This window comes from Embiotoca jacksoni, unplaced genomic scaffold (genome assembly GCF_022577435.1).
Source record: "Embiotoca jacksoni isolate LCO1_2020_lvr unplaced genomic scaffold, fEmbJac1.0.p SCAF_1, whole genome shotgun sequence".
NCBI lineage: Eukaryota > Metazoa > Chordata > Actinopteri > Embiotocidae > Embiotoca > Embiotoca jacksoni.
Window position 1 is genome coordinate 4,148,589 of NW_027185229.1, and position 214,013 is coordinate 4,362,601.

The window sequence follows — 214,013 nt, forward strand, 5'->3', positions numbered from 1 at the left end:
TACCCCCACCACACACACACACACACACACACACACACACACACACACACACACACACACGCCTCCCTTTTTAAGGATTTCTGAAAGCAAACCAAGGTGTACAGTTGACAGCAGGCTCTAGTGATTAAGTCTTTTCATTGGTTAATTAGCCCCTACAGCAGTTGCACACAGGCGAGGCAAACAAGGACTGACTCACCAAACGATCAAAGACACAGGCTGTCAGGAGGCTCAAACACTTGCTGTACCTGTGGGACAGTCACACAGAGACACACTCTCTCTCTCTCTCACACACACACACACACACACACACACACACACACACACACATACACACACACACACACGGTTGTACCTGTGGGACAGTCTCTTTCTCTCTGTCTCACGCACACTCACACACTCATCAAGTATAGTACCTGTAGGAGATTCCCCCAGTATCACTTATTCCTGAGCGGAAGAGCTGCACACACACACACACACAGCGACACATTTGAAAAGAACACACACACACACACACACACACACACACACACACACACACACACACACACACACACACACACACACACACACACACTTTCTTTAAACACCTAATCAGCACTGAAAAGAGGCCATAAGGAACAGAGTAAGCATTTTGTTATCCTACAGTGTCTCCTCAAGAGAATATAGTTTTTTTTTTTAAAGATATGTTACACTGTTGTGGGGCAGTTATCTCAAATCGGGTTACAAAGGCCGGTTTGTGACTCGATGTAAGAAAAGGATTCTCTGACTACATCAGCTGAGGTGTCATGGATGGAAGCGAAGGCCACCAAAGAACAACAGTAATCACATGTACAAATCTATAAGCTACAAGCACAGGAAGACAAGATAGTAAACACAAAAGTGCCACCACAGCATAATTTACTGCAAATGTTGACACACAAACGCATGCACAAGGTGACATATTCAACTCAACTCAGCATCATGAACCTGAGTGAAAGCACACTTCTGTAAATATCACTTTACACAGTTATGACAGGGAAAGCACAAACAGCAAGCAACAGATTTCAGCCTCAGACATCACAAACTGATCCTGCCAGTCAACAAACACCTGGATTGATGAATCAACAGTTTTCTCTTCCAAAGGCCTCAATGGAGTCAGAATTTGTGCCTCAACATATTAAACATATTGCATTTATTACAGGCAACAAAAGGGGAAAAAAAAAAATCGTGCACTTACCATCAGACGACTTCTCAACAAATCAATGTTGTTGTGGTTGAATGTGGCGGCATCAGTGAGGATGTCTCCGTCCAGGATTCGTGTTCTCTTACAGTCTTCACCGCAGGTTTCTGGTTCAGGAGTCCCCACTGCTGTTACTGCAAAACGCGAGTGAAAAAAACGATCAATAAATCTTCACCCTCCTTTGATGGTAAATTAACAATACACCGCAATCTGGCAAACAAGAAGTGGCAGTCAGGCCACGCCCATTGGTCGAATCAGATCACCTGTGTTGACCTTGTGTTGTCTAAAAATAACAGATTTGATTCGTTAAGATATTTGCCCATTTTTCACGTTATACGTTATTGTAGTCCTGCATTAAAAAGTAAAAATAAACTAATGTCAAATGTCAAATTGAGTTTTGACCACTTAATGAGGAATAAATGCAGGTTTGTGTTTGTTTTTTTTAAACCACAGACTATACAAAAACATCGAGACAGCTAAACAAATACATTTTGGTCTCTTGCCATATGACAAGAATGATAGAAGTCTTATTTTACAGGAAATATACAGTTCAATTAGTTAGTTAATTATTTTTAACGAAACACGAATCAAGGGATGATGTCAAAACATGATGATTTAAAACAACAATGATGTAAAAACAACATGCATTTTGACATATAGTGTGTTATCTAGTGAACTCCAGAGGTCATGTGAGGTGAATTTCGTTACCTTAAGGGTCAATGTAAAAGCAGGAACGGGAGGAACAGGTGAGCATTACCTAGTGCACCCTGGGTAATACAGTTTATGAAGTGCCCAGATAACCTGATATGACAGAAAAAAGTAGCGGCATATGATGGTGTGCAAGAAAAAGTACACCAAAGAGTAAAATGTGGAAGTGTAGTCTTGTGAAATGACACACAAGTAAAAGATACTTGGTTGAGGGGTGTTCAGCCAATGGCAAAATGTTGAATTCTCCTCAACAGTACGGAAAATATAACATGTATTTTACATTTTATTTGTTCCATACACATTCCATGTTTAGAGTTAAGTAATGAGTAAAGAAACTGACTATAAGAACACAACACCTTCTTTTAGGTCCTCATTATATGGTTTTGGGAACAGCAGGTAACTTTTCTCAGCAGGCCACCATGACATTAGAGGCAATTAACACTCTTTGCATTAGTGGGCATAAGATGCCGGTCAATTGCCTCAATGTCATGTCTGACAAACTAATGGTTTAAAATTCAGATTTTGAATGCTGTTGATGGACATAACAAAAGAAAGGAGTACACTAGCAGCCTTGGTATGGCCCGCAGCACTAAAGAGCAGTAATGGTTCTAATTCCAATAAAGAGAAAATCCAAGGTCACACTGTGAACTTCCTCCCCATCAGAAGACCACAAAGACTGGCTGGGAGAGTGCATAATATCCTTACAGCTATTTTTACCCTCAAATTAAAATCTATGACATGTTGAAATGACTGCAGTGTGCAAGAGGGGTATTCAAAGCAGACACTAATGACGCTTATTAATGGCGTGAATGAAGTCTTGACAGGTCGTGTGTCATTCTGCAGGCAATGCTCCACTGGCATAATGGCTAATGTAAGTGGGGATAATTATATATATTATACCCTGTCTTATGGTATTTTGGCAGGAGTATGAGAAGCCAGGCAGTTAGAGAGAAGAGTGAAAGCGCTTGCTCTTTTTTGAGACAGAGATGTGCACGTATGTGTGTGTTTGTGTGTGCGCACACGCATGTATGCGTTCACCCCCATCTTCAGCAGTGGTCTAGGGGGATGAATAATAGTAAGACAACAGCACCAAACAGTGGCTGAACAGGATGCCTGCATAAAGAGGCATTAGATAAGCAACACTCAACCACAAGATCTGTGTTTAAACATTTTGTTACAGGCAACAATGCGATGTTCATTCTCACTGAACACACTGTTTGCTTGAGGGTGTAGAATGAATCTAACAGAAAAACACTGAGAGATAAATGGCTTTCTGTGACAGAACAAATGTAGTGCACAATGGGAATGTGATTAAGTATGTACGTGTGTATGATATATTGTGGTTTGCTTGTCTTGTCTCAGGCAGGGAGACAAGTAATGACCATTAAATCCATGTTCGAGGCCCCAAGCTGTGAGGAAGAGCCTCATAGATCAGAGGAGAGAATTAGGCAAGAAGAGGAAAGAAATAAACCTATGGTAAGAACAGAAACATTAAAGTGTAAAAGAATAAAAAATAGAAAATGAAACTAAAGGTTATTATTGTCATTATTATACGATTTGAAAAACACTCTAAAATGTATTGAACATTTATTATCACTCGGTATGGATGAGGAGAGAAAGTAAAAGAAGAAGGAAAGAAACAATATCGTGTGAAGAAACTTGTATAAAGGAGTATATTGTTGGCTGGATTTATTCAAATAAAAAGCAACTAGCTTCAAATCTGTATAAGAAATTGGCGATAAACACAATAACAAAATAAAAATTGCTTCCGACTCTGCTGATTTGCAGTCAGTGTCGGTTGTCGTTGAGAGCTCATGTCTATGGATGTCTGTGGAGTGTGAGGGACAGCTGTGAGGTGCTGGTGGGGAGAGAGAGGCTTCCTGAGTGGATCTTAGTGGATCTCTCCTCTCTGTGATGTTGGCAGGAGAGAGATGGCTAATTGGAAGCCCGGCGGTAAAAGCTGTTCATTACCGCCTCTGCCTCTTGGTCCCCCTGCTCAAACACCTTACCTCATTTATCTCTGTATTTACCCACCCCCCACCCCCCACACATCTCAACACAGGACCTCAGAACACACCAAAGGTTCAACCTGGAACAAGGGGGGGAAAGAAAGGGAGACAGAGGGAAAGAGAGGCGGGGAGGTGGAGGATGAGAGGGAGAGAAAAAGGGTAACTTATGCTCAGTGGGAATTAACAAAGCACTTAGTAATTAAATCTAAATTGACATTCTGGTAATTAGCCTCTTGATTAGGAGCAATAACACAATTAGCCAACCAGTCTTTGCTAATTGTTAATTAGTATAAGCAAAGTTATTGTGTGTGTGGCAGAGGGAGGCATGTAAAAGAACAAATGTTAATCTGTCTCTCTTTCAACAGCCGCGTCCCCTTTCTTTTTTCTTGCTGCCTCTCTATTGAGCTAGCAGGCAGGTTCATTGCCTTTCTCTTCACTGAAGCTGCATTCAGAGGCGGCAGTCAGTAATTAGCTAAAAGTCTTATCGAGGATATCATCAGAGAACAGGCTGAGCCGGCTGTGCTTGGCACATCTCCACGTCTCTCCGCCTTCACTGAAACATTCCTCTTCTCTCCGCCTGCGCTGCGCAAGGTGTCATACGGGGGTATTTGTTCTGAATAAAGATGTGATGTGGATTAAATACAATCATAAAAGGGGAAAAGAAGCCACGGTGCTGGAGATGAATCTTAAGGAGATGTAATTCATCTAAAAGGTTTTAGTTTATGAGGCAGAGGAAGAGAACACCTCATTAAAGGCAGGCAGAGGAGAGAGGACACAGGAAAATAGATGAATGGACAGTAAAGATGTTCCGGGAAGTGGAATTTACATTGACCGCAGGTGAAACATGGGTTATATTCAATTAACATGGACTTACCAGAACAATATATTTCATTTACACAGCAGTCTCGCACAAAGTAACTGAGGGGCTATTTCTGAAAGCTGGATAGAAACTAAGAATCTCTTCCTTTCGCTGAGTTCATGCCTCCAACTCTTCACTCATCCGTTCACCTGTAAACACAGCAGTTACACTTCAGCAGTAAACATGGATGCATCGTTAAGCTTCTGTAACTTGGCCAAATGTTCAAGACACTGGTCAAGAGGGTACAAGATACACACCGGTATCAGCGGCTCCACGTTCATTCGCATGCACAAATACACACATGTGCACGCAGAAGCCTACTTGTGCACTGATAACTGGGCTATGGTGCCTGTGTGTGTGTGTGTGTGTGTGTGTGTGTGTGTGTGTGTGTGTGTGTGAAGGGGTGGGTGGGGGAGGGGGGGTTGTGGGTGAACATGCAGATAGGAACACAGACCCAGCTCCAGATTAGCTGGTCTCCCAACACAAATATTTGGCAGCAGGATGAGCTGTCTCAGGACGCACCGGAACATGAAATTAACCAGGAGAGGTGGAGGTGCCAGCGGGGCTAAAACCACCCTGCTGAGAGGAGAGGTGTGGTGGGGAAGAAGAGGTGGAGGGGTGTAGAGCTGCTCCGTGCCACCCAAAACTCGGCTACAGGCCAAGAGAGGGGAAGGAGAGTGAAGGCAGGGAGATGCTGGAAAAAGTTCTGTTTGGAGTAAATTTATACCTTTATATTTCTTGTAATGAAATTTGGAGATTAAAAAAAGGCAAAAAAGTGAGTGTGTTAGTGGGTTTGTAAGAGTGTGAGTGTGTGTAGGTGTTACCGAGTCTGTCTTGCCATGGTTCCCGCTGTGTCCCACCCACTGTGGCTCTAATTGGATCCTTATTACCAGGCCAGCCTCCATCCCAGGAATGATGGATTCATACCACGCAGAATTCCATTAATCATTCCTTATTCACAGTCCACTCCGAGAAGAGGGCAAATTCATTTCTTGGCGTGCTGAGCGGCCACTATAATGAATATTCATGAAAAGGAAATTTGGGGTCAGGCCTAATAAGGGAGGTAATTTGTAATTTGCGCTGTTCCCACTCGGGTCTTGTTCGGCAGGTTAACCTAAAGAACATGCAGAACAGACAGCAGCAGCACAGACACACTGGAACCCCACACTCAAACATGCTGTATTTTTACTCCGAACCTGCGGGAAGGAGTCGTGTACATATCCAGTCTCAGTTTTTTAACATTGGCCTAATATTAGCAATTATGAGTATTTCTTTGTTGGATGACACCCCCCAAAAAAGCCTGATTAGGGTTGTGCCTCTTGTGGCTTTAAACCAAAGCTGTGTTTGTTCTTCAAAAAACTTCAGATACATGAGCTAAAATTGCTGATATGTCCTAAAAATAGTTTTGGTACGATCTCTTCAGGGTCAAGGTGCAAGTTAACCAAACAGAAGACTTTCAATCTGGCAACAAAAAAAAAAATCCAATTTAGTCAAGTAGTTCTCGTAGCTGCAGTCCTACAGCTGGAGTAAAACAAAGAATGAAAAATGGCCTTAATTTTTGCAAAATGGCAGCTCCTTTCTGCCTGACCAAATAAGCCCCGTAGACTGTTTAACACTTTGAGAGAAATCCCTTTTAAATAAAACAGCTGCTTTAAGAGAAAAATAACAAGCTCCTTCGCTCGGCTTTCACATCACAGCACTTCACCCCCAAAAGCATTTTATTACTCCTTCTGAAATTATGCCCACCTGGCATCACTTAAAGTCACTTAATTAATAATTTATCAATAAATTTGAAGTGATTAAAATTCATGACCAGAAAGTGTTTTTAAAATAGTGCCTTTGTACCCTCAGGGTGTCCAATCAGTGCGTCACGTTCGTTAGATCAGGAAGGAATAATTAATTGTACCTGAATGTTTAGTGGGGTCAGGGAGTGGGGGCAGGATGCCTCTGGTTGTATGTGTGTGTGTGTGTACACGTGTGTAATGAGGAGGGGGAGTGTTAGTGTTCATTGGCTTCGGACCACAACACCTTTGCATGGAAGTGAAATGCCATATGCAGAAAGCCAGAGCCTCTTTATTCATCATATTTGTTCTGTTTATACCTTACACAGACACAGTCACACACACACACACACACACACACACACACACACACACACACACACACACACACACACACACACACATTTATACGGGTGCTCCCCCAGCAGCATCCTATAATTTTCTCTGCCACCCCGTCATCACCTTCTTGTCGTCACTGCCCTTCCTTTTTGTCTCCATCAACGACCTCGGTTAGAGAGGGGAACAACCATTAAGTAACCATGATTTAGAATTGATGTCAAAGACCTGTCACTCACACTGACTGACACACACACACACACACACGCACGCACGCATGCACGCACACACACATGCTAGACATTATCAAAGGCACCTCATCGGGTCAGCACAGAGGTGAGCACATGCACAGAGACACTTACTGAACAAGTAAACGAGTGCATAAAAACACATAATGCACACCTAAATATGGATCTTTGAAATTTGAAAGTATTTTACTGTAATTGAGTGGATCTATAACTACTTTTACTTCACTACATTTACTGTACAGATGTAGTGTATCAATAATTTTACATGCAAAATATATCTACATCTTAAAAACGTAAGCTGCAGTTAATTACAGTAAATTAGTCACACAATCTTACTTTCTTCCTTTTGTACAGTTTTAATCACTTTGAAGTTCTATCAACAAACTGAGAAGACAACAATAGGTCACTAATAAACACCAAAGTGAATACAACATAAAAACAGACATTACGTTTTTTTTAATGAATATATATCCAGTAATATGTATTTCATCTTAGTGCTACCTTACAGACCTGTAACTTTAAAAGGCTGCTTACAGGTTAACGCATCAATAATTTAACTCTCTGAAGGGGATCATTCTGCATAATGACTTCTTTCTCTTCTGGTGGCTGAATATATTTTGCTGCTGATATTTTCATGCTTTCAAAAACTGTTGTTATCCGAGTGTGTAAGATTTTGGCACAGTTTATTTTTCTTAGGAAAAGGACACCAGTGTAAAGATACCAACCATGCAGGCACCGAGCAGTGCTAACCTGTTTTCTGAGGCATTTCAACTGACACCACGCTGAGCCGAACACTGAGGTGACCAGAGGCGGGCAGAGGGGTGACAGCAAAGCGCCTCTGCAAAGAAAGACAAGTGCTATTGAAGGTCTAAATAAGAAACACGGTGTGTCTCGCCATAGAGGTGAGCAGACCGGCCTGTGTTGCTCCGTCCTCTCATACATAATACATCTCTCTGTTTCACCCCAAGGTTCAGAAGCCCAGGGCCCCAGAGACCAACATAGTCTTTTAAAGATATGTGCTCACTTAATCACTGAAGAAAAGGGCCCCTAGAGCTAGCCTAATATTATAATTAATTAATTCAACCAAAAAGGGGTATTAAATTTCCTCCCTCTCAGGATATCAGCTGAATACATTGACCTTTGTGGAAATCGCCCTCTAATTCGAATCAGGTTTTTCGAGCCGTTTACAGACTAAACTTGTTTCTTTTCTCTTCTCCTGTCTTATGCTTCTCTTTGTCTGTGGCAGTTTGCGCGAAAAGCTTTATATGCTGGGGTGAAACTGATGTGTGTGTGAGAGTTCAACTTTGTCCATATTGTGCCTCCATTTTGTGTCTTGCCCACATTTGTGTTGTGTGAGTGTGCATAGGGCTGCACGCGCGCGTGTGTGTGTGTGTGTGTGTGTGTGTGTGTGTGTGTGTGTGTGTGTGTGTGTGTGTGTGTGTGTGTGTGTGTGTGTAAAAGTGCACGCAAGTGTGAGTGATCCCTAGTTTTATCTCCCTGCTGTAACACAGAAAAGAACAGAAACTTTTCTTATTACCGGAGAGAGTGGTGGAATAGCAGGCAGCTAAGTCTCTGTCTATCTCTGTCTCTCTCTCAGCGGTGTAGCTGACTCCCCAGTGTACTCCGGGTCTTCAGTAACTCTGACTGAAGTTCAGAAGGGTTAGGTAGTATACTCAGGAGGAAGGGGGGAGACACGAGGAGGAAGAGGAGGGGGGGTTAAGTAGGATTGGAACAGTGGCAGTTTTAAAACAGAACTTTAAATCTCCACCTACGAAAAGAGAGAGGGAGGACAATGGCGTCATGTGGCGTGCCGTTATCTTCAGGTCTGTGAAAGGCGGGAGACGGGAGGATGAGAATAAAAAGAAGCTTGAAGAAGGGCATACATGTGATAAAAGCTGTAGGCTCTATAATCTATGCTGCTTTTCAGGGAGGTATGGAAGAAAAAGAAGAAAAAAAAGAGTGAAATCTTTGCAACCTTCAGATTGTAAGTTCACGGAAGCAGCCGCTCACAACAAGCGAAAAACGGGAAGAGGATTTTCAAGATGGATGGATGGATGGATGAATGGATGAGTGGATGAGTGGATGGCTGGATTGGCAGATAGAGAAACAAACATAGCAAGAAGAACAAATAGATGTCAGAAGCTCAGGGGAGAATAAATCCAGTGCCCCAGACCATTAGCTAGTAAGTAATCTTCATGGTTTTTTGGCCATCAAGGACGACAGTGTTGTCCATCATCCGAGATTCTCCTCAAGATAAATTCAGAGTCTGAAAAAAACTGCAGTGAAGATATAATACAAGAGTCATCACTTTCACAGTCATTCCATCACCCGCCACAGAAAAGGATGGAGTGGGTAACCTTCAAAATGTGTCAAATCTGGTGTCAGAGGCATTATTTATCTTAATAATGATAAGCTTGATTTAGCACCCCTTTAATCAACCCACAAAACTGAATGATGTTAAAATATTTGAGCTCCATCTTTGATCATCCAAACAGCCGAACAACAGTTTGCCTATTATGTACGCGGGCAGCCTTCTGGTGGAATTTAGAGATGACACCATGTCTTAATTTCACAAAGGTTGCACCAGATGTTCCTACCGTCCGCGGATGACATTCTCTGCTATTCCAAACAACATATTCATTTTCAGCGCTGGAAAATGTCAGTCAGGCCTGGGTTGTCTTCTGCTGAACTGTGCTGTGGACCACTAACTCCCCCTACTGGCCGTGTGGGACAGATAACACTGTTTTACAGCATCAGGGGAGAAATTACTGTAAGAACCCAGGATACATGGACTTCATTTTGGAACAAAATTGAATTTCATCTATAAAGAAGAAATGCTGAAGTGAATTCTAATTTATTTTTTCATCATGTTAGAGGTAAAACGTCTTAATTAGAGCTTTTACGAAGTTTTCTTTTTTACACCTGTTCCAAAAGATATAAAAGTCAAAGATTGAGCTGCTTTAATCAGATATTAATTTTATATTTTAAACTGAACTTGCTGCAATCCGTGACTCTTGGGTCACATGCACATACACATAAGCCATCGTTATCACAACTATCAACAACTATCTCCCTCTGTGCAGGCCCAAACATTAACCCTTTAACTGCCTGCTCTACATTTTGGTAGAGCACATTTTGAGTCACTATATCTTATTGAAAAATGTATTGACCTTAACTTAACCTGATTGAGCAATCTATACAACTTGGTTGAGGTGTGTTATTGTAAAAACATCCACTAGATGTCACTGTGTCTTTAAGAAGTATGCCTTCTCAGCTGGCCTCTTAACAGGAAGTTAGCAAGAAAAATGTTCCTCCAGACATGTGGACACTATTTGGTGAAAATTTCAAAGGTAAGCAAATTTATTCAACATATTACAGCACTTGAGGTCTTGCTGACCAGAATTATGTAACTTGATACACACAAAAAATAATGAAGAAGGGTAAAATAATTTCCTAAAACGTGCTTTACCAAACGGTTGAATTGTCACTTCATAATAAAGTTAGTGAAGTTAAGTTAATGTAAATAAAAGTCAGTATTTGCTTTGAAATAAAACACATCTGATTATTCATTGTTGTAAATATGACACATTTAATGTTATTTCATCATATATATGCAAACATTATTTCATAAGTAGGATTTTTTTTTTTCCTGTTGAATTTTTGTTGTTGTTACCGAACAGTTGATTTATCATTTTATGGTAAACGTCGTGATTATAAGATAATAAATGTAAAAAAAAAAAATTATTAAAAAAACCCAATACATATGAATATTCACTGCTGTTAGTATATAGTTAATGGTGTTCCATTAAGTATTTGATGAAATATTTTAACATTATATTGTTATCGTAAAAGATTTTATAAAAATGTTTTTGTAAAAAGTATATATGGTAAATATCTAGAATAAGTACATGGAAGTAAAAAAAAACTACTAATTGAATGGTAACCAATTGACATATTTTGGTGTAATAACATTACTTATAGCATTATAACAGTACATGGTTTGTAATTGTAACTTTTTTTCCTTTCTGGTTTACAAACAATAGATGGATGCTAAATCTTTATACGGTGCAAGGCCACGCAATTTTTTGGCACTTATACCAGAAAATCCTCAAGACTCTGATGCTGATCTGAGTGATGACGATGACCAAATAGAGGATCCTGATTATCAGCCCGCACAAGCAGAAGAGACTGGGGACACTTCTTTTGAATCCATGGATGAGGCGGAGGTTGCCTCAACAAGCACATCTTCTACACTGCCTCCTTGAAAGAAGAGCAGAAAAGGGAAGAACGCCCTAAAAACGGTTTCCTTGGAGGAGCCAGAGGACCCACCTGACCCAAGTTCACCCTCAGGCTCAAACAAAGGCACAAGGGGAATCTGGAAGCATGAAAACATTGAGGAATTCCAGGTTCCTGAATCAAGATTTGAACCCCCTGAGGCTGTAAAGACACCCTTCCAGTACTTCAAAATGCTCTTCACTGACCAGATGATTGAACATATTGCTCATCATACCAATCTGTACTCTGCCCATGAGTTGGGGGATCCAATCAAGACTAACCCAGAAAAGATTGAAGATTTCCTGGCAATACTACTCTTCATGAGTGTGTTCAACCTCCCAGCCCTGGAGGACTACTGGCGCCACAAGTCACAAAGTGTGAAGTTTATCTAACATTTATGCTGTTTATTACTGTCATAAGTTAGCATTGTATTTGACTAATTCTACTGTTTTGGTATTTGTATGTATTTTGGTACTTTTACCATAAAGTGACATCTCAACCGTTTGGTAGAAGTCTGTACTTATAGAACTGTGGGGTCTGTTGAAATTGTGTTGTTGTTTTTTTTTAATTTTTATTGTTGTTATTACTGCCCCAAAGAAATAAAAAATGCAAAGAAATAATTTTTCCATTACTTTTTTCTTGGTGAGGACATTAAAGGGTTAAATCACCATCCAAGTCACTCCACCTCTCTTTTCCTGCCGCTTGCTCCACTGCAGTCTGAGCAAAAGTTAGACACTATTTGATGAAATCCAAGGCCACACACACACACACACGCACACGCACACACACACACACACACACACGCACACACACACACACACACACAGTCCTCACTTCTCCTGCAGCTCATCTCTTCACCTCCACACACATGAAAAGACTGATCTGTCCATGCCACTGTTAATGGCGGGGACATTATTCATCTCTCCAGCCAATTTGAGCTCCTTTTCTTTCAGGAATAGAGGCGCGAGGGGTTGAGAGGAGTCAGCGAAGAGTATTAAATATGTAGAGGAATTGGACAAAGGAGCGTCAGAATAAAGAGGGGCAGGAGAAGTGGGAATGAAGAAGGACAGGAGGTGCGTGGCGACAGTACGGAGACCAAGTTAGTGAGAGAAAAGAGAAATGTTCAAATGGTGGCTTTGTCTTTTTGATGGCTCAGGTTTTAACCTCGCTTACTCAGTTTTACTGAAGGGACACACATATTCTGTGTACAACCAAATTCTTGAAAGTGGAAAAACTTTCTGGGTAAAAAGTGATTTAAAAATAGACGTCAGAGTTTCAAAGGTGCCCCAAAAACTTTAAGACAACCTGCAGTGTGGTTGAATTATGGATTTTGAATCAATGATGTGTTATTGTGCCACCTTCATTAGAGGCTTTTTGATAGCGGGCCCTCAGGTCCTACGGGAGTAACTATGCCTACAAAAGCTATAAAAAAAAAAAATTAAAAAAAAAAAAAAGAGTCTCCAATCTCCTTTCATGTGGTAAAAGCCAGTATTTTTTGGTGTGAGTTGGAGTCTGCCTGACAGGATGAGGATGTACGGTGGGTGGCCGGGGGCAGGAAAGATCATAAAGAAGATTGTGATTGAGGGTATCTTAATGGAGGAGGACGGATCAATATGTAATATCAGCAGGTTTTAATTCCAGGCAACACACATAAACCTTTAGCAACTTCGCAATGTCACTCAAGTGTTCATAAAAGTTTTTCTCCACATTGCCTTGGACAAAAAGAGATAAATCCATCAAAAAGTCATCACGGTTTTATAGTCCTCCTTCCCTCCTCTCATCTTTCCCTCCCTCCACACCCCCCATCCCCCTCATCTCCATTTTGATGTCTGTCTATTAGCAGAGGGTGAGGCCTTTCCTGCTCTCCCATCCAGGGGCTAAATTAGCTCAATCAGCCCCCTTTCACCTCTCTTCCCCGGGCTTCAAGCTGAGTGACACACTGCTCCCCTGGGATGTAGGGACGACTCACGCACGCACACACACACACACGCACGCACTCACACACACACGCGCACACACACACACACACACACACACACACACACACACACACACACACACACACACACACACACTAAGCCCAGCAGCCAGAGGAAGACTATGAAGGGAAGGAGGTGGGGAAAGAGAGGCAGGGAGAAGTTGGGGTGAGGAGGAGGAAGGATGAAAAGGAGGATTGGTTTAGGAGAGAATGAAGCTTCATTTTCTTTTTGTACCCAAGTCCAATAAAGGCTCCATCCTCGGCTCTGAATGGAGCTCATTGTTCACTGCTTGTTGAACATGTATGAAAAAAACAAAACTCAGCGATTATTTTACTTTTCCCTTTTTTCCCTCATCTCTCTGTAGGACGAGGTGGTGCTCAGCTGCGATGCCAAACCCACTTCAAAAAGGGCCCGTCCATCAGAAAAAGAGCTGATGAGTGTCTCGATGTGTCTCCCTTCGCTCAACCCCCAGCTCACCACGCCGGGCTCAGACTCCTGCATTCCTGTGCCAACATCTCTTAAATTGCACCTTCATGTTTGATTTGTCTCGACCCTTCTCCTCTCTCCCTCTCGCTAAACAGCCACCCAAGTGTCTGTGGAAGTGCAAGGCAGGCATTTCTGCAGTGGTAATAGCAGTGCAGTGTGTGTGTGTGTGTGTGTGTGTGTGTGTGTGTGTGTGGGAAGGGGGGGCTGGATGGGCGAAAAGGTGGTGATCGGAGTGAGCCATAAGATCTACTCTTTGCAGCTCTACAGGGATTTATTAGACCGGGAAGTACATTAGCATCATAAAGACCCAGGAGAATGGGCCTGTGGATGGGCTGCAGACACCATCACCACACTTTAACATGCTCTGCAGCATCACTGAGTGTGTGTGTATGTACGTGTGTGAATAAGGAATAAGATTACCTCGATTTGACTTAAGAAAGGCTGTTAAACGGTTTATGGATCATCCAGAAGCAGCCCTGGACTAATACATCAGGAGATGATGGAAAGAGCTGCAAAGAAAGAAGAAAAGAGGCCAACAAAAGAAGGAGGAAAGTGAAATGTGAAGGCCACCACCTCTGAAAAAAATAGGGTAATTTTACCAAGTCGACACTTATAAATTTCATTTGTCGAAACCTTTTCTTATTTAATGTGTGTACAGCAATAGTAGTCTTGGATGCTTGGATTTTATGAACATTTTTCACTATTTTATGAAGGTAACAAATGCTCTTCCCAACCGTTTCCTTTTAAACACGTGCTGTGCAACACTCAACTGTGCTTGCCATTTGTGAACGAGCAAAAATTAGATTGGTTACTTGAGTAGTACTTGAGTAAAAGGTTAATTGCAAAGCAGCTCATTCCTTTCTGTGACTGTGTTCTATGACTAACATCACAGAAGAGAGTTGGAGGAGACGCTGGAATCTTTTCTGTATAGTACAGGTCTCTGGTGCGCCCTGGTGGACATGTGATGCAATTTAGAGAGCTTCTCATCAGTCCTCCACCTATTCACACAAAAATACTGCAATCGGACATTTATATATAAAAATATCATTCACGCATATTCATTGTCTTACATCTATATTTGTCAGGACTTAAGGATGCTTCAACCACAGTCCAGCTTTTTAACTGTTCTATCACCGAGTCTTTACCGACAACGTTTCTCATTAAGTTGGTTAATTATTAAGCTGTATTTGTGTTTGATTTCATTTCTAAATGCAGCCAAGTTAGATAATATGCTAAAAAAAAAATTCTAATCTAAAATATTTAAGATAGATATAGGCATATCTTATGTTTTATGTAAGACATAAAATGACTGCTTGGAATAACAAAGTTTACTTCATTTGTTTCTTTGAAGAAAGTAAATTAATCTATCAATAATTGACCTGATAAACTATAGAAAAAAAAATCCTGAAATTATATCTTCTTTGTCTCCTTCACCATCTGTGATTAAACATATACAGTTAAGATGACTTTTGCTTAACATAAATTAACAGTCTGTGAACTGAATGCTTCAAATTTGCACATCACACTGATGTAAGTGGCATATTATATCATGATTGAATGGTTGAAAAAAAAAAAAAGTGTGATGTCAAAGTCAGCATATACATCCCTGCATCTAAAACATCAGAGGGAAGCTACAATAGACAAATCTCTCTCACTCACACTCTCTCACTCACACACACACACACACACACACACACACACACACACACTTCTCAAGTTCTATTAATGAAAAAAAACCACACTTAAAACAAGTGAATGAATTCTGGTGAAACATTTTATATCAATAAATTCAGAACCACTTTTCCCTGTGTGGTTGCGCTACAGAGCGCCCTCTAGTGGAAGATTAGAGAAGGCCTGAGAAGCTCTTTGGAGTGTTGGCAGTACGACGACAGTGAAACTGAGGCCGAGAGGGAGAAGGCACAACTCTGGACAACGACAAACACAGAGTCAGTGGTACAACATCAGGACAATCACAAATCCCTGGTTCAGAGTGTCTATGAAGTCAGTCGTCTTCAAGTCTCCACGAAAACCAAGGTCGGGGAGGAAGGAGGCAGGCAGGGCAAAAACTCTGACGTACTTCAGTCTGACTAGAACCACTGGTAAACCTTACATTCATCAAATGAGCAATTTGATTTCAGTCAAATCATAGAATCACTTTTCATCTATGTCTGGCTCCAAATTTCAAAGTTTAAAAAGTGAGAAAAATAAAATCCCGAACATATAAAAATGGCATCGTAAATGTACATTATCTCTTAAAAATCAGGTAAATCTTGAAGTTTATAAATGGTTCCCCATCCTTCTCCAGTGACACATTGATGGCTTCAGTGCCATAACAGTGCACTTCCTGAAAATGGCGCTGAGAAAACAGGGTAAGTTTGGAATAAAATTGAAATAGAACTAAAACAACAAATACAAATAAAATACATTTAAGTGCCTTAGTGGCATAAAACATCAGAAATAAAATCTTAATCCATAATTCTTCCATGTACAAAGTCAAAACAATAATATAGTTTCCAGTGCTTTGGGAGACAAAATAAACAACAAACTATATATATATATAATAAAGAAAACAAACACTTCTTTTAATCAAAAAAAAAATCACCATCAAAATTTGTTTTCCTAACTTCATCAGTTCCGATCATAAACTATATCAAATCAAAGTCAAGCTCCAGGTCTAACCGCAGCACAGATACAGTACAGGTCCACCGTACCCAGCTCCAACCAACACTGAGACGACAGACGCTTTTCCACCGCATGTTACAACTCAAGTCGACTCAACCCCTCGTCTTTTTTGGGGGATTTCTCAACAGGCAAAAGGTTTCCATAGTACCTGGTACATATTTGGTATTTTCTGCGTCAAGTGTCGTCACTAGAATCATCGCTTGTGTCACTGCGACATAGCAAATCCGTCACAAACCCACCAGACAAGCTACAATAAGGGCTGCAATTCTTTTCAATCTTTTTCCATAGATGGCAACCTACATAACCGCGCAATGTTCAACTTAGGAGGTGCAGATGTTCCTAGTTGACAAGGAGTGTGTGTGTGTGTGTGTGTGTGCGTGCGTGCGTGCGTGCGTGCGTGCGTGTATTGCGTTGACGTCATTGTAGTTCCATGTAGCACGCAGTTGAAATACGAAATGCAGAAAAGTATCTGGGGCCAAAAGTAGAGTCAGGTCGAGTGGTACCATGTGGTGGAAAAGCAGCAGAAGGGAGTGAAGCATTACTTTCAGGTGACAGTGTGAACAACAGACCTGAGCTTTACTTCTGCAGCCGGCAGTCCCGCTCGACTCACAGGGAAAGATGCCGACACCGTTAACGTGCTGATGTGAAAACAGCCTCGCGGCACACTGCACTTTATGAAAATGTTTGTGAGCACTATGAGGATATCCGTGTGATAGGTGAGCGTGTTCAATGCGTGCCTGTTTGCGAACTGAGTGTGAATGCATGCAAGTGTGCTGTGAAGATGACACTACTCTCTTCCTCCAGTGTTAAACTCTGTCACTGTCTTTCCTTCACATGGGCCTCTGCAAAGTCACACAGGGAGAGAACATGAACCGTTTATCTGATAGACTAACAAAGGTAGAGTTGAAACGGAAGCGAACTCCAAAGCATTTACAGGCAGAATTGAACCTGATCTTCAGTCTGAGCCCGTGACCTCCAACCTTTAAAAACATGCCTTTGAAGAGCAGCAGCTGCAGAACTCAAAAGGCACAGACCAGGGTTACGGCCCTGACACAGCTCAGGTTAACATCTGCTTCGGTTTAAAAATGATCCTGCTTGTGTATTCTGATACAGTACCTGAGTATTTTAACACCTCGCACCACCGGGTGATGCTCTGATTTTTGAGGGCCATCCAGTGGTTTTCTTCTACCCTGTCTCCAACGGCAACAGAAATTACAGTGTCTTCGAGTAAGATCACGACAGCGTGAAGTGTTAAAAGTGTCGAAAATGGTGGAGTGTGTACGTGCATGTGTGTGTGTGTGTTTGTGAGAAAACAACAGTTTCAGCTAGAAATGCCAAAATGCAAACGTGAAGGGCTTTACTAAAAGCTGGATTATCTGCCTCCAAAAGCAACGTGTTCACCCACTGAGTTTTTAGGTGTTTCCTAAGATGTGGACACTTAAAAAAAAACTAAAAAAAACACACACCACAGAACTAGCAGGCGAACAAAGATCTTTGTCAAACAACCATTGCTTGAGGCGATAGCAAACTGTGGAATAACAGACTGAGGAATGAAGCGATGTGACTGGACTGAATCCCCTCAAGATAAATTATGCATGCAGGGCCATAAAGCTATTTCCATTTTATTCACTATCGTTCATTCAATCATTTATGGTTACTAAAAGGAGGTTGATGTAATGGGCAAATAACTTGTCCTCTATCAAGTGAGACAATGCGCTCGGTCGTCCTTTTAGCTGATAACGTCAGTCTAATTAACTGCTAGTTTTGTCCCTTGTTCAATTATAATTCAGGGCCACCTTTTTGGAAACGAGGCCATGTGTGGTATACAGAAGAACTCTTGACTTGGCAGAGTTGGTTGCTTCACACCTCGTAAATGCTCAGTTGAACTCACACGCACGTGTTTGTGTGCAAACATTGACACTATACAGCATGTTTCCATGCGTGTGAGTCATGTGGGTCTTCACCGCTTCATAAGCAGAGAGATAATTGTCCCACAAACGAGTGCCACCGGTGTATGTTAAAGTTGTGAGATGTGTGTATTGTGTGCGTGCGGGTGAATGACGTCATGCCTAGCGGCGAATTCCTGCCTGTTCATGTGCTTCGTATATGTTGCATTGTGCCAGTGTACCGTCACTTTTATGCCGTTTACGTTTTTACTGCGACCTCTCTGAAACCTTGTGTGGTTGAGTGAGCGTGTGCGTGTGCACGTGTGTCTACAGTATGTCTCCGTCCTCTATGCTGAAGCTGGATCGGCGGCTGGAGTCGACGGAGGCTTCGGGGGACATTGCAGAGAGCAGCGGGTCCCCTCCCATGGGGGACAAAGGCTCGTCCATCATCAGAAAGCCCAGCTCGCCTCTCCTCCCCTGGACATCCAGTCCGCCCAGGTCCCCGAGCCCCGACATGCCGTCTGAGAATCCAGGAATCCCATCGCACAAGTCCAGCGACTGGGCAAAGTCAAAGGGCTGGGAGCTGCCGACAGCTGGGAACTGGATGGGCGGCTGGAGGTGTTGTGGGAGCGGAGGCAGCTGCCTGGGTTGAGGCTGGGCCTGGCTTTGAGGGTGGAGGTGGGTCTGGGGGAGGAAGTGGTGCTGCTGGGCCTGAACCTGGTTATGGGGTAGGTGCTGGGGGTGGTGGTGGGCTTGTGCCTGGGGGTGAGAAAGGTTCTCCTCTGGGCTGGTCTCTTGTTTTATATAAGAAGCCATCATGTCAGCGGGGTTCAGGGCAGAGGGAGAGTTGCTGGGCAGGCCGTGCAGATGAGCCTGCATCTCCAGCTCCTGTAGACAGATGGCAGAGAGCATCATCAGCATCATTTTATTCGCTGTGTTCCTGCACGTTTGGTTGTATGATTGCGTTACCTGGATTCGTAGTAGCAGCTGTTTGTTGGCCATCTCCATCCGTTTAAAGTTGTTCTCCACCTCTCTGGACCGATGTGCATCCTTCTGCATGCGTTTGATGTACTCTACAGACGCCCGCAAAATTGTGCCTTTGTTCCAGCGCACATCACTGTACACACAGTAGAGTACACACAGACAATTTCCACAAATAAGTAAATGGCAAATACTTGTTTCATTCGACAACTTTGATCACATCTACAACACAGGGCAGTAAAAGCGACTCACAGGTCGTTGGTTTTGGGGATCATGGTGCCCAGCTCCTTGATGCGATCGTTAATGTTGAATCTCCTCCTCCTTTCAACTGTTGCAAAGGAAAGAAGAGAAAAAGGGAGGAGGACACAGGAAAATACGCCATGAAGATATTGCAGATGGATCAAAGGCATGAAAAAAGGAACAAAAAAGAACTTGTGCAAAACAACTTGTGGTCTTTGGGATTACAAAATAAAAATGTTAAGTATGTTTACAGCATCAGAACAAACATTCAAAGTGACCTGGCAAGGGTTGACACTGCAGTACATGCTATATAGCAAAGTTACAAATCCAGACATATTGGAAATAAACAAGCAGGGGCAAACGTGTAAGGACAAACACACACGTACACTGACACACACACACAGTCACAGGCAATTACACCTAAGTGCCAGGACAGCAGAAATGACCAGGTTAACCATCCACCCACTAGTTGTACTATGTCAGCTAAATCAGCACAAGGTCGTATAAAACGTTTTTTGCACGAGACAAATTACGGTGTCTGTGTGCCAGCGGCGTGAAAATGTTGTTTATAAGGCTTGTATAGTGTTGTTATTAGGACATAGGACATAGGACAAGAAATTTCCCCTCGGGGATTAATAAAGTGTATAAAATCAAAATCAAAAAAAAATTTAAAAAAAGGAGCAGAGATTTTGGAAAAAGAGCATCCAGAGGAAAAGACTTACTCAGATTGTGGTTGTCTTTCTTCTGTCTCTCCTTGGCCAGCGCACGGGCTTCTGCAATAACAAAAAAGTGATTAACTAATGGCTGAGAAAGTGCCCCATCTGGAGAGAGGCAGTTTGTCAGAAGTGACAACGAATGCCAGAACATAAATTACAGGACAAGGTGGGAGGAAATATTTTAGGTTCGGTGAGTTTCAAACAAATCTGTATCACTTAGTAACATCTTAATAGTCTGTGCGGTTTCCTGGTTTTCAAAATATAACTACAAATTTACAAAACTGCTTTTTGCACCTGTCAGTTCTCGCTTGATGGTCAGGTTGGCAGGACAGGAGTTACTGGTCATAGCAATGGCTGGCCCCTTCATCCCAGGACCTGTGTACACATCCAGGTGACTGCTTGACAGGGGGAGCTGGAGAGGAGGCACACACACACAGCGACACATGCACACAACAAATACACACATTTAGAAAACCAGTAATTTACACAGGAACATTTTCTCTGATTAATAGTTTCATCTGAGAACGCATGAGACATTTGAGAGGAAAGAAAGACGTGCCTCCAAAGACCTCAAATGTCCAATAAGTAGCACTGTAGTTATGGAAAGCAGAATATTTTATACACCTCCACCAAAGTCCTGAATTTAACGTGATGTCGCATTACATAAAAAAAGCTTTACTGATAATGTAATCATCGAATGAGATGAGTGAATTTGAGTTTATTAAATGTAATAATGTAATCAAAAGATAAACTACCGGTGCGTTAAACTCAGGTCAAACCGGTGTATGTTATTCCCCCATATTTCCTAAAAAAAAACCATTTACAGCTTCATACACCTTGGTAAGGACCTTTATAAAGTCAGTGGCCATATTTAGGGTGCTGTAAAGAGCAGATAGCAGGAGATAATGCAAAAATATCACACCTGAGAACAACCTGCCAAGCACCCAGCAATGATTGACCATCATGCTGTCTATCTTATCTCTCTTTATGGCCCGATTCTCTCCTCGGCCTCCTCCAGCTCCTGAACGTAAACTTGTGGAATCCTCTCCAATCTCCTGCACTTTAGACGTTGCGTAACGACGGAGATCTAGTTTTGTATGGATTCCTAAAAAAAAGACGTGATTTCCTTTTAATTGTGTAGTTTAGTGATTGTGATGGACTTCGTAAGCAACCCTGTCATAGTTCCTAAAGCAAGGGGCAAAGACAATGCTGCTAATGAGACGTGACAGATAAAGAACTCAAAGGGAAAGATAACCTAATCTGCCAGCTAAGCTACTGTGTTCACATCCATGAGTATACACCTCTGCATGTTCGACTTGTGTATGCAAATTATACACTGTTGAATTTCTATCAAAAGATCTAAAGAATGCATAATGATTAAATCTTCATATGAACATGAACTTCTAATTACAATAATTTATTTTGTTTTCTGGGTTTAATATCAAAAAATGAATCTGTGAACCATGGTTAGTGACAAATCCTCAAACAAAAACCAATACAATGCCTCATCCTGTCATGGTTAGAAGTTTTGTGCTGATCATATAAAACTCAAAAACACACACTTTCTGATAAACTCAAATTTCCAGCATCCTCCACCACCCACCTCTATATTCCACTCCAACAAGAGTCCATTTAAGTCAATTCAACGACAAAGTGTGACTGGTACTTGGTATGGCTCAGTGTGACCATCCAAACGCACACAGACACACACATACTTTAGAGTCAAATTGTTCATTTGTGCCTGGTATTCAGTGGCGTTCCCAGCTCTTTACTAAACTTTGAGATTCCAAGAATTCCATGGAGTTTGCTGCTTTAATCCTCATCAGGATTAGCAGGTGAGTTTAACTCACTGCTCTGACAGTTTGGAATAAAGCTGGAATTTCTGCAGCACTGTTAACATATTGATTTCAGCTTTGAGTTTCCTCCACAGTTACTTAATTGTACCAACTTCTCTCACACTGATCGATCTATGATTGATCACTATGTGCCGCCTAATCTAATTAATCAGTGTGATGCAAACACACACATGCAAGTGACTAAACCAATCAAACACACAGAGCGGTATTAGATAAAGCTACAGGGGGCTTTGTGAGTTTGCCTCTTCTACACACACACATGCGCGCACACAGCTGTGGAAGCAATGAATCCGATAGACAACAACACAATGTGTCTGAGACTGCAGCAGATAAAACCTGCCAATATTTATACTTCAATTGCACCAACATGATGATCAACTAGCATAAATGTGGAAAAGTCTAAGTCCTGCAGGAAACACATATCACATGTTATCACAAAAAACAGCTATAAAAATGAAAAGCCCCTCCACCCCTGCTATGGCTCTTCTTATAATCAGGGACCCGAGGCTAGGAGTTAGAGCTGCTGCTGCTGCTGCTTTTGTCTTTACGGTGGTTCGAATCACCAATATACAGTCTGAGAACAGACACAACTCCCCAAACCGAAGCTCACATTAAAGTCTTATAATCTCTTACCAGCTGAATCTGTTCTCCTTCAATAACTTCCACAATGGCATATGTCTTATTCATCTCCTTCATCCTCTGCTCCTTCCCTACCAAGGCCGGGCCGCTTTCTTCTTCTCTCCTGGTCAGTAGCAGCACATGCAGCTCTCTCTGGCACTGCTGCCCCCGTCCAGGAAGAATGACCTCGGCAGCAGCGCTCCTGTCTTTCTTCTACCTACCTCCGCTCACCACCAAACAAGAGTGAACTTTCCCCTAACTGGACTTTCAGCCTGTTTTTCCCTTGCACAAATTGCCCTCATCCCCCTTTCCCTCCTCCCTCCTTGTCCTCCCCCCTTCTCCTCCTCCACCTCCCTCCCTCCAAATGTCTTGTAAACAAGTTGAACTCTAACTGCTGGTAGTTTAATTGTTAATTTTCTTGAGTTTGTTCCCTCAAAGACAAAGCGCTGTTCAGTCCTCGACTGACATGTCCTCCCTAACTTTATCCAGCAGGGTTTAGGGAAGGAATGTTCAGTGTTTAAATCAATTACACACTGTTTCATGTGTGTGTGTGTGTGTGCGTGTGCGTGTGTGTGTGTGTGTGTGTGTGTGTGTGTATGTGTGTGTGTGTGTGAGTGTGTGTGTGTGTGTGTGAGTGTGTGTTTGTATATATGGCTACATAAAGCAATAACCTGTTGCTTACTGAGGGTATATACAGAAACAGAAAGAAGACTTGGAGCAAAATTATGATGGCTGCTTTGAGACACAAACTAGTTGTGGTTGGCAAAAGTAAAAGCTGCACGAACACCATTATACCAACTAATAACAGCAACAAAAACTGAGAAAATGAATGATAAATGACAGGAGTGACAGACAGAGACAGACGATGCAGATGCAGGAAAAGTGATTATAGGAACTACTGAAAGGCCAAAGTCTGAGCATTGATGACTTGGCATATTGAAGCCTGTGACTTATTCAGGGCAGACTGGGCCCAAAGTTGGCCCTGAAGTGGATGAAGGTTTTAGCACATATTCTACATATTCAGCAAAAACGACACAAAAAGGGTATTTTAAAAGGGACGCATTCAAGGCATATGTGCATGTGCCCAACAAAGAACATGCAAATATAGTATAATGCGCAAATAGTGCAAAGAAGAAAAGTTGTTGTTTTTTTATCAAAAATCTATCAAAACATTTAAAAAAATCCCTTTCAATAAGATAAATGATAAATGGCGCCAAACTTAATTCTACTCAATTAGACACTAATATCATCTCATGCAACATGATTTTCTAGATACCTTACTTTACTTATTTGTTTTTGTAAAGAAAACTGCATAATGTTTTAGCTGCAAAGAAAAGATGAGCTAACATAGTATCAATGTAAGTCAAAATAATAATAACAAATTTGCCTCCAAAGGCTTTGGGACCTGTACAGGCTATAATATCATCAATCCTTAAATCCCCAGTTAAAATAATAAAAAAAAATATTAAAGGATTTCCTGCAACACCTTTGGTAATAATCTCACAAAAATGTATCACTGCAAAAGCAATTAATTGGATGCAAAGTTTATAAGTAATATACAAAACAATGAAATTAGAGGATTGCTGAAATCAAACATTATTGGTGGGTTGGCTCTACTTACTGTGTTTGGCATCTGTATAGGGTCAATGTATGCTTGGATATCATCATAATTGGACTGCATACTGATGATGTCATCAATGACTTCATCCATCTGGAAAAACAAAAGGTTTAGACAAATTTAAAGACCCATTTTATCTAACAATGAGACAGGGGCAGCAAAAAAAAAAAAAAAAAAAAAAAAAAAAAAAAAAATCAACATCTGAATGTTTAACAGACAACAAACTAAAAAAGAAAAAGTTCTTTGTACATTCATTAAAGCAGCAGAAAACCTGAGGGGCATTTAGATCTCCAAGTCTCCAAGTAAACTCCTGAAGGTGTTTGTCTCACTCAAGAAAATACTTTTTAAAAAGTCTCCTGCCTCATGGAGGCTGGTTGAATTGTTTTCTCTCAGATAGAAAGAAGACAAATCGCATGTTGGAGGAAGAGAGTGGGTCAAAGTCTTCTAGGTTCAAAGGCCCTTACACTTTGCTGTTTCCCTGTCACTTGTTAAAATGTAATTACTGGTGCAAGGCCATTACGGAGCATTTAAATTCCACTGATTGTCCCTCTCAGTTAGTGCAGGTTAGTCAGCAAATTCATTCACACGGCCACTGTATGCACGGCACATTAACACCCGCGCGTTCACAAATGCTGCTGCAGCCTAACAAAGACCAATTAAATTATTATGATGCTTTCATAAAATGTGGAGAGAACGACACTTTAGGGGTAATATTCAAACCTCGTAATTTTATATAGGAGTGCAATTAAGTCATATTTTAAGGATATTTGTTCAATATTGTTCTTTATAACACCAGCAGGAATTAATGTGTATGGGTTTATGTTTATAAACCTCGTTCTCGTGGCTCGAGCCAATGTTGAGCATGGCCATGGGGCTGTTGGGGGCGCTGTTGCCGGACATGAGCTGCTCAGTGCGCATGTGTGGGGAGTGGAGAGGTTGGGGTGCGGATGCTGAACCCCCTGTGGGTCCCATGTTTGTGGGAGGAGAAGGCGGCATCAGTCCCGCTACTGCCTGGACCGTCTAGACAGACACACACACACACACACACACACACACACACACACACACAGAGAGAGAGAGAAGATGGTGATCATGTTAATGGATAACAGAATACTGATGTACAGAAGATAAAAGTACTTCAATACAATGTGAATTATAAAACAAGCCAGATAAAAAACAGAAAGCCAAGCTGTATATAATTTGGAGTTGATCTAATAAAAGACAGACATTCACAGATATTCAGTAAAGGGTGATCCAGACAGATACCTGTTTAGTGGCGAAGGTGGTTGACAGGTATTCTTTCACTTGTTGCCTTCGAGACTGACGGATGTGGTAGTCTGTAGGGTTCTCCAGGTGAGTCTGTACCTGTATTGGGATTAGACAATAAAACAATGAGATCAATTCATATTCCATTACTAATTTGTACTTTGGTCCACTTCTTTTGTGATCTTAAATCATTTTTTGACCAATTGTTTGTGTTTAAAAATCCAAAAATCTGTAGGCCAAATATTAACAATAAGACTGAAAGGTGCATCTTCTTCAAGTTGAGTGACAACTGTTGAAACAAAAAGGACGATTACCACACAATGTTCTATATTTTAGAATTTGCATTTTATATGTTTGACAAAAATTGTGTTGGATTTAAAATTCAGCAGCCAGTTTAATTTGCATATATTACTACATAAGAGCTTTGCAAATCTCATCAGCAAAATAAAAACAAAATTTTATACATTAAACACATTTTAATTAGTCAACTTTAAAGCTAGATTTTTGCTCCCTGTAAAAGAAGCACTTGCTTTAGTATGAAGTAACTATCTCGAAGATCTCAGTTTTGTAGCGATAAGTAGTAATTACAACTGTGCTTTTGAACTTCACTTCCCAGAGAATCCATACAGCACCGCCTCTCTCTTCTTCACACACTAGTGTGTTGAAGTGCGAAAACTTCTGTTGCGTTAGCGCCACCTAACCTCTCTGGTGGAACTACCACTGCAGGGTGATGGAAAACTTTGGATTTTCTGAATGCCGTAATCGACAACCAGCTTGTTCAATTTGTAATAATGCAAAAAGAAAGGCTTTCGTCACAGCTATATTATACTGTACTTTTTTGTTGTTGTTGTTGAGTTGTATATTGACATTCTCCCAAGCGTCATTGATAATGTTCAAACTTATATATTTTTTACATTTCCGTGTTTTTAGGTTGCCCTTAAGGTTGTATTAAGCAATAACTCCCATGATCCCATGCGACTTCACGACATCGTCAAACTCCTTCTTCTGTTATTGTTTTGATTAAGAGACCCCAAGAGGCAGCAATTACATACTGTTCAATTAAATGAAACTCAAAAACAGTATGATTTTTTTCTGATTGTATCAGTATGTATGCCGCAGATATGACATTTAAGGAATGGTGGAAAAATGTACAGAAAAGTACATGAATAAGCAGGAACTTCATAGAAATGATGCTTATTTTAATTAGCATCCTTTAACACACAGGGTTATCATTAGTGTATTGTATAAGCTTATTAGCTCAGTACAGTTTAACAACATTTAAACACACTAAGAGTGCACTTTAGACCTCATCATCTCAGTTATGGTACTCAGACATAGTAGCCTTAAGTCAGTAGTAATGTCTGCAGGATTAAAGCCTCACAAAATCCTCTGGTGTGGCTACAGTAACATGGAGCAGTGGGCTGGCCTCATTCCTTCACATCAAAGACTAAAGCTCAGAATAGAGCTCCCCATTACTACAAGACAGATTCATCTCCTCAGCCCCCCAGACCTCCCTCAGTTTTATAACCAACAGCAGGGATTATATCAGATGAACCAAAAATGTTTCTGTAAATAGATGTTTCTACCTCCTCCTGCTCTTTTGTATGTCTTTTACAACAATTTTTGACACTTCGAGTCAACACACACGCGCGCACGCACACACGCACACACACACACACACACACACACACACACACACACACACACACACACACACACACACACACACACACACACACACACACACACACACACGCACACGTCCTGAGCCAGAAGAACAACGATACAGCCACAGCTATTCTTTGGCCTCTTTGGCCCAGGTCTGTCAGCACAGTTGATGTCCAAACAAACATCAGGCAGGAGGTATGACAAGCTCGGTGGGCCTGATAGACAGACAGCTCACCTTATCTACACCAACAAACACACTGACAACTCCAAACAGTGAGATTTCACTAACGCCATTCCACTGAGCCACACATACACGCACCCACACAGACTACACTGTCAATACATAGAAAAACGTGCAAACACATTGTACAGATTTACAGTTCAAAATAGCACAAAGCATCCCGCTCACACATAATGGGGGTATTGCACAAACCTACAACAGCATCAAAGATAAGGACACACTGAGGCATCTCTGGAATCGGGCAAAATGTCACTTCGGCTTTATCTGTCCCTGTCTGACTCAGACTATCTGCAACGCTCCTGTCAGCCCTATCGCACAACATGTCAAACCTCTCTTATCTCCCCTTCTGTTTCCCTACCGGCTTGCTGCTCCGCTGCATTTTTCTCTCTCTCCCGGGTTTTTTCACAAACCTCTCCCTGATTCTTTTCCCTGTGTGGCAGGGCTGCTGTGTGAGAGGCCACAATGCCCAGCAAAGTCATGACCACCTTCGCCGCGCCCTCCTGTCCGCGCTCCTTCTCGGAGAACATGTGATTGGATTAACGGAAGTGCCACAGCCCCCTGTCCTTTTGAAACTAGATTTACCCAGCATCTTTTCTTTCTTTGGCACATCCAAATATGAGATCTGTTTTGTGCTTTGTCTATGTAGTGCATTTGGACTGGAAGTGCATCACAGAGATTTTATTACATTCATTATTTTATTACCACAGACTGTGTAGTCCAAGTCTGAAAAGGAGCGTTCATGGAAGGATGGGGGGGAAGGATGGAAAGATGGGGGGGGCAGTGGAGATTCTCTGCACGATGAATGGATCAAACCACAAATCCCTATCTGTATTTTTTTTTTCTGCCCAAATACAAAATACATCCCGTTCAATAAGCCATTTCCAGGCTTGACATTACTGTATGTATCTGTCTGATCAAAAGCACAGTTTACATTTAAGCACTGACCTGAAATAATAAGTTAGCTTTTTATAGTTCTCTATAAAAAAAGAAAATCATCATTTGACATATTTGATTTGTTGCTTTTCTAACTTTTTCAAAACAATATAAACTAAATATTTGTAAATGTGCAAAAACTATAAAGACATCACCCTGGTGATTTTTATAATATTTAAACATTTTATTTTATGCTTATTGAGTAGTCGGTTGAAAAAAATCCTATTAATCAATTATGAAAATCCTTGGTTGGGGCCCCACTGACCTTAAGAACCTCCACGGGGACCTGCATGCTTTGGTAATGCTGTGGGGTGCTGATGGCTGGGGTGGGTGCAGGTGGCACAGCCATGCAATGCTGCATGTACTGCAGGGCTGCATTCTGCTGCTGCTGTTGCTGCTGCTGCTGCTGCTGCTGCTGCTGCCGCTCACGCTGCTCCTCCTGCTGCAGCTGGTCTCGCATCAGCTGGACACACACGCACACACACACACACACACACACACACACACACAACACACACAACACACAACACACACACACACACAGGAATGCTCATTAATCCCATCTATAGTACAGTACAAGGACTGGACCATATCTGTTATGTAAATGCATCCCAGCTCCAGTTTTTAGAGGGTTGCTGAGCGTTGCATGTCGAAGGGAGAGGCTGCCTGATTAAAATGACTGTAGCTTTTGTTGTGCTTCATTCCTATAACATCAACTTTGGTAGACTTGCAACTGATTCAATGGTACCAGGGTTTATGGAGTCATTGTTATAAGGCTGTTATATACTCTCTGATTTTGTTTGAATTAAGTGGAAAAACATGTCCATGTTTTTTTTTTTTTTTTTTTAAATCTCTTAGGGTCGTTACAGTCGTGGAGCTTTTACAGACTAAATTTGAGGATTCAAATAATAACCTGGGGTCAAGATGTGTGATGTCACTTTAGTCTTTTTTTTGCCCCTCTGCTTTTTGCAGAGTGACAGGTGACTCGCACATTTTTAAATCACCTTGTAAGAAGAACAAGAATTACAACCTCATAGTTGTACTCCTCCACTAACCAGTCAAGTTACAGTTTACATCATTCTCTGTCCAGACTCATGTAGTAAACACTTTGAGGGAACTCAGACTGTATAACGTAGTCTGATAGAACACAAAGTAAAAGCCATGACAAAGCTTCCAAAATAGCGAGGACCAAATGGCAAGGCCAGATTAATCAGTGGGAAAACTGAATTTCTCCTTCAGATAAATGAGAAAATGTTATGACATTGATCAGAATGCCTTCCTTCCCAATTTACACGTGATCGCACAACACGACAAAAAAAAAATCCAAGATCCATAGCTAATGGTAAAACTTGCATGTACTTCATATTGAATGGTGGAAGGTACAGTGGGGCAAAAAAGTATTTAGTCAGCCACCAATTGTGCAAGTTCTCCCACTTAAAAAGATGAGAGACGCCTGTAATTTTCATCATAGGTACACTTCAACTATGAGAGACAGAATGGGGGGAAAGAATCCAGGAAATCACATTGTAGGATTTTTAATGAATTAATTGGTAAATTCCTCGGTAAAATAAGTATTTGGTCACCTACAAACAAGCAAGATTTCTGGCTCTCACAGACCTGTAACTTCTTCTTTAAGAGGCTCCTCTGTCCTCCACTCGTTACCTGTATTAATGGCACCTGTTTGAACTTGTTATCAGTATAAAAGACACCTGTCCACAACCTCAAACAGTCACACTCCAAACTCCACTATGGCCAAGACCAAAGAGCTGTCAAAGGACACCAGAAACAAAATTGTAGACCTGCACCAGGCTGGGAAGACTGAATCTGCAATAGGTAAGCAGCTTGGTGTGAAGAAATCAACTGTGGGAGCAATTATTAGAAAATGGAAGACATACAAGACCACTGATAATCTCCCTCGATCTGGGGCTCCACGCAAGATCTCACCCCGTGGGGCCAAAATGATCACAAGAACGGTGAACAAAAATCCCAGAACCACACGGAGGGATCTGGTGAATGACCTGCAGAGAGCTGGGACCAAAGTAACAAAGGCTACCATCAGTAACACACTACGCCGCCAGGGACTCAAATCCTGCAGTGCCAGACGTGTCCCCCTGCTTAAGCCAGTACATGTCCAGGCCCGTCTGAAGTTTGCTAGAGAGCATTTGGATGATCCAGAAGAGGATTGGGAGAATGTCATATGGTCAGATGAAACCAAAATAGAACGTTTTGGTAAAAACTCAACTCGTCGTGTTTGGAGGAGAAAGAATGCCGAGTTGCATCCAAAGAACACCGTACCTACTGTGAAGCATGGGGGTGGAAACATCATGCTTTGGGGCTGTTTTTCTGCAAGGGGACCAGGACGACTGATCCGTGTAAAGGAAAGAATGAATGGGGCCATGTATCGTGAGATTTTGAGTGAAAACCTGCTTCCATCAGCAAGGGCATTGAAGATGAAACGTGGCTGGGTCTTTCAGCATGACAATGATCCCAAACACACCACCCGGGCAACGAAGGAGTGGCTTCATAAGAAGCATTTCAAGGTCCTGGAGTGGCCTAGCCAGTCTCCAGATCTCAACCCCATAGAAAATCTGTGGAGGGAGTTGAAAGTCCGTGTTGCCCAGCGACAGCCCCAAAACATCACTGCTCTAGAGGAGCTCTGCATGGAGGAATGGGCCAAAATACCAGCAACAGTGTGTGAAAAGCTTGTGAAGACTTACAGAAAACGTTTGACCTCTGTCATTGCCAACAAAGGGTATATAACAAAGTATTGAGATGAACTTTTGTTATTGACCAAATACTTATTTTCCACCATAATTTGCAAATATATTCTTTAAAAATCAGACAATGTGATTTTCAGGAATTTTTTTTCTCATTTTGTCTCTCATAGTTGAAGTGTACCTATGATGAAAATTACAGGCGTCTCTCATCTTTTTAAGTGGGAGAACTTGCACAATTGGTGGCTGACTAAATACTTTTTTGCCCCACTGTATGTGTGTTGTACCTGCATCCGCAGCCCGATGCGTGAGGCCATTGCTGGGGGGCGAGGGGGCAGGGGAGGGCGAGCCGACGTTAATGCACCACAGTCCAGCCCGAGAGGTAGAGGAAGCTGTGAAAGAGATGGAGAGAGAGAGAGAGAGAGAGAGGAATGAGTCTGGCAACAGATGGGGAAAACAAAAAGGGAAAACTAAAGGTGACATCATAGAAAGATGGTGGAAAATGATCTGCATAAAGTGATCAGGAAAGGAGTATCGACCAAGAGCTGAAGCAGTGCAAACAATTGCACATAATTTCATTTGCAATTACAAATCGTTAATGCGTATATTAGTGGCAAGAATGGAGGCACGACAAAAGATAAGGAAGGGTGCAGAGTTTTTAAAACACTTTTTTTTTTACATGTTTACAGAGCTGTGTTTGTCCACAGCAGTTTAGTAATTCATACCTTACACAAAATAACCTCAGGTCATGTCTATTCATTCAATTATCAGATGATCATAATTGATTGTTACATTCTGAAACCTGCAACACATAACTAACTACTGAAACAAACTATTACAGGGTGCCTCCAAGTGATGTCATGAGATATACACCAGTTTATTATCAGCTCATAACTCCTACAATGGAAGCAAAAACAAACATATTTCTAAATGAGTATGTTGATGGGCTGAGGCAGTTAATACAAACTGTTCCTGCAGCCACAGTGCCTTGTTTTCTTTTCATACATTTGAATTATGCGGATAAACTCTGTGTTGTGACTGAATCAAAGGCACCCGGTCAATTTCTTGCAGGTTGTTCGAACAACTACGTTGTCAGAACACTAATTCTGTTTACCAAATGTGTATGCATTAAAGCACCTACTGCTACATTGTCTGTCCATCTGTCTGGACCTCTAGAAAAAAAAACAAAAAAAAAGCTGCATCAGAGTGCAAAGTTTTTTCACAAATCAACAAAACAAGCTGTGTCTTTCAAATCTATCCATCAAGCCATGCAGCCATCCATTGTTTGTCTCCATGTTATGCAGTCAGGAAAATGTGAATTGGAGCATCTTTCCATTCCAAAAATCCTACATCACAAAACTGTTTTCATTATTGAATGGTCATTTCTATATCAACTTTTGTTTGAAATAAAAAAAATAAAAACCCTATATTTCAAATTCCACAACGACGGACACCTATAAAGGAGTTCATCTTAAGAAAGGAGAAGATACAAAGTAAAGGATCAAAGCAAACATCTACACTACCTGTGTCAATTTGACTTTAATCTCAGAACCCATCAACTATCGGTCTGACAACAATTAGCTTCTGGGGACAACTGATAATACTTTGAAGGATCTGGTGGAGCAAGCAAATATCCAGGACAAGACTTCCTTTACATTGTTTACAGGCCAATTAGCAACTTAAGACACAAGAGGGGAGTTAAGCAACGACGAATGACCGTATGGTTTCATAAGTAGCTTGTTTTCACTCAATTAACAGTTTACAACCACTGCAACCAAGTTTAACTGTCAGACAATGGCCAATGGGTTGTGCAATTGCAATTTCGGCCGATGTCTTCCACCTGGTCATCTGCATGCAACCAAATCTTGTCCCATTGCCTACAGATGGAGCAATCTTATTTAGATATCCGTTCGTGAAGATTATTTTCATTTCATCCATTAAGTTGTCATATCCTTTCTTGTAGTCAAAATGTCTTGCCCGCATCATCATAGTAAATTGAGGAGGACTTCCTCTGTAATTGCAGTAAGGTCATGTGGTAGTCATGTGGTGTTGTTGTTCTTGGGTGATCATGTGAGAAGAAAGATGAGGGAACACCCATCACCCCTTCCCAGCATCTCCTCTTTATTCTCTCACGCGCACACACACACATGCAGTGGGGAGTCCCTAAACTGACAGTTCCCCTTCTGCAATGATTTGTGTTCATCCCCTGAATGACTAAGCTTGTCTGGACTCATAAAGGTGTGAAGAGCCCAGGGCCAGGTTTCTACTAATGCTGATGTGTGGTGGCATGAGACAAGAGCACAGCATCAGTCACAATTTGATTTCTCCACTCAGTCATCAGAGACAAAGTCTGTATATGGTCATAAAGAGAGAAAGACACAGAGAGAAAGACAGAGCGAGAGAGAAAAGCTCATTGTGCGTGAGGTACAATAAGAAGGGCAGCTCCTATTGAGAAGGACTGAAGCCGCCTGTTGTCCGAAGTGTACATTTCAGCACCCGAGGGGGCACACACTGCCCGCTTTGTGCCCGTTAGATGGCCCGTATGAAAAACACACACCCATGCAGAGATACACATACACATTCCAACACAAACTCGTGTCAGAACTTTAGGAAACTTCACTTTAGCAGCTCCAAACTAACCAAACGCTGCTTTAATCGAACACTTTCAAATACTGACACTGGTGGAAGAACTAACAGCTGCAGCGCTCCTGTAGCGGCAGCAGTAACTGTCTCTTTCAAGGCGCTTAACTTTTCAAAGCTTTTCACAGCAAACTAGTGTGTGCACACACATGCAGGCAGTGGTGGAATGCTGCACAGTGTATTTATAGAGGGCGATTACATCTTAAAACTCAATTGGCAAGGTAGGAATGCCAGCCAGAGAGGGACACGTGCTCTATTATTCAAGGGTCCTGGGACAGACACGTATGTTGTACAGACTGTAAAGCCCTTTGAAGTAATATGTAGGGCTGGGTAGTGTTTGATACCAGTATTTGTATCAATACCTTAACTTTTTTACCAGTTCCGAAACTATACTTTTGTTGATACCAATTTTATAAAATCTATTTCAACCAAAAGAAAATTATATTCATATTAAGTACAAATCCTGAGAGTGCAACACGGGTTGTTCTCTGTAGTTACAATTGACAGGTGACCTCTGAATGCTTCACATGCAAGTTATTGTAACACGCTACAATTTACTAACGTGCCCTAAACGCGTCACATGCCATCAGTAGACACTAGCTAGTCACCAGTGCACTGAAAAGCCTCCAGTTAGGGCAGCGCACACAACTCAGACCGGTGTGTGGTCCAAAATCTGCTTGAAAATATGTCGTAAGGTGTCGTAATGTCAGATTTACTTCCCTCAGTTGCTACCAAGTGATTTGGCAGCCCGCCCAAGTAAAGGCTGTGGTTCGCTCCTACAGTACATAGCAAAAGTTATGGAAGGTATTGAAATTTGGTACAGAATTACGAGGCATATTCAATAATAAATCGTACTGAAGCAATTTGATTGGTGCCATAAACGTATCAAAGTTGAGTATCCACCACTGGTAACGTATAAATATATTTTCATGAAATAGAACATAGTCAGCAATACTATGTTCCATAGTACAGGTCAGAGCAATTCATTCCTGATGTTTTATGTTTGTTTACATTATTGGCCAATTTAATTACCTGAATTAAAAGAATTTAGCTTAGCAAGCACACAGACACAAGCTGCAACACTTCTCCAATTTATATTACAACATCATCACGGTGACAAGAATATCATTCGAAGAACAACACACAAAACAGTGCAACAGTGTGATGGAGAAACAAGCATGTTCCGAACTGCTAATGTCGACAAATCACTGCCTTTAACTTTCCCACGTGACGTATGGTGCATACGGCCTCCAACTGTGACTAAGCTATGATACATAACATGTCCAGGAATACATTCACATACACACACAGACTGGATACCCCTTCCTGATATCGTATGGTGACACACTGCTACCAGGCAGCATGCTCTCCCACACGGGCCTTCCCATTGCCTGACATCCACCGGGGGCATTAGTGACGCAGTAGAAGCACACAGCGGGCATTGTGTGTCCGACGCTGTCATGTCACAGCCCCTTCACTTCAAACACTGACAGCCAGTAGGAGGATGCCGAGCGGAGGAAGCCCAGGTCAGAGGCCAGCTCTGGACTCTGCCACATATTAGTCTCACACACGCATGCATGTATGTTTGGGACTGCTATGTGGCACAGTCCAACAACGAGGACACAATGCGCAGAGGTAAGTAACACGTGTGATAAATTAAACATGCGGCGCGATGACAGCCTTCCATCGGTGCAAAGTGCAACGAATACCCATTATTGAAAGCAAACACACAATTTCACACATGCAGGGGAGGTGGAGGGGACGGGGGCGGCCATAGCACCTGTGCTCAGAGACACGGTGGTAATTTGTAGGGTGAATATTTTTAGAAGTGGCTGGGCAATGCCAAGGAAGGCCTTTTCCACAGCCAGCAGTTATAAGTGGCATGTTACAGGCAAACATACAGATGCCCTCTAACTTGTTGCCAACATTGCACAATAGCATTCAAAACAATCTACAGACATATTTGGAACAAGTGTGGGATGTGTGTTAAGTGTGTGGCGTCAGTGGAGAGAAATATCTCAGAACAAAATCTTTGTTTCACCTTTCCAAGACCATGAATAATGTTTGAAAGTTGGAGCTTGGAGAAAGATTCTAATTAACACTCAGTCCAACTTCTTGTTAATAACAGAAAGTTTACAAATGGCGAAACAGCGCACAGCGCCAGCCTTTCCATCACAGCACAAGAAGATGTCGACACACAGAAACACACACCCTTTCTGCACTGAGCTGTCTGTCTGCTGGCTCTAATGACTAAAATAACCCCCTTGCTCTCTGTTCTCCTTTTCAGGAACACCCTGTTCCCCTGAGACACTGCGTTTTCTTGTTTTGTTTATTTGCAAGTGTGTGTGTGTGTGTGTGTGTGTGTGTGTGCGTCCACGTGCTTCTGAAAGTGTGTTTGTGGGTCGGTGGGGGTCAGACATGGACGTAACGGTTAAGTGTGCGAGTATAATTCAAGCCCCACAGTGTTGGTTAGGTTTTGAGTCAGCCCGACATTATCAATATACCTACACCTCCGCAACCACACACACACTCAGGGAGTGACGGTGATGGAGTTGGCTTTTGAAATGTATACACACACACACACACACACACACAGCCCTTATAGTGACACAAAACATTAGACTCCTCTGCATTGACGTGCAGACAGACAGATCATTTTCAAACACCCAAAACTGATATTGCGTTGGGATAATTTCTGCTTTAGATATACAAACCTTTGTGTTATCACCTCACATCTATACTAAGTACAACACTTTCAACACACGGGGTCTCGTTTATGCACACTAGAGTGAAATAATGCTTCTCAATTCTGTTTCTTACTCATTTACATCAGGAGTGTTTGCTTGTGCTTGTTATGCAGGCTAATTTCTATTGCAGCGAATTCACACACATTAATGCACACAGACTGACGTGTGTATTTACCTGTTTCAGAAGAAAAAAATAAAAAGTTCACAAAGAGTTTTGCGCCCTGCTTATGCTGCCGACTACATGCCTGGATGCTGCAGAAAGTCGATGGCCAGGGGAAGTCTTGGAGCAGAGAGAGATGAAGAAAAGCAATGAAGGGGTGAAAGAAGGAAGAAACAAAAGACAGACGAAAACAAAGAAAAGAAAAGGTAAATGGTTATGAAATTTAAAATAGAAAAAAATGGACAGATAGAATGAATTGCTATGAAATAAAATGTATGACTTCGGTAGTTGTGAAAAAGCAGCAGATCAGGCAGTGAAGTGTTCAAGAGGAGGAAGCTGCAGGTGCACAACACGGCGGATGCAATGGAAGCAACAGAGCATGGTTAGACCAGAGAGTAAATGTGTGATGATGAGAGTTTCTCTGGGACTGATTTTGCACTTCTGCTGCAGCAAATATCTTTTTTGCAGCTGATTCTTGGCCATCATGGTGACAAGGTCTGGTCTCTAGATGTCTTAACATCTCTATTTTTTAAATGAATAGAGAATTCAAGCACTTTAATACAATACCGAGACAGTTGTCCAGGTTATTGCAGCATGTTTGGGGTTGGGGCTGATGTATGACAACAGGCTGTAAACTGATGAGGTGGATTGAATCATTTGTTAAGCAGAAAGTGCCCACCATGTCTACACGACAGAAAGTACTGTCATCAAGTATTTCTGCTCGGTAACCAACTTTCAGAAGGTCATCTAAAATGAATCACCATCACTCATCAACACTGTGTGAATCACAATGCTTGCCCCCCTTCCAAACAGGCTATTTATAGGTGACCATGAGAGACCCTTTCCAAAGTGAATCCGTCCGCTCAGTCGTCTGCCGTCAGCTCGCTCTGCTCCACAGATCGCAGAGACGAATGTGAAACTCGTAAGGAAAAGGACAACCAAGGGTTATCAGCACACTTTCAGCAACAGCTAATCAAAGTACAACATAATGAGACAAAGGAAACACAATAAAACAGCATTAGCAGTAATAACCACAATGCATCACTTCCCCTTTTCATTCCATCAGTTTTCACAACTCCAAGTTTTGTCAGCGGTGAAGCAACTTCCTCTGCAGGCAACTCAGGGAAACAAAACCTACCTGTCACACCACAATTTCTAAGACTCAGGAATGCTTTGAGAGAAAAATATTAGCTCATGATGATTTGATGCCGATTACCACTTCTCATCCACTACCTGAAAACATTAAAAGAAAAATGTATGTTGTCTTATCTGGAATTAGCAAATCCATTCCCTGTCAAACCAAACTGGTTAGTTTCATAAAAACAGCCTGTGGTAAACACACGAGGCAAATAGAGAAGAAATAACTGCAACACATGCACATGCAGCTATTCACACTCATCATAGTTGACCTCTGGTAGCGCAGGTGTAGTGGCATCTATTTAACCTATTGACAGCACCACAAACAGAAAAGACCTCTCAACAGTGTGACTTCAGTTTATCACTACAGTAATTGCATTTTGACCCACAAGTTCGCGTTGGATAACGGTTGCATTTCACTGAGTCTGCACCAGACGGCCACACAGTCACTACCATCACTTTGTGCCTTTACTTAGCTGCAAATAACCATCATTACATTTCAGTAATGACTCCGGATCCTATTTCTGTTTCTGAAAGGTCATAGTCCATATGTTACAATTGCTTTACTGTCAACAGCAATTTACCCAAAGCTGCTTCTGTCACTGCATCTAAAAACTAAAAACATTTTCAGATTAATTTGTGATCGAGCAGGAAATAAGCATGAATAGAGTTCAAACTGATGGCATCAGCCAAAAACCAGGCATGAACACTGACACAGGCACATATCGTACACTACGTGGGAAGTTAAGATTCTTACCAGCAACTCCCCAACTATCCCGAAGACAACATAGTTTATCCAGATGAAAGCTGCTCCTCCACGTGTCGATATGTACACGCTACCTGTCAGACACCGTCCGCTGTTTGCTGCCTCGACCAACTATTCCACACGTATGCTGCTTCACTGTTTGTGACGCCACTCCTCCCTCCAACGGGCAACTTACAGTCAGCTAAGTGACAGTCACTATTAGTCACCTTCCTCCCTCTCTCTAACCACCAGCTCAGCTTCCTTCTCCTCCTCCTCCCGCTCTCCTCCTCTTCCCCTAAATTTGCCTGAATGCCGCAGTCTGGAGCGACAACAAGGAGAGCGCTGTGTCCAGTAAAGTCCTCGATCCGTTTTCTTCTCTCTTTCTCTCTCATGTGGAACTCCTCCTTCAGCCCAGCCTCCTTTGTAAAGCAGTGCATGGCATTTACATACAGTGACAACTACACATGTGTGTGCAGAAAAACACACAAACCTGGGACCAGTTCCTTATTTCGTCAACCAGGTCTGTGTGTGTGTGTGTGCGTGTGTGCGTGCGTGCGTGTGTGTGTGTGTTTTTCTGACATATAGGGCAGTGAATCAGCACATCTACTTCTTTAAATGGCACGCCCACACACTGTTACACACAAATATACACACACAAACCCTGCAAACTGCTTAGATGGCAATAAGACTGAACATAGCTGTGTCAATGTTGGTTATTCCACACTGTGCTGCCTGCTCATAATAAAAAGGTACAGCAGTACTAAATACTAAAAGTCCTGATCATTATTTAACAGAAGTAGGAAGTATATAAAACCCCCACACAGGATGCTGTTAGAAAAATGTGCCGTGGTCAACCAACCACACAGCAATTAATTACAGCAGATAGCAAACAACTGACACAAGTGGATATAAATGTCTCGGAGACATCACTGATTAGTTGTGACATTGTGCAGGTGACGACACAAGAATTACCCTGCAAGAAACCAAAGAAGTGAAATATCATGAATCCATCGTTAGCGCCACACTCAAATGTTACACCTGTGTTTAGGTTATTCAAATGTTTAGTTTCATATGGCTTTTTTAATATACTTTGACAGTTCATTGACAAAAATCAAGAAGTGTAATTTTCCAACTTTTCATCTGAAGTCATGCTTACTTCTCAGCGACTGGCTCCTCTTTCGAAGCCAGTCGAGAACATCGATATTTGATGCTCAATCAAACATATACATACAAGTACATTCCGCCAACAATAGCCACATAGACACAAAGAAACACCTCAACACAGATACGGCCGCTCCTTGTTGAAATTATCCTTCACTGAACCTCCTAGTGGTGAGTTCATGCATAATAATTTTATTAAACAGCATAGTGAACAAATGTATCATGGACTGGTCCAAAATAAGAAGGCTGTTAGCTTTCTAGGGCAAATAAAAACTTGTAAAATATTTTTTTAACTAATCAATTATTAACATGTGCATATTGTCTTTTATATTTCTTGAAGAGACTCAAGGAAAATTCTTAACTACCAAACATTTTGATGAACGGCATACAGTTTGAAGAGCTACTTCCTCCTTGGTAGACCTTAGGTCAACTCATCAGATTAGAATACAGAGTGAGCAGTTTAATAATGAATCTGCATTAAATTGTCAAACATATATCCACATAACCACACTTTAAATAAGCGTGTAGAATGCCTGTTATACGTAGCAAAGAGGCAGCGCTGCGCTGATGGATTGTCTGTGTGTGATGTTAGTGTGTTACAGTATTGAAATCAATAACACTCCGTCAGAGGGCCTCTTTCTTCCATCACCGTATCTAACCCAGTTATCCGTCTCTCTGGACTCACACTCTCACCACCCTGCATCCCTGAAAGAAGATAGACAAACTCACAAACCACAAAGCTAGTAGTCGCTATCACAACAGAGGAGAACACTGGCCATCGTGGTTCGGCAGGACCCCGCTAACAAGAATCCCTTGTTTCCACACAAAGCATTCAGCAGTGGCGCAGCTCCACTTCTCATAGTGCCCACAGTGTATTTACTGGGTTATTTTGGTCCGGGGGCAGGACCCCTGAAGGCCCTCAGCTCATTGGTTGGGGAAGCTGCGTTCCTGTCAAGTCTGGCCAATCATACGGCATATATGTAGGAGGGGAAATCAGAGTCCAAGACAGCCTTGTACTCTTTGATAGTGGGCTATCGAGGACCCAAACACACACATAAACACGAACAGAAGGCCACAAACACACACAGAGCGCACCAATCAAGTCCCTCTGTACTTGTCGGGGAGGCAACTTCCCCATTGTTTAGCCCCCTCTGTTGCCACGGCTGCCAAGAGGTTGCAAACAAAATACTATGTATAAAGACCACTACTGTAGCTCTACTGAGAGTGTCAAACAACTGTGTTGATATGTCTGAGAAAATTTGACCCAGCTATGCTAACCTAAGGCTATCCACTATCAAGTAGGACAAACAGTGCTGTCAATACATCAGACAAATTATAGCTACACCAGTAGGCATTGGGTTTACAATGTACTCATTGAAATGTGGATTTGCGGGTAAATATGTTTTTCCAACTTTTTGTCTGTATTATTTTCTGTAAATCTGTATCATGTGCAGCACACACTGTATCAGAAGCTACTGTTTCTGATGCTGCTGACAAAGACTGAAATATGACAAGTAAAATAATGTTTTTTTTTGGGCATCACATCAAATAGAAATATTATAGACATATTGCCAATCATTCTATACCAATTATCCTCTTAAACTTATTATTTATTAAAAATCATTTATAATTTCTCACTTTACACGGTCTCATGCGATACAGGTTACATCATATGACCTCACGTAACCTCAAGCTGTGTGCATGAGTATTAAGCTTTCTGTTGTGGTGTAATAACAGCACCTGCTATCGCTGCTATTAAATTATTCAAAGAGGCAATAATGTGCCATAATAACCTGAAAGATATCTCTGCATGAATAAATGGTAGAACATTTTAAAACAGAAAAATATGTCAGGATTTACAGCTTGCAGGTAACTATGTGAAGATGTTCCAATCACAATGCAGCAAGCCATGAGTTGTTTATTTTTAGACCCCCCTATTTCTATTAGGAGCATATAAATTATCAGCTATTAACACTGAGTAAACAACAGAGACTGTGTGTGTGTGTGTGTGTGTGTGTGTGTGTGTGTGTGTGTGTGTGTGTGTGTGTGCGCGATACAGAGAGAGAGAGAGAGAGAGAGAGAGAGAGAGAGAGAGAGAGAGAGAGAGAGAGAGAGAGAGAGACAAGTATCCAACCAACCAGCCATGCAACATTTCTCGTTGCACGGATGAGTGTCACCATGTACGGGGAAAATGGAATGGAAGGCATTCAGGAGATGAGGAGGGAGATAACACACACACACACAAATGTATAAACAAAATGAATTTCCCTTTGGCAGTCACACACCCAGACCTGATCCTCTACAAAACTTTCCACTTCCCCTCACTCTCATCGGCCATCTCTGTCTCTCTCTTTCTCCTACTTTCATCCTTGATGGGACAATGGGCACCAAATAAGGGGTCTGTTTTTGATTAAATTAAATGTTGTGTCTCTACACACAGACACACACACAGTCTTATAGAGTATACACATGTATCACAGTATACGAGATGATTCTGCTTTGTACCAAACTAACTCTAACAAAGAGATAGAGATAATCTAACAAAAATGACAATAAACTTGGGCAGAGTACGGTTGTAAGGCCAAGTTCTAAAAATGAGAAGAGCACGGCTATCAATAAAGAAAGGAACATCAATTAAGTTCTTCATCCTGATATAAATTGTTAGAAACTAATAACGTACTACTTTAACAACTATCAAAAAGTCATGATTGTCATACCATTTTAAAAAGTCACATGTTGATGCTAATTTTGAAAGTAAAAAAAGTGAAGTTTCTTATTCTTTCTCTTCCTAAAATCTAATAGAAGTTGGTAAACAGGCATTTGAACTGCTAAACAATGGTGTGGTGTTTGACAACTTGCCAATAAATATATATTTCTGTTGAAACAATATACAACATAAAATTCTAGACATAATTTGGGGTAATAAATGCTACTTGGCAACAAAGACTAGTTCCTGTGCTGCCGCAGTGAGACCTTAAAAACAGTCTAGTTACTCTGCGATCTGTATTTCAAATGGACATTCAAAGGGACGGTTTAAGATGGATTTTTAAATTCATTAGTGATACAAATGAAAGTATAGAGAAGGGTTTAAGGACTTCGAGGCTGGATTCAGGGTCAATGATGGAAGCAGATTTGATGACAGAAGAATAAGCTGTCCCACCGGGCGACAGCAACAGTTGAATTAAACTGTAAATTAAGCACCATCAACATAAATGGAAGAACATATTCTACTTCTGAATGATCAAGTAGAAACCTGATAAGCGATGTGGTCCGAGGTGGAGGTCTGTTTGAACCTCAACACACTGTAAACTGAGGTGGATTAAACATTGTCTGACGTAAATGAAAAGCTACAGTCAACATCAGGTTAAAACCAATCCAAGGGCTCCAGCATTAGTACCAGCCATATATCAAAGACAATAACTAAGTCATGGTGCACATAATAAAAGGCAGACCATAATCCAATATGAATATATTTGGCACAGTTATGTGCATCTTGAGTCAGTAATCAATGGGTCATTTAACATTCTCACAGGAGTTCATTTTGTCTGTTCAAAGCCTTGAAACCAGACTAGAATTGTTTTTAAAAAGGGATAATCTGACAGAGAACAGCCTTTCTGTTTCTATTACCATTAGTTTTAAAGCACTGTCAATTAAAAAAAAATACTTGGAATTACACTGTGAAAACCTGTTTGAGGAGCCCAGAGGAGCCCAGAGGCCTTACTATTCAGGGAGCAGTCAGCACTGTGCAGGAAAGTCCCTTTCCTATTTAGAAAAACTGTTCAGTCTGCAGTGCAGACTATTCAATTAGAAAGAGTTTGTGCACGAGTTAAATATAAGCAGGAAACACATCTCAAATCTTCAGAGCTCCATTGAGGTTATAAATCAAATTTTCTATTTTGCAATGCACATCATCTAAAAGGTTTGTGTACAAAAGTGGAACTACTTCATTTTCATTATTCATTTGTTTTGCGTGAGGAAAACAAGCTGTTAAGACAAAGACATATTTAACGTACTTTTCTGTGAACATTTTAAAGATAATTTAACATTTTAGTGTCTTTAATATTTCCACAAAAAAAATACATACCTGAGACAACTGGTAAACATCTATAAGAAAATACAAACATCAAGTGTCATTTGTTGTGGGCCTCTCAAAGAGACGAGGTTTGAGAGAGCCACATCTACAAACTACAAATGACACCCGCAGTTCACAATAACAAGCAAACGGTCCAAACACACAGAACTAGGCAGCTGCCGTGTGTGCTGCATCACAGATGCAGATGAAGCACCACTCTGACAGAAGAACGACAGACTGAGCGAGACCGTCACTACCGTCTGTCTGTCAAAAGAGGATATGAAACAGCGGAGTGGAGACAAGATGAGGAAGTGGAGTCACACATTCAGCACATGCCTTAAGTGGTCCCACCCACACTCACCTCTGACAGATCATGGGTCATGTTGTCATGTAGCACATGCCAACCTGTCATTCCTATGGTTTTCTTGAAAAAGTCCGAGCTTCAGCAGCAAACGTATACTGTAGTCTGTTTGGTTTTGGTTTTTATTTTGGAGGGAAATCCAGTGCACCACGAAGGCAGTTCCTCAAACACCTTTATCTGGCCTCGTCACAAAGCAGCAAGAAAACTGACCAGGTCACCGGAGATCTGGCCATATGGCGAACGGATGAAGCCGTGTTTACACACACCTGATGCTCTTTCACACTAGAGTACATCCATTGAACCCAGGCAGTGTGTGAGTGTGTGTGTGTGTGTGTGTGTGTGTGTGTGTGTGTGTGTGTGTGTGTGTGTGTGTGTGTGTGTGTGTGTGTGTGTGTGTGTGTTTCCCTCTGTGCACACGGCTGCCTGCCTCTGTTTACATGAAGAAAATTAATCCCATCACCGACACTTCCAGGCGGACATGAGCCCAATGAGGCAGAAAATCTGACCCCTACACGCGCGCACACACACTCACACACACACACACACACACACACACACACACACACACACACACACACACACACAGGATGCAATGCTTGTGCTAATTTGTGCACTTTTTAAGTCGCACATTTAAATACAGACATCCACAAACACAAAACAGGATCAGAAAGGTCTGAATATAAGCAGCAGTTCGGTAATTGAGACATTAATTAATGTGTTCAACTCTCTTGTGACACTTTTATGCTCAACTCGATACTGTTTACATCTGCTGGCCATCTGAGCAAAGCTGCAGCTGTGAGAGTGAAGTCAGTCTATCAGGCAACGCCGCTGCTCCACATATTGGCCGGTGACCTTTAACCTTGCTGACAGTGACCTCACAGCTCAGTGTGTTTACTGACCCCAGCCCCTCTCATACTGTGTGCACTCTGTAACCCCGCTGGTTCCTCCATGTGCAGCTGTCCCATTCTCCGATGTGTCTACACTGAACACCGGCTTGTTATGAGTTGCACACACAAACTTCCTGGTTACTTGCATATATTTCCTCTCACACAACTATTTATTACTTTCAAACTTAGTCTTTTAACTAAAGGTTACCTCAAACACTGTGTTATGTATCAGGCAGCAGATACCCTATATCTCCACTATATCTTCTCTGACAGGGTTTTAGCTCAGAGGCATTCTTATGAACCTTCGGTCAGCACGCTAAAAGGCGCGTGATAAAATTACAAGACAATAATTCAATCAAACTGGCTCATTGACATGTGGTAGCACTGCATTAGTTATAGCTAAACAGCGTGCCAATGCTGCTGGTTACACAACAGAAGTGTTTCCATTCATGGATTCACAGTAACCAGGGGGAGGCAGACGCAGAGTGAAAAAGAGCACCAGTGACGACCCGAACACCAACACGGGGAGAAAAGTTTCAAACTATGCGAATGCATTTAAAAACCCATTATTTCCACAGACCTACAGCCGGATCTGGTCACATTCATGTACCACGATCATCTGAGTTTGTCCATCTGTTACGGAAACAGTGAACAACCTGTAGATGGAGGTTCTCGTGCTCTCCAGTATCTAGTCTTTAATATTGAAACCAATGCAGATAAATCCATGTTTCACCACAAAACGTGACCTCAGTGATGCTGTGCAACTTCCGTGCGAAGCTCATTTTACTGGAAGTGATTCAAGGAGAAGCACAATCAACAGGAACACTTCAGCAATCATCTCTCCACGTCTAACATCTGGTTTTCCATCCCTAAAACCCACCATTCACAATTTTTGTCATAAACAGTCGTATACTTTAAATCATTAGGATGGCTAAGCTCCAGCTTTTCTAAACCACTGGGTGAACGCTAATGGTCACGTCTCAAAAGGAAATTTCTTAGAAAAGCACTGAGAATGAAAGTAGACAAGTTACGGCCGTAAGCAGAAGCTCGTAAATAAAGACGCTGTTGTCGGTCACAAGCGGACCTGATGAGGCCAGAACGAGGGTCAGGGGTCAGGGGTCAGGGAACGGGGTTTACACTTGGCTAGCGTGACATAAGGAGGCACACACATTTTGAGGAGACATGTAGGTCGTGCTATACAGATTCCAGACAAACTACCTGAGGAGGGAGTCATGTTAGAACTCGACAGTCAGTACAGCTCAAATCCTCAAATCCGCATTCACCCAGAAATTCAACCCAGAAAAATATGTATTTCATTGTACAATGGCAGCCAAATCCAAGGAAAGTGTCTTATGAATCATATATTGACCTTGCATTACCGGACAGCAACAGGCACAACAAATTATACTTTCCACTCAACACACGCACACACTAATAATAAACTCATGGAACTAAAGCCCACTATGCAGCCGGGAGACAAGGGGGGCGTAAATACGCAGTGGTGCCTTCATTATTTTTATGTTGGCACCACGCAGGACTTCCAAGCAAAGTACTTGAATAAGCAGCGGTGTATAACCGTCTGTGCAGTTTACGGTCACAGCTTATACATAGCAGCATACCCCGGGGCTGAGGTGTTGTTACTGATACTGGCCTGGCTGCAGCTTATAAATGGCAAGAGGGGCAGCTCTCAGCAGGCCTCCACAAGACAGTTAAAGGGGAAAAGCGGTGCATTATGATTTACAAGTGGTATCTTTATCAAAAAGAAAAGCAGTTTCTTTAGTTTTAAATCTGTCTTCAATTTGGTAAAAATCCAAATAGCTGCTCGAAATAAACTGAGAAAAATAAACTTGGAAATGACATCTGAACATGTGATAACGATTTGATCTCGATTTTTTTTTTCTCATGACTTTGTGTTTCCACAAATGTTCTGAACAGATTCATAACAAAATATTCCGTAAGTACTGTATAATTTGTGATGCTTGCAGCCATATGAACGTGGCTGTAAGCATGCACATGACTGACTACAAAGCAGAAATATTAGTTTTTAGCGTGACTCTTTTCAAAAAGTAACCAAAACGAAGTTGTGCCTTTCTTTTCCTAAAAAAAACAAAACCCTCAACTTTAATGAATTCATTTTCAGGTCGATAAATCACAATACTTTCCATGAAAAGTAAGAAATACGCAGTTCAAATGAATCCGCGCAGGGTTTCCCGAGGTGGAGGTGGTGTTGTTTTAACAGAAGCTGGAGATCAGTGACAGTGCTGAAATACAACTTACCCGCTCTGAAGGTCAGACAGAACGAAGTAAAGAGTCGGCTTCAGGAAAAGTGCGTGCCCACTCCTCCGCGCTCTGATACCAAAAAGCCCTGCGGAAACTCTCTGGAGAAAAAAAGTGGCGCTTCAAAAGGGACACAACAACAACAACAACACGAATTTGAAGTTTCTCTGTATCCCCACGAACTGACGCGGTGTGTACAGCCGCTGCCACCTCGGTGGCTAATTTGTTTTCGTTTTGACGGTCATGTTGTCACAACTTGGAGCGTCTGTGGTCACCTGTGCCACCACCAATGGCAAAAGCGGAAATGGGCTTGTGGGAAATGTAGTTTACTCTCGACCTCTACAGACTGCGGTATTTTGAGGTGATGACGTGATGCCTGTTGACTGCTAGGGGAGTTTTGAAGATCATGCATGCACTTCAGACATATAATATAAAAGAATGTAGAGCACGCACTAAATAAACCGTAACCTACATAGAGTGGACTTTTCTATTGTTTAACTTGGTTTGATGGGTACGTTATTCTTGTGTTCATAGCTTGGAAATATCCCTGAAATTCTTATTTACAGCCAAATGTAAAAGATTGAATATTTTTTTGATCCTTAACAAAACATGCTGTGGGAACAGTGTTTAAGTTATAAGATTATGTCAAGTAGGCATAAATAACATGCTGGGACAGTTAATAACAATTTGGAAAATTGATATTCCCTAAAGCATTTCTATTCAATCTGTCATCTGGCTGCTGGTTTATTTCAGGCTATTTGCAAACCACAACATGAAGCAGCAATCAACACTGTTGCTATGGGTTGGAGTATTCTAAGCCACCTGTAAATCTACACTTTGTCCAAAACAATTGTCCAAACATTACTATTAAAATATATAAAACAAATGTCAAATGAAATGTAGAGCTTGCAGTAGTCAGAGCAGTGAAATTAAATAAAACATAGGCTGTGTTGTTCTAGGCAGAACAGCAGGGAACCAAAACACTGCCAGAGGAACTCTTTCTATTGTTGTGTCACTTTTATGCTCAGGGTTTTTTTTTTTTAAGTGAGAATTTGTTCTTGTTCTTGTACAGCGACATCGCACTTCACTATTCGGAGAAGTGGCCTGGTGTTTCTGAGGGCAAACAATGTGGTTTTATGTATGCAAGATCTTCCTCACCTTCTTCAGTCACACGGTCCACATGTTGTCTATGCATTTTTAATTATCACATTTATGCCCTTTTTATAGTTACATTACAGACATAAAACCACCTAATGTAGGGTCTGTTTCTGCTGGTTTTTCTCAATAGTGTTTTGTTTTTTTCCAAGTTTCAGAAATGTATATAGCATATTGACACTGAGGGGGAAAAAAAGTATTCAGAGAAGTGAAGAATGACCATCCAGTGATTGTTGGAGCTGAGAAAACTGTAATTTGTTTTTAACACAGGTAATACCCAGTACGACCATAAGAGGGAAGCAAATATAAAAATAATATATTGTCCACGAACATTTCAGAGACACTACAGGAGACCTTTGAATGGGCAGTTTTTAATGAAGGCATGATGAGTATATTTATGAATGAATTCTTATTTGATAAACTAGACCACACACTAAAACAATCACCAGTTGCTAATCAGAAACATCCTGCTGTCCTCTGCGATAAGATAACACTATCAACTATAATTTTATTACCACAAGTGGATTATTCTAATGACTTTTTCCTTCCTTGTATACTGTAGGAACAGTCAATGTGCAAGTCAGTCCAGGTGAAATGACTGTGACTATGTCTAAAAGACGGATAAATCAATGTCAATGGTAGCACCCGCCCCATTATCGAGCAAAAAAAAATCATACTTACATTCAACACACAGAAATGGACCACTTTATACACTTTGGACCATTAAAAAGTTGAGAGTCAAAATATGCAAGTGGCAGTGAAAGACACATAAGCAAGAAGACAGCTAAGATGGTTTTTTTAGCCAAGAAACGCTTCAAAGAAAAGAAACTTTGCCCACATCAACAGCCGATGTCTGAGGTAATCATCTCTGGCCCTTTCAGTGCAGGGCAGTCATTAATATCCACGTAATACAAAGTGAGGCTGCCTCAAAATGTATTTGCAACATTGTCAAAATTCAAACCAAACGCTAAATCAAGGTTTTATAGAGTAACTTCTCAAGTGTGCATGAAACAAGCCCCTGGAAGTAAAAATGTTCCACCCTGGTAATCCATCTATCCATGAACTTTAGGAACTCTTCAAGAAAATGTGTCACACATGTATGTTCAACATGCAACAATGTTGTCTGTGTAGAATACTGGTGGAAGCACAACATACACACATCCCTCTTTGCCAAGTGTGCACGGCTGGGCCGAAATGGGATGTGCTTCTCATTTCAGGCCAGACAATGTTCGCTTTCTCAAACAGCCCTAAGAATTAGGATCACAATGTGTATGTGCAAAAAACAAATCTGTATCTGAACATGATCCAAGGCTCATTGAGTATTTTTGAGTTTTATGAGTGCAATGAGCTAACAGCAGGGTTCTTGAAGTGACCGGGGACTCCAATGTTTAGGGTAAGGAGGGATACTGAGGATGCCACCAGTCCATGAGCCTCACACTTTGTACGGGGTCCAACACCACCTGAGTCCCACCTTGATCCCCCCTCTTCTTACCCCGCTGGAGCGGCGAGTCCTGGAACACGAGACGAACGCGGTGGTGGCGCATGTCTGTGCTTACATTGATTGTGAACTGTGAGAACGAGAGAGAAAGGGAGAGACGAGTGCAGATTAGGGAAGGAGTTGAGGAGGTCATTTTTCTCATTAGTCCAGGAGAAAGAAAAAATAAAAAAAGAGTTAGTTTAATACTCGGTTCAGAAGACAATCAGGGCTAAAGCTTAACATCAGTAAAAACAATGGAAGAACATCGTTAAGCGTTCCTTAACAAAAAAATGTGGAAAGATTTTGATTTTTTTTTTTGACATGATTGACTCAGGACTGTGCTTCTCTGTCTTCATTCAACTGTGAGGTTTTATGTGACCTACACATTTTGCAAAACAAGTTTTCTATCAACATGGAGAGCTCTACCTGCTCTTAAGCATCACTCAACTGATAGAAGAATTAGACATTTTATGATAAAATAAAAACACAATGTCCCACTGATTGGTTGAGGAAGACACTACAGAGTTACTTTAACTCAGTAGAACTGTATTTTAATATATACAAATGTTAATTAGCAACATTAATCTCCTTGCCTATTAAAAACTCTTGATGATCTATCAAAATCAACACAGGTCAGCTACAGGGCAACATGCAAAGAGTCAAGAAAAGAGTTTAGTTGCCAAAAACCAAGAGTCTCTTACCAGGGTCAGCGTCATGCCCATGACTACAGGTGTGAAGATGAAGTTGAGGGTGGTGACCTGAAGCATGTAGCAGTCGGAGTTCGAGTTCATGTGAACATCTTCATACTGTCGTGGCAAGCGCAAGGAGTTGGCACAACCATTCTTACCGTGTCCCTGCTGGGAGAGAGATGACCAGAGAAACACTCACAATATAAACATGACCGCAGCAACAGGCCCTTACCAACTTTTTATGAAGCTCAAATAATGGAAAAGAAATGGAGGCACTTTAAAAAGAAAAGAAAAAAAGCCAGTTACCTGCTTTAAAAATTTGAAGTTAAACTCCCACAATGTCTCTGGTCGAGTCCCTGATATCTTTTTGACCCAGAAGAGTAAACACTAAAACAGGAAAACATAAGCATATAAAACACACATTACCACATTGAAAGGGAAGCTGGGAGACAAACATGCATAGTTGGGTTTCTTCCTTTCATGTCAGGAAAATGATAAAAGAAGAAATATGCATTTTCCGTTTAACCTTTAGGTGTCTAACCATGCGCCATTTGTTATGGGTGGGGCTTTCAGTCAAGAAAAACACGGCACCAAAGGACCTTCCAATAAATGCAAGTTTAACTTCTGAGTCCCTTCGTGCTGCCTCGTCTCCTCAAGTCTGAAATTGCCGTGGATAACTGGTATTTCTAAGAAGGCTATACACAGGCTGGATTAACCTTGAGTCGTACACAAATGCCAGCCACACGCAATCAGATAAGGGATGGAAAAATAAAGACAAACAAAATATTACTCTACCCTGAACACATTCACACAATAACTGAAGGAACATATCCGTTATTTTACCTTAGAGTTGAGCAAGGTAGTCGGCGTAGATTCTGGCAGTGCAGGACTTTTTGACACACGCAAGCTGAACGGCTCATACAAATGGAAAAGGGAGCGAATCACACAGGCTCGTAGACAGCGCATCCTGTCAATGGATTCAGGCTGCAGACGACACGGCAGATCAACATCCACCCTGTAGTGTCTTTAAAACACAGAGACAGTATGTATGTATGTATGTATATATATATATACATACATACTCACAGTTCAACAAGAAATGATGGCATTAAATGCACGTTATTAAATATTCTAAGAATCATGTGTTATTTTTGTGGAGTTTAAAAATCACAGAGCAAAAATGAAAGCATGGATGTGGCAGTGACACAGCAGGAGCCTCCTTCTCCAGCCATAACACTTCCTCCAGCTCTTATTTATTGAGTTACTCATGTGGTCCACAAATTGACCACAAATGGAAAGAGTAAACCCACCAAATAAAATCCAGTCAGAATGCATCATTGCCGTTTCCTGTAATTGTCATGCCTTTCAGTAAGGATACTCCACTCAAGTACTCTTGTTTAACCTCAAGAGAAAAACTCTTCTTTTAAGAGCCAAATACTTTAATCAATAACTGCACACACAAAAGTTATTAAAAAGCATCTCACCTTCTGTAGAGTCTGGTCCAAAAAGCTGCAGTACAAGTGACTGTCCAGGCATTCCTACAGATCAGAGCAAATCTGCACACATCCTGGGGCCGAATATAGGAGGAGAGCACCAACCAGATGTCCACTGGATAATCCTCCCCGTAGCTGCTCTCACTGCTTTCTGCAAGATTAACAGGCAAACATCACCATGAATACCACGATAACTGAGCCCCCAAAACAATGAATCATTCATGCGTTAACAATGTTTTCAAGTATGTACGCAAAGACAAAAAAGAAAGAAAAGAAGAATAAACCTTTTCTCCTCTTGTTTTTCTTTTTGCGGACCACTTTAGTTTCATTTTCTCCGTCTTCCTCGGGGTCTAGGTCATCACTGCTTTCCAAAGCGTCTGCTGTGGCACTTACAGCAGACGAGAGGACCTCTTCTACGGCTCCCTGAGAGGCTTCCAGGCCGCAGAGTAATTTTACTGAAACACAGGTTTTAAGTTTAGCACATGGATCTACTTTGTCAGACAGGAAAGACCTCAGTTGGTCAAACCGAAGGCGTGTATGTCGGTCCATCGAAACAGATTTACCTTCTTTTTCAATCGCATTTGCAACAGCCTTTTTCACCCTCCCCGACTTCACAACGGCTGGGTCGGCATCGGCGTAATCAGCAACGGTGACTGGGAGAAGACAGGAGGCTTTCCTATCAGTTAGCTCTTCTTTTGAAGTGTTAATGCCACACCATATAAAGTCATCCTTCCGGGTGTCAGGTGATTTCAAAATGCATTTTCCTTAGGATACATCTTAATCTCAGAACCCTAAAATTAATAGAGACCGGAGCCAGTGCTGACATTTAAATGCCTGTAGCATTGCCTCTGACTTCCTGAAAAACTAAACTAAAAAAAACACCACCTGGATTTAGTTCAATAGAGTAGAGTGCTAACAGTAGGAAGGTTAGCTTGCTAGCTAAACCTACCTGATTCCGAACAAACGTCCCCGGCCTTAAATTTCAGCCGTTTTCGGTTCCCTTTCTTGGGCATGTCGACACCAATGATCTGTAGACACTTAACGGGGCTGTGAGTCCTGCCATGGCTCTATGGCAAGCTGAGGTAAAGAGAAAGAAGTAAAAATGACAGAGAAATTAAAAAGTGTTCCGCCAGGATCTTCAGCCATCATGGAATGACGTAACACTGCAATTATCGCGAGAGTATCGTTGTCGCGCCTTCCCCTTGCACAGCTTTGGTCTGCCATCTGACGGTAATGATGAACGTTGCGCTATTGTGTCAGGACCAAACTGAGTCATCCATTATTTTAAACTAACTGTAACTAATGTATTCACCAAACGGTAGACTTTAGATCAAGCAAAAAAAAAAGAAAAAATAATAATTTCTCCGAATATTTCTGAGGAGTCTGCCACCTGCTTGGCTTCCCTGAAGTTCTATCATGGGATGGTTTCTCTGCCACTTGTATTATCAGCTCATCTACTTGTCACTGTCATGCCAGAAAAGACATCAGAGCGTCCATCAAGCTCTTTGCTGTCTCAGGTTTGGAGCGTCAACAGAGTCTAATTTATTATGACCTCTATTCATTTTCACAGTCAGGGCATATTGATTTCACCTTGAAGGAAACGATCCACAAGGTTTTCTCTTGGTAACAAGATCTCTCATCCTTTGTAATAAGAATAAGATTGCTTTTCTTTGTTACTCTTCTAGCCCATTAGCTCCACCATTGAGAGTTAAAAACAATCCCACTTACACATCGATGGTGGTAATTTGGCTTTAAATTGAGTCTTGAAAATCATGTAGGCCTACAAAACAAGTTCTGAGCAAGCATTACCCTTACTTTCAAATTAAGAAAACTCCTTATAATTACACCAGTCAGTTTTTAATAAACTTTAGATCACAAATGTAAAATGAAATGACTTCATTGTCCTCATCAATTCTTTTCATTAATCCTACGAGCCTAATTACTGGCAAAAAGATGAATGGGCATTTTTGCAAGTGTCCACTAAGGTCAAATGAAGGAATCATACTGATATGTATTGAGAAGTGAAAAAAAAAATCTAAATATGAACGAACAAATTTGGAATTTTTTTTCCTCCCGAATAAATTCTTTTCTTTTCACGTTGCGGTCAGAGAGTTAAGAATACAGAGCTCAAATTGAAATACTACTAGTTTTATTAAAAGTGCGTGTTCTGAAAAATATACATCAAGTTTATACATCTTAAATACAGAAGTGGGTTCGCAGAGAATCAGTATGACCACGAGGGGGCGACATATAACCATCACAGCTTCGACCAACTCTAAGCATGCCTGGCATTAAAGGTGAAATATGAGGTCGCCAGTCCATCGCAGGATCAAATCAGAAACAACCATTCACACCTATACGGGCAATTTAAAATCACCAATCAACCCAACATGCATGTCTTTAGACGGTGAGCGGAAGCCCGAGAAAGAAAATATAGAACATTGGTGATTGTCCAGGTATCGAAATGACAAATTAATTTGAGTTAAATGAGCTGTGGCACAAAGAAGTTCATTAACTTTTCAGGTTTTTAAATATTAGTAAGGGTTCTGACCTCATTCATACTCTGGGTGGTGAAAATAGACGACAGAATACATTTGATTTAGAACTCTGTGGGTTCAATTAAGTTGCCTGTGAGTTATCCTTCTGTAAGATTATCTATCTGTTATCTCAGTGACATCCAGTTTTACTTTTATACCAGTCAGCAAATGTCTACAGAGCCTCATCTCAACATTAAATACAAATCTGACCATGCTCAGTAAGTGTGTTATCTTTGGTTGCCACTTTTACATGCAGGCTATTGCTATGTGTCTCTCTATTTGAGATGAGACCTTTCATCCAGTCATGTTTCAGTTCTGATTTTCCTTTAAATTTAACACAGATTATGGATTTCAATATGGTGATTTGGGACAGCTATGGAGTTCCATATCACTAAAGCTCATGGATGATTTAAAAGGAGGCGTGAGGACTACATCTTTTCTATAAGTTAATGCAAGAATAACAAAATTAAAAAGAACAGAATTGATTTAAAACTACTATTCAAATTATAATTCAAATGTGGAAAGAAGAATTGTTGTCCTGTAGTTTGGCCCGGTCCAAAGGTTACTGCATCATGAATAAATAGTTATGTCCAGCAATTGTGTTCAAACAAGCTTGTTGTTTTTAAAAGTAGGCTATATTGATCACATTCTCAAAGTTATTATTAATTATATCAGCACTGCTGCTTGTGTATGATTCAAACACTGTTTTACCTGAGAATGCACCTTTTTGGATACTTTTCTTTTTTTTTTTTTTTTTTTTTTAAATATTAGCTTATAATGGGTGAAAGTCACAATATTGCACAATGAAGTCACCAGAAATAAACATTAAAAAACATAAAAATGTTAAAAGGTCAAGCAATTGGGAGATCTCCCAAGACTCTTCTATTATTTAAGTCAAATCCCCCATTTTCACCACCAAGCAGCCCCAGAAACTGCTTCCTCCTGTCACTTACTGTGACAAGAAAAACATATATTACCATGAATAAAGGGAGATTTTGGACAGTGGATATTTTTGTATGCCACCATGGTCACAGGAGTCTGTCTACGTGTCCTTCTACAGCCTCAGAGCAACAAGGGCTGTACCCAACTGAGAGGCACGTTATTAGTGCAGTTTCACATTATTTAAGATCAGAGCAAACAACCACTGCAACACACCCAGAAACATGTAGATGAGGTAGCCAATAGCTCTTCATCATTGTCCGTATTGATCATTCAGGGTGGTAGACATGTGCAATACAGTGTAACCGCACAGAGTGACGCCTGTTTCTCTGCCCTTTCTGCGATTGATAACCTCTCGGGTTCGATTCAGATCCTGCAGGGTGCGCTGCGCACTTCAGGTGCGCCACCTCCCTCTTTGGCTTGGTCAAGCTGATGCCACCGGAACGTGCATCATGTCCCAGGAGCCGTCAGGCCAGCAGCCGTCAGGCCAGGAACGTGCTCAGTGGCGCTGATGTGTAAAGTTAATTACATTTCACCAATTCAGGTTCAAATCGCTGCAAACAGCTGTAGCATGATACAACCATAGGTCACTGTAGAGGATTATGGTAATTCTGGATGACATGAATGACCGTCCAGCTAATTCCAGTCCTCTGGTCTGCAGGCGCATATGGTGCAGGCTCTTACAGGCTGATAGTGGGGAGTTGGTCCCTTATTTCCAGAGCTGTAGTCTGGTAGTGACAACTGCAAATTCCCGAGTGTGTATGTGTGCGTGCGTGCGTCCGTGAGCGCGCGAGTGTGTGTCTGTGACAGAGCGACTGGCTGTGTGTGGGAGGAGTGAGCGTCGTTTCGGTGGCGGTGTGGAGAGATGGAAGCGGAGAAGGCGGATGCAGATAAGACCCGCTCTCACTCTCCACAGGAATAAGGACGCCGATCTCCCTCGGATATTTTTTTTTTTTTATCTGTTTTTTTTTATTATTATTTTTTTCTGCCAATGTACTATGATCTCCGTCGTGCTCGCGGGCACCACCCCTCCAAACGTACCAGTATATCTCTGAGCTGTCAATCATATCACGCCGGGATTTCTACATGTGAGTGCATGGCGCGCCGGGCAGGGCGGATCTGCTCACGGGGTGAAAAAACGCCGGTTGATATGGATGAAAGGTCAACCATCATCTCGTCATTTCAGTCACTCTGATTAGGTATGGCGATAGAAAGCTAAAGAGTGCGTTTGATGCATGAGAAATATAATATGGTGGGAATAAGGTGCGTATACGGTTGCTGTGGTGGTCCGTTGCTACGGGGCGTTAATAGGCCCTCTTATCAGTTAATGTAAGTCTATTTATCAGGCTTGTGACCCGCACATCTCCCCTCTTAATCCCGACAGCGACGCGGTCCTGTAACGTTGCCCAGACCACAGAGGAGGGAAGATGATGTGCGAGGTGATGCCGACCATCAACGAAGGAGACTCGGCCGGTCCTCCGAGAGGCACCGGCAGCGTCCCAAACGGCTCTGACCAGGAGGCCAACTTCGAGCAGCTGATGGTCAACATGCTGGACGAGAGAGACAAGCTGCTGGAGTCCCTCAGGGAGACTCAGGAGACGCTCATTCAGTCTCAGACCAAGCTGCAGGGGGCGCTGCACGAGAGGGACGTGCTCCAGCGGCAGATCAACGCCGCGCTGCCTCAGGTGAGGAGCAGCCGCCTTTGAAGGGGGAGGGTCTGGACGTGGTGTGGGCTCAGATAGCCCTGGTTTCCTCCTAGAAAAGTAGCATCCTCTGCATAATTAGTCATTTCTTATGATATATGATATTGAATCGAACTGTCTATACTGCAGGTTTATGAGGGGATTATTATTAGTGATGTTCTTGAATTCAGGTTGAGTGAACCAGTTGGACCCCACAACTCTTTGACCCCGAAAACTCCAGGCTAAGTGGGTTGTGTTCATTTAATGGAAATTTGATTCAGAGGATGCACCACAAAAGCACATATTAATGACATGGTGAGGGCTCAATGAGCAAAGTTGGTCTTGCTCTATATTAGCAGATTTTGAGGCACTCTCCTGAAATGGTCAGTGCTTTAAAATCTAATTTAACACTTACATGGTCTAAGATTTCTTTGTGAGAAACATCTGCTGGGGAAGCCCTCCTAACACTCCTTCATGTCCTGGGATATCGCAGTGAGAATAACTGAAGTTCAAAAGCTCACAAGTGGCAGCGTGCCAGAAAGGAGGATCTAAATGTCTAGTAGGAAGGACGGTGATGTAGTAGGTTGAAAGGTGGGTGGGAAGTAGATGTTTTTTACTTGCTAGGTCTGAGACAATTGCTGAGAGAGAGAGGAGGGTAGAGCTGCCTCCGTGTGCGGTGACCATCCTGTCAGTGGTTATGGGACTAAAAGGAGTTGATTGTAAATCTTTCATGTCTCCTTTGTGTGTGCGGATGTGTATTTGAGAGGAAAGAGAGCTGAAATGGGGCTGCTGCAGTCACTGAGCATGACGACAAGGAAGCCTCAGCACATAAAGCTGTGCTACCCTCTGACCCGCCGGTCTAAATGTGTGGCATGATGTCACAGCACGGTGTTCGTGTGTGTGTGTGAGGGAGAGCGAGGAAGAGCACCATGCTGACGATGTCGGGCTCGCTGCAGCCTCTTGTGAAAGAAACATGGCTGCTTGCAAGTGTACATGGCCCTGGGCTGCTTGCTTCCACACATGCCTGCATGTCTGCATGCGTTTGTGTGTGAATGTGTGTGTCAGCGAGGGTGAGATGAGCGAGTGGGAAGCGGCTGTCATGCTTGTTTTCTAATCCTGCTTGGTTCAGCGTAATGTTTTATTCTAGTAATAATACAACTATTAGTTACACAGTCACAGACCTCAGGGACATTATGCAGACATGTATGACTGGCGTACACATCCATAGGCTGCCTCTCACTCCCTCTCCCAGACCAACCACAGACACACACACCCGTGAGCACCACACATGGCAAACCCACCAGTGGTCATCTCCAGAGTGGGGAGATGATGCAACGGACTGTGGATGAAGCAATCCAGAGAAAAGAGAAAATCTCAGCTAAGATTGATTTCTGCTCAGTTTTGCTTTGCTCAGCTGAGGAATGAGGCCTGTCTGGCCCTGATGCATTATTGGAAATTGCAGAGTGCATTTTGTAATGATGAAGGGGGAAGTGTGGAAGAAATAACATGCTGTCTCTGATATCTCAAGTTGGGGTGTGATGAATACATTAGAGCGACGTTGTAGCGCTTGGCAGTGCTCCTGACCCCACTATTCTATATGTGTCAGTGGTAATTAGGCTGATTCGCGGCTGTGTTTATTCCCTCGACTACAATACACCATCACAGTTTTGTGTTGTGTTGCCACCTCTGCTGTGTAGCCCTCCAGTCAGCAGTGTTTTTCTTCGCATATGTGTTCCGCCCTCCTCAGGGGCACACTGATGTATGTTGGCACGGCAGTGCAACCCCCCCAATCTAAGAACTCTTTTCTTTTGCCTAACAAACATTTGTCATCTTCACCTACTCGGTGTGTGTGTGTGTGTGTGTGTGTGTATGTGTGTGTGTGTGTGTGTGTGTGTGTGTGTGTGTGTGTGTGTGTGTGTGTGTGTGTGTGTGTGTGTGTGTTTGTGTTTTGTTATGTCTTTTGTAGGTTTCCTGACTCCATGGGACTGGTCTGACCCAGAACTGTCAGATCTATGTCTCTCCTTTCAAAGATGCACACTCAAACACACATGTGCAAACAAACTGCGTGAGCATTTCAAAATTCTGCGCTCCTCAGTGTTTGCGTTGTTAAAATATACATAAACCCCTGTCACCTTGGCATCAATGTTCAAATTTATGTTCGCATCAGCAGCGTCATAAAAATGGGACAACATAGCCATTTTACCACACACATAAACAGACACACACACACACACACACACACACACACACACACACACACACGCACAGACGAGGATGGATATGTTCATTAGCTACAGAGAATAGAGTTTCAGATTAACATGTCAGCCCATTACAGTGCATAATGCCTCTAATACAGCCCTCAGAGATGGGCTCGCCCATAGACAAATCAGGATTTAAACGCACAGGCATGCACGCTTGCATGCACATGGATGGTTATATTATACACACAAACACATTGTTCCATTTCTGTGTGAAGAAAACTGTTCTGACACTGTCAAAAGAGATGTGTCGTAAAGCAAGCGTGTGTGTGTGTGTGTGTGTGTGTGTGTGTGTGTGTGTGTGTGTGTGTGTGTGTGTGTGTGTGTGTGTGTGTGTTTGTAATGCAGAGAGGACAGATAGTGAGTGAACACCATGTTTCCAAACAAGGTGTTCTTCACCCATCACTCTTTTAAATGGATTTATTTATGTATATACTTCTATATGTTATCAGATGGATCAATGGATATATAGATAGATAAATTTGTGATGCTGTCTGTGTCTGTGTGTGTGTGTGTGTGTGTGTGTGTGTGTGTGTGTGTGTGTGTGTGTGTGCGTGCGTGTGTGCGTGCGTTTGTGTGTGTGTGTATGTGTGACAGTGAGAGTATGTGTTGTGATGTTTGGACACCTGTTCCAGTCAGACACAACACTTGCTATTTTAGCCAGCATACAAATACACAGAGATAAAGGCTTACACACACACACACACACACACACACACACACACACACACACACACACACACACACACACACACACACACACACACACACACACACACACACACACACACACACACCTCACTGCCCTTCCAAAACAAGTGTCTCTGTTTCAAAATTCCTCCCTCTCTGTCGCCACTGATATCCGATACACACCGATAGTACATGCACACATGTAAATAAGCTTTGGAAAGTTTGGTTGTTTACTTGACATCACACATACCACGGACCTGTCCTCTGACTTCTCACAGCACTGATTGCGGCTTACCCTTGTGCAGACACATAAACACACATAGCTCCGTGCCTCTGAGTTTATGAGTCTCCATCCTTGTCCTGCTTAAAGTAACGAAGTTATAAAGTCGGTGAATCTTCTAAATGTGCCAATAGTTCACCCTCAGTGTTTGTTTCTCTGCATCTTTCCGTTTATTTGTTCTTATTTCTTCCAACTATTCTTTCTGCTTTCATCTTCTATCTATTGCTCCCTCTTCTTTCACACTCTGTTTATCAAACTCATCAGTAACCCACGAGTCCATTAACTGGTCCCTCAGACAGTTCTCGTCTCCGCCTACTCCTGCAGCTGACCTTCGCCTGCAGCACAACACTGTCTAGCATGGGAGGCAAGATGACACAGTGCTCACTGTTTTTCAAAGCACCCTCCATCTGTATTATGACATCCAGTCGCTTCAGAAAACAGTCAGACCCCTTCACTTTATTGTGTTGTCAAATTCATTTTAAATGAAAAAAAATATTTGTTTTCCATCAATCTTCAATCAATAACCCATAATGACAAAGTGACAGCTTGCTTTTAGCAACATTTACAAATGTATTATAAATCAAAAACTGAAATCGTTCATTTAAAAAACGATTGTTTTACTTCTTTGTAGAAACATCTTTGGCAGCAAGTCCAGCTTCAAATCGTCTTTGCTCCTGATTTGTGAAGTTTATCTGATTCTTTCTGACAGATCTTCTCAAACTCTGTCAGGTTGGATTGGAAGTTTCTGTGAACTTCCATCTTCAGGGCTCTCCACAGGTGTTCTGTAGGATTGAAGTTTGGGCAGAAACATGTCTTGAAGCCACTCCATCATTGTCTTGCTGAATGCTTTGTGTAGTTGCCACTTTACTCTCTCATGACTGTCTTATGTATTATTTGGCTTCATTCATCCTTCCCTCGGCTCTGACCACTCTCCCTGTCCCTGCTGCTGAGAAGCAACAACTTAGCATGATGCTATGAGTTTGCCACACATAAGGCTTGGAGTTTTACCCAAAACCACTCTCAGAGTCCTTTAAATATCATTTTGCCAGATCCAAGCAGGTTGTCTTCCTTGCCATCTTACCATGGTGGCCTGATTGAAGGAGTTCTGCAGTCCTTCTGGCAGATTCAGCCATCTCTGCAGAGGACCTTTGAAGCTCTGTTACAGTGACCATGGGGTTCTGTGTTACTTGGCTTGTTTTTGTCCTGATATGGAGTGTGGACCGTGGGACTCATTTGGTCCAAATGAAGATTTAGTCGTGCTCGGCTTGTAACCGAATGTAATTATGTGATATTTTATGATGAAAATTTGCAGGAATAAAAGACGGGTTGAGGAGTAGTTCTGCTGTAATGTGGTGAGGAAATTATAAATACAAAGTCAGGTATTCTTTGTCTCGTACATTGTAAGTCAAATTAATGAGAACAAGAGTTACATATACTTAAAAAATTCTGGTCTGATATAAATTCCTCCCAAAATATATTGTAATAACTAGGGCAAGGTATGATTTAGTACTCAGAGCACCAAAGAAAACTTAAGACAAGCAACAAAAGTGGGAATTCGATGTTTGTTTATATGTATCACTAGCTTTAATAAAGGACAAAGAAGCTGATCTCAGACCGTAATCACTACCAGTATTGCAATGAATATTCATATAGACTTAATACCCTCATTACTGTGGTAATGGTTGGGTCGGCTAAAACGGAGCAGGGTATTTCACACTACTTGAACCAAGGCCAGCAGAGCCTTGCAGGCTTGATACTCAGCCATATTGTACTGCACCAGAGCTGTGGTTTGTTTACAGGTACGGTGTGAGAGGGAATGAGTGTCAAAGCTAATATATGTTAGACTGCAAAGAAAAGAAGAAGAACTCCAAGATTCTCCTGTGCGGTATATGGAGTTTATGACTACACATGCACACTTTCAACAAGGCAATCCATTAAGAGGAAATTAATCACCAACTATTTTGGTAATAAATTGCTTCAGTAAGGAATTTTTCAAGAGAAAAATCTGATGGTATTATGTTCTTAAATTTGGGAATTCGCTGCTTTTCTTAATCTTACATTATGGTAAATCATATATTTTGATATTTTGGACTGTTGGTGTTGGATGAACCAGAAAAAAAAGACATCTGAAGACATCACCGTTTGTTTTGTTGTGAGACTGTGAATGTCATTTTTTATGTTTTGTGGACCTATCAATTCATTCACGCAGCAACATAATTATCGGGAGATGAAAACTCATTGCTTGCAGCCCTACAGATTTGCAGCCACCTAGAAACAATAACACATACTGTATTTTCTTAAATGTCAGCACGCACATCCTACATGTCGTCCTCAGTCTGTGTTTGTATGTGTGTGAGCGAGTGCGCCTGCAGCTCGGGTTGCTTATGCATGAATGGCTGAGGCAGCTTTGTGCACCATGATAGGGGAATATTGAAGAGGGTGGGCAAAGTCAGATGAAAAATTACCACATCTCATTGGTCTGCTGCTGAAGCCCAAATCGTATGCTATGTGTTATGTAAGCATCAAATACAGGAATTTAGGTTGATGTGGAGGAAAGTGGAGCATGAAGTGAGCAGCTGAATGTCAGCAAGATAGCCTGTAAGAGAGTGGAAAGAGAGCAAGACAGTGAGAGAGAGTTATACTTTTCCTATCGCAAACCATCTCTCGTCTTATTTCTGCATTTCGGGTCATTTTGAGCCCTTACTACATACAGTGGAGCAATCATAGATTTGCAGCTGAGATATTGTGCCTCACGGTCAGTATCTTAACCCCTATGAGCCAATGGGAGCTCTGAATACCTTCTGTCTTGATAAGATTTTCACATAAACCAAAGCCATTTTTAAAGAAAAATGTTGTCGCTTCATTAATTGAGTCTTACTTCTTTGCCCAGCAATTCATTTTGTTATGATGACATTGAACTCACCAAGTTATGTGCTGGGATTGAAAAATGCGGTGAAATCAGATGGAGAACGATGTTTGAGTAGTTTGATGACCAAAATGTGAGATGTAAAAAAAGCTTTTCTACAATATTTAAACCACTTTATTAGTGGGTAGCCTTGTAACCTAAAGCATCTGTAGTACCTGCATGTCCATGTTAAGTTATGTCAAACTGTGATGGACGTTTTAGATAATGTTTGTTTGTTGTCCCTGTCAATGGGCTAACCAGGGGGCTTGACTAAAACCTGTGTGGTCATCTGACTGATAGTGTGTCTTGCCTTGTTACACTTTTTTGCAGTTTTGGTTTCATTCCCAGATCTCAGCAATTAACTTGGTCAGTACGCTGATTTTAATGATTTAAAAGATGGCCTAAAGTACAAATATAAGATCCAAAGTGTAAAAAATAAATTGCATGCCTTTGCCTAAATGTTTTTGGGAGAACCGTCAGAGAGTTTCTGCTCATTATTGTGGTCACGTCCATAATTTTGAGATGGAGAAAAACAACTCAGAAGTGAGAAGTAGGTCTAACAGCGTATCTACTTCACAGCAGCTGACTGACATCACACCTATCCCTGTACCTTTCTTATCCTCTCTTCCTCTACCGCTGCATCCTGACATCATCTGTCAGTCTCTTTCTTTTCACTCCACAGCAGTCACTCCATAATCCCCGCTCCTGTATGTCCTCCCGTTTGGACTCTTCACCAAAGCTGTGCGCAGGTCAGACTGGCCCCTGGCAAGGGCCTGTGCACAGCTTCTAGGCCCCTGAGCACTAATAGATTATTAGTGTGCAAAGCTAGCGGCCCCCCACGCTGCTGTGCCACGCCACGGCTTAGACGCTCCATCTCTCAGTAGCATCCATCCCTCGCTCCCTCCATCCCTCTGCCAGTACCATCTGGCTCTCAGCACCAGGCACATTTAGCTCAGCCGGGCGCCAATTTGTCCCCCTGGCTGTCTGGGAGAGGGAAGGAAAGTGAAGGAAGGAAGAGGAAAGGTGGGAAAGAGGGACAGATACACAAAGAGAGAGTAAGATTTAGCAAAAGGAGACAGAACGAAAGTAAGTCGGGAAAAAAGCTGAATCAAGCGTACCTGACGGTCCCCAGCAGCGAGGAACATGCTCTCGTAATGGGAAGAACGAAAAGCCACTGTGTCTGTGTGTGTGAGTGTGTGAGTTCCTACTCTCTGGTAATAAGACCAGAGTGATTGGAGTTGCAGGACCACCAGAGGGGAAGACGCGAGTAAGAAGGGAGGGAGGCAAGAAAGGAGGGAATGAGAAAGAGGAGGAGGAGGAGCAGGGGGATGTGAGATGAAGTTTTCCAGCCAGCAGTTAAGCCCACAGCGGCCCTGCCATGTCTAACAACTACGCTATTGGAACTCTGTCAGTTCGCTTTCTCTCCTGCAACTCCCTCAGAATAAAAGAAAAGGCGTTGGTGGGCGGGGAGGGGTGTGAACGCTGGACTGAGGTTGGAGGAGGGGGATGTGTGTTTCCAAAAATGTTGGAGGGTATTGAATGCCAAGGTTATAAACATCAAGGTTATACACTGGAAAACTGTATGCAAGCACACGTGCAAAGATACAGAAGAGAACCGCATTTCTCTATAAGACACACACTCACACACAAATGCTCACATGCATATACAGTGGGTGGGCGGGGTGGTGGGTTAAGAGGGGGGGTAGCGGTGGTTTCTTTTAGACCCCAGTTTTTCACAGCAAGAGACTTAAGCAGCAGCGGAGGCAGCGGCGTCAGATGCTAAGTCCCCGGCTGGACCCTTAAAGGGATTTAAAGAACTTCAAAATGCTTCTTCTGCTCCATGAAATAGAGCTTGTCAGTGTCTCGCAACATAGCACACACACCCCCCGCTGCCGACTGTCAATAACACACACACACACACACACACACACACACACACACACACACACACACACACACACACACACACACACACACACACACACACACACACACACACACACACACACGGATATCTGTTGGAGCATGGCAGTGCAAGTGAACTGCCAGATTTGTTAGAAGGACACAGTGGTGGAATAAATATGTAGCTGTATATACTGCAGCAAATGGCTGTTGTGATATCATTTTTCTGTTTTTTTGTGAAGACATCATACCAAACATCGATGTGTTTATCTGTATTTATTTCATTATTTGTGTTGTATCAGTTTTAGGATGTGAATCATGAAAGAGCCTTTGTTTGTGACCTTTACCTACAATAGAAAAATATTCTTGATTAACGAATATTTAACTAATTAAGCAACACAAATGTGAGTGATATGAAAACTATTTTCCAGCATTACAGTCGCAAATAATTTGTCAATAATTTCAATGAATCTCCAACAAACATGCAATATAATGAAACAAACAAACTGCTGATAAGCTGCTGGCTAATGTGTTAATTGGCTCTGTGCACATCTAGCAGATCAGAATTAGCATTGATTTGGAGTCATGTTTTTAAACCATCTGGTTACAACCTGCAGTGGCCTCAATGCTGCCTGAACAAATTTCACACAAGAGAAGAATACTCAAAGCCACTCAGTCATGAAAAACATATGGATTAAACAGGCGAAGGCTGACTATCGGTATTTTTTCCACATTTCACTTACATTAATGGTCCAACAGTACAGGGAACGCACAAGACACAGTTCACTTGGTTTTAATTGACACAAGCGCTCAAGCACAGACTGATCAGCATCAGTGCCTAGTAAGGGAGCTGAATATATAATCCACAGAAGTAACTGTAAACAGCAATGTTGCAGACAATAAAACCAGAACAGCTCAGGAAAACATATGATCCTTTGATAATATATAGAATATACATAAAAAGATCAAATTGAGGAGCATTAATCCTATTATCTAAAACTTATTTTTGAATACAGGGGTTGACACACTTTAAGTACAGTACCTGGAACCGGAGGTTGCTCTGCAATGTAAAACAGTTAGGGTTGTAAGGACATAAGGCAGTTTATTATTATTATTAAAGATACAACAAAATTGAGTTGGCAACTCATCGGATTAGCAGCAAGAACAAGGTAAAAGATGTATTAAAAAAAAACAACTAAGATAAAAACAAGACGTTACTAAGATTAAACATCTTTTGCAGATGTCCCGTCATGGAGCTGCATGTCTCTGCCCTGTGCTTGTCATCTCCACCAACAGTTCTTCTCTTCTATCTCTATGCTGTCCTTTTCTCTCTATGCTCTCCTCTCACCCCAACCGGTCGAGGCAGATGGCCGCCCACCTCTGAGCCTGGTTCTGTCGGAGGTTTCTTCCTGTTAAGAGGGAGTTTTTCCTTCCCTCTGTTGGAGGTTTTTCTCCCTTAAAGAGGAGTTTTTTTTCCCTCCTAGCTTATGTGGGAATTGTTGAATTGTTGGGTTTCTCTGTATAATATTGTAAAGTCTTGCTGTAAGGACTTTAATGTGTTAAGTGCCATGAAATAACCTATGTTGTGATTTGGCGCTATATAAATAAAGTTGAAGTTAAAGTTGAAGTTGAAATAAGACATTAATAAATATATAAAGAGATAAAACACAGGCATCAGCGGCTTTAAAGTGCATGACATTTCGTTATATCTTTTACAATGACAATAAACTGCCTTATGTCCTTCGAATTTTTTTTTTTTTTTTTTTTTTTTTTCCATTAAAAAAGTGGTTTGGATAAGTGCAGGGAACGCACAAGACACAGTTCACTTGGTTTTAATTGGCAGAGAAAGACACTGAAAGTCTTTCTTGTATTTTTCTTCTAACGAGTCACCTTTGCTTGAAATTGCCTGATAGGGAGCACATGTCTGAATATGTTTATGTAATTGGTGAATAACATGGCAGATGCTCCATAAAGGGGTCATATGCTGTAAAACATAGAATAAGATCATTCCCTTGTACAGCACTCTGTTAGTTAGTCTCAGTAAACAGATGCTAGGTACTGAAATCTTACATAAGAGGATGGTTCCGGTGAGGAATTGCCCACACAGAGGCATCACTTCCCAGTATTGTCAGTGTCCAACTGTGCTGATACAACACACTGGTGCACCGCCACACATGCCGCACACAGCACACGCAGACTTGGGATGTTAGCTAGCTCAGATGATGTCTGGACAGACACCAAACTACACAGGACGACATGCACTGATTTCTCTCGACAGAACAGACACCACCCAAAGCTGATTTAAACTGCAGGAGTTCACTAAGTACACACACTGGAAGAGCTAATAAGATATTTTTGGCACATGTACATCCACAGAAAAACTCTTATATCATCTTGTCAGTATTAAATCAAGACCCATTTATTCAGCACCACCTACATTATGCCTCAGTTCTCAGCTGCAATCTGTTATTCATTTACTTCCAGTTCCATTCACAGACACGTGGGTTGGTGCAGACACTCAAAGGCGTGTGCACAATTGCACACACACACTCACACACTCACACACTCTCTCTCACACACACACACACACACACACACACACACACACACACACACACACACACACACACACACACACACACAGACAAGTTCTCTATTCCTATTATCTTTTACTTCTTTTTTATCATATTAAGTTTGAATTGTTTTTTGTGTCTCCTTGATTTCCGTAAAGCACAAGAACCTGTAGTTTGAAATCAGCTGTCTATGAATACACTTTAGTTGACTGAGTGAAGATTTCATATTAACATTACCAACGGACTGATCTGTTCTCTCTCTTCAAAGGCTCACTCTCCTCCTTCTCAGTCTCCCTGTCTCTTGTTCTCCGGTGCTCCCTGGCTCTCTGTCTTATCAGCGGTGATGACTTTAAGCGTGTGTGCTGAGAGGTCTATTAGTTAGCTATCGTTCTGTCAGATAATGCTTCATATCTCCAATGCTCGCTCACTGTACTTACAGCTTTGCTCTGACTGCATGAGACGGGAGCACCGCTGGCTCGGAAGTTAGATTTGGGACTCAAATGTCCACATTCTTCATACACGGTATTTTTTTTTTTTGTACATAGCGTTTGATTGATTTTATTATCGGATTTGACCTAGATAAGGCCAGGCTAGATGAATGTCAAAATCTAGTTTTATTCTGGAGTGGGTTCATTAACATACCAAATCAAGTGGAAGTGGAAGTGTGTGTGTGTGTGTGTGTGTGTGTGTGTGTGTGTGTGTGTGTGTGTGTGTGTGTGTGTGTGTGTGTTAGTAATTGCATGCGTGCATTTAATTGACCTAAATCAGCTCATTAAACTAGGAAGTCCAATGAGTCCTTACATCTCCCAAGCCTGGGAACATTACATTATGCTTATTTGAGGGTATACCTACCTATGCCTGTGTGTATGCATGTGCAGCAGTTTGCTAAATGCATTGTAAAGTCTGTGCGGTACATTTGATTACAATGCTAATACCTTGAACCGCACCACGCCCCCAATATGGTAATTGTCTGAATAGCCGATACGCACGCACATCACAAGCCATCATCTCCATGGCCAGTTCTGTCTGTCAACGATGAAGGTCAGTAAGCATTACGGTGCCCCATTAAAATAATGGGGGCTGTGACGTGGGCCGCCCCAGCGATACAAGAACATCGTTCACACTTTGCTGCCTTCCTCCCTCTCCACCGTCGTATACCCCGCAACGACTCTTCTTGCCCTCAATTCCACACTTCAGTGGCCCTTTCATTTGCTCACGCTGACTCTCACTCACTCCGTCTCTCTCTGTCTCGCCCACATACAATCAGACTTAAACTGATCAAACACGGAGTCACAGTGACAGCGTGCTAGAGCAAAGCCTCTCCGATGTCTTCAAACAACTTAAATTTCTCACTGCAAATACTTTACAAGCTCGGAAAAAAACTTAAGCACACTGAAAATTGCTTTCGACTGAGAATTTAACTGCAAATGGGCGAAATCGGTTTTTGATTAAATACCTGTCGGGTTACTCAGTGGCTTCTTTTCTGCTTGTGTCACGTGATGACTGCTGAGGGTCATACGAAAACTCGAGTTTCTGTAGGTGCCTCTAACTTCAGCTTCCTCTCCATTTATAGGAGAATTTCCACTCTGATGAGCCTCACTGACTTTTCTTTGTGAATCATATTTAACTTCTTTACCAGTGAAAAGTGAACACAATGTGCAAGCTTGCAAATCGTTCCACTTTACAAATCAATAAGTCACTCCTAAAACATCCCACAAAGATTTTCCTTTTGCATCAGACCTAAAGCCAACTTTTGGTAATGTTAGTTCTTTTTGCATGTTTTGCACGTTCACTTTTGGCCAACAGTGTTCAGTATGTAACAGTGGGGATCAAAGCAAACTACTGAAACAAATTGGCATGATAAATATGACACCATGTTGGTACATATATATATTATTTAAAATTAAATTGTCAAGTATCATAATGCCATCAGGACCGAATGCACAACCTCGGAAAAGTAATGACTTGCCAGATGTAACAGCTGTGAGCTAATATCCTTTAAGATATCACAGGAGCAACATAAAAATAAAATGTCAGATTCTTGCTGTACAACGGTGTGGTAGTGAGGGGAGGAGTTGGTGTGCATGTTTCCTCTTGTAAATGAGAGAACGTGTGTGGCAATGAAGACACGTATGAATGAGAGATGGAGAAGGACTGAGACGGAGAGGAAGTGCCTGTAGATGAGTTGCATAAAGGTCACATAAATCTCTGAAGCTTGCATCAGACAGTGCCCCCCCCCCCCCCCCCCCCCCACCTCCACTGCTGCTGCCGTCCTCCGATATTCCTCTCCAACCTCGGCCTCTCCAGTTTCAGTCACATCCTTTTCTTCTTCTATCTGATCCTGTGTTTCCTCTCTCTCTGTCTCGTTCTCTCAGCCGGCGTCTTGTGTCAGCAATCGAATGGCAAGGTCTTCTTCTCTTTACTCTTCTCTTCTCTTCTCTTCTCTTCTCTTCTCTTCTCTTCTCTTCTCTTCTCTTCTCTTCTCTTCTCTTCTCTTCTCTTCTCTTCTCTTCTCTTCTCTATTTGTTTTCTCAATGCCATCTTGCATGAGCTTAGTTGTGTGTGTGTGTGTGTGTGTGTGTGTGTGTGTGTGTGTGTGTGTGTGTGTGTGTGTGTGTGTGTGTGTGTGTGTGTGTGGTGGTGGTGGTGGTGTGGGGGGGGGGGGTTTCCCTGGAGGGAACATACATCAGAAACACACACTCACACACTCTCTGGAACCCACAGATCAGTGCTCAAATTGGTCCAGATTGACTGTGGATTTTGTGCCAGGGCAGTGGGTGCAGCGCAGCATGTGCCACACACACACACACACACACACACACACACACACACACACACACACACACACACACACACACACACACACACACACACAGAGTCATTTTTTTTTTACATTGAAAGTCTGTTGTCTTTCTGTAACATTATACTGTTTCCATGGTTGCCAATTACTAATAGTAAACCCCCTCTAGCATTAACAACTTATTGAGGAGTGTATAAGTAGATTGGAATATAATAACTATACAAGACATTTTATATTACTTTTACACATTTGTAATACTGATGTAATCATGTGACCAAGCATGTACTGTATTTAAAGGAGGCACTTCCTGTTTTTGATCCAGCTGTTGGGTTACGGTAAATATTCCTGCTGTTTTAAGAAGCCATCCATCTTCACAGTCAGTCACAGATTAAAAGTTAATGCAGCACCACTGCTCTTCCTCTTGATTGGTAAACGTCTATAAACAGCTGCTTAAATCCTTCCAGTCTGGCTGATTTAGAGTATTTGAACTGACACGCCTTCGGGGATTCCTTCGATTATCTGCGAGCATAACTTTATTCACCATTTTTATTCATCAGAATAATAAAGCATACTATTTTCATGATTAGCAAATAATAAAGATGGAAAAACCTCTTAGGAGCTGATTGTTTCCGGTGTCAGATAATGGGCTTTTATTATTACTGCAAGATCGTCAGAATGTGTCCAAGTGTGTGTCCAGATCAGCACATCTATTCCATCATAGCCATCTTCATCAGGTTATTTTTATTCCTGTCATGTGGCAAGAATCACTTCTCCTTCCTTCCCCGATACAAATGACATTTCATCCCTGCGGTACATCAGTGTTATCACACACACACACACACACACACACACACACACACACACACACACACACACACACACACACACACACACACACACACACACACACACACACACACACACACACACACACACAAACATATAGACTCCACACAACCGCCCCCGGTGGGAATACACCACAGATCTAGTTGGCGCTTGTTTAATGCTGACCCAACGGAATGCGTGTCCATCCCTCCAGTGCTCCCCTCATCCTGGCGGCACGTTGCCAGCGAGTCCCACAGTCACCCACATACGTCTCCACACACGGCGTCGTGTTCCGGATATAGACCCTGCAGTCCGACTGTCTGTCCTTGTACCTAGCAAACATCTCTAGTTGTTAGCGCTGCAGCCATTCCGACTCCGTATGTGCTTTGTGTGTGTGTGTGTGTGTGTGTGTGTGTGTGTGTGTGTGTGTGTGTGTGTGTGTGTGTTCATGTGCAGACTCAGGATTTTGTCTTTCCTCCTCACCTCTCAAAGCCCTGCAAATTCAGTCTCCATGGAAACGGGGGGAGGGTCAGGGAGGGCATGATGTTTACTTCCTGACACCTTCTGTCCCATAGGACACCAACGACTATAACAGCAACTCCATGTGTGTGTGTACGTGTGTTTGTGTGTATGCACATTTTCTGATGTGATTTGTATGATGTAAAAACTTAATCTGTCCAGTAGAGGTTTTTGTGTTTGTAATGTGTGTTGGATTGTGTGCGTGCGTGCGTGTGTGTGTGTGTGTGTGTGCGTGTGTGTGTGAGTGCATGTCTGTGTTATTTGGCATGTAAACCCTCAACCTTGATTGTTGCAGATGATCGACTGCCAAAGCTGAGTAGATCAGTGTGTAAGTGGGTCTGGCTGAAGGACTGTGAGGGGGAATCCCTTGTGTTTTTTCTAACAGGAGGTTGAAAGTAATGATGGATCAGAAGAGAAGTGTTGGTGTGGATATTTCATATCACATACTTCATGTTTCCCTTTTATCTGGTTTCCCTTATCAACTTGGGCTGGGCAATAAACCAAAACTTTTACCATCAGTAACGTTATGAATCTCTTACTGGCATATTTTTAAGCCATGATGGTATATCAATGTTTTTGTATTTGTAGCGCACTCCTGTAGTGCACCCAGAAGTACATCATCCAATCACTTCTCACCCAAACAACCTTTCACTGTTCGTCACTGACGGGTTGCATCCTGTGTGTGGGATCATTCCAAAAGAAATCAAAATTGGCTGAAGATCAAAGTAATAGTTTAGTAATCGAATGGGCAGCTGATTTCAACTATTTTGAAAATCATTAAATAAATTTTTTTAGGCAACGGTACCAAAAATATCCCACTTCTTGCAGCTCAAATGTGAATATTTGGTGATTTTTTTTTTGATAGTAAACTACATGTCTTTTGTTTTGGACCATTAACGGATATAACAAGGCATTTAGATACTTGAAGTGTGTTGGGCAATTTTCATACTTTCTGATATCTTAAATGGTCTGTAACTTGATGCAAAACTGAACATTTGATGTTATTATTTTCTTCATTATGCAAAATGTCATGAAATTGAGAAACATGGCAGTCTGGGTTTCACATTGTCTTAAGTGAAGTCTTTATTTTGAAACATCACTTTTGCAGATGTAAAGAAATTTAATTGACTATCAGAGAAGTTGGAGAATACCAGCAAATATTCACATTTCAGAATACAGAAGAGGGGATTTTTTTTTTTTAGGCTTTATATTAAAAAGAAACTTAAATGATTACTCAAAAAAGTTGATCATTATTTTTTTTGTTGATCATCTAATTAATTAATTGACCGACTAACAGTTCCGATTCTGTGCACAGTCATGATACGGACAAAGCACACAGAAATCCAACAAAGCAAGTGAGATGGTTGAAAGAGGTCCAATGACAAGCAAATTCATAGAGAAAGAAATGCGAGGAGGAGGAGGAGAACAAAGGATGCAGAAAAGAAGGAAGTAAAAAAATTTTTTAGGAAAGGAAGGAAAGAAGTTTTAAATTTGAGCGGCTGGATTTATTAAAGTGCCGAAGGCTCTGCATCCCTACCACACCCCAGCATTACCATGGATATTAGGCCTTGGCAGTCCAGCTGTGGGTGTGTGTGTGTGTGTGTGTGTGTGTGTGTGTGTGTGTGTGTGTGTTGGTTAGAGGTGTGCCAGGATGACATCATACAGTAGCTTGCGGAGAAGGTCTACTGCAGGCACATGGCATCTACAATATTTATAGACCCCCAGAACGGATGAGCTCACTCAGTCACTCAGTGTGACTGGCTTCACTTCACTTCACACACACACACACACACACACACACACACACACACACACACACACACACACACACACACACACACACACACACACACACACGCACACACACACACGCACACACAAAGCACAGAAGTCGCATAGAAGTTACTCACGCAATCTGTGCCACACCCACTCATGAATATTTTCTTCCTTCTCCTCCAATTTTTCACACACTGGCCTTGAAGAGTCGCTTGCGTACAACTTGACCTCACAGACATCACAACACATAATTCGGTAATTATTTACACTGATGCAGTTCAGGATTACTGTTAGTCTTAAAATGTACACACTGGCACGCAGTGATGTAAAATGCATCTGTATTGTCAGTGAAAATGAGCTGCCAATGTGTGAGTCATAAAGAAAGGGACTGGTACTTTGTGAGGGATTAAGCTGATGGGGAAATAAGGAACTGCTACAGTAACTGCACACATGAACGCAATACAGGCACACACGCAAGGCACACAAACACGTGCACACACACACACACACACACACACACACACACACACACACACACACAAAAGGACTGCTGCAAACGTTTATTTCACACAAACACATAAACACAGAGGATTTAAATCCTCATATCCCAAAATAAACAAAATAATTTCTTGGTAGAGCAAATACTGTACATCAGTGGAACAGTAAAGTATGATTGAGAGTGACCACTGTGTGTGTGTGTGTGTGTGTGTGTGTGTGTGTGTGTGTGTGTGTGTGTGTGTGTGTGTGTGTGTGTGTGCGCGCGCCAGTGACTGCGTGAATGAGTGTGTGAGTTTGAGTTACAAGGCTGAAAAGCTCCAGAAAGAAAAATCACATTTCATAAATAAATCATCCGGGGCCTTGTGATGGATGTGCACACACACACACACACACACACACACACACACACACACACACACACACACACACACACACACACACACACACATAGACACAGCACTGTAATGCTTCATACCATGGCCATCATAGTACAGACCAGATTAGAGGCGAATAATTTTTTTAAGGCCGTGTGCTGCTGCTCTGCTTCTTCTATGTGTGTGTGTGTGTGTGTGTGTGTGTGTGTGTGTGTGTGTCGTGTGTGTCGTGTGTGTGTGTGTGTTCATGCTCCTAAGCCAGTGGCAGAGCCTTACGTGTCCTGCTGTCCAGAGCTCTGTAGAACGAGGACAAACATCCACGGACAAATTTAGTCTTTAACACACAATTTATCTTCAGCACAAATTTTTCATAGCATTATTCTTCCATCTCAAACAATGTTGCAAGTTAGTGTCTGACAAACCTATTTATCCATTAAGTTCTTCATCTATATCCTTGAATTTAGCAGCAGATTAAACATAATATTGTTTACTGCCCTTAAACTGTTATCTAGTACAAACAGATGAAGAATGAAATGAACAAATGTACTGCAGCTCTGTTTCTCTCTCTTTACCTGCTGAGTGGACGACACTGAGAGAGAATCCCCTCTGCAGCCACTTTTGTACTACTGGATAGTCCCTGGTACTATTTTTGTTGTGGAGCCAATACTAAAAAATTAAGTGAAAACGCCGCAAATCCCTGATTGGTCAGATAGAATTGTCACAAACTCTCGGCCACTTGGCGCACAACCCGGGGCATCTAGCACAAAGCCACCATTATTAACAAGCCAAGCGGCTGTGGGTGCCACCAATTTTTTTTATCCACTGGTCTACTTGATCAATGTCAACTCGCGAGACCACACCGTGGCCAATTGAGAAGGTGCAGACATTCCTCTGTTTGGTTGCCATCAAAAGATTTATGTGATGTTTCGTATAAGTTTCACACGATGTCACTATGATAACGACACAACAGGTTTGATATAATCTGCAGTGGAAAACTAAATCCAAAGAAGTACCTGGTACCAAAATATTTATAGTCAAGTAGAGAGTCAAGTACTGGCAGTACTGGCAGTGGAAACAGGGCTTCATGTCTACCTTTCATTTTCAGCTCCTACTTGTTCATAATAGGGATGTGCACTTCAAGCAAAGATATTATCCGATAATCGCTCTGACCTTTTTGACTATTATTCTACTATTATTGTCCCTATTTTGTGTCATGGCATTTGGCAAATAGCTTTTAGGTTCATTACCGCCACCTTCTAATGGGAATAACACATTACCACCAGGAATCAGTAAAAACAGGGGAAATGCTTTACTCAAAATCGAGAATATTTTTCAAAGTAAAAATGTGATTTGGTTTGTTTTGCTCTGTTTTGTTGTTTACATTTTGAATCTACATTAAGGGTCACAGTCCAGGCAAGTTTATAGAGCTACAAAACAGAACTTCCTCATTACAATCTGCACATATGCACAAAGTTTTGGTCAGACACCATTTTCTTACAAGACCACTTATACATAACATTACATTTAAAAAAATTTCTTACAAATAAATTCTAAATCATGCGAAAAAAAATCTTGTAATCTGACATAATGGTTGTGTATTCAGTCCCACACTCTACGCTTCCATCTGTGTCTTCCAGTAAGAAGGTCAGAGGCTGTGGGAGAAGGACAGGACAGCAGCATGATGCCTCACTTTCAGGCACCATGAGAGCCGCCTTTTGTGCCTCTTTCATTACAGTTACAGTTATCGTAAACTTACTCCAGACACACACACACATTCACACACACTCTCAGTGGTGTAGAGTTACATCCTGCCACTGCAGTTTGTGCTCTGTGAAGGGCAAGAGCAGCGTTCCTGACCTCCACAGACATGCACAAACACACCTAGGCTACTCAGTACTCAGCCATATTAAGCTTCATGATGGATTGGGGAGAGGGGATGGTGATGATGGAAAATTATGCCGGACGTACCCTCGGAGCAGTTTATTTACTCCGAATATGAAGATTAATATTAATACAGCTGTGTTTGATGCATCTCCTGCTTTCCTCCAGAAACCGCGATATACTTTCATATGCAAAAACAGAGCAGCTGGGACGGACTGAGTGTGTTTGTGCGGTCTCTGGAGTAAATTTGTGTTAGTTTGTGTGTTTTGCAGTGAATGAGGCAGTGGGTTTGTGCATAGTAGGAGTGTACACATCAAACAATCTCCAAAGCCATGCATTTGTGTATAACTAACTGATTAAGGAATGCTTTGCGTTTTGTTCTGAATTAACAAAAAAAAATTTTTTTTTTTTTTTTCTTCTAAACGTGAGGTAAATTGTCTTAGAAAGAGAAGAACACTACAACTAGTTATCGCTGCACGTAGAGTTCAGATGTGAGCGTGTAAATACAAACAGTGCTTGTTGTTTGCAATGATTGTGTGCACTGTGGTAGGCTCCCCTCTGGGCTGGCTAGAAGCTCAGGGGGGGGGGGGGGGGGGGGGGGGGGGCAAGGTGAAGGGGAGATGGAGAGAGCTAAGCCATGCACTCTGACTGAATGATGAGGACAGCAGGAGAGGGAGACGGAGCTGACACAGGTGCTTTAGACAGAGGCAGAAGGGAGGCGGTGACAGAAGAGAGTGAAAAAAACAAATGAGGGCAGCACAAGTAGCAAGAGAATGAGGTGGTGAGGAAGGTGGTGATGAAGAGTGATGATCCCATCTGACATAAACACCAATGTGTGAAAATACACTTCATTTCAAATGGAGGTGAGAAAGATGTCTTCCCATCACTGTCACACTTACAATTCAAGTCGCGGATATTTCTCTAAACAGTGTCCAATGTACAGTTATTCTAATCCTGATAAGATAGATCCTGGTTGCTTCGATTTTTAATAGTGTTTCACTGAATGTGTGGGTTTTCATGCCCTCGAAATTATACAGGCTGCCCTCCTAATCCAACCCTGTCTCAATACAGTATGATCGTATTTTACTCAATTATTTTCCCACACTGAAGTCACCTTGAGGTGGTCGGGGTGGATGTCAGGCATTCAAGGTGCTAGTCTCTTGCACCAAACTGTAGTCTGGTTTAGGCAACAGAGGGACTTCAATAATGGTTTGGGAAAGATCACATGTTTGGTTACATGAAAATAAACACGTCGTCTCTCGATTCACTGCTCTAATTTTTCCAGCACCAAGTGCTTGAACATGAAAATAGAAGGTTTAAGAATGCAGGAGTCATCTCAAGCAAATATTTTTTTGACTGCAACATCTAATATTTTGTCAGAAAACCAATACTTTGTCTGGGAACATTACTGGCTCGTCATCCACACTGTTTTTTGAACTGCCATTCTGAAGACTAAAGTTCAGATTTTGGCCTTTGCCATCTTGCTATTTGACCATATTTGGAGCGAGCGGCGGATATAACTCAATTTGATTGGAAACCTGAGGATACTACGCCCCGCCCACCTGTCAATCAAACACACACGCTCCAAAAATATCAAATTAATGATGAGATCATTTTCAGATGGACTGCCAAAATACTAATAATAGGGGGTGACTTTAGCCAATGACCCATGGAAAATATTTTGTAATTGATTGTATTTCAAAAGAGAAGTTGAATGGGAGTCGATGGAGCCAAAGCCTTTTTGGAGCCAACCCCTAGTGGCCGTTAGTGACATTGCAGTTGAAATCACTTCCGCATTGGCCTCATTTTTCAGACCCAGAGGCTACGTCCACTTTGAAATACAGAGCATGCCCTAACCCGACATCTTGGCTGGGACCTGTACCTCCCTGTAGCCCTGGCGACTTATCCCCAGAGGGGACAGTCAAGCATATTACCCTCTCTCAAGACTGCAAGTTGACATTTTTACATTTATATATATAATATGTCAAATTGTGCCAAGCTAACTGTTTGCCCCATTTTTATCTCAGTCTCAGTTCTGTAACATCAAATGAAATGTACTGTGACTTCAGCACAGAGTACAGTAACAATGCAATTCCTTTCTTACATTTGTCCAAACAATAATTATTTTCATCATAATGCTGTTTGGTGTTTGGACTGAGCACACAGACATTACTGTCTCCTAAAACCAAACCAATGCCCTCTGTATTCATGTGTGTGAATTTATTTGTGGCTGTGCCTTCTATGTGTTTATAGACGTGGTGAGATGGGAGGATGCCCTCTGCTCCATGTTACAGTAGGTTACAATGTAAAATGGCTGCTCTCCATCGAGGGAAGTTTCAGCTAAGATTAGCAACGCTTGAAAAAAACAGGGAAGAGAGCAAGGAGGAGAGGAAGAGAGAAGAATAGTAAAAGAAGACGAAAGGATGAGAGAGCGAGAGCTGGAGTGGATAGAGTGTGAAAGAAGCAATCAAGTGCAGTTAGGCAGCAGCAAGAGGAGAGATGCTGAAGTAGAAGAAGAGAACTGTGAGAGGCTGTCAGATAAATAAAAGCCAGAGGTCTCCCACTTTTGTGAATTCTGCTGCAGAAAATGCTCTTTCAAACGTATCAAGTTCCTTGTGTTTTTGTCAGTACTGCTGCTGCGTATGTGTGCCTTGTAGTGTGAATGTGTTTGTGTGCTGAGATGCCTATTTCTGTGTTGTTTTCTCTGACAGTAAATCCCAGGTTCTGCCAAGTCTGGCACCCACTGATGTCAAGGAGAAGCTATCACCATGCATGAGTTATTACCAGCTTTTGTTGTCACTCTTGTTTACCTTCTCCTTTGTCTCAGTTTTAGACAGAAAAACTGCAGGTGAAAATATTCATTTTTTAAATCTTAAGTTAGGAAACCTCTGTCTGTGCCTGAGCGGGTTATCTGGCCTCCTCAAATGCCTATTTGGGCTGTTTCTGTGTGAAAGTTTATCCTTAGCTTGGTTTGCTACTGTGTGTGAGTACTTTGTGTTACCAGTAGGGGTCTCTGTCTCTCCACTCACCCAGGCATCAACAGTGACCAGTGAGTTTGGCTACTCAAAAACTGCTGAGGCCCCAGTCTGCAGTGAGTTGGCGTCACTTGCTGGTGGAAGTCACCACAATCATGAAAGGATGTTTTTTGATGCACCTGTCTTTTTCACTGAGCTCTTTCCTGCTCTCCGTCTCCAGTGAACTCCTGTTTCCTTGACAACCAGGTGCGAGCAAGCAGACCTGAAGACAGAAACCATTTTCTTGTCTTTTTCTACATTTATGCAGCACCACTCCCAGTGGTTGTGATGTTGAGTTTAATATATATTTTAATATGTTTTTGTTTATTAATAAGTGAGTGGGTAAGCCCAGTGAGGAATGATGCATGAAATAATAGTGGGATGAAAATTAAAGAATGGATAAAGAGAGAAGGAATGCAGAGTAAAATTAGTCATAACTTATGTGTGACCTCATGCAACTTATTCAGTCATGACAGTGCTGAGCCATTTTAACAGAGATGTATTTTTGTAGAATTAGAATCAAAATCAGCAAACGTAGGAGAAGATACAGGCGTAGGCTTACAGGGGAAGATAACAAATAATCGGTTTGATAAGCTTGAATATGTACTCCATCTACAGAGGTAGCTCAATATATGTGTATATGATGTATATCAGATAATACTGCATTCTGCAGTATCGGTTTTGCTCAGAAATGTCAAGAAATCGTTGCACACCCTACGGTTGATGTATGATCTGACAACATTTGGGCTAAAAACATTAAAATGTCAAATTTGAATTTATAAGGTTTTCCTTGCATCTGTCTGATTGATTCTCTAGAAATTTCTCCACGTCAGCTGTTATTAGGAGCTTTGAGTTTTACTGTAAATGCACATCAGAAGTGCATAAAAGACATTGTGTTTGAGAAGCAAACAGCAAAATTACAAGAGCTAATTGATTCGAAACAACTTAGTGGTAAACAACAGTAAAGTTGTGGCACTTGAAAGAGACGAAGAAAGACATCAAGATTGTTTAAATAATTACGGTCAAGCCCCATAACAATCTGACGTTATATTTCCCATAATACATCTTGATAGCATCTTTTGAACTGAATGCTGTAAATCTGTAATGTTTTCTTTAAAGACATTGTAGTTTTCAAGATCTCAGTTCAAGATCGATAGATAGAATAGCTTTCTATCGATAATCCCCTTAGAGAGCCAGAGAACATTGGAAAACGTTTTTTACAATGGATACCCTTAGTGCCCCTTAAAAATCATCCTTTTTACTGTAGATGGTTAGAAAAGGCTCTACCATCATGAATATGTCGTGACAGCATCTGCACTGAAATCTGAACCTAATATAGAATAAAAAAAAAAGAATTATTTTTCTATTTCAATAATCAGGTGAGTTTTATAAGCAGTCACTGCATTTAAAAAGAAAAAAAAAATCATTGCCATGAATCAAAATGACGTCCATTGCAAGCTTTAATTCGTTCCTGTATAAAAGCACCAGAATGGGGGATTCAGATTCCAGTCAAGTGCATGCACTGTGAAATCCCGACCGAGAAGAGGAGGGACGAAGCAGGCTACCACTTATAAATAGAAAGAATCAGCACGCACAATGTCATGCTGGAGGAAAATAGGTCTCTTGAATTTGTGTTGAGTAAGCAGTGACTGGGTTTTTTTATTAGGAGGAAATAGAGCGTTTAATTTCATGCTAATTCTTGGCATTAGAAACCAAAGGTGAGTTAAAAGTCTCTGTGAACTAAGTGACACATAACCGTGCACCCATTTGTATGTATGTATGTGTGAATAAGAAATAGAGAACAGGTGGCCAAAGCCCCCAAGTCCTGGTCTAAACCCTGCCTCTTCCATCAGCTGATCACTAGGAGCTGTTCGGTCTCCTCCCTCCATCCTCTTCATTTCATTCTGTCTCTCTCACTGATTAAAATCATACATGTTTACCTCACCCCGGCTTGCCGCCTTTTTTCTGCCTGCCCCTGTTTACCCATCTCCCTATCCTCTCCCTATCCTCACCTTATCCTCTCCCTCTCCCTCTCTCTCTCTCTCTCTCTCTCTCTCTCTCTCTCTCTCTCTCTCTCTCGCTCTCTCTCTCTCTCTCTCTCTCTCTCGCTCTCGCTCTCTCTCTCTCCTTCTCTCTCCTTACCCTTCCTCCCTGCAGTCTCTCGTCCCGAGCTCGTAGTTAGAGCGGGCTGACTAGCGGAGTGCTGTTGTCCCAGCGAAGGGCACAAGCAGCAGTACAGGAGTCTCATCAAGCCCTGCTACCCTCACTGTCGATCAGGACTCAGAGGAATTAGCCCTCCTTTCCATCGTTCTCACCCTCCTCACCCACCACTCATCATCCTCTGCCTGTCTCTGTCTCTTTTTTTTATGGGGTGTCCATTTGAAGGATCTGATATGTTTAGCGTTCACCATGAACCCAACAGTCAAGATCCACCTTCAGAATGGGACCCACTTTAACACCTACATGTACCAGGTAGGGACTCGAACAGTGTGTGGATGTGACCAGTGAAGGATTGTCTCCAGCTTAAATAGCGCTCTCTCTCTCTCTCTCTCTCTCTCTCTCTCTCGCTCTCTCTCTACATGTCCTTTGCCTCAGTATTGATTTCAGTGCTGATGACTCTTTTCTAGGACTGAGATACGGCCTCCTCTCCATCTCTTCCTCCCTCCTCCTCCTCCTCCTCCTCCTCCCTTTTCACCACTATGCCTCAATCAAGCTGTGAAGGATGATTAATACCTCGCAGTAATGCAAATTGCACATCAGTTTAGAAATGCGGGCACACCCCCTCCAATCATGCTTTTGACTGGTCGACGCAGTTAGATGCATGTTGTCAAATTTCATTGTTGAAGAAAACAAAGGAGATAAATATCTGTCATGCACTGATTGGGAATTCTCTTCTTTTTCTGCGAGTGCTGTGCATGCTCGACTAACCATATGCTTATTACAGCACACGTGTGCGAGACAGACTCTACTGATGCGCGACAAAAACTCTTTTGTGCTTCTCCTTTCATCCGAACAAAGGAAGTATTCCCCACTCATCCTTCCTCTCTTTCTTTGTCCCTTTTTTTCTGGTGCAGGTTTTGTTTTGCTTTGAAGAAGAAAGACTAGGATACACGAATGGATGCTATTCTGGGTTCAGGCCTTCAGTGGGCAGAGGAGGAGCGAAAGTTAGAAAACTTGCAGGGATTTGACTCCTGTTTGCATTCTGAACCGTAAAAAAAGGAGATTCTGGACAACAGAGAGAGAGCGAGGCCGATCTGATGTGCCAGCTATGCACTCTTATAGTGCTGCAAAGTACTTTTTTTTTGTGTCAAATCAATAATCAGGCTATTAAATGACTTTTGATATGCATGCTTTTACAGTGGTGGTCACTAGGTTTCTGCCAGGTTTTATTTTAAAGCTCTTCAAAGGTGGTTGAAACTCTTTTCGACACACTTGTGCTTTAGTTTTAACTAAAAAAAATCCACTTATTGTACAAAGTGGGATCTACTGAGTTATATTTACACTTGATCGGTGTTTCAGAGGAGTCCAGAACGAGCACAGCTTATTGGGATTTTTCCCTCGAGTGCTTCACTTAGGCTGATTTGCTCACATCTAATTTTACCACATCTGTCCCAGCCTTAAAAAAAAAAGGGGAAAAAAAGCATTGTTTTTTGCTTACTGTCTATGTCGTGCATTCTGTGAGGAAACTTTCAGGAAAGTTTTCAGTTGCAGTTGTATCTCCAGAGTGGAGATCTGTCAAGTGCTGCAGTCAGCTGCTTTTTCTCAAGATCCGTCACACAGACGGAAAATCTCTCTTGTGCGTATTTGTGTTTTACTGTTTGCACCTGCGCGGATGTGCAATTGAGTTCATCTGCACTCGTCTGACGAAAACGTGTATGCAAAGTTTATCTGCTGCTCAAACACTTTCCTAATGAGCCGTTGTCATGGCGTCGGCAGCAGTGTGAGAGGTAGTGCCATGGCAACAGAGAACTCACTGCCTACTTGGGGCCAACACCCAGGCAAGTGTCGTGTTGGTGTGTGTCGCAGTTCCTGTGTGTGTACAGTACGTGCAGGTGTTCATTTTTTTAAAATTAGGATTTGTTTGAGGAAGGTCGAGTCCGCCTCTCTGCAGTGGTGAAGAGTTACAGAGCGGTGATATCTGAATCTCCCCGGGGACTCACTCATTCTCCACTCCCTGACCCTGCATTCATCTTTGGTGTGACGCCTTAGTGAATTACCACGATCTACATCACAGTTAATTTAGTGTCTTCTGGTGTGTGCAAGTGAATGGAGTTCAGTCTATATATACCATCTCTGACGCTTGTTCTTCTCTGCCTCTCTACAGAAAACAAACATCTCTGTGCTTTAATTCTTCAAATACCAGATTCCTATCTCACATATGCATCGTAGCGCTTCTACATCTCAACACATTAAACACGACCTGGGTCTCTGGGTCTTTTTACCGAGGGTTCATACAGTCAGACATAGACGTTATACTTTAGTGAACTCAGTAATAAAGTGGACATAAAATCTGCATCATTATTGTAGAAAAATTGTTAATTGCAGCTACAAAAAAACGACGTGCGTGACACTCTCCCCCTTCAAACTGAATGATAACTAAATATTTGTACTTTATGTGTAATGCAAAAATGTTCCACAACATCTAGCCCTTACCCTAAAACACAAGCACCTCCTAAATTCTGCTTTCAATGTTATTTAGGATGCGTTTCTGTCCTTAAAATGTAAAATACAATCCGACTGCTCCTAATGTGCTCTTGGACTGTAAGCATCCTGTGATTAGCATAAATGATATCACATCACAACAGCAGTCCAATACTGTCAATCACGTGTGAATGAGTTAATAGCCATGTTTACAGTTTTCTTGACATTCTTGCCGAGGCACATATTTCCTCTTTTCCCATCCTACCACCAGCTGAGGCTCACAGAGTGCTTGACCTCGCCGCTCTTAGACTCCAGCAGAGATGGATTTATTTTGTCTTGGCTTCGGTCTCGTGTTTTGTTTTGTGTAGCCACACATATCAGAAATACCGTTACTGAGTTTATGAATTATTTTAAAACTCCAGGAGTTTTTTGATAATGAAATTTTTTCCGCCATCCGCCCTTTTGTTTGTGAATTGCAATTCAAAGTGCACAGGAGCAGAAAAATGAAAACCGGCTGCGAGTTATACTGTTTGTGTAAGCAAAGAGAGTAACAAAAAAAACCTAAATATTGTATTCAAGACAGCAGATTGTTGCACTACAGTAGATTTAACGACTGGTAAACAACATTTACAGAAAAATATGTTGCAAATCAAGTTAATGAGAACAAAAATACAAGATGCAAAGTAAATAGTTGTTTTCTCAACAGTGATTAAGTTTACAGACTATTTCCTAATGCTAAAGAACAACGACATCATCCTGGTACCTCCATCTGTGAGACTCAAGAGCCTCAGACTGCTATTACAGAGGTCAGGAGATAAATAGAAATATAATTTAATAAGCATACTTGCTACAGAACTTGATTAGTTAACATTTTTTTAAATGCATTCTAAAAAAATATAATTTTACTTTCACTTCCATAGATGTTGGCTGAAGAATATTTATTTACTATTTCAGGCATTTCAGGCATAATTAGGAAACAACACAGTCGTAGCACAATATGTTTCTGTTTCTCTATTAGAGGTCCATGTCTGAGAGGGCTGTCTTATTAAACCGACAGTGGTCACCAACCCTTTGAGTTTGATTGATGTGTTCATGTATAAATAATCAGTCAGTCTGTCAGGGTGCCACGCTGGCCCTTTCACAGTGATCACATCAATCAGGAACCCTGAGTGGTGATTAAAAAACCTACTTCATTACTTGTGGCGTCTTTGAGAGAAGTAATTGAGCAATACATTATATATAAGAGTTTTTATAACATTAATAATATATTGTTTATTTCATCATACCTTTTTATTGATTGGAGAGATTGAGTACAGACCTCATAACAGCCATGCACATGCAAGCGTCAACAACAATCGCACATCTCTAAATAGGCCAAGTTCACTCAAAGGAAGGAGTCCTTGATTCCTTTTAAATGGAACAAAGTACTAAAAGATAGTATTTCTAAGTTCAGTGTTTACTTACTACCAAGAGTTAGTAGTCCTTGGATCTGGTCCAACTAACAGTAGTTTTAGCTTCGAAAAGAGACATCATGAGATACTGTCCCATTTAGGAGGATACATTTCTAACGATAAGGCCTGTTTCACTGCAGGATGTTACACTGGAGTGAAAAGTAGCGTGCTGTGCTGCTGGCGATGTGCGAAGCAGTGAAGGGCAAATATCTGTCATGATCCTCACAAGTCACAGTTGGTTTTTTTCCTCGACTACAGCTTTACTGCCGAATAACAGACAGGAAATAAGTGAGAAATAATGGCTTCAGTTGGGATGACTGCTATGGCACCTGCCGCCCATGTACTCACACATCAATCCACACATACGCACAGATTTTGTAGTGTAGGAATACGATTACATCACTGTATTTGAGTGTTCATATTCAAAGTACAATATATTACTGTATGATTATTAAAGGTTCACACAACGAAATGAATAGTATTTTACTAAAAATCTCCCCATGCAATGATTTGTTTTTTCTCCTGAGATAATGGACATCCAAGAGATCAGTTTACTGCTTACTATGGCACTAAATATACCCTTCATATGATTTATCATGCAGGGAATAGTGGATGAGCTATTGAGGGGGCATTTTCAGCCACAGTTCAGGTGTGTGGTGTAAGTTAAATCTCCATAGTACCGACCTCTGTGCACACACACACACACACACACACACACACACACACATGCGCGCGCGCGCGACAGCACACACACACACACACACACACACACACACACACACACACACACACACACACACACACACACACACACACAGAGGGATAAACGCACCCACAATAAACCTGACCTGACATATTTTTGGGATTGTGCGTGCATGACAGAGGGACCAAATTTTGCTGCTCTTTTTTTTTTATCTGACTGCACTCCAATCTCTCTCCTTGTCTCTCTCTGCACACTCACACACTCACTCACACACTCTCTCACACACACACACACACACTCACACAGCATTTTTTTTCATCCTTTAATCCCAAACTGCTTAAGGAAAGGGAAGGGGAGAAATCCCTTTATAATGTCTGGGCTCAGCACTGTTTGGTAACCACTTGCTATCTCACACTGTGGTTGGAGGCCGCGGTGTTCCTCCCAGACGCCCAGAACCTTCTTTTCCGCTCGGTATGACCAAACACTCTCTGACAGATGTCGAGGTTGTTGTCAATGAGCCACGTCTGTGTCTGACTATTGTACGAAGTTGAAAAATAACCCAGGAATTTTATATATATATATATATAGCTAACATGGCTTTTTTTTTGGGGGGGGGGGGTAGGACTGCACAGCGCATACGGTGATAAAGCGAAACTGTGGAGAAGAAAAAAGAACAAAAGCAAATGCAGTAGAAACTGTCAGAGGGAAGACATTGGACAGACCTTCATGAGAAATTAAATAGAGCTCTTTTGTCTAGACAGTGATGCGTTATATTTTATATATAACACTTGTCTGTTGCGTTACATAAGACTCCAAGTTTCTGAGTCATGTATGGATATCTTTATCTACTCTATTTGTTTGTCAGAGTGTGTTTCTCCCATTTGTATTTTTCCTTGGTTTTTTTAGCGCTGAAGCCGGGGAGAGTTCTTAAAAGGCAGACGAATGAAGGGATGATGTAGAGAACGCAAGAGGTGGCCTGTTGAGCCTTTTTTGCCGTGATTGAAAGAGACAGTGAGCTCTAACATCTGTTGGTGGATTTGGGCTGAGCCCTGTCTTTTGGTGCACCCCTGTGGAATAAGGGAAAGTAAAATGAACAAGCTGACCCATTTTCTCTCTTCCTCCAGTCGCTCCGTCCCTCTCGCTTCCCTATTCAATTGCTCCCTTCTGTTTGTTGTTGTTGTTGTTGTTGTTGTTGTTGTTGTTGTTAGGCAGGGTCAGTGTGGCTGGTTTTATCAGATCTGAGTACTGCAATTTTAATAATAATTTTAAACAACTCAGCTTAGTCAGTTATGTCAGTGTAAGCCTGTCCCGCTTTATGTTATGTTGCTTTTATAATCCATCTGTGTCGGGCTGGGCACCGAACTTCTGTAACTTTTATGGCACCGACCAAATTGCTGTGGTACTTTCTACTATAGAAAAACGGCTGTTGGGTTGATACCCAATTTAAATACCATACAAACATGTTTTCATTTTAAAACATATAACTCTTGCTCCAGTTATGCAGTAGTGAACCTCATTTTTGTCAGCAAGTCACAGAGTTTACCGTGAACAGGCTTTACTTTGGCAGCATGCCCCAGTTGATGGACTCACTCAGTTTTAACTTAAATAAATCTTACATTAGTACTACTTCTTCCACTCTTTTAAAGCTACACCTGTCAGAAGGACTGGAGGCTTCACTGTACGCAGCCAGCAGGCTAGCCTCTACCTGTGGCCTGTGAGGCGTTTAGGTAACATGGATGAATTGTAGTATCTAGTGATAGCTTTCATGTGAGGCATTAAGCGAACATCAGTAAATTGCAGCATCTAGTGATAGCTCGTATATGAGGAACATCTTTTAATTCTAGCTACAGAAAATGGTAAATGGTCTGTACTTGTATAGTGCTTTATCACCTTTTGGTCTCAAAGTGCTTTAACATGGTTTTTCCCATTCACCCACTAATGAGACAGACCACCATGCAAGGTGCTGCCATCAGGAGCACATTCACACACTGATGGTACACCATCGGGAGCAACTTAGGGTTCAGTGTCTTGCTCAAGGACACTTGGGCATGTGGACAGGAGGAGCTGGGGATTGAACCACCAACCTTCTGATTAGTGTTCAACCCACTCTACTGTCTGAGCCACAGCCTCCCCAACAAGTAAACAACATGGGTTACGCTCTCCCACTCTGAACTGCATGAAAACATTTATACTGTAATGGTAATGTCATTTTATTTTTCTCAAAAGGGATTTTATGTAATTGATCGAGAAAAATTATCGTTTAGGAGCCGATATCAACACTTTTTAAAAGGTTACTCTGCCCTACATGTGTATGGCCGGTTTACAGATCGAATGCAAATTTAGAGATGCACATTTTCTGATGACATTCAGACTGCCAATCTGTTGAAGGCGGACTTTGTCTATTTGATAAATATCACAACCAGTGTGGCGAAGTGGTATCTGCCGGCAGAAAGAGTGAACACATTGCTTGCAAAGCTGAATTTATTACTTAAAATGTGGAGCTAATTAAAAGTATATGAGCTTTGTGGGTCATCCCCCGAGCAGACATACTGTATCAGCTACTGACACCACGAACCTCTTCAAAGTTTACAGATACAATTTCAGTTCACCAAAGATTTAAGAGCCTCCAAACAAATAATCTAGCAGGAGAATCACTTCATCCATCATCTTAAAAGTTACGTGTCTCCTATACTATAAAATGTACAATATGTTTCCTTTAATAGGCCGAATTCTACGGTATGTTCATGGAAGATAACAATGTTATTTTCCATGCAAATTAATGGGTATAATGTTATAGTTTATGCCTATTATATTTCTGTGTGAAGAAAACTGCAGGGTATGTGCTATGCATATTATTTAGCAAAGATGCATGAAATATGTAAAATGAGATTCACATAGTTTATCATCTTTATGACACTCCTTACATTAATCAAAATATTCATATTGTAATGTGCTATATTTGTCTCGCTTATATTTATTTTGAATTCATTGTTTTAAGTTTACCATCGCTTGCATAAACACACATTCTCCTGTCACGAACACTGAGGACATTTTTCTTGTGATATCAATATAGTATTACAGAGACTATTGTAGAGTCAGTCAGTCTGTGCATCCTAATCATATTCATAACACATCCACAGGAACAGTGCAAATAGACCATTTCCACCACTTTACCACCATGAAACTGGACACAAGGCACAAGTATATTTATCCTAACTCTCTATAAACCTAAAGTCACACCTGTTAGGGCTCCTCCTGTCTGCTGTACTGCCATCGTGGCATTCTCCTCTCAGCCTTCTACAAAATGCACCACCATCTCTGCTGGAGTTTAAGGGGGACACAAGAAGAATCTCTTACTCAGGCCCACTGTTTGGGTCATTAGTGAGAAACTGCACAAGAGTGCAGTGTCATAGCTGCAGGGAGCTCCAGGACTTTAAAAAGTGTGTGTGTGTGTGTGTGTGTGTGTGTGTGTGTGTGTGTGTGTGTGTGTGTGTGTGTGTGTGTGTGTGTGTGTGTGTGTGTGTGTGTGTGTGTGTGTGTGTGTGTGCGACAGAGAGAAAGAGAAAGAGACAGGCAGAGAGAGCAAAAGCCTTCGGGTATTGGTTTGGACTAAAGCCAAGCTTACAGAAAATGCCAGCAAAGCACCAAGAAACGTTCAAACAACATGCACCAACAAACAGACGTCCACACAGACATACACTCAGGCACAAACAGACGTATAGACCTCAGTAAACAGACAGCCACCCAATCTCCGCTCCAGTGCGATCAAACCAGAGAAAATATTCAAAATCAACTTGCAGCATAAGCTGTGTGTGTGTCACTGTCTGTTTCTCTGTTATATCGTGGAACAGCAGCAATGGAAGCTTCTCCTCTTGTGTAAATGTAATTAATATAGTCGACCGAACAACCGAAAACTAGAAGAAAAGTAGATTAGATGTAAGGCTGGGAGACCAGGAAAGATCCTCTGTTGTGAGAATTGACGGCTCAGAAAACATCCAGCAATTGTAATGGTAGTGCAAAAGTAGAACTAAAGACCTGATGAGATTTGTGTGAGGACCAGTCCATGCTTCTACATGATTTATCTGAGTGTGGAAATCTCCAGACCAGAGCAGGTGAAGACGTCTGTCCAAAATTGCGCGTTTTAAACGTTGTCTTGCTGTAAAAAATGGGAAGAACGGACAGCATCCAGTAAATTAATATCAGATTTACAGGTGCAGTATGTTCTCAGTTACAGATAAGCCAACAACTACATTTATGAATTCCCTATTATTAGTTTGTAGCCAAAGACTACTTCATAATGTCTACACAAACTTTGGCAGCTGTCATTTAAAGGACTAGTCCACCCCAAAATGAAAAACTGCCAGGTGAAACACCATTAAAGTTTATACACTGTAAAAACCAAACACACGGCAGAAAAAGCGCCCCAGTTCCATCACAGCCTTCTCCCCAACTATAAAAGTTAATAGAGCCATCCATTTACAGCTCCAAAAGTGCATAAAATGTCCATCAAATCTGCGATATGTGGTTGTTTGAGGAGGTGTGAAAAAGGGGGAGCTGCTATCTTAAACAGTGTGAGAAACAGCGACGATCAAACTACATGAAGCGGCACACTGCACACTCAGCAGTGGGTATAGGAGCAGGACAATGTTTTTCAGAAAAGTAATTTTGGACATTCTGTACCATCAAGAATGATCACTGATATAGTTGGGACTTTTGGAAAGTGTGCATTTTTCCTTTTCTTGCTAAGATGTGGATGGAAATATTGATACTATGCCTGTACGATTAAATAGAGCTACAGTCAGAAGCCAGATAGCTTAGCTTAGCATAGAGACTGAAAATGGTACGAGACAACGTTGCTCTATCTAAAAGATGAAAAGATGATCCACCAGCATTAAAGTGCACCAATTAAACAAACAGAATATAGTGTGTTAAATAGTCTTATTGGTGCTGACAGGAGGATTTAGTTGCATCTGGACACAGACTCGCGACAACTACTTGACGTTATCTTGTTCCCAAGTTTAAATTAAACGGAAAAAGTATCATATTAGCAAACTGGTCTGCATTATCTAAAAAATTGTGTCTGTACTCTGTGCCGTGTTACACGATGTGCAAGTAAATGTACAAAATGGCTGAATGGAGCAATTCTGACAGACTGAGTGGATCCCAGCCGACCAGGAAACCACTGAAGTCACTCATCGGACGAGTTTTTCAAATGTGGCTTTAAAGGACATCTGGGGTGCAGCGGGAGCTTAAAAGCTTCAGTAAAGTGCATCCTGTGTGAGTGTGAAGAATGAACATCAATAAAACAAACGGCGCACAAGTGGAACTTTTCCATCAGAGATAAGAATTCATTTTGAATCATTTGTCCTCAGTTTCATTATGAAACATTATTGTATCACCACTGTCAACTACATTTACTAGATGTGTTCGATTAGCTTTTAGCACAATATAAATGTTTTAAAATTCAGAATAGTTCATATATTTTCTGATCTGACCCCATTAAACATGGAGAAATTTAAATAAACCACCCAGTGAAGCTGTATTTTATATCCACCCAGACTCATATAATATACTGTATGTTCTGAAGACTTCAAAGGAATTTGTCCAATAAAGCTAATGCTGATAAACACAGTTGTTGACGTGACAGGAGACGATGCTTCAAATATAGATGTTGCTGCAAAGAAGCCACAAAGTCTAAAAACATGGATGCTTCACACACATTTTCAACCCAACCGACCTATACAATCTGCAGTTTCAAGGTGGACATCCAAGATTAGTGTCAACAATTCAGTACAGTATGTGATTAAAATATGGTCACAATATCCTCACCAGATAAAGATTGCTGCAGAACATTATGATGAGACAATGAATTTGACTTTTGAGCTTTGGGATGTAAAATGTCATCTCTTCATCATTTCATCTTAGTAGACATTTTCTAGTGAAATGTATTGTTTGAATTCTTGCTTTATGACCACAAGCGTGTTATGTATGGTCACAGGGACCTTTTACCACCAAAATCTGATCAGGTCATCCTTGAGTTCAAAGTTCACAAACGGTGCGCAGCATCGTAACATGCAGGGAGAACGGAGAAGCTAAACCCTTTATGAAAACAGCACCTGAGTTACACATGGTTTTGTGAGCAGCGGTCCGGAGGCTTTGGGAATTTCTTCCCGCACCTGAAACTTAAGCAGAGAGCGCGCATCAAACTCTGAATACTTCCTCACTGAGGCTATAGCTTCCCTGTGCACAATAGGATTCTGCACACCATTCGCGCAAAACGGAAGCAGTCTCTGAACTTTCTGATCCACCCTCGTCCATGTACGGACATGCAGAGAAGAAATATCTTGGAGCCAAAATACCATCATTCGTAGGCAGAGTGGAACAGCTAAGGTTGCGTTTATGCAGATCCGATACCGCAGTGCCATCTTGGTCCCTAATTAGTCATGGAATTTCCCCTCTCTCACACCACCTCTTATTGAAGGTGAACAGAAAACATTTCCCAGACAGCATCTTTCACACATGAACGGTTTTCCCTTTGAAGAAATCCTCCTACACGGCCCATTATTTACGTCTTATTATTGTTTACAAATTGGTCAACCACACCTACATTCGCTGCGGCTGTATTTGTGTTCAGTGTAAACATCAGTGATACAGTATTAACGTCAGGATGGGTGACATGTGTGCGTTTTCTGTGTAGGAGTTTGCAACCCTGACAAAGGAGCTGAACATATGCCGGGAGCAGCTGCTGGAGAAAGAAGAGGAAATATCTGAGCTGAAAGCTGAAAGGAACAACACCAGGGTACGTGTGTGTGTCTTTGAGAGCGTGCATGTGTAAGTACAAGCATGTGATGATCCTGATGAAAACAAACATTGTTTTTAAGGATGAAATTTGAATTATCTTTGCTCGTGCATACATTCGTATGTGTGTGTGTGTGTGTGTGTGTGTGTGTGTGTGTGTGTGTGTGTGTGTGTGTGTGTGTGTGTGTGCGCGTACTGTAGCTGCTGTTGGAGCACCTGGAGTGTCTGGTGTCTCGTCACGAACGCAGTCTGAGGATGACAGTGGTGAAGAGACAGGCCCCTCCACCATCTGGAGTCTCCAGCGAGGTGGAGGTCCTCAAAGCTCTGAAGTCACTGTTTGAACACCACAAGGCCCTGGATGAAAAGGTGGACACACACACACACACACACACACACACACACACACACACACACACACACACACACACACACACACAAAGACTGCAGTCAGTTCTAACAAATAATTGAAGGGGAAGCATCTGCCTCATCTGGTAACTTCAGGAGAATTTATTTCCAACATACAAACACTGTTTTGTTTCTCCAGGTTTGAACAGAATCGCTAGTAATCGCTCGTAGTAGAAAATACTATATGTTGATTAAAACACCCTCTTGGTGCGTTTGTCAGGTGCGTGAGAGGCTTCGGGTGGCTCTGGAGAGGGTAGCCACTTTGGAGGGACAACTAGCTGCTACCACACAGGAGGTGAGGTGTGTGACTGAGTGTATGTATGGGACAGTGTGTGTGTGTGTGTGTGTGCGTGTGTGTGTGTGTGTGTGTGTGTGTGTGTGTGGGTAGTGGTAAGTGAAACATCTGCTCAATCCCTTGCTGACATCTGTTGAAGCCTCTGGTCTGATCTGATATACACTTGAAGTGTCGTGCTGAGTGAGAGGTTCTTCTCTTCAGCCCTCTGTTCAACATGCACTCTGAAAAATGTCCTCAAAGAAATAATTCTAAAGATATATTTATGTTAAATATTCCCTGCAGGCTCAGTTAAAACAGAGTCCCAGCAGGCTGGTGATATAAGATTCAAGCTTGTAAAGTTGCACTGATCAGAGATAGCAGACTCTCACTGAGGCGTAACCTCTCTTCTCTTTTCTAAGTATAACTCATATTTGAAGACATGCAAAGTATAATTGGTTATATATGTTTTCCAAAAAAGGAAGTAAATGAGTCTTTTCTTTCGAATCTACATTTCAGTTGAGCATGGTGAGACAGAGGAAGGACAGTGACTCATTGGAGCGAACAGATGGATCCAAACCTACATGGAAGGTCTTCCTGACCGTGTGATTGTTTTTCTGCTCTGTTCCTTACTTTATGTCGGCCGATAGTATTTGTCTGTCTGAGTGCAAAGTCTGTCTTTGGTATCCCTTTGATCTTTCCTCCTGCTCATGACTGCACAGAAGAGGTGAAAGGAGCTAAAAGTAGCATAAATCCTCTTTAACCTTTCTGATAATGGGAAGGCTTACGTGGCTGTCCTTCCTGGTTTGAGACCGGCCAAGAAACGGGCACATGTGTAACTGTGACTGGAGTAACAAACCTCCCAGTGATTAAACAGCAGAGCCTGTTTGTATCAGGATGGAAATTGCTTTCCTCTGTACGGGCCTGCAGCGGAGGAGGGAAAAGTACAAGAACCACTTACAGTTGCCCCTATTTCTTTGGGTTTAGTGATGGAGAAACCAAAAAAGGTGTCTTTTTTTTTTTATTATTAAAAAGATGATTAAACAAAACAAAAAAAAAATCCATAAATTACAATTGAGAAGCCTGCATCAAAATGTCACTGAGAGTGAGGTCGAAACGATGTAGAGAGAATAAGCTTGAGTGTGGCCATAAGGTGAAAGAGTGCAGTTTAGAGGTCTCTGAGTGTGAACTGTGCAAACACACACTTTATGTTAGAACATTTGTCTATGACACCCGCCCCCCTGCTGACAGTCACTGCTCCCAGATGTTACAACTTATTTATTTATTCAAAACAGCACAAAATTGAAATACATTTATAAAGTTGAACTCTAACCTAGACAATCTCAGGTCCCTGTCGTATCCAATGAGAGCTGCTGCTCCCTCACAGGGAGGAAACCTCACGAGTGTGTGTCTAAACTGGGACTGCACAACTCAACAGGTGTATTTTACACAGTTTCACACCCTTTAGCCCTATTTCCCATATATATTTGTTTGTATTTTAATGTTTCCGTATGGTATTCATCAGCAGGCTAAATGGGAACACAAGGGAGCAATGGGGGTTCCTCCTAAATCTGGCTGCCCACTGCGTTGCCTGTCTGAATATGCATCCCTGAAGGTTTGTTTAATTAAGGCCCCAGAATTAACTGCACTCTGAGCAGTGAAAAGAAGAGCAACAACATCAAAACAACAACACGGAAGCTGAACCTGCATTGCCAATCCCTGTATGCATAAAACTCACCACTTCTTTATCTAGGTCACCTGACAACTTTATCAGTTCTACGACTCTCAATACCCTCCACAGACTGTGGCGAGTTCATTTGATTGTAACTCATTTCTAAGATGCAATTCATGTGACAACGCGTGTAAATCTATAAATACATATTCATATACAGTAGATCTGTTAATTTTGTGTGTCCATCTAACAGAGACTACCCAACGGCTCGATAGACGCCCACGATGATGGCAGCCGTGTGTCTGAGCTTCAGGAGCTGCTGGATCGTACCAATAAGGAACTGGCTCAGACCCGCGACCACTCCGCCACTCTCAACGCCCGCATGGCCGAGCTCGAGGCTGAGCTCGCAAATGCACGGCGGGAACTGAGCCGCAGCGAGGAGTTGTCAATCAAACAACAGAGGGAGCAGAGAGAGGTGACAGTGAATGATGGACTAAAAAATAAATGAGCTTTGGTTCTAGGAGCAAGCGCTGAGAGCAGTGGGCATCAGAAATAATAAACTCCTCAAGTAGAAAGATAATAAAGGTTATTATGCCGTGGGTTTGTGGGAAAAAGTCCAGACTTCAACTGAGACTGATAGCTGCTTTTCCTTTGTCATGAAAAGTTTTCACTACTGAAAAGAAACCGTGAGGGATAGCATATGACTCTGATAGGCAAAACATGCACGATACATAAATCTATTTCAAGTACAGATGAATTTGAAATCTCAGTCAATTCAAGCCCCCCTTTTTTTTGTGATTATAATTAAGAGATTGTGACATGATGGTCCAAAACAAAGCAACACAACGATCTAAATGCTCTTCAATAACATCATTCAGCACAGGTGCGTTTATGCCGTCACCAGGCAGTCCTATAGCATCACCTCATTATTAGCTCTATCATGGTTCACTGTCATAGCTCATTTTAAATTTGCTTGATATCATAGTATGCTATTAGTGAAAATTTGGAAAGGAGATGGACAATACTTGTAGCTAGGATAAAAAACTTTGGGGAGGGAAACGGCTTTCTTATCCTAAAAGTTGAATTGCTGTGTGTCATTCTGTCAATAAAGACAATAAAGTACATACATTTCTTGCATACCTACAGCACAAAAAGCAATACTATTAAGATTAAAATGTATGAAGAAAAAGTATTTTGTTTGTGTGCGCAGGTACTAACCATAAAATATGTTACTGGACCCTAAGTATACAGAAAATGTAAGATTTTAGAAAATCTAACGACAATATATGACTTTTAATTTATTCTTTTTTCTAGAGGGAGGATATGGAGGAGAGGATAACCACATTAGAAAAACGCTACCTGGCTGCTCAGCGGGAGACCACGCACATCCACGACCTCAACGACAAACTGGAGAATGAACTGGCCACCAAGGACTCCCTGCACCGACAGGTAACACGTCAACACGTGTCACACACAGAAAAGATTGTAGCTTGCGTAATAAATAGAGTGTGAATGCATGATTGTCATTGAAAATAGCAAAGCAACAGTCATTCAAACAGTCATTTGCAGATAATTGTTACTAAAAAGATGAGTGGAAATGAGTGATGGCCGACCCACTTAATGTGTTACATTAAACAAAGCTTAATTTAGGCAAAGGGTCTGAAAAACAACAACACAATCAACATACAAATCACCCATCACAACAATATATATGAATGATTTGTTCCATTATCCTGTGATGTTCAGACTTCCTTGAACTTGTTACAATGTTAATGTGTTGCTTAGTTACATCAAAAAAATGCAACACTTTAATATTTCATGCCTCACCCATCTGCGACAATGTATTCAAGTATTGAAGAGCATGTTAGTCAGGGAGTGAGCAATGGAAACATCAAGCTCAAAGGTTCATCTGTAGTTCAGGGTGAATCTGAGTTCAGCTCCACCAGGAAAACACAGGCTAGGTCCTCCACACCTGCCCGTGTGTCACGTCCTTGCTACTCGCTGGCTGCACTACGCTGATTACACACCTCTCTGGTGACTGCGGTACTGTCCCTCCTGTATATTTGAATGTTTGTGTGTGTGTGCGTGTGTGTGTGTGTCAGAGTGAGGAGAAGGTGCGCCAGCTGCAGGACATGCTGGAGATGGCAGAGCAGAGGCTGGCTCAGACCATGAGGAAGGCTGAGACACTCCCAGAGGTGGAAGCTGAACTGGCACAGAGAGTGGCAGCACTCTCCAAGGTAACACATGCACGCACACACACACACAGACACAGCTATAGCAAATGATAAAATAAAGAGTCTCTGATTTACAGAAAAAAAATACAGAAGCAGATAAACATATGACACAGCTCTTATTGAAGTATTTGTACTTATAAGTACGTGTCTCCCCCTGCAGGCTGAGGAGCGCCATGGCAACGTGGAGGAGCGGCTCAGACAGCTGGAGTCACAACTGGAGGAGAAGAACCAAGAGCTGGGAAGGGTGTGTTTGTGTGTGTGTGTGTGTGTGTGTGTGTGTGTGTGTGTGTGTGTGTGTGTGTGTGTGTGTGTGTGTGTGTGTGTGTGTGTGTGTGTGTGCACTATGTGCGTGCGTATGTGTGAGAGCACCAGCCCTGCAGGGTTTCTCTGACCTCTCACTATGAAGTGTGTGTGTATTGCTGGTGGGGGGGGGGGGGGGGGGGGGCGTTGACACCTTGACTCCTGGCACTGTGCTCCCTCATCCATACACGTGTACACACTCAAACACAGATTCAGGAGGAGGTCTTCATTTTCCCAGTGCATTGTTTGTATGAATCCAAACCGAATCCACATATCCTGCAACACATACCTCTCATCCCCACCCCCCAACCCCACCCCCCTGCAAGTGTGATTGGCTGCTATCTTTAGACTCTGAATAATTCAGGCAAGACTAATTTCTCACTCTCTCTGTGCAATCTCATGACTATATTTAGTAGACAGAGCTCTCTGAGGATGCACATGTGTATTTGTGTGTGTCTGTGTTAATTTACTTTGATGAAATTACAGCTGATGACATATTAAGCACAGTGCTTCTCATTGAAGAGAAACCTTTTAACCCTTTTGATCATCACGTAAATTATTGTAATTAAATCATTCTGGCTATGAGATCCATTGTTGGCCAAGAAAACCTATATCTGGCAGCTGGTGATCTAGGGCTAAATACACACTTCATCCTTTAATCCATGTAAAGATGCATAATTAGCTGCATAAATACACCCACATGGAGTCTGTATCAAAGAGAAATTCTGATGATGTCATCCCCCTCGTCTGGTTTTCTCTCTCTCGGCTCATCAGGCTCGTCAGAGGGAGAAAATGAATGAGGAGCACAACAAGCGTTTATCTGACACCGTGGATCGTCTGCTCACTGAGTCCAATGAAAGACTGCAGCTCCATTTGAAAGAACGCATGGCTGCCCTGGAAGACAAGGCAAGCCCTGCACACACATGCATCGAGGCGGCAGCAGCAGCAGCTCATAATGCTGTTGCTTTTTGTTCAGACACCAAATGAATGTACATTACAACTCGTGTTCTTCTTGGAGGACAGATTTATTTTGATGCAGATTCATGTTTGTTTTTTTTGTCTAGAACTCTCTCATTCAAGACCTCGAGAATTGCCAGAAACAACTTGAAGAATTTCACCACACCAGGGTCAGTCACCTAACCACTACAAACCACACTATTGTGTCCTCACTTCCACTTGTACATATACCTTGAGCATTTCCATTAGGGGTGTGCCATATGGCATCTTCACTTTTTAATATAATAAGAAAATTCATATTGCGAAAATGGCATTGTTCCGACTTGCTGACGTAATGATGTCCCACGTTAAGCAGCATAAAGGTTGGGAGATATGGACTAGAGCTATTATCATGATATTTTTGGCTAAATATATAGAAATCAATATATCAGGGATATTTTAGGGATGACCGGCTTTACGTCCGCCCACTGATAGCCGAAATCTGGCTGCACCATAGGCCTGTCAATCAAAACAGACACGCCCCCAAAAACACATCTTTTTGAGCCTGTTTTCTAACTAATGATGGGACTATTTTCAGATGGAGCCACACAAAATCCAATAAGAAAGAGGAACTTAAGCTAACAACCAAAAATGTTTTATTGACTTTGTATTTCATTTTATTTAGTGGTGTGAGGGGTTTACTTACTTAATGTTAATGTTACCAAATGGATCAGAGTGTCTCCGATTTCCAATATTAAACATCAATCATGCCTGACTTCAAATCTAGTGTGACAGGAGCAGCATGGGAATCTTTAGCAGAAACCTGCAAAAACCAGTGAGAGCGAGTTGACTGGTGGAAACGGTCACTGACTCTCATGCAAGCCCAGAACACAGTAATGTTAATATGGAAGTTCAAAGAATGTAGAAAAATGTCTAAAAATTTCTAGCATGAACAGGTTTCACTCTCCCTCCAGCTGACGAAGAAATCCGCCTCTCTGTTTGTTTTGCTCTGAAGTCACGTTTGATCACGCGAGTTTCTGCGAGATCTCACGTGGGCTACCTGGAATCGCGCTCTTAGTTTAGTGTAAACGCCGAGTGTATGGTCCTGTTTCTTGACAGAAATGTCTGTAGCGCGCATTTTTAAGATTGAAATATTAAAATTTGGTTCAGTCTGTCATTAAATGAGAAGATGGAAAGCAGTTCAAAGGGGGAAACAGGTAGCAAGGCCCTGTTCAAAAGTAACAAAATCTTAATAGCGCATCTAAAATTCACTAATTAACACAATCATATCTAGGATATGTTGTTTGGTAGGCTACCTGTGCAAAGATAAGTGTTATGATAAGTTAAAGTGTTATGGCATTATGTGCATGGTCATATCTTGACCCAGTGACTAGTAACACTAGCAAGTCAGGTTGGCTATTTCTATCATTTATTTTCTCATTTAAGCAAGAAAACAAACATATTTCCTAAAATATCCAGTGGGCCAGCATCTGCGCTAATAAACGCATGTAACCCTGACAGTACCGTATAGGTTACTGATAATACTAAACTTTATACTTAGACTTCTGCCTACTTTTCCCATAATTAAATAAGTATTAGTCTTTCTATTTTTACTTAAGTAGAAGATGAATGCTAACCTACTTCAACTTGTTTCCTTAGGAACGGCTGATTGGAGAGATTGATAAACTGAGGAACGAGATCGACCATTTAAAACGCCGCAGTGGAGCATTTGGAGATGGAACTCACCCTCGGTAACACAAGCTTTATCATACTGACGTTTATACTGGCAGTGTAAACGTCCAGTATTGACAATAATTTTTTCTATGTATATATAATCTCAGGTCTCACTTGGGTAGTGCGAGCGACCTTCGCTTCTCTGTGGTGGAGGGCCAAGATGGCCACTACAGCACAACTGTAATCAGGCGAGCACAGAAAGGCAGACTGTCAGCACTACGAGATGACCCAAACAAGGTGCCAATAATCTTTTTTACTGGGCCAAAGAAACACCACAAGTCCTCACATACATACACACACACACACACACACACACACACACACACACACACACACACACACACACACACACACACACACACACACACACACACATTGAACCGGATTGCAAAATTACAGAACCACGTACAAGAGACCACATCTCAACTTTTCTTCTAACCACATGCAGCTCCCACACCGGTGCTTAATCCAGGTTCATGTCTGCTTTGCTAGTAAGTGTCAGTGCTTCATGCTTCCCATTCTCTACTAACCTCTCTGTCTTTCTGTCTCTCTCACCTGCTGCCATGGACATGCTGTGTGATGTAAGTTTCCTGTTCATCCATTTCTTCTCATAACTAGCCAAATACTTCCTCAGGTGTCATATTTGTTTTTTTACATGTATGCATTTAATCAGAATTCATCCCTGTAGTACATTCTTTTGATGAATTGCGTGCAGTTTTAAAGACGTTGACCGTCCCTCTTTACGTTGAAGCTCATGTGTGTATGCTGTGTTTAGGTGTGTGCGGTGTTTGAACAGGACTACCCATCTCTGCGTGGGAGCGTCAGCCACCTACTCGGCAGCGACATCGAGGCAGAGTCAGACCTGGATGACGATGTCAGCTCAGCCCTGCTTTCCCCCAGCGGGCAATCGGATGCTCAGACTCTCGCCCTCATGCTGCAAGAGCAACTCGATGCTATCAATGAAGAAATAAGGTATCGCAGGCACACTGCATCAGAGGATATGACAGTTTCATGATCCCCATGGGAAAATTATGAAACAAGAAACAGGATACAGATAGAAAGAAAGCACAATATTAAACATACTTCAAAAATAACTAGAAGAAAAAGGAATATTTTGAAGAGCAAATAAAGGTGCTGCTGCTTTATCTTCTTAAAACAATGTATCAAGGCCACACAAGACGCATCAGGAACAACACTGACCTCCTTCATTAGGAGTTCTAACTTAAAGACAAAAGTATGACAAAAAAGAAATGAAAAGATTCAAAAGCTTGCTGTATACCACTGACATTTATATAAATCACACACAGTATAACACTTGAGAATTTGACCCAGATGAAGAACAAAATGAAGATCTAAGAAAGGAAATATTAATATCCGAATTTTCTAAAAAAGCAAAGCCTTCTTCCAAAAGAAGCAAAACATATAAATGAACTTCAAATAGGATGAAATTACTTGGCATTGATGACAGTGGGCACAGAAAAAGCCTTTGACCAGTATATATTGTTAGGATATTAGAAATGTTTGGTTTTCCTGAAGAGATCTTTACCACAATAAAGAGGATCAGGTCACCAACACAGCAAGTTTATGTAAATACAAATATTTAGACTCAAAAGTAGTATTATAAATGTGCTCGTTTACGTTGGTAGTCAAACCTTTGGCTCAGAAAATTAAACAGACAGAGAAGATAATGGCAAATGTAGAAAAAGAAAAAAAATGCATGCTCAATTTATTTGCTTATGATTTGATGTTATATCTCTTTCAAAGGTAAGTGAGAGAATTTATTTAAGACATCAGGGTGTAGGTTTAACAATAAGCAAAAGGAAATAATGCAACTTAATAAAGGATTTTATTGGATATCAGAGGATTTTTCAATTGAAAAATGATGAAATATTTCAGTTGCTATATAAGTTCTGAAAAAACCCAGTTATACGATGATAACATTCCCCCACAATGTCAAGATGACTCACTGTGATGACACTCGCAGATGTGGATGAACAGGCTTCCCGAGTTTTGAATTTTGTGTCTCATGGTTTGTACCTTTGAATCTACATACATGGCTTGACAATAATTTGGATATGTGTATACTTTATTAAATATCATGGTGTTAGAATTGAACCTAGTTAGTAAGAGACTGTAACTAAAGCATGAAATCAAAGAATTTTACAGAAGAAAATAGCCACAGACATGATGATATGTTGATAAGGTCCTTTGCTCTTCCGTTCTGTTCCCTCCTGGAAGAGGACGCTGTTTGTTGCAGTTTACAGTAAACAAGGTCCTCTTGTGACACCTCAGAATATGTTTCTGGATAGAAAATGCTAAATAGCTGCTGATTACGCAACAGAGGAGCCAGATGTCCTCAAAGCCTTCAAATCTTGGTTAAACAAATGTTAATTTTATATCAATTTTTTAAGGATTGTAGCTCTTTTCAACAAATTGTGACCTGCTGCTTGGTATGGATCAGAATTATTGTTGTTTGCTGAACATGAGGCAGAAACATTTAAACCCTCCTTTAAGAACTCAAAACAAAAATAGAAAGTAACAGCAAAGTAAAAATGAAGATCATCATAATAGCTTACAAATTATTTCCACATTCAGTGCAAAAAATACAAGGGAATTACGGGGCTCAGCATGACCGAGTGTGTGTGCACGTTTGCGTGTGCAGGATGATCCAGGTAGAGAGAGAGTCAGCGGACCTGCGCTCCGACGAGATCGAGTCTCGTGTGAACAGCGGCAGCATGGACGGACTCAACGTGACACTTCGACCCCGGGCCCTGCCCACCTCCGCCACCGCCCAGTCCCTGGCATCATCCTCCTCCCCGCCCACCAGCGGCCACTCCACACCCAAACATCACGGACGCAACCCCAGCCACCATCTAGGCATCATGACTCTGGTCAGAAAGTCTGTCATACACACACTCATAGCAGCAAAGTTTGTGGCTTCTTTAATCTCAGTGTGTTGTTTTGTCTCTGATAGCCAAGCGACTTGAGGAAGCACCGAAGGAAAGTAGCAGTAAGTTTGCAAACGCAGCTAAAGTCACACTGTGTTTTTGTTTTTTTGGGCTTACTTTGGCTTTCATAAACCGAGCTGAATTGCTGTTGTGACTCTTTCAGTCTCCGGTGGAGGTGGACAAAGCTACCATCAAGTGTGAGACGTCGCCTCCCTCCTCACCCCGCAGTTTACGGCTGGAGACCAATTTCGCCCAATTCACAGGCAGTCTGGAGGATGGACGAGGGTAAAAACACACACACACACACACACACACACACACACACACACACACACACACACACACACACAGGTAGCAGAGTATAACAGCGTCACAGTGGATAGGCCCATGGTGTAGGTCTGGAAGCCAGAAGACGTGCCAGAATAATGCACTCCAATGTAGATTTCAGCGTAACGCTGTTTTCTCTAATTGCTTGCAGCAAGCAGAAGAAAGGAATCAAGTCATCTATCGGCAGATTGTTTGGGAAGAAGGAGAAGGGTCGAATGGACCAGACTGTTGGCAGGGATGGACAGTCTCTACCAGCCTTAACAGGTACACTGTGGACAACTCATCACGTGTGAAGCTGTGTGTGATTTACAGAGACAAAGCCTAACACACTTGTGTTGTGTTTTAGACTTTGAGATGGGCATCGGAGACACTATGACTCTTGGGAAACTGGGCACGCAGGCTGAGAGAGACCGCAGGATGAAGAAAAAGTACAAGAAAACTCTGTTTGTCTGAGTATTTAGTTTTTGTAACCAACCCTTTTTATTGGTTGTTTACTTCTCCTTCTGCCTCTGTTTGTTGTTGCCTAGACATGAACTTCTGGAAGATGCAAGGAAAAGAGGGCTGCCGTTTGCTCAGTGGGACGGACCTACTGTCGTCTCATGGCTGGAGGTATTCCACTGATATCCCAACCAGAAATTTCTGTCGTGCTACTTCTACTCAATAAAAAGGGGAATACAGTAATATCAAACACCAGGCTGACCCTACAGCCTGATCTGCACTCCGTTCTCCTTTTTTTCTGACCATTTATGGCGACAATGGTGTTGACGTTGAATGTCTTGATGACTCTCACCAGCTGTGGGTGGGCATGCCAGCCTGGTATGTGGCAGCCTGCCGTGCCAACGTGAAGAGCGGAGCCATCATGTCGGCTCTGTCGGACACCGAGATCCAGAGGGAGATTGGCATCAGCAACCCTCTGCACCGGCTCAAACTCCGCCTGGCCATCCAGGAAATGGTCTCCCTCACCAGCCCTTCCGCCCCCCTCACTTCCAGAACGGTAGAGACATACAACCGATACACCTCCATCAACACAGGCATGTAAATGTGCACACACAGATAATAGATAAAGGCATAAATGAGCACATGAACCTGAAACCAAATCAATTTAGGAATGACTCGAACACATTCCCCTCCACTGAAAATCTGTTCCACTTTTAGCCTTAACCCTCACTCTCCACCCTCAGGTGATGCCGCTTCACACTTTTTTTATTTTTCCGCTCAGACCGCCGTCGAGGCTCGGTTCATGTCTCCGATTGGGCGGACTCGTCCTTTTCAGCTGCCATAAATTGCATGGCTCACTGTGGGGAAAAACAACACACAAATAGTGCCAGATATAGCTACAAGCTACCTGCCTGAAATACACACCCTCCCTTGGCATCACTCAACACAATGTTTGTCTGTGTGTGTGTGTGTGTGTGTGTGTGTGTGTGTGTGTGTGTGTGTGTGTGTGTGTGTGTGTGTGTGTGTGTGTGTGTGTGTGTGTGCGTGTGTGCATGCATGTGTGTATGTGCGTGCGTACGTGTGTGTGCGTGCGTGCCTGCGTGCATGCGTGTGTATTTGTGTGTATTTGTGCGTGCATATGTGTGTGTGCGTGGGGTTTGGTATGTGTGAAAATATACACGAGTGCATTCTCGGGTGTGTTTTTGTGTGCCTGCTTTTGTGTTTGTGTGTGTGGTTGGTGTGTGTGTGTGTGTGTGTGTGTGTGTGTGTGTGTGTGTGTGTGTGTCTGTCTGTGTCTGTGTGTTTGGGTGTGTTCTCGTCCTCTGAGCAGTCCTCCGGAAATGTGTGGGTGACTCATGAAGAGATGGAGAACCTGGCTTCCTCCACTAAAGCGGTCAGTACCATCTGGGTGCTCCCCTCCCTGTCACCCTCCCTCCCCCCCACCCAACACTCTCTCACGCTCACACTGTCCCCACGGCGACACGCAAATGTCCTCTCCCGGAAGATCCCATTAAATACCCGCCACTTCACACACACTAACACATCTTTTGTGCTTCTGCTGGTGTGTGTACGTGGTTGTCGGATGTAACTGATGTAAACTGTGGTCATGTGGTCTGCGTCTTCATGCAATGAATAACTGCTGCTGCTGCTGCTGCTGATGTGTAATTTCTGTTAACTTGCAGAGTAAAAACTGACTGGAGCTCGTGTGTGTGTGTTTTTCCGTGTGTAGTACGTGTGTGTTTGATAAACCCGTTTCTTTAACCGCGTATATTGTCTCCACCACGCTGCCACTCAGGAGAATGAGGAGGGCAGCTGGGCACAGGTGAGGCTGCTGCAAACATCTGTATACACACACTGTGAAAGCGTACTAGCACCCTTCACTAAAACATATATGTGAATAAGGGCAACCTCCCTTTCAGCTTTATAAGACAATAACTGACACAGTTACATATTGTTCTATATTTTAGCCATTTTCATGCTGTAAAAGCCCCAGATATAAATACATCATTCAGCCTTTATATTAAAAACACTTACAGGGGAAACATGAAGTATAAAATAGCAGCTCAGCAATAAATTCACACTTCATAAGGATTATATTGTTCAGTTCTTGTTCCATCTGATCGAGAGAGGTTTTGATTTATTCCAACGTTCATTTTGGAAAACATAATTTGACGTGCTGTTAAACTCTACTGGGTTGTACTCAGAGGGGTTCCTAATATTTTTCCAACCCAGTTAATTTAAATGGGGTTGATAAAATATTAAAACACCTCTCACCTCTGTGCCATTTTGATGTCCCAGTCTCTAATTAAACCATGAGAGTTAGCCAGCATGTCTCAGCATGTCTCCGTCTTGTTTCTGTAATATCTACATAGGTTGCAGCCATTTATACTGTTAATCAAACCCGTGATTTTATCCGGATGACATGTCATAATGTTTACAGTGTTTTACCTCTTAAGTAGTTGTGATTTCCATGTTACTCTGAAACAAGAAGGGTTTTTTTGTCTTTATTCTGTTGCACACATCAGTGACATTGTGTACTCGTCTCCCTGTAGACTTTGGCGTATGGTGACATGAACCATGAGTGGATAGGGAACGAGTGGCTGCCCTGCCTCGGCCTGCCTCAGTACCGCTCTTACTTCATGGAGTGTCTGGTCGACGCACGCATGCTGGATCACCTGACCAAGAAGGACCTGCGGAGCCATCTCAAGATGGTGGACAGCTTCCACAGGTCTGCTGCTATGGCGATTAGCTTATAGCTGCTGTTTGATCTACGCCGCTTTTCATCTGCTCACTGGATACATTAGCAATGGAGATGAGAAGGCTAATGATGCCTATGTGCTCGTGCTTTTCTCTCACTGTGTGCGTGCGTGCGTGCGTGCGTGTGCGTGTGCGTGCGTGCGTGCGTGTGTGTGTGTGTGTGTGTGTGCGTGCGTGTGTGTGTGTGTGTGTGTGTGGCTGTGTACCAGGGCCAGTCTGCAGTATGGGATTATGAGCTTGAAGAGACTCAATTATGACAGGAAAGACCTGGAGCGCCGGAGAGAGGACAACCAACACGACATGAAAGGTACATTTTACACATACACACTCTTAACCATGCATAGTGACAAAAAAGCAATCACGTACACACACAAACGTCTTCAAAACACCCGTTCACAAGCACGCACACGTCGACCGCCTCGCCGGGCCAGAGTACCACCTAGTGGTTTCGTCTGATATCCTCTGTTCGGACTGAGCATTAAAACAGCTGCTCCTTCGTCTGTCAAAAAGCCAATCTTATGATCTAAAGCTCCGCTCGCCAAGAGTGCTCCGTGCGCGCACACACACACACACACACACACACACACACACACACACACACACACACTTAGATCTAGCCAGCCCTCTCGCCCTTTTGACCTTGAGTTCAGCCCATGAACTTGACTCAGCTGTCGTGTCAAATCAGAGTCCTGCCCTGTTTACACACACATAAACACACACTCTCACACACGCACACCGTCCGCCTGTTCCATCTTGGAAAGCTGGCTGACAGCTGTGCTTTAAATGAACAAAGGGAGTGTGCCACCGACTTGACACGATGTGGACACGCGCATTATCTCTTTATTTCTCTCGCTCTTAATAATGTGTCCTCTCTTTCCTGACTACGAAACATACTGACAGTCCCTAAAACATCGTGCTACAGCAACATTAACCTCAATCCCTCTCTTTTATTTGAGATGTTCTGGTGTGGACCAATGAACAGGTGATCCACTGGGTCCAGTCTATCGGTCTGAGGGAATACAGCGGCAACCTGTTGGAGAGCGGCGTTCACGGAGCGCTCGTCTCTCTGGATGAGACCTTCGACTACAGCAGCCTAGCGCTCATCCTGCAGATCCCAATGCAGAACACACAGGTAGTTATAGAGGAAGAAACAACGCACAACACTCAACATGCCCTGATTAAACTGCTTTCAAGTGTTGCATGATACAATTTTTAACTGCAGTTCGGTCGATTTTCTGGGATTAGATATTCACTGAAACCCCAAAAGTTAACATTAAGATTTTTTTTTGGAATAATAACAGACATATTTTACACTTTTTCTTTCAGTATTGTAAACTCACTGCATTTCTGTGACCAGTCTATCTGGATGAGACTCTCTAATTTTTACTTTTTGGTGACGCAGTGGTTTGTGTGCAGCCAGTATGTCCTTCCACTGCCTCCCAACATTTACCTCTGCTTTAATCCCTGCATCATTTGTTCTCAGATCAAAACTGCTCTGTTATTCTTGCCCAGAATTTACTTTATAGTAGTTCCTGGTTACAGGTTTCGGCACTGTTTTCTTGCCCACAGTTTCATATTAGAAGTGATTTTTTTTTTTCTGGAAATGCAACAAAAAAAAAAAGCCTGAAGGTTTCTGTTGTTTATCAGAGAAAGTGTTTTTATTTTACAGGTATTTCACTGACATTCTATCAGCTCCTGATTATTGTTCACAGCATCACTGCTCACCGAGGCTGTTTGTTTTTCAGGCCCGGCAGGTTCTGGAGAGGGAGTTTAACAACCTGTTAGCTTTGGGGACCGACCGCCGACTAGAGGAGGTGACCTCTCAAGCTGCTGCTTTGATCAAATACAATATTGTTGAGGCAAATCACATGACCCTGTTTGTTTTCTCTATCCCTGTAGGGTGGGGATGACAAGTCTTTTCGACGCTCTCCGTCATGGCGCAAGAGGTTCCGGGCCCGTGAAGGAGGGGTGGGGCTGGGGATGATGGCAGGCTCCATGGAAACACTGCCGGCTGGCTTCCGCATGGCCTCCATGTCCATGCCACCCTCTATGAGTTTGGCACCCAAGAAACAGCTCCAGCCTGAAGGTGCGTTACCATACTAACCGCACTACTGAGCTTAAACCCGTGGATTATTCTGTATGCAGAATAATGTGCTTCTCTCTGGTTGCCCTAGCTGACTAACTGCATGCTGTTTCCTCTCTCTCCGGCTGTGCAACGCCCTCAAGCTCCTCCCCCGGCGCCCCCGAGGCTCGACCCCTCGGCCGTGCGGACCTATTCATGCTAACTATACTCTACTTACTAACAGGAGCGCTAATGCTAACAGGTAAGCTAACAAAGCACGACCCTGAAACTGCTGAACTCACAGGTTTGTGCGCTTTTAACCAGCATTGGACAGCAGGAGTGGAACTAACGGGACATTAAGCTGCACTTGTGCCAGGCTTAGTCCTGATGAATAATTTGAGGTTGAGACCAAAACAGAGATAAAAAGGAGAATAAAGTTTTGACCTCACCTGACAAATGCTTAGATTCTGCCATCAGTGTTTGGCAACACGTTAGGTATCACAACTTCAGAGAGAATTATGTTTTAAAAGAAAAAAAAAATCTATTGATGTAGCTTTAAAATGTGCAGTCTATCAATACTATGTAAAATACTGTATTTTTCTTCCCATGAAAAAACAAAACCAATCATGAATTCATCCAACGAACAGAAATTGTGTGCCTGACGATATTTATTGCTCCGTTCCATCCACCGGAGCGATTCAGGAACGAGACTCAAATGCTCAACCCAAGACCACAAGTAATGTTCAGACTCTTTAGGCAAAAGTCATTAAACTGTAAATTCAAATGTCACGTTCAGTCCAACATCCAAGCAACCAGGCAGACAGAGATCAGGCAGAGGTATCGGAGGGCGAGCCAAAAGAAAGGTCCGAAAGGCAAAACACACGTCAGTACACACAACTCACAAAACACTGGGAAGAAGAAAGAGCTGTGAAACATCGGCGATCTGGCACAGGAGGTAAAAGGCATGCAGACTTTATAGAGAGCAGCGAGACAACTGAACAAAAGGGGAAAAAGTCTGGGCGGGGAAGACAATCAAAAAGGCGGGAAGAAACGCGGGCAGGACGTGAAGATACCAGAAACAAGAAAAGAGGCGAGGAAACAAAATAAAACAGGAAATGAACAAGAAATGATGAGAAAACAAAAAAAGCGTGATTGTTGACGACAGCTGATGTCGTTCCTTGGACCTAGTTTTTGGTCCAGTAATATTTCTAAAGCTTAACATGTACACGTGTTCACCAATTACACATCATGTCTGCCTGTATTGTAAATGTTCAAAATGTCAAAGTACAGACGGCTACTTGATCTTTCTCTTCCTTCCTGTCTCTTCCAGTGCATTCTCATTACCTATATGGACATATGCTTGCGGCCTTTTGAGAGTGATATGCCAAATCTGGAGAGGGGGACCTGGGTGCCTCAGAGGGAGGCTTCACCCCTTTGTTGCCCAGCCTCACCTCCCACCTTTCACCTCTCACCTCTCCTTCGGACACGTGCAATACAGAGGCCAACTCTGACCTTTGAACTCTTGAGAGTGCTCATTGGCTGCGCTCGCTGCTGTAAAGGAGGTTCATCTCGGTCTCTCCCAGTTTACCCTAGTGCTCCCAGTAGCCTTGTTGTTGTGGTGTTGTGCTCCCACTCCCCTGGTCTCAGCTGTGGGTTCTTGTCCTGGTTCTGATAGTCTCAACATGGCCAAGTCCAAACCAATTGTGCTGCGTCACCAGCGTCCTTCACAACCCAACAGCTGATTGGTGTGGAAAAGATTTAAGGCGACGGTGAGCAGTTGTTGGTTTGGACTTGGGAATGATGAATACTTGTATAAATGGCCGATCCCACTGCACATTACCCCTCTACCGGTTATGCAAGGTATTACTCATTTATCATCTGTAAATAAAATGGATGACTTATGTTTTTTATAGAAATATTATATATATATTGGAAATATATATGGAAAACAATATAATATCATTGCTGTATGAAACCCAATGCCCTGTATTCGATAGTGACTGTTCTCTCTCTCTCTCTCTCTCTCTCTCTCTCTCTCTCTCTCTCTCTCTCTCTCTGTCTTTCTTTGTCTTTCTCTCTGTGTTGGACCTTTGTGTGTCTTTTGCTGTATGCTGTAAGTGTGTGAATCGTTGGTGGGAGGGACTCATTAAGGGAAGTGTGCGTTTCTACAAGGACTCTTCACAGGTTCATGGGTCCAATTTCAGACGTTTTCTCTTTGCCTATCTCCTGTTCTCTCCTTTTCCTTCCTCCTCCTCCTCCTCCTCCTCCTCCTCCTCCTCCTCTTTTGACACGATGTAGCTGTTAGCTCTCCTCTTTCCGCCTCTCTCGCCTTCTGTATGACACTATGTAGCCTAGACTAGAGAGAATCCTTTAATATGAAGAGTGTGTGTGTGTGTGTGTGTGTGTGTGTGTGTGTGTGTGTGTGTGTGTGTGTGTGTGTGTGTGTGTGTGTGTGTGTGTGTGTGTGTGTGTGTGTGTGTGTGTGTGTGTGTGTGAGGGAATGACCGAGTCTCTCGGCTCGAGACTTGTAGAGCGGTTGTGTGTGAATGGCCGACCCCAGCCATGTGACCATGACTTTTCCCTGTGGATGGTAGTGTGAACACTGTAGCTCCTCTCTGTTGATTCCTTACTTTCTCTCAAATCAAACTGTAAACTGCTGCTCAACATCAGCCAATGATATCCACAAAAAACTCCTCCAAGTGACAGACTTGTCTATTCTTCTGTCTATTTACCGTCACCTCCTATTAAGTTGCCATGGAGACCTGCCAGTGAGCAGTCAGTCCTCTTGGCCGACCAACTCCTCATCCGATGAGAACACAGCATATGAACCAGTGAAGTGCTGGATGGGTGTACAATCTTTTTTTTATTATTTTACAGTTTTTCCAAGGTGTCTAAAAGGTGTAACGTGCTATGTGGCAGCTATGAGTACTGTGTCTTTATTCCAGGTGTGAAACAATGCTGACAAATCAAGATTTTATTATTTGGCTATTTAAAAAAGTGTACTGTATTTATGACACTATATAGACATAAGTAAAGCTGTTTTTTAAAGATTTTGGATGTTGTGTTCCTTTTGAAGTTATCTCTGCCAAAGATTCTTATTGTTAGTTAAAGGTGCAAAACATTCAAAAATTAACTAAAATTATTCACAGGATGTTAAGAAATAACCGCTTTAACGTTACATCAAAGACGCCTATGTATTGTGTTGAACTTAAGTTCGACTGAAGCTTGCATGCTAACCAGCGAGCCCTGGCCCATCCTATCTCGTAATACCCTCCAGCACCTCAAGAGGCAATAGTGAGTCACTGGTGCGTCTCGGGACGCATCATGGGGAGAATATGTACAGGGGACATTAACTGCACAAACACAGAAGGGTTCAGCGCAGTTAGAATATCTGTACCTGAGTTCAATTATCTCGTCATCTAGCTATCGACCAAAGTGCGGCAACTTTATACAAACAAAGCAGGCGCACTGACCTTGTTTGGCCAATTCAAAACAGACCTTCAGTGCAGCTAATGAAAACTGTCTTTCTTTCTTGTTACATTGGTCTTGCCATGAACTGAGATAAGCAAGCGAGAACATAAACTATAGGTGTAACCGGTCCCCATTGTTTTATTCACTACTGGGTCCACACAATCACTCGTTACAATCATCAGCAATAGAGAAACCCAAATACCAACTCACAGCAGGGAAAGAATGTACTTACCACCACTCCTCACGCTTCAACCAAACCAACCTAATCAACACTGTTGGTCACAGAATCTGATGGGCCACAGTCATATTTCAGTATAACAATGAACTGAGGGAAGACTGCCTGGACGCCACAGCGAGTCTCTATCGCCTCGTGACCTACAAAGTGGTAATACAAGATGGAAGTACATTTTTACAAACTGCACCGTTAAAGATAACATTAGACCGTGTATTGAAAATGGTCTTTATTTAAAGAATTCAACAGAAAATAGCACTTTCCAGAACATCTACAAATACACAACAATCTTAGTTATAAAAGTTCAAAATAAGTTAGCAAAAAATACAAAATAAAATGGCAAAACCACTCTGTAAAAAAAGGGAACGTATTTACATCGCTAGCATTTATAACCAGTTTAAATTAAGCAGATCTTGGTCAAAACTGCCATGGTACATATTGGCCCCACAAATAAACTCGTGTTTTTTTAAGCATTAAAACTCACACAAAAAGAATGAAAGATCAGGGAAAGGTTTTGAAAAGAGGAAAACTTAAATTAAGAAAGAAGAAAAAACAGGCTTTGTTATTCGTCTGTGGCTCTATCAGTCTGGAGGAAAGCCGAACAGAGATCCACACTACTAACTAGGTGTTGGGTTCATGCAGCAAAGTCTTTGAATCTCTGGGTGGACTAAGCTCCTGTGGCTCTGACAGGCAGGTCTGGACTGTGGGAAAAGGCAGGTAATGAAGGGAATAAGGCCTCGTTGTGAACGGGAGGAATTCAGTTTGGCTAGCAGACACTTGGAAAAGCAGAGTTAAAAAACTGATCAATCACAATTTTTTTTTTTAAATTTTAGCATAAGACAATACACTCAGTTCAGTAGATGCACAAAATAATTGAAATAATCATTTGGGATTGGTTGTCAGATTCCACTACCAATTGTCACTTTGGGTTTTGTTTGTGGCTCTCTGTGCACCTTTGGGTCTGCTGGCTCGAGGGTCTATTTGGGAATGTCCACGGGAAAAGCCACAGGTCCGTTAGCTGCAGAGATGCTTTCCACGATGGAGGTCAAGGCACGCATGTTCCCCTGCTCTGGAGAGTCAGCAGCACTCAGGAGATCTGCGAAAGAGAGTCACACACTCAGTATCTGCGACGGTGCAGCGGTCTGTCCGTGCGCTCTCATGGGACTTGAGTGTTGAACTGTGCTCACCCTCGCTGCTGTAGCTCTGCGTGCACTGCTCCGGAGTGCTGCTCCACTCCGGGCTACTGCAGCAGGTGCTGCCCGAACTGGGCTCGCTTGACGATGACACCTGTTACCATGGAGACGCACACACAGAAGTTGCTGTCAGTCACTCTGTTACAATACAGCACACACTAGAGTGCAGCGAAATACCACACACACACACACACACACACACACACACACACACACACACACACACGCCACCAATGCATCCTGTGACCCCCTCAGAAGACTTTTCCATCAGAAGGCACAGATGAAAATATTCAGTATAAATATATTTACATACGGTATGTGTCATATACTATGACCCGTTTACAAAGCTGTTTCTTGGTTTTTGTTTAATTTTGGCACCTGTCATTACTTTTTGTTAATGTTTCTCATTTACATTGTTATTATTATTAATTATAACTGAGCTGAAAACTCATCATAACTTTCAAAACCTCTGACAGCGCAGCTCATTCTATGACTCAACCCATAGAGAAGCCTTTTTCTACCACTAACACCTCAAAACCTAATCGCGATGATCACTTCCATAGCAGGTTTAGAGTAGATCAGTTCAGCAAAGTCACGCATTGTGAAAAAAAAAATGTCAGCATCCTCTGACACTTTCCAAGAAGTGCACTGCATATTTTTCTGGTCTGTTCTTTTTTTTTTTTTTTGCCTTTTGCCCCTTTTTCTAAGTGAACTTGTACCTCTCCTCACCCGGCCTCTCTTCTACTTACTCTTGGCTGGGCAGCGCTGGGTCGGTAGTGCAATCCCTGCTGTCCTGTCTCGGTTTCCTGCTGGTTGAGGGAGGAAACCAGGGCCTGCAGTCTTTCGATATACTGGATGGCGCTTCGCAAGATCTCCACCTTGGGCAGCCTTTGGTTGGGGTTCATCAAGGTGCTCCTCTTCAGAGCGTCAAAGGCCTCGTTCACCTTCTTCAGACGTCTCTTCTCCCTCATTGTGGCTGCCCTCCGACGGTCCATGGTCACCGTCTTCCTTTTACACAGCTTGCAGGCCCAGGGCAGGCACTGGCCCGGGCAGTGGGGCTCAGAGTGAGGTGACAGGCTGGACGGAGAGGCTTTGTCCTCCGTACCCGTCGCCCCGACTCCAACACCTCCAGACAGATTCCCACACAGGCCCATCATGGAGTTCCTGTCCTGGTAGCCAGTTTGGTCGTATGCCCCCGGCAGGCGAGAGGGGAAGTAGCTGTCCCCTCCTTCATAGAAGCGCTGGTCGGGGAAGAAGTACGGGTTGGTCTCGAAAAGCTCCATAGTGGACAACGCTGTGGTCTGAATGTAAGGGGGCAAAGATCCCTGCTCTCCCCTGGTACTGCTCTTCAGTATGTGGTCTTCGGTCCTACGTCTGAAGCGTGTGGTGGGAGTGTACGTGTGCGCGCCTGTCTTCTTCCTGGCCTGAGTTTGTGATGAGTGGAAGACGTGAGGTGAACAACTGGTGTGGAGCAACTGTAGGCTGGCATTTAAACCCCTCTGCCTGCTGCAGGATCACAGGGTTAAATTTAGCACGAGCCCCCAGAAACCTGACACGACGTTTAGCTGTTGCTGCACATCTACACTTCACATCTCTGTTGGGCCTTGCTCTCTAGGGCTTTCAGGCCCATTTGTGTGTGCTCGCGCGTGGGTTTGTGTGCTCGTGGGTTTCTTAAGAGGCCAGGATATGATCGGGTTGCCGTGGAAATGGGAGAGATAACCACAGATGAAAGACGTCCTTCTTAATGAGCTAATCCCAGACTTGCGTCCCCCTCTGCACATGAAGCGCTCCGCAATGAGGGAGGAGGGACAGTAGGGACAGTCTGGAGACAGCTGTCACTTCTGCTGGGAGCCGGTGATATGCTGCGACAAGAAGTTGTTTGACTCCTAGTTTTTGAAGGGAAGTAAACGAAGAGATTGTTGTTTACTGAAGCCAGGTCACAGATGAATCCTGTGAACTCCTGTGAGGGAAGCAATTTCAGGTTCATAATGATCCACACTAAAGGTGTTCAAGGCGACATTAAAGCTCCCGCGATTGTGTCGCTGGGTCTTTGGGTTAATGTCACTGCATTCATATCTGCTGACTTTCCCTCGAGGATGGTTGCACTGTGTGCTGCAGGTGACCTTCTGAGCTCTGCTACTGTCGGAAACCAGACAGGTCGGTGCAAGTATGTACAGCACAGTAAGTCCAGCGCCAAGTTGACACTGGCTCACATTACTCTTAGAAATCAAGGGACAATAATGAGACGATGGCCTTCGTTGTCCTGACCTCTCCCAGCCAGTCGTAGCGTTAGCCTAGCCGGAGGGTGTTAATCGTTCCAGGACATATCTCACCTCATAGCTCACTAGCTAATTCAGACCGGCTTCCGCTGGCATGGACGCCCGGCCAAAACACACACTTCTGTCAGCGGAGAAGTGGCCTGAAATGATTGAGATAGTGTGAGATGTCTTACGTGTGTGTGTATCCTGTATCACTACCATAAGTTGATCACTGTAATACACATATCACAAGCTTGCCAGAGTGATGGAGAACTGCTGTGCTTTCTGGTCACAGCACATGAAATGTACAGGGGCGTAGTGTCTGGCTCATACAGTACCACTGACACATCAAGCCAAGCCTGGGACATTTCTCACACGTTTTCTCTGAAAGTCTCGACTGTAAGTTTCACTAAAAGACACAGTAAAATGTCTTTGTAACACTACAGGTTCATATTTAGATTTTTTTTTTTTTTTTTCTCATAATGACTCAAAATTCCTGAAATAGGTATTTCCTCTCATCTGTGGAGATCCAAACTCAACCAACCAGATCGTAAACGATTACTAAAAGCATAAAAAAAAATGTAAGTAGATAACTTCACATCAGTGAATATTGTTGGTTCAATCTTTAAAATGAACCCTAAAAAGAAATAGAAAGCTATACTCCCTGTTATTAAGATGAATGAAAAAAATCATTACAACCCTGTTTCCAAAACTAGTTGGGTCACTGTGTAAAATGTATATAAACAGGACAAAACTTCAGCAACGCTGAAAGTATGTGGAGCAACTTTATAACAAGACCAACACATTTCGGCATTTGGCCTTCATCAGTGTCCATCAGCACCACAAGCCAAAATGCATTGGTCTAGTAATAAAAACAATACTGTGGTGGAAATCATTGCATGACAGTTTCAATATTTGATATGTTGTCTCTGTTCTATTTTCCATTTCATAGAAGTTTCATATTCTGTTATTATTTACATTTTAAACAGCATCCCAACTTCGTTTTGGAAACAGGGTTGTAATTTTCAACATTTTCAGTCTTTTTCGCCAGATCTCAAGTGATATTGAGGTGAGTGCACACTGATGTGCAGCTTAGCTTACTGCTGAGAAAGCCGAACACACTGTTATCAGCGAGCTTCAAATTACTTTTGTAGTGAAAACTACACTAGCGTGGTACTGTCAGTAAACTCTTCTTACAGCAGCAAAAACATTTTAGTTGGCAAGCTCTTACCCTCACAGTGGATTTCTTTAATGCAATGTAATTAACAGTGAACTTTAAGTAAGGTGTTCTTTTAGAGATATGTCTCTTCATTGAGCACCTGTGGCAGCTTATTAACCAGAATTGTTTCCTCCTCCTCGTTCATTTTGATGGGGTACAGCACGGTGCACAGTTTTCTGTAAAACAAGCTTTTGTACCTCAGAATTAAAAAAAAAAAAAAAGCATCTTTACTGTTGTTAACCAATATTTACCTCACGTTCTGAGTCTTCTAAGACTAGAAGTGAATTGTCCAAAAGGAAGTAATAATCTGCATATAGACAATTTGACAGTAATGGTGGCTGCATCCCATTGAAGAGTACCAGTTCCAGGGTCATGTTGGTTGAAGGGGTTACAGGAAAAGTTAAATGTAACAAATCTTATAAAATAGCTATAATTTCCTAATTTTGGAGGTATTAACCATGAAGTTACAACCACACATTGATTTAAAACATACAGTATTAGAAGTCAGTGGCATATTAGCGTAAGATGAAATGACTGGATGCCAGGCAGTGGTTTGGCAGGCCTGTCGGTCCGTGGTCTACCCCTGAGGTTTAGGCTCGGGTTTGGGGTTGAGGCAGAGTATGCAGTCGCAGCTTGGCACAGGGCTGCGGTGGGCTGTCAGGTTAGGCCGTGATGGATAGTCACTGATGGCCGGTTGAGCACAAAGACGCCTGTGTTGGACTCAGGGGTGCAGCGGGGAGGGGGTCCGCAGTGTGTCAGAGTCACTCATAGCCCTCTGTCATCTTAACCCATTGTCAGCAGAACTAGAGAACGTGTGTGTGTGTGTGTGTGTGCGTGTGCGTGTCTGCGTGTCTGCGTGTTTGTGTGTGTACAGACACACAGTTGTTTGAGGAACAAGTCCCCTCTCAGTATTTTGAAGTGAACACTTGATATGCAGTACACATCACAGGAGTTTGAGTGTTTACGATTTGGCAGATATGATATATTCTATTGTATATTCTTTATATTTTGCTGTTTGCACCTGAGCACTCAGATGTAAAAGTAGATAATAAAACACAATTTAACACCTAGAATCACGTGTGATTGTATTGTACAGAGCACATCTATTGACGGAACAAATGACACCTGACAGAAACCAAATAAACTGTGTGAGTGAGAGATAACAGTGTGATGTTAGAAAATGTTGAAGCCAAATTATTTACATGTAAAAAAGAATATTCATACTTGGAAAAATGTGTACAGGTCTCCATGTGTGCGTGTTTGTGTGCTCTTGATTGCCCTGTCACTGGCAACACTGCTCCGCTTCTCCTGCAGTGACAAGCAGCAGCACATTGTGGAACAGCTGAGCCCGGGGGAGGAGGAGGAGGGAGGGATCAGTTCTCCTCACCCCAGGTTAGCCTCAAGATCACCAGTGACCTGGAGAACTGTCATCTGAGCGCAGTCGGGAAATCTCAGATATGTAAGAGGAGAATAACATAACAACAGAGGAGGACTGTTGATTAAAGGTGGATAAAGCAGGACTTCCACCCAGTGAGATGCATCATAAGATATACTGCGAGATACAAGAATAGATGAATCAAACAAATATTATTAGGATATATATTTTTGCTTTAAGCTGTGGGTCTCGTCATTTCTTAATTTTCCATGAATTTTTCAGAGGAAAGAATTTAACTTGGTAGTAATTAACGGTTTGGAGATTTAAGTTGTTTGAGCTTTTGTATTAATTTTGTAAACAGTTTGTGATTTAAAGATACTTAAAAGATGAAAGACATTGCTGACAAATATACATAGTCCAGGTTCCCTTACAAAACACTTGTTCCTATAGGACGCATACTAAAAACTGAGACTTATGAAGCAGTAAAGCGAGACCCTTTTGGGTATTTGTTTTGGTACCTTTTAGAAAAGGTATTTATTTAGTTTTACTTTTAAATTGATTAATTAATTAAATTACTTGATAATAAATGACGTTACTTTATATCTTTAATGTTTCTAACCTAGTTATTTTCTAACAGTGGATAAAAGTCTTTGCACATAAGAGAAATGGAAAGAAAAAGAAGCAGTAAATGATGTGTTTCCAGGCCTAACTGCACTGAGTGTTTGTGTACTACTCACTCCTGGAAAGCATTCTTCCGTCTGATCTCCAGACTCATGCAATAATTTTATGTACAAGTTAAGTGCCTTTGGGAGAGGACATGGTAACCACGGCGACAGCAACAGTTGCCCAAATCTGTCGTCTCGGAGCTTGTTTCTATGCTGTTGCCGTGATAACTGATCTTCTCATCTAGATTACAGTGATTTAAACTGACTACACAACATTGACGCGGAAAGATGACAAAGCAGTCAACGATTCCTCGATAGTCATCAACACAAAACAAATCCGTCAAATGTTGTGAGTTGAAGCAGTGAGATCTGATTACAGCACTACTTGCGTCCCACTGTTTCTGTTGAGTAATGAGCCTTACATAATCTGCAATGGACCATTCGAGTTCTCTCTAAAGATGATGTGACACTACTACGGCCTGGTTAATCATCGGGAGAATACTCCCATTCATTCCCGTTCTTCAGAATGAAGTACCCCACCTGTGTTTCCACAGGGCTCTGGAGGCCTGGAGAAAGCTCTCCAAGTCAGGGGGGGAAACAGTAGTTCTGTAGCCCAGCCATGCTTCTGCTCACTGGGGCTTTTATCGCAGAGTAATCCCCTACAACAAACAGAATGGGAGGCATGTGCATATGCAGCTGTCGCAGTCTTAGTGCAAGTGGTGTCATGTTAAATCACAGGAATGGACTGAGCCCCTGAGCCATCCGCTGCCCTTCCCTTCACTGGCATCCCACTCACTGCGTGGCAGACACAAACACACATACATACTCATGCCTACATACATAACCCACTTCCCACTAACATACTTTGCAGCACATGGTACCCCTAAAGTTATTCACTGTAAATAACCCGCCACAAACAACCAGATTATTTACATGACATACAGTATACTCCGGTAATACCCCAGGCTGGATGATACTCAGTGGCAGGAAATCAAAGAGCATCCATCTCTTTGAGACGTCCAGTTTTACCTCAGTTAATTAGAGAGGTATCCGACAGGGAAGAGCTCGGACATAATAAAATCTATCCAGCTTAATTTGAAGGCAATTTACACCTTCACATTGGCCAAGCGTAAACCACAACGAGCATAGTTCCTCTAGGAAACATGGCTGAATCCTATCTGGAGATGTGCAAACGGCTACACACTGGTGCTTAGAGATTTGTGTGAATGGCTATGTGGAAACAATGTCCTGAACCCCGTCTGTCCAGCTTTTTAGTATCATTTTCCATATCTGGCTTCCTGTTTCTACGCATATCTCATCTTAGTCCGTCACATCTCCATCATTCCTCCCTTGCGTATACTCCGGCTTTCACATTCTCTATCTTTACGGCTTTTTCCGTATTCCTGTCTTTGTTTTTTTTTGCGGCTCCAATGACCTTCTCCCATGTCAGCGGTGGGACAAATTTAGCAGCCTGGTTTCTGGAGCGACCAAATAGTCGGACACAACAGAGGGAATGTGTGTGTGTGTGTGTGTGTGTCTTCGAGGAGGTGCGAAAGGAAAGGTTCTGGCCACATAGAAACAGTTACAGATATCCAGACACACAACCAGAAGAAAGCAAAGGAGGTAAACAGACCGAGGCTTGCTGTCCTGGAGGTATGCAGATTACGGACACAGGAAGAGAGCGAAATATTTATCTATAAATAAGCTTCACAGTTCATTTCACAGAGAGAAACAAAACAAAAATGGACAAAAGAATGGAGGCAATAACTATTTTCCCTCTAGGAAGTATACGCATACGGCCATAGAGGAAAAAGAGAGAATGTATTAAGTTATTCTGGGATGTTGGGATGGAACTATTGTCACCATGGAAACATGCAGATCCCCTACCACTCCCTGGGCCATGCCATTCTAGGGCTGCCAAGCTCTGGGTGCCATGTCACCAGGGGTGTTATGCCATTCTTCGTCTCTACGCTCTGTGACACACCAGACAAAGCAGACAAAGCAGTGTGCCATTCTTGAATTAGATACAGAGCGGGCGAGTGAGGGAGGGAGGGAGAGAGGGGGGGGGGGGGGGGGGGGGGGCATTTTAGTGTGGCAGCTCCAAACATTTATTGCTGCAGTAAAAAACAGTCAGCAAACCGCAACACCTGCCCACCCTCCTTGTATGTGATGTTTCCAATGGTTTAATGTAAATGACTCCCTCATTCAAACAAAGACACATTTTCTTTACTAAAGTCTTTCCATTTTTTGACACAAACATATTCCCCAAAAAGTTCAGACGCTGTATAAAATGTAAATAAAAACATAATGTAATTATTTGCAAATCTTGTAAATCCAACAAAGATAAGTGTTAAAACTGAGAAACTATTGTTTTTAGAAAAATATATGTGCATTTCGAATTTGATGCCAGCAACACAAAATAGTTGTGACAGGGTGATGTTTGCCACTGATGCATCACCTGTTCTTTTAACAACACTTAACGCAAACGTTTGAGCACTGAGGGGGCCAGTTGAGAGTTTTGAGAGTAAAATGTTGTCCCATTCTTGCCTGATGTAGGATTTCAGCTTCTCAACAGTTTGGGGTCTCCTTTGTCCTAATTTTGTATTAAATTTGGAGATGCAGTGATTAAATGTGTCCACAGTTAATCAAATTCTAAATGATTCCACATTTTAAATCAGAGCAAATTGAATAGAAAGTCTGGACAATGGATTGGGAGAAAAAAAAGGAATAAGAAGAAAATGTAATTTCGGGTTCTGAGAAACTGTAATGAAAATGTTGTATTTCTAATATTTTACCAAGTTAGCATTTAATCAACAGAGAACCCAATAAGCAAATAAATCCATACTCTACTTACACTTTAATTATCACAACAATAAAAGGCTGATTACAAATTAACACGAGTAATAATCTATGTAAAGGATCTGAACCCTACAAAATCCCTCTATAATTTAAATAACAAGCGGTCTGGTGTCATTGCCTATGTTGTCTTTGTACTTCACTGAAGCCACGAGCTATTTCAGATGGGGCACAGCTTAACAGGGGACTTTCCACACACTGGGAATATGACTAATCAGTATCTAAATAACACCCTGGGGCAAAGTAGCGGTAGAGTTTATGCACCAGTTACAGTCCCAGTGTTACAGCAACACACACCGTAGAGGGTAGAGTGTCCGTCCTACTTCTCAAGAGCAGGACAAAAATAAGGCAGACGCAAGAAAGCAGCAAAAGAACAGTGAGTAAGCAGAGGAGAGTCGCAGGTGCTAGAGCCCAGTCAAGAAGGAGAAGACACATGACAGCTGGCCTGTCATACAATGACTTATTCTTCATCCACACACACCCACACACACCCACCCACACACACACACACACAGAACATCAGCTGTCCCCCTTGCGAGCCATTCACGAAATCAAACAATTAACTCGTCTTTTTTTGCGAAACAAAACAACATACTTTTTATTCCATGACAAGTAGAAAAAAAAAAAAAAACTACATTAGCTGTACCATGTTTGAGCATATTATAGTCTTAATGTCAGTATTTGCCACAATTATATCTTGTCAATCTGAACCAGTATCACTGATATAATATGTTACATATTCCAGAATATTACATGAGGTCTGTATCTAGTGGAAGTTTGTTTCTCTTGATACACAAGGATGCCGATAAATACAACAGGCTACATTAATCTTTTAGAGCGTTTACATGGTTAATATAGTTCTCACACCAGCTCAGTGCTGGCTCTAGTCACGACAAGAGGCATGCTCTATATATGCGTTACATGTTATTACTGGTACTGTACAGGTTCTGTGGGGCGGCACTCACAAGACTGAAACTTCTCTCCCCCTGCTGGCAGAAAGATTAAAGTAAACAGTAGATTGAGGAACTATGATGCACCCTCAACACTAAGCAGAGCCCAGGTTTAAAGGCCAACTGCCACTGGACATTTTACTCATGACAATTATATAAAGCATACTGTATTTATTTGTAGACGGCTCACACACTCACTTAAAAGGAAATAGCATCTATGTGGTCCAGCGATACAATCTGCAGGCAATGCAGAACCATCAAAATAAAATCTATAATATACAAATTTAAATTCAAAGTCATTACATGGCAGTGTAACGCGTAAATCAAACCCCTGACTCCCAATAAGTTCTGCACGGTCATTTTCATCGAGGGCACATCCGGTAGCTCAGCCTGTTCTCTCTTTCCATCTCTTAGTAAGTCATACATTAGAACTCTGTAACAAGTGCTGCCTTTTACTGCTTCAAACGAGGTGGTCACAATTAAAACAGAATCATAAATAGCTTAAATACAAAATACACTGAAATTGTTCATTCATCATAGGTTCAGGAAGGGATGGAAACTACTCTTTCTAACATTTAAACAGGAACCAACAAATGCATGACGTATCTTATTGAAGGCATAACTCTCATCGAAGGTTCGGCAACTGTAAATATTGAATACATATCAACATCAAATTACCACCAACAGAAAAATTGCAGGTAATACTTCAGCTGTACATCCTTAAGCAGGTTAAATTCTATTCTACATTTTAAAATACTATTAGAGAGAAGCAGGACTGAAGCCACCACCTTTGCATGTTAAAATACATTCACTGAAGCTGAGAATACATTTTTAAAAGAAAACCTTAGGACATTTTCATGAATCTGCAGCTGCTTAAAACAAAATCATAGTTTTTTTTAAAGGCTTGCTTGCCTGTTCTTCCTTCAATGTTGTCTTCATAACTAATCCTAGCAACACAATACCTACAGAGACACACAAAAAGCGTAAAAAATAATGGAGCAAAGGCAGCTTAAAGAACATATCTTGCCGTTACATACCTGCATGGATTTTTCCATGTTTGTCCAGATGATGAATGAAGTAAATCTAGAGAGAAGGAAAATCAAACAAAGCCAACATAACTCAGGCAACAAACACGAGATCTTAAATGCCACCACTCAACAAATGTGATGCAATAATCCAGAAGAAAATTCACATAGCCTGAAAAAACAAGCTTTTATGAGCTCAAATAAATGCTGAACTGTGCACTCCTATGTGATCTTCTAATAAATAAATAAATACTTCTGCCTTTGCGTGTCCCTTATTTAAATGTGGCACCACAACAAACGTTTGGTTTGACCAACTCTTGCGTCCAAGGATTGATCTCACAATACTTCAGAGATAGTGTGATGTAAAACAGACCATGCAACCAAGAACAGGTGCTATATTTTCTGTATAAGTTTGTAGATTTGACGGGTGAGTAACGTGCGGATATCGTGTGTATCTATCTGCGAGTAAAGACTATATCTACGAGCATGCAGCTGTATGATTAAAGTGTGTGTTGTATGTGTTGTGGTTTAGGTCTCCAGAGCCTGACAGCTGGATTTGTGTGTTGTTGTTTTTTTAGAGAATGAATATCTTGATAACTTTTTGAATGATCTGTCCACATCCGGGACAAGGAGCCTGGAACTTATGTAGCCTCCTCGCGCATGGGAAACAAGTGAGCAGGTGAGCCGTGCGTCCGTGTATTATATTTCCATTACGTGGTCGCACTCGACAGAGCTTGCAGGGCTCCAACAGTGCCTCAGGCCTAACATCTTCCACCTCCATGCCCAGACTTTCCTGACTGTCCCCTTCTAAGAGCTGCTCATCCTTGTGGAAGCCGGAGGGCCGAGGCCCCTTGCCTTTCCCCATAACCATGGTGGGCAGAGGTCGGTCAGCTGTGGAGTGGGATGGCAGGATGACAGGATCAGACACCGTCCTGGTGCAGTCTGGGACATCGATGCCCGTGTCGCTGTCATCTTCCTCGTCATGGGTGGTGAGAGAGCTACAGGCGGGGATGTCGGGAACAGAAAGGGAATGGGCGAGTCGAGGGACGTCTTTGTACCAGTTCTTACGTAGAGCCCAGCAGCGAACACAGTACCTCTGGAGAGGTGTGTTGTACTTCCTGCACTCTGTGCACTGCCACGCGTCCTGAGGGAGAAGGTAGATCACAAAGTCACAAGTCTGGTCTCTTTGTAGTTTTAATCAACAAATGGAGACATACCGACCTGTGTGGAGATCTCCGTATCGGTGTCATCACTCAGACACTGGGAGTCCTCATCTGGCTCCTCCTGCATCTAAATAAAGAAAGACATTGAAGCCATTTATCTCACACATGATGGCGAAAAACGGACTTTTTAAAATGAGTTATTACAGAGAATAAATCACACATTTAACTGAAAATTATTTCAGAATAAAAAGCTGAAATCTTCACAGAAAAAGCAATGTAGACAAACTGCTACCTCTCGATCCGCCTTCTCCTCCTTCCCTCCTCCATCATCGTCCTCAAGTGGAGCTTCTCCTTCTCCCCTGCTTCCTTCTTCAAGCGCCGCCTCCTTCATCTCCACGCTCACCTGTTCACTCTCGCCCTCCGTCAGGAACCAGAGGTCGTCGGTGGTGTCCGACACGATGGCCGTGTCCTCCTCCTGTGCAGGAGACAGCTAACACATCAGTCAGACCACCACTGTAATGAACCGATTTAGGCCGTTTGCCAACATTTAGTAATTACGTCCGTTAGTTTTTGAAGTTTCAAACGTTCTAAATGAACCCTCGTTTAGCTTTTCTTTAATCAGAGTATTTTTATTTTACTGGGTAGAGTTGTTTGTACAACACATGAGGTTTCTTACTTGGTTTGTGTGGATGTCAGTGGAGCCGTTGCTCCTACGGTTGTAGTTATTACGGAGATTACCCAGAAACCACCAGGGCAGGCCGGAGAGGTCCCACTCGTCCAGAGTAACATCCAGCTTGGGTCGTTTGCAGGCTGAGCGTGGAAGGCCTTCAAGGGAGTCTGCGGAGGTTTAGAACAGTTAAACTCGTGCTTGTCTAACAGGTCTGTCCTGATCATGCTGCCGTTTACGTAACAGGATGTTTACCGTCGTCCGGTTCCCGAGGTCGTCTCTGGGAGGGGGTCGGCAGGAGAGGCCCGTCGCCGCCGGCCTCCAGCCCTGCTTTGACCAAACCTCCACACATCTACAGAAGGAGGAGATGTGAAGGACAAAAATAAGAACACAGAGCCTCGACTGTGTACATGGAGGACTCGCAGCTCCTTTTCAGGATGGCCTCTGGTTATGGGGTGGTGGTAGAGGGAACGAGGGGCAGGGCAATTAGGGAAAGGGCCAGTGGGAAGGGAGGTCAAAACAAATTTAGGATTTAAGTGGATTTGAAATAGTGAGCGTGTGTGGGTAAAACAAAGAGACAGACGGAGAAGAGCAGGTAGGAAAGTAAGAGTATTCAGTACTACTCTAATGTAGTTAGATGCAAATTTATTGGATTTAATGTATTTTATTCTAAGCTACGCTCTATCTTCTAAACACACAGAGCTAGATGCAGTAAATAAAGTGTTTATGACATAATTCTATCAATAAATTGTCTCTAAGGGTAAAAGTGTGCACGTCATAGAAAGAAAACAGAATAAACCAATAAATTTGTAAGTATTCATCTAATATTACGAAGGAGGACATTTAATTTATCCCAGCTAGAAAAAAAAGAAGTATTTGAGAAACAGCTTCCAGATGTGATTAATCTTTAATTTGATAGCACCCAGAGTGGATTAAGCTCATGCAGCAACTAGACAGCTACTTCTCTGATTTATAAAGACAAAAAAAAAAAAAAAAAAAAAAAAAAAAAAAAAATCTGTCTGCAGCTCAATAATGTTGAGAAACAAAGTGCATCCATTAAGGCCTTAGAATAAGTTTTAATAAGTGGATTTAGGAGGGAACTGGAAAGTCGGGTGTAGGAACACAGGGCTGGGTGAAGAGGTTCAGGGTTATCACTGGGCCTGTGGCTGATGAAGAGCTGAGACCCTCCAGTTTCGGGGCAGAGAAGAGAACTCTGAGACAGACAGAGACAGGGACTCTGCCCCCCATCCACTGGGTGGAGCTGGTGGGTCATGAAAAGAGTGATGAAAATACCACCAGACCAAACCATGGATGGGGTCGTACAGAGACGGTGCCACTCTGTACAAAATGCACACCAACGAAGACAGCAGCCCTCACCTCCCCCTCCTCAGTACACACAAGCCGACCTGAGCTCATAACTAACTCTTCGTGAACTGGTCATTCAGAGCGTGTTATCCTTTGCTCCAAAGGCATTATTATTTGAGCAGCCTTTTCACTTAGCCTGCTAGTCCTAAGTGTGTGTAGTGAGGTGAGGAAGGCCGAGGGTATCTGTTTCTTCTGAGCACCATGCTTCGGCTTTACCTGACCACGATCCTCCACTCCGCCCTCAACACATTCACGGCCCACAGAAAGATTCTCTGCAGCGTCTGCATTTCAGATAAAACACAGCAACAGAAAAAGGACACCCCCCCCCTCTTTAATCATAGTATTACACACTCTCTTACTAAGGCCTTCCCCCTGTAGATTTGAAGAACACACTGAAAAAACGGTATTCTTCTGGGACTATGCACAATCCCCACATCCCCAAGACATACAGAAACTGTCACAAGCACTCACAATGTATGAAAGAACGAACGAATATTTTAGAAAAGGAGTGTGATAGTAAGACATTCATGGTATTCCCAGGAATCTTCAAACACAAAGGGCAGAGGAAAAGACCCGATTGAATTTCGAAACATCACAAATGTACAATGGACACAAAACAAATTCACACATTGCATGTTCTCTTGCTGATTCAGCCTGACAAATACACCATTTCACAAAAAACAATGTACAAAGAATTTAAACCATCAACTGAAGTGATTACTTACCAGAACAACCGAGTACAACCAAGTATTTCTTGAGCATTTCATACACTGGACTGTAAAAACAAAAAACAAAAGTTAAGAACTTACTTCCTTATTTTATATGTTTGTGTTCAGATATATATAAACCGGCATTCCAGATTATAAAGAGAAGGTCCATTTTTTTGTGTGGGTGAATACCTCGGGTTTTTCACAGAGAAGCTCTCCACTTCCAGCAGCTCTCCCAAAGGATCATCCTGGCAGTGGACTATGTGCTGTCTCTGTTTGTCATACAGCTGCTTCCCCATGATGTACTGACCCAAGTAGTGCATCACCTGTACAAGGCAACGGATATTAGATGTCAAAGGGCACCCACGGGGAACATTATAACCAATAGGCAGTTGATTTATCGCACTATATTACCAAGAAGTGCATGTTGTTTGTCTGGAAGAGTATTGCTTGCATTGACTTTTACAAAAGGTAAAAGATGTTGGTAAAACTTTGCATGTGTAATGTGTAAAAGCAGTCTGTGCTCTGGTGAAAACAGCTTTTACAAATATGAGGAAACACCAGGGATCCAAAGCTTTCCAAGAAAAATGCACCACGCTGGTTCCAGCTGATTCCAGCTGATTAAATTGTTTTACTTGTCTTTGTTACATTGGTCAGTAAATTGACTATTGTTTGGCTTTGCCTTGTTCTTTGGTAACTTAAGATAAGCTTTTATACTATTGTCTTATATTGTTTCTTTAAACTAAATAACTAAACCAGGTGGCAGTTGAGCACCTTACAAGCCAAACTATTTACCTCTTGTAATTACCTTCGGAAATATGCAATCACCTGTGAGCCGGTAAATCAAGCTGCAAAGACAAACATACTTTACATGTCACCGCAGCTCACCTCTTTAAGTGTGAAGACATCTTCCTGGGCTCCAGCTACACGCAGAATCTGCAGGAGAGGGGCTTTTGGTTGCACCTGGGAGGACATCAGCGCCAAAGGCTCGGCGTCATTCATGTATTGTTGGTGATTTATGCATGTTCATAATGTATATTCGCTCGAATGGTACCTGATTCCCTTCTCCAGGTAGTGTCCTGCATGATGAGCTTGAGGCAGGTGGCTGGGATGGTAGGGAGCTCATAATAAACCGACGAGGTCTGAAACCCAAAAGTAGGACACGCGATATCAGCGATTCTTCCCGTTCCCGATGGACACCGTCCCCCCCCCGGCTGAAAACACACCGACATCAACGAACACAGCTGCAACACAGACTCTTTAATCAGCTCGTAATATTTGAACAGCGTCAAATTCAACGGCAGCATCAACCAACCAGAGCGGTTTCGTAATGTAAAATGCGGCTGGCCTCATTTCTTTGAAGCCGAGCAGCCTGCGCAGGAACAGCTGGCGTTACTCTCTCCACCACCAGTTTCCTCCTGCGACAGTATTTATTGTCTTCGAACAGCCGGGCTCACTTTAGATTTAAAAAAAACAAAAAAAAAACCGCGTTCAGGACAAAAATGCCCACTTGCCGGTTTCCCTGTGTGCTAACAGGAGCACTGGAGCCTCGGGAACTTTGGCAGGTGGAAACGTGTTAGCGAACGTAACGACGCAGCTAAAGCTAGCTAGTTCCTCAACAATACGGTGGTTAAAGAATGGTCTTACCGTGAAGGGTTAACACTACTTCATGGCTGCTACATTGTTCCACGCTGCACCGTTGTCTTAACAGCTAGACAACATCTTAAAAAAAAAAAAAATAGCCAGCGAACTAAATGCAGGGGTTTTTCAAACCGAGCTAACTCTAACGAGCAAGGAGACAGTTAGCTAAACTACAGATTCAAAACGATGAATGTGGCGACACAACTTCCGGATACAGAGCTGGACTCTGGCGCCCCCTACTGGTGGACAAGAAGTACTCACGGTGGCATGAGGGGCTTCCGCTTATTCAAAAAGAAACTACAAGGTTTAGGGAGTATCTGCGACCTGGAAACAGTTACAGTCCCGTCACATTATAATTTAATGAAACTTTGGTGCTACATTTTACTCACATTTAAAATGTTGTTATTTGTTTCTCTAAGCAATATAAAGCTTCCTAAGAATTAAGCATGACCATCACTTTCTACAAAGTGTCATTTTAAAGAAAAAAAAAATAAGTGAATTGTTTATTATTTCTGTTTGGTCATAAATGTTGGTAATCCATTTATAAATGCTCAACCCAAAAGTTATTCTTAGACATGACTGATATGTAAAGTATTTATATTGATTGTTTATCAGCAGATATTGGCCTATGACAGATACTTTAGTATAAAAACTGATTTTAACAGAACATAATGCAAAAAAAAAAAATGTTTGAGGTGATTTAAAAACGGTTGTATTTTTGTTTTTGAATTCCCAGTGACGTTTGCTGTTTCACTGCACTGATGTCATTTTGGAAACTAAGGTTCAATGTTAAATTGTAAAACATCCTTCCATCAAGCGCTTGATAACCACATAGAGGGATAATTGCAAAAAATATGTTAACACAAATAAAGATAATAAGCTGACAGGCCAAATCTGAATTTTTACTTCATTTCACCTTGACTGACTGATTCCTCTTGTTGTGACAGCAGGAAAGAGGGAAACATAGTTTTCAGTAATTGATCCAATAATACTAAAACACAATGACCACACCTTCAAAATTTCTGCATCTTCTTTTTATATCTTAGTAGGAAGTATTTTGCTATTAGAGCCCTTAAAATCAAGTATTATTCCCTTTGTAGAAACCGTAACAATACCCAAACATGTGACCAGATGTAAAAGAGATGGTGTTATTGCATTCCATAAATACAAACATTGTTATAAAACATCTGTCCTATAGGATAGTTTCATTCAGAGATACTCATCTCTGATATCCTAGCAAACTGTCAAGAAAACAAGGTGTGAACAAAGTCATAACTCAAGGCCTTAATATTTTACAAATGTATGCAAAGTAAAACAAAATGCAACATTTTCACAGATCTGTCGATACAGTGCAAAAATAAAACATTGAATCCAGTAAGAAGCGTTTTTTTTCTTTCTTACTGATAGCTGTGTAAATTAAGAAGCATCAAGCATATAAATTTGCTTTCATATCTGACAAAGTCAACCAAACGGTCCTTGAGAATATGCCTCAATGTTAGGCCAGCTTATTGCAATAGCTTATTTGCTGGGATATTATTGCCTCTGTTGGAGAATACGAGCATTAGCCATAAGCCCTGCATGTTAGTCACACAGTTCTTACATTGCAGAGAAAAGCAACAGTAGCCAGCCAACATCTCATCATAAACAACTCACGTAACAAAGAGAAGAGTCTACTGGAAAATAGATGTAATTCAGTTAATGACGTTTACACTCTCGATGGTCATCAGACGCATTAATGCCAAATTTATTGTTATTGTGAATATTTTGCAGCATCAGTGGGATTATGTCTTTGGGTTGCACTAATATAATTCCAGAAATGTTTAAACTCTTTAAAAATACTATTGTTAATGTTTTTTGATGATTATACCTGCATTAAGATGATTAGACGAATGCATGTGGGGATTGGCAGATGCAGGAAATATCAGCCAAATGCAAACACAAACATACCACAACAACAGCAACAGATTGGCTGCATCCTGTCAGTTCAAGTAACAGGCTTCGGATAGCATCACCTTCATGTTCATACAATGCCGAGCGAAGGTGACGCTTCATCTTTACCACCTCACCTCTAGAATTCAAAAACTAAACAGTAAAAGTGCTTTGGCGATAATTCAAGTCTTTCATTTTCACCACACATACAGGAGAGTAGAAGATGTTGGCTGTTAAGCTGCGCTGTAATCAAAACAATTTGTTTACATTTTAAATCTTCACCGTAGTGACAGGCCCTTTTAACATTCAGTTTCACCAGGCACTAAAAAATGATACACAAACATCTCTTATTATTGTTCTTGTTAGCTGACATTCTTCTTAGTTAGAGTGATTATATTGTGCACTTTGTGTTGTAATTGTTTACCTACTGCTATATATTTCTGCATGTCTGTAGGTATGTGCCGTATGTATGTTTTAGTTATGTCAATCTTTTGCACATTGAGCTTTAAAAAAAAAAAAACACAATCAATTAAATCCTCACTGAATATTTTGAATGACAATAAATTTCAGATGACTTATTCTGGTAACTAATAGTCGATACAAGTTCTACTTAAATGAGCATTTTAATAGCAACTATTTGTTATTTTTTTATTGTTCTGGTCACTGAGACTTGTTTATCAACCAAATGAGTTAACATTACTTGAACTGATAAAAAACAGGTTGGCATGACTATTAATATTGGCCAATTTAAATATATTTTCATTGTTAAATTTATGTAAAATAAGAAATAACAGTCTTTACTGAATAGTTTTTGCAGTTTTATCTGGAGTCATTAGAGTGTACTGAGAGGTTTGCATCTAAAGTTAATCACCTGATGGGATTCTGTTAAACTCCTGGTCAGTTTTTTCCTGTTATGATCCAAACACGGTGCTGTAAAAACAGAAATATCACTAGTCAGAAACAGTGACCAGACACCTTACAAAGAGATAATACTGCTCACTGGAGTTGCTTTTAAAATGGAAAATGCTCATTTAAACAAAAGTTGTTAGAACTCAATAATACTCAAGTCATCTTTAAATATTTGCGTGTGCCTAATTTTAGTGACTGGTGAAGCTGATATCACAAATTTTTAACTGTATCTGGCAAGTTTTAAATTTAATGAGTACAAAAACAACTTAACTGACAGCAGGTAAAACCTCGGAGCTAAAATACTGATTATTTACTGTGTTCTGTTTCTAAGCAGTTCCCTCATCCCCCGTTAAAAACTTTCTGCAAGCCGAGTTGTAGCGTCTGTATTGTGCCTCCGCAGTGCAAGGCCGTCTCTTCTCAGCTCGTTATGAAAGGACACATAACAGAGCACAACAGGGCACATATTCACACTCAACCGTCTTTCCAGAACTTTCTATGACAGAGATAACAAAAGCTCTCCGGGGAGCTCTAGAGGCTGTCTTCTGTTCTGCGCTGGGTTTTGTGTGTCCTCCCTCCTCCCCTCTCCAAACCGCCAGCGCGCCTATTTGAGGGAGCTTCAACTGGTACAAGGAAGCAAAATAAGAGGTCGCCCGCCGCCGCTGCTGAGTCCTCCAGCCACCAGGGGACAGCGGGAAGTGAGAAGCAGATGTTAATCAGCATGTGGGAGCAACAGCAATGCCCAGGCGTCATGAAAGACTGCATTAATTTTGTCTTGAAGAACCTTGAGTGGGGAGAAATCTTATTCTAAGAGGTCCTACAGGGAGACATAAACAATATAATTGAGTTAATAATAAGATAATCAAAAAATGTGACTAAAAATAGGGCCTTTAGCACAGCATCACATACCTGATCTGAATCTTCATTGTACTGTGCTTTCCCTGTTTCCATGTAGTGGGTGTCAATGTCATCCACTCCTTCTATTTTGTTAGCTTCAACGTGCTCCCTCATAACAGAGTATCGGTGCACGAGGAACCTGAAAAAAAAATGAAAAGAAGTGCATGTTTAAAGTCAGAAACAGAACATAAGTGTGTTTGGTGTTTATGGTTGGGAGTGGTGAGATGAGAAAAAAAAAGGTTAACTGACCGTCCTCCACACACATATTTCTTAACCAGCCAAACACCTGCTACAGCACTCGTCAGGAGGATCGCTATGACAACCATCACTATGACAGCAGTGTTCGAGGAACTGTTTTCGGTCTGCAGAGACAGAAAGAGACATATCTTAAAATTGAAAGAAAGAAACTGTATTTCTCTGAACGATAAAATTAGGCAAGAGAGGGTATTATTACTGAGAAATATAGTGAAACTGAGATTATCCTGCTAAACACAGAAAAACTATATCAGTATACTGGTATAGGTAATAACAATACTTGTATAGCTCAGGTCATCTTGAGTTATCATCCATGTTGACTTGTTATTTCTGCATCAAAAACACAGTGGAAAGGTGGGGAGAAAAAAAAGAACTGCAAAAAGGTTTTTCGACTTGCCCTCTCGAAAAGTAGGCCTATCAACAAAACGTGACATAATGAAAAACAACAAATATAATATTTATAAATAATATATAAACCTCAAGGATGTGATTTCATGTATTAAAGATGAAGAATTGTGACAAACAAAAACAGATCTGTCATTTGGGTTTAGGTTTGGTTACTGTCACACTGCTACAAGAGAACCCATTTTACACCCTCGGTGCTGACCTTGCTGAAGATCAAAGGTTCCCCTGATGGTTTTCTAAGGTGTCCCAATATTCCATTAACCAGATACATGACATACAGATCTACTGTCTTTCTAATCCACCTTGTCTCTTTGTCACAGTGAGCAGAACTGACCAGAAAATTGGGGTGAAGGGCGTTGCTGGTGCACAACCTCCTCAAGTCGGTCTCCTTCCGGTCCGGCTGGAAACCTCCTTCGCACTGGTCTCCGGGAATCTTCCGGTAGCTTAAATGTGAGGAGAAACACAGGGACATGAAAGGACAACTGATCGGCCGACTGCAAATACTTCTCCGTCTTATGTCGTGTATGTGTGAGTGTAACTAAGTTTCATGTTAGCCTGACACCATCTTCAGATTTGTATATTATTCTGGTTAGTGGGAGCTTTGTCATAGTCCTCACCCGCTGGTCTGCAGCTGTTCGGTCGTCCCATTCAAACAGAACTCCAAAGGACGGCTCTTCATCTCCTCCTGCTCCACGCACTCTGAGCTGTTGTCTGGCCGGTAGTACCCAAAGTCACTGCAAGACAAAAGCTGGGTCAGCTGTACACACTTCTACTGCTGCGTGCGAATGTTTGGGCACCCCTGGGCGAACTGTTTGTTTATTAATTCGGAAGATTTAAACACAATATTGCATCAAACACTTGAACAGGAACATTTTTGACTCCACTTGGATGTTTGTAAAAATGACCTCAAGTCGTTCCTAAGGTTCATGAGAATGTGACAGATGGATGGGACGGACATGAGGACACAGTGATCTTGACCGTTGACCTTTGAACCCTAAAACCTAATCTTTGTTCATGGTTTAGTTCAAGTGAAAATTCGTGCAAAGTTTCAACAAATTTCATCAAACTGTTCTTGAAATATCACATTTACGAGAATAGGACAAATGGATGGACGGACATCCTGAAAACGTGATGTCTCTGGCTGTCTGTCGCTGTCGCTGAATATGGAATGAAGAAGGACTTCATCCACTATAGTTTTTCACTTTCTTACACAGAAATAGATGGAAGTAAAAAGGACATACCAGTGATAATCGTCCACCGTACAGGGACATGGGGACAGCTTCTTGGCGACTGCGTATTCCCGCCCGTTCCAGCAGACTGAATCTTTCCTCAGGCGCAAGAAGGTCTCTTTATAGCCCAGCACACATCCATTATTAGATCCAGTGGGGTCTGCAGAGTGAGCCAGCCACTGCACATAGTCTCCCTCTGTACCTGCACGAGCAACGAACGCACTAAGACAAGGCACGCTCTCCGAAACACGAATGAAACGTCACCGGTGTTCGACCACATACTCACAGTCTCTGGTGTGTATCTTCCTGAAGTCGATCGTGATCACCACCCATTTGCTGAAGTCGTTCCTGTAGCCCCACAGGCTGACGTTCATGGAGCGAGAGCCGGGCTCGCTGTCCATGCCGCTGAAGTGAAGCGGGTCGCTGGTGAAGTTATACGTATGCCAGCACTGCCCTTCATCTGTGGAAAACCTGAGGGGTGTACGGAGGCGGCACGGGAAAGAGGCCCAAAAAGAAAAACATGTACAGACGAAGTGACGGGATAAAAAATGAAATTCCACAATAAGGAGAGAGTGATCAGTTATTCTCACTTTATCTGGTTGACCGGTGAGTTGGTGTGCTCCACAGCCACCAGCAGGCCTCCAGAGTCCAGGATAGCGTAGTGATGGGGTCCCCTGAGGGCCAGCAGCCACGAGTAGCCGCCATCGTCAGACACGTACACGTCAGGGGAGAGAGCCGACTCGGCATCTCCAACGCTGCCTGGAGCGAGAACGAGGGGGAAAAGAAACATTTGGTACAACGACTGTGCTGAAAGATCTCTGTGTGTTTGTGTGTTTGTGTGTTTGTGTGTGTGTGTGTGTGTGTGTGTGTGTGTGTGTGTGTGTGTGTGTTTTACCGTGGGCCAGAATGAGGCCGACTGCGCTGGGCTGGGAGAGCGGCAGCATGGGGACATTCATCTTCATGGTGGTGCTGTAGGACGCATGGATGTGAAGTGTGCACTGTGAAGACAGGTCGAAAGCTCAGTCTCCCTTTGACATTATACAAGATTATGGTAAAACAAACACACACAAAAACAGGCATCATTCACATATAAAAAAAAAAAATCCAATAAATATTGGTGTTGGTGTGTCTCACTCTGTTGGGTCGGTTGGTGGAGGTGTCGGTGTTACAGTGGCTGTTCTGGGGTCTGCGCAGCGTCTGCCACATTGCTCCTTGGTCGTAGGTGATCACTGTTTCCACCGCACCATCTGCAAAGAGAACACAATGGAAAGTGCGTAACAATAACTTGAATTAGCATCAGGACCCCAGTGGATACTTTGCATGTTTTAGCGCAAAACACTGCAGACAAACAAGAAACAGCTTCACGATGATAACAAAGCGTTTCATAAGTTTCTAGATTGACGTCCTGCCTTCTCAGCAGCAGATGTTTACAGTTTGTTGCACTGAGGCAAGAACATTAAACACTGCGCGTTGAGTCTCCTTTCTTTTTTAGAGTTGGAGGTATTAGAAGCGATAGTTTGAGTGTGTCTTGAGGGTGCGTTCAGTCTGAGGCTGGAATGTGGACTTCAAACAGCCTCTGCTGTAAAAAAAAAAAAAAAGCAAACATCATCATCCGCCATCGTGGAGAGAAATTGGAGTGTTTGCTGTTCAGCAGCTGAGTCACTCTCATGTTGGAGTTTTCCACTTGTACATAAACGCACCAGAGAGGGAAAGTCCCTGCTTACAACTGCACTACTGTGAAATAATAATACTGTAACTCGAGGGTTAAAAACTATGTATTTGCAATTTTTTTTTCCTAATTAAATGAATGGAAAATAAATAGGAATATAAATCAAACAGTGTGTTAACTCACCCTCTGTGAGTACACTGGTCATATAGACGCCCCTGAGGGAAGTAACAGCGGTGAAGTCAGTGTCACTTCCTGTGGTTGTGTAGAGATGGCGCTCCAGAGACTTGGAGAAGACAGCTCCTCTGTCATCGGACACATAGATGGTTCCCACACCAGAGTCTGCTCCTCACACACACACACACACACACACACACACACACACACACACACACACACACACAGTTGTGTTTTCAACTTTACTCTTCAACATCATCCGTCATTATCAACACTGTCAAAATCGTCAGCATCCGCATCAATCATCACATTCAGCGCCATCGCTGGCTCTTACCTCCGGGGTCGTCCACGTGCATGAAGATCATGTCCTGATTGGCTGCCAGGATGGAGTAAAACTGCTTGTGGTTGACTGTCGGAAGCTGAGCCATGTTCCACAGCTCACCTCCGTCCACTGAGACGTGGATCACACGCTCTGTACCCTACACACACACACACACACACACACACACACACACACACACACATTGAGTAAACAAAGAAACATAGCTTGTAAAGTGTTATAAAATAAAGTTAAATGCAATTATTAGAGTTTATTATGCCAGATGAGGGTGCAGCTTTGTTAGGAATAACTACAAAAAAAAAGAAATCTGTAATATCCAGACACCTGTATGACACTGCTGGCAAAGGTTTTCTGCACTCAGCTCCCAAACATATAAAAACAAAAGGTAAATTTGCTACTTTTTAAGATGTGATCTGTATCTGACCTCAAAATCATCAGAAAGTTTTACAACAACAAGCTTTAGGTGACTGGATTTTGCTCGTTTTGTGAGCAGATCTCAACATGAAGATTGATCAGATTTAGCACTGGCAAACTTGGAACTTGTTAGAAAAAGTTAGAGCCACTGAAGGCTCAGACATTTTTCAATCAGACTTCCCAGACACTGCTACTGACTGGAGCTCTTAAACCACACGGTTTCACATGTTTTTTTCATGATTTGTGTGAAGAGATCCTACCAGGTGTACAAATAAATATGTATTGTTAGCATTTATGTCAATGAAGATCCATTAGACACACAACAGGGCCCGACAGACTCACAAAAACAAACACATTCTCTAGTTGCACAATCTTAGAGGCCGTAAAGGCAGAAAAGCAAACATTCAGGCGCATGCATGCACACAGACACACACACTCACAGACACACACACACACACGCACGCACGCACGCACGCACACACACACACACACACACACACACACACACACACACACACACACACACGCACACACATACCGTGCCCGTCATGATGGAAGCAAAAACGAATCTTCCTCCAAGTACGAAGGAGTAAACTCTTGTCGCGACTGTCCGGAAACTTCTACCGTAGTCGGCTGTCTTCCTTAACGCCAACATCCCTTTGTCGTCTACCAGGAGAACGGTGAGGTTATTATATGTATGTGAAATATATGTTCATACGTGGCCGATTATGTTACTTACTGCATGATCCATTGTAGTTTGTTGTAAAGTAGATGCTGTTCTTTGGACCCCTACGTGTGAGAAGCAGATGAATCAGAGGGAGGCAGAGATCTAATTGTGCTCACATTCTTTAACGTCTGAAGAACGTCCGACTTCAAACTCTTGGAATTTGTAGAAATCACAGATTATGGTTACGGTTTCTTCAAAGAAACCCTCCCCCCGGGCTGCGCTCCAAGCCCCCTCTGGTTTCGTTTGCTGCCAAAAGGGATGAAGGTTTTCGCACTGCACAGATTCTGCTGGTTCAAGGACTGCGTGCTGAATGAGAATGCCACTGATGACTCATGATTCACTCTGACAGCGGCCTCAGCTCCCTCGCTAGGCAGTCAATTTAGGCCGAGGCCCTAAATGACAGCTGTGGTCACGCAGGGCTATCACAGTGTTCCCACAATGCAGTGCTATGACAACCGCAGGCTGACACCAACAACCTCATGTGAACTCTGGTGTACGATGCAGGAGAGCGATCCGAACTGTGGTGAGAAAGACAGCTGGAAAAACAACAATGGACAAACACACACACACACACACACACACACACACACACACACACACACACTCCTCTTTTACCGAAAGCAAAGATGCACATGTCCGCTGTGGGGAAACAAACATGGACAAAGCTGTTTCACATGTGTCAGTGGTCGGCAGGCACACATGACTGACATATAAACTGTTACTGAGGGTTCATAATCTGATAAATTAGACTGTTCTCTGCCTTTTTTCACAGTCCTACAGTTGTGTTCACTTTATTCCACATTATAACAGAACTGTGGCAAAGTTATGCAACATTTAGAGTCACACAACCGAACCTTTGCTGAAGCCCACCAGCCTGGCTCCACCAGACTGTTGCTTACAGCTTCAGCTTTTTTCATAGTCTGGAAACCCTGTTCGCACTGACGTTCACTCAGCCACTGTGAAGGACGGACCAATCAGAGAGCAGCGGAGGTGTGATGACATTAATGACATATGTTGGTCACTGCCGATTGCCTAAAGGCTGCTCCAGTAGTTTCAAAAGTAACGCAAGGTAGACGCCCATCCGGATGCAACCTATGGAGCGTGGACCGACCTATATATTAACACAGTGAATGTGTCTGGTAACAGCAGGCTAGAAGCTCCCCTCACCACTGCAGTGACCAGTTACCACACTTTATGGGGGACTGCACAGCATTTTTAGCCCTTGTCCCATGTCCCGCACATTGAGACTACGTTTTTCTAAAATCTGGACATGCAGCTGCAACAAAGACATTCCCATTGAAACCCAAAGAGGATTGACAGACAGATAAAAAAGTGATTTGCGTTTCTCATATTGTAAAGTTGGAACTGAAACTGTAGTTTCCTTTTTTTCTCACTCTATTTGCTTCGAATGGGAGTTCAGAAAGGTGCATTCAAATAGAAGATATTTTGTTTAAGCCCTCACATGCTAAAGGCCTAATCTGTACCCTGCATAGTACACTGTGTGTTATTATGTCCCAAGTTATCAACATTTTTGACTAACTCTCAGCGTTGGTAACGTGTCCCACATTGTCACACACAAACATATCTTTGCCCAACTTTTGGTTTGTTTGGATTTGGTCACCCGACAAACCACCCCAGTAATTTCCGTCCAGTCTCTTACGTTTGTTTTATGGTAACTGTTACAAAACCTGTCATGTGTGTTTTTGCCATATAATAACACTGACTGATAAAGGGGAAAGTCTCACCATCTGACCAAACACACACCATCGTGAATCTTCCTCCAGGTGGCGCCAAAGTCCTCAGACAGCCACAGGTCCAGCTGTAGGGAAAAAAGCTTAGTCAGTAAAACAGGTCTCATTTATTTCTGCTTATTCAGAGATGCCTGATTGAAAATGCAGTAGCCTTGGATAAAAGTCCAGCATCCATCTGAGAGAGGCAGGCAACTCCACTTTTGTTCACCAAAACTCTGAATTCTTGTCAAACTGAATGCTGCTACCGTGATACTGAGCGTCAGCAGTGTGTTGCAATCCCCGGGGTTGTACAGCATCTGAATGAGCGGCTCGAACGGCAAGTTGGCCGAAACAAAAGTCAGGCCGAAGTCCTGCGAGCGAAACAGTCGAAATCCTCCGATCTCTGACACGTCACCAGTCAGGATCACCTGAAAACCAAACAAAGACACGGGATTCAAACTCTCAGTCACATTATTACCTAGTTAATAGACATGAAAATGGATCTGTACCTATTTGTATAATCAATAAAACATTATAAATCCCTGTTTGAAAACAGAGAATCTTCAGGTCCGCCATTTGCTGCCTTTCTCTATTTGAAGTCACTTATATTGTTATATCCTATTTTGGGGATGTCACCAGACAATCCAGGAAATCAAATTGGCATTTATGACTACTTCATCTTTCACACGCAAATATTTTGAAAATGACAGTAATCGGTTGGGTCTGTTTTCCACACAGAGGAGCAGTGAGAAACAAAGTTTGGAAGATGTTTTACTGAGTTAAGACAAAATTGTCATGAGTCCTGCATCTTCCACGTGTAAAATATTAATAAACATAAAAGAGTTGTGTGGGTGATGTAGCCCTAAAAGAAATACTACTTCAGGGTGCTGAAGATATTTCTGATGATATAACAAAATACCAAAAAGGATTGTATTAATAATTTCAAGACAATTTGCAACACAAGAAGTGTTATAGTGAAGTCTCCATTGTGGAGCTGCTTTCAGCCATGTTTGTTGTTGTTGTTTTATGTAAGTTACACTATTACGCTGCATAATGGTATGATGTCATGACGTCAACAGGTCAGAATATAACAGAATATTTTCACCTTCCCCGAGTGGTCTGGACTGATGGCGATGCCGAACTCCGTCTGGATGAAGGTGTGGTTGATCAGGTGGGTCACATCTTTGAACGTCTTCCCATAGTCTTCACTGACACAGAGACAAAGACGCAGTTAGACCCTCAGACAACTGTACAACATGTATGAATCCATTTCCATCCCGTGCAGCTGCCAGCTCCGAGGCATTTCTCACCTCCTGTAGAGGTTCGACTGGCCGAAACGCATCATGAACAACGGCACCTGAAACGTGGTCAACACCAGCAGCACCTGCAAGGAGAAAGAGTTGGAGTGACACAATCATCTAGGATTCCTTTTTTTTTTTTTTCATTCACACTGAAATACTTTCACGCACATAAACGCACTCACCCCTGATCCGTCTCCCACCCAGGCGAGCGACAGTGAACCCATCGTTCGCACCTTGAACATGAACTGAAACGAGAGACAAAAGCAAACACGCGTTTTAGAAACATCAGAAATACAGTCACTGAGTTATTCTTCACTACCACACAGGACTATTTGAAACATTTGGGAGTTTCTTTGCTTTTTTACTGTGTCGGGACACTGACCGCAGAACACACAATAGTGGAGGGTGAAGTCTGAAACACACAAAACAAAACACAACACTGTAGTTTGTGTGTTTCTGTCGCTCGACACATCGGCCGGGGAGGACGGGATGAATTGTCCATAATGTCCATTTGAATGCACTCTGCGTGTGTGACCTACATTCCTGTCTGAGGGACAAAGCTGCGACCACAGAACAACACAACCGTTGATGTCCTGAGCACGACAAGAGCTCACAAGACACACAACATGCTGAACATTAAGGCTGAATGTATTCCGTTTACCTGACTGTTCACCTACTTATTAATACACTTCATTTATTAATACAGAATTTAAATTCTAAGTAAAATGAAATCTGGGTGTGACATAATGAGGAGTAGAAAGAGTTGAGACCAGAACCTGAAAGTGCTCTGACTGCAAACACTCCCGTCCATTCAGCCAGAGTGACGTTCAAGTGTTTGGTCTTTTGAGCAACGTCTCTTGAGCAACGCATTTAGCCACAGCTCACATTGTTTGGAGTCTGAGGAAGGTTTCTGCCCTCCTCTCGTTAGCTGCAGAGATGTTTACAAGGTGAGCACAGCCCTGGAGAGTCTGCGTGCAGCTCTATAAAGCCACGGAGGATGGCCAGGTCTGCCGTCTGCCTGCTGGAAACTCCTCGTAAACAAGTCCAGTGGAAACTGGCCTGCCTCGGCTGTCCGAGTGCGTGAACATGACTTTCCATCTCTCCTGCATTAATCACTTCACCGCACTCCCCCTGCATCCATCGCTTCTTTCCCATTTTGATCATTTAATTGCTTTTCCTCCCTTCCTTTGCAGTCGTCTGTTCAATCTGATGATCAGTTTAAAAAAGAATTGTTTTTAAAGGCATCATGTGTCCCAAAAAGCATCACTCCATGAAACCGCAGTGTTGCTGCTCCCAATCTGTCAAAGGAAACAACTTAATTTGACAATGTTTTCTCTCTTCTATCTATCTTCACAATAAGCATGATGGCGTCAATGTTAATACATCACACATCTGTTTTTATAATCTCTGAATGAAAAATCATAATGCATGTTCATCCAGTTTTCCTCATATTGCTAACTCACTGCCAGTGATCAGTGTCTTTGTGGGGTAGTGGTAGCTAGACGAGTCGGCAGACGGAGGATTTATCGATTTAAAATGTTCTCAACATATTAAATACAAAGAGAAAGAGAGCTACAAACACTATATATGTCCCGGGACATTTACAACTGTGGCCGTGTTTGAAATGCACTGGTTCCAGTTCTCTTTGACAGACCCACCGTTCCTGAGTGCTCCGTAACGACTGCTGTATTAAGTATGAGCGTGTACATGTGTGTCCCAGAGGATCACTTCTCACTGTGAACGTGGATTGTGATATTGAGTCATTGTATTTCTAGAATGGCCTATGTTTTATCACTGTTGAACTTTACTACCATCTGCTGGATTTTAGGATACATGGCATCTGTCTCGCAATGTTGATTAAAGTAAACAACAACTCATGGATCAGCTCCCGGATTCAGATCCCCTCCAGAACATAGCAGGTTCTTCAGTGGCCCATTCTTCACCAGTCCAATGTGTTTCATTAAAAACTCAGCCGGTAGTTTTTCAGTAATCATGCTGAAAAATAAACAAACAAACAGCCCTGAAAGGATAACCTTGTTGGCGGTGGTCGATATTAGTAACTCTGTACGGCGATGCTTAATTAAAGCGAAGCTTTGCATGCTAACATGCGCAGAATGTCAATGATAACATGCTACAGTTTTTAAGCAGGTGTAATGTTTACCACGCCAGGCTGAGGCAGATGGAAATGTCACGGGTCTTGCAGGAAGTTTCTCGTAAACCACAGCATTTTATAAATGGAAATGTCAACCTACAATTTGTGATAAAGGGAAAATGAAATGATCGTCAAAGTTATAATGATTCGTTCTCTGGAGAACATGAACGTCCGTACAACTTTCCATCCATCCAAGAAAATACTGAGGATATTTGAAATAGTTTTACGTGATTAAACATTTGTTGGATGACCGGATTTCGGGGATCCTGATCAAAGATCCATTCAGGCTTTTACATATTGTACAAACTCTACACAACACCGGAGGAAACCCATTTAATCTGGATGCACAGATAGAAAGGGCCCGAGGGGAACCGTTTTCTAGACAACTAAGATGCCGCTTTCAGGCGACCCACAGAAACACGACTTCCTAAAGTTCAGTTTAAATCTCAGACGTTCCCACTCAGGTCACAACGACGTCAACACGTCTCATGTTGTGTCTTCTCTTTGCAAATGTTTCTCCCAGTTGCCTGTACACCTGTGTTAGATTTAACTAGTGGGGTGTTCTCCACATCTGTTCCTCTGAAACCCTGACTAGACGCACGCTGACTCGGCCACAGCTGCAGTTCACTGGCAGCGAAACAAATGCATTATACAGCAGGTCAGCTAGAAGTTGGGTTCGAGTTGAAAAAGTCACGAGGAGTGCAGCGTAAGATCATGTAGATTTAATGCTTGAGGAAGGCGGCACAGGATTACTCCGTCCTGCTCCGTGGAGGGAATAACAAAAGAGTGACGAAAGAGAAGAAAAGATATACAGTAGTCAGCAATCAAAATCAGGAGATAAGTGCTGGACCCAGTTGGACGTGGCCTTGCGAACCAGACATGACCTCATGCAGCGTTGCGAGATGAGTGTAAGGGCTCGAGCTGTGCTCTGAAGAGGATGATCTCACCTCCCCGTGCGGCCCGGCTCTTCACACTCTGCCGTTTAAGGTGCGTCAAGTACGTTCAACTTCCACCACTGAGCAACCATGTTGACACACGCAGACACACACCCGCTGCATGTCCACGCAGACACACACCCACTGCATGTCCACGCAGACATGGTGGGTGCGAGCACAGTGAAGTTCTGTCTCTCCAAGCTCGGACGCCGGCACAATGAGGTCCTTATTCGCCCTGCTCAAGGTCTTAACTTTCTGCGTCAGCCATGTTTACACACGCGAAACTTCAGAGGAGGAGGTCAAACACTGCGCGACTCTGATCTAACGCTTGAAGCAGCGCAGACCGAGTCTCTGCTGCAGGGCGAAGCTTTGGGGCCTGGCTGGGATTAATGTCCACAGGAATCTTATTGTTCAAGAAAAACAGAAACGAAGAGAAGCAGAGGACTGAAACTAACCACGCTGATGATTTTTTTTTTTAAATGGATTTAGTCTATGGTGTTAGATATTGGCATTACATGCTAGAAGCATGGCTCTATACGGATGGCTTTGACCCAGAATATACAAATCTGCATCATTTATGTTTTAATATTGATTGCCATGAAAGTTTGTACAAACATTGAGAACACTCAGCAGATAAATCCTACTCACATTAGTGATCACCAGGCTTTTCCTCTCGTGTCATCATAAGGTTGACATTTTTAGTTTTTAGTGAAATGTTTTGACAAACACTGATTTCCCCGTCAAGATGAATTGTCATCATTTTGTTAAGCCATTATCTTTTTTCTCTACAAAGTTAGATTTTTTCCAAATCTTTGGTTTAGAACTGCAACAATTTAGTAAATTAAAAAGTTAGCTGATCAAAAGAAAATCAATCACCAACTATTTTGATATTTAAGAAATAATTGTTCCAAGTTGTTTTTTAATAAAAAATTTTTTATCTGATTCCAGCTTCTTAAATGTGAATATTTGTTGGTGTATTTAGTTCTCCTTGATAACAAACTGAATATGTTTTGGTTGTGGACTGCTGGGGACAAAATAACACATTCTACCTTGGAAACACTACTTTCTGACATTTTTAAAGACCAAATAGCTCATTGATTATTCAATAAAATAACTGACATGAATCAATACTAAAAATAACTATCAGTTGCAGACATACTTTAACTCATGACAAATAACTGCACATTGAATGGCATTCCCATCACCCTCTAGTTTCCGAAGCCTCAAAGCACAGCTGTAGACTTTCTGATGTTTTATTCAGTAAAAAAATGTATTGAGAAATAACTGAGTAGTTTCATGCCTTGTTCAATCTATTATGGTACACAACAGAGAAAAACTGAAAATCCTCACATTTAACCATCAAAGTTTTGATATTTTTGCTGATAAAAAACTTTGCAAGAAATTCCTGATTAATTATCTATAAGCCAGATTTTTTGTAGTTAGTTGATCTCAGTGGACGTCTCTCCCTGAGCATCAACCAACCCATACTTCCCCTAAATCTCTCTCTCTCCATGTGGAGCATCAACTCGGCTGCTTTTCTTGGTGCTCCAACAGCTGGCGGCGTCCCAGCGACGCTGCTTTCAGCACAACATGTTTTTTCTCTACGTTTTTTCTGGCCAGAGTGGAAAGAGGACGGGACGGTGTCTTAAGGAGGAGAAAAAACAAAACAGCAACAGGGAGCTAGTTTGTAACCTGACAGCTAAATGAATCTCACACAAACCTGCTTAAACAGGGAACATAAGGGGAAAGTCTGACTTCAGCAGAACACATCCTGTGTGTCATCTATTGGGAGTAAAACACCACAAAAAAGAAACTCACAAGTTAAACTGGTCTGCTGACACAAGCGTCGCTGTACACTACTGATCTCAGTGCTCGTACTGCGTCTTGTCTGATGAAGCCCTGCAGGTCTGACAACAGAGAGCTCAGACATCAGTCCACACCGGCGATCAGATCAAGTTTAGACAAAAAAAAATAAATCGTGGGGAATGTTTGTGAGGGGAAAAGAGGAGGCGGGAGGAGTCTGCTCTCCGAGAGCACGCCTAATCGTTTTCATGCTCAAAAGCCAGCCCAGGTGTTTGAGCCACAGATATGATGTAACAGCCCCTTCTTCAATCATCCCCCCCGCCCTCCTTCCCACACCCACCCACACACACACACACACACACACACACACACACACACACACACACACACACACACACAATAAGAAGACTACCCTGTGGAGCTCTGCGGCGTTTGGACAGAGTTGTTATTCTTGAACATTCCCCTTGACATCAGGGTCATGCTTCCTATTACAACGTGTTCAGCAGCAGTAAAGGAGCACGATTTGTTGTTTGATCTGGTGAAGGATAACGACTGAAAGAGATGAAGGAGAGGAGAAAAAAAGGGGTGATATTTTTTTTTTTTTAAAGGCAGACATTGAAGAATTGGAAACCAGGCAGCCACTCCTTGTTGATCCCACGTATGAGACTGAAAGACGCGACTCAGATGTGATCACCTGTGTTCCCAGCCTGGAAGAACACAACTGAACCGTTACATATGTCTGCGGTTACATTCACACAGCACGGTTAGTCCACCACGGCATCATAAGCCAGAGTCTGATGACCTACATTAATCAGGATCAAATAAAAAAAACATCTGAAGACATGGGACAATCTAAGTAATTATTTGATAATAACCACTTTTTGAGTTACAAATTCAAAGTTCTCTAGTCGTTGCTATAGTTTCTGTTTATTGTATTGTTGTATGCTGGCCTAAAACTGCAACTATCTGTAAAATTATTGATTTGTAAGCAGAAAATTGATCTGCAACAATTTAGATCCTTAATTAAACATTCTTTTTTATTTTAAATCAAAATACTAAACGATTCTTTAGTTTTAGCTTCTCTTGAGGTTTTGTGCTGCTGTTTTCAATAAAATGAACCCTTTATGAAACATGTGGTAGACTAAACAATTGATCGATTAGTCAAGAAAGTGACAGAAAAAGAGGGAATGGAAATAAACATTAGTTTCAGCCCTGAGCGAGTCCTGTTGGGCTAAACAGGCCAAACTTCTCTGTAACATCTTGAAGACCAAAATAATGGGGGGAAAAAATGCAGGAGATTTTATTGGGGTTGCAACTAATTGCTGTTCTTGGTTTTGACTATTCTGCCAGTTGTTTGATGGATTCAAAAGTTTATTGATGGAAACTACAAAACTGTGAAAAATCTTAAACTTCTCGTATCACATTCATTTAAGTCCTGAACTCAAATAAACTGAATTATATTTCATGACAAGGAAATCATTCAGCACATGTTTGGCACTTTGACAGTTTCAATAGTTTGATTATCCAAGTAGCTTTTAGATCGACTGATTGATTAATCAACTAATCGTTTCACCTATTATTGACAGATTTAACAGCAGTTCCCACCTGTCCTCATTCAATTAGAAGATGCTGTCAAATCATACAGCAACATTTATGATGTTGAGGTGGTCAAGTTATCATGATGGTTGCTTGATGTGATATTAAAATGATTGGAAGGGGACTTTATGAGCAGCTCCACGAGGAGTTAATAATGATAATATATATATATATATGTATATTTAGAAGCTTAAACACTTTTCTAAACAGAATACAAAGTTATTTGCAAAACTAAATAAAGCATCAAAATCCATAACACCGCACTTGCGAGAATGCCTTTGTATAAAAGTAGTGATTTAAAGGATCGCAGTGATATTCAGTGAGTGACCACAGTCAGGCTTGTGCATGAGTCCAGTCCAACATCTGCAGCTGACTGTTTTCACCCTGAGACCGACTGAGTTTAATCTGATTTTTGTGGGATTAAATTCACTTACAGTGTTGGTGTTGTTCAGCAGCGCTGCTTCTGTTCCACTCAGGGCTGTGCATGTCTGTTCATTCAGTCCTGCGCTGCGTCTCGGGAGCTCCGTCCTCGCCAAACTATGTCGCTCCTCATCACTTCCCAACTCCCTCGGCATCCTCCTCAGACCTGACAAGTTTTCTCCGGGCTGCGGAAGTCTGCCCAAAGAACACGAAAACAACCCGAGCGCCACAAAGCAAGATACGGAGATCATGGCTGGACTGCAGACTGAGAAAGTTGGAGCTCTGCAGCAAGACGAAACTCAATCGTCCCACCAGTTGGCTCCACATGCCGCCCCCCTCCTTCCGCCCCCCCATCAACGAAACGCATCTTCAATAACGGCCCATCCACTGCGGCACGGGATTGGTCAGGACCAGAATAACCCGCGCTCTCATTGGGCGACAGGAATCTTCTTCAGATGAATGTCAGGTGTTTTCTGGTGTTACGCTGCCCCCTGGTGGAGAGACGGCGCACAGGCCACAAAACACAAAGACTGGAAAGTATTCTCTGAATTTGCTTAGGATTCAAACAAAATGAAGGAAAACACAACAGACTGCAAAACACGAAAAGGATTAGTTTACTTTTTACTCTGAAACATACAGCATACTGTATATAGTATCTTCCTGTTTACGATATTTATGGTCTAGTCTAGTATATTTATTGTATATTCTGTAGATACTGTATAAATATTGTGTATACATTTTTAAACATATAGTGTTTCTGAATTTATTGATAATATGGTAAACAATGACTCATCAAAAAGTATATTCACACGGTGATTGTGAGAAACTTTTTTTTCTCTATTCATTTTACTGGGGATTAAACTAAAAGTAGTTACAAGCCACTTTAAGAAACTTGCAATATTAATTTATTAATGTGTTCAGTTGTATTCCTTGTCTGATAACCTCTACTACTGCTGTCAGTTATGGGCTTTAATATATGACATATTAACTTGATGCATGTTCCCAGTAGTAGCATCTTCTGCTACGCTTTTATACATCAGTTATTAGCTGTCAATAACCATAACTTGCAGAAATAAAGGCAGCGTGTAAACTGTATTGAAGATAAACTGTGACTACATTACACTTTTTTTTGTTCCTGAAATAAGCCCTACGATGCGTGCGACCGGAGAAATAGCTTTGGATAAACACGCGGTTTAGTTTCTGTGTCCTCAAGCTCGTTACTTTGTACTAAACTACATGTATTAACCCCAAATGTACAGCGCAACTCAAAACACAAGAAAAACTCAAAAGAAATTCTGAATAGAACAGTTTAATCGTAGTACTGATTCGTAACAAAAACGCCCCCCCCACCACCCTCCCCCCCCTGCTTTTTTCCTGCCGCTCAGTTGTAGGCGCTGGTCGGACTCATGTACACAGATGTACACACACGGAGAGACAGGAAGTAAATTAGCACACATTGCAAATAGAAACCTGACGTATTCCAAAAAAATTCTGAATGCAGATTGAATGAGCATGTGCTGTTGGAAAGTTGTGGTTGTGTTGTGACATTCGGCCCAGGTGCACCTTCACGTCCTCTCCTCTGCTGCCCAGAACTCAAACCAAGATCAGGTCTTTTCTGCTCTAGATGTCCTTGATCACATCCTCCAGCTCCTCTTTGGAATACATGTGGAAGGTCTTCCCGGGCTCTACTGTCGCAAGCTACACAAGAGACACGGATCAACAACGTCTGCATGAAAGTTTTTAAAACTGCTGTGATGTCAATATAACAGCACTGATGTGGTTTAAAATGGACAATTTCAGTCATAAATCCAACTTTCAATATCTACAAACACTTTGCAGTAACACATTCAAATATTCAAAGAAGGAGCGAACCTCAATGTTGGTGGAGTTGAGCTTCTCCTCCATCACCTGCTTCAGGATAGTGAGAGACGACTTGATGGCGTCTTTTAATGTCATGGACTGTCAGTTCACCACGGAGAGATGGACACACACAAGACACAACTCCTCAATCCTCCTGATTTGCACGTCTCAACTTCAGACAACTTATATATAGGATGAAAAACAATTCTACAAATATTCAATTCATTAAATCTTATAAAGCAAATGTTCTCTGTAACCCTCAAATTCACGGGTCATTTTTCAGACCGTTAATATATGTTGATGTCAGATCCATCAACATTTTGAAGTTGTGGCAATTCTTTCCTCTCTTTTCCTGCAGCCGGGGCTGAAGCAGCTGAATGTCAATGTTTGGGAGATTTTCTGGTTTCTCCAAATTGAATATTTGGCTTGAAAATCTATGACGGGGGGGGATCAGAAAGTTCCACGACTGATCTAGATGCGTGCGAATGGTGCGCAGTACCGCGACGTGCCCGGATCATCATAGGTTTATGAGCAAGTACTGCAAGTTTCGCCGCTTTATCAGAATCAGCAGCTGAGACACACATGCTTTTGTGAGCAGTGTTTCTCCTCCATCAGCGATTTATTACACACGTAAAACTACCAATAATGGAAAATGCTGCTCTGAACTAAACCTGGGACTCATAAGTCTACTGTTATTCAAAACTAATTATGACATACCTTCGATCACTAGTGACTGTACATTTCATTTTAGACAAAAACATTAGAAAAACATTCTTTTTTTTGCATTTTAATACAAAATGCGGGGAAGTTGAGTATAAAGTTGATGAAATTAATAATTTACACGCGGTGTATCCTAGTCCTGCATCCCCGATGACCTGAGGTATGCATCCAGGTGTCAAATATAAATGTGCAGGAGTCAGTACCTTGTGGTAGACCTCCTGCAGAGAGCTCTGTGCTCCCTCAGAAGCGGAGCCAATTGCCCGAGCGTCACACTGCACAAAGGTTCCTGACGGGTCCATGTGGTAGCTGGATTGCACAAAAAAAAAATATTCAGTCTCTCGAGTAAACAAAATGATCAAGTAAACATCTTTAAAACTGTCAAACGTTATATAATTCTATTAACGTACAGCTGAGGTCCTTTTTCATCGACTCCTCCAAACAGAAGCGCTACGCCGAAGGGTCGACTCTGAATAACAGCACCAGGAAAACAAAGCAGACAAATACAGGTCACGTTAGTTTACTTGAACAACCACCTCTGAAAAACTAAACATGGAGGCTGAGCGGCTGACCATGGCACCGGGGTCTGCGTCCTCCTCTCCGAACTGCAGCGCCAGGTTGGAGACAGCCTGAGTCACACTCTCCACCGTCATCGTCTCATTGTAAGTGAACCAGTGGTTCTGAGAAGGAGAACATACAGGTGAACTGAGGATAAATATCACTCTCAGCATGGTGCTTACACTGCGCTCAGGGTGCATACCTGTGTTTCCACTCTGGCTTTGTCAATAAGAGTCTTGGCATCAGCTATCAAGCCGCTCATAGCGCAACCTTTGAGGAGGAAGGAAAGAAAATTAGGAAGCTGTGTGTCGTTCGCATGCTGTGGTCAAAAGCAGCGCTGTCAAACTAGGAGATGTGAAGTTGATCCATGTTCTCTGGGGGAACATTAAGAGCCATTACCATGAGAGAGTATTTTACAACTCAGACAAAAATTTGTTTTAGTAGAGAAAAAGACACTTCAGTTAAAAAAAAAAAAAACAATCCCAGGGCAGAGCTCAGAAGAGAACTTGGTTCATCTTCTCGTGGATTTATGGCCAAAATATTACACAGTACAAGCCCCAATTTTCATTCAATTTAAAAGTAAAAAAACAAACAAACATGCAATGCAAAATGTTACAAATAATCAATGAATCAGTTGACCGCATTACCCAATTCACTCATTATCTAATTCATGATTATGATATCCATCAAATGAAATAAAGATAGCATATGTGAATCAGTGTTAAGATTTGGGATTTAACAAGTCAGTATTTAGCCCAAGACAGCTGACACTCCGTTTATTCATCCACTTACCGATGTGAGTGTCGATCTCCACGATTTTCTCGATGCTGTTGGGCTCCATCAGCGGAGAGGTGATCCTCTTCTCCACAGCCAGACACACACCCTCGGATGTCTGGATGCCGATGGCTGTGGAGCCCAGCTGAGAGCGACAAACCAAAGAGAGCCCGTGAGCTTGTGTGTTCCACACGTGTAACAACACATATATGAATGGTCAGAAACTCAGCGTGTAATACTCACCTTTATAGCCTCAATGGCATATTCAACCTGAAACAATCTTCCTTCAGGAGAGAATGTGTTTACACCTCTGGAAAACAGATTTTAATCATCATTATTGATTTAATAGTGCTGGAAAATAATAGACTATTTGTAACACTGGGTTAAAATACATTTAGTCTATGTAACTATCCTCTCAGCAAAATTAAGTTGTAATTACAAGGTGTCGATATCGAAAGTGAAAGCAACTTTTTTTTTTTTCTGAAGAGTTGATAGTTAGCTGTTTGCTAACTACCGGAACAACAAAGATACAACGAGGCCAAGACAGAAACAGCACTTTCAAACTTCCCTCGGGCACAAAGTCACATAATAATCTGTTCAGACAACTTCACAATACAATGCTGTCGTTAGTCGGTTCATCCCACTGAGACGTGCTCAATAAATGACAAAGCAGTTTGTGCTGAACTCACCTGTCATACTCCGATCTGGTCAAAAACATCTTTTACCGTTTAACAAAGGATCTGCAAACACAGAGAAATTGTTCATATAAGACTATTGTACTGTAAAAACAAGTCGTAGTAACTATAAAAAGTCAAGTCGAGTCTTTGATTTGAAGTTGGGTTATTAGCAGGCTAGTTAGCTACCGAGCAAGCGTGCTAGCTAACAGGGCTTAGCTAGTTACAGAAAAACTGCACGTAAAATCATCTTACGCGCCTAACACTAATACTCCGTCAATATAATACTGTTTAAGAGAATATACGTGCAAAATGTTGCAACCTTCTTCTAAATAATTGTACTTAAAAGACTAATTTATCGTCAGCCACAAACCCTTGAATGAGTTCGCTTGTTTCAGGGGAAGCGTCTGAGGTGTAACATCTAAACGCGCCGGTTGTCAGCAACTCAGAAACAAAGGTTCCGCGTCTGCAGGGATTTCAGCAAAGCGACTTTTTGTTTTTAACCAGAGGAAATTATACTGCTGTAGAATAACTTGATACTGATATAAAATAAAACGAATCTATTTTTTACTTTTACATAATTTTAGTTTTTAGTATAATGTGGTAAAATCGACGATAAAAAGAAATAGTGAAGAATTAAAAATTGCTGTAAAAGCTGGTTAAATAAAATAACTAGAATAGAAATAGTGGCTGGGATTCTGTAAATTACCCTGTTTTGTCTTTTTCACGTGAACAAGTCAAGATAAAGACTACATCACAATCATGCAAACCAGACTGGAGTGATCACAATAATTATGTTATATGAGGCTATTGACCGGTAAAGACCATTCAAAATTATAAAAAAAAAAAATTCACGACTCAGGTTTATTATGCATCATTTGGAGCTCATTTTCCTCAATCAAATATATCCCATATGGTCTAGCGGTTAGGATTCCTGGTTTTCACCCAGGCGGCCCGGGTTCAACTCCCGGTATGGGAATGAGGTTTTGAGCTAAAACTCAATAAATAGATCAATAAAACTAAACCTGATATTGGTCACAACCCTGGTGGACAACTGTGTTTCAGCATGTCGTAGCAGCTGACAGCCACACAGTGTCCTCATTCAGTTGAATTAGTAGATCAGCGACCAACTGCTTACTTTAACTAAATGTTGGAAGCAGTGTTTGCATTATAGTGTACTTTCAAACGTGTTTTGTATGATGCGTGAAAAAAACACGGATGTTCCTAAGTATCTTCCTAAGATTTTCCATTAAAACATACTGCATTCAGAACTCAGAACTCACCTCTGGCAAAATCCATCACACAACAATAACACCGTTGTCTGTTTTTCTTGTTTGTTTAAATATAAAAAATAAACATAAAAAAAAACTTTGCACTACTGTTTAGTTAGTTTTAATTTAATTATTCTATTTTATTCAATTTATTGTATATACTGTGCATTTTTATATTTAATATTTTTTACTGTTATTTTATTACTTTCCTGTATCTATAAATACTGCTGTAGCGGAAAAAAAAAATCCCTTTGGGGATTAATAAAGTAACTATCTATCAATCTAAAGCAAACTAAATCTGAGTGCATTGAAAATGTCTCGCGTACAGTAAAAACACTGGGATATGAGTAACTGTATCTGCCAACATTAAAGGCTACCATTGCATTACAGATGGTGTGTGCAACATCTTTTTTTTGTTGCTTGTTGCAAGCATGCACGATATTGGATGTTGTGCCGATATCCGATATGCTGATATACACTGCTTAAAAAAATAAAGGGAACACTTAAACAACACAATGTAACTCCAAGTCATCACACTTCTGGGAAATCAACCTGTCCAGTTAGGAAGCAACACTGATTGTGAATCAATTTCACCTGCTGTTGTGCAGATGGAACAGACAACAGGTAGAAATGAGGCAATTATCAAGACAACCCGATAAAGGAACGGTTCTGCAGGTGGTGACCACAGACCATTTCTCTGTCCTCGTCCTTTCTGGATGATTTTTGGTCCCTTTTGCATTTTGCCGGTGCCCTCACCACTAGAGGTAGCATGAGGCGGTGTCCACAACCCACAGAAGTTGCTCAGGTCGTGCAGCTCATCCAGGATGGCACATCAATGCACGCTGTGGCAAGAAGGTTTGCTGTGTCTGTCAGCACAGTGTCAAGAGCACGGAGGAGATACCAGGAGACAGGCCGGTCCACCAGGAGACGTGGAGGGGGACGTAGGAGGACAACAACCCAGCAGCGGGACCGCTATCTGCTCCTTTGTGCAAGGAGGAACAGGAGGAGCACTACCAGAGCCCTACAAAATGACCTCCAGCAGGCCACTAATGTGCATGTTTTTGCTCAAACTGTCAGAAACAGACTCCATGAGGGTGATACGAGGGCCCGACGTCCACAAGTGGGGTCTGTGCTTACAGCCCAACACCGTGCAGAGCGATTGGCATTTGCCAGAGAACACCAAGATTGGCAGCTTCTCCATCGGTGCCCTGTGCTCTTCACGGATGAGAGCAGGTTCACACTGAGCACATGTGACAGACGTGACAGAGTCTGGAGATGCCGTGGAGAACGTTCTGCTGCCTGCAACATCCTTCAGCGTGACCGGTTTGGCGGTGGGTCAGCGATGGTCTGGGGAGGCATTTCTTTGGAGGGCTGCACAGCCCTCCATGTGCTAGCCAGAGGTACCCTGACTGCCATTAGGTACCAGGATGAGATCCTCAGACCCATTGTAAGACCATATGCTGGTGCAGTGGGCCCTGGGTTCCTTCTGATGCATGACAATGCTCGGCCTCATGTGGCTGGAGTGTGTCAGCAGTTCCTGCATGATGAAGGCATTGATGCTATGGACCGGCCTGCCCGTTCCCCAGACCTGAACCTAATCCAGCACATCTGGGACATCATGTCTTGTTCCATCCACCAACGCCACGTCGCACCACAGACTGTCCAGGAGTTGACTGATGCTTTGATCCAGGTCTGGGAGGAGATCCCTCAGGAGAACATCCGTCGTCTCGTCAGGAGCATGCCCAGGCGTTGTAGGGAGTGCATACAGGCACGTGGAGGCCTCATTTTGACTTGTCTTGAGGAATTTCCACAGAAGTTGGATCAGCCTGTGATCTGATTTTTCCACTTTTATTTTGAGTATGATTCTGAATCCAGACCTCCATGGGATAATGATTTTGATTTCCATTGATCATTCTTATGTTATTTTGTTCTCAACACATTCCACTAAATGTAATGAATAAAGATTTTCAACTGGAATATTTCATTCATTGAGATCTAGGATGTGTTGTTTAAGTGTTCCCTTTATTTATTTGATTGCAGATGCTGATACTGGTAGTTACAACTATACACACATATTTTATTGTTATTTTACAAATTTGTCATGATATGGAACCTTAATATAAGCAATACAATTGGTAGTGCGATGTGACGCCTCCTTGCATGACTGACACAAATTTTAAAACCTTAATCAGCCGATACCAATGACATGTAAATATTATCAGGCATTACAAGCAGGTTGATGGGTGTGGAGCCAATTCCCTTACTTTGAAGTGGTGTAAGAAAATGATCATTTATTGTAAGATTTGGATGAAACTTTTAATTAAAAAAATGTACTGTCATATACATTTTGTAAAAATAAAAGAAAAAAATACTGCATTTGCATTTTGAACGAATATTGGTGAAGTATAATTAGGCTGTGAATAACACGTTATCATGTCTCCACTGCAGAAAAGTAATCCTATACCACTGCCAGTAGATTAATGCCATTTAATTTATCATGTGTAACTTTGTCATCCATATGACACAACCAGGGGAGCGCAGTAGAGTTAGATGCTGTAGTGTAATAAGTGAAGTGAGGGGTTTTGTGGGAGGAGAGGTGTCAGGTTTCGTCTCCCGGGTGGGATCCATTCTGTTCGGGCTTGTTTTGGTTCTGTGTCGGAGTCGTAACGCGGCGCTGCGTGATGCATCTCTTCAGACACTGAAATCCGACTAAATAAAGTCCTGCTGCAGTGGCGGGTACACAAACAGGACGTCTTTTCTGCAGGGCTCACTGACACGGATCCGTACGCTTTCAACTGTCAACATGAGGAGCGAGAGGGAGGACGTCATTTTTCAGGCTCTCCTGTTAATCTACAGTGAGTAGGCTGGAGTTAAACACTGGTTTGCTTTTGTTACATTAAGTTTTGTGCATTAAGTATGATAATATCATTTCATCATTTTAAAAGTCAGCCTCTGATTCTGTTTCCACAAACACATCAAGATAAGTAGACTCTTCTTCTCTGAAATAACTTCTTCTTTTTTTTTCTTGCACTGGATGATGATTTTAAAGTTTTTTAATTATTCACGTTTGAATACATTTTCGGATATGTTGTTGTTCACTTGACCATCTCCAGGCTCATATTAAAGCCAGACTCCGCTTTCCTCCCAGCTTCACATTCGATACACTCACATTCCTGTCAGATTAGTATCACAGAGTCAAATCCTAACAAATCAGGACGGTGTATGAATTTGTTTAAAATCAATGCGCATTGTTTCCAAGGGAAGTTTCTGTTCCTGCTCCACTGACCAGAGAGAGAGAGAGAGAGAGAGAGAAAGAGAGAGAGAAAGAGCGAGAGAAAGAGCGAGAGAGAGAGAGAGAGAGAGAGAGAGAGAGCTCGATCCTTCTACCATCAGAAACACATTTTTAACGCAACAGCCTGCATGCAGTCTGACTAAATCTGTTTAAGTGATTACTCGTTCTACTCTTTCTGTTTCAGTCCCTGTGGCCTGCTTCTTCACTGCAGGTATACCTCTTAGTATGTACGCAGTTGTAATTCATATCTGTTTATGTCTCCTCTGAGATTTTGTGAGCACTAAAACCTCTGCACCTCTCTGTCCTCCAGTCTCATGTCAGTCCGACAGCAGCAGCAGTGTGGTGGTGGCGGGTTATAACCTGAGCGCCCCGGCTGGCTCCAGGATGGTGCTGCAGTGTGTGAGTGGCCGCATGGTGTGGACCAGGGACGGGGTGAGGGACAGACAGAGGGTGGTCCACTGGGACATGTACCGGGCTTATCCGGACTACGCCATGGAGAGGGTGGTGGACATGTTCTCGGCAGGAGACCAGAGGATCTACAACTCCTACAATCTGGGCAGGGTCGGCCTCAGTCCCAAAGCCTTCAAGGATGGAAACTTCTCCCTGGTCATCAAAGGTCACATTCCCTGTCTTTGACTTTGGGTTGCTTACATTTCTCTGTTTGCTTTTATGTGATTTCCATAACTGACCTCATTAATGGGACCAAACTGCTGATTGTATCGTCCATTGTCCCTTTTCTCAGATCATACATTTAGATTTTAATGTCAGTCTGGTACTGTCCATCAGTTTCAGTCCACACAACATGTAATCAAAGTCAAAAAGAAGAGAGAAACTTAAGACAGGCCAGTGGGCATGAAGTTGCATCATTGCCACAGTAATGAGGTTAAAATTGAGGACTGCTGAGGAAATTGGTGGTAATCAAACCAAATCCTGACACATCTTTACTCACATCAGGCCTCATTTTCTGGCGTGCGCTGTGTGCCTTTGCTTTTCTCCCAAATGTTTGATCTTGTAAAAGTGTACACTCTTATGATGGTACCGGAGGTGGTCTTGGTTTCAGGAGAGGTGGGTGACTTCAATCATGAGGCACACAGGCAGGCCTGCTGTTTTAAAAAGCACAATTGTTGGTGTCTGTGGTTGTGGGAAAATCCAGCAATCAGTGGGTGTTTTTTTTTAAGTGAATCTTAAACAGCAACCTGTCTGATTTAAAAAATCATACATTTGACACGATTCCCCACAGAATCAGATAACTTGACATGACATGAGTAATTTTCCAACAGTAAAACCTAAAAAGTTCCATCAGAGCTTCACAAACACGTAAACTGGCCAGTAAGGAATATGTTTTAAACTAAACAGCATTAATCTGCAAATAATGTCAAAAACTAAACCCGCAACTGTCTAATCAATCTAAAAGGCTTTGGATGGCACAAATGTGAAGTATGTATGCTGATCTACTCTATATCAACTTGTACAGTTTCCTAAGTGACTATGACTTCCAGCATGATTGACGTGACGTCATTTGTTGTGTCTCTGCATGTGGTGACAGATGTGACGATGAACGACAGAGGGCTGTACTCCTGTAACCTCCATCATCTCTACTGCCATCTGTATGAGACACTCAGAATCCAACTCAACGTCACCAAATCACGTATGTACCACTGGAACTATAATCAGTATTACTCCACAAACATCCTCTGCACACAACTGACTTAGTTTGTCTTATTGTTGTTGTTTTAAACCATAAAGGCCGTAAAGAACAGCGCTACTGGGATGGACAGAAGGCCGTGTACGTGGTGCTGCTCGGGAGCACTGTGGTGCTGCCATGCATCAACCGGCGCGCTGTGTGGACAGACTGGAGCGAGGAGGAGGAGGACCAGCAGGTGTGTGCGCATGTCTCCTCTGACAGACCAGTCTGAGCTCAGAGTTACTTGTAAATGTGACGAATTACATTATATTGGCTGTGTTTGGTGGCCTCTAGGTGGTCCACTGGGACCGTCAGTCCCCAGGAGTCCGCCATGACCGTGCTGACCGGCTGGTGGACCTTTACGCATCGGGGGAGCAGCGAAGCTACGGGCCCCTGTTCCTCCAGAGGAAGATGAACATTAGCAATCAAGCCTTCGCAGAGGGAGACTTCTCACTTACCATATGGGATCTGCAGGTGTGTATGTCTGAGCATGTGAACAGATAAACAGCAAAGTACACATTGTAAAAATACACTGCTGTGGAAAGAAGTACAGTTCCCGTAATGCTTTTAAATGAGTGTGCCCATGCACTATGAACATTAGGCATTTACAAAAATTGTGTTTGTGTGAGTGTGTATATGTATAGTGTTTTCAGAACACATGGAGCTTTCATTAGTAGTGCAGCTCCCGGCAGGGCAAACTTTATCGCTCCATTGGGAAAATGTGGTTGGCAACCACAATAAGCTGAGCAATAACTTCAATGAAAAAAAAAAAAAAAAGGAAAACAGTTGTTGTCACTTGTTACAAGATCAAGCAGAGACAGGTTTACAGCCATATTTTAGGGAATCTTAAAGGCCCCAGTGGTTTGTAATAGAACTCAGAAATCAGGATATTTAGGTCACATCAGGAGGCTTTTGTCATTTACAGGCACTTAAAATAATAATAATAATTCAGGCAAGAATAAAAAGCTTTCTACTTTAGTGTGTATAATCTTGTATAACTCGGTCACAGTAACACCAATAGTGACTCTGACTGTTGGGGATAAAACTTAAAGAGTGTTTCCTTTCAAAAGAGACCAACCTCATGCTTGTACTACAAATGGTTCAAGAACGGCTTTCATCTTACTTTGGGTCTGCCTTGTTTTATGCTAATTTTTTTACTGGAAGCATAAATAAGCCGATTCTTGAGTCAGTGTACTTACTTTCCACCACTGCTCATGTTGCTGTGCAATCCTCTCCAGTGTTTTTTTTTTGGTGCTTTATACATGATGATGTATCCTACGTGTGTGTTTTGAAAGCCTTCGGACCAGGGGAGGTATTCCTGCCACCTCCATCATCATTACTGCGGTCTACACGAGAGAAGAGAGTTTCAGGTCACAGTGGAGCCGCCACTGATTCAGACCACCGAGCTGGCCAAAGCACTGCCCAGCGAAGACAAAGGTTGACACACACTCACACACACAGTCTCTCTTCCTGCCTATAGTTAAAGGTCAGTGAGTGCTTTAGCAGAGATGCTGTTTTATGACTTCGTGGATTTGAACTATCAATTAGGAGAAATAACGCACACACACACACACACACAGTCACACACATCTGTTCTTCCCTTCACTCTTCCCCTTCGTGCTGTCTTGTTTTGTCCTCATTCGTCTTGCTGTGTCTCCCCTCGGGCTCTCCAAACAGCAGAGCAGCAGTAGAAGAAGAAGAAATGAAAGGCGTGGGTGAAGAATCCCATTCCTCTCTGAAGTTTTCTGTTCATGAGAGAATTTTTTTTTTTTTGCACTGTCAGCTTATCTGACGCCAGACCCCTGAAACCACACACACACACACATGCACACTCACTCACACACATGCACACTCACTCACACACGAAACCCTGCAAGTCTCACCCTCATCGCCTTTCACCTTCTTTCATCTACTTTTTCACACTCCTAGAATGTGTGAAGTTGTCTATATAAGGCTGTTTTATTTTATCCACTGTCCTCCCTGCTGGTCTGTTAGTTTCTCATCTCTCAGTTGTTTAGCTCAGATTCCTCTGCCTGAAAAGCTCTTTCACTGGGTGCATATTAGGAAAAGAGAAAAGAAAAGAGAGACGCGGGGTGGAGGGGCTTGATTGGCATGTCGGCGCTGCCAGCTGCCTACCTCAAATTCTTTGATGATGAGAGAGTTTCTGGTGCATGTGTCTGTTTTTCCAGTAGGTAACTGAAGCAAAGCCGATAATGGCGGACGTATCAATGTGGGAAAATCATTGAGAGAGGTTTAGAAAATGAGAAAGTCCATCTGTGTGTGTGTGTGTGTGTGTGTGTGTGTGTGTGTGTGTGTGTGTGTGAGAGTGCGCCAAGAAGACCGATCTCATTTCAGTGGAATCTCTCGTCTTTTGGACTGAAATCCAGCGCTGCCCACACAATTAATCCTTCACTCCCCGAGCCGTAATAATACAGTAGGATTGTAGCATGGGAATGGTGCTGGTTAGGATTGCGCTGATGTATCTCCAGAGTTTGTATGTGTTCTCCCTCTTTCCTCTCAGACAGGACAGTATGCAGCACTGTGTCGTGTTATCTGTCTTGTTCTGCCCTCTCTGACTGTCTGCTGCCCTGTTGACTTTGGCTTGCTCTTCGCATTCTGCAGAAGTTTCCCTCTTACTTTCGTCTCGGCTCTGTCCTGTTTTTTTTCTTCCTCTTTTGATGATCCCACATGCTCAGGTTTGTATATTTTCAGCACGTTCCTTTCATTTCTCCATCCCCCCTCCGCCTTCACTATAGATAAAGAAAGAGAAATCTTTTCTGAAGTTTATAGACAAGAACGAGAAGAGTGCTTCATCTGCACGGCAGCTGGCCACACAGAGAAAGTTCAACCAGATGGGGGCAGGCGCTGAGGAATCAGGGTTTTCAGATGGAGATATAAAAGGAGAAAAAGAAGTAAGGGGGGAGAGGAGTTTGTTGATGAAGTAGGGAAGAGGAAATGTAGGTCAAGCTCTCTTTCCCTCCCATCGCAGTTACTTCTCTGCACTTTGGGACAAGGAGACACAGTTTGAACACAAACACACATGTTCTCATGTCAGGAGAGGAAAGCTTGAAACTTATTTGGGAATCAAAAGATTTGTAATGGTTTTTTTTTTTTCATGTGCTGAAAGTGTTTGGGATCCCATGGTGAAGCCTTGTCTAGCTTCATTTTGCGAAGGAGGCCTCTGGAGGAAAATCTCACCGTCGTCTTCCTCTCCCTCGGCTCTCCTCCTCTGTTCCGTTCTGTCCTTCCTTCACTCCTCCTGCTCATCGCTTTTTCTGTGTTTTACTGCCAGGAAAAGTAAATCACAGTATGACACTCAGTCTGGATCTCATTTTGGCTCAAATATGTTGAGTCTGAGGTCCACAGCTGCTTCTTGCCTTCCACTTTTTTTTTTTCTAACCCTAAATAAAACCAGGTTTTCCTTCGTCCTCTCAACACTCAGCACTACTGCACCAATCATCTCATGCTGATCCACTAATTATTTCTCACTTCCCTAATGTGTCGGCCAGTTTGTGCAGCGAGGAAGTGCACATGCATGTGCAGCCATGCAGCCAAATGCACACACTGATAATCATCGTTGTGCGGCTTGGAGAGGACTTTGTGCCATGTGTTAGTGCCATTACATGTAGCCTACTGCTGCAAACACACATTAAACACAAACTGCTGAATGCCCTGGGAACAAAGACCAAAGGGGATTGAAGGAGAACGTTACATTGTTTCTGACTTTTAAAGGGAATTATTTCAAACTCCACAAACCCATGAAGTGTTACTCATGAGGCTCTGATCTTGTTTGGTACATCTATCAATCCTCATGATAAGAGAAAAGGGGAAGAACAGAGGAAACCCAGTGCTGACTGCTGCGACTTTTGTACCACTCAGACACCGCTAAGGTTGAGTCACCGCGAGTCATCACCGTAATCCTGCCCGAGCAAAGGCACCACTTTCTCATGCCATTGGGCTACGTCCTCACCACCTTCCTGCTCCTGGCGTTCGTCATCCTCATCATCATCCTCATCACGCGACGATGTCGAACCAAAGGTCTGAACTGCAGCTTCCTGTTCCACTATAGACTTTGAATTTCTTAATCTCATCACATCTTTTTGTGTTTTCAGAGTTCTATCCTCAGGCATCCATGAGGTGAGTCCGGACAACAACAACAACAAAAACCACACACACACACACACACACACACACACACACACTGATGTGTCCCTCTCGCTGTGATAGGTCCAGCAGAAGTCAGAGCAGCTCCGATGAGTTTGAGATGGACGTCACCGAGGTGAACGCGTGCAGTCGGGAGGAGAGAAGATTCGGTGAGTTAGAAGAAAGAGTGGATTGTAAATACACACTCGCTGTCTTTCTCATCTCGACTCTCTCCTGTGTTTAGACTACAAGAACAACCTACTGAAAGAAAAGGTCCACGTGAACACTCAGCCTAAAGTCATCGATCTTGACAAAGGTATGCACACACCCGCACGCACACGCAAAAGTCAGCTGTCATGAATTACCTCCTCAGCCTCCGCCAATTTGTCTTCGCTTCATGCAGAGATGCAGAAGTTTTCAAAGTGAGACGACGAGGAAGAAACTGGAGTCACTGGCTGGTCCAGAGGCTGCGCTCCAAACTAAACACCTCCACGCTGCCCGCCGTCCTGGCAGGAGAGACGCCACAGGGAGAAGATCAGCGTTTGTTGGGAAAAACACTAAAAACAGGTCTTGTGTTGTCAGATGTGTCAGTATTAGATGAACACACAGGAGAGAATTTGTAGTTGTTGTTTCCGTCACTGTGCCACCCTGAGGGGAATCCTAACCAAGCCTCGACCGCTATATGATGGACAAATGTGTTCACACTCTTGAGTTCAATAAAACTGACTCGGTTGTAATTGAGTGAATATGAATTATCTGTATCAAAAATGTAACAAAATGCTTGGTTTTTTTTTTTTTTTTTTTTTTTTGGGGGGGGGGGGGGGGGTTCACTTTGTTTACTCCCCTTTTCTTTTTGGCTTAACTGACTGGACTGAAGCACCGCTGCAGTGTTGCTGTCAGTGTGTCCTGCTTCCTAAAGCTTGAATTAACAGTATGTTATCTGACCATTAAAGCAGTGGATGTGAGAATGTTTTATATTAATGCTCAGACTATACATTTGTGGAATGTTCCTTTTTTGTTGTTTTAATATCACACATTAATGCAATTTTTTGTGAACTGAATGTGCATGGAGGAAATCTTTGGCCTTTTTTTTTTTCTTTTCCACGGAAGGCACGCTGACTCATCATACCTGTAGTCAGACAGGCTGATGAAGGACAGCTCTGTTCAATTCAAGTCATGACACAATAACCAGACCCTGAAACTAAAGCAGCAGTCAGACCAGCTGCCACTTATGCGTCTTTTGCGTTTCTGAGTTAATCATGCTGCCCTCATCCGGTTGTTAAATGTAGTTAAAAGTGTGTTTTGTTCTCTTGTTTTGTGTCAGTCGACATTTTTCCCAGGTCATGTGCGCCCCCTTGTGTGGGAACCACTTTCCTACTTGCTGTATTAGATGTGAAGCGCACTATAAACTCGAAATAAAATCTGCTGTGGCTTTCTTTTGTTACCCAACTTTTTATTTATCTTCATGTGGCACTCCTTTATGCTTCATAACAACTTACCTGCCTATAGAGGATCTGTACTTGTACTGTTAATCCAGTAAAAAAAAAAATAAAAAAAAAAAATTAAAATGCGGTTTTGCAGTTTTTGGATTTGCCTATCACGAGTCTAAAAAGTATAAATGCAACTTTAGAAACTCATTTAATAGAAAGGGAATATTCCATCACATCTGATTCCTTACTATTAAAAATTGCAAAGGAACCGATGGGCTTTTAAGCTGTCTAATGTTTCTAATGTCTCTGGTAGTAGATATCAGCTATTATGTTTTTTTTTTTTTATTTTGTTGTGCTCGGCATAATCATGCCTTAAGTACATGTTAGGTCATAGCTCATTTATTCATTCCTCTGTGTCACAAACAAACAGTCCCTGAATTCAAGACAAATGGCTTTTTATACACTTCGTGAAGTTTGTTTTGTGTACATTTTCTATAAAATACATGTAACTGTAATATACTTTCGATCTAAAAACGGTAGAAAACCCTGGTCAGTCTTGCACTGTTGGACAACGGTGCTGAAGGAAGCAGCTCCTTTAGCACGCGCATTTGTACACATTCACAAGCTCACCCGCGACCTGAATCCAGTACAAGAGTGACGACATTCACAGAACTATAGCGGGTTAGTCGGCTTCTCACTGTCTCGCTCTCCCTTTCTCTCTTTCTGACCACACACACACACACACACACACACACACACACACACACACACACACACACACACACACACACACACACACACACACACACACACACACACACACACAAACACAAACACACACACACGCAGCTAGTCACATAGACAGCCACAGAGGCTATGAGGAAATTCATTCAGTAAGCAAACACGAGAGCAGCGGATATTTGGGGCCACGCTGTGAGTGTTCAGAATCAGAGGGATAATACAGGTAACGGAGAATGCTGAGCAGGCGGGGGACTGGGTGGAGAAAGGACTTGCAACAGGGAGTTTTAAGCAATGAGCTGAACTCGTATCCTCGAACTAATTTCAATTTGAAATGATCCACATGTTTGCTGTTGTTCGTGAGTCAAAAGAACACAAGAGCCGACGCTCTGGACAAAACGAAACCAACCTATGGAATAAGAGAATACACTCCAAAAATTATAACGCAAAAGATTTGAATCTGAACATTTCAAAGAGAAAGCAGAAAATGTGTCTTTGTCTTCGTGCACGTCAGGATAAAAAGAAGATGAATCATATGTCAATCATGGTAAGTTTTTACACCACTGAAGGAGTAGATGTGGTACACATTTACTGTACAATCTGCACTCCACCTCGCTGGAGAAGAGTCTGCCGTGTTTGGGAACTCAAACTGGGCCGATGCCGTCTTTGTCTTCTCGCCCAGCCACAACTGTTCTGCCGAGCGTGCGTGTGTGTGCGCGTGTGTATATGTGTGTGTGTGTGTGTGTGTGTGTGTGTGTGTACAAAGTGCTCGAGTTTAGGGGCACCAGCGGAGGGACTCTCCTCATATATATTGGGCCCCTGGCGGCTCACGGTGCCAAAGGATCTGGATAACTACAACCTACACCCCCTCCGAGGGTTCTATTAACACAAAAAGAGGAGAGGAATAATATTCATGGTCCGATAAAGACAGTCACATTAACTGACTGAAAGAAAATGCCAGTAAAATGCCCGTCTCTCGCCTCGTCTCTTCCTCAGGGTCTTGGTCCAGCCTCTGTTAACTTTACAAAACATGTTAAAGTTTAGACTAAAGCACAGGGGTCCCCCTGGTCAGAAGAGATGCATGGTGGTAGTTGCTGAGGTTTCTGACAGGGGTGGTTCTCTGTGAGCTGGATGGCGGTTGCTTTGGGGCTCCGGGGCTCTTTTAAGTGTCAACCACACGTCCGATGAGGTCCTGCTGAGGGGCCTGCAGGGGTGACGAGCTATCCGGCATAGGAGGGTGAGGGGAGTGGGCCATGCCTGCACCTGAGCTACAGGTCACACAACCCTGGAAGACACAGAAAAGACGGTGAACATGCGGTCCGTGTGCGCCACAGAAAAGGAATACATCTGCTGTGAGTGTGTACTTTCAGATCCATGTCACACCTGTGTGTCTACTTCCGGTGGGAGGGTCTGATGTTTGATCCAGGGATGCACCTCGGCCAGCTCGCCTTTTTGCTCCTTGGTGAACCAGGGCTGGAGGGGCTGAAGAGCTTGAAGCTTCTCCCTATCTTCTGCCAACACCTTGTTCTGGTCCCTGTGGAGCGAGGAGGACAAGCCAGAGGACGCAGAAGATAAGTCAAAGAAATGCATCATATTATTCTACTCTACTGGCCTGAACATAAGCCAGCACAGGATTATGTCGACTCAACACTTTGCCGCGTTAGACCAGGTTGGAGAAATAGCAAAGATGGCAATGCTTAAATCATGGGAACCGAGGCGGAGTCATCAAATAACTTTAAAACAATCACACGGTGTCAGAGAATGTCATTATAATAATGTTAAGGACAAAAACCCCATCTTGATAAATTTGTCTTGAAAATGAGGATCTTTGAGCAGGAACAAAACAGGCTGCTTTAAAGAGCTAAAACCTCAAACACGTTTCTGACTTTCAGCGCTTGAAAAGATGTGTCTTCACTATTATCTCACTTTCGTTCAGCTGAAAGTTTCTGAAATCACAAAAACACCAATTCTGATTGGCTTAGCCAAGATATTTTCATTTCACTATGTTTCACTATTCAGCTACAAAGGATAGGTCAAAGGTCCAACTACTGACGAAGTGGGAGAGTAATGCTGCACTGGGGTGTACAGATTGGGTTTCTGGCCGCACTTCAGTCCGTTATGCCAAAGCAGATGTTTCCCAACAGCTGTTAAAGGCTTTAATAAGACAGATTTTCTCTTTTGTTTATTATTAGCAACAATAGAAACAGGAGGTGTATATGCGTGTACCTGGTGTGAATCTGGTACGTCATCATGACGTGCTCCGGTGTGTGCTGGATCATGCTCCACAGGGAGTTCTCCACCCGAGTGTCGAAGGGGTGTTGGTGCTCTGCCGGGGCTTCCTGGCTCTTATGAGTTTTGTGCGACGTGTCTGACGAATCGTTGCTGGCAAAGTATTTGCTGCTGTTGCTGCTGCCTGTAACCCAGAGACAGCTCTGCATTAGTCACTGTCAACTCAACTGTTAACTGCACGCCAGCGTTCAATTGTCCTGAACTGCAGTGTTTGATCTCATTGTTGTACTCATTTGTAATGTTATTTGTAGTGTAGTACGTAGCATTTAGAAGCGCTGCATACTTGAGAAATGAGAAATTCTGCAGCTGTAGACACAGAATGTAAAACAAGATCATATTAACCAGACTGTCAAGTACACACACGTTTCACAAGTACTGTCATGGAAAAAACGTGTTTGTGTCTGCTTTCCTTATGTGTGTAGGTTTTCTTTCTCACCAGTATGCGAGGTGGAGGTTCCGTTGGAGCCGGAGCCAGATCCAGATCCCAGCGAGCCTCTAGACTCCCCTGATCCGGACCCCGAGGCGTTGGAGCCCGTCCCCGACCTGGCGTCCTCCTGCATCAGCAGGTCCAGCAGCTCACTGGACGTAGACTGGGCATCGTGGTTGCCAGACACACTGGGGGCATCACCCTGGACAAGGCAAAGGTTTACAAGTCAGAAGAACTGTTTATGTATGAGACACGAGGTGAAGTTTTGACAGGCAACATCAGACTCACCTGATCTGCATGATGTTCATGGAGGCTCTCGGCATGGTTGTGCCCGGTGCTGCTCTGCTCTTCATTCGGCTTGGGCAGCTCCTCCTGCAGCAGGTTGAGCTGCAGCGGAGAACTTGAGCGAGAGCTGGAGAATAAAGCCCGAGGCTCCGCTGCTTCCTCCTCCTCCCCGACAGAGGAGCTGGGTCTCGGAGAGCCGAGCAAAAGGCCTGGGGATGTCTGAGTGTGAGGGCCAGGCTCGGCTTGGATCTGAGGCTGAAAGAAGGGGATGCTGCCGGGGGCATAGCTTGTCATGGTGATGGGAGCCTGAGCAGGCGGTGGGAAAATAGACGGATAATCTGGAGTGAAAGTTGGATAGTTGGGCAGTATGACAGCCATGACTGGAGCCACGTAAGGGTTGAAGCTCTGGGCTAAAGCCATTTGCTGCAGGTTGTGAAAGTTCTGGATATTCTGCAAATTTTGAATGGGCTCCATCTGGATCGGTTGCATGCCTGGCAGACTCTGAGCCGTTTGCATGATGTAGCTGAGCTGGTCAGGAGGCTGCAGCACCATAGGATCTGTTCCAGCCAGCTGTTGGGGTCTGGGTGGTTGCTCTGAGCCGGGCTTCCCCATGACGGGGAAGAATGGCACCTGGGGTGGGGATGTTTGGCTGTAGGGGGCCCCCATGTGGGGCTGGGAGGACTCTGAGGAGGGCCAGGAGGAATTGGGGACACGGCGAGGGGGGGCCAGGTGGAGAGGCGTAGCTGTCTGTGGAACCCTGGGGTTTGGCTCGCTTGTGTCTGGGCTTTCCTCTTCGAGGGCGGTTCCAGCCTCCAGCGCTCACCGGTCGTAGGTAGTCTCCTGTAGCAAGACGGAATACGTTTGATCTGGTGTTCAAGTGTCCCTTCAAAAACTTCATCCAGCTTCCTCTAAATCAGCTACCTTACTACACAAACATGCACATACCTGGGTGGTGGGAGTGAGCCATGGAGCTGTTGTCCAGCTGCAGGTAGGAGCTGTAGGGGCTCTGAAGGATGTGATGGCGGAATCGATCCACGTACTCCTGCTCCTCCTTCTGGGTGTGAGCTGACAGCACCTCCTTGGTGAGACCCACAAACTTGGGTTCCTCTGTGGCAGGGCTCGGGGCTGGACGGACCAGGGTCTGAGCAGCATCAGCTGGCTCGCTGCCCATCGGAGCATCTTCCAGTGCTGTGGCCTCTGTGAGAAAACAGACGGACCAAAATAAGGACATTTTACACTTAACCTTTACTTCCTGTGCAACATTTTTCAGAGAATAAGGTTTGAAGCTTTTATAAATATAGAAAAATAATATTACACTGACTATCGATTGGTTACCAGATACTTGCTTCTTAATAATCAATGAGTTTACATCAAACAGTAAGTTTGTTAACATGTAAGATCCACAGAACAGCTGCACACACCGATGTTAGGGCATGTTTATGTACCTGACTCCGGCCGTGGCACGTGGACGATGGTGCTGCTGTACGAGCACTGGCTGGTGACCGAGACGACGCTCATGGCCTTGGTGGACATGGTGATGTCTGTAAGAGGCGCCCCGACTACGGCTGCAGCTGTGGGACCCACTGACACCTTGCTGTCCAACACCACCACTAGGAAGGGAAGGGAGGACAAGAGACAAAGAGTAGAAGATGAAATATTACACTTTTACCCAAACACTATCTTGGGTGGACGTCATTTAATTAGTTCCTGTGCACCCGTTTTATTTTGAGAGTTGCTAATAGTTCTTTCACAGAAGTTTGCGCTAATTTCTGTCCTGTCTGCTCTCCTGTGCTCTCTGTGTGTTTGAGCTCTCAAGGCTGTGCGTGTTTTTACCATCTGAACTGGTCTGAGCTGCATCGGTGGCTCCTACAGGTTTGTCGTCTTCTGAGGTAGAGGAGGATGAAGAAGAGGTGGCCAGGGAACGAGATTCACTCTTCCGCTTAAGTGCTGGACCGGTACAGCTCTCCAAATATCTGGAGCACACAATGACCCCAAACACACACACGGACACACGATAAATAACATGATAGACACTGGGCGCTGCAGTATGAAAAAAACATGTGTCCTGGGACCAGACGATGCCGCTGCCCCCCCCCACACCTGATGATGTTATCCACACAGTTAATTTGCTGATAGGAGGGAATGTGCGTTTGCTTCCTGCTTTCTTCAGGATCTCCGATCTTAGGGTTGGAGGCTGCGGGGGGCAGAGGTGCTGCGGGAATAAAGGGCCATTTAAGCCAATATCAAAATATCTGCCAAGTTAAAAACATGTGTGGTCATGTTTTGTATTTACTATGTAAGCGAATGAATTACCTGCAGCAGGTTTGACAAGAAGTGCAATTTTGTGGCTGGAATCAAGATATGCCTGCTGGCCCCAACTCTTCACTCTGTTCACATCAGCACAGATCTGCTGCAAAGTCATCTGCAAAAACACACACGATGCATCAGGATAATTAACCTTGGAAGAAGAGTTGCAGAACTGCGCAGGAAACAACGGGCTTCTCGGTTGGTGATTTCACTGTGGCGTCTCACCGGTTCCCGGTGCGAGTCCTCCCACAGATTACCATTGCTGTCACTCGAAGAAGCTACGCTGATGTAGTGCTCGTGAGAGCCGTTGCTTCCCAAGCTACCGTAACCACTGGAGCCATTGTTGTGGACCGGCTGTGGAGGAGAGACACAAAGATGTGAAGATACAGAACTCTGATGTACACAAACACACACAGGTAGGAAAAACACCACAGTAAAGATCACTGTAGGTGTGTTTGATTTACATTTGACTAGGAGGTATTAACACCACCGACTTGGAAAGAAGTGACTGTAAGTGTTCTTTTAAAAGTGTGTCTTTTATTTGGATCCAGATATGACAAAATATCCAAATATTTGATCCTTTCTAAAACAGTGTCTTTTAATAAAAATGACATACTGACAGTTATATATAAAAAAGTATTATAACAGCAAATAAAACTGACATTGTGTTGTCATCTTTGTAATTTAAAAAAATAAATGAGATTCGTGAAAAAAGGAAAAGTAGTAAGTATTCATTATACCTTCAAATCAGCAGATTAAGTACCCATGATTAGAATATCCACAGGAAGATATAAGTTTGGACTGGTGTTTGCTTATCAAATTGTGAGGGGGATAATCATACCAACATCTGAAGAGCTCTCTTAAAGCCTTCAGAAAAAAGGATATGGATAACGTCAAACTGGTAAGGCAAAAATCCTCTACATGTAGCAGATGTACATGTAGATTTCAACCACCTGCCAGTGTATCCTGAATAGGCCTGTTTAATGTTTATGACTGTTTAATGCCAAAAGAAGTCTTTTCTGTCTAGAAGTTGACGTTGAACCAAAAGAGAACCCTCGATGGAAATTTGCATGCCGAAGAAGGGCAGGTACCCAAAACGTCAATGCAGTGCATGAATATAAATGATTTCAATTATAGTGATTGACTTTCTTGTTAATTTTCCCAGGAATAAAATAATCACCTGCAAGAAAAGCTTATAAATCTTTGCTTGGAGATCTTTAATTTCCTCATGAGTGACAGGGATGTACTCCTTTGTCTGAGCAGCAAACACATCCTCATTCAGTGGACTCCTACAGACAAAGACAACAGCACAGTGAAGTCATCTTTAATATCAGCTCGTTTAATTAAATGCATTTTCTTAGAAATAAAAAGATCACCACTTTCACACCTGGCCCTCCACCTTGACACCCCTATCTGTCTGTGTGTGGTTCTAATTTTGCGAGGACACTTTTCGCCAACTTACGTCCTGACTTTGTGGCGTCCGATGATGAAGGCCACCTTGCGGCTCCAAGGGTTGATGAAGCTAGACCAGCTGGTGTCCAAGGTGATGTAGTCTCCATTTTGACAGCGCAGACGCACTGGAGAGTGTTCGAACGGGGGCTGGCCCGCATACTTCAGCACTATGCAAGGTATGAAGAGATAAAAGTTGAAATAACGCACTGGTCTGTCCGCACTGGAAGCAAAACCTGGTGAAACTTCAGCAAATTGTTTGTTTGATCTACTGATTATTGGATTCATTTTTCTTAACAGTTAAGTATCCTAAATGTTGAAAAATAATGAAAAATTCCTATTTCAGTCAAGATTTCTTCCTCGTTGAGAAACACCTTTCGAACTAACCTTTGCGGTGCATTGACAGAATGAGGGGACGGTCCTCTGGGTGAATGCACGTCAGCAACGATGTGCCAATCAGATCTTGAGGAAGGTATCCAAGCAAAGGCACAGCCCTGTGGATGGGAACCATCCAATTAGCTTTGTCAACACACAGTATAATGTGATTGCGCACATGTTTGTGCGTGTGTGTGTGTATTGACCTGTCATCAACTTCCAAGAACACACAGCCCGGGGAATGTGTTGTGGTGAAGATGCGTTTGTCCATGGGGATCCGAGGTGCTGCATTAATGAATCATAAACATCAGGACTACGTAACATGCTCTAAATATGCCTCTGCAAACTGATGAGTGCACAGCATGAGGAAGAAGATGTAGTGCTTTTCTTTTCTTTTTTTTTTAGGTCTTTTGCAAAAAGTCCTCATAAACATGAAATTCAGATGGATATATTTTTTTATAGAAATAAACAAAAGTTGCCTGTCTACACAAAAAAAGTTTTTCTTTATTGGGAATGGTAGGTCACGTGATAATAATCATACCTTCATATCCAGAGATGATGCGTTCAGCCAGCACCAGGCAGCACGGCTCCTCCTCCTCCCCGCTGTTTCCTGTTCCCTGCATCTTCAGCAGGTAAGGTGTTATCCGAAATGGGTTGTAACGCATCTCACCCTCACGATCCTTCCCACCCCTGAGACAAATTGTGAAGTTTTCATTTCCATTGCGATACCATGTGAAAAAAGGTAATGGAAAAAAAATTATAATATGGAAAACACTAAAATATGTATTGCTGCACATGATGTTAATAAGCTCTCTATTACACTATTATACAAGTCAATTTGATCTATTAACACTTAAAGACTAAAATAAGGAGGAATTCGATACAAATAAATCTGAGTGATTTTTCTCTCAGTCCAATGGGATTGACAAGATGCCTTGAAAGGTTTTACTGACACCCACTGGTAGACATTGGTAACTGCAGGCAATTTCTTTTTTATTTTCTGGAACAAGGTGTGAAATTATTTTTTTTCTATGATAGATTCTGTAAAGTCACTTATGGATTGGAGGCCTGGGACAGGAAAGTTTGATAATGGAATTGAGAATAAGGAAAAATACTGACCTGATTCTGCAGAAGAAGGACTTGACCTGGGCACAGTCAAACAGAACCCCTGCTGCAGAGACAAAGACCAGAGAGAATTTAAAGGGTTGTCTGTATTATGGTTCTTTAAATTAGATGTTTTACAGAATATCCAGTTAGACACAAAAATGCACACAAGATTTAAATTAAGTCAAAAAGGTGTTTTACAAACACTGTAATAAATTCAATTACAGAGTAAGCTTTAACCAAATATAATCTAAAAATCTAACAAAATGAAAATAATATGTGCAAAACAGACAAATGTCAAATAAAATGTCAAGTCTGAAGAAAGACAAAAAACATTTATTCCTGTTTACAATCACTTACTTATTACGTTAAGAAATTACCAATGTGTATAGGAAGTATCAAAAAGGTAACATTTAAAATGTATTATTGCAGCACCAAAAGGTGCAGTGCACCTAAATAATGTCTTGATGCATCAAAGTTAGGCGCACCAGTGCAACTAATGTAAAAATATCTTCAGCCTTGACTACTGTATGTTATTATGTGTGTTTAAGACACATAACATTCTGGCATTTTTCCTGTAAACATACCAAAACAAAGCACGAGCACAAAAAAAAATAACATGACGTAAAAAGAAACTTAGGAAACAAACAAAACAAAAATATGTGATGTGATCTTAACGTGATGTTGTGTCCAAAAAAAAATTGCAAAGTACACACCTGTGTGCGAGTTGCTCCACGGTGGCAAATGTGGCTGTGCCGTGTGTGAATAGAAGACATTCACATCTTGGTGGAAGAGCAGCTCCACAAACTTGGCGGACTCCAGAAACTTCCTCTTGCAGCACAGGATGCTGGGAGCCTGCTCCGACGCGTACAGCACGCAGCCGCTCGACAGGGAGAAAACCATCAGGAAGGAATCCTACACACAGACACGGAGAGACCAACGCACGCACACGTAGAAAGTCACGCACACAAGCGAGCCGAGTCACAGACACACACACAACGCCGTAAACGCACATACACTCAGACACCCGCTCGGGCGTGAGGCAAAAATAATCAGACACGTGCACATGATGTTTGCTTCTTTAAAGACTGTCCACGAATGCCATGGAGCACTGAATCAATATAAAAAAAAATTAAAAAAGGATGCAAGAACAGCTCACGACAAATCCTCAGACGGTGTTTGTGCTTGTGTGCGTGATTGTGTGCATACCGTGTTTTTAAGGGTGTGCTCAGAGGTGACTCTCTCGAGCTCCTCCAGGGTGCAAACGGTGGCATCCCTCCTCTCATCCTGCCCATTCTGCATCAGCAGCTTGTAGTATTCACTGTTGGCTGCAGACGGCAACACAAACAGACCAAACAAATAAATGAGTCTTCAAACTACAAGGTCTTCTGAGACTCCACGTCTACGGTGGTCTGGTTTAGGCTACCTTGCACTTGCTTGACACAGTTGAGCGCGTAATGTAAGGCATCCACAGTGCTGGCTTTGCTGCGGCAGCGTTTGTCCGACGGAAGCCTCTTTTTCATCTCGGCCACTGTGATCATCACCTGTCTGTGGGCACGCCCTCTGCCACCGCCCACGTTCTCACTGCTACACACAGTCAGAGATGCCATTCAAACACATCCAGGTCACACAGAGAAGACAACACGGTAGATTTGTCACGCAGTTCGTTCAGTGCACGCAGTACAGTATAAAATTTAAAAAAAAACAAACACTTTTCACGAGCATCTGAGATCGATTTTGTCAGTTATCCTAAATAGCGCTTCATTTTATGGTTTCTATTATTTTCATCATTATATTGTCACCGTTATCACCAGATGGAAAAAGGGAACGTTTTTAGAACTTTTTTTTTTTGTGTTAAAATGGTTTGACATCTTCAGCATCAGCTATTGAATGGCACAACAATCAAAAGCAATTTTGTCAGAGAATAAAACCCGGGGGACAAATAACAAAATAAAAGGCCGTGCTGTTCTGAAAGACAGCCACAAGTAACTCAGTGCACTGCAGCTGGATTACCAGAATCCAAGAAAAAACACTTTAATACAAATTTGATTTTACTTCCGTCGCTCTGTTTTTTTCCCAGCTGTTCTAGTCAAAGTAGTTGCCTCTGAACACTGCAACATCGCTTTAAAAAAAAAAAAAAAAAATCTTCAGTGGAGTTAACACGGGTATATCATCTAAAATGGATTGTATTTATTAGAAGAGAAAAGAAAGGTGAATGATTAAGTTACAACCAATAATAAATATGTCTACATATTCATCACAGCTCAACTTTGACAATACCTCGTGCAAAACACTGTAGCGACATCACAGGCACACTGAGGTTCATTTTGATCTGCAAAAATAGTCAGGGCACGTCCAACCGAGCTTGTACCTCTTGGTTGAAGCCGAGGTGGACCCGGTGGCGCTGCCTGGGCTGTGGTTGGCTGAGCAGGAGAGATCATGTGAGCCACTTGTCATCTGCTCGTCTTCCCGCCCCCCCTCTCCGCTCTCCTCTCTCCTGAGGCTCTCCGACTGCCCCCATCTGCCCTGCTGCCCCGACGACACCGTCTCCTCCCGTCCGCCTTCGGGCATGGCTGAAGACAACGCGGGCTCCTCCCCATCTGGACCACTGTTGCCTCCCGGCATCACTGCACTTTGATCGCACATCAGTAGTAGTTTCTCCAGTTACAGTGGGAGGTAGAAGTCTTCATATGTTCAACAGGAAGGAGATGAGTTCCATGTGTTAACAATAAATGAAGCTTCATTCAGTCACTGAACAATGCTGGATGGGATTGACTGTCTTGAGCACTGCAAGATAAGAGGAAACAAAAAGAGATGATAAGAAATAGAATCAGAATGAAGTTTGATAGTTTCTGAGCTGTGGGACCACTGAGCCTGGAAAAATTAATCTATCTGAGGCAGGCGGGGTGGAATTCTTCTTTTTTTTTAATCTGGCACATTCATTCCCTTGGACTCTCAGACGAATTCATTGGATTATGCCAATCAATGGTCAGAGATATCAGAGGAATCCCTCCCATTCTTGTGTAATTCGATATTTTAGGAACCTCTTCAGGGAATTTCAAAAAATTTGCCGCAAACATTCACTTGGAACATAATGTTCTACAAAAACCCTTTTCTGGCCATTAATCAATACCACAGCAGTGGAACAGAAGGGGACACTGTGCCCATATTTCACTATTAGTCACACTAATCCATCAAGACACTGTGGTGATTGTATAGATATTCTGTGCTGTTAGGATTGAAGATGTGAGTGAAGCATCCATGTTTTAAAATTGATAGCTTCTTTGCAATACCAAAATATATAAGTTCAGACAGATATGGATGTAAACTACAACTTAAAGATGTTAGCAGAGGCATAATTCCACAAGGCAGTAATAATTAATTTTGCAAATGTGAAAAAACACAATCTGCCTTATTATGTAATACTATTGGACCATCTGTCCATTACGCTGACTCACTGCTTTGTGACTCACTCCCATCATCCACAATCTACAGCACATTTCATCCGTCAATACTGCTGAGACCAGGTACAGCTGTGCCAGTCATTACACACCACCAGGAACACAATAACAATGTGATACTCTGTTGCATAATAGCTGCAAGTCAAACAGAAGGGACTCGTGTATTTAAATGTTTGTAACCCCGCCTATATGGCCTTCAGGTTAGACACAATATTTTCACATCGTTCTTGTTTAAATCCTGTATTTATTTATTTTTAAACCAAATTCAAAACAACATTACAAAGGAAACTGATGGCAATGTATTTGCCTTCTGACTGCCTTTGGCCAGGTCTTTTTTTCACTGATTTTAATAAGAATAATGTGCAAACTCAAACTGCAGCTGCCACCACGTCCACATGGCAGTAAGACAAGACAAGAGGCCGAGAGGCAAATGCGGGAGCCAGTGAAAATATCCTGCCTCGCTCATCGGGTTGTCACAGCAGCGTTACATAACCGGTCTGCTCAATTCAGCTTAGTGCATTAATGACGGTGCTATTACTTGAGACAATACACCTGCACTGACACGTAACTCACAGCCACAAACACATGATTACCGCGGTGTCCGTACAGTTTGAGCTTAATTATGCAGCACATAAACATGCTCAGCCACCTTGTTGCTCTGTGCTCCGCCCCCTCCCTCCCTCCCTCCCTCCGCCAGCCACACACACACACACACACACACACACACACACACACACACACACACACACACACACACACACACACACACACACACACACACACACACACACACACACACACCTCAGAGAGGAAAAGTGTGTTGTGCTAAAACTCCTGGTAATTAATATAAAATACTCATTTTAGAGGCTATAGTTTGTGAAGTGCTTTTAATTATTTATTCCACTCTCGTTGACATAAATGGAGTGAACTAGATAATAGTTCACTCCATTAACCCTCGTGTTGTCCTTGGATCAAAATGACCCGCAGTTGTGTTCAAGCAAGTTCTGTTTTATTTTCATATTTTTTGGGATCGTTGGTGACAAGGAGGCTGTGAGGGTTTCTTTAAAGAATGATGACTAATGATCCCAAAAAATATAAAAATATAGAAATAAAATAGAACTTGGTTGAACACAGCTGCGGGTCATTTTGACCCGAGGACAACAGGAGGGTTAATAGCATCACCAATGATGATTATAGCATCACCAACTACATCCTCCTAAAAGGCCATATATCTAAATCAATACATCTTTAAAATATGATCTATTCATGTTTTTTTTTTACAGTGGTAACGGTCTGTATTCATCAGTAATGTTTGCAGGCATATAAATTTTTACCGGTCGTACATAAAGTTGATTTTTAATCTATGAATTATGCTGTGGAATTGCCTATAGGCACAAAACAAAAAAATACTGAGTGAATGGGGCTTTAAACACTTGAGGGAAATGTTTGGCTTTAGAGTCAAAATAATGTATTAAAGAGTATTTTCCAATATAAATATCATTGAAAGCATGGCAAATAAGAGAAACAGTGATGAATTGTGTTCCATTGTTACGCTATTGTATTACATGATACCAAACCTATCAACACCAAAAACCTATAACTAATTTGATCAGCATTTAACAACAGCTTCCTCGGAATAACTCATTTGGACAACAGACATGCATCAAACAATTATGTGGTTAGACCATATTTTATCGCAACATAATTATTCTGAATGTCAATTAATGATTATATTGCATTTTAAGTTAAATAGGAATCTAGAACAACCGCTGTTATACTAAAATAGCTGCCCATCTCATCAGAACTGGTTCCAACACCTAATGTGTAGTAAATACCACGTTGCAACAGCAATGCTTGTTTATTTGAGCAGAAAACTCTGTTATTAGGAAGTGAAGCAACATGCTTCAGGAAGCCTTTTTTCAAACAATACAAATAACAAGTGGTGAAAGACAAACAGGAATTCCAGTTGAAGAATTAATTTATAGATGAATGCAACATCTTGTGTGAAAAGCGAATAAGAAACTTATTTACACTCCAATTTCATGATTTCAACCATCTCTAGTGGGGTGAAGTCTTTCTGAGCCTTGCTACACACTAAATTACAGCGGGGAGGGATATACATCCCCAGACCTACAACATTTAGTTACGGAATCACAATATTATATAACACACATTCATGGGCTGGCAACATGTAAATGACCCTGCACTTAACAGTCATTTTATGAAGGAAAATCCTTAAGAAGATTTAATTAAAATGGGTCCACTGGCCTGCGACAAGGTAAATATTTATGGGGTTAAAGTACATGGAGACAGAAGTAGTATCGTGAGGTCATAGGTACATCTGTACATAGGTAAAAATTAAGACTGCAATTAAGTTAACAAATCAACCCCCCCCCCCCCCAAAAAAAAAAAAAAAAAGTCAAGGGTTTAGTTAAGGCTCAACACTCGTGCCTGTTTGTCATGCTTTCCTTTGCAAGAAAGAAAAAAAAAGTTTCTAGAGGTCAAGACCATCTCACAACCACCCCCCACCCCTCCCACCCCCCCCCCCCCCCCCCCCCACACACACACACACACACACTCAAAACAAGCCTGCCACTCATTTGTCGGTTCACTTTCCCCACTCCACACATAAACCCAGTAACCTTAATACCCTGCGTCACCACCGCACAGCTTAAGGCTTCGAGGACAGACAGCTACAACTCCTCCAGTGAAACAATAAACCTGCAGCACACCAAACGACACAATGTGCCACGTTATTATTGACAGTACACCGTGAATGCTGGTCGGAGCAAGTGTGAAGACAGCAGTTGTTTTAAGAGCTGAGGTTTCAAATATCACGTAAACTGATAGCTTGCTGGCTGTTATATGAGCGAATATGATGTCTGTAATACTTAGCAGGCGTGTCGGTGCAACATCAGTTCGTCTGTTACCGACTCGCTCTCCAACTCGTTAGCCGCAGCCTGCTGACTTGTGGCAGACATGTCATTTAGCTTACGTATTAGCAATACACACGGCTGGCACATGCGAACAGCCAAGTCAGACAGCAGAAGGACGTAATCGCTCAATAAACACACACAACAGTACGTTAGGACTAAACTATGCAACAACACGATGATGTTACATTTGTTTACATCCACTGTTCTCTCGTGGCAGCCGCCGTGATGAGGCGGTTAGCTAGCATATGTAGTTGAATCTAGTTCGGTCTTCTGATTGAATATTTACCTTTTCCGACTCCACGTGTGTCTTAAGCTTTAATGTCCAAAAACTGAGAGTCTTCTAAATTCACCGCCGGGTCGCATCAGAGGTATTTTTTTTTTTGTTTTTTTTTTGTTCATTTGATTCTCAATCACGTTGCTAAATCGTCATCTATTCCAGAGCGTTTGACACATTTGTGCAACGTGAGTCCGGGCGCAGCTCAGACACGCCCACTGCGCGGTGATTGGACAGATTAATTTGCATCTATCGTTTGATTGGGCAGAGGGTCCGAGATGAGCGTTCAGCCTGTCAGGACTTGCTCCCGGTTCACGTGGACTTTCATGTTACACAATAGACAGACAACAAGCTCGGAGCAGCCTGCGCAAAGCAAAGACTCACTACGAAATCTCTGCATTTACCCCTCCACAACTGAATGAATGAGCATTGCCGCTGTACGGTCCAGCTGACGCACTGCACACATCTTGTTGTCTCAACAAGGAATTTGGCTTAAAAAAAAAAAAAAGATAGTCAGTTATCTGATATTATCTTAATACTATTTTTCAAATGGCAAAAATCGCCAGAAGATGGGAAGTCGCTTTAACGAGCGAAATAGACATGTCACTTCTCCATCCTCTCAAATGTGATTCATTTCCTGGTTAAGGTTATATTTATGGAATATTTAACTACATATGTTCTGATATTGGAGCAAAACAACCACAAACAACGTGTCTCGAACTAAGCTGTTTTTGATATAGTCATCCTCTGGACCCAAACGTGCTTCATGGTATTTATGGTAATCTGATTAATTTCAATAGTGGGTTGTTTCCACCTTGTTCCTGTAATAGCAATCATGATGATGACATTAGCAGAGCAAAGAAAACTAATGGATAACATGAAAGGAGTCCTGTTTGTCTAGCAGTTATTCTTCAACCGTTCTGGTGTCAGAGTCAGCTGATAGCCACTGGCCTGCTCAGCAATTTGTGTGACAGACTGCATCTTCTCTTTGAGTTAGTGTGGAGGCATTGTTTTATCTCCAATGGAGAACTTAAAGGTGAGTACGCCATCTATAAAGATGGACCAGCTGTGGAACAGTGAGTCTCGGCTACTTTTGGAAAGAGTAACAGCTGATATTTACCTTCACAGATCAAATATTACAAAAAAACAAAGGAGGCTTTGCTTTAAGTTAAATCAGTTTTATTCAAACAAAAGACAGTAGGGCCACAGAGAAGAATTGCACTTGACTCATACATTCCCAGTAAAGGGATAAGCAAGGTAATAGGTCAGAAATTTCTGTTTAAACAGAATATGAAGATGACAATTCAAAACATCTGTGATAAAAGGCAGGCCTTTTTCAGTGGCCAACAATTTTCCTTCAAAGCAACAGTCTGGCAATGTCTACATGATCAAAACCCCTACTTGTGTTAGTGTTCATTTCCATATCCGTACAATGAATGACTATGAAGGCTGGATGACTAAAGAAAGCTAATGTCTTTAAAAAAAATAAAACAGAAAAAAACAGAAAAAAAACAGAAAAATGCAACATCAACTGTTCTGGTGGCAGTAATAAAATACCAAACAGAGTGAAATTAATGTACAAAGTAATCCATAATCCAGTGTTGGTATAGCATAAAACACAATGTCACGATCCAACAAAGTTATTTCCACACTCAATCACCTATAATGCTCAGCAGTACTGAGCTGAGCACAACAAAACATACTTGTCAGCCTAAGATTAGTTCTACATTTAACATTTGCAAATAAAAGCTATTGTTAATATTAATGAAATATCACACGAGAAAAGTTTTGCAATAATTAGATGGGATAAATGCCAGTTTGACTAAACAGAAGACTTTATTAAAGGTTCAGCTGATTGATGCAAGCAGCACAGTATTTGTGTGGACACTCTTAGCATTCAGAAGGCTACTCTTTCACGGCTGGTGTATATATATATATATATCCACTAAAGTATGGCTGTATTTTTGGCTGTTCTCCATTGGAGAAACCCAATAAGATCTGTGTCTATGACTACGTTTGTTTACACTGTTGTGCTTGAATATTTCAAAAACAATCTTTCTGGCACACCCTGAAGAGCACCTAATTGAGGCAATTCACATGTTTTAATATACATGACAGCACTTGTGTGTTTTTTTTTTTATTTTTAAATGTGGCAGTTTATCTAGCCTTTACCAAGCTGTGAGGCTGTTGATCTCAGCATACAGGCACTTATCTACTATACACAAGTTCATACTAACTTTGAAGGCATACTATCTGAAAGGAAGATGAACAAGAACAGATATGATCAGGTGGTTCAACTGTGTGTTAGTAGTTATCTTTGTGTTTTCAGGTGACCAATGGAATTCTTCTTCATTATCGTCTTGTATAAAGAACTCATTTAGGCCTTGAACCATACGCGTACATCAAATAAGGCAATTGGATACCGCTATTTACCAGTCAACCGTTCGCAAAACAGACCAAAGTAAAAAACAAAAATAAATTTGAAGAAAAATCAAAATACTGAAATGACCACGTGCTGGAAAAATAGCATTTCTTCCACGATATGCAGGATTACTGACAGAATCTAAACTTGCACAGAACAGCATGTCCTTAAAGGCACTTTTCTTAGCCTGACACACAAAATCAGCGGCTATTAATAAAACATAAAAATGTAAATATAAGTTGAGGAGAGTTTACAACAATATTCTTCACTTTTATACTTGAGGTTGGAAGGTGTGTTTGTTTGTGTGTTTGTGTTTGTGTGTGTGTCATGGAGTGGAGGGGGATTAATTTATATCTATTTATAGGCTTCCGTCGTGTTTCACTCCTGGTTTAATCACATTTCTGAGTATATGTTTCAGTTTTCTTTGGTATTGCATACGGTATTCTGTTATTAATTTAGTGATGTCTAGGATAGAGTATTAATGCAGGAAAAGACTGTGGTATTGTGCTGATCTTTTACTCAGGCACATATACAAACCCACAAACGTGCGCACGCACGCACGCACGCACACACACACACACACACACATACAGGGCAATCCAGGACAAGGAATAAAGACCCCTACAGAGGAGAAATGTGGAGCTCAGTCACCAGTAATCATGTAAATTATTTCTGAGATATGAATTAGGCTCCTTGTTCCACTTCTGTTCTTCATCGTCTCCTCCACTCCTCTTCCTCCTGTTGCTGGTTTTACGAGTTTTGCCAAACTGTGAAAGGATTAAGAATTAAAAAAATGAACGGTAATAATAAACAAAAGTTTGGAACAAACCAAAGTTTGTTATTAAGTTAAGCACTAAGTTTTTATCAATTAACTTAATACAAAGAGAAAAAAATATAAATCATCACTATTTAGTGTGACTTGTAGCTTGTAAAATAGCATAAAAGTCTCTTAGGTACACTTGTGCAAAGTTTTCCAACAACTTGTCGCAGTAGATAGTTCTTAATGAGTCTGGCTTTATGTTTGTGGTTGTTGTCATGCTGCAGAATAGATTTAAGACACCTTCCTGATGGTACTGGGTGATGTAAAAACTCAAAATCTTATAGAGATTCTTTAGATCATCTGACGTAACAGAAACTACAACAATACTGTTGAGAACAACTTTCTCAAACCACAGTCTTGATACTCACTAACAATGATGATGATGATGATCACTATGACAGCTATCAGGATGGCCCACATCTGAAATGGTTAAAAGGTGGAAAAACATCAGCGCCTTGTAAATGAACTGGGACTATTATCTATTTATCAGTATTTTTGTTTAAGACTTAATTTGTTTCACTTCACTATTGTAATTGATACAAGTTCACACAGTGCAGTATGTTGTGTCGTCAAATAAATATGATTTTATGGGACTAAAATTAAACTATTAATTAGGTGAATTATTAGCATTATGACCAAAATAATGAAGACTATTTCAAGACTAGAGACATCTACTGTGAAGTCTAATTAAGATCAGTTACTATCATTCACAGTGGGGGAAAGTGTGTGATGTTCGGACCAAACTGTGTTTAGACACCTTGCAGTTCTTCCACCAGTACTTCCTTTTCAGCTTGGCGGCACTGGTCTCGAACTGGGAGGCTCCTGCCTGCAGTGCATCGGCTCTATCATCCAGTTCAGACAGCTTCTGATCACGTTCCAGCACTTTGTCCACATTAACACGCATAATATCCACCACCTACACAGACAACACACAAGAAAACATTTGTTCTAGTGTCAGTTTTTTGTTGTGCAGGATATGAATTTTATAAGACTGATAAGACTGATAAGACCTCAGTGAAAATCAGCCATCCTAAACATTACATAACCATGATTACAAAGCACAGACAGTATTATTACATTACTGTTTTCAGTGTTATGTAGCCTGTAGCAATGTTACCAAACAAAACCACAAATCAAGAGAGCTCACATCTTGTAAAGTGAAACAAATCAGATTTACTTCAGTTTACCAACAGAGTTCACCTGAAATCAGGAAGACACGCATGTGTGTACGTACAGTATCACAGAAAACACATAACCCATATGTTCCACTGATCCACAAACCTCACTACTGCCCCTCCTCTCAGGCAGAGCGGCTGGGCGGAGAGGAGTGTGCAGGCCCATGCAGCCCTTACATAACCACACAGTGATTATGTAAACTTCTGGCAGCCAATTGGATACTTCGTGTGACACGCCGAAGTTAAAGTTTTACGTAGGCGGGGCTAATCTCATGGGTGTCACAACAGATACAGAAAGGGAGAATGGTAAACGGGATTAAAAGGGAGATTTGGCAGCCTTTCTCTCCTGGTTGGCATCACTGATGTGGTTTTAAATGTAATTTTCACAAAACTGGAAAAGAAATGGCTTTCACTCGGTGTCCTTTGGCGTGTGAACTGACATGTGCCGGTGGAGCATTAGAGAGCAAATTATTCCATATTGTGGCAAATCATGACACTGCTGCCAAGGGTTATGTAAGCGGTGTGAGACGGACATCAAGGAACAGAGGGAGTCACACAGAGCAGCTGAGGAGGTGGAGAGTGGATTTCAAGGGAAAAAAATGGGCAAAGTGAGAGGAATGATTTATACTGGGAAAGGTCGATTTTTTACAATTTCCTCTGAATTCGAAAGAAGTTATATAACGGACTTTGAGTAAAAGTGCTATGTAAAAAAAAAAAATCCTGATTCTTATTAAATAAAACCTCCATGCCTAAATGGCATGATTGAAAAATGAGATTCCCATGAGTTAAAAGAAACATGTGACTGACTTTGACACAGGCCAGTGTTACGAGCACAGCTTTGTTTAAAAATCTGAAGCAAAATTCAAAGAATTTGCGTTTCTCTGATGGTAATCCATACAATAACTGAGATTATTGTACAAATATTTTTAAAATCATTGTCAATATCAACCTGTATGAAAATAAAAGTCAGGGACTTTAATTAAATGTCAAAATGAAGTCATCACATATATCATACCTCATCCACCTGAGCCTGGGTCTGCTGCAAGCGCCTGTTGCTTGACCCGGCGCCAGAATCTTCTGGACCGACGGCTGACCTGATGAAAGGATACAACCACAGTAAATATTAGGCTCCTGGGAGATTTCTCCAAAAAGGTCTGTTACACAGCATATAACTCTGTCTAATCTAAAATATTAAAGGCATTTAACAGTTTCATTTCACTGGACATGCAAACAGCGTCAGTGACATTTGGTTTTAGTACTTAATGAAAATAACAAAGTGCAGCACGACACAAAGTATATGACATTTAAATTTAATTTTGTGCAACTATGTGGAAGGGGACATCTTGACGTTTTTGATGAAACCTATTGCTGTGTTTTTATTTTCCTGAGCATTTTATATTAATGTCTCTGGCTGTTGAAGTCTGATTCCAAATTAAAATCATATAGAAGGAGATGAGGAAGGAGATCATTTCTGCAGTAATGGCACTTATCTTATATAAAGAGAACATATCATGAAAATGGGAAGGATGGGTTTAAAGCATTTACAACGAATTAAGAATTCTAAAGGGATTATCATTACTCAGTATAAGAAATAAGTGTGGCAGTTAACAGCAAAATACACTGACTCAGTACAAATTAAGAGATTGTTTGACATGCAAAACAGGTCCTGCAGGCAACAAGAAGACACACCCATGCATGAAAAGTGTACAACGTTTAAGACATCTTTTATCATCCCTCATGACGAGCAAAGCTACAAATGAAATTACCTAAATCTCGAGGAACAGCAAAGTTATTGCAGTCTTTCTGATAAATCATAATGTCACATTTTGATTAAATTAAAGAACCTGATATTGAGCAGCGCAAAAGGATATTTAAACATTCAACAAACCAAATCATTTCCTTCACTACAGGACTGTGTTAATGGAGCCAAACGCTCACCACCTGTTTGTATTTCCTCTGACAATGCAGAGAAAGGGCACATTTTAGTTTTGTAATAAGGCTCGATGGACATATTTGTTTTCTGGATGGTCACAAATGAATGAGGAAGTGGACAGCAGCAAGTACAAGAACGCATTTCCCTCAATTACAGCTAACTACTTCAACCACCGAACAAATATTCAGGGAGAGAGAGAGAGACTGTAAACGTCCCCCCCAGACAGATTGCATCTCTTTGTGTTTCTACCATAAGATACAGTATAGGAGGGACATACAACACTTCACTCACTACAAGTTGTACAATTTCTGTTTTTGAGGATTAAATATCCAGTGGAGGTTTGAATGGCAACATGATTTGCCATTAACCCTAAACTTTAAAGACTAAACACAAAAATCTAAATGAAAAACCTCAAAAACAAAATGAACTGCAGATTTCACACATTACCTGCAGGTTGCACAAGTGTGAACAACACAGGGCTAATAGTTACAACAACTGTAGATGTCCACGCTTGCCTTGCTACATCAGCACCCGTCTTACACGGCGACTCACTCAGGACATACTTTTGAAAAATACTTTGTTTTCCGAGGCTTTATTTTTTTTAGTTATAATAAATGTGATGTCTAGATTTGTCCATCTAACAGATCAAACCCAAAGATCTGTATTTTACTGGTGCAGTACACGTTTAAATGAGAGTGTTGGGGGTTCAGCAGGCAGCTGCAGGGACAGGGATGATTAAAGTAGTATTTTTTTTAATCTTATCCATACTCCTATCAATCTGTCTCTTTATCAATAATCTTATTGGTTCTTCAAATAGACAAAATATTATTTTTAAAGCAACATAAAAGTCCCTATCAGCTCAATAATATCGCACTAATATTCCTGACAGAAATACTGAGATAAGTTTGGGCAGAAAAAAGAACAGACATCGCTGATAATTATCAGTTACTATTCAGTCTCTGGTTAGACCTCCAACCTTCTGCCTCTACACACCCACAATACTTTTTTGTGTAACCGCTGTTGAATAGTGCTCCAGTCACATTTTTATGAAAGTTTATTAATATTAAACGTTTCACGTGTCCAACTGTTCCAGTGCTCACCCTCGGGCCCCCAGCAATACACCCACCAAGTCTGATTTGGATTGGACAAACGGTTTCAAGATAAGCGAGGGTCAATCATTCAAACACACAAACATACGGACGGAGAGCCCTGAAATTATATAAAGTAAGATTATCGTCAAAGACTATGAAACACAGGGGTTATTGACATTAATGATGAATCCAATTCAAATGAACCAGCTTGCAGAATAACAGGGCTCTGAAGCTGACTGATATAAAAACGGCAGCAATTATTCATGAAATTATTTCCACTTCCTACATTAACATCCTGTCTGGCATGTAAAGGGGCCATTGACTGAAGCTTTGGTTCAACTTATGGTTGTTAGTCTTGGTGCAAACGTGAAGTCACAATGTTTAAATTAAGACATTGTTTGAGATTCTCCATTTAAAATAAATCTGTGATTTGACTTTCTGGAAGCAAATATGTCCGTCTCACTGTGATTAACAGTCAAGTCTCCCTAGAGGTGCAAGATTGGGTTTACAGATGTAAAACTAACAGTAATAAGGGACATAGGAGTTTCACTTTGATATGTTTCTGTCTATTTGTTCATGAAAATGTGACATGCATAGATTCAAATTGCTTTATTCTCACCACGTCATAATTACGTGGATAATCCCAGAAAATTCAAACGGCCTGAAAAAAATCTTCTTAAACCGGTTTGAATTTCAGATTATAATAATAACATTTTATACTGCAGAAACATTATTTTGTCTATACTTTTCAACTTACTACTCCACTGTACAAGTGAAAAAAAAAACATTGTAAAGCATACAGAATTAAGTGGCATGTGTCATGCATTACAAACAGTGCTGAGCGCTGTAAACATTTAGATTTTACAAAACAAATTATGAACAGCTATTACAAATAAATGATGTGTATATTATTATTACGTCATAAAAAGAGTTAAGTGTTGGTTTAATCAAATCATCCCTCAATTTCTGAAAGACATGCAAAATCTGGGTCAAAGGTTTTGAATGCAGGCCACAACTCCTTGTGATTCATCACTAAAACACTGAGTAAGAAGCCTCTTTATAATTAAACTATATTTAGTAAGTATTCAGGTTGTGTATGCGCTGGTGTATCGTGTAAACCCAAGTGAAGTGCTAATCAATGATGTTACAGTCTTTCTAACAACCCATTGTGTGTTCAGCACACAAACTTTTGTTCCCCAACTTGAGCTTTTGACGGTCATCTCGGGCAACACCGTACAAAAACTGCACAACCTCGAGGAAGACAGACACACTCACAGAACAAATGACCCCTCCCTTGTTCTTCCATAACCTGCAAGCCTTATATCTTAACATTACTTTCAAATTATACACAATAGTCATGTAGCCTGGTAATATGGGTGGCAAGTGTGGGGCCATCAGGGGGTTAAGTGGAAGCCACAGTACACGAGTGGCAAGGATTAAAATCACCCAAACACGTAGTATTTATCAAAATAATGTGAAGGTACTGGTCTGCTCGGAGTCCAGGTGTTACAGGGGGGGTGAAGTGCGGAAATGGGTGAATGGATGGGGAGGTATGCGAAGAGGGAAGCAACGCAGTTTCAAGTGAAAGTGGGATTTGGCTTTTGCTGCATTTCTGTTGCAACAGGACACAAGTTCGCTAAACAGTCATTTGGTGACATAAATGATCGCTCAGTACAACTTTTACCGCTTTACCCACCGATCTGTTCTCTGAACACAACAAAGTCAGCCATCAACACATTTCCGGTTTGGAGTTGACATTGCTTGTGTTTTGCTAAAACTTTATTGATTTCCAATTACAGTTGAATTATTATTAAATAAAAACGAAGTTTCGAAATGTTTTCACTTTTTCGTAACTGGACATTTACACGTGGCTGACAAATAACGACGCCAAACTAACAGGAAATGGCAGCTTCTAGCATACAGCTAATTGTCTAATAATATTTGCGCAGTTGAGGTTGTGTCTGCTTTGCTTTCGTTGTCTACTTAACTGGCAAACGATTTTCACACAGTTTGTGGTGAGCGAAGTTAGGCAGCTTTACATATAACGTGCTCCAGCTGGCTTTGCTCCGTTCAGCTGGCACACATCTTGAAAACGACCGTAAGTAACGAGCACTTGTTGCAGGCTAGCAGCAAAGTTTTTGGGCGTTGTTTTTTTTGTGTGACTAAGTCTCACCAAACTACCCGGAACCCCAGTAGGTTGTACAAGTTTGTAACGTTTGACTTAAAAAAAAAAAAAAAAAAAAGTTTTGGTAGAAACAATTTAGACTTACATTGTGAAATGCGATTTGTTTGGACGACACTGCCGCTGTTTGTCGCTTGGAAGCTAAGTGTCAAGCCGTAACAGTTACTGCCGTTGGTTGTCGTGCTGCCTTCAGGACGATTGGAAATGGGAAAGTCAGACGTATGCAAGATTGTCAGTGGGTTTAATAAAATATGAAAAGTTAAAATTTTCTTTGTTTTTCGTCAGTATATCAAGACGTTCTGACAATATATATATAATTTCATGTAGAGTAAGTTTTAGCACAACAGGTATATCAAACTAAACTCCAGCACTAGTTTATTTTTTTTTTATTGTAAAGTCCAATAAATTGCGTAACAGTGCACAAACTACCTCAGTGGTACTTATAAGTAAAACATCACACAGAAACGGGTTCATATTATGTGGTATAATGTTTTGTTATATATAAGAAAGTCCCTATTTACTAAATGAAAAATAAAAATGTGAATTTATGATGCGCACGTGAAGGTAACATTAAAGAGGCAGTAGCCGTGGCCTCTTCTGCATACCTGCAATTATTAACGCATAACAGATTATAACTTTGAAGGCATCAACCACTTCAGCCAATAAAATAGAGGATTAAGGCCTCAAATCTGTGTATTTTGACTCTTTTAATTGGATTCTATTGTTCATGTGTTGTAGATGTGCGAGAAGAAAGCGACAATTTGATTGCCCGTGATCAGCATGTGACATTGGGAAGCAAAACCTATTTTCAAAATCCCCCCACACATTCTTCAAAACCACGACTGAAAAAAACTGACTGTCATTATTCAATGCCGTGCAGAGCATAGGCACGAATGATTAATTTATTGAATGTAGAGAAAAACAAACAAAAACCGCCAGACCATATTTGTTTATTGAATGCATATTCACAAAAAGAAACAGAGGACAATGATGTCATTTGTTTCCGAGAACATACACATTTAACAAATACAAATGAAATGCTGCAGGCTATAAGTAAGGACATGAACTGTGCTATCTTTTTTTTAATTTTTTTTTTTAATGTAAGTAAGGTAAGTCATGGTTTCATGAGTATGATATGGTTTTCATATATCTGTATCTGCAATTCAAAATTAGACAAAGTGAGCAAAAATGTATATACTTTCATTAAAATGTTCATAAAAAGAAGTAAAGAAAGCTTGCAGTTAATAGATTTATCTTAATCTGTATATAAACTATTAATGTACTTTTTGAACATCTTAAGAAAATTACACAAGATATGAGGTTAAATATATAAACTGAAACAGGTCAACAAGCTTTTCTCAATTCCACTCTCTCCCAACTTAGTAACACACTTACGATATCAATTGTAGGTAACAAATGAAAAATGCTTTTTGATCAAGGTTCTTAATATTTTTACTTAAAAGTAAATTTTGATTCTAAATTCATCCTCGAGCCAAATTACCTTCTTCATTTTATAAATGTTCATCTTAGCTATTTATTTATATTGATAATAATGTATTTGTTGTAATTTAGTTTTTTCTCCTACAAAATGCATTAAAAGAAAGTTACTCTTGGTACCAGGACGCTTTTGGGAAATCCAAGTCTCCTTTTACTCAATAACAACGTCCTCATCTTGTGCTCTCTGTGTTGGCTACATCCCAGATCCTTCTTCCACCACAGCTTCCCCTTCAGGGTTCTGCTATGACACAAAAAGTGTTCACAATTTTTTTTTTGGTGAATATAACATTATTAATCACATTCATTTATTTAATAGCATGATAAAGTTACAATTTAACACCAAACAACTTACATAGTTTTTTTCCTTCTGGGCAGCCGCTCCATCATACAGCAGGCTGGACCTCTCCTGTAAATGAGTTGTTATGTACTTAACCACACTCTGTGCATAATACACTACAGTATGTCCTGGTTTTTCACTGGAGGTCTCTGTTTAATATTAAAATACTTTACGTCATGGCTTTAACCAAAACAACAAAACATAATACACTTAGCTGCACAACATAACAGAAACCATCCCATTCATACTGCAGGCTTTCAAACCAGTCATCTGATATGTGCAGCAGGTGCACTAAGTAGCAAAGTCAACGTTAATGGGCTTCACTGTCCTCAGATTGCAAGCCTGGAATGTAGAAATACAGTGATGGTAAGTTACTCCTTATCCCTGGTAAACAGAGGAGTGCCTCTCAACTCTTAAGCCAAGTTTCTGGACATGGTTTTGGTTCATGTTGTTTGGTTTCAAGTAGGTTGAATCTCAGTCTTTGCAGAAACAGAGCTGCCCAAAGAGGGACATGGCCCACTTTAAATTGACACCTTCCTGCTGACATTTACACTTGCTTTTCAAAACTGCAGAGAGGAATTTGAGGATGTTTTAGTTTGACCACACTCTGATATATTCTAAACGGTAATATCAAGATTAATTGATTAATTTCATAGTTAGTTCAGAATGTGTCAATGTGATAATCTATTATCAGTGAAGCAGTTAAAATCGTAAGAAAGACATGGTCTGGTTTCTGTGAGTTGCAGTGTTGCATGTACACAATAGTTTCTGGTTTAGAGGATATACATATGAAACTGTAACTGTGAGATCTGTTTTCAAGTATATTTTGTTGTTTACTTACATATCCTTGATTATCTTCTATGAGCTCTCCAGCCTCGCTGCTCTCTGTGCTGCAGCCTCCAGCAAAACACTCCGATTCACGCTCCTCTCTGATTCTGTGCAGAAAGTCAGATGCTGCTGATTTTCTCAGCAGGGCTACCAAAAAATAAAAAAAAACAAGTGACACAGAAGCATTAATTTAGCCTGGAAGATAGCAAAGAGATTCATATCATTTATGTTGTGTCATAAAAAAAAAATCTCACCTCCTTCACAGATGTAGATAATCATGAGCATCACAGTGAGCAGTTTTGCAGCCATGTTCTCTTACAGACTCTTCATCTGTCACGCACTTGATTATTGTGTCCCTTTTCAGTGGCTGGCACTTTGTCACCTGAGAAATCCCCACGCCCACCACTGTCCCAGCAGTGTACTCCCACTGGAACAACAGGCATCAGGTGGATTTGTACCGAGCAGCAGGGAGGGAACATTTCAGAACTATGAGTACTGTGCTGTCATCAGAATAGCTTAAAACTTAATGAAAGTCCCAAAAAAAAGGTACAAACTTAGTATGTCTTGTCAAAAGTAACTTTTTCTTGCAGTGGGATTGTCTGACTCACTGACGGTGTCCAGAAAATACAGAAAAACTGTAACTGCCACAGTGGGAATTAATGGAAAATTCTTAAGTCATGGAGCTTTAAATACTAAAACCACAATAATGCTCTAGTTACAGTCAATCGGGACAAACACCTGTCTTTTTTTGATGTCACATGAATTGGTTTGTGTTGTAGTGTGAATTCATTATGATTATGGCTGTACAGAAACAGATTTGATGAGCAAAAAACTGAAGCACAAATTCCTTGGGTGAAATCTGTATTCATGATTTGAAAAGATAAAGATGAAATGTGCATTTTAGGTAACTAGCAGTAATGCATCTCAATAATTGAGACCTCATAACATTGAGGCGTGATTATGCTGCCACCTAGAGGATGCATGTATGACTGCATGGGATCTCTTCGTCTCAAACCACCATGAGATTATTATACGTATTCAATCTTACATAAAGTTTCAGTGAATGACTAAAATTGTATCTAGTTTCTAGCTATATTTCACACCAAGACAAATGGTTCAGTCATATTCTGTCCTGTAAACGCAGAAAGACAATAAATGCTAGTTTAATTAGAGCTTTAAGGATTGTGAGAAAAATACAACTCAACAATTTGTTTCGAAGTAAACAGATCACCCGTGAGAGAACAACTTTACAGCGTGTAAAGTAATGCCACTGATCATTGCTATATTCCACGAGAGCTCACGATTTTCGGCACATTTATTCATTTGATTGCTTTCAATGCATTTACTATGTAACATTTGAGTTGTTTATTACATTCAGATAGAATGACCATTTTCAGGTGCGATGACGAAAAGTCGAGCCAGCCAGGAGTCGAACCTAGAATCTTCTGATCCGTAGTCAGACGCGTTATCCATTGCGCCACTGGCCCTCCCGACGAGCCACTATACCAGTGACCATCCAGCCGATCTATTGTAGCCCCTCCGCACAGACTGCCAGGGGTCTTTCAACGGTGCCGCAGAACTGCTACGCCTGAGGTTGCGCGCTCAGCCAAACTGAATTAGGCAAAATCATGACACCGAGTGTTGTTTCTGCGTGGGATCTCTCTGGTACACTACAGGCCACAGCCATGCGATTTTCAGCCATAATACTTGTGATAATTTATCATTTACCTATGGTATTGTATTACACAAACAAAAGTTATTGTAAGATATATTGTTTCTTTTAAGGATTGTCTGTCGGATTGTAATAAACCTGTTGATTTCAGGTTATTTTAAATAACCACCTCATAAACTCTGCAGACAAATGGTAAACTGGTGGGCTATATGCTACGATAAATTTGATATATTTCACAAAAATAATGATAATAATTAACTATGGCAAATTCTAATCCTTTACATTTTATATATAAAGCTAACTAACATTGAAAAAAACTTCCGAGCCAGCCAGGAGTCGAACCTAGAATCTTCTGATCCGTAGTCAGACGCGTTATCCATTGCGCCACTGGCCCGATGGCTACCTTCAGTAGTGATTAATCAATCTGTTTTGCCTGGCAGGAACACGCTGCCGGAGGTACTGGGTTCAGCTTGTCAGTTGTTCTTGAAGACTTTTATTTTAAAACATTTCAGCCTTTAATGTCTGAGCGACACCTCGATACAGGGCGACAGCTCCTTGTGGAGTTGTGAATATACTTTTAATTAGCCTCTGCTGCGTTATGATGAAAAGTCTTCAGCTACCGCCTTTGTGTGCCTGGAGACGTCCATTAGAGGGCGCCACTGATCTTTACTAAATTTGAACTCCAACCATAACCTTTTATTGATTGATTTAGTGCCTCCACGACGAATTTATTTTATACATTAAATACCACATAATCGAACAACCTGGGAGGATTTATTGCATTTTTGCAGGAAGTTGTGGGCCTACTTTGGACATATCACATGCAGGTCTGAAAGCACGGTGTTTTGTTGCTCCTCCTGTTCTCATCAAGGTGAGACGCACAGTTTGTGCAGGGGATGCTGGTGTGAATGGGCTGATCCGCTTGGAGGGGATTGTGGCTGGAGGAGGTGGCAGGACTGCAGAGACGGGACTAACCGGGGATTTTGTTGTAAATAACTTTTATCTGAACGGACTCACTGTGTGCTTATTATTATTTCAGTCAGCATTGTTAGAAGTATGCGCATGTAGTGAGAACCTGGAAGTTGTTTTTGTGTGTGTGTGTGTGTGTGTGTGTCTGTGTGTGTGTGTGTGTGTGTGTGAATTCATCCATCACCAACACTGTGCGCCTTGGTGCGCCTCACTGACCCACAGTCGTCTCCTCGCTGTCACACCATGTGGATTATTTTGACGTTTCTTCTGGCCGCTGCTGGTGGTCCTGATGGGATCTGGGGGTGTCAGCTACCCCACGACTGGAGACCGCAGACAGAAGCGTGCCGTGCGGAGCTGGCGGAGATCATTGTCTTTGCCAAGGTGTTGGCTCTGCACAAGGAGTCGTACAGCGTGTACAACTACCTGCCGTATCAGCACGACACCGACCTGCTCTACTCCGCCGAGATCGAGCTGCTGTGCGACCAGGCGTGGGGCAGCATGCTGGAGGTGCCCGCCGGCTCCAGGTTTAATGTCACTGGCCTGGGTTACTTCCCCTGCTTCTCCTACAGCGTCACCAATAACAACAACTACTACTTCTTTCTCCGGTAAACAGCACACATCTCCACTATCGAGTCTAATAACAGATTTTTTTTTGTAAAGATGCATGAAGTTTTACAGGCCCACATGGCGTGACATTAATCTATGCATCAGTCTGACAAAAGAAAACGTGTTAATTTACACTGTTTATGCTGTATAATGAATTGACTTTTACCCCATCCCTATTTACGAAGGCAACACATTTTTTTTGGAGTACAGATGGTGCACTCTGTTTGAAAGTTTTAAAACTTTGTGACTGTCTGAAAAACGACATGACATGGATGACCGACTTGCACCCTCTAGTCCAGATGCCTAAATCGCTCCTGTACAATTAAAATGTTTAGTCTAAATGCTGTAGTTCAGTTCGACACACCTTATCCATCCAAACTGGAAATGTGACGTAGATCCTCTTTCAGGATCTTAAAAAAAATTGTGCTGACTTTTTAACATCCAGGTGGAGTTAAATAAGAAGATGATTAGCTGATTGATAGGGATGTGCAGTTTGTCTCTCTGCTCGAATTACATAATACCAGTGCTGGCTTGACCAGCTGTCCACCATGAGCTGAGGACCTCTTTGACACCTGAGACAAATATTTAAGAGAAAGGTGCAGTTTATTGGTGAGAATTATAGTGATTGTAATACCATAAATAGACCGGTTAACCTTTGGGAAATCTCTAGAAAGACAATTGTTAACGATTGCTTAGTAGTTTTTAAAGCCAAACCACCCTGTACCTGACTCAGAGACAGATGACTGGTATCTATCTTCGTCTCTTTCAGTCGGTATCCGTCCATGTGACACCATTCTGATTTCAGGTTAAAAACGCATTTAACGAGCAGCCAAACTTTCCACTCAAATTTCCAAAAAGTATGTGGCAGCTTAATTCTTAAGTGTCTGTGTTGGACAGAAACAACACTGTTACTCAGGAAACGTCTATTGCATTCCAGCCAGCATAATTACAGGGCCAGACATTTCCCAACAGCTTGAAGGTAAACCTACAAAGAATTTTCACTGGGGAGAGTTATCAGCACATGGTGGGACCACCTTTTGTCCTGCTGGAATACACCAGTATGCCATTTGATGAGGGGAACGTGTGCTAACAGGCCTGACCAATAAATATCTCTCACATTCTGCCCTCAAATAGATGAAGAGTTAAGATATTCAGAGAGGGGCACTGAAAAGCATTCCTCAACTTTAATGTTTGGCTGACCCACATGAGGGTCTGCAGCAGAGCCAACAACAATAGTATTCTTATATCATATGTTACACATCGTATATGAAAAATCACACTTCCATGTGCGATTCTGTATTGTTGAGTGATGATGGCCAAAAGATTTTAATAGGACTGTACCAGTCTGAGTCCATCTCACCTCCAAAGATGACTTTGTCGACCTGAAGATAATTAAGAAGCAGTGATTACTCCAGTAAACCAAAATAATGGTCGTCGAGATAATGAAGTGAAACCCCCTCAAAAATAGTTTCCCCACATTTTCCTTTGTAAAAGACATTAGCCCATGAAGGATATACGGTAAGCATGTAGAAAAGAAAACATAGCTCAAATGGGTATTTAACGATGTTAATTCTTGGGAGTTTTATTATTCTGTATTGCCAACCAAGTATTTGTCAAAAATTGTCAAGCAGTGCTTAAACTACTTTCTTTTTTTATTACAACAGAGACCATAGCAGTTTTGTTGAAAGATGACTTTACTTGCTTTTCTGTATTTTCCTTTCATATATTTTATATCATAACGTCGGCTGATCATATTAAACATGGCCAGCGTTTCAAATAGCGTAAGTGCTGATAATTCCTTTGGAAAAAAAAGGTCTGTTTCAGTCTGCTCTGAATACCCAGTTCATGCTGAACTGTTTGCCAAAACTAACGGCATATAAACTGAAACGGTAATCTTTCAATGTCTTTTCAAAACTTGTTTCTGCTTCGTCTCAGTGGCCAAAGGATGGCTAAGCCATAGTTCATGACATACATCTAAATTCTTCCTCATCAATCGTAAATCATACAACTTGTATGTCTTTTAAGTGTAGGCTTTAGCGAGCAGTTGGTTAGCTTAGCTTAGCATAAAAACTGGAAGAGAAAAAAAGGGGGAAGACTAGCCTGGTTCTGTCCAAATGACGAGTTAGTCCATCAGCAGCCCTACAGCTAAATGATTAACGTATTTCTTCAATCCATAAAAAACAGCAAGGTCTAAAATCATCAACTGTGGTTCAAGAGGAAGTAAAGTGCCAGACTACTTCTTCGTTGCAGCAGTATCTTCCTGAAGTTGCAGAGATTTCCTGCATCTGGTTGAAATACTGGCTGAACAAGAAATAAAGTTTTAATTAGTGAGCTTTAGAATTGCTGCGCTAACTTGCAACTACATTTCTCATCCATCAAAGCAAATGTGTTCATTTTTGAACTATTCTTTCTATTGAGCTACTAGAATAGGACCTTGTAAATAAGTCTCACAATCAATGTCGATGTAATGTGCTGCTTTTCAGTAATTTTCACAAATAAAATGCTGTTTGCTTTTACCCAATGAAGTAATTGGTGCCACAGCACACAAAGATTCATGGAGCGTTACGTCAGTTGGTTTAAAGAATTGAGATGTGGCTTAACAAATTGTGTTTTCATGTCCTGCTCTGTGCCCTTCAAGCGAACGTGAGTCTCCTCATCATGAACCTAAACCAGATCAGTTTAAAATTTCAAAGCAGCGTTGGTCGTGACCACTCTGCAACACCAAGTCCCAGAGGCTGTATTAGCAACTTAAAGCGTCTTATCGCGGTCTCCAGAGGATGTTCATTTTCCCAAAAATGTAGTTGCAGACCAAAATAGTATTTTCAATCAATCATGAGTACCCTCCCAGGACAGGACAAATCACAACCTAACATGGAAAAAATTCAACGGAGGATCTCCCTCAGGACCGTTAAATGAGACAGATTGAGTGTTCGGCTTCAGCCATGTGTACGCTGTAAAATCTTCAGCCGATATTTCACTCCTTCAAGATTTTTACATTCTCTGTCAAAGGAGAGCAACTGAACCGTAAAAGGGAGGAAACCTGTGTATTAATTTGCACTTAAAATGAACTTTTTAAAGAATGTGTGCTTGCGCAGCTTTTGTGCTGTGCGCCATGTACCAATATTTAAAAAGTGTAGAGAAGGATTTCAATTGTTGCGTTCAATTCGATTTTGGTCTTTTAAGGTATTTTTTCTGCAATTGCAGAGCCCAAACGAGTTCCTCTGGATGCACAATCCTTCATCCCTCCTGGTCACCGTGATTACATCTGACCTTTGACATCTTCTGCTGAAGCAAAACATCAGCTTTCTTCTTGCTCTTTCAGCATATAGGCCCGTATACAACACACACACAGTCTGGAAGGGACAGCCAGACTTTTGATGTCCCTCGAGGGGTACGAGATGGAATCCAGATGTAGGCTATGGAAACTGGCTCCTTTAAGATTTCCTGATGATATGAAACACGCACCGTAAATCGCTTTGGCCTGTAATTTGCTGGTTTGAGTCACTCACATAATGCTCGAATTTGCATAAAAATAGAGCAAAGTCTGTAAACAATTTTGCATTCTCCAAAAATGTTCCAACTTTTACTAATGACCTGTGTCTTTATATAGAGGTACTGTTTAAATCATTAAATGCTCAGTTAAACTGTTTGGGTTAAATACCTATAAGAAGGTCCATTTGCTTCAATTTCAATGGACCCTTTCCTTCTGCGTCTGCATATTTGTTTTCACACAAGTGCAACTTTTTACCGAAGGTCCATATTCTGCCTTTGCTCGCCACTGTATCAACGGAATCTTTCGCCATTTCTGCCGTGCAGGATGGATGAGAACTACAACATTGTTCCCCATGGAGTGAACTTCCAGGACGCCATCTTCCCTGACACCGCAGACAACCACCGCATGTTTTCTAGCCTCTTCCAGTTTTCCAACTGCACACCTGGAACTCAGGTCCACAGCTTCAGCCCAGAGTGGGAGGCACAGGAGGACAGCCGGGTATGTAGCCACTCACAACCACCAACATGGACTTGATCTACTGCTGATTAAACATTTGATTTATAACCAAAAGCATTGTCGTTCACACAAAGAGGTTTCAGTATTACATCCTGTTGTTTTCAGCTGTGAAATAGCTGGCAAAGGAAATGCATTGGAAACCACAAGCACATTTCTCGAGGATTGGCCCAAAAAACAACTCCCTTTTTAAAGGAAAATAACACAATGACCAACTAAAGTAAAACCAGGGAAAGTTGATGCATCATAAAAGTAAATTATAAATCTTAATCACAAAATAGCCCCTGGATTACACACACTGCCATGTAGATTAATAATTGAACAATGTCAGAGTATCTAAAGGTCAGTACTCTTATGACTCTCACAATGATGCCGTCAGATTTTAGGATGGCTTGAACCAATAAGCTCGATCTCCATTTCACACCTCTGCTGTTCGCGTTTAACTGACAAAAGCTCATTTATACCTAAAGATCACTGGAGCACCTGGCGCTCCTTGACTTTGTAAACTTTCCTGCAGTTTGTCTAACAGTTCATGTGTCAGTATATAAATAATTTCCAGCCACTCACCGCTGCTTTATCTCCCTTAATGAATTTAAACCTTTGGCACAATCCCCCTGATTTAGGTCAGTCTTCTTCTGTCTGTTTCCAATAATTTTCTAACTACTTATAAAAGCAACAAAAAAAAAAAAATCCACCACGGTTAAAGAGAATGAAAACATGGTTTTGTATTTCCATTAACAGCAAACATTTGGGCCAGGCCTGTGATTATAATTACAGAGCGACCTTTAGATATCGGTGCCGCTTTCTTACATCATTCTCGTGATTAGATTTCCTCTTAGCAAAATAAAAACAGACTCTGTTTTTACTGGTACTGAGCAACCGTTGTTTGGACAACTGACCAAAACTCCCATCAGATCACAACACGCAATACAATACACACCATATAATCCAGTGTCAACCGTAGTAAATCAAATGGCATGAAGTGATTTTAAGATTTAACGCCAAACTGTATTAGTAATAAAAACATTATTTTAACAATCACTGTTTTTCCCACAGTTTTATGTTTCTAACTAATGCAGAGATGTTAGCTTTGATGGGCTACAAGCTCTATTCTGATACTCGTCTGTTTTTCCTCAGACAGGCTTCAAACAGCCTCCTCTGAGACGGTGAGGACACAAGAATAGTTTAATGCTGCATTACATCAGATTCAGATCAGAAATCAGACACTTACAATCAGATAAATCACAAGTCCAACTGGATACTGAGGGGGTGCCAGAAGACTGCATATTGGGGCCTGTCAAAAATTGGGTTCAGGAGTATGAAAGATGGAGGCATTTAGCAGGCAGGAACGGTCTTTGGAACAGACGTGCAAATTTTCTCTTGCAAGTCTTTATGAGTTCGCTTGTGATATTCATCTCTATCAGAACAATTTTTATTCCTAAGCCGTACTGCATCGGGTTTTTGGGTTGTCCAACTGTCCATACATACCTAGAGAAAATGTCTTCACATTTGACACAAACGTTCACTTTTGAAGGTCAAAGGACAAGATCACAATGACCTCAAGCTGTCCCTGTCTCGTGAATGCAATAGCTCAAGAATGCCTTGAGGGAATTTCTTCAAATTTGGCACAAATATTCTCTTGTACTCAAGGATGAACCGATTAGACTTTGGTGGTCAAAAGGTCGAAGACATGAGATCATACTGACCTTGACTTTCGACCACCAAACTCTAATCAGCTCATCTTTCAGTCTAATACTGTGTTCAGATTATCCACTATAATTCAATCAAATCTGAAGAAGGTCCCTCAAGGTGTTCCAAGATATTGTGTTCAAAAGAAGAGGTTGATATGAGGTAACAGTGAGCTTGACCTTTGACCCCAAATAACTAATGCGTTCATCCTTGAGACCATGTACAGATGGATAACAGAAAAACGTAATCTCTCCGGCCATGACTGTCGCCAGCACAGAGGCATAACAAGGGCAGAATATTTTTATTCAGCTGCTGTCAATCAGTCAATCTTGGGTGCCCATCTCAGTTCAGTGGATCTGACAGCTGTTAACTATATTCAGTCTGCCACTAACTGAATCTGTGTTTATGTGAAAGCCTTACCACGGGATGCAAAACAATGATGTTGCACAGATGTTTACACCTTCTGCTCCGCTAAACCTTTTTTTCGTCCTGCTTCTAAACTTGATTCTTTGCATTATAAAGTTTCATACTTCCACAGAAATCCCTTTGGAGCATAAGTAAGAGCACATGGGAAAAATCCACAGCTAATATTACAACAAGTAACATACAAACCAGTGATGTGGGCCAGCAGCCGACAGCACATTTTTAACATTTCCTCAAAACCTTCAGCGGTTGTTATCTGATGGCAGAGAATTTACATCAGTGTTTCACGCCAGCCCATGTGGAAGCATTAGGGGCTGCTGAGGAAATCCACACTCAGGCAGACAGGCATGCAGTCAGAGGCATCTGGAGCTCTTTTTTTTTTTTTTTTACCTGGGAAAGGTCCAGGCCTTTGGATTGTCTGTCACAGGTTTGCAGGCATGTCGGGTTTCGTCTGACAGCAGTGTCTCACTGAAATAGGGAGAGTAGGTTGTGTAACCATTTTGCTCACCTCAGACTGGACCTACCCTGTTGTGTTGTTTTTGGGTTCAATAAATTGGCTGTTACATAAAGAGCAGGATACACCGTATAGTACAACCAGACTGTTCCACCGCAAGAGGACAAATTTTCATGCCCTTTTCTTTCTTTTTAAACTACAAGTATCCAGAAAAAAAGTATTTTTTTTCTGCTCATTCATTCATAAACAGTGGGATATGCTGGAAGACTCGAGTTGTTGGCACTGGTTGTCACCCTAAAAAGCAAGCCAGAAGCGTTCTCTCATCTGACTTATCCAAAGGAAATCCAGTATCAAAAACAGCAGATCTGCCAGGTGTTACTTCATAAATGTAACAAAAATATATTAAACCTGACACCAGTATTTAGTATGAGCTGTAATGGGACAAAACTCCAAATATGAGTTCACTCAGTGGCAGTGGAAGGTAAAACTTTGTGGGAAATTTTGCAGAATATAAGCTGATACTGGCTGGGTTTGCCTAAAGTGCACTTAATCAAATGCTCCTTGTGCTTTTCCAGATATTACAAATTAATTCACTGTAATAGCTGGCTATAATAAACATATCTTTTCCACTTCTCTTCACAGTTGTTGTGCTCCACAGTGCAGAAGGCTCTGTTTGAGGAGGAAGAGAGGGTGAGGACTCTCTCCCAGAAGGTGCGTTCCCTGGAGAAAGCCAATGGCCACCTGAGGGAAAAGGTGAAGACCATGAAACGTCTGCTGCGCCAGGCCCAGCGAGAAACGATGAAGGAGCAACAGACCCTCAGCCTCAAGCAGCTCTACAAGTCGAAGACGCCCCAAACTCACCCTGATCAGGACACGACGCAGGAGCAAAAGAACCAACCACTAAAAAAAGTGCTCTCCAAGAAGCTAAAAAACTAAATGTTTTTTGTCCCCTATGTTCATAGTAAACCAAATTTTGATCCATATGAAGAATCAGTGGCAGATCAAGCTGAAAGGATCGTGAGTGAACATGTGGGTGAGGTGACCGCAACAGCAAAAACAACCAACTCAGATCAATTAAGAGTAAAAGATGGATGTTTATTGTAGTTATACTATATTCCCCATTTCTGCAACCTAAATATTATTAAGGAGCGTAATTGAGACTTTACCCCTCACAGCGATTTATGTTTTGTTGATCCAACAAAATACATTGCATTGTTGTTCGTGGTTCAGTTGATCTGTGCCATTGACACTGTAATCAGCAAGGTAACTATTGTTTCAGTGATTATTCTTTCTGAATAACTGTTGCTCTTCCCTGACCTGTAGCCCCCAACTTTAGTTTGTGTATTTCAGTGGCAGCACAAACATTTTCCAAACATTAGGAAGCTCATAGTTTATACCTGGTGGATGCACTGTTGGAACAACAAGTAGATAATGTTAAGACATTGGAAATTGGATGTCATTTTCTGATAAATTGCTTTTCTGTGCTGGACACATCATGCATTGCATAAATAATATTAGAATTACTTACAATTCTTACTTCTGAAATGATATTGCAAAAATGTTTTCAATCAAATGTCATCTTTTGGTATTCCAAATTTGGACTTTAGGTCACATTTCAATTCTAAATACATATAATTTACAAAGTAAATGAGGCACAACACATTTTATTAATTGAAAGGTATGAAATAAAGTACTTTATTTGTTGAAGTCTTTTAAAAAAAAGTGGGTTAAATTTGGATGCTCAATAATACTGGGTGTGAAAGGCTGTGAGCTAGTGGAAATACATACGACTTTTACTGTGTATATGAGAGTTTAGTTACAAAGAAGCAGACCACACGTCACATTTTCCTTTGTTCAAATGATTTGTGGTGAATCAAAGTGTCATTTTTATATTTGAAAACAGGGTGCTGAGCACCCATTCAGTCTGGCCAGTGAGCCTGACATGGTACAGGATTGGCTTTTTCTGTGTCAGAAATGGAAGGTTGCTTATATTATATATTATATATTCTGTATTTGCTTTTGTTTGTATTTCTCTGTCTCTGAACTATAAACATCTGGCTTGCTTTACCATGAGCATAATCATTGTTGTAATAGTTACGTCAGCTTTTTTATTATTATTATTAAATTAATTAACTTTTTACAATAGCTTTGTTTTTATTTTTGTCACAGTTAATTTCATTTTTACAACATGCACATTTACATTGTATGCACCCTTTTGGTGAAATATGCAAAAACTACCTTTAAAAGTAATACAGCCACAGATTGTAGCCCTGTTTAAGTAACAGAACAGTTCCTGTTGTGCATCACTGCATTTAAATTCATGAAACTCTCAACATATAAATCAAACAGTAAAATCAATACTGCATGAACAACATTCCCCACAGCTCATCCTTCACTACAGTGGGTACTTTTACAAGTCCCAGTTTCAATCCGTGGAAGTGTACAATGTGTGATGTGAGTGTTTCTAAGATTATATCCTTTTGTCTGACAAAATGTTCTAAACAAGTTCAACTCAGGAACAAAAAAGGGTCTCAAGTGACAATTTGAACCAGTTGTGCTTCTTTTACTGCATTTCCTGACACTGATGCACTCAACAGTTCAATATAATGTAATGCTCTAAAATTCTTTTAATCTGCTACACAGACTTGAAAATAAATGTGTCATGAAATGTGTCGCGCCAAATAGCAGAACAAAGAGACAACTGACAAAGCTGTGAGGCAGAGAGGTAACGAATTCAAATGAAAGTTTCAGACCTCAGCTGTAATGTTTCCGTCTTTCCATGTATTCAAGTCAGAGATGATAAATGCTTTCTGGCATGGATAGTATGTTCAGGGTTATTCACTGCTAATAAATCAAAAGTTTTTCAAAGAACTGGCACACATTCAAAAGCAACATAAATCCTAAAAATAAAATGGCCCAACGTTGACCTCTTCCCCCCAAGCCTTTGTTTTGCAGGTTAGATCTAGGGCACTTTCTGAACACAGGGCCATTTCAGACACAAAACCATCTTGGCAGATGAAATTTTCAACACAAGAGCTGAGCCAAATTTCTTCCATATGGTGCTGTCGCATAAAACGGAGGGAATGAGGGACAGGGTTTGCACGGCGAGAGGAGAAACAAAAAAAGTGACACATGTCAGACATGTTTTATGTCAGAAAATCTCTGCAGTAAAGCAGGATACGAAGGAGACATTTACCAGCTCTCCCTCTCGTGCATCATTTGACCTCTACAGCAAAGAGAGAAACAGTTGAAGAGAACAGCTCCACACTTCCTCATCTTCCTCATTTTTTTCGTATTGGCTTTCTTCTCCTCGTGACACCTTTGTATCAGACAACCTTGCCTGCAGCCAACTGTCAAGATCACATGGACCCAGGCCAAAAATGATAAACACACACTGCTTTCTCAACATAAACCACTGTGCACAGTCAATCTGCAAAACAGATGTCAGGCAACGCGGCTGCACAGTGGTGGTCTCTCCAAGACGACTTGGCTCTCTGTGGACATTGTTTGTTTATCTGGCCTTATTTTATGTTTTCAAATATTGTTACTTTCTCTGGTTGCTCTAGTTACATTTTTTTTGGGGGGGGGGAATTGATAATCTCAGGACATCTGTATGGTTACTACATTATATATTTTCCATTTTTCCTCTTTCAGCTCATATTTTCTCAAGCAGTTACACTTAGCCTTTCACTCAGTCTGTCATTACTTCACATACGGAAATCCACCAGAGGTTTCTAACGCTGTGCTTTGTAACCTGACATTGACTTTATTGTTTCTGTAGATAATTACTCAGGTCTGCTCTTGGAAACCCATTTTTTTCCCTTGAAGCAACGGATCCCACGTCTTTGTGTTTTGAATTAGCCCCCCTCCTTTTACACTAAAACAAGACTAAAACTCTGCAGCCGTGCTCGAGACTCTGTGAAGGTGTGCAATAGTGCTTTGAACTAGATGCTAACACCGGCATGCTAATGTTACAGATCCATTGATAATTACTTCAGGTTATTCCTGTTAAATTATTGTTTTCATCACTTCAACATTGTGGGATTATATAATGTACTGTTTTATTTTTATGCCTCCATGACGGTGATAACTCAGGAACACCCGAAGGGAATTTCTATCAACCTTGCACAAACTTTCACTTGGACTGAAGGATGAACTCAAAAGAATTCTGTGGTCAAAGGTGAAAGGTCAAGAGGACTTTGACATCACATCTGTCCCATGCTCATAAACACAATATCTCAGGAATGCTTTGAGGGAATGTTTTTCACATTTGGCACAAATGGTCACTTGCACCCAAGAGTGAACTGATAAGATTTTGGTGGTCAAAGGTCAAGATCATTAAGACGTTCATAGCATCTTTGCAGCAACATCCATATTTGAAGCATTTTTTACTGCAATAGTTACAACTTTGAGTTTTATCAGAACACTTTCATGATATTTAGCGCACAGTTAAAATATTTCAGAAACTTTTTTTGTTAGAAAAAAAAATATTCTTTTTTTTTTTAATGTATATTGTATGTTAAAGATAATAATTTATTGACTATTAGACTAACATCCTTCTACCATAGTAAGCCCTGGATAGAGCCAAAGAGTGCCTGTAAGGGAGAGCGTAGACACCTAATGTTCACAGACGCAATGCTGACAACCTGATGTTTTAGCAGGTACAGTGTTTACTGTGTCTGCCGTCTTAGTTTAGCAAGCTGTCATGCTAGCATTTACTAATTACAAGCAAACACAAAGTCCAGCCGGGGCTGATGGGAGTTTTGCTCATTTTGTGTTCTTCAGACGAAAATTAAACTGAAATTTTGACTTGATGGAGCCGCAAGATGAAAAGATAAATTCAGAAGGAGTCATCCTCTGAGATCCATAAATGTTTGTAGGTTAAAGCTTTTAAGGAAATCCATCTTATAGTTAGTACTTTTCAGTCTGGACCCAAATAGTGAACTGACCAACTTAACATCCACATACTGCTAGAATAGTTACAAATGAAGGCATTTAATATTGGCAGAGTTCTTTTTAAACATCCTAGTAAATTTGATTTCATGTTATGTCGCTACAACTCTTGTCTGTCAGCCCGTTGCTTCACAAAAAGAACATTATCCAGAAACTCCAAGAACATGTCTTTGATTTGAGTGGAAATGTTTCCTCATCATCGCTTCACTCTTGACCAGCTACACTCTGGTGAAAAGGAGGTGATTTTTCATTGTTGCCTGTCCACGTCTGTTTCCATGAGGATGACTGATGTGTGTGTTTGCCCTCAGAGACCGCTGCTGTTCCCGTCCAACTAAAATCTCAATAGTGTGCTTTTAGCTCAATCTGAGTACCCCAGAGAGAAAAGGAAATGCAGGACAAGTATCTTGGCGAGCCAAAAAGAGTGAGCTCAGAATTTTACAGTTCTTTAAGGCTGCAACAATGACCATAACACCAGATTCGGTTCCTTGGCCCAGTTATGGCACACTAAAAGCCTACGCTTCACACTTGAGAATTTAGGTTATATTGTTTCCTCACTTAGAAATAAATTCTCTTTTTTTTTTAAAATCTTTAATAACAAACGATTCCTCTCCTTCCCTTGTCCTCCCCTTACCACCTTTACTCCCTTTCTTTCTCACTCCTCGACTTGTAACTATTCCTTTCTCTGTCTGGATTGGTGATGCAGTCCATGAGGCAATCAGGAGGAATTCAACTTTATGTGTTTGTTCTTTGTGCTGCCAATCTGATTTTATGACCAGGTTTTTCGACGATGGGAAGTTGAGTTTATGTTGACATTTTTTCCACCAAGGATGTTTACATCGTTTTTGAGTAGTTCTTTAGGAGTTGAGTCCCACTCCCCATTTCAGTCTGGACTTCATTTGAGGTTTTTGCATGCTATTGATTGAAGAGTATTAATCATGCTGTGAATTGACTGTTTTTCTTGTTAAAATGGTGATGGATGGCAGTATTTTGATTGTTGTGTGCATTTCAGATATGAGTATTCGTAGGTTCAATCTTGCAGCTTTCTTTAGAAATCAGTGGTTTAGATTTTATACAGAGCTTAAGTATCATTAGCTGAGAAGTGACTGATCGACGATAAGGTTTGGAGGTGGAGCTGCTTTGGAGACCAGAGGCAGATAAGCTACATACATCAACCGAGCTAAGTTCAGCTAACTTAGCAAGCAAGCAAGCTGAAAACAGAGTTACCTTTCTGATATAACTACCCATAACAAATCTTACAAGGGAAGGCTAAAAGGAAATCTAAACCCAGATTGAGAAAACATTGATCGACCACCCACATCAAAATTCACATCAGTGATTTCAGCATTTCTTTCATGTCTTTTTGGAAAAAATGAAGCATGTTCTTGAAAAGTTAGTCATTCTAACAAAGTAAAAAAATTACTTGGTGAGGATACAAAATTAACAGCTCGAATTAAAATGGATAAGCGCGGCAAAGAAGGCTTTCTTGACGTTGTTTTATGTTGTAACTATCAACGGCCGCTCGACTTGACGATGGAGTTTCATCTTTTGTCCAAACGTAACACTTGCCTGTAAAGATTGAAGGCTTATGGGAAATGCTGCGGAAGTCTGCTAGTAATGGAAATATAAAATAACCAATGTTAGATTGTTTTTCAAAAAGCCACCATCATTATCTTAACATATGGAGTGAACAATATACCATGCTGTGGAGGAACGCTCTGTTCCAAGGCTGTTCTCACAGTTATTCAGACATTTTAATGAGGTTTTCCGACTTCTGTAACAAACCCCATGAATCCTAGTTTCACGTCACCTCTCTGTTACAATTCATACCAAAGTAAGGCATGAATATGAACATCTAATTTCATGGCAATCCATCCAATATCATCCAATAACTGACCAACTACTCAACATACAGCAGCTGTCTCATTAGAACAGAGCTGAAACCACTACTGCAAGAGTCTTCAAACCCTCTTTGACCGTGTTTCCAACCACAATCCAAACCCAATAGTATGTACAACACACACTGTTGTAAAAATCTTCTGTAAAGTAATGGTACTTCTTAAAAAACAAAGAGCTGATTGGAAGTTCCATTCAACATGCGTCGCTGGGCATGTTCGAGCAGATTTAATTTGCACCTCTTGTAATCAACAGCACTCTCTGTACCTTGGTACAAATCTATCCTGTATGATAAGCCTGAATATAATATCTGAACATGATGTATTCCCTGTGAAAAGGTTTCCAAAATTGCAGCCCAGTAGAGTGCAAATACAAAATGTGTAAATCGAACACCTATCATGTGTGTTTTTAATGTATGGGAAACGGGACCTCGAAAATGTTTTTGATGTTTCCACAAGCTGGTTTTGTTGAGGAGAAGAAGAAGAATGGACATGGACCAGAACTGCTGATTGCATTTAGAATAAAGGCTTTAGAGGCCTGGACATTAAGAAGGGGTTATTTCAAGCTTTCGCATGTTAACAAGAATAACAATGTGTGAACAAAAGCAGAAATACTCTTTAAAGTAACTCCTGTGTTGGACTGGTAAGTTGGTCAGCGTAAATGACTGAGCATAACTGGGTTATCAGAAAGATCATTCACATGGACACACTTTTCACATATTTCTCTGTCGGCATACCCAGCGACCCCCAATGTGACCTCAGACGACCCAGAATTCCACTCTGTACCCTGTTTGATGTCCGCTTTGATCCATCGTCCCCACAAACTCGCTCAAATCCTATTCTAGATTTGCAAAGGTGTGGAAAAAACCCCGCTCTTTCATGGTTTTCTCCTCCCTGTGTCCTGCTCTTCTCATGTTTTCCCCCTGACTGTGTTTTCCTTTTCATCTGCCGGGTCCAGTATCAAATGTACTGCTAATGTGAGTAACATGAATGTCAAGTTTCTGGCTATGTTTGACCTTAATTGCAGGTTGAATTTTCCCAAAAGTGGAAAATTAGTGGCTCTTTTCATTCTGCCAGATACTCTCCATTGCTCGTTTTTCATCCTCCTCTGTATCCTGTTTATTATTACCAAATGTGGTCTGCACAGTCATGCAGGACTTTGAGGGTCTGCAACTTTTCATAAACTGCGGTGCTGTGGCTTCAAGCCCCACAGCACTCTGTAAATGCTTCAAGAAGACCCAGAATTCAGTCCGTATTTTCCAGAGACATCATCACACATTAATATTGTTTAAGAATTCAGATTCAGCTTTATTAGCTCGATGTATCAACTACGAGTAGCTATCTGTGGAAAACTACTTTCACATCATCTTTTCCCACTCAGTTCAGCTGAAACAACTCATTCTCAAAGAGGGAATTGTTCACGAACTGCACGTCACTCATCTCCAGGGCACAAAGAGAAGGATGATCTCACTGTATAGTTTAAGTCTCTTGCCCTCCGCTCTGCTCCAGCACCTCAGGGGCTCTGACTTGTTTAGATTCAAACAACCTGGTTTTACTCCTGAAACAATGCGAGGCCACAGGACTGAGGAGAAGTGGAACTGGAAAAGCGTTGCACATTAATGATTTGTGTCTGTTTTTTCCTTATTTGGTCCAAGGAAAATATTCAATATTGGCCAAGATGCTCGGGGTTATCTGACGCTGCATCCAAAACAATGATTCAGGGAACAGATGTCAGTGATTATCTAAAGAGGGAAATGTGTGTGTTTTTCTGTGTTTATTTGGTACTTTGTCCATAAAGCCGCCCTAAAGCTATCCACACATCTATTTGTAAGTCAAGCCACTGCTCGCTCGCTGTATGTATTGGCCTTTCCATTTCAGCACTGCAGATGTGTGTGTGTGTGTGTGTGTGTGTGTGTGTGTGTGTGTGTGTGTGTGTGTGTGTGTGTGTGTGTGTGTGTGTGTGTGTCTGAGTGTGTGTGTAATGCGCTACAGATTGAGAGAGTTTAGTATTGACCATAAAACAACTATTCAAAGCTTAATCAGATGACCTAAGTGTGCCTCGTTCCTCTGCCACATGCTTCTGCAAAACCTTTTTATTTTCTTCAACATAGCCTACTTTCTCTTTCCATCAAAAAAATGACAAATGTCTTTTGTGATCTCGTGTGTCATTTAAAGTAGGCAGAAACCTCCCCTACTGTGAAGTTTATGTTTAGCCTTCTTATTCAATCAATCTTATTGTTGTTATCATCTTTTTTTACATTTACATTTTAATGTATTTTTATTTTTCGATTCCTTATTGATGTGTGTTATTTTGAGATTGTTAAGTGTTCGAGGTCCTTGTTGCATTGTGATTTTACACTCTAATTAAAACTGAATGAACTGAATATGGAGATAAGCAGCATGTCTGACCAGACATGTCATGTCATATTCGTTGTTACCTCAAGCAAGGAGGTCACGTTTTGGTTATCTGCTTGTCAGATTTTAGGTGAGTTTTGCTCTTGAGTTCAGCCATGGGCCGATCCAATCAGACAGTGCAAGCAGCAAAAATAGAACAAGGGGTAAAAAAAAAATGTCAACAGTGTATTCTATAAACTTGTGGTGAATTTCCAAAGGAGAATGAAAGCCTCTCTTTCACTCTCTGTGCATTTATATGCCACAACTGCTTGTCATCAACTTTGACTTCTCTCTTCTAGAGTTTTTTCCTCTCTGTCCTCTCCTTGTCCCTTTCTGCAGGTGTCTCGGGCTTGACTGATGTATGGGATGAAATGGATTGAAAAAAGGGTGTCCATATATGCACCACAACATTTAACATAAAATGTCACAACTACTTTGTGCGCTGTATGTAAGCATAGCAGCAAAAATGCAACTTGCATGCAGAACATACAGTAAATGCAGCATTTCCAACACTAGACAAGATGCTGCCAGTGAACACAACAGAAACAGCAGTTACATTTCCCTGTAAAACTCCAATTTCTTAGAGACAGCTCCTGCAGTTCAGGTACATTCACTCATTTGAAGTGTTACGCATTTACTCCTCATTAAAGCAGAATTTAAGTTATATCTACATTCTGAATTAAGGTAATTAAAAAATATTCTCTATGTTTTTCCAACAGTTTTCGATTTCCTTTGTTTACTTTTCCCAAATGTCTCCTGGAGTAACAACTCAGCAGATATTTATTTGAGGATTTTTTTTTTTTTTAGTGAGTGGAAAAAGTTCAAACAACTATAGTAAAAACTCCCCGTACCTATGACGGCAAACGTGTTGATGGACAGCATAGACGTTACGGGCACAGAAACCTCCTGAGAACATTGACAGATATTAACACAATAGACTCCTGCTGACAGACGTGAGAGCAGTGTGTGGGCTGTTTTTTTATTTATTTTTTTATTTTTATAATGCACACATTTTAAACCTTAACTCAACACGTTTACATACAGTAAGGTGAAACAGGCAACCTTGAATAACAAAGGTTTGTAAAGAGAAGTTTGATTTGTGAAGTGCTTTTTCCCACATAAACTCACATAGCTTGTCTGTCAATTGCAATGACCTACAGTATCTTATCAGTTATCTTCATAATTACAGGAGTGTAACTTCATGCCAGAGACAGTAGGTCACCTTGGATTGGGGAGACAAATGCTTGTAGACAAGTGGGTAGCTGTGCTGGTCAGAAAATTCCTGAAACAGTGGTTTGGCGTTTTCACCAGTAGCCACGTGGATTTATGGATGGCTGATGTAAGTTCAGCCCAACAAATACTCATCACCCGGACTATCTTATTAGTTGATATTGGCCAATCGAAAATATATCGGTATCAGCATATTTGGCGATATGCATCTATATGTAAACCTTTATTAACAGAACATGATGCAGAAAGAGAACATTGGAGTAAATTCGAGAT

At 41.8% G+C, this 214,013-nt stretch overlaps 11 protein-coding genes and 3 non-coding genes across 28 annotated transcripts; 4 read left to right on the forward strand and 10 right to left on the reverse strand.

The window, feature by feature from the left end:
• Nucleotides 1-15,656: 15,656 nt before the first annotated feature.
• Nucleotides 15,657-47,759, reverse strand: tfeb (transcription factor EB). 6 transcript variants are annotated; one of them, XM_069156979.1, is made up of 12 exons: nt 47,507-47,759; nt 36,882-36,986; nt 31,607-31,711; nt 28,871-29,068; nt 25,764-25,862; nt 25,329-25,517; nt 24,501-24,590; nt 20,700-20,817; nt 20,412-20,462; nt 19,702-19,777; nt 19,438-19,585; nt 15,657-19,356 (listed from the first exon to the last, which is right to left on the reverse strand). In XM_069156979.1, exons 3-12 carry the CDS (start codon nt 31,634-31,636, stop codon nt 18,796-18,798), a joined length of 1,560 nt encoding a protein of 519 aa, XP_069013080.1. In that variant the 5' UTR covers nt 31,637-31,711; nt 36,882-36,986; nt 47,507-47,759; the 3' UTR covers nt 15,657-18,795. The 6 variants fall into 6 exon arrangements, with proteins under 6 accessions (XP_069013080.1, XP_069013071.1, XP_069013087.1 ...); XM_069156970.1 differs by lacking the exons at nt 36,882-36,986; nt 47,507-47,759 and adding exons at nt 38,761-39,167; nt 40,643-40,699; XM_069156986.1 differs by lacking the exon at nt 36,882-36,986.
• Nucleotides 47,760-48,891: 1,132 nt separating this feature from the next.
• tmem183a (transmembrane protein 183A) lies at nt 48,892-53,459 on the reverse strand. 2 transcript variants are annotated; one of them, XM_069157001.1, is made up of 8 exons: nt 53,270-53,459; nt 52,884-52,973; nt 52,605-52,775; nt 52,312-52,471; nt 51,671-51,851; nt 51,134-51,214; nt 50,840-50,992; nt 48,892-50,229 (listed from the first exon to the last, which is right to left on the reverse strand). In XM_069157001.1, exons 1-8 carry the CDS (start codon nt 53,331-53,333, stop codon nt 50,050-50,052), a joined length of 1,080 nt encoding a protein of 359 aa, XP_069013102.1. In that variant the 5' UTR covers nt 53,334-53,459; the 3' UTR covers nt 48,892-50,049. The 2 variants fall into 2 exon arrangements, with proteins under 2 accessions (XP_069013102.1, XP_069013095.1); XM_069156994.1 differs by having other exon boundaries at nt 50,840-50,995.
• A 3,178-nt stretch (nt 53,460-56,637) lies between these two features.
• Nucleotides 56,638-112,503, forward strand: ppfia4 (PTPRF interacting protein alpha 4). 5 transcript variants are annotated; one of them, XM_069157037.1, is made up of 31 exons: nt 56,638-57,059; nt 57,181-57,481; nt 93,266-93,367; nt 93,568-93,732; nt 93,992-94,066; nt 94,562-94,633; nt 95,968-96,189; nt 97,029-97,163; nt 97,817-97,951; nt 98,109-98,192; nt 99,023-99,154; nt 99,313-99,375; nt 100,844-100,935; nt 101,026-101,155; nt 101,694-101,890; nt 103,581-103,809; nt 103,893-103,928; nt 104,030-104,151; nt 104,345-104,457; nt 104,540-104,621; nt 104,721-104,802; nt 104,987-105,187; nt 105,962-106,024; nt 106,427-106,453; nt 107,184-107,359; nt 107,598-107,695; nt 108,345-108,520; nt 109,134-109,202; nt 109,288-109,474; nt 109,615-109,712; nt 110,781-112,503. In XM_069157037.1, the coding sequence occupies exons 2-30, from the start codon at nt 57,224-57,226 to the stop codon at nt 109,671-109,673; spliced, it is 3,582 nt and encodes a 1,193-aa protein (XP_069013138.1). In that variant the 5' UTR covers nt 56,638-57,059; nt 57,181-57,223; the 3' UTR covers nt 109,674-109,712; nt 110,781-112,503. The 5 variants fall into 5 exon arrangements, with proteins under 5 accessions (XP_069013138.1, XP_069013130.1, XP_069013155.1 ...); XM_069157029.1 differs by having other exon boundaries at nt 56,638-56,995; XM_069157054.1 differs by having other exon boundaries at nt 56,638-56,995; nt 101,715-101,890.
• An 883-nt stretch (nt 112,504-113,386) lies between these two features.
• On the reverse strand, nt 113,387-115,794 carry myog (myogenin). Its single transcript, XM_069157013.1, has 3 exons — nt 115,096-115,794; nt 114,341-114,440; nt 113,387-114,249 (listed from the first exon to the last, which is right to left on the reverse strand). Exons 1-3 carry the CDS (start codon nt 115,627-115,629, stop codon nt 114,131-114,133), a joined length of 753 nt encoding a protein of 250 aa, XP_069013114.1. The 5' UTR covers nt 115,630-115,794; the 3' UTR covers nt 113,387-114,130.
• A 7,494-nt stretch (nt 115,795-123,288) lies between these two features.
• mdm4 (MDM4 regulator of p53) lies at nt 123,289-130,440 on the reverse strand. Of its 3 annotated transcripts, none has more exons than XM_069157104.1 (11): nt 130,244-130,440; nt 129,651-129,738; nt 129,485-129,559; nt 128,789-128,922; nt 128,615-128,664; nt 128,106-128,170; nt 126,780-126,876; nt 126,534-126,694; nt 126,150-126,332; nt 125,916-125,984; nt 123,289-125,838 (listed from the first exon to the last, which is right to left on the reverse strand). In XM_069157104.1, exons 2-11 carry the CDS (start codon nt 129,720-129,722, stop codon nt 125,269-125,271), a joined length of 1,476 nt encoding a protein of 491 aa, XP_069013205.1. In that variant the 5' UTR covers nt 129,723-129,738; nt 130,244-130,440; the 3' UTR covers nt 123,289-125,268. The 3 variants fall into 3 exon arrangements, with proteins under 3 accessions (XP_069013205.1, XP_069013189.1, XP_069013198.1); XM_069157088.1 differs by having other exon boundaries at nt 126,150-126,347; nt 130,244-130,439; XM_069157097.1 differs by lacking the exon at nt 130,244-130,440 and adding an exon at nt 129,912-130,158 and having other exon boundaries at nt 126,150-126,347.
• An 816-nt stretch (nt 130,441-131,256) lies between these two features.
• LOC138202800 (sortilin-like) lies at nt 131,257-149,422 on the reverse strand. The gene is made up of 20 exons (XM_069157076.1): nt 149,134-149,422; nt 142,396-142,458; nt 142,223-142,296; nt 142,018-142,120; nt 141,179-141,340; nt 140,928-141,001; nt 139,195-139,244; nt 138,994-139,121; nt 138,036-138,180; nt 137,711-137,866; nt 136,993-137,105; nt 136,754-136,856; nt 136,449-136,617; nt 136,145-136,329; nt 135,871-136,060; nt 135,247-135,363; nt 134,964-135,072; nt 134,219-134,331; nt 133,982-134,108; nt 131,257-133,889 (listed from the first exon to the last, which is right to left on the reverse strand). Exons 1-20 carry the CDS (start codon nt 149,368-149,370, stop codon nt 133,875-133,877), a joined length of 2,433 nt encoding a protein of 810 aa, XP_069013177.1. The 5' UTR covers nt 149,371-149,422; the 3' UTR covers nt 131,257-133,874.
• Nucleotides 149,423-150,457: 1,035 nt separating this feature from the next.
• psma5 (proteasome 20S subunit alpha 5) lies at nt 150,458-154,145 on the reverse strand. 2 transcript variants are annotated; one of them, XM_069157116.1, is made up of 10 exons: nt 154,076-154,145; nt 153,718-153,768; nt 153,272-153,338; nt 153,047-153,173; nt 152,457-152,524; nt 152,269-152,376; nt 152,107-152,165; nt 151,903-152,005; nt 150,992-151,078; nt 150,458-150,817 (listed from the first exon to the last, which is right to left on the reverse strand). In XM_069157116.1, exons 2-10 carry the CDS (start codon nt 153,744-153,746, stop codon nt 150,740-150,742), a joined length of 726 nt encoding a protein of 241 aa, XP_069013217.1. In that variant the 5' UTR covers nt 153,747-153,768; nt 154,076-154,145; the 3' UTR covers nt 150,458-150,739. The 2 variants fall into 2 exon arrangements, with proteins under 2 accessions (XP_069013217.1, XP_069013226.1); XM_069157125.1 differs by lacking the exon at nt 154,076-154,145 and having other exon boundaries at nt 153,718-154,040.
• Nucleotides 154,146-154,609: 464 nt separating this feature from the next.
• trnae-uuc (transfer RNA glutamic acid (anticodon UUC)) lies at nt 154,610-154,681 on the forward strand. Its single transcript has one exon. It is a non-coding gene; the product is annotated as a tRNA-Glu (tRNA).
• A 2,916-nt stretch (nt 154,682-157,597) lies between these two features.
• LOC138202838 (matrix remodeling-associated protein 8-like) lies at nt 157,598-164,895 on the forward strand. Of its 2 annotated transcripts, XM_069157138.1 has the most exons (12): nt 157,598-157,828; nt 158,450-158,476; nt 158,576-158,881; nt 159,812-159,913; nt 160,012-160,145; nt 160,244-160,423; nt 161,245-161,386; nt 163,829-163,987; nt 164,062-164,086; nt 164,177-164,262; nt 164,337-164,408; nt 164,496-164,895. In XM_069157138.1, exons 1-12 carry the CDS (start codon nt 157,777-157,779, stop codon nt 164,516-164,518), a joined length of 1,308 nt encoding a protein of 435 aa, XP_069013239.1. In that variant the 5' UTR covers nt 157,598-157,776; the 3' UTR covers nt 164,519-164,895. The 2 variants fall into 2 exon arrangements, with proteins under 2 accessions (XP_069013239.1, XP_069013248.1); XM_069157147.1 differs by lacking the exon at nt 163,829-163,987.
• A 1,010-nt stretch (nt 164,896-165,905) lies between these two features.
• per3 (period circadian clock 3) lies at nt 165,906-181,359 on the reverse strand. The gene is given in 23 exon segments (XM_069157160.1): nt 165,906-167,545; nt 167,644-167,794; nt 168,487-168,673; nt 168,986-169,178; nt 169,265-169,985; nt 169,987-170,101; nt 170,207-170,458; nt 170,707-170,871; nt 171,095-171,234; nt 171,362-171,473; nt 171,575-171,683; nt 171,794-171,922; nt 172,749-172,857; nt 173,031-173,187; nt 173,405-173,511; nt 173,599-173,677; nt 173,934-174,082; nt 174,512-174,563; nt 175,213-175,411; nt 175,706-175,824; nt 175,923-176,083; nt 176,868-177,283; nt 181,180-181,359. Coding segments are annotated over 22 exon segments (3,804 nt in total). The 5' UTR covers nt 177,143-177,283; nt 181,180-181,359; the 3' UTR covers nt 165,906-167,422.
• A 965-nt stretch (nt 181,360-182,324) lies between these two features.
• On the reverse strand, nt 182,325-190,959 carry vamp3 (vesicle-associated membrane protein 3 (cellubrevin)). The gene is made up of 5 exons (XM_069157172.1): nt 190,879-190,959; nt 186,600-186,678; nt 185,167-185,325; nt 184,778-184,829; nt 182,325-184,356 (listed from the first exon to the last, which is right to left on the reverse strand). Coding segments are annotated over exons 1-5 (309 nt in total). The 5' UTR covers nt 190,881-190,959; the 3' UTR covers nt 182,325-184,339.
• A 3,907-nt stretch (nt 190,960-194,866) lies between these two features.
• Nucleotides 194,867-194,939, reverse strand: trnar-acg (transfer RNA arginine (anticodon ACG)). The gene has a single exon. It is a non-coding gene; the product is annotated as a tRNA-Arg (tRNA).
• A 506-nt stretch (nt 194,940-195,445) lies between these two features.
• On the reverse strand, nt 195,446-195,518 carry trnar-acg (transfer RNA arginine (anticodon ACG)). Its single transcript has one exon. It is a non-coding gene; the product is annotated as a tRNA-Arg (tRNA).
• A 521-nt stretch (nt 195,519-196,039) lies between these two features.
• On the forward strand, nt 196,040-205,398 carry ccdc3b (coiled-coil domain containing 3b). The gene is made up of 3 exons (XM_069151351.1): nt 196,040-196,698; nt 200,516-200,690; nt 203,914-205,398. The coding sequence occupies exons 1-3, from the start codon at nt 196,337-196,339 to the stop codon at nt 204,205-204,207; spliced, it is 831 nt and encodes a 276-aa protein (XP_069007452.1). The 5' UTR covers nt 196,040-196,336; the 3' UTR covers nt 204,208-205,398.
• The last annotated feature ends 8,615 nt before the right edge of the window (nt 205,399-214,013 follow it).

Bases quoted from the DNA above. Each gene is read 5' to 3' on its own strand.
- ppfia4 (XM_069157037.1), top strand. From the start codon at position 57,224: ATGATGTGCGAGGTGATGCCGACCATCAACGAAGGAGACTCGGCCGGT. The intron at 57,482-93,265 runs GTGAGGAGCAGC...TTTTCTGTGTAG, and splicing joins TCAACGCCGCGCTGCCTCAG to GAGTTTGCAACCCTGACAAA. The intron at 104,803-104,986 runs GTATTCCACTGA...GACTCTCACCAG, and splicing joins CTGTCGTCTCATGGCTGGAG to CTGTGGGTGGGCATGCCAGC.
- tmem183a (XM_069156994.1), bottom strand. From the start codon at position 53,333: ATGCCCAAGAAAGGGAACCGAAAACGGCTGAAATTTAAGGCCGGGGAC. The intron at 51,215-51,670 runs GTAAAATAACGG...TTCCTGTTTTAG, and splicing joins CTACCTTGCTCAACTCTAAG to TGTTTACTCTTCTGGGTCAA. The intron at 50,996-51,133 runs GTAACTGGCTTT...TCTCTCTCCCAG, and splicing joins ACTTCAAATTTTTAAAGCAG to CAGGGACACGGTAAGAATGG.
- LOC138202800 (XM_069157076.1), bottom strand. From the start codon at position 149,370: ATGATCTCCGTATCTTGCTTTGTGGCGCTCGGGTTGTTTTCGTGTTCT. The intron at 141,341-142,017 runs GTGAAAATATTC...TTTGGTTTTCAG, and splicing joins GTCCAGACCACTCGGGGAAG to GTGATCCTGACTGGTGACGT. The intron at 139,245-140,927 runs GTGAGACTTTCC...TCTCACACGTAG, and splicing joins GGTGTGTGTTTGGTCAGATG to GGGTCCAAAGAACAGCATCT.
- ccdc3b (XM_069151351.1), top strand. From the start codon at position 196,337: ATGTGGATTATTTTGACGTTTCTTCTGGCCGCTGCTGGTGGTCCTGAT. The intron at 196,699-200,515 runs GTAAACAGCACA...TCTGCCGTGCAG, and splicing joins AACTACTACTTCTTTCTCCG to GATGGATGAGAACTACAACA. The intron at 200,691-203,913 runs GTATGTAGCCAC...TTCTCTTCACAG, and splicing joins AGGCACAGGAGGACAGCCGG to TTGTTGTGCTCCACAGTGCA.
- psma5 (XM_069157116.1), bottom strand. From the start codon at position 153,746: ATGTTTTTGACCAGATCGGAGTATGACAG. The intron at 152,525-153,046 runs GTAAGTGGATGA...TCCTCCTCAAAG, and splicing joins GGAGATCGACACTCACATCG to GTTGCGCTATGAGCGGCTTG. The intron at 152,006-152,106 runs GTACGTTAATAG...TGTGCAATCCAG, and splicing joins GATGAAAAAGGACCTCAGCT to CTACCACATGGACCCGTCAG.
- vamp3 (XM_069157172.1), bottom strand. The intron at 185,326-186,599 runs GTATGATATATG...TTGTCTGTGTAG, and splicing joins CCCAGGCTCAGGTGGATGAG to GTGGTGGATATTATGCGTGT. The intron at 184,830-185,166 runs GTGTCTAAACAC...TAACCATTTCAG, and splicing joins ACTGGTGGAAGAACTGCAAG to ATGTGGGCCATCCTGATAGC.
- mdm4 (XM_069157088.1), bottom strand. From the start codon at position 129,722: ATGAGCTCCCTACCATCCCAGCCACCTGCCTCAAGCTCATCATGCAGG. The intron at 129,560-129,650 runs GTACCATTCGAG...ATGTCCTCCCAG, and splicing joins TACCTGGAGAAGGGAATCAG to GTGCAACCAAAAGCCCCTCT. The intron at 126,877-128,105 runs GTAAAGCCGAAG...CTCCTTCTGTAG, and splicing joins GAGTGGAGGATCGTGGTCAG to ATGTGTGGAGGTTTGGTCAA.
- myog (XM_069157013.1), bottom strand. From the start codon at position 115,629: ATGGAGCTTTTCGAGACCAACCCGTACTTCTTCCCCGACCAGCGCTTC. The intron at 114,441-115,095 runs GTAAGTAGAAGA...CCATGGTAACAG, and splicing joins CCAGCGCTGCCCAGCCAAGA to GTGTCATCGTCAAGCGAGCC. The intron at 114,250-114,340 runs GTGAGCACAGTT...TCTCTTTCGCAG, and splicing joins GCAGAGCTACAGCAGCGAGG to ATCTCCTGAGTGCTGCTGAC.
- LOC138202838 (XM_069157138.1), top strand. From the start codon at position 157,777: ATGAGGAGCGAGAGGGAGGACGTCATTTTTCAGGCTCTCCTGTTAATC. The intron at 158,477-158,575 runs GTATACCTCTTA...TCTGTCCTCCAG, and splicing joins GGCCTGCTTCTTCACTGCAG to TCTCATGTCAGTCCGACAGC. The intron at 158,882-159,811 runs GTCACATTCCCT...ATGTGGTGACAG, and splicing joins CTTCTCCCTGGTCATCAAAG to ATGTGACGATGAACGACAGA.
- tfeb (XM_069156986.1), bottom strand. From the start codon at position 31,636: ATGGCCTCACGCATCGGGCTGCGGATGCAG. The intron at 25,518-25,763 runs GTATCTGTCTGG...GTGTCTGTCTAG, and splicing joins CCACCTTCGCCACTAAACAG to ACGGTCCAGGCAGTAGCGGG. The intron at 20,463-20,699 runs GTGCAAAAAGCA...TTGTTATTGCAG, and splicing joins CATCAAGCGAGAACTGACAG to AAGCCCGTGCGCTGGCCAAG.